At 41.5% G+C, this 261,667-nt stretch overlaps 4 protein-coding genes and 1 long non-coding RNA gene across 7 annotated transcripts; 2 read left to right on the forward strand and 3 right to left on the reverse strand.

Moving 5' to 3' along the window:
* Positions 1 to 32,617: 32,617 nt before the first annotated feature.
* ntsr1 (neurotensin receptor 1 (high affinity)) lies at positions 32,618 to 124,910 on the reverse strand. Its single transcript, XM_085393172.1, has 4 exons — positions 124,143 to 124,910; positions 87,040 to 87,241; positions 69,712 to 69,796; positions 32,618 to 37,850 (listed from the first exon to the last, which is right to left on the reverse strand). Exons 1-4 carry the CDS (start codon positions 124,824 to 124,826, stop codon positions 37,595 to 37,597), a joined length of 1,227 nt encoding a protein of 408 aa, XP_085249298.1. The 5' UTR covers positions 124,827 to 124,910; the 3' UTR covers positions 32,618 to 37,594.
* Positions 124,911 to 148,326: 23,416 nt separating this feature from the next.
* On the forward strand, positions 148,327 to 149,763 carry LOC146645141 (uncharacterized). Its single transcript, XM_085394286.1, has 3 exons — positions 148,327 to 149,246; positions 149,333 to 149,450; positions 149,582 to 149,763. Exons 1-3 carry the CDS (start codon positions 149,139 to 149,141, stop codon positions 149,761 to 149,763), a joined length of 408 nt encoding a protein of 135 aa, XP_085250412.1. The 5' UTR covers positions 148,327 to 149,138.
* LOC146645142 (uncharacterized) lies at positions 149,445 to 168,707 on the reverse strand. 3 transcript variants are annotated; one of them, XM_085393974.1, is made up of 12 exons: positions 159,665 to 168,707; positions 158,753 to 159,452; positions 158,358 to 158,443; positions 158,177 to 158,209; positions 157,991 to 158,080; positions 157,311 to 157,579; positions 157,096 to 157,198; positions 156,740 to 156,842; positions 156,579 to 156,660; positions 154,881 to 154,959; positions 153,733 to 153,926; positions 149,445 to 152,891 (listed from the first exon to the last, which is right to left on the reverse strand). In XM_085393974.1, the coding sequence occupies exons 2-12, from the start codon at positions 158,796 to 158,798 to the stop codon at positions 152,618 to 152,620; spliced, it is 1,359 nt and encodes a 452-aa protein (XP_085250100.1). In that variant the 5' UTR covers positions 158,799 to 159,452; positions 159,665 to 168,707; the 3' UTR covers positions 149,445 to 152,617. The 3 variants fall into 3 exon arrangements, with proteins under 3 accessions (XP_085250100.1, XP_085250101.1, XP_085250099.1); XM_085393975.1 differs by having other exon boundaries at positions 158,753 to 158,778; positions 159,292 to 168,707; XM_085393973.1 differs by having other exon boundaries at positions 158,753 to 168,707.
* A 12,707-nt stretch (positions 168,708 to 181,414) lies between these two features.
* Positions 181,415 to 182,947, forward strand: LOC146645143 (uncharacterized). The gene is made up of 2 exons (XM_085394297.1): positions 181,415 to 182,427; positions 182,531 to 182,947. Exons 1-2 carry the CDS (start codon positions 181,648 to 181,650, stop codon positions 182,714 to 182,716), a joined length of 966 nt encoding a protein of 321 aa, XP_085250423.1. The 5' UTR covers positions 181,415 to 181,647; the 3' UTR covers positions 182,717 to 182,947.
* A 46,211-nt stretch (positions 182,948 to 229,158) lies between these two features.
* LOC146645144 (uncharacterized) lies at positions 229,159 to 230,865 on the reverse strand. Its single transcript, XR_014909086.1, has 2 exons — positions 230,418 to 230,865; positions 229,159 to 229,511 (listed from the first exon to the last, which is right to left on the reverse strand). It is a non-coding gene; the product is annotated as an uncharacterized LOC146645144 (long non-coding RNA).
* Between the last annotated feature and the right edge of the window lie 30,802 nt (positions 230,866 to 261,667).

The following is a 261,667-nucleotide window of genomic DNA, read 5'->3' on the forward strand; positions in this document are numbered from 1 at the left end:
GAAGCCCAGACTTACCTCCCTCTGGCTCTCTTCCAACTCATCTGGAGGGACACAGAGTTGTTTCTAAGTCAGCCAAGACATCTCTCCAAAAAGTGCCTTGGGGCCTCGGAACATACCTGGATCACCTCAATTGGCTCCTTGTGATGTGGAGGAACAGAAGCTCTATTCCAAGATCTTCTTAAATGGCTTAGCTCCTCATCCTATCTCTAAGAAAGAGCCCAGCCACCCTTTTATGGAAACTCTTTTTCCCTGCTTAGTATCTGCAATATCATTCGTTCAGGCACTACCAATTCTGTCCATTGTGGACACTCCCATTGAAAGTCTTGGCATCTTCAGGAACTGGAAGTAAAACTGGCCGCATCGTCTGTGCTTAAATCACACTGACTGAAACAAAATATTTCAAAAGAAACTTCAAATACATTATTTTAGACTTTAACGCACAAGAAGGTAAACTTTAACTGGCTCCGACTGACACTTGCAGATTTGCATGACAAAAACGGTCATCACACCTTGTATCCTGTGTACAAACAAAATGTTTACAGAGAGGCTGACCCACCAAAATTACAAGCTTTTCGCCTGACAAAAGCAGCAGATTGCTCTGGAGCAGTGGTGTAAGGCTGTGGCAGATTGGCTTGCTGATCAGGTGACAGTTGCAGCATCGGCAAGTCTTGATACCAATGGCCAATTTTGGATCTCAGCGCTGAATAAACTGTTATTCATATTAGATAATGGAATAAACTAACAAATGGTTTGGACTGCAAAGAAAAAGGAAGGGTATCCAAAGAGGGCTCAGATAGGCATGGGGACAATATGCAAGCCCTATGCAGAGAGACCGCAACTGGGGTTTGAACCTTGGAACTTCTTGCTGCAAAAGTGATAACCACTGTACCACTGCATGGCCCTGCTAGTGCTATTATTACTTCAGCTGAAAATTATTTTCCAAATATGTGATAAATAAGTATTTATTATCTTGCATTACCTTAATTTGACAGCTTTGACCTGATTTTCTGACAATAATACTATCTTCTTGTAAAAAATACATTTCAACTTTTAACATACACAGTAGTATAAGTAGCTTTTAATTAATAACCGTATGGCATAATTGTTGTAATAAAATTAGCACATAAACATGTTGCTAATATAAACACGTTATACTATTATAATAATTTATTTATCCTGGTATAAATGGCATTGAGATTAAAAATGTCGTTTTCAGGAGTAACCTCTGTGAAGAGACAGTGGATGTTGTAACAGCTGAACATGATCACACAATAACAATGAATAAACACAATATCCAAATAATACGTAATAAATAATCAAGGTCACTCATATGAAGACCTTTTGGAAAGCTGTGTGTACTTTTGAAGATGAATGCCATCTTAGAGGACCTGCATAGAGAAGTGACTAAGTAGTTAACCAGGCAGCAGCAGCAGCAGCGCCTGAGAGCTGCACCTGACTATTGGCCTCTTTAGAATCTGGGCACCTCTGTGTGCCTCAGACTGTGGCTTAGTTGTGTCTGTGGAAACCAAATCCAAAAATTATAACGACTGTGTCAAAGTCATGCATTCCAGTTTTTTGAGCATTTAACAAAAGCCTTTGTTTTATGGAAGCATGTTTTTGCACATAATGCAGGTGATGGCTTACATTATTGTCACTCCCTCTGAATGGGGAGCTTTATCAGGTGTTGGTTTTTCGGTAAAGCCGATTAAATACTAGCTTTTGAGATGAGCAGTATTTCCAGAGTACTTCACATAAAACTTCTTGCAAATTTGGATGTGTGATATATCTGCCTTTGTCTCATTCTTTTTAACAAAGTTGGAATAAAGCTACAAGTTTCATTTAAATGTAAGCAACATTTTTCTGATGCCACAATCTTTGTATCACAAGCTCCCAACTACCACCACCAAAAAAGCTGAGTCCTTTAAAATTATTGAAGCAGCAGGATTTGCTGATAAAAATAATTAAGTTGTCTCCATGACTGACACACTATGGATGATGGCCAGATAGCGAGAACAGCGTCAGTGTGTGACAGTGAGAATGTATGCAGAGACTGACATTTTGACTTTCTCTTTCATTGTGTCTGATGGTCTTTGCTGGACGAACATGATTATAACAGCTACTGTTCCTGCTAAAATGACTTCAGATTAATTAAATGTTGCAGAATAGATTCGGATTCAGGAAATCAGAACTGGCTCCAACAATGAATGTTACATTTCCTAGGAAAAAAGAAAAGCTATACCTCATTTGAGTTCTGGGAATTTATCTGGGCTGAGAGCCAAAAATTGCTAGTTCAATGGAAACACTGTTTTTTCTTTCACTCACAAAGGACCTAAAGACTCTAGACATCCATTAACTGTAGGGATTAGTTCACTTCTTATTCTGTATGCTGTGTTTTTCTTTCAATTTTTCCTAATTTACTCAGACATATTTGTTTAAGATTAGATGGGAAGAAATGTGAATGGGATTAGAGTCCAGACAGTACTAGAACATTTATTAACTGTGACCCACTTGCAATGAAAATCACATGCTATTTTATTTAGTCCCAGACTCCTGGATAGGACAGGACTCCAGGACAGAGCTGGATATCTTCACCAGTCTATTAAGTCGTTTCCTATCCCTCTCTGTGTAGCAGATTGAGCTGACTTTGGCCCTTTTTCTACAGAGCATGAATGTTTTCTGACCAGTCCAGTCTACTGTTTACATGACCATCTTTTAATAGTTGTCAGAGAAGAACTAACAACCCTCAAAAGTTGTTTTTGTTCATCTGGACCTTGCGTTTTCAATGAGAGAAAGGTCTCGTCACTCATCCAAGTGACTTCTTCAGTCTTAGCTGACTGCAGGTTCCCACAGTCTTATAAACAGTACATTTGCATAAGGACTGAAGCTAGCACCACTAACAATGGCCATGAGTTCAGCTTCATGATCATATGTCATATGTCATGACTCTTCTGTGTTGTGCCATCCTCTTTGCCAGGGGTGTTTGGTTTCCCCGATGTATAAATCATGGCAATTCTCCTGGCAACTCACAGTGTACACTTTACTCTGTTTGTGCTGTGGGACCGGATCCTTGGGGTGGAACAATTTTTGGTGCAGTGTGTTTTGGGGTTTGAAACCCACAGAGACACGGTGTTTAAAGAAAATGCAGCTCAGCTCCCGTACTTCTGACGAGGGATCACAAAAGATTTTCGTGTAGGTAGCAGTTGTCCTTGTCTCCTGGATCGTCTGGAGCATTTTTTTTAGGTGGCTTCTTTATTAAGGATGTGTTCATGTGATGTTCTTCTGCTTTCCTGGCCGCCGTATCTATGGGGATGGTGCTTGCTCTGCGTTGTAGATGATGGTGATGATACCCAGTTTATGCTCCAGTGGATGACGAAAGTCAAACCATAAATACCGATAGATAAAATGTTGTTAAACAACACATTAGTGTTTTTTCTTACAGTCACGCAGACTCTGGATTCACTGATGCCAGCCAAAATTATGATGAATTAAAGCAAGAAAGTGTCATTTCATGGGAAATGGATTGGCTATCACAAAGCACAATTTGTATTCATTCTGTACAATGACATTTTAAATCTTTGGGCAACTATAATTATTTGAGTCCTTTCACGGAAGGATACTAATGGGCCTAAAATTACAAATTTGTGCAGAACATTCACATAATTACAGAATCAAGCTTGAAAATGTTTTCCGGTGATCTCTTTGCACCTTTCATTCCAATAAATGCTGCATCTCGCTATGTGTTGACTTGTCTGTTTACAAGGGTATCTGTTAATCTGTTAATACAGCTATACTATTGCCAGCGCTGAGAGTTCAGATATAGGATTCAAAACAAGGTACACCTTATATAACCTTTAATTTTCTACCACACAGTTGTTGACTGGAAGACAACTGACAGAGTCCTTGGCTTTCTGTGAAGATTTCTTATCTGAGAAAATTCTGATTGGCTTTTTTGGTCTCCAATCAGCTCGCTGGCTACTAGCTAAATTCAGTCGAGTGCTTTGGTTTAAACTAGATTTAAACCAACAATGGTCTTAAAAATTATATATTTTGAAATAAAATAATTAAACATACTAGTCGAAAATGTTTTTTAATTTAGTTTAAACCAAAGCACTCCACTGAATTAGGTAGTAGCCAGCGAGCTGATTGGAGACCAAAACAGCCATTTAGAATTTTAGCATCCAAGTCCAAGTCCTCCAACTACACAATAATTTAGTTAGAAGAGAGTTTTGTTATTGCTGTGATTCTTCTGGGTCAGGTTTTTTGGGTGTACGGTTCATTGATGACCCAGTTCAAACGGCGAGCCAACCCTCCAGGATTCTTTGAGATGACTCATCTGAGAAGAATCTGAAATTCTTCGGGTGAGCTTTGAACTTTGCAAATTCTACTTAACTGGTAGGAAAGAGTTGCATTTCACTGCTCCTTTGCACATTCTGCAAGGAGAGACTGTACTGCTGGACTCACACAACTTAAAGGTGTGGGCTGACACTAGAGACACAAATCCCAAGTCAAGTCAAATCCTACATGGGTGTATTTTGTTTATTATTTTCCATGATTCTGTCCCATTTTTCCTTTCATGTAATGCTGTTGTCTTTTTCTGTAAATGGTTATTCATGTTGAAATTGACAAAAAAAATTACAAGTGAATAGAATTCCATCAAACCAAGTTCTCTGATCGTGTTTCATTAGTCAACCACTTTGCTCTAACAGTTGAACCTTAGCAGTTGGTTCAGTACCCATGTAAATATTATAATCTGTATCCTAACTATTGAAAGGGGTGTTACATGTTTTTTCTACTTTACAACAAATTAGCAACAAACAAAAAGCATAGCAACTTCATTGCATATTTTGGTAAGTTCCTTTTACAAAATATTATGCTGATCATGGCTATGCTCCTTTATATTTTCAGACTTGTTCAGTGGAGTGCTGCAGAGACACAGAGGTATGCATGACAGAGATTTTTAATTACCCTGTTGGGCCTCAAAATGGATTCACTGTAGCCCCTGTCATAACCAAGGCCAGGATAAAAGCGACATTTGACATGCTGAATGCTTGCTTTAGTTCCCTACGTAGTCTTAGAGAATCCCCAGAACAGGCCTGCTGGCTGACTTCTGTGTGTGTCGTGCTCCACAATAGCAAATGAACAAGCCCCACCTGTCTCCCAACAACTCCAACATGTTATTAACCCCACAACCCTGCAACACTTCACCAGCAGAGCCACAAGAGAAGCCATCAAACCGTAATGTTTTTCTTAATCAAAGAAAAAGGGCTTGCTCTGAAAACTTGAGAAATATTTGTTTTACATTTAAGTAAATAATAACATTGAACTAGATTTCAAGCTCAAGATTCTCCAAATCAAGTTTAATTTGTTATTATTATTTCTTTCTTTATTGTTTTTATTTATTTAATTTGGTACTGAGTTTATGGTTCCCACTATGTAGTTCCCACAGTTCCCCTTTTTTAAAAAGAAAGGTTCAAATGTCACCAAAAACTCTGTGTAGGCATGGTGATGACACTGACTCCTCCTCCAAAATTACCATGCCGGTAGGAGGAATTGAGCCCTTGAAGCAGTTGCAGAACACAACCATAACAACTTCAAATTGCAGCCAAGTATCCACACTTTGACAACCTAAGATGGGCAAAATCAAAACTAATTAAAATTGTTATGTATATATAGCAGATAAGACGCTGTCTCAAGGGTCTCAAGGGACTGCTCCTGAGAAAGAAAAAGTGTAAATGGGTGTGTTTCTTCCATGATAAGCTGCTACATATGACATACGTAAGTAGCCCAGAGAGAGCTTTACCTCTCGGTGGGACAATGTATGAATGGATGTGAAATCAAAATAAACTGCAAAGTAAACTGCATAGTATTGACTGTCTAAATGAGAATTCTGTGTAAGCTGATGTTGTTCTGTTAGCAACATATCAGCTTGACACATACTCTGTATACATAACCTGTTTTATGAGCTGCCACCTGGGCCTGACAATACATCCTCTTAACCCCCTTCATCAAGTGATGACCTTCAACTGTACACCAGTGCAGCTCATCAGTGCGGCTGTACTCCCTGTTGGCTGTGAGCAATTTCAGTACAACTTATAATTTGTCAGTCTGGGTTTTTGGTTAAAAACCCAGACTGATAGCATTAAAGCCCTGTACTCCTAAGCTAAATCAGCTTACCACTTCTGTTTTTATTTGCTCCCGGGTTAGTTAAATTCCCCAAGCTCTGTAGCTGAAATGAATGCCTGACGTTGTTATGAGAACACATAAGAAAATATTACTTTCATTTCATTCTTCTAATATAAAAGTTTGTTCTTTGTTTGTGAAGTATGTTTCAATCCTGCTAGCAGATATGTCCATGTTTTTAACAGGTTTCGGGCTGCAAACACCCAGTCACATGAATGTGCTTTTAGCTAGATTGGGAATATGCTCGGTTGACTTATTGAGTTGGAAATTACCTTCACATTCATTGTTTAATCAAATTGCTAATGTATGGCTAAGTAAACCCAGATAAAGAAAACATATCCTGGGTATGTTTAACTTGCTTTAGAGTACAGACCTCAGGCGTAGTGTTTTCTTCTAATAGACATCACTCTATTACGCAAGGTTAAACGTGTATTTTGTTAAATGGTCATACCAAGTTTGCCATGAATGCAAAGCTGATCAAGTGTTTAAAAAATATAGCATAAACCGCTGAACAGTACAGTTATACAGTCAACTTTATCGTTAAATGTAGCTTGTAGTCCAAGTTGCTTTGAGAAAGCCGTTAGAATAGAAAATGAGAGCATATATGAATTCGACTCCGTGTTGGTGTAATTCAGTTCTTACACCAACACGCAATTTAAACACGCCATTTAACCTGGCAAGGATGTGTTTGAATGGTGGACCACATCTACTACGTTGCTTTCATATGCCTCAGCTCGTTTTCTTTTACAAAAATCTCAAGTGAAGCTTTTAAGAAAAATCTAAACATGTACCACAAATTATCTTTTTTTATCCAGTTTAAGTTTGACAATTTACCTGCCACACGAGGCAATATTGCTGTATCCAAAGTCTTACAAACTGAATCCTGTGGTTTTTTTCTCTTATTCATGAGTGTCTTCACCTTCCATTTGTTGCATGTTAATATCCAAGCTGGTGGCAATCATCTGTCAGTGCAAATGGAAAGCAATCCACTGACCCTTTCAGCCCATGTCTATTTCAGCAAAGAATTAATATAGCTCTTTGTGTAGAATGCATGTACATTTTTATTAAGGATAAGAGCTTGGCTGTCCTATGAAGAGTGGAAAAAAGACAGTAGCAATTTCTCCTTTCATTAAAGCCAAATAAATCATTTTTTCAGCAGGCCTTTTGGAGGATCTGACCAGTTTATGACTGACTGATAACTTATTTCTTCCCTTTCAGCCTGGAGGCTTCTCAATTCCACATTTTTGGCAGAAGATCTATCTTCTTAGAAAAGTAGTTTTAAGACTATAGACTAAAAGTAAAACCCAAAAGCTTTCAAACACATCACTTTTTGTTTTGCCCCTGGCTGTAGAAATTAGTTTGGGAATATAGTGTCCACGTTCAGTCTCTGTCTGATGAAGAAAAATCTGAGTCTCTGACTCTAGCTTGTCAGTCTAGTACCCACCAGTGCACCTGACTCAAACAGGCTCTTCTTTACACATTCCTTAATCATAAAGTCCTAACCAACAAGAGACAAAGAGGAAAAGTAGACATATATATATATGACGGTCTGTACTGGCACAAAATGGCGCTAAACATGTTCTTAAAAACTTTGAATTTAAACACCTATTTCTCAAATCCAGGCTGCCCCTCCCTGAACCTGGTTGTGCCAGAGGTTTCTTGAAGGGAGTTTTTCCTTCCCACTGTCGCCAAAGTGCTTGCACAATACAGCATGGCTAATAAAACCCATTTGACTTTGAAATTTTATTTTACTATTATGAATAAAAGGATAAGGAAAAAAAATCATGCAAATTGCTTTCGTAGATCCCAGGCCATGATGCCAGTCATGGGCCAGCTTTTGTATAATGCACATTATATGCACATTAAGCTATCAAACGATTTTTGTAATGTTGATTTTTGTTACATCCACTGACCTCCACTGACTGGGCTCTATTTACTAGGAGGGAGTTTTACTTTTCTTCTCTTGTTTGTTTGCAGGCCTGTTGTCACACCTTAATGCACAGCCTAAGTCACTTCTTCCTCATTAGTGGACTAAAAGCCTGAATAAAAAAAGCCATACTCATTCACTGCCGTGGGTGGGGCATCTGTGAGCTGGTGATTCTGCTGCTGTGAACTGTAATCCTGTGTACCCAGCACTTCTGTGGTTAGATTCTGGCCAGCCAGGGAGTTCAGGCATTGCACTCTTGTTTTGTTAGTTGAGAATTGTTTTTTTTTTTCAGTCAGAGACACTTTTTGTTTGTTGTTTTGACCTTGAAGAACCCGAAGTCTATAGCTTGCTTTCTCTTCTCTTTAAGTCCCGTGTGGGACACTGAAATTGTGAAAATAAATTACTTTAATACTGAGACAGGTTTGTTCTTTGGTTTTAACAAAGCAAAGGACCCAAAACAATAAAATTTTGTTTTTAATAAAAAAGTTGTCTACGCTATCTTCGGCTGCACCAGCTACAGGGGCCTGGCTAGCTACTGGTGAATGAAGGGTGCGAAGCCGGGTCTCCAATTCAGTAATCCTGGCCTCCAGAGCTGCAAATATGCTACATTTGTTACAGGTATCATTACTGCTAAAGGAGGCCGAGGAGTAGCTAAACATCTGACACAATGAGCAGGAAAGTGCAGGAGGGACAGGTGAAGTAGCCATGGTGCTAACTAGTCAGCTACGAGCTAAGCTAGCGAAACAGTACAGAGACAGTGAGAGAATCCTCTGGCTATAAATTAGGTAGTGAGTACACAGAAAGTGTCCTTCGTATGAAGCACGTGAAGATTATACTATGAAAAAAGAATGTATTTAAAAGTTTTTAATTAAATTGCTAAGCAGATAAGCTACCCAGAAACACCCCAGTGTTTGAGCAGGAACAGGAAGTGATACTCTACCACAGAGCGAGCGAACACCAAGTGATATATGTGTGCATGAGGGTGGGAATTCATGTTTGTGTCTTTGTGTCCTGTTTGTCTGTGTCTATGGCTGTATCCCAATTCAGGGTCTGCAGCCTTAAAGGCCGCATTTCAAGGCCGATTACGTCACAGCGGCGTGCCGAAGGCTGTCCTAATTCAAAGGCTGCTCGAAATGCAGCCCTGAAATGCGTCCTTCATTTCCCTGAATTTTAAGGCTGTGGCAGTGTAGACTTCGTGGCCCAACATATCCCAGAATGCATAGCGCGGCGGTGGGTGTGGATAATTTTGCCGAAAAAAAACGGCGAATGAGGGGCGGCCGAAGAGTAAACTTTAAGTAAGTACTGACTATTATGTCACTTATTTATGTGCAAATGTTTAATAACGAAGAACATTAAAACATTACTGTTGGCCACATGTCGGCAAAGTTATGTGACATTAGTGACGTTCGTACTAACTTGGTTTTAAAGCCTTTACTTTAAAATACACGCCGTTCAATAGCTGAGCTTAATCTTACAGAGAATGATCAAAGCTCATGTAGAAACAAACAAACAAATGAACAAAAGATTTTCTACTTCATTTCTGTCAAACAAAGCTGTATGACACGTTTCCAGCTGTTAGTATCATGGTTTCTAGGCAACCTGGGCAGCGCAACGGAGGCCATTTCACGAGCCCCGCACTTCCGGCCTTAGCGGTCTTTGAGTACGCGGCCCTTGCGGATCGTTGAGGCTGCGTACTTTAAGGCTGCAGACCCTGATTTGGGATACAGCCTATATGTCAGGTCGGGTCTTAGACTCCACCTCTCTGGGAACTCCCAGGCCCTCCAAAGTATGGAGGCCTATCTCCCCTCACCACACTCCTTGCCGGCGGCTGATGCCCTCAGGGGTCGGTGCGTTGGTGGTTCTTGGTGTCCGGGGCTGGGCGCTCGGGTATGTACCAGCTACTGCCAAGTGGCTACTTGGCAGGGCCTGGCCTGGTGCCTGGCGCCTGTTACTCGGTCAGGCCACTTCCGGGGCGTAGGGGGCCCTCGGGCCTCTCGGCCTCTGGGCCTGCAGCTCGGTTCACTCTGGCTGCCCCCCTCTGGCTTCTGTTCCGTGGCTGCTGGGTGACCCCTCGTCTGGGGCTCTCCTCACCTCTTCCCAGGAGGGTGGCACGGATGCCCCTCCGGTGGTCCTCCTTGGGCTCTCGCACTCTGGAGCCTCTGGATGTCTGGGGCCTGAATCTGCTCCATGCCTGCTTCATGCCCTGGGGGACGGGGCTATGGCTCCCTACACCCTCTAGCAGACCGTTACATGGGGAAAGCTTTTGAATACAAGCGCGCTGATCCACACAGGTGTGCACATGGGTGTTCACTGTCCATAGACACAAACTACACCATTTCTTGGCTGCTACCTCAAAGCACATTGAGGCAGTAAATGCTCACGAAAGAGCATTTACTGCTGTTTACACTTATCTAGATTAATGCAATGGTGTTGTTTATTATGTTGCTCTCTTTTTTGCTTGTTTTTCTCTTCTTTTTCTCTCAATAGGTGATCCAGGAGTTTTCTTTTCCTTTTTCTCTTCTTTCTCTTTTTAAGTGCCCTTTCTCACTGTCCCTCTTCCCCTCTGTTTTTCTTTTCCTTCATCTTTCTTTCTCCCTTTCCTATCCCTTAGTCATGTCTGTCCCGTCTGCAACAACTGAAAATAAAATAAAATAAATAATAACAACAAAGGTCGATCAAATGGACCAATATGGCAAGGCCGTGATGATCCACTTGGTAAAGTAAATCCATTGGGTATCCTTGCTGGCTTTCAGACAACAATTCTGACAGCTAAAGAACCAAATGGAACAGGTAAACAAAACAAAACCAAAAAAGGAGGCACAAATCTTTTAGTTTTCTTCTCTGATATGTTGAATGGGATGATTCTCCTTCACTGTCTGAGAAATGTATTTATGCCATGCTACGGATGGATGGCTGTCTTACCTGTGACTAAGATACCAATTACCAATAAGGTGATGTCTTCACTCACACATCCTCCTCCCAAGTCAACAGAAATGATGCTCCACTCTCAGCCTTTCTCATATGTAAGGCACTACAATTCATGTTTTTAATTAGCTAACAAACTATGTACTGTTCCACAAAGAGGCTGGCACAAAAGCAATATTAAAACTCATCACTTTGCTAGAAAATTGTGTATATAATATCAAAAGTAAAAATAAGAAGAAAAACATTCCTCCACAGCAGGGGGTGGGAGGGTTAAGCTTTAGCTTTCAGCTATTGTTAAAACTCTGATCAATTTTATTTAACTTGGGCAGTTTAGTGGTTTGAGTAAATTTGAACATGTCATAATTAAATTGAGATACTTGAATCTCAATTTAATTATGACATGGGGATATGCAGTAACATCATGCTAAATTACAAAGCAGCACTAACAAAAAGGATGGGATGAGAATTCTGAAAACAAACAGTTGTTGATTTGCTGTCCTTAGATTAAGTTCTCTCCACATGTAACAGTAACAGAAATGATGCATTTACAGGTAAGAATGCAGCTAGGAAAGATTAGATGGTAATCTGTAGGGTGATTTTGAAAAAGGAAGCACATGAAGGTAGATTCAATGATTAAATGGTGGGAAATGAAGAAGGACGAATGTTGCACAGAGTACAGGGAGGACTTGAAACACGCTCTGGGTTGTATAAAAAGTATAACTGGGAGAGCACAAATGAAGTGCTGAGGGAAACTACCAAGGAGGAAAGAGGACAAGGAGATTTGGTGGTGCAATAAGGAAGTACAGGAGAGTATTCAAATGAAGAGGTTAGCAAAGAAAAAAGTGGAATAGTCACTAGATGAAGAAAGTAGACAGGAGTACTGGGTGCCTTGTCCTTGAAAACACAACAAGTTTCGATCACGAAAGTTAATGAATTTCCAGCGCAGTACAATGCTCCCTCTCTCTCTCTTTCTTTTGCTTGTTTTGTAATACTAGCTGAGTTCTTTTATAAGGGCAGACTCAAAGTTGGCACCTTAATCTGAGTGCAACTGTTCTGGACATCCAGTTGGCTGAATAATTTGTTTCAACAACATCTTAGCTTTAGTTGAAGCAGTCTGATCCCTGATGTTGCCTAAGCATATTTAGTAAACATATCAGTATCAACCAAAATATACTGATATGAGTCTACAGGTCTACTTAATATAAGGAAGTCTTATAGATCTTCCTTATAGGTCAACTAAATATAATGTCTACTTAATATAAGGAAATATAAGGAAGTGGGTAGGGATAGCACAGTAGGTAAAGTGTAGAAAATAGAGAAAAAAAGAAAAGAAAGAAAAAGAAGAGAATAAAATAAAAAAGAAAGAAAAGAATAGAGGAAAAAAAAGAAGAAAAAAAGAAAAGAAAAAAAAGAAAAGAATGAGGCTTAATCTAACACATGAGATCAAACAGCAGCCAGTGTTGCTGTTGCTAAATGGCAAAAGCTAGAGCCTTTAAGGACAATAATGTCTGTCTTTAATTTATTGAATATTAATGGCATTATTTAAATAGAAGCTTCACCTGTAGTTGTTGATCACAGCATTTGCGGAGGTAGCATCTCTGTGGGCACAGCGGCATACCTATTCACTTGCTTTTTTGGTTGAATTTAAATTTCTTGATTTCTTTTCAACACAATACATTTCCTTTTTTTGATGTGAAGACATAACAATTTCTATTACTATTGGCTGATTGGTTGATTTCATTTTTTTATAATTCTGATCTGGTATGGCTCCCCTACAGGCTAACTGATTTGAGGTGAGAAGGTGGACTAAGAATGATACGGCAGGAGGGAATACAGAAGTTAAACCTTATGCGATGATGCAAGGCTGAGTAAAACAGAGAAACTAGTGGAGGATTTCATGAGAGCACGTTGACAAGAGACAGGAACTGGCAACACCCGACCCTGTTGAAGGGTGTTTTTTAATGTCTTGATTTCAGAATCACACACACACACATATGTCTACTGAGCAAAAAGCATGAAGGAGACAGAGGAAGCAGTTTTTTCTCTAAAATCTTCCCTAACTTTGCATCTGCAAACCCACTATGATTACCCTGTCAGCTAAACATGTAAATATAATACAACAATAATTATTATTTCAACTTATAAACACCCCTAAAAATCAGAAAATTTATATTCTTCAACGTAAACGTTGGTTATATTTTATTTTACAAAGTGAGGGAATGTTTTCAAGCGGAGTTTGATGTTTCCTTATACATGAAAGAATGAGTTCCAGTCACTTCCTTAAAGTAAGGAATACAGATTATTAATTTAACACTGGTATAAGATTGGTAGTCAGTATTGGCAGAAACCCACAGCCAAGGTATCTGCAAAAATGGAAATACTAGTTGAACCAGTGTCATCCACAGAGAGTTCTTCCTTCCTACCATCCCCAAGCGCATCCTCCTTCCTAGGTGATATTCAGTCTTGTAGTTCTCTCTCTCATGTATATGTTGCATCCTTACACTACAATGTCATTAAAAATGTCTGTAACAAATACACACAGCAGCAAGAACAAACCAAGCTGCTGTAACAGACAATCAAAAAGCCAGATGAGAAAAATGTGAAATGTTTTTCCTGCCAATTTGAACTTCATTGTGTGTCTCTCTGTTGGCAAACTCAAGCAAAATTGCCTCAGCATCAATTCCAATATCAGGATAGCTGTTCATCACTCCAATTCCACTCAGTGCTTTTGTGAGTCATCATATTTCTGAGATATGTATTACAAATATCATAAAACAGCTGAGCATTGCTTGAATGCCAGATGTCACTAATGTCACTCTGCATTGTTCAAGCTCCATAGCAGCATTAATGTTTGCAGACTCTGAATCTTCACTTCACAGAACAGTTTGTGTCTCATCTTCCGTTTTCAAAAGCTTTAAATTTTTGTTATTTATTCATTTCTGTCCTGCTCCTTTGCTAGATAGGTGAGCGAAATCCAACAATGCTAAAGTGGTAATTCATCCCAGAAACATTGACTGTGTAATGATACAGTGAAATAGTCTTTGTGTGTGTTCCTGAACACAAACTGGTTCATATACTATAAAATGGCTTTACAAGTGTATTCTTCACCCCTCCATTTGGCATCTGTCTGTTTTTCTTTTTTTTTTCTATCAACATCTTCAATTTATGTTATGTCGTTTAGTGTCTCATGTAAAGTGAGAAAATGCAAGCACAGATTTGATATTGACTGGGTGTCAGATTACCAAAAGATATGGTGACAGCTTTGATTTCTACTGTGTTAAAAACAAAATTCAATCCCACTGACGTCATGACTCTCTACATTGACAGGCAATGACTGATTGGATTGCAAATAATTAGCCCTACTTGTGCTGATGGATTGGACCTGCCTTGATAACTACTGTGGCAGCCTCAGTTCTGGTCTCCTACACTTCCCTTTCTCTTTTTATTATTAAACTTGATTAATTTAGACGATGGATTTCAGAAGATGCTGCTTTGTTAATTAAAAGTTTTATGAGAAGCAGCCAGTGATGTCCAAATGTCCTGTTGGGAATATTGTTTCACTGCCATTACCATATAATTAGTTCTTACTAAATGTGTAATCACTACAGCCCACACTCTGTTCCTTTCTGCCTCTCTTTCTCTCTGACTCTTTAGTTGTTTTGGTACCCATTTGATTTTAAGTAGTGTTTTGGTGTGCAAGCTGCACTCCAGAGAAAAATAACATCTGTTTTTTGTTAATGATTCCTTCAGCCTAAATAACAAGTGGTCCAAATATATCTGATAAATTTGTAACTTTTGAGGACTGCTAAAATAGATAATAATAATACATAGTACAAATATTATGACTTATAGCATGATAATATAATGCCAAAATGTAAGAACAGATGAGAAACAAATTCACTGACATAATCAGTTTGAAAAGGATTGCAAATCCTTTTTTTTTGGGATCATAATAAGAAATAGATGGGGCAAAAATGGCATCCAAGGAAGAGTTCCAAGGTGATGAGACAAAAATTTGAAGGGTTTGTGTGCCCTGAAGCTCAAGCACATTCGGGTTATGTAGCAGGACAATGATTTGAACCCCACCCACAAACACACAAACAAATAAACAAACAAATGTAGGTTTGGGAGTGGCCTAGTCCAGACTTAAATCAGACTGAGTTGCTTTGTGTGTATTAGATGCCATTCCTTCAAGACTGCTTTAACAAGTCCTACCATTAATTAATGCTTCAATCTTAAATATGGTCAGTATATCTCTGTTAATGGGCTACGTACCACAGTTCTTTAAGTGGGCAGTAATTAAACTATTACTTAAAAAGCCATCACTTGTCTTAGCTCATTATAGGCCAGTATCAAACCTTCACTGTATCGCAAAAATTCTTGAACGAGTAGATGTAAAACAGTTAACTGATCATCTGCAGACGATTGTGCTAGGACCAATTCTTTTTACATTATATGTGGTTCCCTGAGGCAGTATCATTCAAAATATCAAATGGGTATTATATGATACCCAGCTCAATCTGTCAATGTCACACACACCAGGGCTATCTTAAAGGTAAAGACCTGGATGACCTCTGTCCTACTTCTAAATTTAGATCAAACTGAGGTTGGTTTAAAAATCTTAGAAACCGGTGTCTAACCAGATACTTACTCCGGACAGCATTACTTTGGCCTCCGCTGAGAGGAATCTTTGAGTTGTTTGACCAGGATATGTCAACAAACATGTAGGACTGCTTTCTTGCATTAAACTCTAAAATGAGTTTAGTGATGCTGAAAAATGAGTTGATGGATTTAATACTTCTAGGCTCAACTATGGTAATTTATGATTATCTGGCTGTCCTAAAGTTGATAAGTGAGGGTACTGACAGGGACTAGAAAGAGAGCATATTTGTCTGATATTGGCATCCTTTAATTGGCTCCCTGTTAAATCCAGAATAGAATTTAAAACCCTTCTTCTCCAGTGTTGGTCAAGTTACTTGAAAAAAGTAATCAGTAACTAATTACTGATTACTTCCCCAAAAAGTAATCCCATTACTTTACTGATTACTTATTTTCAAAAGTAATTAATTAGTTACTTAGTTACTTTTTAAAAACACGATTTACAACCTGAAGAGGTGATAAAGCGATAGATCTTTCAGCCCAGTTCTACTTTTTCTGCATAATCCATCATACAAAATGTAATCAAATGAAAAAGTCTCTTTTTAAAACTTGTTTTATTAGTTTTAATCTTTTAACTTTATGCATCAAGCAAAAAATTAATTATATGCAACATTCTCTGAGTTGAATAAATTAGTTTAACATTTAAACCTATTTTCTGCACATTCCAGCACATAAAATAAAATATTTTTTGTGTTTACACTCACTCTTTCAAATAGATGCAAGTAAAACACAGCAGAAAACAAATAAAGTCAAAGACTCAGCGGTCCTGTTGCTCTATTTTCACCTGTAAAGCAGGACTGGGGGTAGGCGGAGGTTTACCCTGGTGCAGGTGTGCCGCAGCGGTCAGTGGAAGAATCCGCGAGTTTCTCTGTGAATTTCCCATTACGTCGTTGCGCACTCGGTGCTTGCTCGGAAGTTTAGGGTTTTTTTTCGCTGTAAAAAGTTTTCTTCCCACGCACAACGGACGCTAATGTTTTTGTCACTTTTTATGGAATCAAACTCAAAGTAAGGTCAGTACTTCCACGCTTTAAACGCTGCACACTCATACTCTCTCCCACAATCGATATGTGATCCATTGTTGATCTGCACACAGCTGTTGTCATCAACGGCGCACTTGCTTACATCACTGTCATGAGACATTCTTGCAAAAAAAATCACGGTTTCAGTAACGCAGCGTTCCTATGGGAAAGTAACGGTAATCTAATTACCGATTTTGCAATAGTAATCCCTTACTTTACTCGTTACTTGAAAAAAGTAATCAGATTACAGTAACACGTTACAAGTAACTCGTTACTGCCCATCTCTGTTCTTCTCACATACAAGGTCTTGAATAATCAGGCTCCATCTTATCTGAAAGACCTCATAGTAACATATCAATATAGCACTTAATTGCTGGTTCCCAGTTCCTAGGATATTTAAAAGTTGACAGCTTTCAGGGCTCTTTTCTGTGGAAACAACTCCCAGTTTGGATGTGGGAGACAAACACCCTCTCTACTACCAAGATTAAGCTTAAAACTTTCCTTTTTGACAAAGCTATAGTTAAGGCTAGATCAGGTAAACCTGGATCCTCCCTTAGTTATGCCTCAGTCCAATAGGCTTAGGTTGCTGGGGTCTGATTCGTGTTCACTCACCTTTTTCACTCACTATTTGTATATACACACACTCACCACTCTGCGTTTAAGCATTAGTTATTATTAAATGTGTGTTTTATCTTTTCGTCTTCTTATAAACATCAACCAGATGACAGATGGCCGCCCTTCCCTTAGCTGGGTTCTGCTGGAGGTTTCTTCCTGTTAAAAAGGAGTTTTTTCCTTCCAATTGTAGCCAAATGTTTGCTCAAAGGGGGTTATTTTGTAACACACACAAAAAGATTCTAGGTCTGACCAACCATCTCAGCTGTGGGCAAAAAGATGACAATCAATAAAATTCTAAAAGGTAATTTATTAACACAATAATCAAAAGGTAAAAGCTAAAACAGTCCAGTGTCCCATTTGTGGATTAAGTAAAAACACACAGTCCAAGGCCAGAGCCAGCTATGCCACAACGCCAGTTGCACTCAATATGTTGACTTCAGCAGGGTAAGTGGTTGTCCTCTGAGACCCACCACCCTGTCACTAGATAGCCAGTGGTCACTCCAGCCTCTGCAACTCAGCTGCCTTTAGGATGTGGCATATAATAGGCCCTGGCCTGCACAGAGAGACGAAATAACACCTTCACTATACAATTTACAGCGCACAACCCAGCCATCCCAAACATATCAGGTTTCATCACATTACATACCTGTACAGAGAGACAAAATAACATAGCAGTGTTTGTAGTGTGGGCTATAAGTAGACTAGCGTTTCACTGAAATCAATTACACCTGCCTCTAATTAGTCCAACCCCATTACAGCCAATGGCTCACCAGAAATGGGACACACACACACACGACCACTCCCAACCCAGTGCAACTTCACACAATAATATGGCGATGAACTAATACAGGCAATTTGATTGTTCAGGACTTCACTCTATTATTGCAAGTATCTTTAATGTACAATACAAAGGACCTTGAGGTGACTGTTGTTGTGATTTTGTGCTATATAAATAAAACTGAACTGATTTGAATTGAATCTGTTTATGTTCAACCCCCCACCCTCTAAATAGCATTCATAAAAAGAATTTCAGTTTGCCACTGTGTTATTGTCTTCAGGCGATATTGATGAAAAAATTACCATCTAATCCTCTGATACACAGACACTGTGAAGGTAAGATTCTGAACAGTAAACCTAAACACAATCTCCCCTGAATTGCCCTCTGCAACATTTTCAGCAAGGTAGAGGGGTGTCATTAGACACACTACACTGAGCTACTGCACAATTACAGGAATGCTTGTGCTTTTACAGTGTAGGAAGCCTCCATTTGAATATTTGTTTGTGTGTGTGTTATATCAAGTTCTTACTGAGCAGTGTGAGCAGTGTTTAACATGTGTAGCAGAAATATCAAGGAAAAAACACCACCATTAGTCCTCACTGATGAGCTTCCTGTATCTTGGATTGTTGCGCCTTGATTTCCTGAAGCCTCCAGGCAATATAATGGCCTCTTGCTAAGACTCTCTCCTTAGTGACATTCATTTACAGTACACATATTAATTATTGTAGGTCCTTTACCCTACAATATACAGTGACTCTTGTTGTAAATTGGCACTATACAAATAAAACTAAATTGAACTGAACTGCTAATATTGTTCTGTTATAACTGCAGAGAAATGACATTTCAGCACCCTGTTGGTTTATGTTCACTGATGTATTGTTTGTCCTAAACTAAATGTCCTGTGCCAAATGGTTTGAAAGTAATACATATAGCATTATAACTCAGCCTAAGGCAAATATGCTGTGGGGCCTTTGTTGGTTCATTGCGTTCCAACAAAACAACTCTTGCCTGCTGAGATTTGGACTCTGCGAGACCTCTCAAGGTGTATTGTTGTATTTGTCACTAATACAATTTTTTTTCTCAGCACATCCTCTACATCTGCTTCATGGTTTGTTGTTTCCTGGGTTTATGTCACAGTTGTCCAAAAGGTCTTAACACCTTCAACTTCTCCAGGTTTCAGGAAAACAAGAACTGAATGTGCACTCTTTTTATAAAAGCGTCTCTATTTCAGCTGGTGTGACTGGAGAAACACCACTGTAAAAGAGTAAACGAATGTCTTACTTTCTGATTCAGAGAAAGTCACATTTTATGAACTGCTGTAGTTCACCAAGGTTATTCCCTACTCTTCTCAGCTGACTGTCTCCAGCTAACTCTTTGACGATAAACTTCATCTGTCAGCTTATAGTGTAAAGACCATGCTACATCTGCACTGTATCCATACTATCAAAAAATGTTTTATGCTGTAGTAATATTTCTAGGTTTCATTTCAGTTTTATATATTTTAATGTTATATATTTTGGAGAATATTTTGCTTTTTGTCTTTAGAAAGATACTTTTAAATTTGGAATTGGTGCAAAAGGAGCATATTAATATTGCTTTCTAGGGATTAAACTTTGCTTCAGAAGTGCATTTGTGAGGTCAGACATGATGCCTGGCAGTATCTACTCTAATTCCACATCAAACTCACTCATCCATGTTTATCCACTTAATATCCACTGTATATTCCACTTAATGTATATAATGTTCTCTCTTTTTGCACAGTCCGGGAGCGTGTCAGGATACATTTCACTGTGTGTTCTACTCATATAACTATTCATGTGACAAATAAAGTATCTTGAATCTTGTGTGATGTAGTCACCCCGTCATGGTCCCTGTGCCTCACCAGCTGATCCTGTATTAGGCAACATGTTTTTTTCTCTCTTTCTCTCTCTCTCTCACCTGCCGGGGTGGTGCTCATTATGGGCTCCCGCCCCTGGCCCACGCACCTGCTGCCCATCGGGATGATCACAAGGCCGATTTAAGACAGCAGCACTGTGTCACTCGTCGCTGGATCGTTGAGCTATCAGCGTCAGTCGCTCAGTAGTTTGAGAATCAGAATCTGTGAGTTCTTTCCGTCTGTTCGCCTCTAACTAAAGTTTCTGTGTACAGATCTTTCCTGGACCTTTCCCTGCCTGCCTGTCATCCCGTGGACGAGTGAGTGGATTTGTGTTTCCCCAGTGTGGGGAGTGAAGAGAGAGAGCCTTTGGAGTGCGTCTGATTCCCGTCTTTCCCCTCACATACCCCGGAACCCTGGACCCCCCTCCCCTCCCTCCAGCACGTTGTAAATAGCATCACCTGGTGTCGTTGTGTCAATAAACTGATTGTTAACTCTGTAAAGATTCCCGGTCTGCGCCTGAGTCCGTTAACTAAAACGTGACAGACCCCAGTGGTTTGTGGTATACTGTCCCATTCAATGACAGGACTGAATGACTATTGGCCTGTAGCCCTCACCCTGATAGTTATGAAGTGCTTTCTAAGGCTGGTTATGGTCCACATAAAGGACTCTATTGATGTCACAACAATGAAAAAAATGGGACCAATAAGACAGTAGTAAACAGGAGTCTGTGAATCACCCTGTCACACAGGTTGAGGGATTGGAAATATCATTCAAGCAGGAGATTTTATAGATTGTTCCATGAATATAAGTAACTGCATATAGGGTATAATGTAATATGCTGCGAGCACAAATTACGAATATATCATACAAGAATTACAAAAACAAGATGTAGGAGAGAGTTTTATGTGTGTGTGTGAGCGTGTGTGTGTGTGTGTGTGTGTGTGTGTGTGTGTGTGTGTGTGTGTGTGTGTGTGTGTGTGTGAGAGAGGGAGAGAGAGACAGAGACAGAGGTCACTTTGGTGGATTTATTAAAGTACAAAAAGAAAAAAAGACTGAATGAAGAAAAAAAAGTAAAAAAGTCAAACTTCAGACGATAGTACTGATTAATTGTACCTTCCAGTAATATAATTTTCTTTGCACTTTTATGTTTGACATTCTTAATTTTAACAAGGCATTAGGCAGGGACTGAGTGGTTTGCTTGTAATGGAACCATGATCCAAGTGAGGATGTTGCAGTGTGGTGTTTTTGTCGTAGTCTCAGTAGAATTTAGGCTCTTTAAAGAGTGACTTGACCAACAGGGCTACAGCAACCTGTGCCAATCCAACACAGATGTACTCCAGGCTACAGATCTTCAAAGAAGTTGCTTCCAGAGCAGACTCCCAGGTTAAAATCAAAAAAGAAAATGTTTGCAAGTAAGTTTAATACCTGGTTTAAGTTGTCACATGTTGCTCAGTCAGTAATACCAATAAACACTGGGTATGTGACAGTTAGATTTAGATGCAATAGTATTGTTTTTGCTGCTCTCATAGCCTTTTGACAATATAACAAGGAATCTCATAGTATGTCAGAAGAAAACTAAAGTTTATCCTTTTTCAATAGTCTTTCAGCTCACCTACAGACCTGAGTGCCTGGGTAGCATTACTTAGCCAAGGCTAGATTCAAGAATACTTGAACAGTTGGAATTAAACAGAGAGACTAAGGTTATGTTCACACTGCAGGCGAAAGCGCATCAAATCCGACTTTTTTGACCCTATGCGACCCATATCTGATAATGGGCTCTCTTTTTCCTCAGTGTCCTTCTTTCTCTAATTAATTTGTCAAAATTCTGTTGGTTACGACTGTACAGAAATTGATAGACTGCTGCAACAACACCTACTAGCTCTGTAGCCACCATTTTTAGTTCTGTAAACAGAGCGTGTGTGTGACATCTTCTTTTACGCATGCGGGCCGCTTTGAGGGCCGTGAACAGTTCACACTAGAGCGCGTTTGCCGTCACATTTTATTTGTAGTGTGAACAACCAGACAAAAAAATTGGATTTGATCAAAAATCGGAATTGAGCATTAAGACCTGCAGTGTGGACGTAGCCTTAGTGGTCAGCAGCCAAATGAGGAGAAGACCTGTGAAAAATGAGGGCATGATTACTATTTTGATAAGCAGAAAAACATCCAGCAGTACTCAAGATAATCATGCACAATTGATTTACAGGCAATGAGGTTTGACAGGCTGACATGAAAGAGATTTTGCAAATATCACAGTGTTGTGACTGAAAATTTGCCATCACAAATTTAAGTTTCAGACAGGGACAGGCCACTGGACAACAGTAAGTCCACGTCTAGGTTCATGTAAGTACACACAGCACAAGAGTAGACAAGTTGATTTAAAACACTTGCAGTTGAAAGCTGACGGAAACATCAGATGTTAGCTGCTGGCAGTTGAAAATGTCTTTAAAGACTAACCCTCTGCCTAAGCTGGTGTTCTGTAACAATAATTACAGTCTGAAGGGGCAAGTTCAGAAAAAGGGGTCAACTTATCCATGTTTAGCCAAGTTTCTGTCAAAGGAAGCCAATCCAGCATTAACAGGCCCTAAATCTGATTAAAAGCAAGTTGCTGATTGACCGGGATGCATGACCCAGTTGGTGAAGTAAAACTCTTCCACCTCTGTGAAGAGGAGGCAAGTGATGCATTGGAAGCTAAACAGGGAGATGTGGAGCCACATGTAGGATCTACTGATAAGAAGGTAATGTTGACAGATACACTTTCTCTATGCTCCTTGTATAAGATGGATGTGAAACAGTCCAGGTATTGTATTTTATACAATACACAATTTTTACAATGCACAATTTCACAGGTAGTACTGTATGGCATACACTTAACTTTTGTTTTGTACCTTTTGATTTGACTGCATTACCCTTTCTTTACAAAATTTCTTAACAAGAAAATTGCTAAATACAGTGTTCATTAAGCATTAGTGAGTTTAGACCTTTTTCGGGGGTGCTCAGGCCCCCCTAAATTTTATCAGAGCCCACTCTAAACATTGGACAGTGGATAGATGTGCAGACGATGTCTTGGGTTCGTCAATCAATGACCAATTCTGGACATCTGTATGACGTCCAACCATGACCTAACCTGGACATCAATCCAGTTCAACATTTGAACTTTGGACTGCCTAATTTTATGGACATCATATGAACATCTATGACAGGTGCAGGACATTTATATGATTAATACATGTAATATTTTTATTTATTTATTCACTGTTCTATTGTGAAGAGCTTTGTAAGAGGAAGTGAATGGTGTTGTGATCGGTAGCCTGCCATGGAAAGTAGGAGAAGTGTGGATGTATGAACCCAACTATCGACTCGACAGTCTTTGTTTGTACGCACATTTTGGCCTGTGAGAAGATGACATTTCTGCTCCAAATCCACCACACAGCTGCTCATTTTTGTCTTAGCTCAAGAGTCTCCGCCATCTAGCAGATGTCTGCTAATCACGCTGCATTCCTTCACACATAACTGTTTCTGGAAACATGAGCCTATACATGTAGAAGCATTATAAAAATGACGCCTAAAATAAGTTTGACATTGAAAAGATGTCAACCATATTTGAACAGCCTGTATACGGTGGTCCTACGGACAATAACACTAGAAGTTTAATAGACGTCAAAAAGAAGATGTCGCCTGAAGTTACAAAACAACCCCCTCAGTGGACCAAAATTGTACATCCAAAAATGACTATTAAAACACGTCATTCTGAAAACAAATTTGCACAGTGGGCCCCTAAAAATAACTAATAGCATATTTTAGTATTATTTTCTGGAATTTGTTGTTGCTGCTTGTCATGGATTGTCATCAGTAATAAGACTTTCATTGCTGCGGGAGAAAGACGACAAAGAGGGAATTCCATGACACACATCAGTGATCCAGATTTAAAACACACTTTAACTGAAATACAGCAAAAGTTTAAACTGCTCTGATTGTGCGGGGACGTTACTGTGACTTCTAAAGTATCTGCTTATTTTTGTTTGTTCTCTAAATAGTGTCCAAAGCGCTAGTGAATGTAGTTTGAACCTTCTGATTCACTAGTCTGCTGGTATGCCAAAGAGTCGATGTGCATTATTATTTTAGCTAAAAAATTGTTATTGCTGTTCTGATTGAATTGAGCTTCACTCTTTGTTTACAGTAAAGCTCTAGATCCAGGTGACAAAACATCAGAATGATGTTACCTGTCTATGTCCCGCAGCAGTTTGTATTCAGTGTGATATTGCAATAAACTGATATGGATCAGTTCGTTTTTTTATTCACTGTAACACTTAAATTTAACAAAAATGATAAAGCTGTAGTTTCTGCTTTACCCACATTCATTGATAATGATTTTACATAGCTAAGCAGTCTGTTGTACTATTGCTGATTGTGGATCCCCCACTTACTCTTATAATAATTATTATAAGATTATATTTCTGTCATTTTCCAGTTTCTAGTTGAGTGAGGAGGGTGGAAACACAGAGTAAGAGGACAGGGAGATTGTACAAGAACAGGGAGAACAAGGGAGCAAATAATGAAGTTAGTTGGAAAAACAGAAGTAATTTTTAATGTAGTTGATGGATGATTTGAGTGCTTTCCAGTACGACACTTAAAAATGTCTGTGGACATTCTAAAGAGAACATAATGATATGAAGTGTGGCAATTTGCAGGATCCATACCACTCTAAACATGGCTCGAACAGGATGCTTGCCACTATATTGATGTTCTTTAACTTTAACTTTGCCTCATTTTTGATAACTGAACACACTGCTAAAAATGGTGGATTAGATTAAAATCTCTGATTATTGACTCTAAATTATTCTTAGAAATTACAGTAGGCCCATCCAATTAATTAGGTTGCTTTTGGAGGTAATATTTGCAATGTCTATCCAATTGAATTGAGATTTGCAAATGTAAAAAGGGTTGATTACATTTGGAAACAGCATATTCCATCAAAAGTAATTAGAAGACACCGCATGCATGACATTATGATTGGGAGCTAAGCTCCCCAAACTAAGTATAGTTGTAAATTACTTTTCAGCTTTTAGTTTTGGCATCATTGTACCAACATAAAGTGAAGTAAAAGAAAGGGAGAACAGTGAGGAATGTTGTCTGTGACCCGGCCATTTCTAAGTGACTGGTCTCCTTTTCTGTCAGACTGCAGCTAATGAGAGTGACGTCTCCCTCATAAAAACCTGTGGGAAAGCCATCTCTAAGCTCCTGTGTTGGCTCTGAAAACTATTTACTGTGCAAATTCCCAGAGATTGGATTTGAGTACCTCCTGTGTTGGTTTACCTACCTCCAATGACTGGGCAGTAACATGCTGTTCATACGCTTGACCAAACTTCTCTCCCTGTCTGTCCTCTTGGTTCTCTTGCTTAATTTATACATCCAGGTTTCTCTTTGTCCATATAATTTTTTGTTTCTCTCTCGCTCTTCTTTCTCTCAACTTTCAATTATTTTTCCAGTCTTCCTTTGACATTTTTCTCTGTACATCTGCGTCCATCTGCGTTAGCGTAATGTAACCGGGAGAATGAACAGGAGAAAGATCATTCAGCAAGTGATGTAAATAAAAAAGAAACCATGTGACATGTAGCTGTTTATTCTCACACACTCTCCAACCCCATTTGAAGTTGGATCAATAATTAGACGGCTTTTAGTGTTCTCGACACTAAACACGGCATTAATTAATGAAATTAATTTGTGATGCGTGCTTGAAGAAAGTTAGAACCCCAAACAGCTCTGTTCAAAAAAAGAAAGCAGTTCACTGGAGCCCATTTAAAGGGGCCCAAACATAAACCCAACTGAACACCTCTGGAGAGATCTAAAAATGACACTCCACTGACATTCCCTCCCTGGATCCTCACCCTCTATCTCACCTGATGGTCATTCTGGTTGATTGCCCCTGACGCCATTTAAGGCCTCTTTGGAGTGTTGGTCCTTGCTTGTACTATTCTCAGTTAGTGTTGCCCGGCTATCAGTTGTTTTCTTCCTTGTGCTTCCTAGTTGACCTATCCAAGATGGCGGCGTGCACGGGTGCAGCGGCTCTTAACTCTCCAGTTTGGTGCTCGTTTTTACTTTTAATGTGGATATTTTTCAATGTTTGCAACGCCACCATCTCTTACAGTCGCCAGAACCTAATTGACCTAGGATTTAAATATAGTTTGTCTGTTTCTTGCGAATATCAGCGAACACACAGAAAGAAAGCAGAAGAGGGGATGCCGGTCGGGCTCAGACGCTAGGCTACGCAAACATCCACACCGGCCAGCACTTCCGAGCCTTTTCCTATTGAACGCCAGATCCATCACCCACAAATTGGACGAATTGGAGCTACAGATAGCCACCACGAGCTTTGCACGTAACTGCAGCATTATCCTTATTACGGAGACGTGGCTTCACCCGCTGATTCCCGACGCTGCAGTCGAGTTAGCAGGCCGCACGCTACACCGGCAGGACAGAAACAGCAACTCAGGTAAAAGCAGAGGATGTGTTTACGTGCATAACGAGTGGTGTTGTAACAACAGGATCATTCACACACACTGTTCTCCTGATTTGGAGGTTCTGGCAGTCTCGTGCAGACCTTTTTACATCCCGAGGGAGTTTACAGTAGTTATTGTGATAGCTGTTTATATACCGCCGGATGCTAACGTTGGCACGGCTCTCAGCCTCTTGCTCAACACCATAAACAAACAACAGCTTGCCCACCCCGATGGGGTTTTTATTGTCGCCGGTGACTTTAACAAAGCATGCCTAAAGACTGTGCTTCGAGAGGAGAACACACTTTGGACCATGTCTATTCAAACATCAGGCATGCTTTCAGAGCGACACCCCTCCCCCACCTGGCTGGATCTGACCACCTCTGCATGTCCCTCACCCCCACCTACACCCCCCTGCTGAGAAAAACAAAGCCCCAGACAAAGACAATAAAAACCTGGCCTGAAGGAGCCCTCTCTCAACTGCAGGACTGCTTCTCAACAACTGTATGGGATTTATTCTCCAGCCACAACCTCCAGGAGTACACGGACACTGTACTCTCGTACATCAGGAACTGTGTTGACAATGTCACCGTCAACAAAAGGGTCAGGGTGTTTCCAAATCAAAAACCCTGGATGAATAGCGAAGTGCAATCCCTCCTAAAAAGCTGCAACACTGCCTTCAAGTCAGGGGACAGGGCTGCGTATAGGGCGGCCAGGGCAGACCTGAGTAGAGGCATCAGGAAAGCTAAGGCTGCCTATAGGAGGAGGATTGAAGATCACTTTGCTGACAACGACCCCAGAAAAAATGTGGCAGGGGATCAATCACATTACCAATTACAGAAGCAATAACCAGGCGACATCTAGGACTGATGTCTCGCTGGCTGAGGATCTAAACTGTTTCTTCGCCCACTTTGAGACGACCAGGCCCTCAGCTGTCACACCACTTCCACCCGCCCCCAGCACTGGCACACTAACACTTAGGGAGCACCAAGTGAGGTGTGTTCTAAGGTCAGTGAATCCCAGGAAGGCGGCAGGTCCTGATGGAATACATGGAAAGGTTCTCAGAGCATGTGCTGACGAACTGACCGGAGTCTTCACTAAAATCTTCAACCTTTCCTTGTCATCAAACACCGTCCCGCCCTGCCTCAAAACCTCCACCATCATCCCCATCGCCAAGAAGACAGCTGTGGTCAGCCCAAATGACTACAGGCCTGTTGCACTTACGCCTGTAGTGATGAAGTGCTTTGAGAGACTGGTCTGTCAGCACATCAGGGCCGGTCTGCCTCCCACTCTGGACCCCCACCAATTTGCCTAAAGGACAAATCGATCCACCGAGGACGCCATCACCATAGCGCTCCACACTGCGCTGAGTCACCTGGAGCACCGAGGAAGCTATGTGAGAATGCTCTTTCTGGACTTTAGCTCAGCATTCAATCATATCATCCCGGAGATCCTGGTCCAGAAACTGTCTCACCTGGGACTCTCCACCCCCATCTGCCTCTGGATCAAGGACTTCCTGACAAATAGACCACAGTCTGTCATACTCGGCCCCCACCTGTCCAGCACCATCACACTCAGCACTGGGTCTCCACAAGGATGTGTTTTGAGTCCCCTCCTGTTTATGCTCTACACATCCGACTGCTCCCCTACCCATCTCTCAAACACCATCATAAAGTTCGCGGATGACACCAATTCAATTCAATTCAATTCAATTTTATTTATATAGCGCCAAATCACAACAAAAGTCTCCTCAAGGCGCTTCATAGATACAGAGAAAAACCCAACAATCATATGACCCCCTATGAGCAAGCACTTTGGCGACAGTGGGAAGGAAAAACTCCCACAGTGGTTGGACTCATCTCAAGGGGGGATGAGTCAGACTACAGAGATGAGGTCAACAGACTGACTGAGTGGTGTTCAGTTAACAACCCCCAACTGAACACCACGAAAACTAAAGAACTTATCTTGGACTTCAGGAAGGGCAGAGCAGACCCGGCCCCACTTTACATTCACGGGAACTGTGTGGAGAGGGTACTCTCCATGAGGTTTCTGGGCGTGCAGATCTCTGATGACCTCTCCTGGACTGCAAATACTACGGCGGTCATACTGTCATTATATTAATGCTGCTATCCTGTATATATTGTACTTACTATTGTTTGAGTACTTGCGATTGTTTTATTGTACTTTTTATATTTTACATTTAGATTTATTATTGAATCTTGCACCAAGGGAGTGGCACTCCAATTTCGTTGTACTCTGTACAATGACAATAAAGGCTATTCTATTCTAGTTCTCTGGTTAATTGTTGTTCTCTGTTTTCCCTACACAGGCCTCCCTGGACCCCAGCCAGTTTTCCCTGGTATCTACTTGATGGAGAGTGTGAGGCGCGGCGGGGATTTCTGGACTGACTGTGTTTCCTTTCTCAAACGGAGCCAAGAGCCCTGGACATACCCTCGGAACCCCTGGACCCCTCTTCCCCTGTCTCACTGTACGGTAGATTTTTATTGTTAAGATATTATTCAGTGGCAGCATCAGTTGGGTTAATCTTTGAGTATAAACTTTCTTCTTTAAAAGATTTTTTTTTATTTTTTTTATTTTGAGCATAAATAATTTCAATGAAACCACTCTTTCATTGGCTAATGACTTGTCAATCACAAGTCACTTATTATTCTCAATATTCTGACCATACACAGAATAGTTCTCCTTTTTTGAAGCATTATGAGGAAGATTTACAAAACAGACTAAACTTTTATACATTATAACCCAAAATGAGTGACCTCCTCACCACCTCACTCAGCATTCCACTAGCATTTCTCTCCCTCTTTTTCAGCGACCTCTGTCCACAACCCACGATTGCTTCTGACTCACGTTTAGATGCTTGTCCCATGTTTTCTGAACTTAAGTATTTAACTTGTGTTTCTGTAAATAAAGTCTCACTGAAAATCCAGCAGTTTTGCCTCTGCCTAAATCTGCATTTGGGTCCTTTTTCATGCACTGGCCCTTGCTGGCGTAACAGAAACCCCCGAACCAGATGGTGGACATTGAAGATGAGGGGAACCATCACCCTGAAGAAGGAGTCCTGTTGGACTTGGTTAGTCTGTGGGAATTCGGAGGCAGCCGATAAGTACCAACAGTCCAAGCTGAATCGGTTCCAGCAGTAATAATAATAATAATAATAATAATGGATTGGATTTATATAGCGCTTTTCAAGGCACCCAAAGCGCTTTACAATGCCAATATTTATTCACTCTCACATTCACACACTGGTGGAGGCAAGCTACAGTGACTAAAGCAAATATTTGGGTGCGGGAGGAATTTAGAGAGGCCATGGAAAAAGCCTTTTAGACTGCCTCGAAGAGATTCTGGAGAACCATCAGGCGACGCAGAAGGGCAAAGCAGTGCTCTACCTGCACTGTGTATAATGTGTGTGGAGAGCTCACTGTAAAGACTCACCTTTCAGCACACTCACTTCACCAGATGCTGCAACTTCTTCTTCTACATTTTTATTGGCGCCACCAACTGATATGGAGTGTGGTCTGGAACGTCGCTCAAAAAAAGTTTTTAAAACAGTTTCCCCTCTTTTAAAAACTGAAATAAGGCCTGATAACATTTACTTTTTTAATCAATAAGGTCCAGTTTGATTTTTATGTTATTTAGGTTTTGGATCAATTGTCTCCTCTCAACCTGATACTTCTGACAGTGCAATATGACATGTTCTATAGTTTCGTCTGTGAAGGTTCTCAGTCATCCAGGTCATCGTAGTCAAAGGAGCTTGCAAAGTAAAGCATCTGGACTTCTTTAAGTTACTTGAAGACGTTTCACCTCTCATCCGAGAAGCTTCTTCAGTTCTACGGTCAAATGGTGGAGAGTCCCAGATATAAACCTAGTGGGAGTATCCCCCCACAGAGGAACAAAAAGACCCCCTGATGATCCTCTAATCGCCTGAGCCAAGGTGTGAAACTCGGTGTGGGTCCCAATCAGCCAGAGTTTCAGGTGTGTTCATTGTGAAACCTGGCCCCACCGTCTTCCATCTTATGAATATAACCAAAATCACTTCTTGCTGTGAAGCAACAGTGCTAACCACACCAGCACCTTCTGCTCTGTTTATTTTTAATTTATTTTTTATATGTTGCTTATCTACATATACATATATTTTATACATTGAAACTGTAAAATATATATAAAATATATTAAAAAAAATTGTGAATAAAATGAAATGAAATAATGAAAATATTTTCATCAAACTCTGTAGATAAACTCTTAACAACAATAAATATAAAATTGAAGTTAGAGATAAAAAATTTAGAGATAAAAAAGAGATTTAGAGATAAAATAGATTTGTTCTAAGGAATCTATGAAATTTGTTAGCAAAATTATCTGTTAGATAATACAAATTTAGCTCCCTTAACTAGAACTAAAAATCATACAACTAAATTAGGATTTAAATGTACAACTTCCATCTATTTCAACAGAAATAGTTTTTTATTCTATTTAAAATCTGTGGGTCAGAAAAAAATAATGTAACTCTTCAATCTTATATTTTTATATCCTCCTGAAGCAGAGGAAAAATAAATCTTCCCGTTTACCTTTTTTTTGGTAATTTCCTTCCTTTTTGGAGCTAAAAGAGGCCACCCAAATGCATGAGGTATTAATGGTATGCCAGGACTTATTAGGATAGCTCAAATAAGTCAAAAGAAAAAAGAGCAAAACACAAATGTCCATTACAGAGGACATAAATAAACAGGGTGGTTCTCAGGAGAATATTACCAGGCTGTACAGCTGCTGGCAAAGTGAAACTTTCTTTATCTGTTGCTTGTCGATTTCTGCAGCAATAACAGCGTAAAATCTCACTTGTTTCTTGTCAGACCAGCATTATGGAGAGGATGTGCTCTGTAGTGAGTGTTCAGAACAGCTGAACCTCTGCTAATCATGTGTAATGATTAATTAGAGAAATAAAAGCTTAACTTTAAACAAGGGTAAACAGAGTGTGGTACTTTACTCGAATGAGGATCCAACTTTAAGACAAAGGACGAGTGTCGACCAAAGAGCTTTAAGCTGATTAAAATGAAGAAGTCAACTAAGAAGTCAGACTAGGAAAACTGGTGAGTTTAAAAATGATATAGTTTACGAAAGTATGTATTGTAATTACAAGTTTCTTCATAGTTGAACTCTGTATCTTATTCTGTTCTGGAAAATTAGTAAAGGTGTTCACTTTAGATAGTGGAGGAGCTGCAGTGTTGAGGTTCTGAAAACTGAATCAAACAGGAGGCTCAGACCAGAGGCTTCTGTAGAGTTTCATTACCTGCTTCACAGATAAACATGTGCTAATACCTCATGTTATCCCAGAAAATCCCAGACAGTTTGACAGGAATAAGACAGACACAAACTGTAATCTGCATCTCTCCATTCTTTATTATTTCTTTTTATATAGAAACAAAAGCACATTCTGAGAGAAATTTTATACACATCTGCAGAACAGAATCATATAGTAAAAAAACAAAATACATTGTTAATTTTAACAGCAAGTTGAAAATGTACAACATTAAAAAAACCAAAAAAAACAACATATTATATGTATAAACTTAGTGATGTTTATCATTTATATTTATTTATTTAAGTACTATATGCTCACTTTTAATTTGATGGATCTACATGTTTTTGTTGTTTGTTTTTTTAAACTGAGACTTGGGCAATAAAAGACTGAAATTTTAACTGTTACAAATATAAGTGGTGGATCTCACTAGCTAAATTAGCAAGAGCCAAAACATTGGGTGTGAAAAAAAATCCCCCTAATGTAAAGATGGGAAGATCTACTCTGTGACAGAAATAGTTGTAATTGTTTTTCAGTGTAAAATGACAGAGAATAGGTTTAATCCCTCATCTGCTGTAAGTTATCTAATTAAAAGATTAAGGAAATTGTGGAATTGGTTCATAATTCCAATAATAATTCTCAAAAGTGTTTTAAACTCCACCATGCACTCTTCCAGCTAATGAATAGGGAGCCCATTTAGCTTTAAACTTTAAATAATAATAGTGCACATAAGTAATTTGCACATATATGTTGCATGCGGAAGAATGTCCAATTCAGTTCAATTCATTTTCATTTATATATATATATATATATATATATATATATATATATATATATATATTTCATATTGTAAGATAACAATATTAGAAAGAAATCCCAACCACACAACTCCCTATGAGCAAGCACTTGACGACAGTGGGAAGGACAAACTCCCTCTGGCAGAAGAAACCTCCAGCAGAACCAAGCTCACATCTGTCCACCATGACTGGGGGATAAGAGGAGAGAGCAAAAAGAGATAGGACAAAAGGCAAACTTTAGGAGAGAGAGAGAGAGAGAGAGAGAAGGAACGGCCATTTCTTTTATTCAGCAAGACAATGTCAAAATATTCTGTGCATATTTCATCAGCATGGAAGCACAGTAAAAGAGTCTAGGTACTAAACTGACCTGCCTGCTCTCCACACCTGTCACCCGCTGGAAGCAGTTGACACATCAGGAAAGGACAATACAAAAAATGTCATGTTTAGTCTTTTCTGATGCACGTAGGAATCAAATTCAAAATGAGCATATGTTTTTTTGCTTTAAATAAAGCAGCCACAGTTTTAACATTTGATATCATCTAAAAAAAAAATCTCACCTTCACCATGTCACAAGATAATTGTCTGATTGGGTTTCATTATAGCTACTTGCTAAATAGACACATTCTCATAAGCTGTGTGTTTGCCAACTCTTATTCGAATGTTCACAAAAGACAAAAAATATTCTACAAAAACATAAGTAATTAAGGTTTATTGATAATGTGTTTTTTTTAGAACAAAATTCACAAAGTGCTTTACAATACAGAATAAGATACAACAATTAAAACTGTATAAATAGATCAAACTAAATGAAAGCAAAAAGCCTGAACAGGCTTAAGTTTCTTTTTAAGGGTATCAACAGTGTCCACTGATCTTTGGTCTAATGGAAGTGAGCTCCACAACTTCCACTGGATATAAGATCTACATAGCTCAAATATGTAAGTCTCTAATAGACACTGGCTGCCAATCACTTGTTGGATGGGCATTTCACGCAGTGTTCCACTTACAGTGGGGCAAAAAAGTATTTAGTCAGCCACCGATTGTGCAAGTTCCCCCACTTAAAATGATGACAGAGGTCAGTAATTTGCACCAGAGGTACACTTCAACTGTGAGAGACAGAATGTGAAAAAAAAAAATCCATGAATCCACATGGTAGGATTTGTAAAGAATTTATTCGTAAATTAGGGTGGAAAATAAGTATTTGGTCACCTCAAACAAGGAAAATCTCTGGCTCTCACAGACCTGTAACGTCTTCTGTAAGAAGCTTTTCTGTCCCCCACTCGTTACCTGTATGAATGGCACCTGTTTGAACTCATAATCTGTATAAAAGACACCTGTCCACAGCCTCAAACAGTCAGACTCCAAAATCCGCCATGGCCAAGACCAAAGAGCTTTCGAAGGACACCAGGAAAAGTATTGTAGACCTGCACCAGACTGGGAAGAGTGAATCTACAATAGGCAAGCAGCTTGGTGTGAAAAAATCAACTGTGGGAGCAATCATCAGAAAATGGATGATAATCTCCCTCGATCTGGGGCTCCACGCAAGATCTCATCCCGTGGGGTCAAAATGATCATGAGAACGGTGAGCAAAGATCCCAGAACCACACGGGGGGACCTGGTGAATGACCTGCAGAGAGCTGGGACCAAAGTAACAAAGGTCACCATCAGTAACACACTACAACGGCAGGGAATCAAATCCCGCAGTGCCAGACGTGTTCCGCTGCTGAAGCCAGTGCATGTCCAGGCCCGTCTGAAGTTTGCCAGAGAGCACATGGATGATACAGCAGAGGATTGGGAGAATGTCATATGGTCAGATGAAACCAAAGTAGAACTTTTTGGTATAAACTCAACTCGTCGTGTTTGGAGGAAGAAGAATACTGAGTTGCATCCCAAGAGCACCATACCTACTGTGAAGCATGGGGGTGGAAACATCATGCTATGGGGCTGTTTTTCTGCCAAGGGGACAGGACGACTGATCCGTGTTAAGGACAGAATGAATGGGGCCATGTATCGTGAGATTTTGAGCCAAAACCTCCTTCCATCAGTGAGAACTTTGAAGATGAAACGAGGCTGGGTCTTCCAACATGACAATGATCCAAAACACACCGCCCGGGCAACAAAGGAGTGGCTCCGTAAGAAGCATTCGAAAGTCCTGGAGTGACCTAGCCAGTCTCCAGACCTCAACCCCATAGAAAATCTGTGGCGGGAGTTGAAAGTCCGTGTTGCTCAGCGACAGCCCCAAAGCATCACTGCTCTCGAGAAGATCTGCATGGAGGAATGGGCCAAAATACCAGCTACTGTGTGTGCAAACCTGGTAAAGACCTATAGTAAACGTTTGACCTCTGTTATTGCCAACAAAGGTTATGTTACAAAGTATTGAGTTGTATTTTTGTTATTGACCAAATACTTATTTTCCACCCTGATTTACGAATAAATTCTTTACAAATCCTACCATGTGGATTCATGGTTTTTTTTTTCACATTCTGTCTCTCACAGTTGAAGTGTACCTCTGGTGCAAACTACTGACCTCTGTCATCATTTTAGGTGGGGGAACTTGCACAATCGGTGGCTGACTAAATACTTTTTTGCCCCACTGTAATTTGCTGTAGCAGAGGTATTACAATTATTTCTGGACTAGGAAAAATAACAATTAGAAAACATCTATGTAAAGGTTCTTACCGTATAGTTTACAAAACAACAAGTACATGTGCATTGTATTAATTTGTAAATTTTTTGTGTATTTTTGATTTAGGGTCAATTGATTTTGGGTCAATTTCTGTTTTAGGAAATCTATTGTCTGGCTGAAGTTCCAATGAGGCACATGCAAAAGAATATACAAACACAAACACATAGGAACACATTTCAAGTCGTATTACAACAAACAGCATATAACTGTCACCAATAATAATAAAAAAGGGTCAGTTTTTTAAAAGGAACAAACAAGACACAGAGGTTAAACCTTTTTGAAAACACTGACAACCTTTTTCTATATATGAAACAACACCATGTAGTTCACAAAGTTGTTGTTATGTGGAGAAAAAAAGGATTAACAACTATGAAATTGATATCCCAGAATATTCTGTGCATATTTTGCATATTTCGGCCCCAAAGTGTAGCCTTGATTTGTTTTTTTGTATTTTTGGAGGGGCGGTGATGTGAGCTGTTTTTGTTTATTTTTTCCCTCTGGGAAAAACTGCAATCATCTGGGGGTTATCACTTTATTTTTCCATCATAAGGTCAAGGTATTAGTTTGTTCAGTGCTTTGATTTATACCTAAATGTTTGGAAAACCCATGACACACCCATCAGCCACAGCTGCACTTTCTATTTAGCCAGTGCTTGTATGCTACAGGATCCTTTGATGTGTATGCTGGCAAACATAAAAGCAGGCTGCAAAAGTAAAACTCAAAAGTAAGACTTTTGCAATGAGTGATTCTACTTCTGTGATCTTCACCCTTTACCATTACTGCTTTTTTCTATTATGAATATCATTGATATCTCCAGGTAGGTTACATCAGTGCATAGAAGGTTCTGTTATAAATGAATTAAAAGCATGGGCTCTCTTGGTAGTTGCTGAAAATAACATCTTGTGCATCACATGGTTAACTGCTGCTAATTCACTGACACCACCGTATATATTAAATCAGAATAGGTGGTGTTGTATAAATTAGTGCTATAAGTTGTAAATCACTTGCACTACATGCACAACGTATTAACTAAGAGCGGGTGATTAAAGTGTTTCTCTGACTTTACAACATACAACAAACAAGTTTAACATAGCAGGGCTTTTTCAGTATAAGCTGGCTTGACAAAACCTAAAACTCCAGTTAGAGATGCATAATGCGTTATTACAACACTGGTTATCAGCTTTCCTTATTAAACCAGTCTTTGTGCTTCGGGATCTGTGCACGGTATTATGCAGAGTGCTCTCTGCCATTTATTTCTTCAGCATCACAGCTTCAAATTAGAGCTAAAACTTTGACCTTGATGTATTCAAACATTAGTGTGTTACCTGAGTACTGCCCCATGGCCTGAAATATCAAGATCAGGAAATCACATTAGGTTTTATTTATGGGGGGATCAAAGTGTTTTAATGTTACTGGGTTTTTTTTATGTTGCTGGGCTTTTTTTATGGTTTTTATTTTACTGTTCACCTCCTCACTGATAAGTAGCCTATAAACAGATTCCCCCCCCCCCCCCCCCTTTTTTGTGTCCCTTTTTTGTGTAGATAAAATTCTCATTCAGCAGGTTGCAAGTATAACACTTATTCCATATCAGCAATGAGTCTGCATATCACCAGGAAAAGAATGAAAATTGAAATGAAAAAGAATTTAGCTGAAAAGCTTGTTCTGCAAAAGCCAAATCACACAAGAGAAGTAAATTTTAATGATGCAAGAGATTCTTCCTATACAGCTGTCAATACAACTTAGATTTTAGAGAAATACATGATCCTTGCACTGTTTCTAACATCAAAGCACTGTTTCTAACATCAAAGCTAGGTTTCTCCTCAGATGAATCCATCCGAAAGGAAGGTTACATCATAGCTGTTGTTGTGGTCAAAGTATTTCTACAAGGCGTTGTTTTTGAGAAAATACTTTTAGGAGTTACATAAGCTAAATGTTTAGAAAAACTGAATCAGTGAGGTACACCACCCATTAAATTCATTTCAGTGATTGGTGAAATAAAAACATATATGTACAAACATACAGTATAAATAATTTACATCAGTATCTTTTGTAAAGTCTTGCCTCCCCCCCTCTTCTTCCATCCATCGTATTTTCTTTTTTGATTTAACAATCTCATGTTAAAGGTATGAAACACAATAATCCATGAGAAAATGTGTCTGAAATTAAATCAGAGCATTTAATGAGTGAGAATTTAACCTCACATGACGATGATGGTGACCACATTCTCCAACTCAATGCCATAATTTCCTCTGGGAAAATGTAATCAAGATGTGGCAATGTATGAATTTATGACAAAGTGAAAGAAGGTGTGTTTATCTGCAGCTTAATCAGTATGCCGTCTCTTTAATGATGTTAGTGGAAAGGGTGTGGCTACTGGAGATGCTAATGGAGTGGCGGTTGAGGGGGTATGGTTGATTCCTGTTTGTGTGACGGCAGGGCATGCAGAAGTACCGCAACGTGGAGAAGAAGATCTGACGGTAGGTGGCTGATACCAGGTTGTACAAGACAGGGTTTATGGCCGAGCTGACGTAGAACAGGACATTGGTCAGCATGTAGAAATAGTGGTAGAAGTCATATAACTCACTGGAAGAAAACACAAGGGAGAAGTATAAGGAAATAGTTATATGTCCAATGTTTAAGTCTAAACATAAATATATTACTTTTAATGCTTTGCATAAAAAAGATACACAGGTGCAGTGTGACTTGTACAGCAAAGTTAGTGCATTTGAACAGCCTCCGGAGCACCACATGGTGTCGAGACTCATCCAAAACTGGAAAAAAAAATAATCTCAACTACATGTGGTACTTGTACTGCCGAAAAACAATAAAATCAATTAAAAAAAACATGGCAGTTTCAAAATACTAACTTTAATAACTGACATTCAAAATGCAATATCGACATAAAGATAGACTAGTAATGTTGCAGTCTTCATTATTTATTTTTTGCCTGACCCGTTTGGTTCTTTAGCCTTCAGAATTGATGTCTTAAGGCCAACAAAGATACCAAACGGATTTACTTTATCAAGTGGACCACCGGGGCCTTGCCTTGATTGACCTTTGTTGTTATTATTCATTTTATTTTATTTTATTTTATTTTCAGTTGTTACAGACGGGACAGACATGGCTAGGGGATAGGAAAACAATGGGGAGGGGGGGGGGGGGGGCTCCCCTGTGTGGGTGTGTGTGGTATAGTGGGAAGAGAAGAGGAAGGCAGTCGGGGATGGCAGTCGGGGATGGGAGGAAAGGAAGGGAAGGGAAAGCAGCCCCTCCCTGGGGCCAGCTCCCCCACTGACCCCAATAGGCACCCCCACCATCTGGAACCCACCAAGGCCATCCAGACCGGGGCCCACGGCAGCAGCACCGCCAAGCTCCACAGACCCGGAGCAGCCCACCTGACCCCACCGCAGAGGAAACTGTATCCACCCCATCCCACATAGCAAGAAAGTCTGGCCCAGATCTGGTATCAAGCCGGCACTGCTGGCTGACTTCTGGCATGATAAGACGTATGTCATCCAAATATGGGCCAGGCCTGGCATAGATGGCACTGTCTATGTGATGGCATGCCATATCTGGCTCTATTGTGGTTTGGATTATGTGGTCCAGGCCCATAGAAAACAGATCTGGCCCAGATCTGGCATCAAGCTGGCACTCATGCCCAGCCAGCGGGTGGCTGTAGCTCAGGAGCTAAAGCACGTCACCTACTGATCGGAAGGTTAGTAGTTCGATCACTGGCTCCTCCAGTCTGCAAGTCAAGAGTCTGAATGTGTAACAATGTACACATAACCTCAGCGACACACCAACGAGGACCCAAGGCCCAGCTAGAGCCCCAGCATGGAGGCGGAGCACCCTGAGAACCCCAAGCCCCCACCTTACACCAGCCCTGCTGCATGCAGCCATGAGGAAAACGCCATCTAAGAGCCTCCAGAGCCCAGTTGCAGCAGATGGCCGCCCCTCCCTGAGCCTGGTTCTGCCGGAGGTTTCTTCCTGTTAAAAGGGAGGTTTTCCTTCCCACTGTCGCCAAAGTGCTTGCTCATAGGGGGTCATATGATTGTTGGGTTTTTCTCTGTATCTATTATTGTCCGATCTACTGTACAATATAAAGCGCCTTGAGGTGACTGTTTGGCGCTAGTAAAGTAAAAACCATGAGGTTTATATTTATTAGGTATGTGTGTTGTTGAATGAATGCCAAATGCTATCATTTTTCTGTTGAGTAAATTTACCTTACCTACAGGTATGAAGAAAGTTACCTTACCTCACCTTACCTTACCTTACCATGTGGACTGTATTCATTTCTTTAGTGACATCATCCAATTTGCCCAACAAGCACACTAAAGGGGAGGTTGGAATTTTACATTTCAGACACTTTGATAAGTCTTCACATATCCTGCGCCAAAACATCTGAACTGGTGGACAGAACCAAAGAGCGTGGATGTAATTGTCCGTGGATGTGTATTGCCTTGACAATGTTGCAGTCTTAAATACAATCTTTAGAACCTGATTACCCGCTGATTTACTGGGAATTTTAAGTTTTTGGTCTCTTACTCTTAATATCTTTAACTTGCAGACTTCAATTCATTAATTGTACTTACAGTGAAATTGTGATTTAAACAAATGACATAACAGAAAACGAGTAGTTTTGCAGTAAACAGTGCTAACTACTTTTCCTGAAAGTAGACTTAAATTCACCTCACCCCCCGCTATGTGCCAATTGTGAGGTGGGAACCTGTGACCACCAGGACTGTTAGGAGGTGGTCAGAGGAGGCAATAGCGGAACTACAGGGCTGTTTCGAGGTGACCGACTGGGAAACACTCTGTGAGCCTCACGCCGAGGACATCAATGGGCTTACTGAGTGTATCACAGACTACATAACTTTCTGCACCGACTCCATTGTTCCAGCTCAGACTGTTCATTGTTACCCAAATAACAAGCCGTGGGTGACTAAGGACATCAAAGCCCTCCTCAACAACAAGAAGAGGGCTTTCAGAGGGGGCAACAAAGAGGAGGTGAGGAAGATCCAGGTGTTACTAAAGGACAAGATCAGAGAGGCTAAGGACAATTACAGGAGGAAGCTGGAGTGGAAACTCCAGCAGAACAGCATGAGAGAGGTGTGGAGGGGCATGAAGACCATCACTGGATTCAGGCCAACCAACAGCAGGGGAGCTGAGGGAGGTGAGAATAGAGCCAACGAGTTGAATCTGTTTTTCAATAGATTCGACACCACAGTGTCTGCTCCCACCCCCACAACCTCACCTGTAGTCAGCCTGGAATCCAGAGCCACACCACTGTGCCAGCCTCTCTCTTCACATGTTGCCTCCTGTGAGATTCCTGACACCCCTCCCCCACCCATCACCTTCACTCAATACCAGGTTGAGATGCAAATGAGGAGACTTCACTCAGGCAAGTCTGCTGGACCAGACGGAGTGAGTCCCCTTGTCCTCAAGACCTGTGCCCCCCAGCTGTGTGGAGTCTTTCATAAACTGTTTATGCTGAGTCGGAGTCTGCAGAGGGTCCCGGTGATGTGGAAGACATCATGCCTCGTCCCTGTACCAAAGACGCCACGTCCCAGTGGCCCCCAGGATTACAGGCCCGTGGCACTGACCTCTCACATCATGAAGACCCTGGAAAGGCTCATCCTGGACCAGCTGCGACCCATAGTAAGACCACATCTGGATCCCCTTCAGTTCGCTTATCAGCCTTGTCTCGGAACTGAGGACGCCATCATCTACCTGCTCAATCGTGTCTACACCCATCTGGACCAGCCGGCGAGCACTGTGAGGGTCATGTTTTTTGACTTTTCCAGTGCTTTCAACACCATCAGGCCGACCCTCCTGGGTGATAAGTTAGCAGCGATGCAGGTGGATGCTTCTCTGGTGTCCTGGATTGTTGATTACCTGACAGGAAGACCACAATATGTACGTCTCCCACAGTGTGTGTCTGACAAGGTAATCAGCAACACAGGGGCACCACAGGGGACTGTCCTCTCCCCCTTCCTCTTCACCCTCTACACCACAGACTTCAGCCACTGCACAGAGACCTGCCATCTTCAGAAGTTTTCTGATGACTCTGCGGTGGTTGGATGCACCAGCAGGGATGATGAGACAGAGTACCGGGCTGTGGTTGACTCCTTTGTCACGTGGTGTGAGCAGAATCATCTGCAGCTCAACGTGGCAAAGACCAAGGAACTGATCGTGGACTTCAGGAAGACCAGGAAACACTTGACCCCTGTTTCAATCCAGGGGGTCAGTGTTGACATTGTGGAGGACTATAAATACCTTGGAGTATACATTGACAATAAACTGGACTGGGCTAAAAACACCACAGCACTTTACAGGAAGGGCCAGAGTCGTCTCTATTTTTTGAGGCGACTGAGGTCCTTCAACATATGCCGGAAAATGCTGAAGATTTTCTATGAGTCTGTTGTGGCCAGTGCGATCCTCTATGCTGTTGCATGCTGGGGGAGCAGGCTGAGGGTCGCAGATGCCAACAGACTCAATAAACTAATCCGTAAGGCCAGCAATGTTGTGGGGATGGAGCTGGACTCCCTCAAGGTGGTGTCGGAGAGGCGGATGCTGTCCAAGATAAAGACATTGTTGGATAACACCTCCCACCCACTCCATGACATGCTGGTCAGTCACAGGAGCTCGTTCAGTGAGAGACTGAGATTACTGAAAAGCACCACTGAACGACACAGGAAATCATTCCTGCCTGTGGCCATCTCCCTGTACAACGCATCCACTTAACACACTGTTTGCTGCTATAACTACACGTTTCTTTTTCAGCTATTTATTTATGAGTGACTTATGTATGTATGTATGTATATATATGTATATATTGTACTATTCTTAGTTAGTGTATTGTCTGTCTTGTCTTAATGTTGGTTTATAATGGAGCACTGTAACAAAAAATTATTTCCCCCAGGGATCAATAAAGTATTCTGATTCTGATTAAATAAAAACAGCTGCAAGGTGATGAACATTTATTTTAAACGTTATATTACAAAATTACAAAGATAATCATGACCATTAATATTTTGTAATGAAATGGTGTATTTTAAAGTTAACTAAGCTTCTTTAAATACAAAAATTACAAAAAATGGTGACATAGTAACGCAGGTTCTCTGAGTGGCGGGACTATATCACCGTACTACATATTTCATATGTATGTGTGGACTGATCTCGAACAGTATAACTCACATGGATTGTGTTTAAGACACACCACCTGTGGTGGCAGTGCAGTAATAGACACTTCTTTGGTAGACCAGACCTTAATAGGAATGTCTTTCTAAGCGACTTGTAGCTAGACTACATATTTCATATATAAGGGGACTTGAAAACGAGATTTACGAGATTCAGCTCATGTTACAGATTTACAGATTAAAGAAATAACACAATATATGCAAATCACTCAACAATAAATATCAAGGATTGAAAGAGGTGAGTAGAAATAAATATCAAGAAAACTGACAGCAACATTACCGAGTAAGAAAAGAGTGTATGCAAAAAGGATGTAACTATTGCAGTGTTTACAGTGTATGGAGGAGTTATACAGGGAGATGGCCACAGGCAGGAATGATTTCCTGTGCCGTTCAGTGGTGCTTTTTGGTAATCACAGTCTCTCACTGAATGTGCTATCCTGTGGCTAGCCAGCACGTCATGGAGTGGGCGGGAGGTACTATCCTACATTGTCTTTATCTTGGACAACATCCACCTCTCCGGGAAGGAGTCCACCACGATCCCCACAATATTACTGGCCTCTGTTGGCATCTGTGACCCTCAATCTGCTGCTCCAACATGCAACAGCATACAGGATAGCACTGGCCACAACAGAATAATATAAAATCCAGAGCATTGTCCAGATGTTGAAGGACCTCAGCCGCCTCAGAAAATGGAGAGGACTCTTGCCTTTCCTGTAAAGTGCAGTGATGTTTTTAACCCAGTCCAGTATACTCCAAAGAATTTATAGGTATTTATAGTTTGAGAGTCGCACACAGGCTACATTCACTACACTTAACTCCAAAACAACAACTGAAGGAATAGAAGAGGTTACACACTTGTACTGCTTATATACACTGCAAATCCAGCATGTCCAAATTAACACTGTCGGATTTGATTTCAACACTATTAAAGTGTCTATATGGGTCCACACCAGAGAGTGTTAATTTAACTCTTTTTGGAGAGTTGGTACGTTAACTCTGATTTAGTGTTAAACACCAAATCTGTCTGGAGTTGATAATTTAACACTTGGTGTTAAGAGTTTATATATTAACTCTCAAAGAGTATTTTAGTTTAACTACGTAAGAGTTATCTTCTAATTCATTCTAAAAAGTGGGAATTTTACTGTTCTGAACTTCTAGAAATTTCTTTTGGAAATAAACATTTACTAAAAAGACGCAATGGTTTTTGAAAAACATTTATTCTGAACTGTGCACCACAATTTCAAAACATTTTCTGAAAGATGTAACAGTATACATGTTCTCACTTTCATTAGAATTTTGTTTATCAAAAGGTCTGACATGGTAAATGCAAATAACAGCATTCTCATCACTTATTTCTTCAATACAATATGCATGTCCTTCATTCATCCCTTTGTGGAACTTCAACGCACTTCTGCTCTCCCCCATATTCCATCTTCACAAGCATATCCTGTGCGGAGATTGAATAAAAATTAGTTGACACTAATTAATGGCACAAATAATCCAGTAAACAATTGCAGCACAGTAAAAAAAAAAAAAAAAAAGGAATCCTCTTTGAGCCATTACTTGTGTAAAGTATTTTCCCAAAAGACAAGGACACAGGCAACAGGTAATACTGAACTAAATGTGAAACCTCAACCTTTTTCATTTTTACCTAAACCGTGTGCACAAAACTCTGGAGGGATCTAAATGCTACCGTAGAATCCAGTCAGGACGTCTGCTACTGCTGTTTGCTCGTGTTTTTTTGTTTTTTTTTATGGGCGATCGTTTTCAGGCTTCAAGTAGCACCATTATACCAACATTTCACATTCTAGACATTGTTTTAGGTGTATTTGACCAAAAGTTTGACTGAAAATTCACATGCAAGCTTTTTTTCAAGGCTGTGGTATTTGCCCGCAAACAATACCTTTCAGCTAGCTAAAACAGAATATTATGCTATCACCGAGCAACATGGCTAATGCCTTTCACACAGCTTTGTCTCAACTCCAAAGAGCCACAGAAGTAAAAGCTCATAATAATAATTGAAACAATCTTTGAAAAAATGACTTACCAAGCATGGCAAACAACTCAAATATGTAGAGCAAAATGTTCTGAAACGGCTTCACTTCAGCTTCGATTGGAGCCGTGCTGGGGGCGGAGTCTGTGAATTTACTCTGTTGGTGTCATAGCCCCTGTAGGAGTTCAGAGTTAAGAGGTCAAGAGTTAATGTTTCCATTGTAACACCTCCAGATTTGAAATAGAAACACTCATTTTTAACACTCGATTTTAACTACTATCATTTTACACCTCGGAGTTACATTAAAAGAATGTGACTCTGCTTAGAGTAAAATTAACTCTACTTTTGCAAGGAGACTATTAACACCAAAACATTTAACACTTTTGAATTTGCTGTGTACCCATGGCAGCAATTAGTGTGTGTGTGTGTGTGTGTGTGTGTGTGTGTGTGTGTGTGTGTGTGTGTGTGTGTGTGTGTGTGTGTGTGTGTGTGTGTATAGACACTTTTTCCTCTTAATAAATAATAATATAAAAGCTACATTTTGTATTTTTCTCTGTGTAACATAAAAAAGTAGTAAGGGGTCAAATACTTTTCACAGCACTGTGTTGCACTGAACCTATAATGCTGATTTTAATCCTTGTTGGTCCACTACCAGAAACCCTTCCAACATCATTATCAGATCAACTTTTGAGGAAATTTGTAATCTAGGCTGCCCGCCAGTCTACAGATTTATTAATGATGTCAAAGCCCCTGCACGAAAAAGGGAAGAAAAACAATTTCCTACAAACGCTAGAATGTCCAAGTGGTACAAACTTAATCTTCAGTTGGCTGGAAAAAACACAGTATTTCTGATTCCTGTCTGGATGGATAGCCACAGAGAGAGTGCTACTGCAAGTGGAAATTAATCCTAAATAAAAGGAGCATTTATATTTCATATGAAAAGCTGAATATCACACTCCTTTCACAAATATTGCACTACTGTGGTGCAACAAAAAATGCATAAATTCAGACATAATTACATATTTCAGAAAAAAAAATCAATTCAGAAAAAAAGTTTTTAATTTACACGAACATTTTTTTTTGCGAGGGACAACAGGGACACCATTGAACACGACCTTTTTGTTAAATATGCACTCAGGTAATTCTGTATACAACGTTTATTTAAGGAAGGTTGACATGGACTATAAGTGAGTCTCTGACAGAATTTTGAATCTCTCAGGTTTATTTTACACTAGTTTCCTGAGTTTTTGTACAAAACCAAACATATTTACCAGCTTACTCAAGAAATACTTCCCTCTGCCTTCACTCACTTCTTCTTGTTGATTTACAGTCATTTACAGACAATCTGATGTTGGCTCTCTTACATTGAATGGCTTTGATGCATGCTCTTTAATAGTGTAGCCTTTAAGTGTTTGAAAAAATGTTTAACTTAAGTTTATATTTCAAATACCAAAAATATTTTAGGTTTACGTTTCTACAAAAACCATCCCTGTTTATCATTTCAAGTGTCTTAACTTTTAATGACGTATACATATATTGTATATAGCATACGCTTTAAATGCAAACATTATAACAACTTTGCTCATTCCAGAGGAATTTAACATCATTATATACAAAAGGACTTTGTTAATATAAGGCAGAATGTTGACCTGCACTTTAAGTCCATAAAATTGTGTATGAAAGCAAATTGTATCAGATTCCATTAGCAATGTTGACAAATTAAATAACACAACCCTCTGACAGACAAGTTGCAACCATAGGGCAAAAGAAATGGAAAAGTCTTAATTTCTCCCCTTCTATGACTAGTATCCTTATGGTGATGTTTTCACTAATTTTGAAAAAGCATAGAAAACATTATGGAAACAAATATGATGCTCAACCAATACATAAATTTTTTTTCATTATCATTGTGCAAAAGGTTATTTTGCTAAAAAGCTGTATGCTTTTATGATTGCCTGTTCAAAGAGGCCAAGATGACATTCAAAGCTCGTTACCCAGCGTGTAAGGCTGACATCCAGCTGTGTCTTCTGTATATTCTAGTATTTCAAGTAAACACATTTTGACAGTAGATTCACTAGCTTTTGAAGACGAGCTTTCCCAGTGATACGCAACTGCAAACTGTTTCTGTTACTGTCAAGCTCTTAAAATTCTTCACACAGTCTCTGAAAAATTGATGTTTTGCTATAAATCTCATTATCCAAATATGAATGAGTGGTCCAATTTTTAGAATTCACCTAGATTAGTGGACGATGAAATGATGTTTCAGATAAAGTTTTTTGATGGGTAGAGTTCTTTGAGGCTTCGGTCGTGTTGCATAATAATGGGCTTTAAATACTCTGTCATTGGTGACTGAGTATGAGAACACAATGTTTATAAAGTTCAAGAGCAACAAAATCAAGCTCCAGAGCAAATCCTCTGGTACAAGTCACCAAATATTAAAGGTATGTTTGTGTTGACATCAGATCTATCCCATGTCCTCCCCACACACTTTTCTTGTCCAGGTAGACATAGTTAAAAAATATATTCTATTTAAAAAGCTTTCTTTAGACAAAGACCTGAAGACCAAAATAGTTCTGGCCAGATCTGAATGAGGGTGGGGGAGGTTCAATTTGTCATGTTGCAACGAGCTTAGCTTCTGTCTTGCTAGCTTGTGCTGCGCTCAGTGGATCTGCGCTCGACAGTGCAGCCTAGGCGGAGTAGTCGAACGCAGATCCACTGAGATCTCAACACAGACAGCATCGTCAGAAGAAAAGTTGATAAAAAAATTTAAAATTTTGTATTGTTCGATACATATTCATACCGAACCGAAAGCACTGTATCGAACGGTTCAATATCGATACGAGTATCGTTGCACCCCTAATGTATGTATATATATATATATATATATATATATATACTTAACACCCAGCACGCCCCTGCGGGCGGTTTATCCTTCGAGCTTGGGTCCTCTACCAGAGGCCTGGGAGCTTGAGGGTCCTGCGCAGTATCTTAGCTGTTCCCAGGATTGCGCTCTTCTGGACAGAGATCTCCGATGTTGTTCCCGGGATCTGCTGGAGCCACTCGCCTAGCTTGGGAGTCACCGCACCTAGTGCTCCGATTACCACTGGGACCACTGTTACCTTCACCCTCCACATCCTCTCGAGCTCTTCTCTGAGCCCTTGGTATTTCTCCAGCTTCTCGTGTTCCTTCTTCCTGATATTGCTGTCATTCGGAACCGCTACATCGATCACTACGGCCGTCTTCTTCTGTTTGTCTACCACCACTATGTCCGGTTGGTTAGCCACCACCATTTTGTCCGTCTGTATCTGGAAGTTCCACAGGATCTTACCTCGGTCATTCTCCACCACCCTTGGGGGCATCTCCCATTTTGACCTCGGGACTTCCAGGTTATACTCGGCACAGATGTTCCTGTACACTATGCCGGCCACTTGGTTATGGCGTTCCATGTATGCCTTGCCTGCTAACATCTTGCACCCTGCTGTTATGTGCTGGATTGTCTCTGGGGCATCTTTACACAGCCTGCACCTGGGGTCTTGCCTGGTGTGATAGACCCCAGCCTCTATGGATCTTGTACTCAGAGCTTGTTCTTGTGCTGCCATGATTAGTGCCTCTGTGCTGTCTTTCAGTCCAGCTTTGTCCAGCCACTGGTAGGATTTCTGGATATCAGCCACCTCCTCTATCTGCTAGTGGTACATACCATGCAGGGCCCTGTCCTTCCATGATGGTTCCTCGTCTTCCTCCTCTTTCTTGGGTTTCTGCTGCCTGAGGTATTCACTGAGCACTCGGTCAGTTGGGGCCATCTTCCCAATGTATTCTTGGATGTTCGTTGTCTCATCCTGGACTGTGGTGCTGACACTCACCAGTCCCCGGCCCCCTTCCTTCCGCTTAGCGTATAGCCTCAGGGTGCTGGACTTGGGGTGAAACTCTCCATGCATGGTAAGGAGCTTTCTTGTCTTTATGTCAGTGGCTTCTATCTCCTCCTTTGGCCAGCCTATTACCCCAGCAGGGTACCTGATCACGGGCAGGGCGTAAGTGTTGATGGCCCGGATCTTGTTCTTACCGTTCAGCTGACTCCTCAGGACTTGCCTGACCCTCTGCAGGTACTTGGTGGTTGCAGCCTTTCTAGCGGCCTCTTCATGGTTCCCATTCGCCTGCGGGATCGATATTGAACCGTTCGATACAGTGCTTTTGGTTCGGTACGCATATGTATCAAACAATACAAAATTTGTCATTTATTTTATCAACTTTCCTTCTGACGATGCTGTCTGTGTTGAGCGCTCAGTGAATCTGCATTCGACTACTCCGCCTAGGCTGCACTGTCGAGCGCAGATCCACTGAGCGCTCAACACAGACAGCATCGTCATAAGGAAGAGCGCAGGGCAAGCTAGCGAGACAGAAGTGAAGCTCTCCTTGCAACATGGCAAATTGAACCTCCCCCACCCTCATTCAGATCTGGCATTTGGAATTATTTTGGTTTTCAAGTGACGTATGACCCTGAAGGTAAGCGCGTCATGGACTAAAGTAAAACAGTATGTTGGATGTGCCACGCAATGCTCAATTACATGGGTGGGAACTAGTGTGTTAGCGCAGTTAGCTCGTTAATGTGTTGGCCGTCTAGCCCCATGCACGAGGCGATCAGGGGTAGCTCATTAACGGAGATTTGCCGTGTTGTGGCGTTAAGGTCATTTCAACGAGATTAACGCTGACATCACTAGTGGGAACACAACAAATATGACTGCACATTTACGCTGACATCATCCTAGTGCAAAGACAAGTGGAAGCAGACAAAAACAACAAGCATGCATGCTACAAACTTTACCCGAGTCATTTAGACAGCCGTTAGCACATGATTCTCCTTATGGGGACCTGATATGTTTAATATCCTGCTGAGAATATAGCCCAGAAGAAGCGTATAGTATAGCTTTTATTTTGGAAAGAGCCATTTCTCTGTAATAAACTCTCTTGTCCAAAGATGAGGGATTCTTCAATCAGATACAGGGCTTGCAATATCGCTAGCCCGACGTCCTGGGGCTAGCGATTTTTCCAGTCGGGCTACCAAAATCTATCTCTGCCCTGCCCGTCGGGCTATTGTAGGAAGGAAAAATATATGTCAATGCTTTTGCATTCTTTCGGAAATGTAGCTGGGTAGTTATGCCATTGGCATCGGTGAGCCACTGTCAATATGTGACATGTGACATATTGAAATCGCGTTTGAATTTGCGCTTGTTTTTTTGCTTTCACTTTGCAATCGCGCGAACTGTGTATAGAGAGCGACAGTACTGATTGGTGAGTGATGATAATTTGTGCACCAATTCCTCTGACATCGTCTTATTGATCGTTAGCTTACTACGCAAACATGACAAGTGAAATCTCCCGCAGCAAGCTTAACCCTTTAAGACCTACCATAGAACCAAGTTCGCCAGAGCTTATATTATATTTTTACATGCTGTTGAGCCATTTTTGGGAGCATTTCAAGTTGCTATACATCAATACAACCATTATAGCCCAAACTTTAATAATATGTCTGCATTAGGTGCATAGTAATTACATAAATTGCAAAAAAGTGCAATAAACTACAAAAAAATTGAAAATCGTTTTTGTTTTTTTAACATATATTTCTAGTTAGAGAAATTTAAGAGGCTTATCCCTCAAAACTGTAAATACAAAAAAGTTACACAAACTAGTTTCCCACCACAGGAAATTTATTTTGAGTGTCTTCATAGTTTTATTTTTGAAATACACCAATTTTTATATACTGCAGGAAAAACGAAAATAAATATTATAGTGCAAATTTGCAAAATAACAGCATATGCATCAAAATAAACTATTTCCAGCAGTGCAATATGAGTCCTAAGCATCCCAGAAACGACACAGAAAGTCATAAACTCAAACATAACTTTTTAAAACACATAACAAGTAAAACACAAGCTCATAAGGGCCCGATCGTAAAAAACTACATTTCCGCAAAATGACGTCACTTCCGGTTTCGGGCAGGTCATGCGGTCATGTGATAGTTCGCGCTGATGGACGTAGGAAGTGTTACAAACAGCTGATGGATCGGCGAAGGGTGTTTCTGGAATATCATGTTTTTGTTGCTGCAAGTGATTTTTATGCAGTTTTTGCAAAGCTATATGTGGAAGGAAACTGTGACCTAGGACAAGCTGATGGCATAAGATGTAAGTACAACTCCTCCAGTTTCATATGCAAAAAAAATTATTGTGCTAGCTTAAGTGGTTGCAGAGCTACCGGGATTTAAAAATAGTTACGCAAAACAGAGCGTGCCCGCTCCGATCGGCTGTAAAGGGTTAAACATGTGAGAGGTTGATCGCGCAGAGAATCGCTGAGCTTATGTGAGTGCGTGTGTAAAAGCAGCAGGATATATATTTTAGTTCTGCTGAGCCAAATAAGACAGGTCAGGGTGAAGAAGTGACAGCCAAAGAAAAGCTTACCACAAAACGGAGAAGTTATGACAAATCAGACTATAAGGCAAAAAGAAAGTGCAGCTTTATGGTTTCATGGACAAAATAATTTCTGTGGCTGCGATATGATGAGCTATATAACCAGGGGTGCACATAAGTGGTCCGCAGGTGCGCATTCGCTGTCAAAATAAAAAACACGCACAAGGGTTAGGGTTAAATTTAAAAACTGTATTTTTGAGTTAAAATATATATTAATAATTTTAAGAAATGACAAATTAAAAAGGCATGAACATTTTTTTTTGTATCGAAAAAATATCGAACCGTGACACCAAAGTATCGAACCGAACTGTGAATTTTGTGTATCGCTGCACCCCTAATAAAAAAAAAACACCCAGCACGCCCCTGCGGGCGGTTTATCCTTCAAGCTCGGGTCCTCTACCAGAGGCCTGGGAGCTTGAGGGTCCTGCGCAGTATCTTAGCTGTTCCCAGGACTGCGCTCTTCTGGACAGAGATCTCCGATGTTGTTCCTGGGATCTGCTGGAGCCACTCGCCTAGCTTGGGAGTCACCGCACCTAGTGCTCCGATTACCACGGGTACCACCGTTACCTTCACCCTCCACATCCTCTCGAGCTCTTCTCTGAGCCCTTGGTATTTCTCCAGCTTCTCGTGTTCCTTCTTCCTGATATTGCTGTCATTCGGAACCGCTACATCGATCACTACGGCCATCTTCTTCTGTTTGTCTACCACCACTATGTCCGGTTGGTTAGCCACCACCATTTTGTCCGTCTGTATCTGGAAGTCCCACAGGATCTTAGCTCGGTCATTCTCCACCACCCTTGGGGGCATCTCCCATTTTGACCTCGGGACTTCCAGGTTATACTCGGCACAGATGTTCCTGTACACTATGCCGGCCACTTGGTTATGGCGTTCCATGTATGCCTTGCCTGCTAGCATCTTGCACCCTGCTGTTATGTGCTGGATTGTCTCTGGGGCATCTTTACACAGCCTGCACCTGGGGTCTTGCCTGGTGTGATAGACCCCAGCCTCTATGGATCTTGTACTCAGAGCTTGTTCTTGTGCTGCCATGATTAGTGCCTCTGTGCTGTCTTTCAGTCCAGCTTTGTCCAGCCACTGGTAGGATTTCTGGATATCAGCCACCTCCTCTATCTGCCGGTGGTACATACCGTGCAGGGGCCTGTCCTTCCATGATGGTTCCTCGTCTTCCTCCTCTTTCTTGGGTTTCTGCTGCCTGAGGTATTCACTGAGCACTCGGTCAGTTGGGGCCATCTTCCCAATGTATTCTTGGATGTTCGTTGTCTCATCCTGGACTGTGGTGCTGACACTCACCAGTCCCCGGCCCCCTTCCTTCCGCTTAGCGTACAGCCTCAGGGTGCTGGATTTGGGGTGAAACCCTCCATGCATGGTAAGGAGCTTTCTTGTCTTTATGTCAGTGGCTTCTATCTCCTCCTTTGGCCAGCCTATTACCCCAGCAGGGTACCTGATCACGGGCAGGGCGTACGTGTTGATGGCCCGGATCTTGTTCTTACCATTCAGCTGACTCCTCAGGACTTGCCTGACCCTCTGCAGGTACTTGGTGGTTGCAGCTTTTCTAGCGGCCTCTTCATGGTTCCCATTCGCCTGTGGGATCCCCAAGTACTTGTAACTGTCCTCTATGTCTGCAATGTTGCCTTCTGGTAGTTCAATCCCCTCAGTTCTGACTACCTTCCCTCTCTTTGTTACCATCTGACTACACTTCTCCAGTCCGAACGACATTCCAATGTCATTGCTGTATAGCCTGGTAGTGTGGATCAGTGAATCGATGTCTCGTTCACTCTTGGCATACAGCTTGATGTCATCCATGTACAGGAGGTGGCTGACAACTGCTCCGTTCTGTAGTCGGTATCCGTAGCCAGTCTTGTTAATGATCTCACTGAGGGGGTTCAGGCCTATGCAGAACAGCAGTGGGGACAGAGCATCTCCTTGGTAGATCCCGCACTTGATGGTGACTTGTGCTATGGGCTTGGAGTTGGCCTCTAGTGTTGTACGCCACATCCCCATTGAGTTCCTGATGAAGGCTCTTAGGGTCCCATTGATCTTGTACAATTCTAGGCATTCCAGTATCCAGCTGTGGGGCATTGAGTCATAGGCCTTCTTGTAATCAATCCAGGCAGTGCACAGGTTGGTCAGTCTGGTCTTGCAGTCTCGGCTGATTGTTCTGTCTACCAGTAGCTGGTGTTTTGCGCCTCTGGTATTCTTGCCAATTCCTTTCTGTGTCCCGCTCATGTATTGACCCATGTGCCTGTTCATCTTAGCCGATATGATGCCTGACAGGAGCTTCCATGTAGTACTGAGGCAGGTTATTGGTCGGTAGTTGGAGGGGACCGGTCCCTTCTTGGGGTCCTTGGGGATCAGGACCGTCCGGCCTTCAGTTAGCCATTCCGGGTGTCTCTCGTTAACTAGCAGCTGGTTCATTTGTGCTGCCAGACGCTCGTGGAGTGCAGTCAGCTTCTTCAGCCAGTAGGCGTGAACCATGTCGGGCCCTGGTGCTGTCCAACTCTTCATACTGGAGACCCTTTCTTGGATATCTGCCACTGTGATGGTTACTGGACCCTGTTCAGGGAGGTCGCTGTGGTCAGCCCTCAGATCCTCTAGCCACTGAGCATTGCCGTTATGGGTTGCATCCTTCTCCCATATGCTCTTCCAGTATTGCTCCGTCTCCAGCCTTGGTGGTGCTGTTCTCTTATTGTTCCCTTGCCACTGAGAGTACACCTTTGCTGGTTCTGTGGAGAACAGCTGGTTTATTCTCCTGCCTTCTATCTCTCTGGTGTACCTCCTCAAGCGGCTGGCCAAGGCTGTGAGTCTTTGCTTGGCAGTTTCCAAGGCCTCAGGTATGGACAGCTTGCTGTATTTCTTAGGCACCTTATTTGTCGCACCTTTCTGCAACTCCGTTAGTTGGCTAACCTCCCTCCGTGCTACTTTGATCTTGCCCTCTAGCCTCCTTCTCCATGGAGGGTACTGCCCCTTGTCGCTGTTCAACTTGTAGCCAAGCATCTCACTGATCACTGTTGCCGTATTGTAGATCAGCTTGTTAGTGTCGGTAATCGTGGTTGTAGGTATTGTCCGTAGTGCTGCATTAACATCATCTAGCAGACCTTCTGAGGGAACTTCACGTAATCTTGGTAACCGGCTACGCGGGATCCAGGTTTCAAGCTTGGCCATGATCCTATTTTTCAGGTCAGTTCCTCTCGCACTCAACGATCCTTCTCCTATCGCACTTGGGGCTATGTACCCAATCTCGGGTGGGGGTGATGATATCTCCCCCCTGACCTGGCGTCCTGACTCCTCCTTGCCGTATGTATGTTATATATATATATATATATATATATATATATTCAAATAATTTGTGTACACAAGCAATAGACATATGCTTTCAACTGTGTAATTTAAGTGATCTAGGTAGCTCTGTTTTGGAAGTTCAGTTAATGTTAGCAATTTCTTTGGGAGTTTATATGTGCTTTGTGTCTGGGGCCCCCGTATATAAATAAAACCATGTTTTTTTTTACATTAGTAATTCCTATTGTGCATAATTTTATATTGTTTTTGATAATAAATTAATTAAAGCAACAAAACAACCTGAAAAGCCGGTTGGGAGCTGAAAGACCTGGCTCTTTTTAGTGAGCCGAGCCGGCTCTTTTTAGAGAACCGGCTCTTTTGGTTCAGCTCACTAAAAAGAGCTTGAATTCCCATCACTACTCTCAATAATACCTCCCCTGGAGGCATAGCGCAGGCACACCAAACAGATCACACCACTCTAGTGTTGACACTTATTTTAACCTTCATTTTATGTTCATTTCATGTTAAACAATTTTGTGTTCTCAGTCAAAAATGGCCATTACATTAAGACTCATGATACAAACTATAAATATATATTATCATTAGTTGTTGTGTTAGATTGTTTTCTTCAACCTAAAGCCTTGTTCTTCTTCTATTTGTTATTTATGGCCTGTAAGTTTCATTGATCTGAGGTTATATGCCTTGAATTAGAATTCTAAAAAACATCATATCTGGAATATTTTGTCTCTAGGAAATAATCAGATGAAACATAATAGAAAGTTACCAAGAACATTTGATTTCAATCCATTTAAAAATGTTTATACAGTCAAATAAAGTAACACCTGTTGTCTTCCCAGTCAAAAGTGACTGGGAACATTTTATTAATGAACAAAAGAAATTATCACAAAATTACATTTGTGTCAGAGACAGCTCACGTTATCTTATGCTTGGCTCTTTTCAGGAACACCATCTGCAGGTTTATCCATATAAACCTGCGTGTTCCAGGCATAACATTCTGGTATCATGGTTGCCCATATCTTTATGTCATATTTAAACTGGTTGCTTGGCATATACTGTTTGAAAGGAGAGTGCTTCCTACAAACAGAGAAATGGTCATTAACTGTGACGTTTCGACTTTGGATATATATGAGTGGCTGGCGCTCCACACACTTCTCCCAGACTTCTCTGATCACTGCCATTTGTCTTGTTGACGGCGACCTGGTCGTGTATCATGATTGTCAAAGCGAATCACCCATAACAACATGTTAAACTTCTTGAATGACATGGTGGCCTGAAAAATTGTCTGACCATACTCTACATCCCATAAACTGCTGGTAGAATCCATTCTGGATCTGTGCACACCACTCAAAATCAAAAGACTCATGTATGCTTTCACATCATTCTGGATTATTTCCTTTCAAATGTCTTTGTAAGTTTGTTTTTTCCCTTCCAGGTTGGTTACGTTTACCACTGTGGTTTTGATGGACTGTCATAAACAACTCAAAGCAGGATTTGTCATCAGTCCAGGATGCGGCATATTTTCTAGGTCCTGAGACATTTTCAGCTGAAAGCCTAACTTGATTCTCAGGTGGGGATCATTTCCAATTCTTTGATTTAATTGTGACCATTATCACTGAATTCCTCCTCATCAGTCATTTCTTGGTCTGTGCCATCTTCCGCTCCTGACACTTCCTCCTCTAATCCATCCTCACTGTGAGTTTCCTGGTCTCTGTCTTCCTCATTAGTGTGTTGATCAAATATGTAATCAAGAGCCTCACTTAGGATCTATCGACATGCCACGATGCCATCACACAGTTGTGAGCAAGGCATCAAAAAAGCATTAAACACTACAGCTAGAAAAAAAGTTCAACGCTACTGAAACAATGTAGCCACTAAATCGGCCAAATTTGACCAAAACACAACATAACATTTAAAGATTACATTTTTATTTTAAAGTATGAGTAAAGAGTTCATTTCACTTTTTTAAACATGCATTACATGACTTACCATTTGATTTAATTTCTTACAAAAAGAAATACAGTGAACAATATTGATATACATATATGTCATGACCACATCGTTCAGTAACAAAGACAACTGAATATGATTGGAAACCTGGAAATGAAACAGAAAGGCAAGACATATGTTTTGATTGCATGTTGGGGAGAGGGCATGGATGTGGCCAGGGGGTTATTCCCTGCAATATTCTGAGCAGACAGACACTTCATTTCCTGCAGTCTGGTGATTATTTTATACACCAGTGCACATTCATTTCTTGGCGTAGTTTTATTTATTTATGCAAAGGAAAATACAAAATTAAGCAATAATGCAATTATCTTAAATCAGTTAAGCAATAATCGTAAAGCTCTTAGGCTATATGTGTTGTTTTCAGAGGTTCATTGTCCCTTAGAGCTTCCTGCTGAATCAACACATAAGCATGATTTACTATACTCTTCTCTTTTTTTTTCTTTTTGTTGCCTCACAGCATGAAGGATCTAGGTTTCCTTGTGGAACTTGCATGTGCTCCCTGTCCAATCCAAAGTCATGCATATTATATTGATTAGTGATTCTAAATTGTCTACAGATGTATGTCTATAGATAGATGGATGTAGATGTAGTTGCTTTTTAGCTCAAAGTGAACCATGAGTGTTAAAAAGAAAAACTGCCATTTTTTGGGTTAGGGAACTGGGAGATCTACAGGTTAATATAGACAGGGATACAGTGTGGTCTAATCTGAGTTTGACTTCTAGGAACCTGGCGCATCAACTAATTCATTTCAAAACCATACACAGAACATATACAGTGGGGCAAAAAAGTATTTAGTCAGCCACCGATTGTGCAAGTTCCCCCACCTAAAATGATGACAGAGGTCAGTAGTTTGCACCAGAGGTACACTTCAACTGTGAGAGACAGAATGTGAAAAAAAAAAACCATGAATCCACATGGTAGGATTTGTAAATAATTTATTCGTAAATCAGGGTGGAAAATAAGTATTTGGTCAATAACAAAAATACAACTCAATACTTTGTAACATAACCTTTGTTGGCAATAACAGAGGTCAAACGTTTACTATAGGTCTTTACCAGGTTTGCACACACAGTAGCTGGTATTTTGGCCCATTCCTCCATGCAGATCTTCTCGAGAGCAGTGATGCTTTGGGGCTGTCGCTGAGCAACACGGACTTTCAACTCCCGCCACAGATTTTCTATGGGGTTGAGGTCTGGAGACTGGCTAGGTCACTCCAGGACTTTCGAATGCTTCTTACGGAGCCACTCCTTTGTTGCCCGGGCGGTGTGTTTTGGATCATTGTCATGTTGGAAGACCCAGCCTCGTTTCATCTTTAAAGTTCTCACTGATGGAAGGAGGTTTTGGCTCAAAATCTCACGATACATGGCCCCATTCATTCTGTCCTTAACACGGATCAGTCGTCCTGTCCCCTTGGCAGAAAAACAGCCCCATAGCATGATGTTTCCACCCCCATGCTTCACAGTAGGTATGGTGTTCTTGGGATGCAACTCAGTATTCTTCTTCCTCCAAACACGACGAGTTGAGTTTATACCAAAAAGTTCTACTTTGGTTTCATCTGACCATCTGACATTCTCCCAATCCTCTGCTGTATCATCCATGTGCTCTCTGGCAAACTTCAGAGGGGCCTGGACATGCACTGTCTTCAGCAGCGGAACACGTCTGGCACTGCGGGATTTGATTCCCTGCCGTTGTAGTGTGTTACTGATGGTGACCTTTGTTACTTTGGTCCCAGCTCTCTGCAGGTCATTCACCAGGTTCCCCCGTGTGGTTCTGGGATCTTTGCTCACCGTTCTCATGATCATTTTGACCCCACGGGATGAGATCTTGCGTGGAGCCCCAGATCGAGGGAGATTATCATTGGTCTTGTATGTCTTCCATTTTCTGATGATTGCTCCCACAGTTGATTTTTTTCACACCAAGCTGCTTGCCTATTGTAGATTCACTCTTCCCAGTCTGGTGCAGGTCTACAATACTTTTCCTGGTGTCCTTCGAAAGCTCTTTGGTCTTGGCCATGGCGGAGTTTGGAGTCTGACTGTTTGAGGCTGTGGACAGGTGTCTTTTATACAGATTATGAGTTCAAACAGGTGCCATTCATACAGGTAACGAGTGGGGGACAGAAAAGCTTCTTACAGAAGACGTTATAGGTCTGTGAGAGCCAGAGATTTTCCTTGTTTGAGGTGACCAAATACTTATTTTCCACCCTAATTTACGAATAAATTCTTTACAAATCCTACCATGTGGATTCATGGATTTTTTTTTTTCACATTCTGTCTCTCACAGTTGAAGTGTACCTCTGGTGCAAATTACTGACCTCTGTCATCATTTTAAGTGGGGGAACTTGCACAATCGGTGACTGACTAAATACTTTTTTGCCCCACTGTATTACATCCCTTAAGAGATTCCAGATGAAACTACAGGCTACATATCACTGTCACATATGCAATGATTCGTCACCAGGCACGTTCTTACACATTTTTTGGGACGGTCCAGTTAGATCCGACTTTTGGGTCTTGGTAAACTCTGTGCTATCGAGGTGCTGGAAGTCTTTTATATCCCTGATCCTGGTCTTTGTCTCCATAATGATACCTCTGAAATCTCCTAAAAAAAATACAATGCAAAATATTGTTCGCCGGATTCACATCCGCAAGGAAGACAATTACAAATGTCAGTCCTGACATTTGTCATCCGTATCATTAATCTTGAACATACCACAGCAAAATTAAATATTTTAGACATACTCGGGAGAAAAGAAAAATCTATTTTGTTGTTCTGAAAATAAAGCCAACATAGTAGTGCTTTAAACCCGCATCTTTTAACAGTCGCCTGGGGCAACCCTCTGCCCTGACCTCTGTAAAAACTCTCCTGAGACTCAATCACTCATTTCGAGTTATATTGAATAAAACATTTTTATAAATTCTCAGTCCATTTTGTAAATGTTTTTTTTGAGTGTCAGAAAGAAAGATAATATCCCTCACTTGTCATATCCAGTTTTAAAATACCAAGATGATAGCAAAAACACTTGGGTATCAACAGTGGCTTTTATACTGTACACAGCAAAATCTCCAGTGTTAAATTAACACTTTTGACAGTGTTATATGTTTAAAAGTAACCTAGTCAGTTTTGAAGATTAACAATGGCTAACACTGAGCAGTGCTGATTTTCTAACACTGGAATATTTCTAACATTTTGAGTTATTTTCCAGTGTTAGAAAATCAGCACTGCTCAGTGTTAGCCATTGTTAATCTTCAAAACTGACTAGGTTACTTTTAAACATATAACACTGTCAAAAGTGTTAATTTAACACTCAACAGTGTTGTATTTAACACTCAGAGGTGTGGACCCATATAGACACTCTCCAGTGTTAATTTAACACTGGAGATTTTGCTGTGTACGATTTCAGACACTAATAAAAGGAAACCGAGGTCCTACCCTGCACTAGTGCTGTCACAATATCAGAATTTTACTTTACCTGTAATCTATATATAATTATGGTCAAAACTATTCACCACTGTGCAATTTGTATTTAAAATATAATTAAGCTGAAATAGGGCCCCAAACTGCAATGCAGTAACACTTGTGAATAAAGGAGCTAGGTGAAGTAGAACAGTCACACCAACAAAAAGACAATAAAGAGTAATTAAATTAGGTATTAATTACTCATTATTCAGCTCAACCTAACAAAGTTACAGCAGCTTAACTGCTAACTGTGCAAGTGACTCAGTCTTACTTAACAGGTTTAATGCGAAAAGTGTGTGAAGTGATCGAAATTTCAAGAGTCTTCCTTTCCTCTATAAACTGCAATATGAGTCATGAGTATGAGTATAACTGTGGTGTCACTAAACTGATTATGATTTTATTATATTTAGGGGATAAAGTAGGCTGGAAGGATGTGGAACAGCATTTCAGGACCTTCATGACTAGATAGGCTTGTAGCTATCAGCCCTGCTGCTGGGTTAATGCCCTTCCGATCCAGCTCTTCTCATGTAATGACCTTTCTTGTGGCACCTCATCAGCATTCTTGAGACTCTTCTTGGGGGAGACTGCAAACGTGTTTGCGACTGCACATATGGATGTGCCGGATGTGAAAAAGCTGTAGGTGCTCTAGGTCTGTAGATCACATGCTAGTGACAAAGCCATTAGCAAAATCCAAAAATGGAGAAAAAAATCAGTTAAGAGGAATAATCTGTGGCCACAGCCTGAGAAATGTTATTCAAATTCATGTAAATAAATTGTTATTTAGCATATAATTCCTCTACTGTTATGTTCAGTGCCACGTGATATCACAGTGCAGAGCAACTACCTAAACTTTATTCCTAGTGTCAAATCTTCACTGCCTATGACCCTGACTCCTCTGCAAAAGGAATACCCAAATCAGTCAAAGTTCTTATCTCCCTGGTATGACTGACAAACATGCACCCTAAAGCAGATAATCTGTAAGCTGGACACGAAATGGTGTCTCACTAATTTAGAGGATCTTCATTTTGCCTGGAAAAAGGCAAAAAGATGTTACTCTGTAAAAAAAAAAAAAAAAAAAAAAAAAAAGACAAAAAAGCCCTACATAAATTCATCACAGAACAGAAACAACATTGGTGAAAGTTACAAATGATCTTCTCTCTGACAGTGGACTCTTCTTCATGTTTCTCCTGCTAAACCTCAGTGCAGCTTTTGATACTGTTGACACAGTGTTATACTTATCACCATTACAGAGATAAGAACATGCTGTTGATAAAAAAGGTACTGCATAAAACTTACATAAAACTGAGGTTGTTGTACTCAGCCCTTACAAATCTTAGAAACTGTCAATTCAATTCTGTTTTATTTATATAGTGCTAAATCACAACAGCAGTCACCTCAAGGTGCTTTATACTGTAAGGTAGAGACCCTACAATAATTCAAACATAATGTTGAACCAGATACTCTGGATGGCGTTAAGAGGGCAACACTTATAGTACTGCTTTCTTGCATGTGTGCAATGTCTCTAAAATCAGACAGATTGGGTCTCAGAGTGATGTTGACAAAACAATTCAAGCATTTTTTACTTTTAGTAACAAAGTCAGTAAGAAGGGAAACTCAACTTCAATTATATATACATTCAATTTTGTGTTTACTAGATTCTTTTTAATTAGAGATACTTGTACTTATTAGAACAGTTTTGTGACTTTGTAATATATTGTATTTTTTAATTTAGTTTAGTTAATTGCTATGTTTACTGTCTTAGAGCCACTGTGACCACATCTTTTTCTCTTGGATTAATAAAGTATTCTGAATGTGAAGGGGTTGACTATTGTATGTCATTATACACTCAACAAAAATATAAACGCAACACTTTTGTTTTTGCTCCCATTCCCCATGGGATGGACGTAGAGACCTAAAATTCATTCCAGATACACAATATAACCATCCCTCCCAAACAGTGGTCACAAATCAGTCCAAATGTGTGGTAGTGGGCACATCTGCTATATTGAGATAATCCATCCCACCTCACAGGTGTGACACATCAGGTTACTGATCTGACATCATGAGTACATCAGGTGTACCTCAGACTGCCCACAACAAAAGGCCACCCTGGAATTTGCAGTTTTTTACGCTATTGGGGGTCTGGGGACCCAGAACCGGTCAGTATCTGGTGTGACCACCATTTGCCTCATGCAGTGCAACACATCGTCGCATGGAGTCTATCAGATTGTCAATTGTGGCCTGTGGAATGTTGGTCCACTCCACTTCAATGGCTGTGCGAGGTTGTTGGATATTCGTGGGAACTGGTACACGCTGTCGTATACGCCGGTCAAGCACATCCCGAACATGCTCAATGGGTGACATGTCCGGTGAGTATGCTGGCCATGCAAGAACTGGGACATTCTCAGCTGCCATCTGCCCTGAACAATGTGAACCATGATTCATCCGTGAAGCGCACACCTCTCCAACGTGCCAGACGCCATCGAATGTGAGCATTTGCCCACACAAGTCTGTTACGGCGACGAGCTGGAGTCAGGTCAAGACCCCGATGAGGACGACGGGCATGCAGTTGAGCGTCCCTGAGATGGTTTCTGGCAGTTTGTGCAGAAATTGTTTGGTTGTGCAAACCAATTGTTCCAGCAGCTGTCTGGGTGGCTGGTCTCAGACAATCTTGGAGGTGAACCTGCTGGATGTGGAGGTCCTGGGCTGGTGTGGTTACACGAGGTCTGCGGTTGTGAGGCCGGTTGGATGTGCTGCCATATTCTCTGAAACGCCTGTGGAGACGGCTTATGGTTGAGAAATGAACATTCAATGCACGGGCGTCAGATCTGGTTGACATTCCTGCTGTCAGCATGCCAATTGCACGCTCCCTCATTGCTTGTGGCATCTGTGGCATTTTGCTGTGAGACAAAACTGCACATTCCAGGGTGGCCTTTTGTTGTGGGCAGTCTGAGGTACACCTGTGCACTACTCATGATGTCAGATCAGCATCCTGATGTGGCACACCTGTGAGGTGGGATGGATTATCTCAATATAGCAGATGTGCCCACTACCACACATTTGGACTGATTTGTGACCACTGTTTGGGAGGGATGGTTATATTGTGTATCTGGAATGAATATTAGGTCTCTACGTCCATCCCATGGGGAATGGGAGCAAAAACAAAAGTGTTGCGTTTATATTTTTGTTCAGTGTATATCAGGTCATTCTAAAAAATCCCTGAAAAGCCTTCAGTTGATCCTAAATCCAGCAGCGAGAGTACTGACAGGGACTAGAGAGAGCGCATATTTCTCCGATGTTAGCTTTTCTTCATTGGCTACTTGTTAAATCCATAATTTAAAATTCTTCTCATTACACACAAGGCCCTGAATAATTAGGCATCATCTTGAAGAGTTCATAGTAGATTACCACATGAATAGAGTACTTCTCTCTCTTACAGCAGGCTTACTTGTGGTTCCTAGAGCCCCTCTTCTATGTAATCAGCTCCCAGTCTGGATTCAGGAACAAACAGCATCTTGACTTTAAATATTAGTCTTAAAATTTTCCTTTTTGATAATTTAAAGTAAGGGCTTGATCAAGTGACTCTGAACCCTTAACTTACTTATCATGTAAGAGGCCAAGCCTTCTGGGTGCTTCCCATGATGTATGGAACTCCGTCACTCACCTCTTTTCACTCTCTCTGTGTTCATATGATATTTTGCATTTAATCATTAGTTATTATTAATAACTAATGATTATGATAAAGAGCCTGGGACAGTGGTATAATGCCAATCTCAATGATACCTGGCAACTTGAACAACTACAGCAGAATATGGCTAATGACCTCAGGCGGATTAACAACACTGCACTCCCAGGGAAACTGAAGCTCTGTTGCTTCCAGTTTGGGTTGTTACCCAGACTACCGTGGCCGTTGACAAAGGTCTCACTCAATCATGCCAATCAATTGGAGAGGCTAGTGAGCTCCTACGTTAAGAAGTGGTTCGGACTTCCCAAATGACTCAGCAGTGTTGGGATACTATCATTGCCTATCCCTAGCCTGGTAGAGGAGTTTAAATGTGCAAAAGTGAGGCTTGAGATGTCACTCATGGACTCCCGGGTCTCACCTGTTTCAGAGAACTTTGTGCATATTTTGTTAGTTTCAACTGAAGGGTAAGACCTCTGCTGTAGAAACTTCACTGCATGCCAATGTTCAAGATTTTTCCCCATTTGCATGCAGATATTGAAGCTAATGTCTACATGGAAATGAGATGTCAGACATCAAATGAGACAGAAATCAGCTATGGCATGAAGTGGCAGACTCGACTCAGAAAAATACATGAATGATGTATTTTATTTGGAAAGTCTTCTGAACAGTTCAAGTCATATTAAAGAACCCTGTAACATAGTCAGTTTTGCATCTCTAATGAATAACTAAATGTTAAACTATCTGCTTGATGTTAACTCATAATGAGTAATTGCATTTCAGAATAAATGTAACACTGACCCCCGCATGAATGCGTCAAAAAGAGTTCGATCACATCATTATATTCTTTATTTACATATTCATGTTGTTGTTTATTATGACAAATATGTTTTTGTGGAATACAGTTTGACAGTTGAACATATTTAAATTCAGAGGTCCTAATTGAGCTGTATGTGATTTTCTGGTGTTTTTACTGAGGTTGAATACTACAAACTTATTTGTTAAAGTAAAGCTTTCTCACAGTTTCCCTGACAAAATGACAGTTATGCTACATGATCAAGATAGCTGCCAATACATTCTTTTAGACTTCATTCATATTTTTATCATCATAAAATATGTGTTACTGTATCCAAAGAGATTAATTAAGAGTTTCTTTCAGCTACAAGCAAATCAGGTTCACAGCTTAATATTTGGCCCTGTTGTATAAGGGCCATTCTGTCATGGTCCTGGGTCTATAACCCAGTGTTTTGTGTTTTTGAATTATTTATAGTTATTTATCCGGTTGTTCAGTGATGACGCGACGAATCCTACTTCCGGGCCTAAAGTAGTCTGCGTTTAATATGGCTTTTGGGTTGTTAACATGTTTAATGTTTTGTATTTTCTTCTATTTGATCTCAAAAAGCTCCTAAAACAGTCAGTGATCACTGTTGACTTCCCTCGGCCTTTATTACCGCTAATCATTTATTTAAGCTCAGTTTTTAAAACCTTAGGATGTAACTACAGCCCAGCCCATGCAGCAGTATATGAATGACTAACCTCGTATTGTGGATGGATTATCTCAGTTGTTCTCCTGGCTGAAGTTTGGTCCTTTTACAGCATCCTGCCATGCGATTACATTTGTTCCTGACCACCGAGAACACTCACGTTAACTTTTATCGAGTGGAAAAAAAGTTAGCTTGTTTATATTATGCTAACATAGCTGTGTCGCTAGCGGTCACGTAGCACATCATTATATACCAGCTAGCCCAACTTCAGTAACCCTACAAACGTCACTGCTGTTTAGTTTTCTGTCTTCATTTATGCTGGAAGTGATAGTAGAGCTGTACGATTTAATTTGTTTCCAAACCGCCGCAGTCAGGACGTGTTATATTGTATTTAGATAGAAGCTAGCGAGCTAACTCCCTGACTTCTAACTCCGTTAAATGTCATAAATTCCGTTTTCATGGATGCCTGGACGTCAAACTCAATTGTTACACCTGGTAGAGCAGAACGCTGATCATTTTATTAAAGATGAAAGACTTTAGACAGTTTTTCAACTCTCAGTAATGCCATAGTGATCGTTTGATATATGGACCTGCAGCGGAGTTTAGACCCAGACACGGCTAGTGACGTCAGACTGAACAACCGGATAGTTTCTAGTCTGTTGGGTTCCGTCTCTGTGTCTCCCCTGTGTTCCTTGTGTCATGTCTAGTCAACTTCAGTTTTCATGTCCGTTCTTCCCCGGTTCTCATTCTGTGTCTCATGTTTCCTGTTCTATTTTGACAGTTCCTTGTCTGGTGTGTGCAGCGTGTTCAGTTTTGCTTCTCCCCAGTCTCGTTGTGTGTGATTACTCCCAGCTGTGCTATCGTCCTGTGTCTCATTCCCCCGTTATCTCTCTGTGTATTTAAGCCCTGTGTTTCCCTCTGCCTGTTGTCACGTCGTCCCTCATGTTCCTGTGTGTCTCTCCCATGTTCCTTGTTTCCCCGAGTGGTTACTAGTTAGCTCCTGGCTCCTAGTTTTTCTGTTTATTGTTTTCCTAGCTCCCTAGTTTAGTTTCTTGTTTAGTTTACGTTTTATGTTTGCTATGCTCAGATGTTCACATCCATGTCCAATCCTGCCAGCCACACAATGCAATCTTCACAGAACAATGCGACCACACCATAGACCCAGCAGATTCTGCTCACCTCGAGAGGGAAAGGGATCTCACTCGCTGTGAGCCCAGGAGCTGGCCAATCTCATCAGTTCATACAGACTGTTTTTCTTTGAAGCTCGAAAACTTTGATTTTGTTTCTAAATCTGAAGAAGCAGAAGTTTCTGTTTCTGTTTGTGTTGAACCCAAACTGGGCCCCAAATAAACTGGACTGTGTGTTTCCCAGCTCTCAGAAGCTGTGTTTTCTTTTCCTAGGGTCACCCATTCAAAAACTGTGTATAGTGTTTTGTGCCACTCGGTCGGTACTCTGAGACTGTCTCCACTCTTAGCTGTCCCCAACTGTTCCTTGGGTGGGAACAGCTGGTGTCCAACCGTTACCTGTTCCCCAGGTGAAGGCAGCCGTGACTCAGTCTTCCTCTGCACCTGTATATGTCCCTCGGGTAGAGGCAACTTGGCCTGTTCATGAGTCTGTACTCGTTCCTAGGGTAAGGGCAGCTGGGACCCTGCCTGTCCTTGCACCCGTCCATGCTCCTTGGGTGGGGAGGGCTGGTAATTGGAAGGAAGGAAACAGGTTCTGGCTGTTGTGAGGCCAGCCCCTCACAATAACTTCAGCTGCTGCCGTTAGAGCATCCTGATCAGGCTTTGTAATTTGCTCCAACCCAGCTTCCTTTGCAGTCAGCTGGTGGCTCAGGTGAGCTGTCTCAGTTTTCTGTATCACCAACTGGGAGCTCAGATGAGTCGACCCAGCCTTCACCTGTTTCAGCTGGGAGCTCAGGTAAGCTTATCCAGCCAACTAGATACTCCACATTGCTGTTGATGCCAGTGGAGCCATTTGAACAGACTGCGTACACTGCACAGCCCCAGCCATAGCATCCTGGGCTGGCTGTGTGTCCTGCACAGCTCCACCTCACTCTGTCTCTGCCAGAGGTTTCTACACTGTCTGATTCAGGTCCTGTTTCTGATCTGCTAGAGGTTTCCACACCGTCTGGTCCTGTCCCTGTGTAAGGGGCTGCTAGCCCCGTTATGTAAGGGTATAGAAGTGCACAAGCTGCCTTGAACGACTAGGGGGTAGTGGGATCTGGGTCCGTGACCTCCCCTAGTACAGTTGACCTGGATACTTACTACTGTAAGAATGGTTTTAGCTGTTGCTAGCGCAGAAGGGGGGGGGGGGCTCCAGGGCTCAAACCTGCGAACAACGGCTGCCCGGAGTGCACTACGCTGTCGAGCATTAACTCAGCCTAGCCCCACATACCTGTACCCAACCAGATAACCCAGGTGCCCCTATTCCAAGACAACCTGGTTTGACAGAAACATACTGCAGTCACTTTTAAATCACGTGTAACCCTTTTATTTGTTCAACTGGCCCTCATGAACCTACACCGTACACCAATGTTAACGGGGCCCTGAAGAACACAAGTAACAGAAAGAAAAACCCCAAAACACTCAAAAAAATAAAGAAATCCAATAAAACAAATAAAACAGGCCGTTATTCCCCAAAGTGGTGAGTTCTCACCCCCCTACCGAAAAAGGGCCCAACCATCACAATTCAGAAAACCAATGAAAGGTTAACACAGAAACTCTCTTATTTAGGATGGTTAACACAGCTTTACTTCTTTAAAGTAAAAGTCTGATCCAGTGTCAGCACCTGCAAATCTGAGGCCATGATCCTCAGCTGGAAAAGTGGGGGAACTCCACTAGATGGGAGAAAAGGATTCTTTTGAATGACACATATCTGGATAACCTAGGCAACTAGAGCAATGTTGGTACATGTTGGTATTGTGAGAGATGGAATGTACGTTATCATCTACCCATTTTCTTAACCATTTAAAATAACATTCATGTGCTTTTTGGGAGGAATCCAGAATAGAAAGGCTCAGGAGATTTAAATCTGGGAGTTTGTCTTTCTTGCTGTGAGGGGACTGTGCATACAACTATAAAGTTCTATACTAAAATACAAAAATGGAGTAGTTGTAATTGTATTAAAAATTTAAAACTTATGGGGCAGTACTTTTTAAATTCATTATTTATCTGAGAACATTAGTTACTTTTATGTCAATAATATAAATTGTAGATTATACAGAAGCAGAACAGAAGACCTTGGTTAATTCACCAAACATATATTATAAACTATTTTGATAATTATTCATTATTCATAATTATTATGCACATCATCTAAAGTGTTTTGTTTTTTGTTTTGTTTTTTTGCAACAAGCAAACATGCTCTGCAACTTGTGTTGCTCTAATGGGGCGCCAGCCACAGAAGCCGTGTGGTTACTGTGTTTCATTGAATAGGAAGTGCATTTAATTACTCTGGATGTATGATTTTTCAGCTGCCACATTTATCAGCTGGTTATCCATTATTCATATGGAACAGAAGAAAGAGACTTTTTGAGTAGGACCATTCACCTGCTGAGATGTTTGTTTGATTTGATTAATGAAACAATGCAAAGGTTAATTGTGGGGGGGGGCAAGAACGAGAGGTTGAGATTTTTAAATGAAGTCAGTCCAATTAGGATGAGATATATATAGACACTAGATAGATAGATAGATAGATAGATAGATAGATAGATAGCTCCGTCTTGTCAGGCATTGCTAACATCTGGTCCTATAATGACCCCATGTAGGCCAATTATGGATCTTCGGGTCAACATTATGTCAGCAGCTGTTCTCCACCGTGAACTATGTTTAAAAACAAACATCGCTCACACCTCACAGATGACAGCTTACAGTCCTGCGTAAAGATGAAAGTGACTTCGTACCACGGCAGACCCGCTGCTTTTCAGCATCTCTTTATTGACCACTTTTCACACACGGTTGCTGTACGCATACAGCCGGCTGTAGCTTTTCAGCTCACAGCCCGACACATACCAACACAACAGCATAGATGGCACAGACGTTAAGGCAGCGAGGCATGATTGCGGGTGCTGCTCAGGTGCGTCCGCCTCCCCTGCAGCGGCGCAGCAGGCCACACCCCGCCACACACATTAAAAAGGTAAAATACATATTTAGGCAGAATTTTGCAAATATATATTTTTCACTTTCTAGCAGCATAGTGCTTTTTTTCCAATTACTTTTTGAAAGTCAGGTCAAGGCTCCAAAAGCCCAAAGGCGATATAAGGTTGGCGGCTCACAACAGTTTATGTTTGCCGGGTCATTTTAGTTCGGCTGGGTGTCTTTCCTTTTGTTATATTTCTTTAAGAGTTCAAATTTATGTGTTAATTACATAAATTAAATGTAATTTTCTCTGTAGCACTTCATGGATTTTATAAGCAACAAACCTTAGTTGCTCTGTGGATTTTTTTTAAAAGCAGTTAAAAACTTTTCTGTTCAAACAAGCCTTTTGTTGATCTACATATTTTATATTCTTTACATTATTTACATTTGATCTTTTAAATTGTGTATAATTCCTATTGATTATATTGTTTATTTTAATATTTGTGTACAGCACTTTGTGACTGTCTGTCTGTGAAAAGCACTTAATAAATAAACTTTACTTATTCACACAAAGCATAAAGGTAAAAAAAAAAACAATGTATACAGTGTTATCTTCATTTTAGATTTCAAAAAGTATTTTCGGCTCCCAGTGTTTTCTTTTGCGTGGAAACCGAGTCCAAGTGGCTCTTTGGGTGTTAAAGGTTGCTGACCCGTGGACTAAACCAAGTAGTGAATGTTCCCTTGCATGAAAGACTGAGAGGAATCGTTACTCACTCTGACCACTCAGTCACGTAGCAAAACATGAGACGGCGAGCGTGATAGGGCAGCCAGCAGACCACAAAGGCTATTACCACAGCTCCTGAACACAAGGAAGAGGGGAAGTGTTAGACACCAGTAACTAGGCAAACAGACACAGAAAAACAGAAAATTGATTTGTTAATGGAAAATACTCATTTGCACACTGTGCAGGATGTTGACACAAGTAATTAGGAATCAGGCTTAAACAAATGCTTTGATTGTTGATTTATACCAAGGACATCAGAACAAAGAAACCAGTGAATTTTTGATTTAAAAGATCAACAGAACAGTATTGTGACAGTGTCAATAAATTTCCTGTACACATCACTGAAATTATTTTTCAGTTGAATTTTTGAAATCAAAAACCACATGGATTGAATCCAGTATCTCCTGTCATAATTTGTTAACAACCAGATGTTTTATTTTGTAATAAAAGAGAGACCTTTTTTATGGATATTGGAAATTCCCTGTACTGATTATTTATCATTTTCATGATGACGCACTATGTCAACCAGCTGGCAAATATTTCAGTTTCACTTAAAACTCAGAGTAGATAATGCTGTAGGAGTCTTTCTGATCCAAAAGGGACTCGTACACTGTCAAAAATATTCAGGTAGAATATTCATTTTTAATAACTGGACAGGATCATAAATGTTCTGCTCAAACCAACACAGAGAGACTGAGACAATAAACACTATTATCAGCACTATGTGCTTAATTTATTTGATTAATTTACCCCTTTTTCCTGCAGATCTTTGCAGCTCGACCAGTCTGTTTCTGTTTTTATGGAACCTCCGTAATTGCTATAGTAATTACTATACTACCGAAGTATAGTATTTGAGTAGCCCTTAGCTCATGCAAATGTTTAACTTATGTGGACCTTGTGGTTAAGTTTGTATAATTCAATACTTGAAAAATGTATGTAAAAGTCAGACAGAACAAAAGAACCATTAATATTAGGTATATTTAAATTAGTTGTACATCATCAGTTGCATTATATATGACTAAAATCCATGTAAGAAAATTGATGAAATAAACTCAATAAATAGCCTTCAGAGACTGAGAGAATGATACAAACATTTATTGATAAAAGTTGAGCAAGGGAATTTACATATAGAAAAAAAGTGCAATGAACCCCAAGATTACTACTTTGCTGGATTCCATCCAACAGATTACATAAATACCCTCAGAACTCATCACCACACAAGGGTATTTGATTTGGAGTAACACAGGAGGGAAGAAAGACTCCTAGTTCAGTATTCTTTGGTCACTGGATACAGCATACTGGGGACCACTGTATTTGACCATATGGAAAAACTGCTTTGACGACCTCTTAAATCTTGCAAAATGCTGTCAGTGTCAGTGTCACATAAACTCCTTTTTTCCAAAAGAGTAAAGTACCTAGAGTAGTAGTAAAGAGAGTTGACAGTTTGTCTTGCAACCGGAAGATTGCCGGTTCGAGCCCCGGCTCGGACAGTCTCGGTCGTTGTGTCTTTGGGCAAGACACTTTACCTACCGCCTACTGGTGATGGCCAGAGGGGCCGATGGTGCGATATGGCAGCCTCACTTCTGTCAGTCTGCCCCAGAGCAGCTGTGGCTACAACTGTAGCTTGCCTCCACCAGTGTGTGAATGTGAGAGTGAACGAATAGTGGAACTGTACAGCGCTTTGAGGGCCCAAAAAGCGCTATATATATGATCGGAAGGTCGGCGGTTCGAATCCACTTAACGGCTACCCTGAAGTACCCCTGAGCAAGGTACCATCCCTACACACTGCTCCCCGGGCGCCTGCTTAGTGGGCTGCCCACTGCTTCACTGAGTGAATGGGTCAAATGCAGAGAAAAACAAGTAATTTCCCCATGGGGATCAATAAAGTATCCATTATTATTATTATTATTATTATAAATGCAATCCATTATTACCTAGATATGGCTGACGATTAAAGTTGAAAGCATAAATGTGAAACTCGCATTGGATCTCAGCTATAGCTAGGCATTATCCCCAAATAGCAGATTACTGTATACCTAACATGTAAGTTCACATCTCAGACAACCTCACCTGGACCACCAACACCACCTCCATCACCAAAAAGGCCCAGCAGCGCCTCCACTTCCTGAGATGTCTGAAGCGGGCCAACCTCTCTCCTCCCAACATCACTATGTTCTACAGAGGGACAATAGAGAGTGTTCTGACCAGCTGCATCTCCGTGTGGTTTGGAAACTGCAATGTTGATGATCTCAGCAAACTACAACGGATTGTTAAAGCAGCTACCAAGATCATTGGAACATCTCTCCCTCTGCTACAGTCATCTTTCAAATCGCTGCATCAGTAAGGCCTCAGGTATCGTGCTCGACCCGTCACACCCCTCACATGGACTCTTTTCTCTCCTCTCATCAGGCAGACGCTACCGCAGCATCGGGGCCAGATCCATCAGACTCCTGAACTCACTACCAGCCCTCCCTTCCCCCCCCCCCACCACACACACCCACACAATCTGTTAACTGACTTTTTTTGCACTTTGCACACCACTACCTCTGTAAGAAACGCTACTCTATGTGTAGCATCCCTGGCTGAATGATGGTCTCTTATACTGATGCTTCACAGAGGTTTTATTGGAAAAGTTTTTATTGAAACATTCAGTGAAGACACCGTAAGAGCTAGGAGCAAAACAAAACCAGCAATATTAATACCATAACATCAAAGGAAACAAATTTCTCCTGCTCACATATAGCATTTACATCAAATTTACATCACTCAATTCATTATATCACCTCACTAACTTACAACTACACATAAAGGTCAAGGTCAAGGTTAACAACATAAACTCTATTAAACGACATTTTGATTGCATGTAACTTATTCCGTTAAAGGAAACATTAACAAACCTTGTGCCACTGTCAGCCAGGTACTAATTGGCAAAGTAAACGTACATATTTTTCACTTTAAGGCACACTATTTACCATATCCTAAAAGAAACGTTACTAACAGCCCTTTAGCGGTTTTGTGCCAGTTTCCTGTTTCAAAATAAAAGCACGGATTTCAAAAATAAAACCAAAGTGCCTTTCAAACAAATGTAAAAAATATTTACCAAATTTAAAGGTCATTTACACTATGGGCAATTTATGCTGCCCTATGAACAATCTTATTCACTCTGGGTTGAACTGGGTTTACAAGCTGCTACACTGGTCACTTTAAACCACACCAACTGTAAATTCTAATTGTAACTCTCAAGCGGATATTTATTTATTTTCTTCTCATTTTTATATCTATTTATTAGCTTGCTTTGCACTGATGAAACCAGAGCCTCATCATCTCAAATCTCTGTATGCTGGACTGGATATAGCAGAGATGACAATAAAGTTTACTTTAACTTTGACTTAATGAATGAATGAATGAATGATTGTCTGTGAAGGTTCTCAGTCATCCAGGTCATCGTAGTCAAAGGAGCTTGCAAAGAAAAGCGTCTGGACTTCTTTAAGTTGCTTGAAGACGTTTCACCTCTCATCCGAGAAGCTTCTTCAGTTCTAAGGTCAAATGGTGGAGAGTCCCAGATATAAACCTAGTGGGAGTGACCCCCCACAGAGGGACAAAAGGACCCCCTGATGATCCTCTAATCGCCTGAGCCAAGGTGGGAAACTGGGCGTGGGTCCCAATCAGCCAGAGTTTCGGGTGTGTTCATTGTGAAACCTGGCCCCACCTTATCATGCGAATTCCTGAGGTCAGATGGCCCAGGATGTGAGTGGGCGTTAAGGCGTCTGGGAAGGGATCTCAAAACTGGATTATAGATGGCAGAGAGTTGGTGTCGTAAACCCCCGCCTCTGTTCAAAGATGGTCGCTCACAGTGGACATAGATGGCTTCTTTCACTCCTCTTTCAAACCATCTGTCCTCTCTGTCCAAAATGTGAACATTGGCATCCTCGAAAGAGTGTCCTTTATCCTTAAGATGCAGATGGACTGCTGAGTCTTGTCCTGTGGAGGTGGCTCTTCTGTGTTGTGCCATGCGCTTGTGAAGTGGCTGTTTGGTCTCTCCAATGTAGAGGTCTGAGCATTCCTCGCTGCACTGTACAGCATACACCACATTGTTAAGTTTGTGTTTTGGCGTTTTGTCTTTCGGGTGAACCAGTTTCTGTCTGAGCGTGTTGCTGGGTCTGAAATACACTGGGATGTCATGCTTGGAGAAAACTCTCCTGAGTTTCTCTGATACGCCGGCTACATAGGGGATGACAATGTTGTTGCGTCTGTCCTCCCTCGCTGGTGTCTGATCTTCTTTTCTGTGCCTCTTTGCTGACTTTAAGAACGCCCATTTAGGATAGCCGCACGTTTTGAGTGCTTCCTTTACATGTGTGTGTTCCTTCTTTTTCCCTTCAGGCTTAGAGGGAACATGTTCTGCCCGGTGGTGTAGGGTCCTAATTACTCCAAGTTTGTGTTCCAAAGGGTGATGGGAGTCAAAGAGGAGGTACTGGTCCGTGTGTGTGGGCTTCCGGTAAACTTCGATGTTGAGTTTGCCGTTCTCTTCAATGTGCACAGCGCAGTCCAGGAATGAATGATTGTTTTTACTTTTACTGTAAAGATCAGTGAAAGTGTAAGTTTCTTGAAAAGTATAGACATGTGTGTACTTAGTGATGAAACATTAATGTAACATTAAATGTGTGAAGATTGTTATTTTGGTCTTCGGGTCAGGCCATTTTGAAGTTGTAGAGCTTGTTAGCGTTGTGTTATGGTAAGCTGTCAACAGGTTTTGGACCCATTGTGCAGGACTCAGGAAATGGGCAAAGTGAAAACACCTGGGAAGCACAGCTGAACAGCTATTCCACAGTCACCTACTCCACAGGTGAGGGCAGCCATGGCCAAGTCCTCCTCTGCACCGGAATCTGTTCCTTGAGTGGAGGCAACTGGTATCTGGCCTGTTCCTGCGCCTGTCCCTGTTCCTAGGGTGGGGACAGCTGACACTCAGCCTGTCATTGCACCCACTGGGAGGGGGTGGCTGGTGTTCGGCAAGCACCAGCACTGTATCCATTCCCATGAGGAAAATGGCCAGCACTTCACAGTAGCCTTAGCTGTGGAGTTGTGTGCAGGGGGTGTGATCTGCACAACTTTAGCCAACTCCGCCTCCACCTGTCTCAGCTGGGAGCTCAGCTGAGCAGTCTCATTGTTCTGTCTCTGCTGAGAGCTTGAGCGAGCCGACCCAGCCGCCTGCGTCATCTGCTGGGAACTCAGGCAAGCTTATCCAGCCAGATATGATCTCCACATCTCCACATCACCATCTGGTTCTGCTCCAACAGAGCTCTCCGCACCGTCTGGTTCTCATCCTGTTCCACTAGAGGTTTCTGTGCAGTCTGGTCCAGCCATGTTTCCACCAGAGGTCGTTGCGCTGTCTGGTCTGCACACCTGCCAGATCACATCCTGCGCGGAATGCATGTCCACATCCTGCTCAGCCACAGCCTGCACGTACTCCTTCTCCTCCTCGGCCATCAACCAACCACACCATCACAGGCCACCTTCCAGGCCACCTGAAGTTTTATTTGGCGCCGCCATCGTCCTCCAGATCTGTGGGCTAAGGAGCCTCACCATCAAGGACAAACCCCAGACCTGCCCTGGAGTTGCCGCCGCTTCCCATGTGATCGGCCTCCTGAATCATCTCATTGCTGCTGCTTCTTATAAGGCTTTTATATTTTTAAAATGTTTTAATGCTTTGTATCTTGTTCTATTTAATCTCAACAAGCCCCTTAAACAGTCTGTGATCACTGATGGCCTCTCAGTTTTTATTACCACTAATCATTTTAAAGTTTAGTTTAGATTGCATTTGTCCCTGACCATCGGGAACCGTTAACATTAACTTTTATCGAGTGGAAAAAAGTTAGCGTTCATCCTCCAGCTTCACTGTTTATATTATGCTAACATAGCTATGTCGCTAGTGATCACGTAGCACATTGTTATATACCAGCTAGCCAAACTTCAGTAACCCTATGAATGCCACTGCTGTTTAGTTCTGTTTTCATTTATGTCGGAAGTGATAGCAGAGCTGTAAGTTTTAAATGTTTCAGAAATCCCTCAGTCTGAACATGGTATATTATATTTAGATGGAAACTAGCAAGCTAACTCCCTGCTAACTTCCAGTTCCATTAAATTGAATAAAATCTGTTTTCATGGATGCCTGGATGTTAAACTTAATTATTACACCCGGTAGAGCAGCCACACTGATCATTTTATTACAGTTGAAAGAATTTAGACAGTTTTTCAACTCTCAGTGATGCTGCAGTGATTGTTTTACTTAGGGACCTGCAGCAGAGTTTGGGCCCAGACACAGCTAATGTCGTCAGACTTAAAGACCTGATAGTTATAACTTGGTATTTTAAAGATTGGTGGTTCAATTCCTGGCTCCTCCAGTCCGCATGCCAAGCATGCAAGACACTGAACCCCAAGTTACTTTCTGATACATTCATCAGAGTGTGACTGTTAGAAGGAAGGCACTAACGTATAGAAAAAGTGCTTGTGTGAATAAAGCACTTTGAGTGCTCAAGTAGACTGAAGTGCTTTATAAGAACCAGTCCATTTACTTGTGTGACACAGACTTGACATCAGGCTGAACTCATTGATTTCACCACAAAACATTTTTATTCAGATTTCATTGTTTTGGAGTAACCTGTAAGAATGAATAGTTAGTGATAGAGCAAAGTTTGTGATCTCCCTAAGTTAATTAACTATTACCTCAAAATCCCAGTGTGGCTGAATAATTGGTGGCAGTTGCTGCTGATAATGCCTACTGTTGTCATTTATGTCTGCTGGTTTCCTAGCAGCTTCTTAAAGATCCCCGCTGTCATATCCAGAATGCAACATAACGCATGTAGTTAAAGAAACCTCTCTAAACAGTGTTTATTGTTCTCTGTTATTTCCTATCACTGCATGATAGGCAGGCAGCAGAACATAGACCCCAAAGATATTCAAGTGCTGATTTTTATGTCTGTGAGTAGAGATTATTACTGGGTCAAACATACATTTACTCTTTTATATCTCTGGGTATGAGATTCTGTCTACAGCAGGTGATTGATAGTCCTTTGTTTTCCATCCTTTTGTGCCCTGTTAAGAAATACTTGTCTCACAATATCCCACAAAGTTGGCAACACTTAACATTGATATTTTTGTTGTTGATTCCTCAGTGGGTGTAATAACATCCGCTGTTTGTTGAGACAAGCCTCAACAGGGCAATTTCCTGTCTTTCCATAACCTTAAGTACATAAACAAACTGAAGAAGTAAAAACAGTGTGCATTTGTGTGTGCATGAGTTGTTGTCCCCACAACATGAACAATACCTTACCACATTAGTTATGGTTGTGTTCTAAATTAGTCTCAAGAAAATGAATTTAAATTAATGTAACATCCTGCTATCATGCATACATGAACATGTTTATTTATGCGTGTTTGCATTACACCCATATAGTCAATCAATAAGTCAGAGGCAGATCTTTTTTCTCTGTAGTCTCTAGCACAAAGACAACGTAGTCCTCAGCATTCTGCTCATTACCATTTGTCACTGTCAATACGTCTGTTCAGCAATTCTGAAATCATGGTACCTTCCTCGGTCATGGCCTTTTTATTCATATTGCTAAGTAGAACTTAACCATAGCACTATGGTGAAGAGTAAGCTCAAATATTTGGAGCCGTACTTGTCTAATAAGGTCGTCTGCAACCTTCCACCCCCACCCCCAACTCTGGCTCACCAATCCCTGGGGCCCAATGTGTAAATTCCTAACTACCACTGTACAAATACACAAACAAAAGAAAAGTGTACTCACTCTTTTGGACAGATTTATCTGAGTGTCGATAAAATTTAGTACCCACTAAATTATCTGGAGGGGCATTTGTGAATAATTCATTGTACATTATAAATAGAGGTAGGCATGTTGGTAAACATAAAATACATTTATGATTTTATATATATATAAAAAACCCATAACCTGTGAAACAGTTCTGGTGTGTGTAAAAGTCTTTCTCATCTTATCCCTACCTTTTTGGACTTCACTTGAAAGCATGTTTCCCTTATAAATAAAAAGTTATGTTGTTTTTATAATTATATAAGGTTAATGTCATGGTCCTGGGTCGGTGACCCAGCATTTTGAGTTTATTGTTATTATTTTCTAGTTTCTTCTGCTTTTATATTAGTTCTTAGGGTTTGGTTCTGGTGTTCAGTGTTTTATTATCCCTACCTGGCTGTAGCTCAGGTGGCAGAGCAGGTCAGCCACTAATCAGAAGGTCGGTGGTTCAATCCCAGGCTGCATCCTGGCTGCATGCCAAATATCCTTGGGCAAGATACTAACCCCGTGTTTGCCTACTGGTGGTGGTCAGAGGGCCCGGTGGCGCCTGTGTCCGGCAGCCTCGCCTCTGTCAGTGCGCCCCAGGGCAGCTGTGGCTACAATGTAGCTTGCTATCGCCAGTGTGTGAATGTGTGTGTGAATGGGGTCCTATGGACTAGAAAAGCGCTATACAAATGCAGGCCATTTACCATTTACCTGTGTCTTCCCCTTGTGCTCTGTTCGTTTGTGTTGTAAAACAGTCTGTGAGTTTCCCGTTTTACTTTGAAGGTTTGTGTCTCGTCGTGTCATTCCCTCATTTCCTTGTGTGTATTTATAGTGTGTGTGTCTGCCTGTGCTCCTCGTGGGTTCGTCTGTGTTATTCTGTGTTAATCAGTGTTTCTCCGCGTCTCTCTGCCCTGCTTTCTCCGTATCATCCCGTGTCCTTAGGTTTGTTTATTAGTTTTTCCCAGTTTAGGTTTACGTTTGGTTCAGCCCTCGCTTTTGTTATGTATTATGCACTGTAAATAAACTCACTCACATCATTGCCGCTGTCTGCTACTTGGATCCTCCTTCTCATCACCACAAGACTGCTGCCCCAGCCGTGAAAGTTAACTTATGAAACTTATAAGTATTCATGAATACTTCCTCACTGTGTTTATGTACTTGTAAGCTTGAGCTGATCAACCTGTAAAGTCAAAGAATATGACCGTTAGAGCTTGTTCCGGTCAGTGATAGGTACATCCTTCCTGTCCCCTTGGTATTTTCCCAACACGTTCTCATCCCAAAGCGTAACATATTATGCCATGTGAGAAATCGTCGGTATGTTACGTTTTTGGCCACCCAACACGTCTCTATGTTACATGTTTGGAAACGTCAGGAAACATGAGAACCATTTGGAATGAATCTACATGTACATTTCGTTTTACTTTATCATCATTAATTACTTTGGAAAACACTATCTAATATGATCAAGTCTGTGGTTAAGATTAGGGTTAGGGCTGGAATACACTGCTGGAACAAATGTTACCGCCGGGAGCGTCATTCTATTGGATTCTATCCACAATCCAGCGCATATCATAGGGAAGCAGAAGGTTACCTTTCGCGTTCCTATGGGACGCCTCGGGATGTGACAAATCGTTGCTATGTTACGCGTCGGATTGAGAATGGTCTGAGTTTTATTTTATTTTATTTATTTTTTTTTTACATTTTATTCTTTGTTTATGTGAATAGGTCTCTTTATTTTATTCCATCTATGCCTTTAAAATGAAGTGAGAGCTACAGCCTTCCTCATAGTGCTCTGGCCGAGCCCATTAGATTTGCAGATGTTTAGATTTGGTTCTTGTTTTCCGACAAATGATCAATTTCTGGAAAACCTCGATTGCAGGCTGGTGAATTGTTATTAACTTGAGTGAGCCATGTTTTGTTCTGCTACTGTGCTAAGTACACACACACACACACACACACACACACACACACACACACACACACACACACACACACACACACACACACAGGCGTAGAGTGATATCTGATTAACATATGAGAGAAGGCAGTATGACCATAAAGAACTGAAAATTGCAGTAGAGTGTCACTCTATACTGAAATAGAATGAGTTGGGGGAGTATTTGCTCTGTATGGCTGTTTATCCTGCATTAAAATTAGAACAACACTTGCAAGACCCCTACAATTCTAAAAGCTTCAAAATGTAAAGCTATATATATGTATATATTTCAAAAAGCATTGTAAATTGTAGGTTGTTAGATGTTAAATACATAAATGTGAGTATTAAAAAAGCCAATTACAGCTAAACCAAACAAACCAAATTTATTTGAAGAAAAATAAGATCAAAAATTGAAATTCAAGTACTGAACAAGTCTCTGACCACCAATATTAATAATGACCCAATTCAAAGTTCTACCAAAAGCAAGCACAGATAATGTACTGGCAATGCTGGGAAGGCAACTGAAATCTTCTGGGTGATGGGTGATAAAGGCAGAAACATCAGTGACAAAACCCTGGGGGCAGATTTCATGAATCTTTACTAGATTTGTGTTTTTTGTAGTAAAAGCTTTTTTTGAATTGTCAATGATGAAACAAAGACAGGTTATGTTTTGACTGGGTTCAGAATTTGGACCTATTCAACTGTAATTATCGCACACACATATGAAGAATAATTCTAATTAAGTAAAGGACATGGAGTGGGAGTAAAAGGAAGGGAGGGACTGGTCTGTTCTCATAACCCAAGACCACATTATATGTGAGACATATTACAACTAAGATTTGCCTGTCTCTGTATGATAATGATAGCACTCTAAGTCAGAACAGTACGAGAAATCATTACAAAATGTATTTTTTCTGTATTTAATTTGCCTGACATTATCCAGCTAATTGGATTGTCACTAAAGTGCGACATTACTTTGAATACAGCAGGACAGATCACAGCAACTACTGCTATAATTGGGAATATTAGAAAAAATGGAACCCATTTGAATACAACGTTCCCCCTTGATCCAGTTAAGTTTGAAAGTCATTCTGTGATTTGACAAATGGGTCCGAAGAATGAAAATTGAATTATTATAGAAAGACATTATATGTTTTATTACACAGTGAATTTTTCATGAAATGCCAGAGATCAGGTATCATGTGTCGTTTCATCAAACAGGGGACGAAAGATATTTTCAATGACTCTCAAATAAATGGAAATATATATTCCAGGGTTTTTTGCCAGTGTCATACGAGCCAGGTATTACAGTTTTTTACAGCCGCTAGGACACATTTCACAATACTTAGGTCACTTTTGCAAAACTCTTCACACAATTCTCCTAACTGACCTTCAGCTTGGCAAAGCAGTTCATTTCACATTCAAAATGCACTACAACTACCAAAGCACTTTATTCAGGTCTCAAATAAACTCATTCTTCCAGAACACTAGCAAAGGTTGACAGCCGACAAACACACTTTGTCACCCACAAAACAATGACCTAAAAAACACTAACAACATGTAGCATTACACAGTGTTTTCTTGTGTAAAACAAGGACACATCTCTGTTTATAATTTCAATATATGTTACTGGAATGAATCAGACATCATGCAGAATTCGTTAATATTTGTTTATGTATTTTTTTTTTTGCACTAAGTAATCCCAAAATACAAGAATTTGTATACACACCATCCACTGATACACATACAATAGTAATGCTAATCTACTCGGTCTTCTCCATTTGGCCACAGGTTCTCATCCACATCACATCTTATGTCATCTAGGGCAATACACCTAGGAAATAATCTTCTGGCATGCCAAAATTGAAGGAGTAACACCTGTGTAGATGTTCATCTACAATGAGAATCAGCTATGGCTGGTTAAACTGCATTTTTAGATTTAAAATATGTTTCAATAAAATATTGCTGTTTAATTTTGCTGTCTTTTTAAGTTTTGCATTGTGTTATTGTTTTGGCCATAAGTTTAACAGTTTTGAAAACAGTATGTAAGCACATGCAAAATGTCCTGTACGTACAAAGATTTTTGGCAGTTGTTGTGTCTGAGTGAGAAAATAATTCATGAAATTTGAGAGATGTAGTCATTAAATGCATTTTGTGCCAAAACAATGATAACTGGTCCTCAGTTTAGCCCACATAGACCTCTGTTGTGCTCACTGTGTGAGGAGTTTTGCAAAAGTGACCTAAGTATTGAGAAATGTGTCCTAGCGTCTGTAAAAAACTGTAAGTGAACCAGGCCCAGTCAGTTAAACCACTGCACCCTTCCTGAGCTAAGGGTAGAGGAGGTAGAGCAGGTCATCTGCCAATTGCAAAGTTGGTCGTTTGATCCCTAGCTACTCCAGTCTGCATGCCAAATATCCTTATGCAAGATACTAACCCCACGTTGCTCTCTGATGCATTCATCAGAGTATAAATATGGGTGAATGATAGAAAGTAATGACATAGAAAAAAAAGCATAGAAAAAAGTGCTTGTATGACTGAGGCAAGTTGTGTAAACTGCTCTGAGTGCTAAGACAGAGTAGAAAACTGCCATGTAAGAACCAGTTCTTTTAGAAAATGTGTGTATGAAGTAGCTGGCTATGGTAGTTGAATATGACTCCTATCAGGAAAAATGCTTCTGGAAATTCTGCTGTTTCTTTTAATGGGTGAAATCAAAATATCCTTTTTTTTTTTTTTTACAATTTCTCTGAGCAGTGTATGGTCTGACCTTGGGGAGAATTTCTTGGGACTTCCACTCCTGGGAAGATTAGCAACTTCCATTTGTGAATAATCTTTCTCATTGTAGAATGAGAGACTTGAAATTATTTGGAAAGAAGCTTCAAACCATTCCCAGATTGATGGGTGGCAAAGACCTGAATGCTTCAGAACAGCAAACTGCAAAAACTTCTGCTTTATATTTACAGATGATCAGTTAATCAAGTGCACCTGATTAGCAGTACCTGGTTGCTAGTTACCCTTGTAATTTCTATGGAAGCAATAAAGTCTACTTAGTTTTTCACACAGTGCTTCTTTGCTTCGGCTTGTGTGTGCCCAATTGCTGAGGATTTTATTTTTAATTATGTCCGGATGTGTAAAGCTTTAATAAAGAAAGAAGGTGTACTTTTTTTTTTCATACAGCTGCATTTTATTGACCACAACTATTGACAACATGGTAAATAATTATCAGAAGAACAATTGTTACCACACAGAAATTACATTTTTGGACTAGAGCTGTAAAGGGTGGATTATCTCAAAATATTACAGATAGGCCACTTCAGAATCTGGACTCTAATAAAATTTTTTAACAGTTTTTCATTTTGCCTCTGGCCTCTGGCCAGGAGAAGACAGCAACATTTCTGGAAGATGCTTTTTTATCAGAGCTTAAACCTGCATTTGTGGATGGCACAGAGAGCTGTGTTCATAAACAGTGTTTTCTAGAAGTCTGACCCCATGTAATGATTTACATGCCAGAATCGTGCTGAATGAGGGCCCAACTATAACAGGCATCCAGTATTTATTTTCAGACTTGTCCCTTGCACGTAGAGATGTGACATTCATAGTTTTCTTGAGGAACATTATTCTGAAATGGATTCATAATCTGTAGGTGCGTTTTTTTTTTTTTTGTAGATTGGTGAACGGCTGCCTATTTTTCTTGGAGAAACTCTGAGATGTCCTTTTTATACCTGATCGTGTTGCCAATTAACCTAATTAGGAGCAAAATCTGATTCCAGCGGTTTTTATCAAACTCAAAATATGGCAACAGTTTTTATGATTATGCTTAAACATTTGGGGGTTTTTTTGTTGTATTTTGAATAGAATATGGGTTTAAGATAACCACTGCATCCTGTTTTTATTTACATTTACATGTCCTCTCACCACTACTGTTCTCCCTCTACACTAACGACTGCATCTCCAAGAACTCGGCTGTCAAACTCCTAAAGTTTGCAGATGACACCACTGTCATTGGCCTCATTCAAGATGGTGATGAGTCTGCATACCGGCAGGAAGTTGAGCGGCTGGTACTCTGGTGCAGTCAGCACAATCTGGAGCTGAACACTCTTAAGACTGTAGAGATGACAGTGGACTTCAGGAGACATCCCTCAACTCTGCTCCCCCTCACCATATCAGACAGCCCTGTGTCAACTGTGAAGACCTTGAAGTTCCTGGGTACAACCATCTCCCAGGATCTGAAGTGGGAGACCAACATCAACTCCATCCTCAAAAAGACCCAGCAGAGGATGTACTTCCTGAGACAACTGGGGAAGTACAGTCTTCCACAGGAGCTGCTGATCCAGTTCTACACTGCGGTCACTGAGTCTGTCCTGTGCTCCTCCATCACAGTCTGGTATGGAGCAGCCACTAAACAGGATAGGAGCAGACTGCAGCGGACTGCACGGGCAGCAGAAAGGATCATCGGCATGCCCCTGCCCTCCATCCAGGATCTGTACCTCTCAAGAACCAGGAAACGGGCAGGGAAAATCATCACAGACCCCTCACACCCTGGACACAGACTTTTTGATCTGCTGCCCTCTGGCAGACGGTACAGAAGCCTGCAGACCAGGACCACCCGACACAGGAACAGTTTCTTTCCCCTCGCCATCTCCCTTCTTAACAGTTGACCTGTCACACTGCTCCCACTGCCAGACTGCAGCTGCACCTTATGTACATTTTGTAGTATTCATTCCACCTCATTCATTTCTGTATTATATGTATATAAGTTTAGATTCGTTATTTATAGTTGGTTTACACAGCTTTGTGTATGTATGTGTAATGTGTATATATAGACACGTGTGTGTGTGTGTGTGTGTGTGTGTGTGTGTGTGTGTGTGTGTGTGTGTGTGTGTGTGTGTTTGTGTGTGTTTTACATTGCTGTGCTTGAGAGCCACCATCTACCGGAACCAAATTCCCTGTATGTGTCTGCACATATACTTGGCCAATAAACACGATTCTGATTCTGATTCTGATTTTACAGTGTCCCAACTTTTTCACAAGTTTTGTCACTGTGGGAAAAAAAGTTAAATGTAGTAATGCTGCATTGAATCAGTTAAGGCTTCTCTCAGCTGTGAATCTCAAAAGCTTTGTACACATCAGTGGAATTGCTTGTGCCAAAAGTAAAATGACTGCAGACAACAATACAAATAACCATTAGTTTTAAATATAGATATAAATTAAACTTTACTAGATTATTTGACAGGCTAGTGGTGGGTAAGTGATGCACTCCCTTAATTTTAAGTTTAACTAATCATTTTTAAATATATTTGGTTGTTCTAAGACAGTATTAAATGGAAATAATCCATTCTCTGTTTTACTTTATGATGGGGAAAGAAAAGGGGCAGTTAAGCGAAACTGAAGGCTAATGAAAATACGTTAACAAACATTTGTAGCTTTTGTCTAACAAAAAAGTTGCTCATGCTTAGGACCAGTCTTGTGTACAGCCAAGATCACCCTGAAATAACATCATTAGATTGCATGTAGTTTGCTGTGAGACTGTCACTGTTGAAGTTTAGCATTTTGTAATGATGAAAATCGAGGAAATTTTAACAGCAGGAATCCACCGGGAAATTTTAGGTGTAGGTGTAGTCATAAAAAGATGTTGGAAGACATGTTTAAAAGGGTTGTTTCTTCGGGTCTCCGATGATGACTATTTGCAGCTCATAATTTATCCACATTTGATTAAAAGGATATGTCTAAGGATAAGCCTCCTTTGAATCATTTGCAGGGCTGGAGTGATGGGTGTGTGGATCACTGATAGACTGATGAAGCTGCTGAGTTAATGCAGGTGGATATCGATAAAGTGCACATGCTTGCGTGCATGGAAGCTTAGTGAGTTTTATGCCTCTCATAGTGGGTGATGGAGTGTACCCAAGCACAAAAGGTTGAGGACAGCTTAACAGGCTATTAATATCCTCCAAAGCTTGAAGTCTGTTAACACCAGCATCTAAAATCCAAGGCTATATCACAACATTTTGTGAACATTTCTCATTTATTTAAAAAATGGTGGTCTTCATAGTGATAACCTTGTCATATAAGTAAATCTCTATCATTTAATTTTCAAGCTGAACATTGGCTATGATAAAAGAACACCACTGCACTAAAAACCTCTGCAAATGGTGTCAAATAAATCCTGGTAATTTGTAATTCAATCTTTTTTTTTTTTTTAAATCAGGGAGTGAACCATGTGTCACGGCGGGTGAGGAGAGCCGTGTGAAAATAATAAATGAGGATCCAATCGCAGGCAGTAGTGGAGAAGTGAAGGTGGTTTATTGAACACGAAATAAATATGGACAAACAGCAAATGGAGCACGAACTAAACTAGACTGGAAACAACTAAACTACAGAGCACAAACCTGGACAAGAATGAGAACGAGCAGAGGAGCTGGACAGCAGGGAGAACACACGGGTGAGACATGGTGGATACACAGACAGACCAGCAACTACAATGACAGAGGACACGACTTAAATACACAGAGAAACACAGGGGAATTACACACAGGTGGTGGACACAGCTGGGAATAATCAACAAGACGAGACAGAGGTAAAACTGAACACACTCACATGAGACGCAGACCTTCACAATAAAACAGGAACAAGAAACCATCACACTAAGACGCAGACTCTACACTGAGAGACAGACAGAAAATGACACATGGAACTAAACTAAACCTGCAAAAACATGACAACTCAAAATACTGGGTTAAACTGACCCAGAACCGTGGCACCATGACTGGTAATTGCTTAAAGCTTTTTAAAAATTAGATTTATGAAAATGTATTTTTGCTCATTTAAATAAACTATAATAAATAAATGATATGCATTTTCAAAATGTCAGAATTTACAGAATTCTAGTGTTTTACAGAAACATCAATAACTCTCAAGAAATGAATAAAAGAGGATATAAAAGATGTTTTTACCTTTTGTATTACCTAATAGATCCCTAGGATCCGCTATATACGTTTGTCTCTATACACTGAACATACTTTGTACAAATTTGATATAATTATAAGATATCACTATTTTTACTCTCACATTTACATGCTATGCTATGAATAGAGCCATGTTTTGTAGGGGCAGGGATAGCTCAGTAGGTAAAGTGGTCGCCCCATGATCGGAAGGTCGGCGGTTTGAATCCACTTAACGGCTACCCTGAGGTACCCCTGAGCAAGGTACCGTCCCTACACACTGCTCCCCGGGCGCCTGCTTAGTGGGCTGCCCACTGCTTCACTGAGTGAATGGGTCAAATGCAGAGAAAAACAAGTAATTTCCCCATGGGGATCAATAAAGTATCCATTATTATTATTATTATGTTTAGTTGCATGTTCAATGACAGCAGAAAATGTCTTGATGCCTCAAGTCAAAGGAGAATGACCAAACTGCTTTGAGCCGTTAGCAAAGCAACAGAAAACTAATAACCATTTGCTACAATTCAGGTATGCAAAAAAATGCACAACCTGCTAACCCTTGAACAGCAGCAGAAGACCGCAGCAGAAGACCACACCAGATCCCATTCCTGTCAGAAAAGTGTTGGAGTGTTTACTTACGGAGAACAAGAACTCCATGGCGTAGCGACTGAGCACGGTTGGACTCCACAGTGAAATTCAGCATGGTGGGATTTGCACCAATCATGCAGACACGGTTGTCTTGCTCAGCCTCACGGAACATCCGCAACAGCTGATTGGCAATGACCCCATTCAGAACAGATATGGCCACCATCGGTATGACAAAGGACAGGAATGCATTTACCTGTTCAAAAAGAGAGAAGGCTGTAAACACTGGAGATTAGTGCTGATAGAAAAACTATGTATCTGCTTCACTAAGATAAAATGTATATATGTTATTTAAAAAGCAAACAAATAGAACAAAACCCCCCAAAACAAAACAAAAACCCAGTGTCCCTCGAGGCTGATGATTGGCCCTACCGCCATAATAGGTTGGAGATTAAAGATGGCTCCCGTGTTTCTTCTGTTTGCATCTATATCTATATAATATATGTTTGGCCCATCTTTCAGTTTACTTCTTGTTTTATGTCAAGATTACCTGTATGGAAAATATAAATATCTATCTATCTATCTATCTATCTATCTATCTATCTATATATATATATATATATATATATATATATATATATATATGGCTCTTCCAAACTCACATTTAGTCAGATTTACAGTGAGTGATGCTTCCTCGAAACGCTTAAAAACAGTTAAGAGGGTTTGGAGATGACTGCTCCAGGAAGCAGAATAAATGACCACATCATCTAATTAGGCCTCACAGTTAGGGACCCCGGCCAAAACCTTAGCCATCAGGCGCTGAAATGTCGCTGCCGCATTATGCAAACCAAAGGGCATCACGGTATACTGAAGGAAGTGATCGGGGGTAACGAATGCAGAGATCTCAGACGCTCTTGCAGTTAAAGGAACCTGCCAATATCCCTTTAATAAATCCAATTTGGTCACATAAGTAGCGGATCCCATCCGATCAACACAGTCATCCATCCTAGGTAATGGGAAAGAGTCTGCTTTAGTGGCCGCATTCACCTTTCGATAATCCGTGCAGAATCGAGGAGTATTGTCAGATTTGGGCACTAACACACATGGGGAGCTCCATGCGCTAGCACTTGGAACGGCTAAGCCATGCTCAAGGAGGTAATTGACTTCTCTCTGCATTATTTCCCTTTTTACTGGATTCACCCGGTACGCATGTTGTTTAATTGGCTTATGCCCCTCCACATCAATGTCATGACTTAAGACAGTCGTTTGATGCTGGTGATCAGAGAAAAGTTATTTTTTGTCAGAGTAATGATATCAGTTTGAGCAGTTTCAGGTAAATCGGCAACAAATGATTCAAGATCATTTAAAATTACTGCATTTTTCAGCCCACTTCCTAATGCAGCATCATCCCTCCCAGATAATCCGTCATCCGACAGTTTGTAGGCGGGGAGGATGGCAACAGCGCACACCGGGGCGCTGTTGTATTTTGCTTACGGGGATAGAACAGTTTCTTTTTTTTCTTTTTTTTGCCTGTCCCATTTGGTTCTTTAGCCATCAGAATTGTTGTCTGAAGACCAACAAGGATACCCAATGGATTTACTTTGCCAAATGGATCATCGTGGCATTGCCGTATTGGTCCATTTGATTGACCTTTGTTTTTATTGTTTATTATATTTTATTTTCAGATGTCACAGACGGGACAGACATGAGTGAGGGATAGGAAAGGGAGAAAGAAAGAGGAAGGAAAAGAAAAACAGAAGGGGAGAGGGACAGTGAGAAAGGGGGGGAGAAAAAAAAATCTCCTGGATCACCTGTTGAGAGAAGAAGAATAGAAAACAAGCAAAAAAAACCCCAAAGCAACATACTAAACACAACACCATCGCATTAATCTAGCTAAGTGTAAACAGCAGTAAATACTGAATATTCAATGTTGCTGTGCAGCACGCAGGACAGACAGCGCACAATGTGCTTTGAAGTAGCAGCCAAGAAAGGTGTAATTTAAGTCTACGAGCAGTGAACACCCGTGTGCATACCTGTGTGGATCAGCGCGCTTGTATTCAAATGGTTTCCACATGTAATGGTCTGCAAGAGGATGTAGCGAGCCATAGCCCTGTCCCCCAGGGCATGAAGCAGGCATGGAGGAGATCCAGGCCCCAGACATCCAGAGGCTCCCAGAGCACGAGAGCCCAAAGAGGACCACCGGAGGGGCATCCGTGCCACCCTCATGGGAAGGGCTGAGATTCCCCAGACGAGGCGTCACCCAGTATCCACCGAGCAGAAGCTAGAGGGGGCTGCACCGGCGTGCCCGCCGGCTCTGCCGGCAGCCAGCTGTGCCAGAGTGAATCGAGCCGCAGGCCCAGAGGCCCCCTGCACCCCGGAGGAGGCCTGACTGAGCAACAGGCGCCAGGCCCCGCCAGGCAGCCACTGGGAGTGAGCCGGTACATACCTGAGCGCCCAGCCCCGGACACCAAGAACCACCAATGCACCGACCCCTGAGGGCATCAGTCACCGGCAGGGAGTGTGGTGAGGGGAGATAGGCCTTGGAGGGCCTGGGAGTTCCCAGAGAGGTGGAGTCTAAGACCCGACCTGACATATAGACACAGACAAACAGGCACACACAGACACAAACATGCATTCCCACCCTCATGCACACATATACAAACACTCAGCACTCACCCAACGGAAGGATTGACATAAATGGACATGTACACACAATCACACTCCCCAAACATACTCTATACCCCGGGTCCAGGTACCCTCGCCCCCAGAGGGGGAAACAGAACCCAGACCCAAGAGATGTTACCCTTCCCCCCGGGGTGGAGGCAAGCAGACCGTCCCAGCAGCAGGGAGGCCAATCGGACAGCTAACATCTCCTCCCAGCCCCCCCGCTCCAATGACTAGCAGAGAACGGGGGTGTGTGAAGACCCCATACCTCCCTCCTCCCGCTCATGTGTAGTGTTGCTGCGTGTTGTTCTAAAGTGCATTTAAAACAAGGGAGAGCATGGCCATACCACCCTGAGCAAGCCCGACCTCGTCTGATCTCGGAAGTTAAGCAGGGATGGGCTTGGTTAGTACTTGGAGGGATAGAACAGTTTCAACGTATTCACATGACAAACCCTGGTTTTTCGCCGCCGATCTGGAGTGCGAATCACATAATGGTTATTGTCGAGTTTACATTCAACACTGTAAGGACCAGCAAACTGTGTTAGTAAACTGGACCCTACCACAGGCAGTAACATCAACACCTTCTCCCCTGGTTGAAAACTTCTATCTACAGCTTTTTTGTCAAAACGAGCCTTCATTTTAGTTTGCACTTGCTTTAAGTTTTCCCCGGCTATTTTCCACGCTAGGCGAAGCCTATCTCGAAGCTGACTCACATAGTCAGGTACACTACACGGCCAGGCCAAAAGAAATTGCCCAGCACTCGGTAATAAGTTTTATTTATTCCGAGGTGCCCAGCCATGCCAACGTCATGTGCTAAGTTTAGCACCTGATCACGATGCTGAGATGGTACCACCACCTGTGTAACACCTGATGTTCCACTCTGATCAGAAGACCACCGCCTCATTAACACGCCATCCTGCAGGAAAAAACGGGGAAGGGTGCTTTCCCCAGCCGTGACAACGGCTGCAAAACAGGAACTCAAAGACTTGTCATTTTCCTGAGCGCTTACCAAAGCTTCTTTATTCACATCGCCGCTCAATGCCGGTATTAATTTTAGCACACTGCATTTATCCCCCACACTGTCTTTCTCCCGTACAGGAGGTTTTTGCTCCCCAGCCACAAACGTATCTGCGATACTAACCACATCAGCAAATTTGTGCGCTTCCGCCCGCGTAACAGCGCAAACGGGAAAAAACTGTCGCTTTTGGATCAGCAGCAACAGGTGTATCCATCACTTCAGGCGGTGGAAACACTTCCCCCCCGGCCAAATCGTTGCCCAAGATAAAGGACACACCTTTAAACAGCAACTGTCGTCTTATGGCGACCTTCACAGGTCCAGTTGTGATAGGTGAGTGTAGATATACTCTGTGAAGGGGCGCCCGAAGAACAATTCCCCACACCAACACATCTGTGTGGCAGGCGGTTTTATCCGACAGTGGCAACACATCATCTAACATAAAAGATTGATGTGCCCCGGTGTCTCGGAGAATGGTGATAGGAACCCTGTCCTTCTCTTCTCCTGCCACCGAAACGAAGCCTTGGGAAAGGAAGGGTTTAAAACGTGACTCTACCTCCATTTCTGGGTCACACCCCTGCATCTGATCAGGACCGATAGGTGGGGAAACTACTTTAATGAGCCCCACGGGTCCCTTAGACCCTCTGCGCTGCTCTTTCTTCTGCAGCGCAGGACAACTGGCGATCAGGTGACCAGACTCAAGGCAATAAAAACATTCCCGCTTTTCAGTTTCCTCCTGTCTCGCCCTTCGGGTCTGTTTAGGAGATTTTTGTCTCTTTTCCTGCCCTCCCCTCACTTCTCGTCCTGCCCCGGTTGGAAAAATGACTTTATGTGTGAGGGTGAATTCATCTGCTAAAACTGCTGCTTTTGCCAGGAACATCACCTTCTGCTCATTTAGATAAACTACCAACTGATCCGGGAGACACTTTTTAAATTCTTCTAAAAGAACCAACTCCTTCAATGCCTCAATATCCTTCACTTTGCTGGCTTGCATCCAGCGTTCAAACAAGCGATGTTTCTCACGGGCAAACTCCACAAAGGTTTGTTCAGCGGTCTTTTCACTTTTACGAAATTTCTGACGGTAAGCTTCAGGAACTAATTCATATGCGTGCAGAATTGATTTTTTTACAATATCATATTGGAGGCTGTCGTTAATGGAAAGGCTAGTACATACTTCCTGAGCCTTGCCGATTAACTTACGCTGGAGTAGCAGCGCCCAAAACTCCTTAGGCCAACTCAATGCAGCTGCTATACGCTCAAAAACGTTAAAATAGGAATCAACCTCAGCCTCCCGAAACGGAGGTACTAGTTTAACATGTTTGGTGATGTCAAAACTTGGTGAAGTAACTGTGGATGTGTCAGGGCGACTCGAGACAGGTGTGGAGGCAGCGGAAGCAGGTGTCTAGACAGCGGCGGGCTTACGCAACTCCAACGCTCTGACCCGGAGGTGCATAGCTTGCACCTCAAGCTCTTTAGCGCGAACCTCTACCTCGCTAATACGGAGGGTCAAACGGAGGTCCTCCATAGACCCTACTGCCTGAGGCTCGTCAGCCACCCCAGACCCCACCTCTGCCGCATCCGACCCCGCCTCATCCGCATCAGGCTCCACCTCAGCCGGAGACACGCCAACGGGTCCTTTGGCATCTGGCTCCGGCTCAGCCTCCGGAGCCACCTCCACGCCGCCCCTACCAGGCCGCTTTACAGCGGCCTTCGGGGAAGGGAGAATGCCCCGCTCCACCAAGCCTGCACACAAAGCATCCTTCACCTCCGGTTTACGGGCATTATAGGACACTTTACAGGGAGTGCAGAATTATTAGGCAAATGAATATTTTGTCCACATCATCCTCTTCATGCATGTTGTCTTACTCCAAGCTGTATAGGCTCGAAAGCCTACTACCAATTAAGCATATTAGGTGATGTGCATCTCTGTAATGAGAAGGGGTGTGGTCTAATGACATCAACACCCTATATCAGGTGTGCAGAATTATTAGGCAACGTCCTTTCCTTTGGCAAAATGGGTCAAAAGAAGGACTTGACGGGCTCAGAAAAGTCAAAAATAGTGAGATATCTTGCAGAGGGATGCAGCAGTCTCAAAATTGCAAAGCTTCTGAAGCGTGATCATCGAACAATCAAGCGTTTCATTCAAAATAGTCAACAGGGTCGCAAGAAGCGTGTGGAAAACCAAGGCGCAAAATAACTGTCCATGAACTGAGAAAAGTCAAGCGTGCAGCTGCCAAGATGCCACTTGCCACCAGTTTGGCCATATTTCAGAGCTGCAACATCACTGGAGTGCCCAAAAGCACAAGGTGTGCAATACTCAGAGACATGGCCAAGGTAAGAAAGGCTGAAAGACGACCACCACTGAACAAGACACACAAGCTGAAACGTCAAGACTGGGCCAAGAAATATCTCAAGACTGATTTTTCTAAGGTTTTATGGACTAATGAAATGAGAGTAAGTCTTGATGGGCCAGATGGATGGGCCCGTGGCTGGATTGGTAAAGGGCAGAGAGCTCCAGTCCGACTCAGACGCCAGCAAGGTGGAGTACTGGTTTGGGCTGGTATCATCAAAGATGAGCTTGTGGGGCCTTTTCGGGTTGAGGATGGAGTCAAGCTCAACTCCCAGTCCTACTGCCAGTTTCTGGAAGACACCTTCTTCAAGCAGTGGTACAGGAAGAAGTCTGCATCCTTCAAGAAAAACATGATTTTCATGCAGGACAATGCTCCATCACACACGTCCAAGTACTCCACAGCATGGCTGGTAAGAAATGGTATAAAAGAAGAAAAACTAATGACATGGCCACCTTGTTCACCTGATCTGAACCCCATTGAGAACCTGTGGTCCATCATCAAATGTGAGATTTACAAGGAGGGAAAACAGTACACCTCTCTGAACAGTGTCTGGGAGGCTGTGGTTGCTGCTGCATGCAATGTTGATGGTGAACAGATCAAAACACTAACAGAATCCATGGATGGCAGGCTTTTGAGTGTCCTTGCAAAGAAAGGTGGCTATATTGGTCTAAAAACACAGAAGAAAAGAAGGCTTCCCAAAATAATGGGCAGCTCACCCCTACTTGCTCCGCACTTCACACACATGCCCGACCTTTTAACCAAATAGCTATTGCTACGGCTGCTCCGTCTGGACCTGAGGCAAGTGCAAGGGAAGTCTGCCACACACCCCACACCGCAGCTCTTCGGTCGCCCTTTTATAGTTCAGGTCGACAGCAGGAACCAGTTACATCAGGCCGTTCCTTAGGTCCACCAATCACAGCTGGGCCCCTGCACAGGTGAATTTGCATACACATGCATACACACATTAAGAAACAGATAACCCACCAACACAGGCACTTAACAGGCCAGTACTGCTCAACCTAATGCATTAGCTCTGGCTCCTTCCCCACCAGAGAGGTGACTTTCCATGTCCCAGTTGCTAGTCTTAGGAGCTGGGGATTGTTCCGTGAGGGTCTCCGCACTTGCTTGTGGTGCCAGGGTGGGCCATGTCCCTACTTTGAGCTAGGCCTTCAAGCAGCCTCACCAGGACTGGCTCCAAGTCCGGGCCCCTGTAACCCTATGCCTATAGCCCCTGGGATCCCTGGGACACACAAAACCCTATACCACAACAAGGTAGTGATTCGCGGAGGGGGTTATGATTTTGAACTATATAAATAAAATTGAACTCAATTGAAAGACTGCACATAAACATTAATCATGGCAGCATGGGAACATGCACTAACCACAAGATCCATAGAGGCTGGGGTCTATCACAGCTGGCAAGCTCGAGAAACACCAAGGCCTGAGAGAAGAGCTCAAGGAGATGTGGTAATCATTGCACTCTGGGCAGTGACCCAGAAACTGAGTGAGTGGCTCCAGCTCATCTGGGAAACGATGCCTGAGATCTCTGTCCAGAAGAGCACAGTGCCTCAAGATACTGCGTAGGACCCTGGTAGAGGACCCTCATGATAATTTTTGGTTTATTGTATGGCTAATATATCATAAGCTTCCAAAATTTATCATTGCTATGTATCATTAGTTTCATTAATTAGCATTACCCTGTTGTTCAAATACGGTCACTTCTGGTTCCAAAATAAACAAGCAAACATAAAGAACACCAAAAACAAACAAATACAAATAAAAAATGGAACATATAAAAATGCTAATGTTTTTTTGGGCTTAAAAATTCAAACACAAGAAAGTCTACAGTTTCATATTTTTGATACAGCACAATACCTGAAAGGTGCCACTGTATATGGCAATAATAATAACAATAAAATGAATATATTTTAATAATAATAATAATGCAATAATATTTGTTATACTTTATGATGGTGGGTTGGCAGTATTTATTGACTTCTGTCAATCATATGTGCATCATTAATAAATAAAAGGGAATTGTACCAGGGGCTAAAAGTGACACCATGGTTTGTAAACTAGTGTCAGGATTTGTGTGAGCTAAATGCTATACAGAGAGCTTGTGAGTGTGAATGCGCTGCCACAAACAAGCAACATGCAACTCTAATAAAAACAGACACATGGAATATGCAAATTGCAGCACAGGCTTGAGGGCTTTAAAGACAACATGTTTTCCTGCCACTGGACAAAAATCCATGATAACCTTTTGGCATGTTGTAATTGAAGCGATCTGAGGGAGAATGGAACTCTTATTCCTCATGGGATCTGTTTTTCAGGCTTTAGACAGAAGGTCATTCTCAGTTTTTCTTTCTTTTTTTTTTTCAGAGCACACCAGTTAATAGCATAAAAACTATATTAGAAGTAAATTGTGCTGGTTCGATGGATTTAGAAGGGACCACAATGAGGCATCTTTAATAGAACAGAATGGAATTGATCTTTATTGTCATTGTTGTAAAAACAATGAAATGCAGTTTGGCATCTCTCCGTGTGTGAAGTACACAATATCGTAAGTATTTACACAGACAATAACACAGACAAATTTACATTTACAAAAGAAAGATATGTCCAATTTATACATACACCTGCATACATATGGATACACCCATAAATACACACACGCACATAAATGCATATATATACAGTGGCTTGCAAAAGTATTCGGCCCCCTTGAACTTTCCCACATTTTGTCACAGCCACAAACATGAATCAATTTTATTGGAATTCCACATTAAAGACCAATACAAAGTGGAACGAAAATCATCAATGATTCCAAACATTTTTCCCAAATAAATAACTGCAAAGTGGGGTGTGCGTAATTATTCAGCCTCCTTTGGTCTGAGTGCAGTCAGTTGTCCATAGACATTGCCTGATGAGTGCTAATGACTAAATGTCAGTACAAATACAGCTGCCCTGTGACGGCCTCAGAGGTTGTCTAAGCGAATATTGGGAGCAACAACACCATGAAGTCCAAAGAACACACCAGACAGGTCAGGGATAAAGTTATTGAGAAATTTAAAGCAGGCCTAGGCTACAAAAAGATTTCCCAAGCCTTGAACATCCCATGGAGCACTGTTCAAGCAATCATTCAGAAATGGAAGGAGTATGGCACAACTGTAAACCTACCAAGACAAGGCCGTCCACCTAAACTCACAGGCCGAACAAGGAGAGCACTGATCAGAAATGCAGCCAAGAGGCCCATGGTGACTCTGGACGAGCTGCAGATGGGGGAATCGTGCACTGCACAAAGTTGGCCTTTACGGAAGAGTGGCAAGAAGAAAGCCAGCGTTGACAGAAAACCATAAGAAGTCCGTTTGCAGTTTGCACCAAGCCATGTGGGGGACACAGCAAACATGTGGAAGAAGGTGCTCTGGTCAGATGAGACCAAGATGGAACTTTTTGGCCAAAATGCAAAACGCTATGTGTGGCGGAAAACTAACACTGCACGTCACTCTGAACACACCATCCCCACTGTCAAATATGGTGGTGGCAGCATCAGGCCAGGGCAACAATGGAATGGTTTAAAACAAAACATATCCATGTGTTAGAATGGCCCAGTCAAAGTCCAGATCTAAATCCAATCAAGAATCTGTGGCAAGATCTGAAAACTGCTGTTCACAAACGCCGTCCATCTGACTGAGCTGGAGCTGTTTTGCAAAGAAGAATGGGCAAGGACTTCAGTCTCTAGATGTGCAAAGCTGGTAGAGACAGACCCTAAAAGACTGGCAGCTGTAATTGCAGCAAAGGTGGTTCTACAAAGTATTGACCCAGGGGGCTGAATAATTACGCACACTCCACTTTTCAGTTATTTATTTGTAAAAAGTGTTTGGAATCATGTCTGATTTTCGTTCCACTTCTCTCGTGTACACCACTTTGTATTGGTCTTTCACGTGGAATTCCAATAAAATTGATTCATGTTTGTGGCTATAATGTGACAAAATGTGGAAAAGTTCAAAGGGGGCCCGAATACTTTTGCAAGCCACTGTGTGTGTGTGTGTGTATATATATATATATATATATATATATATATATGCATGCGAACATACTTACACACACATATTTCCACCTACACTCCTACATATATATACATATATATGTAGTGGGTGGAGTTGGGGGGCTGTTGCAACTATAATAAATAGTGTTATAATAAATACAGTTTGAAGAGATAGGAATTTTGGTTGCATTAAAGTATACATAGAAATACGGTTGATAAATAAGGTGTAATGTCCATGAGTGTTGGCAGTGCAGTTATCCTCCAATCAGGGTGGAGGTAGGGCATGTTTGACAGCCTATGGGTAAAAACTCCTATTGAGTCTATTTTTCTTTGACCTGATGGACCTGAAGCGTTTATCAGAGGGAGGGGGGGGGGGGGGGTGTCCAGGGTGTGAGGGGTCTTTGATGATGATGCTGGTTTTCTGCTGAAGTCTGCCAGTATAAATGTCTTGGTTAGTGCCAATTGCCCGCTCTGCTGCCTTCACCACCTGCTGCAGTTTCCTCTTGTCCTCCGCGGTGCAGCAGTTGAACCAGAGTGTGCAGCAGTAAGTCAGAAGGCTCTGGTGGTGGAACGGAAGCAGTTTCTTGTCTCAGGCCCAGTACAGTCTTTGATGTGCTTTCCCTACCTGGTGGGAAATGTTTGTTGACCAGGTAAGGTTGGCCGAGATGTGGACTCTCGGCCGCTTTCTACCCTTTCTACCTCCTTAAAGCTTTCTACCCTTTTGTACCTTCTCCCCATCAATGTAGAGGGTGGAGTGCTTAGATCGCTTTGTTCTCTATAGTATATTATACGTATATTACACTTGTGTCACATCACTTGGAGTTATTTCTTTATTCATTAATATTTCAGTTTTCTTGCTCTAGACCACTTCAACATGTGAAATGGTGGAGCCAGTCCTTAGCTTTGGTAGACTACATTTGAAGATGAACAGGTGCTATGAAAAAAAGCTTGGATGAGATATTTGAGATGCATTATTCATATTTTTGAGATGGCTCTATGACACAGACTGGGCTCTATATACCCTGATGGCTGACGACTGAAGTGAAGTTGCTGGAAATTTTGCACAAATCAAGCCGAACAGGCTTTCCTTAAAACAAACTTTTATCAGATTAATTTTCAACTGACCTTAAGCAGATTCCAGTGGTGTGATTTCATTACAGATAAAAACCCTCACTTCACAGATGAGAAAATCTTTAGGGGTGAGGAGAAAGATTCAGAATGACACAAAGCTGATCCTTTCTATCACATTAGGTTATGTATTTTCTGCTGCAAGCACTAGTATATGCAAAATGAGCTGAACTGGAAACTACAACACAGATTATATGTGAATCACTGGATAAGACTAGGTGTAAAACATCCCTGTGGCCTGACAAAATGACAAAAGGATTATAATGCCTGTGTTTTACAGTCTAGCACAAAGACAGTTTTGGCCTCAATGACTTTCCACCTAGACAACTGTTTATTGCTTTTTGAAACTCATCCACTGGAGTTAGAGGAGTTACTCAGTGAGTCAGCTGTCGTCAGCAGGTAACTGCTATTCTTCATCCAGTAATTGGAGTTACTGAACTTTGTCTTTTGACTGTGTTTGTGCTCTTTTGTGGCTTTTGGAACATTTTTATTGCACTAGCAAAGTACATGGCCCACTGTTGCGCCACAGACAGAAATTTAGTGCTTGGGCTAGAGTTAATAACATCATATTATAGTATTAGTATGATACCTACTGCTTTGTTACTTTGTTGCCCTGCACATACATGCTTTGTTACTAGCAGGTATTTGTAGGGCATACTTTGGTCTTCACTTACGGCGTTACCCTAGACCATTTGTACTTAAATTAAATTGGGTTGAGTAACCTTGCAGTGTCTCTTAGAATGATTTTTTTTAACTTGTTTTTATTATTGATTCTGTTTTGTTGTTGACTCTGTTCTTTCTTCTCTCTTTCAATTTTCATCTTTCTCTAATGATAATATTTGTAAATTCTTTATTTTTGCTCATTCTTTATTAATTCTTTTAGTGCACATTATCTTGTAATTATAGACCAGGTCTCTCCTTACAAAACCACTTATCACTATTTTGTTTCTAGCTCACTCTGACGCTCCCGTCAAAAAGCATTATGGACAACCACTGGTTTGATTGTCCATAGAGAATATTTTAAAGAATTTTTCCATTCTCATAATGAGGCAGTGAAAGAATCCAGATCTTCTTATTTCACTAATCTCATAAATTGTAACAGAAAAAAACTAGGGTATTATTTGAGCCTATTAACAGCATTGTTTTGTCCCCACCTGAGCAGGCTGTCATACTCTGTGATGATGGCTGTAATACATTCCTTAATCAGTTCGTTAATAAGGTGATGGACTTGAGATCTAAAAGTTCTTCCCCTTATGAAGAGGGCCCTCAGCATCCTGAGTCAATTACCTTATTAGCTCCAATTCCACTAAATGACTTCACTACAATAATGGGTAAAATTAAGCCTTCGTCTTTCTCATTAGAGAACAATTTGGAAGTCTTATGGTACAAGCACTTGGCCTTCATTGCTAACCATTATTAACAGTTCAGCTGTGTTCCTTTCGTACTGTACGCATGCTGAGGTAACTCCTATACTTAAAAAAATCTTCATGCCATCTTTTTTGGTATTTATTAGTCTTTAAATTAAATTGCCATTTATCAGCAAATTATTAGAAACAGTTGTGGAAAGATCCTTATTATTTTGATTACAGATCTCTGAATGTATTTCTGCTGCAGAGGCAAACTGCACAGAAAGAGAGTCTGTTTAACGATATCTGTTAAGCTGTTTGCAAAAAAATGCATCTACTTGTTTAAGACACCTGCACCAAATTTGACACATTCACCATTGGAAAGGGATGTAAAAAAGGTTTAGGTGGTTCATGGGATGTTCAGTACTAAGCAATTATTTTTTCGCCATTAGCTGGAATAAACCGCAGCACAGTTTTTAATCTGTTAATTTAAGATTTAAATACTGATTTGCTGAAAGTGCTGAATGGTGTTCCAAGTTGTTCCGGCCTACATTGAACCTTGGCTTCAAGTGTGTATTTTCTTTTTGCATTGTTACTAGACCACGATAATTAAATGTTTGACATTTTGAAGTTTAAAATAAATAAATAAATAAGTAGATAAATGAAATCTGTTTCTTGCTTGTTGAGCCCAACAATTTTAAATTTTAGGAAGCCAATTTTGGACTTGGTTTTTACATGCTGCATCACAGTAGACATGAGGTCCCAAATTAAATGATATTACATGACCTCCTCCTTAGCAGTTGCCAGACACTTATCATGACTGCTGCAGACAATAGTACAAATACTTCCACAGTGTAACAGGGGTCTTTCTCTGCCATCAGGCTTGTGGTTACAACAATAAGACCGACTGAGTGCCACAGAGTCGGCAACAGAAAGAAACACAAAAAATATATCAGATATTTTTGTTAATTTTTTAATAAAACAGGGAAATTTGCTTATTGCTACTAAACACACACTATATGCTAGTCTTGTGTTTGACAATAGAACTGAAACAAAGAAATGAAAAATTGTCATATGCTCTGATTCAAAGGTATTTCAGCATCTTTTGTGATTTGCCATTCAATGAAACTTGAAATAAAGCCAAACATCACCCTGTATGGCATCACTCTCACTGGAACCTTTTCTGTCTTGTCTGAACATTTTGATGAAGTCAGTGAAAATATATATTGCCATCTCAATGCAAACATATATTTCTATGGAACTATCTCGGATTATTCTTCTAAAGCAACTACTGCGTTGACTGGTGGAAAAGCAATAAGATTGGAAGCCTATTAATAGAGATAATGTGAGAGATAGTGATGAAACAAAGTATCTAAAAAGAATGCTGAAAACAGAAGGTATTAAAAGCACATTCAGAGAAAAATTAGAGAGATGGAGCACAACAAAAGTGAGTGGGTGAGATTTGGTGCTGTTGAAAACCTTTTGCAACAAATGCGATGTTGTGCATCTTTTATTTAATCAATTTGGCAAATGCATGAAGCAGTAGTTTGAAGTTCTTGTTTACTGTTACCGAAGAATGATGAAAACATCAACAGTTCCACTGAGAAATTATTTAAAATCCTCAATAAAATTACATTTTAGTGCCAACTTTGATTTTTGGCCAAATAATTTTCATCCAACTGTGCTACCTTTGCTGTACACAAAATGGAGAATAAAGTCAGCATTAAAGATTAATGAGGGAAAATAATGAAAGGGTAAAAAAGAAGAAAGGGAGAGGAGGGGCTGTTTGACATCTTGCTGCAGCTGCTGTGGAGCTGCCTGTATGGTGAAAACGTGCGCTGATGTCTGACTTGTTAATTTGTGTGGATATTCGCTTAATCAATGTATGTGTAACAGCTTTAGCATCACTCCTTCCCAAAGGCATTCACTCTCCACCCACCACATACTCGCACAGAGGCACACAGCGATGCAGTGCTGTTGTTTTTCAAAGGGATAATCATGAATGAAAAATGTTAATGGTTTTAATGAACAGGCTGGCTGACTTCTGAGGTTCCCCCTGCCTCCTAGACAAGAATGACTGATTAAAGCTGATAAGGAGAACAGCAGAAGCGGTGCAGCAAAACAAACCCTTAGCCTTAGAGTGAGACCAAACTCCAGCTTTAGTGCGAAATTCTGGAAAGCCAAAAAATGGGGGCGAGCTAATGTGGATAATTGGGAGTAAAGTGCAAGAAAACTGAAATATTAGACATTTAATTATGGTGAAACCTTGTTCTGACATTTGACACATGCAGAAGAAATATTAAACCTATCTGTCTACATACACTTTTTTTTTCAACTGTATTTCTTTCTCGTGACTTTTTAATATGCTTTTATTTGTCTTCCTGTTTCAGTGCTGTTCACCGTGCCAAACCTAGTCTTACAAGATGAACTTTTACACATTTTCCATTTTGGCGTACATGAAATAAAATAAAATATATGACAAGGAGGGGCAGGTTGTAATCCAAGTCAAACTGTGGAAGTCACTATAGTCATGCTTCACTAAAATATAAGGAGGACCAATCAGCATCTGCCAAAAGCATACACATATAAATAAGTTTTGCAGAAATGAAAAAGATTACAAAAGCGGGCTCAAAGAATGAAGAGAGGCAAATGAAACTCTGTAAATCAGTTCCACATTTGGAACCTTGTGGTCAAATTTGTATAAGCGGTTTTGCTTTCTGTTAGATGACATAACTGTCTTGATTATCATGAGTAGCTCTCTTTATGGCCATGGAATGATTATTTTAGTGTCAAATGCTGCATTAGGAGCAGATGTCCATGCTCCTATATTTCTTCAGGGTTATTAAGCAAATTATCATTATATCTTCTATTGCCTTTACAAATCATTCCGTTCATGAAATTTAATTTATTTCCTGGTGTTCATCGTGCTTCTTTCTCTTTAACCCAGTAACGCCAAGTGTATCATATTTGATGAGCTTTTGTGATTTTTTTTATGTCCTGAAAAACCTGAATAAATTACACAATAAATATTTAAGCAATTAACTGCACAAAAATGTTGGATGTAGCAAAAATGAACTATTTGATTTCTTCTTCTATTTTTAACTTGTCAGAGGGTTCAATAAAGACTCCAGTTTAAAAAAAAAACAGAACTGAAATTTGTGGCAATTAGTTCATGTTTACAGTTAAAAAATAGTTTTTTGTCTTGAATCAGTTTTACACCAAGAAAATAACCATTTGTTTACAGTTTTGTATTTCTGCAATTTCATCGTCCCAGAAACCCAGAATCAGCTTTGTAGACCACGTCATCTCAAACACTAGCTAAGGCTCCTTGCTTACCTGAGAATTCACATCACACAAAAACGAGTCTGCATCACCAGTGGTGAACATTTTCAGGTTCCTGTATTCACCTGCTATCCAGCTCACACAACAGTCGATTCTAGTGCATATGTCTATATGTGGTGGGTCAACAAAGCAGGGGCTGCATGTCATTTTTTTGGACTATGGCTGGATGAGTCTCAGTGGTTAAGGCTCATAAGATGCTCAATTCAGTGCTTCACTCACATGTCTGGCTTCATGTTTGGACCATGGTTTTCCTTTCCCAGTCAAGGTAGTGACCTCCTACTGAACCATTTCACAAAGCTTTTTTCAAAACATGGATTTTTGCTATAGAAAATTGTAGCAAAAACTCAGTCAGCTGAGGCTCAATCAAGACTGCAAGAAGTTCTCTCTTTAAAAAGTTAGTATTTTCAAGACATCTTGCTGTTACTCAAAGGGACAAAGTGAAGTGCCAAAATACATCAGATGTGGCATTTTTTCCTTCTGCTTGATAAGTGAGCTGGTCTGCTTCCTCCAATAGCTTTCAGCAGTTTTCTCTGTTCATTGGCCACCTTATGTGACAATAAATTACATCAGTGGTTAGAGATTATTTTGGTTTTGAGGTTTTACGTTTCAAAAGTGTCAGTGTTCAAAAGTTTAAAGATGCAAAACTTCTCTTTCTCTTACAAATTCATCCCTATGCGCAAATCCATTCCAATTAAGATATTGCTGTGAATTTTAAATGCTTGTGCGACTGAGCACACAAAATAATGTGTTATCACCAGAGCAGCAGATATACTGTAGTGTGCTTAGCTCAGATTTAAATGTGTGGGTGTAAACCCATAGTGTCTGCAAATGGAAACGTGATCTGACTGCTGAACGAGTGTGAAGGGGTTCCAGCTTGTGACAAACAAGAGGACTAATGCTTTTTTAATTCACATGTAGAACAGCCAACGTTGTATGCCTCATGGAAAAAAATTTCACCTGGAATACCCATTAATATTCCATTAAAGCAGGAAATTGAAAATCAAAGGAACCTCTGCTAGATTTCACATAATAACTGCAAAGTGAGCCAGAAATGGAAACAATGGAAGCATCAGCTATTATTCTCATTTTTTTGTCTCTCGACGCCATCACCTTAGTCACAAGACCCTTTACACTATTAGGCAAATATACTGACAGGCATGTATATTTGGCTGCAAAGCTCGGGGAATTTTGCCTTAATAATGAATGATGGCCAGTGGGACAGAGAACACTCAGCCTCATTAGTTCTTAGTTCTGTTCTTAGACACGGACTAATGGTGAAGCCCTGACTTTAGCATTTTAACTATCACCATTCACCATTAATGGATTTACCCAAGAAGGCACCAACTGCAGACCATTAGAAAGAAGAAAAAGTTGATGTACTGCCACAGTGGCTTCAGATTTCTTGGGGAAAATGAGAATCAGAGTGAGCAGCAACATTTAGTAACGTTTGAAATTAAATTCAAGTATGTCCAGAAGATGAAAAATCACTGTGGTTTGTTGTCTGGACTTTTGTAGGCTTTCTTCTTCCTGAGTCTAACTCACTCGTGGTGATGATGATCCAGTTTGTGCAATCTTAGTTGCCATAATTTCTCACAAAATTGACCATTTTTAGAAACTAAGTATAATCTTTGAAATCTGTCACATGTATTTTAGCTTTTACCTTGTCTGCAGCATATTTCTATTTCTTGTCATCATCTGGTCCTTTTGCACATTGCCACAGATCAGCAGCTTATTGTATCATACTACAGCATTTTAGCTCCTTAATACTATTATACAAATATATTCAGGTTTATACATTATATTCTGTTGAATTTAGATTGTATTTAGATGTTTATTTAACAGTTTTATATTACTGAGCTATGTTTAATGTTTTGGTTTCTGTAACAAAGAAATTTCTCAAGTTTTTGGCATAAATGATCTTATCTTATTAAAATAAACACAGACACCTTGGCACAAACATCATGCAGCCAAAGCCACACAGCTGCCCCTTGATACAGCTGAGTTTTGATCACTGTTCTTAACAGCCTCTTTAGATATTGGCCCTGTGCAGCTCAGCTTTCAGCTTGGATCAGCTAGACAAAGCTCATGAGAGATGGCAGATGCTCGATTGGTGTTAACAGACTTGCTTTCATGTCTGTGAGCTGCCCCTATGGATAAAGCCGCATTAATATTTATCTCTCTGGTGAGGTTTCACATTCGTGCTACAGCTTGATTTATCCAGCACAAATATGGTGGTCACTAAAGTCATATACCAAAAACTAATTGATATCTATTATCACACCACCATTTTAAAAAAGCTTTTAGTATTCTTTCTGGAACGTGTCATTTACTACATGGTCATAACAAATTTATGCAGAATGCAATCATGGTATGATTAGTGCATAAAAAACAGACTGAACAAAATGTCCAGTCTATCCCAGGTACTAGGTAAATAAGCTGGCAATGTCTTCAGTCATTTGATAAATAATTACAACTTAAAAAGGACAGTTTTATCAGTATGTTAGTAGCACAGGCTGAACAAAAACTGGTTTAGGAACCTCCATTTCTGCTGCGGCTGCAGATTGTACTTCAGCACCAGTAGCACAAATCATGAACACAGCCTACTTTAAGTGACTTTATTAATAATGAAATATTTATAGGTTGCAGTAGATACAGAACTTCCCTAATATGGAAAGGCTTTAGCGAAGCTACACTGAAGTGCCAGACAACCGTATAAACCAAACACACTGTAGAAAAGATGGAAAGCGCAACCATAATGTCACCCATTGTTTTCTGGTACCTGTTTGAAGAGAACATAACTAACCTGTTACTGTGTAAATGTACATTTTGTTAGAAAACAATAAAACAATTAGAGAAAAGGGATTTACAGATCAGTTCCAGAAACATAATAAAGTAATGACGATAGAGATCAAATTCAAATTCAAATTCAAATTTTATTTGTCACGTACACAGTCATACACAGTACGATATGTAGTGAAATGCTTGGACAACTGCTCGTGACCTAAAGAAAGTTTCACTGTCCTCAGTTATAATCAGATACTCGCTGTGTTTTCAACTGAACTGATAAACAAGGGATGCACTGCCAGCTAGGACTGAGAAAAAGTTGCCAATACATTTTAATGCTCCCACAAACTGTTATTGTCAACGACTGTTATATTTTGTGAAATGGTAGAAATTTTATTTTTTTCTCTACCTCTCAGGGTCTCACATGATGAATGCTGTTTACCAGAACCAAATGCTGTATGCTGTGTGCTCAGTAAACATGCACTTTATCATTCTGGTTTCTGGACCCAGTGCATTCACACAGTAATATACTGCAAGTGATAGCAGTCATTTGGCCAAAAGGACACACAGCGTGGTCAGTAATCGTTTATAACACACAATGGTAAATATACAATATCTCAATCTCAACCTCTTTTCTTTTTTTTAAAATCTTTAGTTGGAATGGGCACGCTGCATCATGGAACCAGCTGTACGTCTTACCTTTCTATCACACAAAGCTAGTTTATCCCCACAGGGTAGTGTAACAGCATAATTCAAAACCTTTGTTGCTTTCTCAATGGAAGCATGTACAGGACTGCAGTGCTGTTGAAGAACAGAAGTTAATACAACTTTCATGTCTTTAGAACTACTGCATCCATTGTGTTATGCATCTGTCGTTTTCTAAGGAAACACAATGCATATTTAAAAGTGTTATCAGTCACACTATGCCAGGGTTTTACACAGAGAATAAAGTAATCATGGAGACAATAATTATCTCTGAGCTTTTCAGTCTCTCACCCTCACAAAGACTTTTTATTGTTTACCAAAGAGTCTCTAATCGTACAAATAGAATATTTTTTCTGTAGTCAGTTAGTGGGCAGTGAGTTATGGCAAGAACACATAATGCATGGCAGTTTTGTTTGGTTCAACAACATCAAGGATGTGGGGATTTATTTACTTAAGCATTCTCGGACTCTTATTACAGACAAAAGCAAAACACATAAGTGTCACAGAGAAGATGGTCAGTTTTCAAAATAAAACACCCCAAGCAGATTAAATGCCCTGAAATGTTCCCAGTGTGATTAAAAGGTACAACCAGTCCATTTCCAGGGAAATTAGATTGGATGTTTCTATAGTCAATCACATACCTTGATGCTGGGAACATGCAGACATATAATATTAATATCTTTAATAGGATAACCGTTCATTTTGTTGTGTTTTATGTACATATAAACTTCCCTAGCAATAGGAAGTAGCAAGTAACCATTAGCAACTGGTGTAAGCTAGTTAGCAACTTAGCAACTGGTTGACTTCAAAGCCAAATAGTAGGCATTTTAATACATTTTTCAAATGCTTTTTCCTTTTTTTCAGGAAGATAAGATGACGATGAATTTCCTGAATGCTTTTGGAGTTGAATAAAAAGTGGACATTAGATTCAAATTAAGTTACATTTTTGTGCATCTCAGTTTTGATGAACTGCAAAATTTGGCACTTGTCTTGGTGGAGGATATGATTGCTGAGTGACCTTCTGATTAGCGATGGTAATCAACAAACAAAATGCTTCAAAATGGGTTTGCTTATACTTTTAGTTTATTATTTTTGCTCTAAAACCAGTGAAATTAGATAATTTGCAAGGTGTTGGAAAATAGCTCCTGCTGATATCTATAACCCAGATGTGGTGAGTAAAGAAATCAATCTAGTTTTGAGGAGCTCAGTAGCAACATTTTGAATTTATGTGCATTTCTATCAACTTCTGCTAGTCAGTAAATCTTTGGTGAGTCAAAGCAGAGTTAATCAGGCTAATTCTCAACATGGAGGCCATTAAACCAAATGAAGTATGACAATATCAAGGTCATATTTAAAAAAGTAAAATATAAACAGCTGGATTGAGATACATTTACAAAATTTGCATTAAAGAAAGCCTGTTTTGAGAGTTTAGAAAGCTGAAGTTTTTATTGAGGAAAATTAAAGATCAGATTTAGACCTCTCTGCACTGAAACATACATCGTCTCTCTTCCACAGCATGTCTTTATCCTGTTTTTCTTCTCTCACCCCAACCGGTCGCAGCAGATGGCCCCGCCCCTCCCTTCCTGTCCGATTATTAAGTGATGACGTGACAAATCCTACTTCCGGGACTAAAGTAGTCTGCATTTAATATGGCTTTTGTGTTGTTAACATGTTTAATGCTTTGTATTTTCTTCTACTTAATCTCAAAAAGCTCCTAAAAAAGTCAGTGATCACCGTTGACCTCCCTCGGCTTTTATTACCGCTAATCATTTATTTAAGCTCAGTTTTTAAAACCTTACGATGTAACTACAGCACAGCCCATGCGGCAGTATATGAATGACTAACCTCGTATTGTGGATGGATTATCTCAGTTGTTCTCCTGGCTGAAGTTTGGTCCTTTTACAGCATCCTGCCATGCGATTACATTTGTTCCTGACTACTGAGAACCCTCACGTTAACTTTTATCGAGTGGAAAAAAAGTTAGCTTGTTTATATTATGCTAATATAGCTGTGTTGCTAGCGGTCACGTAGCACATCATTATATACCAGCTAGCCCAACTTCAGTAACCCTACAAACGTCACTGCTGTTTAGTTTTCTGTCTTCATTTATGTTGGAAGTGATAAGAAAGCTGTACGTTTTAATTCGTTTCCAAAACCCCGCAGTCAGGACATGCTATATTGTATTTAGATTGAAGCTAGCAAGCTAACTCCCTGCTAACTTCTAACTCCGTTAAATGTCATAAATTCCGTTTTCATGGATGCCTGGATGTTAAACTCAGTTGTTACACCTGGTAGAGCAGAATGCTGATAATTTTATTAAAGATGAAAGACTTAAGACAGTGTTTTAACTCTCAGTAATGCCACAGTGATCATTTGATATATGGACCTGCAGCAGAGTTTAGGCCCAGACACGGCTAGTGACGTCAGACTGAACGATCGGATTAAAATGGAGTTTTTCCTTCCCACTGTCGCCAAAGTGCTTGCTCATAGGGGGTCATATGATTGCTGGGTTTTTCTCTGTATCTATTATTGTATGATCTACTGTACAATATAAAGCGCCTTGAGGTGACTGTTGTTGTGATTTGGTGCTATATAAATAAAATTGAATTGAATTGAATAGATCAGCCTGACTTAGATTAGGTCAGGGGTGTCCAACTCCAGTCCTCAGGGGTGTCCTGTCCTGCAGGTTTTAGATGTGTCCTTGAGCCAACACAGCTGATTTAAAGACTAAATGACCTCCTCAACATGTCTTGAAGTTCTCCAGAGGCCTGTTAATGAACTAATCATTTCATTCAGGTGCGTTGACCTAGGGTGATATCTAGAACCTGCAGAACACCAGCCCTCGAGGGCTGGAGTTGGACACCCCTGGATTAGGTGCTAAAAACATCTTAATTTGACACAACTGCTTCACTTTTGAATCTATAATGTACACTCGCCTTAAAAGAACTGATCTGAAGATGATGGTTATTTTGAGAATTTCTCATTTCACAAAATGTTTTGGGTTTTTTACCCCCATTGGTAAGCCCTTCTTTACATCGGTCTCCTTTTCCTTTCTCATATCTAAAACTGGGAGCAATTGGTACAGTAACGAATATGAGAGGAATACAAAATGATAAACGAAGAGGGAAACAACATGTGACAAGAAGAAAACACAAGTAATGCAAAGTCTGTTAACTACAGCTGTTTCTTTCACTTTTGCCTATCTCCTACTGAGAAGCCAAAAAGACACAAAGAAAACGTCATCATTGGAGGCCAGCTCATGCTCTGCTTTGCACATATATTGTAAATTTTCATGAAATTTACAAAATTAAGTTTTAAAGTTTAAATTTAAGAAACTGTATGTATCACTTGACTGGGCCATCTGTTCTGTACCAATTTTATATCTGCAACTCTCTCATGGATGATCTGAGTTATGACCTTCTTCAATTCTTTTCAGTTTACTTAATCCCCTGGCATTCAAACTTGCAATTTTTTATATTCTCCCACCCCCAGCAAAAACTCTACTCTACCATGCTGGGGGAGTCTGAGGACATTAAGTCCAAAGGGACCATACTATTGACGCTGCTCCAAGGAGCTGTGGCTGCAAAATGGTTGGTGCCTGTTGTGATGGTAATGCCCAAAATCAGATGATGGACACCAGAATGAACGGAGCCATCAAGCTGAAGAACGAGTAATATCAGGCTAGGAAGCAGCTGATGAGCACATTTTACATTTTGTTTGTAAGCCTTTTTTTCTCAAAAGTTCTGTTAATGGTATGGTATCCAAGTTCAACAAGCCAGTACTATTTTTTATATGAATTCCTTCAGTATTTACCAGCTAACATACATTTCTTCTTTGGCTCAGATTTGTTTAATTGCTGAGGGCATGGTCCTCAGCCGGAAAAAGGTGGAGTATCTTGGTGTCTTGTTCATAAGTGATAGAAGGGAATGGGAGATTGACAGACAGATTGGTGCTGCAGACGCAGTGATGCGAATGCTGTACTGGTCCATCGTGGTGAAGAGAGAGCTGAGTGTAAAAGCAAAGCTCTTGATTTACTGGTTGATCTACGTCCCTACCCTCACCTATGGTCACGAGCTGTTGGTAGTGACCTAAAGAAGAAGATTGCGGATAAAATATGAGCTTCCTCCAAAGAGTGGCTGGCCTCTCCCTTAGAGATAGGGTGAGAGGTTCAGCCATCCAGGAGGGACTCAGAGTAGAGCCGCTGCTCCTCGACATAGAAAGGAGGCAGTTGAGGTGGTTTGGGCATCTGACAAGGATGCCTCCTGGGTGCCTCCTGGGTGAGGTGTTCCGTCATGTCCCACCGAGAGGAGGCCCTGGGGCAGACCCAGGACATGCTGGAGAGATTATATCTCTCGGCTGGCCTGTAAACAACTTGGTGTTCCCCCGGACAAGCTGGAGGAGGTGGCTGGGGAGAGGGAGGTCTGGGCTTCTCTGCTTAGGCTGCTGCCCCCGCAACCTGGCCCCAGATAAGCGGAAGAAGATGGATGGATGGATGTTTAATTGCTTTGGTAATTCAGGACTATACTATATACTATAAAATGTTACTGAATTTTCAGTCACTGTTTTACCACAGTCACTGTGGTATGGCAATCAACTTTTTGTTTCCTCTCTGTCATGTTACTGGCAATGGTTGTGACAGCGTTGCAATTCCTAACGAAGTGGTCATCGATACTGTCAAGTTTAGATCAAAGCTCTAAATGTCTTTAGTTCCATTAGCCACGCTTTCAGATCTGCCATGTTACTCAGAGCTTCCTTGTAATGTTCTGGCAGAGAAGTGTTGGTTTTTGAATTTTTTGAGTTGCAGGTGAAAATATCATAGTTTTTGATTACATGGCTTGTAGTCCAAAGCCCTTTGAACGGTCAACAACACTAGAACAGCATTACAAAAATATGAGCACATTGTATAATTCAACTGGCAATAGCTTAAAATGAGGTAGAAGTGAAGCCTTTTTTTAAAAGCCTAAAGAAAAAAAAAACTTGTCATCTTTTTGTCCATCCATCCATCCATCCATTCGCTTCTGCTTATCCTTCTCAGGGTCACAGGGGGCGCTGGACCCGATCCAAGCTGTCATAGGGCGAGAGGCAGGGTTTTTGTTAGATATAAAAATCAAACTTAGATATAGAATAGGACATTTTCCAGGGGAAAGATTAGCCAACCATGGATATCTGGATCTGGTGTTGAGACAACAAGTTTTTGAGCATAACAGTATCATCTACTATAGCAGTGAGGCTTTAAAAACCAGTGCAATCACAATCCATTACCTATATAACTCATTTCACAAAACGTCAGACTCTGCTGCACTGTTTGTATATTTCTCTTGACAATTTGTGAAATAATAATAGGGCTAGGATGTCTGATACAACCAGCTTTAATCAAATATCTTATATAACTGTGATAGAGTTCAAATTATGGTTGCTTATAATCAAGTAAGTATTGAGGTTCAATAGCAGGTCCACTATTTTTCACTTTGTATATAAATTATGCTTTTCTGTTGTACAGATCTTTCTGAGTAGGGCTTGATAATATCCAGACTGGAAAGGCTACAATGAAACTGAATGTTCATTGTTCATTGAATGTTCATTAATAGAAAACCTAAATATTGATCTTTGAACACTATTATCAGTTTGCTCACATAATAGTATTCAAACTTTTGGATGGTTTTCCTTCTTTTAGAATGTAGAAGGGTTTTTATTGGCAAAAAACCTTAGAACAGGGATATTGTTTATATCTATGTTGCCTCCTCTTCAGTTCACAGTCAACTGTGTATCATAGCTTTTTCTTTTCATATTAAATGCACAATCTCACTTCTCCCCAAAAATCAGTAAAAATCTCATAAACACATATTTTATTCACAATAAAAGAGAGTGCATATTAAATGTTTAAATTTAGACATTTTGCGAAAAAAATATTGGGACAGGATTTGATGGCAGCAACATGTCTCAGAAAAGTTTGGAAGAGGACAACAAAGGGCTAGAAAAGTAAGTGATACTAAAAAAGCACTCACATAAAAAGCTTGCATCTCTGGTGGTATGGGGATGTATCAGTGCCTATGGAATTGTCATTTTACAGATCTGGAAGGGCACCGTCATTGCCAAACGTTATAATGGTTGCCTGGATGGGAGGAACATATGCTTTACCACCATCATATGCTGTATGTTGGTACAGCCATCTTCTGTTTTGAACCGTGGTTATGAAATAACACTGTCTATGAAGACCACACAAAGGTTTAAAGATTTCTCAATCCCTAACATGCACCTGGAGCTATAATTGAGGATGCAAGTGTGTCCTTTGTGTCTTTTTACTCCTTCTAAATCCAGTATTCAAGTATTGTTACTATGTTTTAGTTATTTAAGACTGTCAATATAACTGGCCTTCATGTATGAATATGTACTATATTGCCAAAAGTATTTGCTCTTGTCTGCTTTTACATGCATATGAACTTAAGTGAGAGTCCATTCTTAATCCATAGTGTTTAATAAGATGTCGGCCAACCCCTTCCACAGGTTTTTTGTCCAAAATGTCTTGGTATGCTGAAGCATCAAGAGACCTTTTACTGGAACTGAGGGCCAAGCCCCAAACCCTGAAAAACAACCACTCACTATATACCCCATCCATCAAACTTTACACTTGGCACAGTGCAGTCAGACATGTACCATTCTCATGGCAGCCACCAAACCCAGACTTGTCTATCAGCTTGCCAGACGGAGAATCATGATTCGTTGCTCCTGAAAACACGTCATCACTGTATCTGACACTTAGCATTGTGCTTGGTGATGTAAGGCTTGGATGCAGCAGCGATGGAAACCCATTCCATAAAACTCTCTGCACACACTGTTCTTGAGCTGAACTGAAGGCCACATGAAGTTTAGAGGTCTATAGCGATTGACTAGCTTAGTTGCTGTCATTCCCAATAGCTCCCGCTCTGTTATAATACTATATTATAATATTATAAGCTAACTGTGGAATATTTAATAGTGAGGAAATTCACGTATGGACGTGTTGCACAGGTGGCATCCAATCACGTAACCATCCTGGAACTCACTGAGCTCCTGAGAGCGACCCCTTCTTTCACAAATGTGTATAAAAGCATAGGATGCATAGGTGCCTGATTTATACACCTGTTGCCATGGAAGTGATTGTAACACTTGAATTCAATGATTTGAATGTGTAAGTGAATACTTTTGTCAATGCAGTGTGTTAAAATTTGTAGCTATTTTATCTATTTTGTGAATTTCATGAAGAGAAGCAGTAAACACAATAGATCAGAATCTAGTAGACCACAATAGAAAACGGGCAGTGGCGGTGGTGGCATGCTGTTTACAACCAATTGAGAGGCCGTTTATCTGTTCTACGAGCACAGTGTTCCCATAATGGCCAGTTTGAGGCCATTATGGGAACACTGTGCTCGTAAAACTAGGAGATTGTAATAGTTCTCTGTCACTCTCAGCAGGGAATAATCCAAATATTTGTATCAATGTTGACATAGTTTAAACAAAACACTCTGCAGAGGCTACATGCCACATGTCATGTGCTGTTTTATAATTGTATGCAGACCCAATCCCTGACGTAAACAAATCTGTTTTTTGTCTGGTGTTATGTCTAACATCCTTAAAGCAGAACCCAGAGAAATACAAATATGCTTTTACACTATTTCAAATATTATAAAATTTACAATGCAAATTGAGAGATTTGCTCTCTCTCTTTGTTTTTCACAATAAATGTTCAGTACCAAATAACTTGTCATAATTTTTAATTCTTATGGGGAGGTATCTGAGAAAACAAAACAAAAACAAAAGCCCTGAGCTCCAATAGAAGAATATACTTTTAAGTCACTACACAATATGAGAAGGTAAGGCTGACTTTTTAAACTGTAGACCAAATCAAAGTACCTGGTCTTCAGAACTTGGTGGCACACAAATGTATATAATGTATATAATATAATGTCACCAAAACATTTTTTCTGTGAAGCGGTCTTTGGACTCAGTACTTTCTGTCAGCTCTGTGGTTAAAGTCATAGTCAGTGACACTATAATAATTTAGCAAATTCTCAGTTGTTGATTCATCCCAAGACTTGTTTCAAGTTAAGAGAGCTTATGCTTATAATTTGTAAGTGGTTCGAAATTACACATTTTAAACTTAACTATATATTAATGAACTCCTCAAAAATAAAACCAGTATCAGTTTTTCACATATGCAAGAAGACACATGAAGAAATCAGTCATCAACATTTTCACCTAAAAAAGTTTAATCAATAAAAGTTCCTGCATCAATGCGACCTAGCTAACTTTGAAGTTGGCAATGGGAAACAAAGTTTTTCTGCCTTATCTTTTTCGATGACATAGGTGTGTCTGTTTCTCTATTGCAATGATTTTACTTCAAGACTCTGCTGCAGTTCTTTATTCTCCATCATGCACATGGCGTGGAGCAGATACGTGCAGAGAGATGGAGAGGTGATGTAATATGAAGAGCACAACTGTTCCCTCTAAATTATTTTTTGTTAAGGAGATAAAAGAAGACAGGCAGATGGTGGTGGATTTTTACAATGATGGAGGATGGAAATGGCTGTCGTGAACATGTAATTTAAGAAAAGGGAGAAACAGAGTAACAAAAGAGTAGAGGAAGGTGCAAACAGGTGGACTTCATCTTATGCAGAAGGCAAAATCTGCAAGAGACAGAAGAAAGTGGACAAGGAGAATTGATGGTGGAATGAGGAAGTACAAGAAAGCACTCAAAGAAAGAGGTTAGCAAAGAAAAAGAAATGAGAAATGACCCATTAGGCCTCTGGAATGACCTTCTGAAAGCCCTGATATCAACCTTACTGTGGCCTATACTACCAGGAAATTAACTAATTTAATTCTACCAATTATGTCCAAGAAAAGGATTCTAATATTCAGCCAGAGTTATGTCAGAAGCTTGTTTATGTTCATATCAAAATTGCCTAATTGAGTTGCAAATTGCTAATGGACATTTAACCAAATATTAGTGAGAGTGTTTGTGTACTATGACCCTGTGTGGATTCCAACTTGTGCACCCAAATCTTGTTTTTTTTTTCAAGTTATTAAATATGTATGCTGTGCAATTCATCAATCATTAAAAATGTAAAATAACACAACATTCATGCCTATGATGAGTGTGTGCAAACCTCTGACCACGACTGCATATCTTCTGTAGTGATTTAATACTAGCCACAAATAGGATTTGAAGTGAGTTTGATTATGCGAACATTTTACAAATAGAAATCAGTTAAATATTTCTCACATGCAGTACAGACAACGCAAGACATTGGTGATGAATCTCCATCTGATCCTGAAAATTCCTATTGTGGGAGGAAGGAATTACTAGGAAAATAATCGTCAACCCTACACAGCTTGCTTCTTCCAAGCCAAAAATAACTATAACAAGTGAGAAGCAACAAGACACACTAGTAACGCACACACACTAGTAAAACAGATCTAAAAGATCTGTCGAGAGTTGTCATAAAGTAGCCTCTGTATGGAGCTAGAAAATCAAATGTCAAATACCAGCAGGGGCTTCAAAGCAGCACAGCACTTGAGTGAATACACTCTGTTGCTTTCAATGAGGCTGGTAGAGAGGCCAAATTTTATTATGTCATTTAGATTTCAACTACCACTGCTATGAGAATGTAAACATAACCAAGGCTCTGTTTTTCTTGCAGTCCATTAAGGTCTTGACCAATTCCTGTGAAGAGGAAGACCAGGCACGAGAGGCGGGATATACTATAGTCGGAGAAGGGATGTTTAAAACACGGGTTCTTACTTCATGAAGACACACAGGACAATAGTGAGATTCAGACTTAATTCTGCAGTACAAAGGCCATTCAATCAACCAGCTGACTCTTGGGTGTTCAGCTGATCAACCATACTTTTGGTCACAAAGCAGATGCTATGTAACTTTGTAAAATCATTTTTGAGACTATGTTGTAGCCAGTGTTGGGAAGGTTACTTTTAAAATGTATTCCATTACAGAATACAGAATACATGCCCCAAAATGTATTCTGTAACGTATTCCGTTACGTTACTCAATGACAGTAACGTATTCTGAATACTTTGGATTACTTAATATATTATCATGCTTTTTACAACAACGTGAATGTACTATTGCTGTGTGATTTATTACTATTACTGAAGGTCCGCGACTCCGAACTGTAGTAAAGGGACCTCTGACTAATACGGCGGGGTCCCTGTCGGCTCGTAGCCGAAAAATAGCTTTACTTTGTTGTCTGGGTCAACTTTTATTGCGAGAGACAGAGAGAGGCGTTGAAAGACTGCTCCAACGGAACTTATTGTTTCGGAGGAAAACACGAACACGGTGTACAGTCGAGCCTTAATAGCTTACTTACAACTGGGCTCGTCAGGCACTCTTCTTGGCTGAAGTGGTTATTATTATATTTACATGCTTCCAGCTCCCGTTTTTGCTCGATGACAACTCGTAGTTTTCCACTCCCCTTTTTCTCCCTCCTCGCGCTCACAGACCCATAACGTGTATGACAGTCCATTCTCCCTGCAACACGGACTACACTGCCCATGATGCTACATTCTTTAGAGCTATGCTTGTAGCATTCTGCCTGTTAGCTTAGCACAACAACAACAACAACAACGAAAAGGCGCTCTCTCACCCAGGAAACACACAGTCGCAGAGAGAGAGAGAGCGTCGCCCTGTAACCATGGCAACCGTAACGCTGCCGCCTGGAACAAGGGAACGTAGCTGTCAAACAAAACCCAAACAGTCCTGACCCGCGACAAAATGAAACAGGAAAGTACCGCAGTGTAATCCATTTATTTCAACAAAGTAACTGTATTCTAAATACCACCTTTTTACAGGTTTTATTCTACGTTCATCTCATTTCAGTTCAATTCAATTTTGGTTATATAGCACCAAATCACAATCTTATGGCGCTTTCTATTGCAAGGTAAAGATGCTACAATCATAGAACGAAAGCCACAACAATCAGACCTTGAGAAAGAAAAACTCCCTTTTGATAGGACGAAACCTCTTGCACAAACAGAGGAAGGAATGACAGCCATTTGCTGTGACTGGTTGGCAGTGAGGGGAGCGAGACAGAGCAAAAGAAACACGGTGGAAGAAAGCCAGAAATTAATAATAACTAATGATTAAATGCATAGTGGTGTATAAACACATACGCCAATGAAGACGAAGCACTCAGTGCATCTTGGGAAGGCCCAGCAGCCTAGGACTATTGCAGCATAACTAACGGAGGGTTCAGGGTCACGTGATCCAAGCCAAACTATAAAATTTATCAAAAGGAAAGTTTTAAGCCAAATCTTAAAAGAAGAGAGGGTTTCTGTCTCTTGAAGCCAAAATGGGAGTTGGTAAAAGGCAATTTGGATTTGAACTCTATACAGATTAATTTTATTTAAGCAGCAACACACAGTAAATGGTTCAGCAGCGGGGAACTTGTCCACAAGTCACAAAGTTTTAGAAATGTAGATAGCCTATTTGATTTTTAGCTGAAAATAAATCGGCATTGTCCAGCGACCATTCATGACTGTTTAATTATAAATACTCTCATGTGAAATATAACACCAAACAAATACCTAACTGTGACTTTGTGTAAGAGAAAACCTGGAGTTTTTTAGGCTTGACATAGTCATTTTTTCATGTTTTTCTAAATCTGCTTTCTGAAATAGGGCCCTGTAACGTATAGAATTAAATGTTCTTTTTGTAACTAAAAAGTCTAAAACCTTCAATTTGAATGATCATGAAGTGTTAAACATTTTGTTTTTGTTTTTTTTGCATTTTTTATGCATTTGAAAGTGTTATTTCACACTCAAGATCTATTTAAAGAAACAGCATGTGTACTGAACTTTGAAAGCCCATAAAAATGTGTACAGTGGCCAGACATTACTAATGCAAGTAATATTGCGAGGCACAGTTATTGGAAAGGAAAAATAAAACTACACCCCGATTAACAATGCAGGAAAAAACACACAGTGAAAGGAACATTTCAGTCAAGCAGAAAAAAAATGTAAACATCCTTCTCCCTCCATGAATTGGTCAGGTTAAAGTCAATGTCCTGCACTAACAATGAGACCCTGAGTAACCCACTCCCTCACAGCTTGAGACCACTCAGTGCAATAGCAGTAAACATGCTCACAGGTATACCAGCCCAGGAGCAGTTCACACAGCAGTACTGCACTACAATACTGCATATAGATGAATCCCTGCTACACTGGAATGTCTTCTTTACTTTCAGGCTCCTCACGCTCTGCAACAATTAAGAAATAAAAAAAACAAAAACAAATTCACATCCTTGCACATTTAGATTTCTCTCCCCATCTTACATTTACCTTGCATATTTTACACACATACACACACATTTTACAGTTCTTTTTCCTCTATGATGGAAGGAAACCAACTAAACATCAAGAACATTCTGGAAATCTTTTGTGTTTTCTTCCATTTACTTATATTAATGGTAAATGTCCAAATATTGTGGCTGTTATCTTTTTAAAATCCACTTTGTTCAGGTGCAGGAAGTTTAATTATACATGTTGCCACGGTGCTTTTTCACATATGAAATCTGCCAGTTCTACAGGGGGCAATAATTCTCTTGTCATCTGTATGTAACTTTGATCTAGCGGAGTACTATTAGTTTACCCAGCAAATATTTGTTTCTCGGGTAGCTTTTTCAAGTAATTGATAAAAGGTCAAATTGACTGATTGATAAAATATAATTACTCTATTGGATTCTAGCCTTGCACACCTGTTGCTTTTTTTAGTTGGCAGTCAAGGTACAGGGTAGGGGCCCTTTCATACTAGGACCCAGTATTACAAAGAACGTTCAGTATAGCCAAAACTTTGGATCCTCCCACTGTCCGTGCACACAGATCCGAAATTCTTCCAAGAATGGTGACTTTGTTTTCTGGAGAATTGACTGGTCAGTATGCACTGATATTATACCAGTTCATGTCTTATCCGCTCTGGAACAGGTCAATTCCTTCAGCATAGGTTAGACCTGAACTGCCTTTGTAGTACTAAAATGTTAACACCAAAAGTAGCTAGATAAGCCCACATCCCATTTTGAAGTAAACGCCTCAAGTGTCCTTTGCTTTAGTCCATCTCCACAACACCTTACATACCCAAACTACAGCCTCACTAGATCATGACTGGTGCTTCCCCCAGTGCATTCCCTTTTTTATTTTTATTTTCTTAATTTTTAAATTGTAGAAATGATACAGAGCCTCTGTTGCTTTAAATGCTTTCATAACCAACCCAAAGTTCTTTTAGAATTAAACTTTGCTACACGGCAGAAATTGCTGTGTTTATTTTGACATGGCAAAACTGAGATGAGACAATAAATTATTTTAAACAGTCACCAGAACAGAATAGAATAGAATCTTCAGCCATTTCTGTTATAAAAAAGACAAAAAAAAGTGCATTTTAAATGGCACTGAGAGGAAGTCCTCATGTTAGAGATGTGAAAAGGCCGCATAAGAACGTTGCAATGGTGGCTGTGGAATAAAGTAAAAATAATAAAGTCTCCTTTTCATGTGTTTTGCACTTGGTTTTACTGTCTTTTTCACTCTCACTCGCTGCTTAGGTTTAGGAACTAAGAACTACTTGGTGAGGAAGTTCAGTAAAAATACATGCACCTTCACAGCAGCTACCCTTTGCACTTTCTCACTAATGCACTGCTGCTAAATGACACCTGGTGTGTCTAGAACATACCAGCATTTACTAAATGATTTGTTTTTAATGCTTTGTTGAAATTGATCCTTTAACAGTGTAAGCCATGTGGGAAAGCCATGAAGGAAAATCATTTTCCCAGTCCTGATGCAACTTGATTGGTCAGTTGGAATGACATTAATTATGATGTTGTAGGAACAACACCATATACTGTCACGGTATGCAGAGACAGGCCGTGCGATGGTGTGTGTAATGGACCCAGGTGCGTACACAAGTGAGTAGACGGGAGTGAACTTAACAGAAAGCGAGCCTTTATTATGGCTGGAGACAAAGCAAGGATAGCGTGGCTAGGCTATAACTAAACTGGGAAAACTAATACTGTGACAAACTAAGGAAACTCAGAGACTATGATGTTCGCTGCAAAGACTGACCGGGAAAACATGGAGGTGAGAACACAGACGACGCAACACGGACTGTATGAAACACAGAGACTAAATACACATGAGGGATGATCAGGGGAAGTGGCCACACATGGGAGCACAGCTGACACACATGAACCTAACGACAGGACAGGAGAGGTGAAACTAAATACACTGACATTGAATACAGACTTTCAAAGTAAAACAGGAAACATGGAGATTAGACATGACATGAACTAAACATAACCATGCAGACATGACTCATGACAGGTAAACGCACGAACCAGGGAGACTGAGTACAGTGGAAGATGACAGAAGCAACAGCATGAACTTGACAACACAAGACACACAGACATAAACACATGAAGGGCAAGGGAGGCTTAATACAAGGGTAATATAATTACAAATGAGCTGGAATAACTTAATGAACCTAAACAAACAATAAACATCAAAATAGACTAAACACAAAACACTGGGTCGCACGACCCAGGACCATGACATATTCAACACATTTGTAAGCTGTTGTTAGCTCTAGTGAGAGAACAATGCCAACAAGGACTAACATCTTAGTTAAATATTAGTATAGAAAATATTTAACATTTTTGAGAGATTTTGTTTGACAGTTTTAAGAAGCAGATCCAGGAGTCCTGCATTATTTATATTTGCCATTTAAAGTACAGTTTAACTCATTGTGCTGCAGTTTTAAGAGGACTGAACTCCTAACCCAAGCAGAGTTAGAGCCATGCTCCTCTTATTAATCACCCTTCTGGCTTCCTCCTCACTCTCTAACCACTTCATCATTCTCCTTCTCTTCAATTTTCTCATGCAAGCGCGCGCGCGCACACACACACACACACACACACACGCACACCCTTTCTTTCCCTTCAGAGTATTGCACTGTTGTCCAAACAGACCGAGCGTGCGGTGACCCTCTACTGCAGCAGTGCAGCACGGTGCCTCCTGAACCGCTTACATCGAATCTATCATAGATGGACAAAAGAGAATATGTACACAAACACTCAAAATGTTATTGTAGCAATTCGACTGTGTGATACCATCTGCTGCCAGACCCCACCACCCCAACTTATATTTCTACAGAGAACTGTGTGGAAAATGTGGACTTTTTAATGCAGCCTGGCTCACTTATAGCCTGAATGAAAGCAATGCTAGATAATCTATCCTTGGCACAGTTTCAGTTAGTCATGCAGGAGTGATGAAAACAGAAAAAACAAAAAATGAGACATTGAAGGACATCAAAAGAGCAGAAAAACAGATATGGAAAAATATATTCAGCATGATGCAGAGAAGCAGGGGGCACTAACCATGATGATCGCTGATGATTACACTGGAACCAAAATCGCTTTTCTCCACAACCTCAACAAGTTTTCAGTCAATGTGAAGTATGTGGACTGTCAAGCGAAGGGAGACTGGCCTAATCACTTACACAACCTCTAAGCTTGTTGCTCTGTGGGAAGGCCTGGAGACAGTTTTGAGAAATATCTTTTCATTAGATGTGGGTGCCGCGCTCTCAGTAAAAGCTCATTGTCTTGACTTCTATCAGTCACCTACACATCCAGAGCTCAAAGGACAACTGCCATAAGGCACTTGTAGATTATTCCTAGGGTAACTACTGTCAGACACAGATCCGCCTACAACGCACATAGTCCATGGACTGAGGCACTTAAGGCTCTCTTCTCTGGCATTTCAGACAGTTGCTCGAGAAAACAGAACCATGATATTTAGCCCTAATTTGTGTCCCTGTCCATTACCATTAATTTCACAGAGTTTAAAGCTATGATTCTCAAAGTTTTGGTGGTTGAGAGCCAATTTAATGGGGACACATTGGATTGAGGGATGCATGGGTTAAATGCGACACAGTGGTGGTAATGTCATGTTTTGAGGCCAGACAGCTGGCCATCATTGATAAGTTTCACATTATGCATGTCAAATTTCACATTTGACATTGTGACATTTCACATGTAATAAGGGTCAAAATCATTAATTCAATGGTATGATTGAATTGAATTATTGAGACTGACATATAGAGCTGCAGAGTGACTCTGCAAACATGCTTACACATCATATGTAGAGTTAGAGTCTAGCTGATATTTTTCCGGGCCAAGGGAGTCCGAACAGAATGTCTTAGATAATACGTAGAATCAGTAGGCTGAGAATTGTTAGATAATATTAATGCAGTAAGGTTAGGTTAGGGAGGTGTTTTTCTTTCTCTATCTTTTTCCAGAAAAGGAGCAGATGGTAGATGAGGTCAGACGTGGACAGAGTGGAGGAGAAGATCCGCAGAGGAGAAGACAGTTTCCCAGAAGAAGATAGTCATAACAATACTTGTTTTTGTTGTGGTATAAAACTGTAATGCCCGCTTACAGGCCCATTCTTTTTGTGAAGCAGACCACCGATTCACATTGAGGTCCCGCATGCTGTAACTTATAATTTCAACTGCTGTACTTCCTTAAAGAAAGAAAAACGAACAGCAACACCCTATTTGAATTATATTTATAACTGGTCTGGTCAGGGGGTTGTGTATAGGATTGTGCTTTATGTTGTTTTATGCTGTCATTTTGCTCTATTTTATAGTTCTCTAGCAATTTGGGAAGTGGCTATTTCTTTTCTTATTCCTTGGCAGTACCTGTAGTTCCTGGTGTTAAGATATTTAGTCTGCTGTGATGATGAGTTGAATTTCAAAAAGAATACTCCCTTAGTGTCCTCCTGTGCTTTTATATCATATCGTATAACATGGACTGTATGAATGAATGTAAAGTGACATATTCTTCTCTTGTCACCATCAAAGAGTGCATAATGTATTACTAAGACGGCTAGTTCCCTACATGAAAGCAACCTACAGCAGTTCTGTGGGTGCTTCCACCCTCAAAATATTCAGTTTGCCAATATTCAGTGTCAAGGTCTGATATTGTTTCTACAAGAAGCATTTCAAGAAATAGAATATCTTTGGAACCTGATCTTTTTCATTTTCACAGCTTGCCTAAGCTGTAATGGTCAAATCTCTGGTGCTCTGTGTGAAAAAATATAGCTATAACCTGCCTTTCAAGTGTCTTTATGAATGAATCTCTAATCATTCGAACTCTACCAGCTTAAAAACAAAGAAGAAAGTGAGCCAACACAGACAATGACATCTGTAGCAGCATACATGCTGTGCTTTCTTCACATGTGAAGATGATTTAGGCTTTAGTGAATTTGCTCACCAAATGTTTATTTTCAACAGATATATATAAATATAAAAAAAAAAATGAGGACTCGATAGTTTAAATAATTTGACTAAAAGAATTATTTGCTGATTTGCAGATCATTTGCTTGCAGTAGGAAAACACTGTTTTTGACAGACTTCGTTGACCCTACACGGTTTAATAACTAAAATGTTTTCATGAGTAGGCCACCATTTAGTTTTTTTTCTCGAAGAAACAACAACAACAACAACATGTATAGGTGGGCACAGACGATAATGGTAAAGGCGAAGTTGCGCGTAAAGCCCTGTTCTTTAAAGCGCTACAGCACACACTCCCACATGTTTAGAACGATCCCTCGCAGCCGTCTCACCTACTACTTGTGGCTCAAGTACTACTTGTACTGTAGATTTTTACTTTGTCTCGATGCGTAAAGAAACCACAGTGGGGACCGATAATTGCGATAATAAAAGCTTTCCAGACACCCACCTGCAGCACGGTCTTCACCGTGACCGGCGAGACCACAGTGGTGCATATCATCTCGCCGTTACGCATCCTTTGGCCCATGATGAAGGGCATCGGTGTCGCGAGAGCGAAGGAAGCGAGCCACATGGCGCTGATGAGTTTCTTGGTGCGGCTGCGGGACATGATGCTCTTGGCTTTGAACGGGTGGCAGATGGCCATGTAGCGCTCCACGCTCAGGCTGGCGATGTTAAGCGCGGTGGCATAAGAGCAACTGTCCCGGAGGAAGTAGTAACCCCTGCACACGGCGTCCCCGAACACCCATGGGTAATGGAACCAGATAAAGTTGTAGAGCTCAATGGGCATGGAGAGGATCAGAATGAGCAGGTCGGACACGGCGAGACTGGCCAGGTGATAGTGTACGGTGCTCTGGAGGTTCTGCAGCGTCTTTCTGGTAATCAGGGTATAAATAGTGATGGAGTTGCCCAGGGAGCCTATGGCGAACAGAGCCAAGTAAATGATAGTGACAATGACTTTTGCGTACACATTCGTATTAACTTCCAGTTCCTCCTCATTACTTGTGGGACCGACGGTGCTGTTATCAAATGGAGGCAGTGAGTTATTCGCAAAAAGTTTCTGCGCCAACGAGCCAAAGCCGATCAAGTCGCTCCCCGAGAGCGTGAAGTTTAAATCCATTCTGCTTTTCTTCATGAAGGTATGGAACGAAAAGGTACAACTGAGCAAGCCGAGTGGATATGTGCCGACGCGACTCGCTCTGGTTTAAGTCAGAGGAGACCACCCTTTATAATTTGGCACGACAGAAGGCGTGCTCGCTTATTGGTGCTGCTGCGATGACGCACGACCATTCACTTTGTCCGTTAGTTCCATCTTGTCCGTTTATGGTTCACCTTGGAAACAAACAGTGCGATGCAACAACGCATCAAGAATTAAAGGAATTTAATTTCAAGTATGGTTTCTAATATAATTTTTTTCTTCTTTGCTGTTTTTCTCTGTTATTTTATTTTGAACCCTTAACTTTCTCTCCAAGAAGCTTTTGTCCTCTTTCTTCTCTCAGTCAGCCTTACAAGTAGAAAGAAATGATGTTATGTGTAAGTCGGAGACTCCACAACAGGGTACCAGACTTTACTCTGGGCCCCAGATAATGATTATGCTCATGATCCACTCCCAGTGTGAACTCCTTTGGACAAGAAGGAGAAAATGATTCTAATGGTTATTTCACAGCAGTAGGCTCACCTCTTTTTGACATTTTTCCCACATTGTTTATCACAAAGTTGTACATCTAAATATTTTAATGTTCTTCTATGCATATCATTTCAGTTTTCCCTCACGCCTGGGTGCTCACTATTATTCATGTTTTGCTCATACATTATATAAGGCTTTAAAGCATTGTTTATGTGTTGCAAGATAATTTCTGTTGTGTGACTCTGCTGAGCATCAACAACCTGTCCATGACACCCTCCAAACTCTGATGAAACAGAACATAGCTTTCTGGTTGCTGCCCTGGGTCCCCTACAAAGCAATACAAATGTATAGAATAGAAATAGAACCAGTGGATTATTTAACAGTGGCTATTGTTTTAGTTATATGATTAAGATTTGTGGGATTCATAAAATAATATTTCTCTAAAAAGATAATTTCATAGTCATTTGTCTAAAAAAGGGGGAAAGGAAAAATCCCAACATGCAACATTCAGCATGGTGCAAAAGTCTGAGCCACTTATGATTTCTGTATATTTTGATAGGAAAACAATTATATATTTTTACAGTTGCAACAGGCTTGAAAGTCAACATTTGGTATGATCACCTTTATGCTTCAACACTCTCTTAGGCAGCTTTCCTGTAATTTCTTTAAGGAGGCTTCAGGAATAGTTCTTCAGGCTCAAGGAAATGTTGGCTGCCTTTTGTTCTGCTCTCTGTCAGGATGATCCCACACTGCTTCAATAATGTTATGTTGGTCTAGGATCTGGGAGGCCAGCTCATGATTGATGTATGCTTTTGTATCCAGACCTGCTTTTTCCGCACTGACAGTTTGTTTTGGGTCACCATTGAACTGACAATTGAAACTGTTGCCAATCAGATGCTTTCCAGATGAAATTGCATAGTCAATCAAAATCTGATGTTACGCACTATAGAAACGCACTGTGATACCATTCTCCTCACCTCATCCTTAATGATAATTTGAACCAAAAATTTCAAATTTTGTTTAATCACTTCATAAGACATGTTGCTTCTGACTTGCTACTGGCTTCTTAACAGCCATGTTTCTACTGAGACCATTTTTGATAAGGCTTCAGCAAACAGTAGGTGGATCAAATGAGGGGCTAGGTTTAGATGCATGTCTCCAGTGCTGTGTCAGGTCTTTTGCGCCTTATTTCATACTGCATACTACATACCAAAATGACTGCTCTCCGGGGGTCTAAGTGTTTTAATAACACGACTTTTAGATACTGTTCACCGCTTATCCTTTTGACCTCCACTTGTCCAGTTTCCTCAAATTTATATGGACATACTGTACAGCATGCTTTCAGGCAAATCTTCAGGTATTAGCTCTTTGGGAATCACCTTGCTGATACTAAGGTGCCTAATGATGCAATTTAAAGTGGACATGAAAAACATGAAACATGTATAAAGGCTAATTTACGCCGTGGAGGAGAGCAAAACATGAGGGGTGGTTCAAGACTTTTTCACATTTCTGTATGTGTTTTCTTTTTCCAAATTCACCAAATTAAAGAATAATATTGATTGATTGAATATTGAACTGTTTGTGGAAAAAATATATTTTTCTTCTTCTCCTATTTTTGTAAAACACATTTTATTGGTGTGATATAAGATAACAATCCAATAGTAATAGCAGGCAAAAATACTAATAGTGCTAACTCCTTTTTATAATGTTTAGTAACAGAGTTAACTTAAACAGATTTGAATCATGTACAATTTCTAGGCAGTCACTTACCCTAGGTTTGTTTTAAAGGAAAAACAGTGTGTCAACATTAAATTGTAAGGAGAAGCTTCTTAGTTTTAATAATGAAAAGACAATTTAAGCACTTATTCAAACTTCATGACTGAATTAGTTGTTGTTAAAAATGTGGGGAATTTGAAAAGTCATTTATAAGCACTACCTGCTTTTAGGTATAGCATAAAATGTTTAGAAAGTCTTTATAATTAAAATATAAGATCTAAAATATAAGCTTTTAAAAGAAATGTCATGTCTCTGACTGTCCGCTGTTGACCCTTTTAGCAGTGCCCCTGTGACTTATATTGTAAGTATCTTATGTTGCTGTCTCTCAGTAAAATTTTGGCACAATAAAACTGGTGTGAAAGCCACCCCAATTTTTTGTCAGACATATGTATATTTTATCCACAGCTACAGTTAACAAAAAATGAAGCAAATATGTTCTGCTAGAGAGTATTGCAGGGAAACGTTTTAAAATCTGACAGTCTTCCATGGCATCCCCATTCTTAGTTCACAGGCAGAAAGGAATGAAAAAGAAAATAGAACCTTAGAGAAAACGAAAGTTAAGGTGCCATAATGGTAGCGATGTGTCGTTTGTGAATGAGCTGGTTCTAAGAGTCGATTCTTTCTAGCGAATGACAAGAGCTGACTCCAGCCAGGGAGAGCCACATCTTTAGCCTACCCTACTGAGACCTCATGCATGTAGGGATGGGATATTGTTTTGATTGCCATACCATGTGGCCAATCACATGCAAAGACAGACCATTATGTGAAAGAAGGAAGGTGGGCAGCGATTTCAGAGACAGCATGTTGGGAAAATAACAATATTTTCAACGTTACTTTCACTAAAAAGTGATGAAATGAGTAAAACATGAAAAGAAGCATCTGACTGCATTTCACTGGTATTGGAAAATGCAAAGATAAAATTACATTTATTTTTTCAACCATTTGCCATTTTGGAGGACAATAGATTTAAAACTTTTTTTCCAGGCCTTAAACTCCATGTATTTTCTACCTAACAGTTGCATATGCATAAAATTTAAGTTTTTATGAAAACACTGAAGAAAAAATTGCTTCAAAAAACACAAACCATTCATAATTGTGAAATTAGGAGAAGGCTCTGAAGAGGGAAACAAGCCAAAAGAGCACAATCTTTGAAAAGAGCCAGATCTCATCACTACATCATTGATACAGCATATTCTTACAAAAGCTACAGAAAGCTGCAAGCAAACCTAAATTTGCACATCATCTTTCAGGAGCTCCCTTTAGGGGTGACTACAGCAGAACATCTGCCTCCACCTCACTGTATCCATACCATCCTATTCTGTCAAACCAACCAGCCATCCCTCTTTATCTTTATGTCTGACAGCTCCATATTCAACATCCTTTGCCCATTATATCCACTCTCTGTCTTCTTTAGCCTTCTCAGCTTTGTCTCTTTAACTTTGTCTTATCCTCTGTTACCTTTAGCTGTGCGTCTTGTCTTTTTGTCAGTGTCACTGTTTCCAAACCATACATCATGGTAGGTCTCACTACTATCTTGCTGCTATTCCTGTGTCATAAATCACCCCTGGCACTCTCAACCTGCTGGATCATTTGTGCAACTTCATTAGGCGATGGGAATAGGTAAGAATTTAGCTATTCCGATTCCATTATAGATATTAATTAGCGATTCGATTCCTCATCAATTCTCTTATTGATTGTGATTGGGTTTCTAGTGGCTCTGTTTTCTGAGTAACTGCCATTGCTAAGCAGCAATAAAGAAATTACATTCATGCAAATTAATTGCATGCTGTGTATCAAATGTTTCTGCATGTTTGTTGAGGTATTTTCCCTATTTGTTGTGATCAATGTAGGAGTCATTGCTTAAAAAAGTAATTATTACACATATTATGCAGAACATGTTTCTTAACAGTAATCCAGTACCCTACTTAACTACTACAGGAAAAAGTAATTTATTATATTACTCATTACATTACTTTCATGTTACTCTGTAAAATAGCGGAAACACACTGTCTCATAATCACCATTCAACAAACATAAATCTGTAGCTACAACCCCGCAAACCAACACAAATCCCTAATAAGGACAAACATCTTTAAGATCTTTCTTTTAGTAGACTACAAAGCTGACCGCACAAAGCAAAGATGAAAACCAGAACACACACACACACACACACACACACACACACACACACACACACACACACACACACACACACACACACACACACACACACACACACACACGATTGCCACAGAGATTCTGATTTGTAAACATGAACAGGTAGAAAGGGAGGCTTCAGCCTGACTGTTCATCTCTTTGTTACTTGTTGAAGTAAAGGGTCCAGCTGCTAGGGTTGGCATTCACCCAGCTTTCACTCTGGGTTCTTGGCTAGCTTAGTATTAGCATGCTGTGGTTGTTTCTTTACTAGATTGCCATGTATCTTGTCTTTTTGTGCAATAAATATAAATGTCCATATTCACACTCTAGACTGCGTGGCTATTTCTTCCTCTGACTGTGAACTGAAATCAGCTGATTGTAGCGCGCAGGCATACTAACCGTTCTAAGGAATGGGCTACTGGGAACTGATTTTCTACAAGAAAATTTCCATTCCTAATCTTAAGTTTCTTCCTGCATCAGGAACTCAAGCCTTGTTCATTAAGGACAAACCTGCTGCTGAACCATGCAGCACCTCTGTATGGGTGCACTATAACATCATGATATCAAGATACTGGACATCAGACCTGGTTTTGTTCAAACCTAAAGATATGCCCCAACACCTTTTGGCAGTTCCCCTCACTATGACAGCTGTACTTTCCTAGTCATCTGGTAACTTCCATGCCACCTAGAGCCAGTCTTATCTCCTTCCTAAACTCTGCAGAACATCCTTTCTTGTTCTACTTCCACTGTTTAATCCTTGCCTCTACTGTCACTTGTTTCCCTGTCTTCATGTCAAAAGTCATCCTGTAGACTACAATTCAATGTGTGCTACATTGTCTCCTACCACCATCTTGCCTTCTTTTACCTTTTTCATATTAAACCTTTTGCATAAGATGCTGTACATTGTCATGTTATGTCCCTCTTTCTTCCTGAAATATCTCTTCACAACAGCCATTTAAATCCTTTTTTTGTTTAAATCCACTACCATCTGGCCTTCTGCATTTCTCTCCTTAATTGGAAAATGACATCATAACGAGTTGCTTTCTTAGTCCCCCACTGTTCTTGGACTTTTATTGCCCACTGAAGATAACATCATATAAATATTTGTAGTGTCTCGGTGACTGTTCAGGGGGTAGTCTCCAGAACAGTGAGAAGGGCTCCTAAAGAAGTCAGTGGCTTCCTAACTTAGCTGCTAGCATAAACCAAACATTTAGCTATCACAGAAAATGTAGTAGTTATTTAATGTTAAAGTTGTTATGGCTTCAGCTGAACTAAGGATATCAATAGTCGTCTTACTTGGAAAACCAAAATCAAACCTGGCCTATTTTAGAGCAACCCGTTCTCACTCCCAAAGCGTAACATTTTACGCTAGGTGACAAATCGTCACCATATTACGCTTTCGGCTACCCACCACGTTCCTAAATGACGACCTCGGAAAAAAGAGGAAATATGAGTCTGGACTGAATCTACACATGTTCGCTCTTTTTCTTCAAATCGCTTAGAAACACGCTATTTAACATCATTACAGTCCTGGTTAAGGTCAGGAATAAGGTTATGGTCAGGGCTAGGGATAAGGTTAGGTTTAGGGCTGGAATACAGGGCTGGAACGTCTATTACCGCGGGAGCGTCATTGCACTGGATTCCAGCCATAACCCGCCGCGTACCATAAGAACGCCGAAGGTCTCCTTTCGCGTTCCTCAGGAACGCCGCGGGACGTGACAAAACGTCGACATGTTACGCCTCGGGAGTGAGAACGCTCTGTTTAGAGAAGTGCTGGATCAAAACTAAAGGCTGTAAAACCATGTTAGGTCGAACATACAAGGTAGATGCAAGGTGTATTTTAGTGGAGCTTAATCCAAAGACAAATTTTGCAGGTAGATCCAGATGCTGCAAAAGTATTCTACCTTGACAATACCATTAAGAACTAGCAACTTGGTTATGATATAGAGGCTATTTTACACAGAATAAAATAGAGCAGAACAAAATAGCCCTTAATTGTGGCTGCTCCACACCAAATGTGCATGGTATAAAAATATACAGGTGTGTCTTAAAATATTTCCTATCACCTCTGTGTGTCTTGGACACAAAATGCTTGAAAACTACTGCTTGTTAGCCTGATAGTAAATGAGATAGAAATTGTCTTAGCCTGAAACAAAGTGCGTGATCGTTAAATACCAAGCATATATGCTTCACTTAATTTTGTCAATACATGAATAAGTGTCATGGTAGCATCTACATAGAGCCATGCAAAGATTATCTGTCACACTGTTGTCAAGAGGACTAGTAAAACTCTCAGTGTCACTCAAATTGATCCATACAGAGCCTTCATTCTGTGTTGGTCATTAATAGATACAACCACAGAGCAATAATGTGACTTTTTTGAATAAATGACTTTTTGTGAAACAGGGATATCTTCTTCACCTTCTTCTTTTTTTTTTTTTTTTTTTTTTTTGCCTGTCCCGTTTGGCTCTTTTGCCATCAGAATTGTTGTCTAAAGGCAAAGAAAGATGCCCAACGGATTTACTTTACCAAATTGACCATCCCAGCCTTGCCGTAATGGTCCATTTGATTCACCTTTTATTGTTTCTTTTATTTTCACTTACTGAATACGGGACAGACTTGACTGGGGGAAAGAAGGGGAGAAAGAAAGAGGGAAAGAGAAACAGCTGAGAAGAGGGACGGGGGAGAAGGGCAAAAGACAAAAACCAACAGAACGGGCAGAGAAGAAAAAAATGCATATATCAATCACCTGGGTCACCTGCTGAGAAAGAAAAAAGAAAACAAGCAATAGAGAACAAGAGCAACAGAACAAACAACACCACAATGATACATGGGAATACGACAGCAAATACCAAACACTAAACACCACTGTGCAGCACACAAGACCAACAGAACACAGTGTGCCCTGAGGTAGGAGCCAAAAAGGGTGCAGTTTGTGGGTGTGATCACCCGTGTGTACACCTGTGAGCATGGACGCGCTTGTTTTTTGTTTTTTAAAAGGTTCCTTCTTGTAATAATCTGCTAGAGGGTGTGGGGGGGCCACAGCCCCGTCCTCCAGGGCATGAAGCAGGTATGGAGGAGATCAAAACTCCAGACATCCAGAGGCCCCCAGAACACAAGAGACCAAGGAAGACCAACAGAGGGGCAGCCGCGCCACTGTCCCAGAAAGAGCTGAGGAGAGTCCCAGATGAGGGCTCACTCAGCAGCCGCGAGCAGAAGCCAGGGGGAGTTGCAGTGACGCGCCCGTGAGCTCCGCCGGCAGCCAGCCGCGCCTGAGTGACCGAGCCCCAGGGGGCACCCCACCTCCGAAGTGGCCCAAGCAAGCCCCAGGCTCCAGGCCCCGATAAGCGGCCGCCAAGGAGTGAGCCGGTGTGTACCTGGACGCCCATCCCCGGACACAGAGAACCACCAACGCACAGATGTCTGAGGGGGTCCGCCACTGGCAGGGGAAGTGGTGGTAGGGGGAGATAGGCCTCCAAACCTTGGAGGGCCTGAGATGTCCCCAGAGAGGTGGCGCCTGACACCCAACCTGACATATAGACACAGACATACAGGCACACACAGATACAAACATCCATTCCCACCCTCATGCTCTCATATGCACTTACTCCACACTCAACCAACGTGGAGACAGACATAAAGAGACGCTGTACACACGATCACACTCCCCAAGCGTACTCTACAAACCGGGTCTAGGTACCCTTGCCCCTGGAGGGGGGAACTGCACCCAGACCCAGGTGGTGTTACCCTTTTCCCTGCGGTGGGGGGAGGCAGACCGCCCCGACTCCGCAGCAGCAGGAAGGCCCCACACTCCAGACCGCAGTCGGACGGCCAACTCCTCCTCCTAGCCCCCCCGCTCCAGCAGGTCGCAGAGAACGGGGGTGAGAGAAGACTCCAAACCTCCCTCCACCCGCTCATTGTAGTGTTGATGCATTTGTGTTCTAAGGTGCATTTAAAACCCAGGAGGGCATGGAGCTACCTGCCAGAGAGCAGCAGGTAAGCGCATGGTCCCTCCAGCTAGCCCTCAATGTCTACGTGTATTTAAAATTGAGAGGTGGGCAACGACGCCAGGGGTGGGGTGTACACCCTGATGGTACTTTGGATTCCGTGTATCGTGCCCACCCCCAAGATCCTATATGTATGTGTAATGAGAGTGTGAGTAATGTGAATGTCTAAGTTGTGGGATAAAATTGAGGCAGAGGCAGCCAGAAGGGGACAGAGAGGGGGGGGGGGGGGGGTAGCCTCCTCTGCACCCTGGTGACATACCCCTACTCCAAGGTCCTGCATGTGTGGGTGGTTGTGGTGGAGCGGGAAGAGGGAGGCAGCTGGAGATGGGGAGGGAAGGAAGGGAGGGGCAAGTGACCCCTCCCTGGGGCCAGCTCCCCCGCTGACCCCAGTAGGCACCCCCATACTCCGCGACCCGCCAGGGAAAGGGGGCCCAGGCCCATCCAGACCGGGGCCCAGTGCAGCAGCGCCTCCCGGCCCCACAGAGCCCGGGACAGTTCACCCAACCCCACCACAGAGAAAACTGCACCCACCCCATCATCCACTCATCTTCCAGACTACATAAGACAATAAACACCCAGGCTGAGATCTTCCTCCACCTCTCCTGTATCTCCCCCTCCTGCAGAGGGAGCTCCTGAGGAGAGGAAAGCTCCTGCAAGATGTGACAATCTCCCCCACCAGTTGAAGAGCCCCCCAGGTGGCTCGATGCACCGGCGGCACCCTGCTCCAGGGCTGGGCCCCCATGCACCCACCCGCCCACAACCCCTGCAACACACCAACCAGGACCCAAGCCCCCGAGGCCCGGTCCGGGTCCCAGCCCAGAGACGGAGCACCCCCAGAACCTCACGCCCATCCCGGACCCACCCAGGGGCAGCCAGGCTACCAGGTCAGTAACCCACGTCCGTCAGCACAGACCCTCCCCTAGCCCCGCTGCACGCAGCCGCGAGGAAACAGTCACCTGAGAGCCAACAGAGCCCCTAACCGGACATGACCGCTACTCCGGGTTGAGCCCCCCAAGGAAGATGCCTCCGGGGAACCCCCCGACGCCCTAAGCCTGTCCCTACCCCCACACCAATCACAACAGTGGAGGCGGGACCAAACTATGACCCCCCACCCCCACTAGGTGATGGAGCTGATCAAAGGAGCCCAGAGCAATTGATCTGATGTGGTGGCAGAGGCTGTATCAAGGCTAATGTAATCTAATAGATAATTTCTATATTGGTTAGAATTAAGATTATTTTTATTTTTCCAGTTCATGAGGACTGTTTTCTTGGCTATGCATAGGGCAGTGAAAACCATATGGGCTATATTCTTTTCTGAAGTGACATTATCTAAGCTGCCCAACAAACACACTAAGGGGGAAGTTGGAATGTTACATTTCAGACACTTCGATAAGTCTTCACATATCTCGCGCCAAAACTTCTGAACTGGTGGACAGAACCAAAGAGCGTGGATATAATTGTCCGGTGAATTGGTTTGGCAGTGTGAGCAGTTGTTGGTAGACGTAAAGCCCATCTTGAACATCCGATGACCTGTATAGTGCACTCTATGTAATATTTTGTTTTGAATTAATTGAAGACTGGGATTTCTAATTAGATGAAAGGTTTTTAAGCAAATCTGAGACCAGAAGTTTAGGTCTAAGTTAACTGATAAATCCGCTTCCCATTTTGCAATAGGAAGTGATATTGATTCATCTGTTTTAGAAAGCATTCTGTATATTTTGGATAGTAATTTGGGGGTTTTAAGAGTAAGAAATTGAACCACACTTGGTGGTGTTTGTAGTTCAACTTGACCCGGTTTAAATTTCTTTTTTACTATGGATTTAATTTGTTGATATTCTAAAAATCTTTTCTTGTTGATCCCATATTTTGTAACTAGTCCGTCAAATGAAATAAATTCTGTTCCTTCTAGTATATGTTCTAAATATTTGATTCCTTTACCACTCCAATCTGAAAAGTTTATCATATTATTGTTTTGTAATATGTCAGGGTTGTTCCAGATAGGTGTACGTTTGCATGGGATTAATGAAGACGCCGTCAATTTTAGAAACTCCCACCATGCTGTCAGAGAAGAGCTGATGTTGATGCTTTTAAAGCATTCATGTTGTTGGATGTTTGAGCTGATAAATGGTAGGTCTGAGATCTCTAGATTATTGCAAAGTGCTTGTTCTACATCTAGCCAAGGTTCATCTAAGAGGGTATGTTTTAGCCATCCTGAGATAAACTGAAGCCTGTTGGCTAAGAAGTAGTGCTGAAAGTTAGGCAGTTCTAGTCCTCCTTTATCCTTGGTCTTTTGTAGTGTTTTTAAGCTTATACGTGGGGGTTTATTTTTCCAAAAGAATTTGGACATACATGAATCTAGAGATCTGAACCAATCTTGTGGCGGTTTAGTTGGGATCATTGAGAATAAATAATTTATTTTTGGTAAGACCATCATTTTTATAGCGGCAACCCTTCCCATGAGTGATATGGGTAGACATTTCCATCTAGCCAGATCATCTTCTACCTTCTTTAAAAGTGGGATATGGTTTAATTTAGTTAGATCTGCAAGCTTGGGAGAAACATTAATACCTAAATATTTTATATTTCCCGATTGCAGTGGTGTAGAAGAGGAATTATGGAAGGAGCAATTAATCGGTAGGACTGTAGATTTTGACCAGTTAATTGAGTAATCTGATATTCTTGCAAAAGAGTTTATCAATTCAATCACCCCAGAGATATTGGTTTGTGAATTTTGGAGAAAGAGTAACACATCATCCGCATAAAGGCTGATTTTATGTTCCACGTTCTTGCATTTTATGCCCTTAATTACTGAATTCTCTCTAATTGCTGCTGCTAGTGGTTCAATAAAAATTGCAAACAGTGAAGGGGAGAGTGGGCATCCCTGCCTGGTGCCCCTCAAGAGACAGAAGCTGGAGGATGTCTGGTCATTTGTTCTAACACAAGCTGTTGGGGAATTATATAATATTTTTAACCAGTTTATGAAAGAAGATCCAAAACCAAATTTGTGTAAAGTTGCAAATAGAAATTTCCAGTTAACTCTGTCGAATGCTTTTTCTGCGTCTAAAGAGAATATTGTAGTTTCTAGGTTTTTACTGTATGAGTAGTCTATCAAATTAAGTAATCTACGTGTATTTGTTGATGAGTGCCTACCTTTTATAAAACCAGTTTGGTCAGGATGAATTAAGAGGGGGGTTATTTTCTCCAGTCTCTTTGAGAGAGCTTTGCAGATTATTTTAAGGTCTACATTTATAAGGGATATTGGATGATAGCTTGAGGGATATACAGGGTCTTTGCCTGGTTTTAGCAGGAGATTAATGTTTGCAGAATTCATATTTGATGGAAGTCTGCCCTTTTCTTTAATTTCCAGCAACGTTCTGTAGAAAACTGGTGCTAGAATCGACCAGAATTCTTTGTAGAATTCTGCAGGAAAGCCGTCTGGACCTGGAGCCTTATTATTGGGCATACTTATCAGGGCTTCCTGGAGTTCACCTGGTGTCAGTGGTGAATCCAGTGCCATTGCTTGAGTGTCCAATAATTTTGGAAGAGTTATGTTGTCCAAAAACTGATCAATTTCTTTTTTAGATGGGTTTATTTGTGTTGAATACAACGTTTTATAGAAATCCCTGAAAATGTTGTTTATTTGTATCGGTTCATATATTGTGTTCCCAGATGAATCTTGAACAGCACATATAGTTGTTTTTTCTTTATTTATTTTTAGCTGGTTTGCTAGAAATTGACCGGATTTATTACCATGTTCATAATTTTGTAGGCGTAGTCTTTGTACTAAGAATTTTGTTTTTTTTTTATCAATTATCTCATTTAATTCTAGTTTTGTTTTGCGTATTTTGTTCAATGTTTCCTGATCTTGGTGGGACGCGTAGGCTTCTTCTAGTGATTTGATGTTTTTTTCTAATTCCTGAATATTTTTTTTTCTTTTTTCTTTTTATGTGATGAGAAAGAAATTATTTTACCTCTCATCACAGCTTTCCCTGCTTCCCATAGAACAGAAGCTGATGTTTCGGGAGTGTCATTATAGTCCAAATATGAAGTCCACTCTTTTTTAAAATATTTAATAAAGTCTTCATCTTTAAGTAGTGATATATTAAATCTCCAGTTTTTTCTTGGCGTGGTATTATTCTTGTGCATTAGTGTTAAAGATACAGGACCATGATCGCTGACAGCTATAGGGTGAATCTCAGTGTCTGAAATGTCGTTCAGCAGTGAGCTGCTGACCAAAAAATAATCCAGACGAGAGTAGGAGTGATGGACATGTGAGAAAAAAGTATATTCCTTACTGGTGGGGTGAAGGGAGCGCCATGCATCGCAAAGACCAAAGTCGCTCATATACTGTTTGATTATGTTTGTGGACTGGCCAATTACGCTGAGTTCCCGCTGTATTGAGCCTATCCATGTCTTCATTTAGTCCAAGGTTGAGGTCGCCTCCAAGAACAAGTGTGCCATCTAAGTGTTCAGAGAGTGCACTGAAAAAAACGTGAAAGAATGAGGGATCATCAACATTTGGACCATATACACTTGCAATACATAGCTTTTTATCAAGTATAGATAGTTTAATGATTAAGAATCTGCCCTCTGGATCTATAACTGTATCGAGTACTGTGAAATTAATTCTTCACCTTCTTCAACTATTCCTCACCTTATTAAAAATTTACTCACCAACTACTAGATTGTATTACTGTGACTTTGGGACCTGAAACCCAGTTTGGACCCGGAAACAGCTAATAACGTCAGACTTACACTTTTATTATTAAAATAGGTTACTTTTAATTTTATTAATTTGCACAAACAAAACTGGGGGTCAAAACAGCTCACATAGCTTAATAGTAGGGGTGCAACAACACTCGTATTGTGGCGGACCACCAGGTGGCTCCACTCACACCCAAGTTAAAGGGAAGTGTTGGGGTGGAGATTTTGGTGCTCACTATATGTGAAGTTCTGAGAGTCAGTTAATAAAGTTGGAGTGAGACACTGAGACCTCTCCTGTCGTTATTACATACCTCCACAGTATCGATATTGAACCGCTCGATACAGCGCTTTCGGTTCGGTACACATATGTATCGAACAATACAAATTTTTTTATTTATTTTATCAACTTTTCTTCTGACGATGCTGCCTGTGTTGAGAGCTCAGTGGACTACTCCGCCTAGGCTGCACTGTCGAGTGCAGATCCACTGAGCGCAGTGCAAGCTAGCAAGACAGAAGCTAAGCTCATTGCAACATAGCAACTGCCTCATTGCTACCCGAAATTGAACCTCCCCCACCCTCATTCAGATCTGGCGTTTGGAACTATCTTGGTTTTCATGTGAAACATGACCCTGATGGTAAGCGCGTCATGGACAAAAGTAAAACAGTATGTCGGATGTGTCACGCAATGCTCAATTGGTGGGAACTAGCGCGTTAGCGCAGTTAGCTTGCTTGTTAACGTGTTGATGCCGTCCAGCCCCATGCACGGGGCGATCCGCGGTAACTCATTAACGGAGATTTTCCACGTTATGGTGTTAATGTCATTTTAACGAGATTAACGCTGACAGCACTAGTGGGAACACAACGAATATGACTGCACATTTACGCCGACATCATCCTAGTTCAAAGACAAGTGGAAGCAGACAAAAACAACAAGCACACATGCTACAAACTTTACCCGAGTCATTTAGACAGCCGTTAGCACATGATTCTCCTCATGGGGACCTGATATGTTTAATATGCTGCTGAGAGTGTACCCCAGAAGAAGTGTATAGCTTTTATTTTGGAAAGAGCCATTTCTCTGTAATAAACACTCTTTTTCAAAGATGAGTGATTTCTCGATCAGATAGATTTTTTTTAAATTATTAATTTGTTGTTTCAGCAACATTAAATTTAATAACTGTACTTTTGAGTTAAAATATATATTTATAATTTTAATAAATGACAAATTAAAAAGGCATGAAATATTTTTGTATCGAAAAAATATTGAACCATGACACCAAAGTATCGAACCGAACCGAACCGTGAATATTGTGTATCGTTGCACCCCTACTTAATAGTATTTCTGTTTTAATGTAAGCTTCCCCTCACTTATTGGTCACAAAATTAAGTAAATGATTAACAAAGAATTTGATTTATTTTTTTATTCTAGAATTCAATGAAAGCAACAAAACGATAGTATTAATGTAATGAAAATGCAAAGTTAACATATTAAATCATGAATATCCCACTGTGGAGTCATACGTGGTAAAAGATTATGGCTTGCAATGGGGCATAACACAAGAATTCCTTAAACATGTTGTTGTTTGATAGTAAAAGTTGCCATCCCCTGCCCCAGTTGAATGATTATGATTTATTTGCCCCATTTGCTGTGCTGCAAAGCTGCGTGTGGGCAAAAAGACTGATAAATGCCAAGAAGAAGCTTCTGAAATTAAACTATTTATGGTGTTGTCCAGTCTTGTGGTGAGCTTAGCAATTGAAATAAGCAACGGGTTTCTCCAGAATTTAAAAAGTAGATTTTAAAGTTGAGCTGTAATTATTCTAAATCTTTCCTTTCATTGAGTTTTTTTTTTTTTTTTTTTTTTTACCAGGAGGAATGGACTGGCATTTAGAAAGGATGGCAGGGCTGCAGCTAATCTGTAGCTAATGAGCTTTTCTTTGAACGTCAGTTGATGGGTTGGACATAAAAGAATAATAAAAAACAGTTTTTCACTTGAAATACAGATATATTCTTGCATACCTTAATGTGGAGGCAGTGTGGTGTGTATGCCTGCAATGTGGTGGCAGAAAAACCCCCCATTTGATTTAATGTAGGATAAAAAAAAGACTCTGCGATTGTGTCATCAAAACTAAGAGATTGTACTTTCACACAAGCTGACAAATACACCTGACTCCTTTAAAGGTTGCCAAACTTTTCCTCTAAACCATAAGATAAATTCACTAATTAACATTTAAGAGTTATTTTATCAAGTTCAAGGATCTTATTCAAGTGCAGCATTTAGTGCAGGAGAGCCAGAATCTTGCCAAAAATGAATTTCGTTAAAGTATTATTGTTCAATTTGCTACTCTTTGCATACAAACATCGAGCTATTTTATCATTGGAGATTATATCTGTTATTATTCATTATGTATGCAACAGATGCACAAAATAAGCAGGTCAGAAGCTGTGAAAAACCTGGCTGGTGACCTCCAGATTTCACAGAAATGCCAGAAAGATGATACGTATGATATGCAATATGTGTAATAATAACCTTTTCATTGCAGTGTTACTGTCCATAGAGATGATGTGACACTACCACTGTCGTCATTCCCATGGTCTGCCAGCAAGTATTAATTACCAGGTAGGGGTGAAGGGTAAATTCAATGTATAGAAGATTAGAGGGAATTTACAACAACATCACACTGAAGCGATTATGATCATTACTATCATAGCTATTTTTAATATGGAAACAAAAGTGTAAAAGAGACATATGGGAAATACAAATGGTTTCTCTTAAAAACAAAAATACTCCTTATAGAATGAATTATTTAAAGCACTCTTTAAATTCCACTCTTTGCCCAAATATAGACAGTTTTGTGTATTTCATATTTAGCATGTCCAATAGAGCTGAAAGATGGTTAGTTGGTTAGTGGGTGAAGAAAAGCAAGCATCCCTTTTAAGAGGCTGGTAATGTCATGAAGTCAAAGAAATTGAGGTGGGGCATCCATTTGGAGCATCACTTGTGCAAAACACCGGAAACTGCAAGGACTATGGATGGAAATTAGCAGCTAGATCTAATACAATCCATTGATTCTCTTACTAACATTAATGTTTTTCTACATTGTCACTGACAAATAAATACAACCTCAAATCTAAAAAAGTTGGGAGGCTGTGTAAACTGCAGTTAACAGAAGGCAATGATTTGCAAATCCCACAAACACACATTTTAGTTACAGTAACATGTAGCAACCATATCAAATGTTTTGACTGAGAAATAAAATTATAAAATTACTAGCCCAACAAGTGCATCCCAACCAGTAAAGTAAAAATCTGAATTGTTTTATCCTAATAAGACAATGGGGCAAATTGTACTGACAAACGTGTCAGTATTACTGCACACAAGGATCATTTAGAGTTGCCAAATCTATACAATTTCATTTTTAATTCTAATGCTAAGGTTAAATGGAAACCTGGCGAGATCAAACACGCTGCTAAACTCTAAATAGACCACTGTGTACTTCATAGTTCACTGTCTATGATAAAGTTAACTTTGAAATGTCTTTTAGAGTAAAATTCCTGTAGGAATCATATTCATTTTCTATGTGGTAAAAGCTCCCAGTCCTAGAGGAGTGGGGCATCTGCTAGTTACGCTGCAGGTGTGGTAGAGCTAGTGGAGATGTGATTTAGTTTCTAACTGCTCAGTTGATTCGTATTTTTTTTTTTTGCAAACACTTATAAAGTTTGCAGTCAAAGAAACCTGATGGAGTTTGTATCTACAGCTACAGATTTTACACAATAAATCAACTTTGTTATCAGAGACTGAGGAGATTTTTGACTTTGAGTTATTTGGCTTTTTATGCATAAAAAGACATTAAATAATAATTGTTTTGGGATTTTTGAGAAGCAAATGGGCCATTGTAACATCAAAAACGATCACTATGGATATAGTATATACCAAAGTTGTTACACTTTGTCTTGATCTGTCGTATAGCATTACATAATAAGATGCACTCTGTTTACATGCTGTTAGTCCATATCTGAGTTGTTCGCTTATGCCTGAAGTTTGCAAGTGCTAAAAGATGGATCTTTGAGACCACAGTATTTTCCCCACAGTTATAGCAATAATAATATAGCAATAATTAATAACAGGGCTGGGAGATGAATTTAATTGTGAAGTCATAATTCTGTCTTTTAACACTTAATAGAATAGAATAGAATTCAACTTTATTGTCATTGCACATGCACAGGTACAGGGCAACGAAATGCAGTTTGCATCCATCCAGAAGTGCTTTAGTGATATAGATATATTACAATATATATTAGCAATAATATAGATATGTGAGTATATTACAGAAATGGGTCTATTATGGAATGTTATAATGTACACAGTATGAAGTATGTTGTGAATATTCTATAACTATAAGTATGTACAGGCTGTAGTGAGTACAAGCTATGTACAGGATATGAACAGGATATAAATATGAAAAACTATACAGAATATGAAATAAATAACTTTACAGAAATCTGAGATATACAGCTATACAGAAATGGGAACTATGCAAGTTGTAAACAGTTGTAGGGTTAAAAATTATCGTATGTACAGAATGATTATTTACACAGAGCTATACAAGATAAGTGAGGGTGTGGATAATTTCTACAGAGGCTATATAAAGTGCTAGTGGTTGTGAGTGGTGGTTCAGTCCATGTTATTATTGTGTGTTTGAGGGTGCACGATCTGATATCCTCGTGTCGGTGTTGTTCCCACATCATCATAATAAATGTTGTTCCAGGGTCCACATTACAAGTAACCAATCACCTTCTTGTGACGTCATACTTTTGCGACTTCGAAAAATACCCGCCTTAAAAAAAACAAATGTTCTTCGAGAAACCGCCTTTTGTCCGCCGATCCAGCAATTTCAATTCCTCTCAAGATACTTTTCTTTAATAAATGGTAAGCATAATACATATGTTTTCCTTGAAATGGATAGCTGTTTGTTTGCTAGTGATAGGCTACTTGCGAACCAGTGTTCTCCAGACAGAGAATTGCGTGTCAATGTATTATGATTTATTATGAAAGTACAGGTGAATATAGCTCTCCCGTCAATATATTATGATATATAATAAATGTACAGGTGAATATAGCTGTCATAACAATGTCAGGCAAAATTGCAGTAGCTTCCCTGATCATTTTACAAACATAAGTGAAGAGAATCTGGACTAAAAGGCCTAGACTAATGGTTGTGTGCTGAATCTATGAATCAAACTATCACCTGGAAACATAATTAACTGGTCCATAGCTGTGAAACTGGACATGAGTTCTTGATTCTATGGAGATTAACAGTAATCCAGAAATTTACAAATTTGTCCTGGGACATCGTGTAAATGTTGTCCCTGGGACATCGCGTAAATGTTGTCCCTGGGACATCGCGTAAATGTTGTCCCTGGGACATGTCCCTGGGACATCGCGTAAATGTTTTTTTCTTTCTTTGGCTCTCGGAGGAGGCGGACGCACTTTTCTCCTCTCCCTTATCTTTCCTGCTAGTTCTTATGTCCTTGTCTAGTCTCGTGTCTTTTTTGTATTACTTTCCCTGGAACACTCTCTCACAGTCTGTGTCTAAAACCTAAAAGAGAATTATGGATTTAATCAACTGGTCTCTGAATGCTATTGACACCCTTTAACGAGAAGTCTGGGCTCGGGAGAACCCGAGTGCCCTGGAGGGACTTTCCCTGCCGGATACACGATGGACAGGTGGCAGAGGATCGTGTGCCTGACTGTCGATCGAGGACACTGAAGATATCTACCTATTCGGAACCATGATAACAGGGTTCTTGCTGATCGGAGCTGGCTTGGCCCTGGCTTATCGGAGAATTAAGAGAGAGGAACCGGCTGTTCAAACCCCCACAAGGCTGCCCGCTGGGATTGGAACGACAGGTGCGACTTCTCAGAAAGGGCTCACTGAAGGCAGCATGGTTAAGAGCTTGGAGGCGCTTATGACTGCAGTGAATGCTCAGAATAACTCCTTTGAGCGTATGTATGTTGGATTACATCAGGAAAGAATCAACTCAGAACAACATCTCTGGGCGGAGCTGGATTACACCTCGGATAAGTTGGCTGCGGTCGTGAGGTCTCAGAATCTGCTATGTGAGCAAAAAGAGTGACAAGACCACAGAATCGACGGCTAATAACATCACGGAGAAGCTCACAGCTATTAACGGGAGACTGAGAGACCAGTGTCGGAGTGTTAAAAAACAGCTTGAAATTCTCAATTACCATCATAACCCGGCTACCCCTTCGGCGCCAGCTCAAGGCCTCTAGCCGAACAATAACTCCCTGATAACGACTGTGTTGAGTCTGTTCCTTCCCATTCCCTACAAGGCAACCTGGGTTGGCTGGAAGACTGTTTACTTAGCCTGGCAGGGCGAAGGACACAACATTTAAGCCTCCACTGAACTATGGACACGCACACACATACATATACTGACACTGATAAGCACTCACTGACGCATCACCCTCCCTACCCCGGATCCAACGCCACCTCCAACGCTTACCTCCCCCATGATGTGGACATTGGGTCAGCTGGAGGCGCAGTCGAAAGATTGTAGCGGTCCCAGATCAGATGTACACACTGGAACTCTTTCCCATGTTGCTTGTCTGTGTTTATTGTGTTATGGTGTGTTGATACCTGTGCATTCCTGTATTATCCTTTTGTGTTGCACATTTCAATGTTTTTTTTCCTCGCTACCTGGCCTGACCTGTCTCCCCAATGTGATGTTTGTATTGTATGTACGGTCGGCAAGGTCTGTCATCTCGGTTGTGGGCAAAAGACCTGCAACTGACAAATAAAGGCTATCTCATCATGTTGTCCCTGGGACATCATGTTAAAGCTGCCAGAGACATACCATAGCTTCTTTTAGCCCCTGTTTGTTTTGAGATATATCTATCTATCTATCTATCTATCTATCTATCTATCTATCTATCTATCTATCTATCTATATATCTATATATATTTTAATATTATATTTAATATTTACATTGTATTGCAAAAAACCCCAAAACAAGTTAAAATGAATTAATGAATATTGACTAATTAAACCTTTGTTATTTTTCCACCAGAAATGGACGATATAATTAGAAGAAGTGTTCTGAATGACGAAAAAAAAAAAGAACTGGAAAAGATAGACAACTTTGTGTGCATGTGTCACAATGCCAGGAGGACCCATTCAGTGTTGTGTTAGAAAAATTGAACTCATTAACCCTTCATGGACATTATAAATGTTTAAATGTGGCCTCAGGTAAAGACAGGAAAAGAGACTATTACAAATTCAACTGCATCAGAGCTGGGAAAAAAAGTCGAAACAGCTACAGAGCAGTGGGCTGTAAGGCCTATGTTTCATTTAAAGTACTCAAATGTTGGAAAGACCACACAGTCATCGTGCAGCGTACATATGATAAGCATGATGGGCATGATCCTTCGGACCCAAAAGACACACATTTCAACAATATTTCCAGTGATTTGAGGAGGAACATTGAGGAACTGCTTTCCCTTGGAACTAAGCCAGCCATCATACTAACTGAATGTCATAAATGGGCCAAAGAACATGAACACAGAGATCTTCACAACAGAGAGCATTTTGTCACACCACGTGACATTGACAGTGTTAGAACCTGCATGATGAGGAAGAAGCACTTTAACTGTGGAGACAGTCAAAGTGTACATACCTTACTTAATGGAAAACATCAAGAACATGTTCTCTTCTATCAACCATACACATCTGACCAAGAACTAATGATTGTTTTGCAGACACCTGTAATGAAATCAAACATGGAGAACTATGCAAAACAGTTAGTATTTGTTGACAACACACACTGTGTTAACCAGTATTCATTTCCCTTATTCACACTTGTTGTAAGAGATGATCATGGGCATGGAGTCCCTGTGGCCTATGCTATTGTCAGCAACGAAAGTCAGAAAACCCTGGAAACTGTTCTTGGAATAGTTTGTGAGCATTTCCCAACTTCCCCGAGGTAAATAATACATTGACAGCTATTAATTTTGAAATAATTCCTTTTCAAAAAAGTTATAACATGCCAGAATCTAATGCTATAGCTGCAGCATGGGCTGCAAAAAACTTTCCTTTCCAGTTGTTAAAGTTATTCCTATAGGCTGTATGCAGTATTTTATATAACTACTTGTGAGTTGAAATGTTTAATTTGGCATTGAAGTGGTGCTTTGAGATAGCAAAAACATTTTCATTTTTTTCTGTAGAGCATTTATGGTTGACAAAGACTTTGCGGAAATAAATGCTTTGCAGAAGGTTTTTCCAGAGTCAGCTATCCTTCTATGCTGGTACCATGTCCTGCAGGTAAACCACATTGTTTTCTTTTCACGTTGTCTAAGATGCAACTGAAACACATTTTTACAACAGGGTCCTGTTGTTATGATTTGCCTCATTGTGATATTCACCTACTCAGGTTAATGAATATAAAGGGATAAAATGGTGAGTGACTATGTCCATCCATTTAAGACCACAGTGCACTCATCTTCTGGTGGCTGCTTCCCAAAGCTCTTTTTGACATTTAAAAATATGTTTGCCTGGTTGATTTCTGTAATGCACAGGTCCTCTTGTCCAGTGAGTGACAAAGTTATTTTTGGACGTCAGCTTTCTTTTATGCTTTTTGTACAGCTGCTCCTCTGTCTCTCTCTCCAGATTAACTTTTTTTCCTCTGACATTCACAGGCTGTTAATCGATGGCTTTCAAAATCAGAGTCCGGGGTCCATGGGCTTTCTAACACCCAAAAGAGAAATGAAATCATTTCTTTCTTTTATAAGCCGAAAGCTTGCACATCTGTAAGTGTAATTTGTCTATTTCACATTTTGATTTCTTGATTACACTAAGAGCATAATAACTTTCAGTTGCTAAAAAAAGTTACAGAGAGATACAAAATAGATTTTGAAACAATTTCTAAAACTGGCTTCTTATCTTGCTTATCAAAACAAGTACTTAAGCTGTGCAGACCATCATTGTGTCACCCACTGTGCAGTAGAACTTGTGAGTGGGATTCTTTCACAGACAGATGCTGAAACCAAATATGCTTATAGGTTTAGTGTTCCTTCTTAGCCATTGTAAGGGAAGAAATAATTGCTTCCTAATACAAAAACACGACATATTATTAATAACTTAAAATTCTTAATGTTATTCAATAAAAGGAAAAGGGCTTCAATACATAATATTAAAGATTTCAATAGGTCTGTTAAATGGATTGAAATATATTCTGTTGCATCCAATTCTCTTAGGAGGACGACTTTAAAATCACATCAGCAGAGTTCTGCCAGACATTTAGGCAATACCCTTTGGTGTGCCAGTATTTTCAGAAGCACTGGGAAGGCATTGGCCACATGTGGTGTGACTACAGCCGTCGCTTCAGTCACACTCGCTCTAAAACAAACAATGTGATTGAAAGGTATGATTTATTATTTTGCCCTCATTCAATTGTATTGCTAAAAAAAAGATATTATGCATGTCAATGGAAAATTGTATTTAGTAGTCAGTATAATCTTTTAGTGATATAAGTTTGCATATGATAGAATACTGCATGTAGTTATTTGTATTAGGAAATATTCAACCATGTATACTTACAGCTATATAATCAATTGTGTGTGATCTCTAACAGGCTGCAGGCTTGGTGTGCACTCCAGGAATGCACCCCCATGTCCTGGGAGCATGAGAGTTCGTACCTTGTTTTATTGTTTTACGGTAGGATTAACGTAGCTATGTCTGTTTTAGTTTAAGTGCTTCTTTACATATAGATGAACTGCTGGACTTCCTCACCATGTTATTTAGGGTGAGGGGGAGACTGCCCTCTTTGTGACCAAGGATGTACCTTTTGTGCCTTCATGTTATATGACCCTTTGATCAGCAGGACACACACACACACACACACACACACACAGAAGTATAAAATAAAGACAGGGGCAGTGCTCAGCGCGAGTCTCTCTGTCTGGAGGCTGCCCTTGCTAGCAAGACGTTCTGTGTGTTTCTCTTCTCTGAGTCTTTACTGAAGAAGTGTTTTAGAACATTTTCCTTAACAATGCATTAATCCAAGAGGCTAAACTGAGTAGGTTCTTCATATCATTGCCAGAACAGGTTTTAGGCAAATCCTTTAAATTCTAGCAGTGTTTTTTTATGTTATCACAAACAAAAAAAAACCCAAAACAGCGTAGGTGGATTTGCCTAAATCAGCTAAACCGGAACAGAGCATTCCTTTATAAAAGACGTGTGCAATAGGTATACCAATTTTTTTAAAGAAATAATACAGTCTTGATTTAAACTTTAAATTCCTTCAATTATAGTTACTAATCATTTCAAATAACTGTTTTTCAGATTTTTCCACCGCCTGAAATACCAGTTTTTATCTGGCTACAAGAATAGGCGTCTGGATGATCTGATTGAAGTGCTCCTAGGGAAGGCCGACGACTACTTCTCAGTCATAAAAACCCTGCAAGATGTGGGCCACATGAAAAACAGGTTTGCTGACACCTTGTCTCAAGTTTCAGACTCTGCGTCAAAACTGATGGAAAGTGGTTGGGCTCTTAAAATTACAGTCAAGAACAGCCATGGAGTTAATGCATATCAAGTCCCATCTGAGTCAAGAGAAGACATTGTGTATGATGTCTGCCCTGTTGAGTCCTACTGCAACTGTACATATGGCTTACAAGGACTTCTTTGCAAGCATCTAGTGTTACTTGCAAAATTAGCAGAGGTTGACAATGACATCTATCCAAACATGGAAACAGACATTTTGTCACTGCGGGTGAGGAGAGCCGTGTGAAAATAATAAATGTGGATCCAATCGCAGGCAGTAGTGGAGAAGTGAAGGTGGTTTATTGAACACAAAATAGATATGGACAAACAGCAATTGGAGCTAGTGATGGGACGTTCTGTATCGAGGCTTCGGAGCGTGTGTCGAGTAATGGAGGGGGCGTTTCCGCGAAGCGCGCATCGAGGCTTGCTTCATTTATGGGAGGAGCTGAAAATGATGACGTCCGAAGCCTCGCTGCCCGGCTGTACCACGTGACTGGTTCATGAAGTGGTTCGAACTTTGCCGCGAGATATGACAGCGATATAAACCCCTCAGACTTCATTCAAAAATGTGGGTGTTTGATGGAGAGTTGCGGTTAGTGAGAGTTTGGAGACCGTATGGAGGTTTATGAGAGTGAGGAAAGTCAGGAGAGAATGGAGCCAGCTAAGAAGAGGAGGATGTCCTCCCCTGTGTGGGAACATTTTGCTCTTATTCCTCCCAACAAGGTATGTAAATTTCTACAGAAGATGTATTTTCATGATACTGATGGTGCAATACAATTTATGTTGAGCTGTCTTGACTTTTGTACAAGGTGAAGTGTTTGCTATGTGCCAGGGAGCTGGGATATAACAACAACACCTCATCCATGCTTAGGCACTACAGAGCTTTGCATGAGAATAAGGGGGACACCGATTGTGGAGCAAGACCAGGTGAGCCATCAAATGCAATGATAATATAGGATGCAGTAATGTTACTAAATGATATAACAATATTATACAACTGTTATAAGTTACGTGTGTGATATTTATATTTGTGCTTTATCTTTATTGTCTTTCCTCAGGAGAACAATCTCAAATAGATGAAGACCTGGTCAGCATGGTGATTGAGGACTCCCAGCTATTTAGCATTGTGGAGGACAAAGGATTCAAAAGATTTGTTAAATCATTAAATCCTAGCTATGTTCTCCCCACTAAAAAGGTCATAAAAGCAGTGAAAATTTTGTTTTTACAGAATAAAATGTGAACAGGCAGGACTGAGGCTCAAAGCCTCAGTGTGTAGCTGTCCATACCTCAACGTTACAAAAGCACAACCACTGTCCACACCCCAACCACACCTCACCTCACAGTAAATGATCATTTCCATTTCAAGCATTTCCAAATAATCATTTCCCATACTGCCACTATAAATATACACAGTATACTGCCATCACTACAATATACATGTTTTACACACTCCTTTTGTTGTTGACATTTACAGGCTGTGTGCAAAATGCCACACTCTTCAAATTCATGCCAGCTATTATTTTTACGTCCAGTAGGTGTCCTGCTAGAGCAAATGAAGCTTCATGAAGCTTCGCGTTGGGGTGAACCAATTGGATGAAAAGCTTCAGTGCTTCATGGGGCTTCATCTGCCCATCACTAATTGGAGCACTAACTAAACTAGACTGGAGACAACTAAACTACAGAGCACAAACCTGGACAAGAATGAGAACAAGCAGAGGAGATCGACGATGGCCAGCAGGGAGACCACACGGGTGCGACATGGTGGATACACAGACGGACCAGCAACTACAATGACAGAGGACACGACTTAAATACACACAGAGAAACACAGGGGAATTACACACAGGTGGTGGACACAGCTGGGAATAATCAACAAGACGAGACAGAGGTAAAACTGAACACACTCACATGAGATGCAGACCTTCACAATAAAACAGGAACAAGAAACCATCACACTAAGACGCAGACTCGACATAGAGAGACAGACAGAAAATGACACATGGAACTAAACTAAACCTGCAAAAACATGACAACTCAAAATACTGGGTCAAATTGACCCAGAACCGTGACACATTTCTACCTTGGCAAGAATTGCAGTGAAAGAAAGGCATTACTTTGTACACTGTGAGGACTTGAAAGTGATAAAAATGTCAAGTTTGTTTGGAAATCTGTGTTTTTTTGCATCGGCTGAAACACTTCAGTGCACTTGTTGTACGTTCTCTCACTATAACACATGTGCTTGCCTGAAGGTGGCTTGTAGCCATTTTAAACAAATGAAAAACTCTCTGAAAAGTCCTCTATCAACTTTGAATGACACTCCTGTAGTTGAAAGCACAGAAAAAAAATGCACAGAAGATGCGGTTGGAAAACTAAATGCTGTTTTAGACACAGTTAAACAGTGGGCATTCATTCCAGAGGGTATTACTGCAATGATAGATGAACTGCATACAAATGTCTTAAAAACAAAACAAGAAGTAGGCAAAAGTATATGCCAGTACGAAATAAAGACGACAGATAATGCACGCAAAATTAGGCCATTGCATTCTAGCAAGAAACGTTCGGCCAGCATCGACATTCCAACAGTCTGTGAAAATGAATGTGAACAGTCGATAACCACTGAAAGAGAGACAGCCTCTGGAGAAAATGAAAACCTTTTGGAATACAAAACAAAAAAGAGAAGAGTTAAAGCTAAGTATATGCACAAGTAGACTTTTGTGTGACATTTCAAAGGGACTGCATCCATTACTTCTGTTTATTGAAACCTAAAGCTGAATAGCTGTCTTAACTTTCTGCCAAGGAACAGATGAAAAGAAATTGTTTGCTCTCTCAAGCAGTTGTTATTTATGTGTGTTATTCATTACTTTGGCTTGGTTGCTGTTTTTGATACAAATTCATCTGTGCCAATTGTAATATTTTCATATGTTACTATTTTTATATTGCTATGCATTATAAATAAAGGATTACTTATTACTATTAAAGGTCTGCATTTTTTAATTGTTGGTATTATTTATAAAATATGCGCTCTTTAGTTTTTTGCTCCATAAAACGATACCTGTCACTTTTTGGACATAGAGTATCAGCTGTTGAGAACCCCCGGCTCATACAAAATAGAAGTAAAAGGTTTCAACATCCAGCCTTTTTATGATTAAATACAAAGTGTAATAATAGAGTTATCGGGGTGTGATTTTGTTAATAGTTAGTCTTAAGTGTAAGTTTAATAGTAATGATGAGTAAGAAAATATAGCCAGAATAATGGAATGAGACTAATACCTGACCTCACACTGAGATTTGGTATGAAGTGGCATGTTTGTGCTAATGCTGACATTGGGGCTCAGAGTTCCTCCGTGTGTATATATTTGTGAATGTTAACTTGGCTAATGTCCAAGGGTTTGATTGCTTTCCTGTTGGATTGTATCACAAAGAACGGGGGATAAGAGCACCAGTGGCCGTGCACACCCTCATCTCTCTCCTTCACCCGATCATTAGTGTTGGAAACCGGCATTAGCTCAGAGTAGATTAGACTTCAGTATAGTGCAAGTGATTTGATTTTATGATTATTTGATTCAGTTTTTTCTGTGTTCAAGCTCAATTACTTTAATAAAATATGTTGAATTCAAACAAATAAATAAATAAACAAATAAACTGTGTACATTACCCTTTTAAACCTTTCTGAAACAAGACAGGTAAAAACCAGTGTATAAAAGTTTACATAGGTATAAATAGCTCTAACACTTTACTCCAGCCTTTAACCTCCTAGGACCTGGCGTCCGCATATGTGGACATCGCATTTTGGGTTATTTAGACCAAAATACTAAATCTTGATCAACAAGTGCCTGATATACAGTTACGAGGACATTATACTGCAACTGTTCTATCAAAATTTCAAATGAATGTCCTCATATGTGGCTCTCATTTTTCTCAGAAACAAAAATTAGGTAAAAAAAATAAATAAATCTGGTAATTCTTTCTTTTTACATTCATCGGGTTCCAATCGGCCCAAATATCAAAGAGAAATTAAAAATGCAGGCAGCACGGTGGCACGGTGGTTAGCACTGTTGCCGCACAGCAAGAAGGTCCTGAGTTCAATTCCACCATCAGGCCGGGGTCTTTCTGTGTGGAGTTTGCATGTTCTCCCCGTGTTTGCGTGGGTTCCCTCCGGGTACTCCGGCTTCCTCCCACCGTCCAAAGACATGCAGCTTGTGGGGATAGGTTAATTGGATAATCCAAATTGTCACTAGGTGTGAATGTGAGTGCGAATGGTTGTCTGTCCCTGTGTGTTGGCCCTGCGACAGACTGGCGACCTGTCCAGGGTGTACCCCGCCTCTCGCCCTATGACAGCTGGGATAGGCTCCACCGCCCCCCGCGACCCTGAAAAGGATAAGCGGAAGTGAATGGATGGATGGATGGAAATTAAAAATGCATGCCATGGAAGATTTCGGGTCTTAGGGGGTTAAAATGACCAGATCCCTGGGGCCTCTTTTCCAGGCCACTAAATTAAACCCAGTCAATTACCAATTGCACAGAATAAAAAAGTCCAAATCTTTAATAGAAAAGACAGGCAGAACTCAAACAAACGATAATCCAAATGAGGAGCATATATACACACTGGAAAGTAAATAATTATAAGTTATTAAATCAGACTAATTAAATACAGTAAAACTAATAAGGGAAGACGAACACAACGGAAATAAAAATGACAACAGTGTAAACATACCAAAACTCAAAATAAAACAGGAAAGCTACTACAAACCGAGTGTGACACAATTACATTCATATTGAAGCATATGTGATAATTTTCTTTCTTTGTAGTATTTTTAAGATATGTGTTAGAACAGTCATTATGCTGTTTGGATTAGGAACCAAACATTTTTGCCAAATAGTTAACTTGACACAAACTTAGAACAACAGTGAACAATTTTCAAGATTCTGATTTACAGAACAAACAAAAGGTTTCATTATTTAAGAGACAAGATCAAGTTTTTCACACAGGAACGAAATGACAGAATCCAGTGCAGCAGGGCCAAAGGTGTGTGTCAGCAAACTGAAGGTTGAGGAATCAGTCAGTTCATGTTTAAGGTTGTGTTGGATTTTGCAAAGAGTCTGTCTGTTATTAGAAAGTAAGATTAACAATATTATACCAATAACCCAAATACGGGGAAATGACAAATAATACAAAAAAAGATACTTTCATATTATTTTACTAACTTACTTTGTCATATCAGCACTTGAATGGTCGATGCCTTTACAGACCATGTCTCTTGTGACATCGCAGGCCAATCTTCCGGCAAACCCGAGGGCTAGCTCCCCAGCCTCCTCTTCACTCAGAACACTAAACACTGTTACTTTAGTTTTGGCCTTCTTAGGCCTGTCAAGAATCATTGCGGGCAGTTTGGCTTTACGGCCCTAAAAAAGAAAAAGTGCAAACACCAAAAGAGCAGAGAGAGACACACACACACAAACAAAGTTAAATGCTTTTGTTTACATGGTGTAATTGTGTATATATTGCAGCAAATGCACAATTTCCAGCCACATTGTCACTTCATTGATACGAGTAACCCGGATTTATTTCAGGTGACATCAAAATCACGAAATGTATACCTACCCCAATCAAACCTCTGAAAACATGAACTGACATGTTCTCTGCGTTGATTCTGCGCTTGATCTCGTCTTCTGTTATTGTGTAGGTTTTCTTTTTTGAGCTTGGTACAGATGAGCGACCATGCCCTCTGTAAACTGTACTAGTTCCTTCTGAATCAGTTTATCTGCATGGATCCTGTCAACATCATCATCAGCAGCATTATCTGTACTCAGACTTGTGCCGTATACTTCTGTTTCTTTTTCTTTGTCTTCAGTCTGTGTACCTTCATCTCTTTCAGTCTGTGTACCTTCATCTCTTTCAGTCTGTGTACCTTCATCTCTTTCAGTCTTTGTACCTTCATCTCTGACTGTCAGTCTTCCTATCTCACTGTTACTTGTCGATTTGCTGCAGATGTTCTCTCCCTTAGGAACTTTTCCTTTGTCATTCGCTGCCTGATGCTTTCCCTGATGACATTCTTCACTGGCTACTTCTGTTGCTCCTCCTGTATAGCCACCTACTATGCTGCACAACTCCTTTCCCTCTGCTGTGCTGCAATGTGCTGTTACATAAAGAAGAATGATATAAACAGCACTATATCAATTTAATTGTGAAGGGAAATCCCCACACTACGACACAGTTATGTCTAAAATAGTTTTGTGTAAAAACTGGATCTTGAAACGTCCACTTTAATTGCACAGTCCTGGTGTGCAAAGGCAAAATTACGAAAAAAATTTCACTTTAAACATTTTTGGACATTGTTTAGTTATATTGTGACTTACTCTCACAGAAGATACAGATGCCACAAACAGACTTTGAACAACGCATGTGCTTGTATGCACCACATTTCTGGCACTGCACCTGTGAATTTAAAAAAAAGAAGAAGAAATAAACAAACAAAAAACAAATGAACAAAGTCCATTATATAAACAATCTATATGGCTAAGGACATGTCATACAGGGAGTGCAGAATTATTAGGCAAATGAGTATTTTGTCCACATCATCCTCTTCATGCATGTTGTCTTACTCCAAGCTGTATAGGCTCGAAAGCCTACTACCAATTAAGCATATTAGGTGATGTGCAACTCTGTAATGAGAAGGGGTGTGGTCTAATGACATCAACACCCTATATCAGGTGTGCATAATTATTAGGCAACGTCCTTTCCTTTGGCAAAATGGGTCAAAAGAAGGACTTGACAGGCTCAGAAAAGTCAAAAATAGTGAGATATCTTGCAGAGGGATGCAGCAGTCTCAAAATTGCAAAGCTTCTGAAGCGTGATCATCGAACAATCAAGTGTTTCATTCAAAATAGTCAACAGGGTCGCAAGAAGCATGTGGAAAAACCAAGGCACAAAATAACTGCCCATGAACTGAGAAAAGTCAAGCGTGCAGCTGCCAAGATGCCACTTGCCACCAGTTTGGCCATATTTCAGAGCTGCAACATCACTGGAGTGCCCAAAAGCACAAGGTGTGCAATACTCAGAGACATGGCCAAGGTAAGAAAGGCTGAAAGACGACCACCACTGAACAAGACACACAAGCTGAAACGTCAAGACTGGGCCAAGAAATATCTCAAGACTGGTTTTTCTAAGGTTTTATGGACTGATGAAATGAGAGTGAGTCTTGATGGGCCAGATGGATGGGCCCGTGGCTGGATTGGTAAAGGGCAGAGAGCTCCAGTCCGACTCAGACTCCAGCAAGGTGGAGGTGGAGTACTGGTTTGGGCTGGTATCATCTTTTTGGGTTGAGGATGGAGTCAAGCTCAACTCCCAGTCCTACTGCCAGTTTCTGGAAGACACCTTCTTCAAGCAGTGGTACAGGAAGAAGTCTGCATCCTTCAAGAAAAACATGATTTTCATGCAGGACAATGCTCCATCACACGCGTCCAAGTACTCCACAGCGTGGCTGGCAAGAAAGGGTATAAAAGAAGAAAAACTAATGACATGGCTTCCTTGTTCACCTGATCTGAACCCCATTGAGAACCTGTGGTCCATCATCAAATGTGAGATTTACAAGGAGGGAAAACAGTACACCTCTCTGAACAGTGTCTGGGAGGCTGTGGTTGCTGCTGCACGCAATGTTGATGGTGAACAGATCAAAACACTGACAGAATCCATGGATGGCAGGCTTTTGAGTGTCCTTGCAAAGAAAGGTGGCTATATTGGTCGCTGATTTGTTTTTGTTTTGTTTTTGAATGTCAGAAATGTATATTTGTGAATGTGGAGATGTTATATTGGTGTCACTGGTAAAAATAAATAATTGAAATGGGTATATATTTGTTTTTTGTTAAGTTGCCTAATAATTATGCACAGTAATAGTCACCTGCACACACAGATATCCCCCTAAAATAGCTCAAACTAAAAGCAAACTAAAAACTACTTCCAAAAACATTCAGCTTTGATATTAATGAGTTTTTTGGGTTCATTGAGAACATGGTTGTTGTTCAATAATAAAATTATTCCTCAGAAATACAACTTGCCTAATAATTCTGCACTCCCTGTAGTGTACCCGGTCTTTGGCTGCAATCACACACCAGCACTGACTGCACTTCCTAGTTCGATCTGCAAAAAATAATTTGTTTAAGTACAAGTTACATTTTCCAATGTTAGAGAAAAAGAAGGCGGCTAATTTTATCTTTACCTATTGAGGAAAATAAGTAGTGGCAAAGTCGGGACCTGAGCTTTGGGATTTCAGTGTTGTACTCCTCCACTTGTGTTTTACCGTCAATGAGAGATTGGGCAAACTAATAATTGACGAAGAAGAAAAAAAAAAAGAACAAAAAAAAATTAGATTAACAAAGAAATGGGTTTTTTTTTACCCCCCCCCCCCCCCCCCGAGAAAAAAAAACAGAGCAACCAAAGCAAAGCATTACTGCTGAAATGGTTCAATCTACAAAAATTTTTTAGATTTTACCATCCTGCCTCTAAGGCTTTAAAAACTGAATAGGCAAAAATGTAAACATTACTTATATAGGTTAAAGCTATAGTTTTCAGTACCATTATGACATGCACTCCACATGAGTTCCCATCCTGTTGATGTGGGTGGCTCACATGTGACAAAGTCCACTCTCCAGTGCAGCCTCTTGCTGAAGCAAATGAGCTGAGAGATCGCAGTTATTACAAATAAAAAGCATATAGAGAAATCAATAACCACGTTCGGTAATGATTTCAATTAAATTAAATATGTTATGTTAAATATGTTAATTAATTACCTCCAGTTTTTCAACACCGCACTTTTTCTGACCTCCGACTCTCCAAATGAATTCATATAGACTATGGTCCTCTTGGGTATGTCACAAAACTGTTTTGTAAAAAGATGGATATGGTAGGCTTGGGCCTTGAGCTTTCCTAATGAGGGACACTGAAAAGTATCATGCACTAGAGAGAGTGCAAAATCTGTGCAACTAACAAACAAGGTCCAGTGGCTGCCGTTTTCCAGACAGGCTCCAATCAATTTCTCATACATCTGAAAGATGTTTTTCTGGAAATAAAAAGAATGTGACAAGTATGTTTTTCTGTCAAGAATGACACTGCAAAACTGCGAAAGCTTGTCAGGTGAGACTTGTAATTAATTCTGCAGATACACAAACATACAGAAAGTGTCATTTTTTGTTTACATTAATTAAGTTCTATAGTGTGTACGAAACAAATCAAGACCACAGACTCAACACGCACCACTCAATTTTTGGTGTTCTTTATCAGTTGGCCAAGACAGAAATGTTTTAATCTGTGTGCATTGCTTTTGAGCAAGTCTTTACACAGAAAAGGTTTCAGAAACATATTTTTCAGGTTCTTCTGACAAGGTTTCAATTTTGGAAAATGCTGTTTGTTTATAGTGGCAACTTATAAACCCTTTGTGATAAGAACATAGTTACCACAGTCCAAGTCATACCTTCAAAAAGTATGCACTTTGTGCTCTTGTGGACCCATCCAAAATTTTTCCAGTGATTTGGCTTGGTATTGGATAAATGTGAGGGAAATTCTATAAAAATAACATAAATACACCTATATTTTCAAATACATTACAAAAAACATAAACATGCTATGTCATTATGATCAAACCAGCTTTTCAACATACCTCACAGTGCAAATAGATTAGGCCATCTATTACCTTATAAAATAAATAAATAAATACATACAAATAAAAACAGAACTAAGGAATACGATTCATTAAGTAAATTGTACAATAAAGTGTATTTAAAGCAGAATTTAACATTAGTTTTATGACAACATAAAAGGATGTTTATGTCAAGAGGTACCTCATCTGAAATGTTTGTCTGGTCAAACAGGGATTTCAAACTTGAAATACCAATAGAGTTTGGTCCAGCTACTCCCACAAGGTAATCTGTGAGAAAGCATATGCTGTAGTCAACAGATATCATTTTCTTTTTGCATGCTGCAACCATCATCCATTTCAGTCTTCTAGGAGCTTTGTCTGGTTGTAGTTCTTTTTTCTTCTCCTCTCCCCTCATCTATTAATTAAATTGTTTTCTGACCTTCCTAACTGTTTCCGACCTGTCTTCCCAATGTGATTTTTAAGCAATATATGTATGGTCATTAGGGGGTGAAATTTTTATTGCAGTTGTACGTGTAACATTGCATGTGATAATAAAAGGCTTGATTGGTTGATTATTCAACATGCGTTGATATTTACCTGACATTGTGAAGGAGTCACAGTTTCTGTAAGGATGTAAGAACATAACATGTGGATTTGTTACACTTCTTTTTCACAAGTTAATAACAATCAATAATTTTCATTCCATTATTAACAAGCTATCACACGATGTCCCAGGGACAACATCTACACGATGTCCCTGGGACAACATTTACACGATGTCCCAGGACAAATTTGTAAATTTCTGGATTACTGTTAATCTCCATAGAATCAAGAACTCATGTCCAGTTTCACAGCTATGGACCAGTTAATTATGTTTCCAGGTGATAGTTTGATTCATAGATTCAGCAAACAACCATTAGTCTAGGCCTTTTAGTTCAAATTCTCTTCACTTATGTTTCTAAAATGATCAGGGAAGCTACTGCAATTTTGCCTGACCCAACCCCCGGGCCACGAAACACCCAAAAAGTTGGGGAATGCTGGTCTAGAGAACACTGGTTAGCTAATGCTGTCGTCAAGTAGCCTATCACTAGCAAACAAACAGCAAGCCAAGTGAGGAACATATGTATAATGCTTACCGTTTATTAAAGAAAAGTATCCTAAATTTATTTCAAATTCGGCGGACAGGCGGCGGTTTCTCGCTTCTTCACTTGTATTTCGAAATACTCGAAGGTGGGTATTTCGAAGTCACAAAGGAATGACGTCACAAGAAGGTGATTGGTCACTTGCAACGTTGAACCTGGAACAACATTAATTATGATGATGTGGGAACAAGGCCAACACGAGGATATCAGATCGTCCGTTTGAGGGTACAGTTGTCCATTGTGTGTGTGTGTAGGTGGTTGTGTGTGTGTGTGTGTGTATGTTCAGTCCATGAGTTTAACGTGGGTCAGATGTCAGGAGGCAGAGTTCAGGAGTCTGACAGCTGTGGGGAAGAAGCTGTTCCGGTACCTGGTGGTCTTAGTCCGGAGGCTCCTGTAGCGCCTCCCAGAGTGCAGGAGGGTGAAGAGTCCATGTGATGGGTGACTGGGGTCTTTGATGATTTTCCCAGCCCTTTTCAGACACCGCTTCCTGTAGATGTCTTTTATGGCAGGAAGTGGTGCTCTGGCGATGCGCTGGGCAGTTTTCACGACCCTCTGCAACGCCTTCCGGTCCGAGGCAGAGCAGTTCCTGTACCAGACTGTTATACAGTTGGTCAGGATGCTCTCGATGGTGCAGCGATAGAAGTTCACCAGGATGTCTGAGGACAGGTGGTTCTTCCTCAGAGTCCTCAAGAAGAAGAGGCGCTGGTGAGCCTTCTTGACCAGCTTGGAGCAGTTGGTCGTCCAGATGAGATCCTCGGAGATGTGGACTCCCAGGAACTTGAAGCTGCTCACACGGTCCACAGCCGTCCCCTTAATGTGGATGGGTGGATGTGGAACAGGGAGAGATGGTCCGATTGTCCAATGTGGGGGAGGGGTGTGGCTTTGTAGGCTCCAGCCAGGTTGGAATACACATGGTCTAAAGTCTTGTCTCCTCTGGTGTGGCAGGAGACATGTTGGTGAAATCTGGGGAGGACTGTCTTTAAGTTGGTGTGGTTGAAGTTGCCAGCAACAATAAAAGCAGCCTCGGGGTGTTTATTCTGGTGTTTGTTAATGGCTGCAGAAAGTTCTTTCATGGCCAACCTAGCATTAGCGTCGGGGGGGATATACACGGCAGTGAGTATGATCGAAGTGAGTTCTCTGGGGAGATAATAAGGTCTGCATTTGACCATTAAAAACTCCGCATTAGGTGAGCAGTGACTCTCAGTAGTAGTGGAGTTCATGCACCAAGCATTGTTAATATAAATGCACAAACCTCCACCTCTGGTCTTGCCGGAGTCATCTGCTAGCCTGTCGGCTCGGTGTGTGTGGCGTCCTGCCAATTCGATAACATTGTCTGGGCAACTGTTGTTCAACCATGTTTCGGTGAAAAACATGACATTTGAGTCCATAATCTGTCTGTTGTTAGTGATGGAGAGCCGTATTTCATCCATTTTGTTTGCCAGAGAACGGACATTGGCGAGGAAAATACTGGGTAAAAGCAGCCGGTGTGGTGTTAGCTTTAGCTTAGCCCGTAGCCCTCCGCGCCTACCTCGCCTTTGTTTACGATCTCGGCGCCGTCTGCGTGCACTTCCGCCCGGCCGGGAGAGTGGGCAGCCTCCGGTGTCCTGGAGATCTCTGGGATGAGTCGGAGATCGGCGATAAAACTGTTGGAGTTATGAGTCCAGATGTCCAGAAGCTCTTGTCTGCTGTAGGTCAGCATCGCACAGCAATTCTGGACGAATAATCCGGTTAATTACACAAGATTCACTGATTCATCATCTTGCATTCCTTTACCTTTGAAGCTTTACTGTAACCCAGACAGTCTCTGTCAGTCGAGACACTGGAACAGATATGGTGGCGAGATCAGTTGGATTTTGATCTGTGCCACTGGTGAGGAGCAGTCATCTGTTGGATTCAGTGAACGTGATTGTGCACATATCAATAAAAATGTTTAGTCTCATTGTGGATGTATCCAAGAACTATGTTACTGTCGCAAAAACCCCCAAAACAAAACAAAACAAAAAAAACTTCATAGCATCAGGTTTAAGGGCAAGCTCCTCGAGGATTAGTTCTGCCATTTCGACAGCCAGCGCTGCCCCACAGAGTTCAATGTGAAGGATAAAGAAAAAGTTTAGGAGCTAGCTTTGCTCTTCTGAGTACAAAACCATCTTGACGCTGTCATCTGTAGTGATGACTTTCAGATAAGCTACTGCTCCTATGGCCCAATTTGAGGCGTTAGAAAATACACAGAGCTCAGTACAAGTAGATCTAACTCTTCACTAGCTGTCAGCTCCAAGTCCTGAATGCCGTTAAGGAAGGATGACTGCCAAGCTCTGAAGCTCTCAGGCTTCATTGAATTTGTAGTTAGTTCAAAACTGTAGTTACTAATTTCCTGCATGCTTACATGGAGATGGAGTCTGAGAATGTTGCTATATATCCTATATCCTTTGGGCAGTATCTGAATACATCATGGACTCTGTTGTGAAGAACCCTTAAAAGTATGGTGAGCATGTGATGTGGTGTACTGAAGAAAGAATGGGTGTTGTCCTGTAGCTGGTTGATACTCAATTAGCAGTGAGTACCCTGGTTTTGAAAGGTGATGCATGATATTCTGTATTAGATTCTGGAAGTTCGGTTGACAGTGATGGCTTCCTAACACAGATGGGACTTTGGGTGTCTGGAGAATCTATGATGGATTTAAAACTGACATGCACGTGATTTTCAAGGTATGCTTCAGTTTGCTGTTTAATGATCGATGATGAGATGCTGCTCCTGATGCTCCGTGTATCGTCACATTTCATAGCTGCTGCTGCCTCCAAAACCTATGCCTCTGCAGCAGAAGCTGCATCTGCTTTTTCATGTTCCAGTGCTTCCAGATCTGCCTCAAGTCTGGTCTTTTCCAATTTCAACTTGGCCTTTTGTTTTTTTAGTTCAAGCTAGTGGTGGGTGCATTGATCCGAATATAGACTGTATCGATACCAAGTCGGCATCAGTATTGGATCGATACTAGCCTGGTGAGATCGATTCTTTACTTTGTTTGCAATGCTGTACTTTTGGCAAAGATGAAACAGCCAGGTCGCCGGACACGCCGCTCCTGTGTCAACGCAGAGCAGGCTCACTTTGTTCCCCCTCCCCTCTCTTCTGTTTAGGTGTTGTGCTGTCTCGTGACGTGACTTAGATGCTTTGGGGATTGTTAAGTTGTTTACATATTAATTATATTTTCACTAGTTGTATCATAGTTTCTCAGCAGTCCTTGTTGTAATTTGTTTACTGGTTTGCGTGGACTTTTTATTTTAGAAAATTCTTTAAAAAAAACCCAAACTTGATAACTAAAACATCACGGCAGACCCGATGGCATTTTCATGCTTTGCAGCATCATTTATTCTTACAATAGTCACATGGTTGCTGTAACTGTACATTTAACGGCTGCAGCTTGTTGTGTTGGGCTCTTGAATCAAACTCCCCGCTCAAGCAATAACGTGGAGCAACAACCATCTTTTACTTTCGCTTACTGTCGTGCTGATTACATGCCACCATTCCCTGACTAAAGGGTAAGTACTGCCGCCTAGTGGCGCATGATGTACATCAATATAGATTACACCACATCCCCCTTACTGAAGTTCTTTTGCTCTTCAAACAAAACATAACTGCATAATATATATTTTTTTCAATACAGACATACCCCAGCATTTCAGGAAACATGAACTCGGTATTTTCATAAACACTTTCTTTTCTCTTGTAACAGATGTCTAACCATTTTCCCTTTTAAACATGCTACTCTCAAAACCACAACTTAGCATTTGAAATACAACTTTTCCCTTTCCAAACAATTAGCTTCACAGATCAAGTCTTTTCGGTTTAATCACTTCCCTACCAGACCGGGTTCTAACCACACCTGGTGTATGGGGTGCGCTTGGCTCAGAAACAGTCTCTGTAGGAGTGGACTGGATCTGTTTTGCTTCGGTTTGAGTCTCTGTTTGCGGGATCAGCACAAGATGACTGCGGTTCCTTCTGATTGTCCCTTGGGGTTCACTGATGATGTACGATCGTGGAGTTGGGTGGACTGATGTCACTGTGCCCTGTGCTTTTGCATCCGTGATCCAAACTGGTTACCCTGGCAACAATTTATCCAGTTCTCTTGTTCTGTCTTTTCTTAAAACATTCAGTTTGTCTCAGCCTTTTCTCTCTCTCTGAACGACAAACCTGCTGAAAATCAGGCAGACGGGGCTGTAAGGTTTCGGGAAGCATTGGCAAGGTAGTACGAAGCCTGCGCCCCATGAGAAGTTGAGCCGGGCTGTAGCCATTTGCCAGTGCTGTTGTTCTGTATGCTAGCAATGCCTTGTATGGATCGCTAGCTTTTTTGAGGAGATTCTTGATGGTCTGGACGCCCCTCTCCGCCTCGCCGGTACTCTGCGGGTACCTGGGACTACTGGTGACATGCTCAAAACAGTAGTCCTTTGCAAAGTCTCTCATTTCTTGACATGCAAATTGTGGGCCATTATCGGTAATCAATGCTTCAGGTATTCCATGGCGTGCAAATATTGACTTTAAATGCACAATCACATTGGCTGAACGAGTTGGGCTGAGTTGAGCAATCTCGACATATCTCGAGAAATAATCTACTACCAACAGATAATTTTTGTCTTTTAGTGTGAACAAATCAGCTCCTAAATTCTGCCATGGCCTCTCAGGTAAACGTGTGGGGATAAGAGGTTCCCTCACATTAACCCTCTACTGTATGCACAGCCTGCACTTAAGGACACGTTCACTGATCGGATTACTCAAGCCTGGCCACCACACTGCTTGTCGCGCACGTTCTCTACACTTAACGGGTGACTGTGGCTCAGAAGGTTGGGAATCGCATCTGTAACCGGAAGGTCGCCGGTTCGATCCCTGGGCTCTCTGTCCTGGTCGTTGTGTCCTTGGGCAAGACACTTCACCTACCGCCTACTGGTGTTGGCCAGAGGGGCCGATGGCGCGATATGGCAGCCTCGCTTCTGTCAGTCTGCCCCTCACAAAAGCCCATGTTAGCATCGAGCTTGGAGAAATACTGCGCACCTGTGAGCATGCCTAGCGTTTGGTCTACAGAGGGAAGGATATATCTTTCACGACACACTGACCCATTTAATATTGTCATGTCCACACAGATGCGGACTTTCTTTTTGTCCTTTTTGGGGGCTACGACCATGCCACAACACTAGTCTGTGGGCTCTTCCACACGACTGAGTAAAACCAAAGTTACTTTCCCTAGTAACTAGTTACTTTGAAAGTAACGAGTAACTTGAAGTAACTGAGTTACTTTTGATGGAAGTAACTAGTAATGTAACTTAGTTAATAATTTAAAGTAACTTACCCAACACTGCCCACCACATACCCCCATCATCCGGCCGTACTCCGCTGAGCAAGCGAGGGAATCGGCCCGGATCATTGGTGCCCGATGCCCAATGCCCAGGCCCAGCGACGGGGAACTGTCCACTCTGGTGGTCACCCGCGCATCCAGCAGCACCTGTGACAAGGTGGTTGCGGGGGCCGCCCGTGCCTCCTTCCAGTGCACTGTTCACCCTTAAAATAATCATACGGTTGCTGTAACTGTACATTCAACGGCTGCAGCTCTCCCACTGCCAGCCGTACACATCACCACCAAAAACAACAACAACACAAGCAGAGCACAGGTTTTAAGCTGGCAAGGCGTGAGTGTAGATGGCTTGTAGACACCTGCAGCATCGCAGACCACAATAATAAAGCATTTTCTATTTAATTATAAACGTTGCTAATTATGTCCTGGGTTTTTACTATTTAATAATAAAAAAAGGAAACATGACAAGAAACACTTACGTTAACGAAAATTAATTGAGACTTAGCAATTTAATGATGCATCCACCTTATTTATTGAAAAGTATCCGTATCGATGATACTGACCCGTATTTACTTGGTATTGGATCGATACCAAAATTTGCAGTATCGCACACCACTAGTTCAAGCTGCCTTTGTGCACATATAGTTCTGGTATGCGCAGCTCCAGCTCCGGCTTTAGCAGCATCGCTGGCTACTGAATGTTTTAAGGAAGAGGTGTGCTTAAAGCTGGAGACTGTTGATACTTTGTCATTCTTGTCTGCAGTCTTGACATGCATAACTGCGCTGAAGAATCCCTCTGATGATATGGATTTTCACTGTACTGTTCTAGCTATATGTTAAACTCTCTGAGTGTGAACATTGATTAGCTTGCCAAACTCCCTTTCAAGAGCCAGGAAAGTGAGTGTGCTTGCTCCTTGGATGACTTGATACACAGCAATCACAGTGAAGTGACATCAATGAACTGGAGTAAAACTAGAAAGACACATAAAACAACTCTTAATAGACTATCATATAATCTGGCACTAACACAGTAGAGTACAAAACAAGTGTCTTATAGATATACAATCTAATATTAATACAACAGACAACAAGCTAGCAAGAGGTAAGCATACACTTGTATCATTAGCTTACAGGCTACGACGTACAAAACTACTACATTTGTAAAGAGGGGGAAAAATGTCACAAAACACACTATTTTTAATTTCTAGATAAACATAGAATTAATAGAACTTACAGCCATTACTTTCTGCAGGACTCATCTGTAGGATTGTTTTGGATTTTACATAAATTGCCTCAAAAGTGCAGGCATGCTTTTCTCACTGTTCTCTACACTTCCTGTTTCCAATAAATTCAAATTTCAAAATACTTCAAGATGTAAGCCTGTTTTTCTGAGCTTATTAAGAGCTGATTGTTTAGACATACTTACAGGACGTTGAGTACAAGCATTTTTTATTTTAGAAAGTGATGCACACAGAATCATCAATTTAAAATAAGCTAAACCTTAAACATCTGATGGGGGAAATTTTAGAAAAACAACACCTTTTGATAATTGATGCAATTTGCCAATGTAGTGAAACCTTTTCAGTGTTGTATTGCTATTCTTAGAAAATGAATGGTTCTAAAACATCCTCCAGCACTTGTCATTGACAATTAATGGTAAATGTTTCAATGAAAACTATCAAAGTAATACATTAATTGTAGAGAGGTGAAGATGTCCAGAAGAGTACAGCCAGCCGCTGTCAACATGATCATAATACAGAATAAATGAGAGGCATTAGAACATGGTATGTTTCAAGCTGGTCCAGTTTAAATTTGTCTTGTTAAAATTTCTTTGAGAAGATTTCTCCAATCCAGCAATAATGATTTTTTTCCACATGGGGTTCTGCTGAATTCTTGTGATGGTTCTTACTTGGAAGAGGTAGGACTAAACTGATTTTTGGCTCAAAAGAAGCAAACAATCATCATTTATTAGTGGGTATACTGCATATTTTATATGTATAAAGACATACTTCAAAGTAAATCAAAGTATAAATATAAATTAAACACATTTTTAGAATCTATTCAACATCAAGAAATTCTTTTTCTCTTTCAAGAATAGCCTGAATTCACATGAATCCATAAAATCCCTATACTGCCTTTACATAGTGGTGCTTTTATTGGGTTTGAGTTGCCAACATGTCAAATGAGAGAAGGCAACCAGCTGCTCCTTCATTGTCTTGGTTACCAGGGTGATACCAAGGTTGCCCAAGATAGTGGGGATGACAACATCGTTATTAAGACCTTGTACTCAAATGGTCTTACAGAAAATAATGCACTTACTCCTGGCAAAGCTTTGTGTTAGTGTAGATATATGTGTCGTAAATTTGTAGGAGAATGGTGTTGTTCTCAGGTCATTTGCTTATGTGGATTTTTATTTTTTCCAGGTCAGACGTTGTTACTTAAATTTCAACTGTTATTGCTTCAAATTCTTTTTTCAGTAACAAATGTGATTTTGTTTTGTAGTACTGTGTTTTCCATCGAAACACTACCGCACTTTAATTTGCCTCATTCTAACAGAACTTGAACAAGTTTTATTTCCAATAAGCAACTCTAGTGTCTTCAGTAAATCCTCTTTTATCTTCATGCTGAAACTACATGGTCCTCTACTTTTAACAGTGATGGGTATGATTCCCTCCCAGCTCAGCCTAATAAACCTCATACTTTGTGGAATAAATAACCTAGCTATAGTAGAACTTAACCTCTACTATAGCTTTTCCTTCTAATAATATAGCACTCAAATTTTTGCATTGCTTTGTTACACTAGGACTATCTGATTGATACCTTTATTTTTCGTTTAGTGAAAATGTTTCTCAGCTTATTAATACACAAGAAAAGGATGTTAGGGAATATGCTGCACAAACATCAAGAAGTTGCAATGTAATTGCTAATTTCTCCCTCATAAATGAAGTCATCATGAAATAATTTTATTGGTATATGTGCTCATATTTCTGTCATTCTGCTGATCTACTGGTGTGCTAGCTATGTTTAAATATTGTAAATATTCAAGAACTGTATGTATACATTTTTCCCCCTGTTTTTCTGCAACATGGTGTGACTGTTTTCAATCTGGAAAAGCCTAAATGTCACAAAAACAATAACTATATGACCTGTTCATCCCTATTGCAAACAAGAAGCATTTCAGAGACAATCCCTGATGTAACCTACTGTCCTACCCTAACTCTAAACTGATCTGTCACTCGTATCACACACCTTGCTGTCCTCATACATGTTCTGAATTCTCAGATAATTCTCTGGCACTCTTGATGTCCTCATTCAGTACTACTGTTTCTCTTTTGGCACCGAAAAGATCTTGAAAAGTTCTTTGAACAAATGAATGCAAATAAAGCTCTTGGACCTTCTCAATACTCTCAAAGTAAACGCTACATCTGTGGTGCTGTTTCTCAGCATGAAGCTACACTGCTGCTCACTGATTGTCATCTCTTTCCTTAACATAACGTTAACAACTCCTTCCCATAGCTTCATGGCATTGCTGTTTAACTTTATCCCTCTGTAGTTACTGCAGCCCTGCACATCACCCTTTTCCCATTCCTCAGACAGACATCCTCTCACTCTCTTTTAACCTGACTCAGTGGGCTACCGGTCCTACTCATGAAAAAAGACACATACTGGACTTGGTGCTAACCCAGGGTTTGGATGTGTGCGTCACAGAAACATCCAGCTTGTGCCTCCCTGATCATTTTCCTGCACTGTTCACTTTATCATTGCTGTTCACTTTAGCACATGCTGTGTGCTCCAGCATGCAAAAGATGGGCGTTTAATGCTTTAATAGTGCCTAAAATTTCAGTTGCATTTATGGATTCTGGAATAATGAATTTGAGCTGTGAAAGCGTCAAGGACCTTTCTGATACTTTTAATTTAACCTGCACTGATATCTAGGACTCAAGAATTGCTCCGCTCAGGGCTGTGCGCACTAAGCTATTATCAGAGCCATGGTTGAATGAACATACGTGCACCCTTAGATGCAATTACAGACGTGCTGTGAGGAGATGGAAAAAAGATAGGCTGTATTTCTTTACAGATTCTTAGGAACTCTCTTTCTGCTTACCAAGAGGCTGTAAACACGGCAAAGTCTCAAACCTAGTGTCCACAAATAGCCACAAGCCTCAGGTACTTTTTAATGTCTTGATGCATGGTCAATCATCCAGGTAAGTAAATCCCAAAAGGTTCATTCTGTTCATCTGGATGTACAGAAATGTTTCATCACTCATCCAAGTGACTTCTTCAGTCTCAGCTGACTGCTGGTTTTCCCAGTTATGCCACTCAACTTTGGACTATCATATTTCTTCTTCGTCTTCATCCATTTCACTGGTGGTTGGCAACCCACTTAACTGGAATTGCAAGAAGTTGTACTGCTCTTTAGTGGAAGAGAATGTAATTGTCTTGTCAATATACACCGCTCGCTTAGAGCACCAATAAGGTGAAATTGGATCTTCCATGCCACATCTGATCATTTCTCATAGCACACTTATGTGCTGTGGCACTGTGGTTGGGAAATACTTCCTTTCAACAAATGTATGGATTGCCAGATGAAAACTGAACTGTGCCATGAACACTGGCTAAGTAATGATCTGTGATTAAGTGTTGAGGTGATTCATTTTACAAAATTTACAGTGTGATACTTCTAGTCCTTTGACTAAACCTGAACTCGAAAGTGGTAATGGGGGCAAAAAACTGCCATTGACCAGCTAACTTTTATGCTTTTAATTTTGCCTTAGTGGGGAAACCTCCATGAGACTTCTGGTGTTTATTGGGATGATAATTATACCTAACAAAATGCCTGATAATGAGTTGTTTTCTCCAGTCTGAATGTTGAAAATATTATAATTAAAGCAGAAAATTCGATATAAAAGGGCAACTGAACCAAACCATAATCCTACCTCTAACCCTCATGTAATCATACACCAGCAAGTGTACAGTCCTGAGCCTTACAGTATTTAAACTGATTGATCCTTTTTGTATTTAAATACTTGGTTGCTCACAGGAAGAAAAAGCGCTTCAAATAATGAAAAGCTTTATATAATCTAAACCTGGAATGAGATAAGACTAATGCAGATCCAAATGCATGATGCAGTAGCCAATTAAAAACAATTAGCAAACCTCTAAAAGGGTGTTTCAATGATATCATTTTACTTTCATTAGCTCAAAAGGTCTTTGCATTTCAAAAATATTGTGCTACTCGTCCTAATAAGAGTCAATACAATTTGAATATTTTTTCCTCACATTTGATTTTGAACATGTGTTCAAACATATTCAGATTCTAAACAAAAACTGGCTAGTATGAACAGGAACAGCCTGTGCAGGGCTAATATGCATTTACATTTACTGTGGTAAAGAAATCCAGATGCCACGTCTGTCATCTTCTGCTTTTTATCACTGTACACAAAAATTAAATGTTTTGCATTCTTGCAGCATTACACATTATAACACATTACACAGGTGTTATAAATGTTCCATACAAAGCTAAGTGTGACTGTAGTAGTCAATCATACTGAAGAATACAGCTGGTAAACAAAGATGTCTTTGCATATTTTCAGTTTTTTCATTCCTCACTGGTTTCTATATTTCCACACAGATGTGCATAAAACAGTTTCCTCTATTTTCTAGTTATTTTTGAAATTTTTAAGGTATTAAGATTTTGATTTATTGTTATGCTGGGGTTTGCTATCTGTCAAGCCAACTCTGATTTAGTGCTTTTGCTGGTGGCATTTGCTTGGTTACTGGTGGCATGAGCGGCCACTTACCAATACTGGCTGTTCTAATTGTTTGCCAACAGACCCCCATTGAAGGGTGAAAGCTTACCCTGCTTAGTTGCAGCTTTCTGGCATATATTGTTTTCCCACACACACCATCATTCCTCCTTCAAAGAAAAAGTACTCTGTTATTAAATAATTTTTTGTATTTTATTGGAATGTATTTATCACTTTATTGTAATTATTGTTTATTAGTTAAAAAAAAAGCTATTACAGTGAAAATTTGCTTTTTAAACTACTAATGGATAGATGATCTCATCCACAATTTCGTCGTACATGTACAATGACAATGAAGAGCTATTCTATTCTATTCTAGTTCCATTTGCTCGCATACTAAATTTTGATAATATCCACAAAGCTGAGGGTATTTAATCGTAAACCACAGTAAAAGACAGATTGAATATATCAATCCAATTCCCTCCAAGCTCAACACCACTTTATTTAACTCTAATGTTTCATATGTTTTACTATTATATATTGTTTATGATTGTAGTATGGCAGCAGAGGAACATGTAGGAGTGATTGCTGTACTGCTGATGTAGCTTACAGATAAGCAAAGAACACACGTGTGAAGATATACTATAGCATCTTCAGAACGCTGATAAACTGTCAGCTGTAGTACAGCAGCTGCCAGAGTTACGTCACTGCCTTTGATACTGAGCTAGATAGCATCGCAAAGATCAACCAATCAGGACGAAGCCCCAACAACAACATTATATGCATGTTTGCTTTGCTTTGGTTCATACGGTAGTGACAGCCAACATGAGGCTACAGTAGCTACAATACCCCACCTCCTCACCCAAAGGCATAATTTAGCATGGACTTCTACTGCGTGACAGAAAACCTATTTTTCCTACTTTGAAGTTTTCCCTGTCTTTGAAGTTTACACTTTCAGTTTGAGTCTTTACTTGCTGAGTGCATGTAAAGTACTCTGCTGTGCTATTCCCTAAAGCATGTGTGTGCTGTCTTTGTTCTCTGGCAGATCTTCTAAGGATGACAAAAGCTCATTGTCTCTTTTGCAGCTCTTGAACCTGTGTGATGTTGAGCAAGCTCTGTATATTAGTCACACCACACATTACTGAGAGATCTCAAATACACACTAAGAAGAGGTGTTATTACTGCACCTTTGTATTGTGATATTTTCATCATTTCATATTAGCTTTTTCATTTTGTTCTTGATACATAGCAGTAAATCAGTCCACCAGCACTCACTTTAGTCAAGCCGTGTTGAGAAATCAACCTTTAATTAAAACGCTTGTGCTATAATAAACACCTAGTTTTAAATGGCACACAGTATACAAGACATGCTAACTAGATATGTCGGATGGTGTCAGCTGATCCTTTAGTTGATGTGGGCTCAGCTAATCTGCCAGGTTTGCAGCTAAAATTAACTTTGTGGCCTGCCTGCCATAATAACACAGTGCTTGACTAACTGTTTTTGTATTATTTGAAAGTATAGCAGTTGCAGCAACTTCAGATATGCAATGGGTAAATCAAATGCAAAGGAAGTGTTTTCACTAATCTTGAAATGGTCTGCAAAAAAACCCAACAACAAATACAGATCTATTCATAAAATATGCATAAAATAAATAATATATAGTGAAGAGGATCTTTAGTTTGCTACAGTAGCATTTATTAAAATGTGTGTTAAATATGCTGGTTAAATTGTGATAGGTACTGCACTGTAAAAACTGTGATTGGGATTAAACATCAAATATCTGATCGGTTTATCAAGATATCGCATGTTTGCAAAAGTGCTTCGACGTTTTCGGAGCATCTGCTACCCACCAGCTCGATAGCAAGCCGGGAGCTCGAGGGTCACTGAAGCCGCTGAGAACGGCACATCATTTTCAGATCACCGCCGAGTTTCGCTACTCAGTTTAAACGTAATGTATAAGTCACTTAGACAACCTAAAAATAAAAATGTTATTGTTTGGCTTTTTTCAGTGTTTTATTTGTTCGTGAGTAAATCGGTTTGGCTGAGATTAAAGTTATTAGATTAGATAAAATAAAACTTTATTAATCCTCCGGGATTTTCACACAGCTGAATAAACGTCAAACAGAAAACTGATTAAACAAAAGTGTGAGACGGTCGAAAATTTACGCCAGTGTCCTGTTATATTTTAGATAGCAAGGAGCAGACGGCTGAGTTTATTAAACTCCACCGAGACAGCGGTGACGCTAATCAGAAGGCTAGACCGTCCAATTTCCCCAGCCGTTTACTTCCAGCCTACCCAACCTTCTGGGGACCCGGCCCACGTAGACCGCGAAGGCCGGGTCCTCAGGAGGATGCAGCCCATGAATTTGGACACGACCAGAGTGGCGGAGTTTGAAATATTACTCTTTCTGGGTCACAAAATAAACTTTTAAGATATTTTCATGCGAGAATGGTGCTGTGTAAACTTCAAATACCTGCTCGGTTTATCAAGACATCTCTGTCATGTAACGGTGTGTGGCAGGCAGGAAAATAGGACCCAAACGCAAACTCACGGGAAAACAGAACTGAACTCAAAATGCAGCTTTATTGCTGACAGGTGACAAACGATAACAGTGATACAAAAGCAATGCAAAACTAAACTGGGAAGCGCTAATTGTAACACATACCAGAAGACACAGGGAAAATCACACACAGCATGAGGGACGATGCAACGCTGACTCAGAGAAACACAGGGCTTAAATACACAGAGGGATAACGAGGGAATGAGACACAGAAGGAGAGCACAGCTGGGAGTAATCAGGCTGGACGAGACAAGCAAAGCAGGACACATTCACATAAGACATGGACCATCAAAGTAAAACAGGAAGTATCATACAGAGACGCAAACTTGACACAGTGGAGAAAGCAACAAAGGCTACGTTCACACTGCAGGTCTTAATGCTCAATTCCGATTTTTTGATCAAATCCGATTTTTTTGTCTGCTCGTTCACACTACAAATAAAATGCGACAGCAAACGCGCTCTAGTGTGAACGCTCAAAGCGGCCCGCATGCGCAAAAGAAGATGTCACACACAACGAGCTCTGTTTAGACCCAGAGCAACAGTATTGTTTGACTGATGGCCCTTAATATGCAGACTTCGGACTTCGTTTCCCAATTTTTGCTTTAAGTTATTTTGTTATTTACATAATAATGTAAATAACCTAATAATGATCCTTATTGCTGTTTAAGAGAGGAGCGGTGCTTCAAATGATAGCTGCAGATTTCTGTCAGAATCTGCAGATTACAGTACAAATAAAATGTTCACATTGTCTTCCCAACAGTTTCACTAACATCTACACTGGATGGCCAGGAAGCGTTCGCGATGTCTTCTCGGGCGCTTCTCTGGCGCTGATAATTGGCTTCAGTCTTGTGTCGGTGACGTAAAAGGCGGATTTAATGCGACTTGACCGTTCAAACAGCAGTCGCTTTCTAAAACATCGGATATGTATCGGATTCAGTACCACATACGAAAGTGACCCAGATCGGATTTGAAAATATCGGATTTGTGCCATTCACACTGTCATACCATGATCGGATATGGGTCGCATAGGGTCAAAAAAATCGGATTTGATGCGCTTTCGCCTGCAGTGTGAACGTAGCCTAAGAAACGCAGAGACAAACCATAAGGCAGAGGACTCTAAGAACCAAAATACGCGGAGGGAAATACTCAGCTTGGAACACAAGAAACTAGACTAGAGGGAGTAACAAAAGACCAACCATGAGAACATAATGCACAATGCAGAGGGACAGAAAACAAACTCAAACATGCAAAGACACACAATTACACAGAACAGAGGGGACACAGAGAGACATGAAGGGCAAGGGATCAAAACTAGAAGCCATAGAATACATCACAGAAGTACCATATTACAAACATCACAAGGAACTAGAAACGCTGGGTCAGGGGAAACATGGAATAAACACAAAGAGAGACGAGGGCTCAAAAATACACAGAGGGGCACACAGGGGGTAAGAGTCACGAAGGGAAAACACTTAGGGAACAACACAACAGGACAACTCAGGAAACATGGCCTAAATAAGGAATGAAATACAAAAATACAAGAAACTAAGAATACTGGGCCCACATGGCCCAGGACCATGACAATCGCATATTTGCAAAAGTGCTCTAATAGGAGAGTGATAGTAATTATTACTCAGTAAAAACGTGTATGAGTAGTTTTAATCAAATCTAAGCAAAGTTCAACAATTTTGAGATGTTCAGTTATTTAAATTTACACAGTTTTGTTTGGGGTAAATTCAGCAATGGTTTGTTGAGTAGATTTTTAAAAAAATCGTTTGAGTACCAAAAAAATTTAAGAAATCTAATAGATTTAACTGATGAAAGCATTTTCATTTTAATCATTGTACACTTCCGCCCATAATCCTTTGTGCCACGTGCAGGAAACACGCGCTTCATGCGTGGACATCTCCATTTCGTCAGAGGTAAGACTTCTTAATTTTTATTAATCCTTTATTTATCCAGGTAAAAAATCTCATTGAGATTAAAAATCTCATTTCCAAGAGAGACCTGGCATCATATCAGCAAAAGTCACATACCACATAGGTATATAACATTTAAAACAAATACAATATCCCATACAAACATGTGTAAAATATACAATAACAGATCAAATTAAGAGTACATTAAAAACAATCACACTGAGTAAAAGAGCTGTTCTCTCCTTCCTTTAAGACAGACTTAAACTCTCCCAAGGTAACCAATTCTGATAATTTCAGTTCCTTCTGCAGATTATTCCAGGAAGCAGGGGCAGCGTATTTAAAAGCAATCAATTGTATGATTTTGTTCGAACGAAGGTTGTATTGGTTGTGGTTTTTACACATATAAACACATAAATAAGATGGAACCAGCCCAAGGAGAGATTTATAGATAAAGATCAACCAATGGGAGAGTCTGCGAATATGCAAAGATGGACATTTAGCAGCAGCATACAAAGAACAATGATGTACATGATTTTCATAGCCAGTAATAAAACGTAAAGCACAATGGTACACAGTATCCAACTTCTTTAGGTAATGGGCAGGTGCATTCATAAAAAGCAGGTCACCATAATCCAATAAAGGTAAAAAGGCTGCACGAATCAAATGTTTTCTCACTTGGAGGGAGAAACAGGATTGGTTTCTAAAAAAGTAACCTAGTTTTAGTTTTAACTTCGACACAAGCCTTTGAATGTGAGTCTTATATATGTGTTCAAATATAAGACACGGTTTAAACAATAACGTATATCGGTTTTGAGTAAAGGTTTTAAACAGTATGATACGTCAAAATTTTATTAATAATCATCACTGTAATGATAGTATCATATTTTTACACAAATGACAGTTAGTGGACTGCTAGCACAAGGTCACTTTCCAAGCCTTCACGACTGTGTTACTGAACAGCTTTAACTAACCACATGTTTTACCGTATTAAAAAATATCAACGATATATTCCGATGAGTTTTAACGTCTTTCATCCACGTTTAAAAGTTCATGAAAAGGTTTTGCGCTCAGTTGTGAGTGATTTAGTTTAAATCATTTGTGCCGGATTTTGTCAGCCACAGTCAGTTTTTCGAAGCTTTTGTCTCGATGCAGTGGTTTTCAGTTGTGGTTAATGAAGCTAAAGTGGCTCAGTCCAGCGACATAACTGTTTTTTCGCATCATGCTGTCGGAGCCCCATGACTTTATGGCGTTATTTTTGTGCCACTATTCTGAGCGCACGTAAAAAAAAAGTTTGCAGGAGAAATTTATTTTGCATTTTGAGGAGAAATTTATTTTGAGCTGACAAATGCGTCCTCCTTTTAGGTTTGTCTAAAGGTTTGTGTTCGTTTAGAGGCGTTAAGTCCGTGTCAGTGTGTTTATATTTACTGTTAAGAGTAAATATCTCACAAGAAAATTTGTAGAATCATTATTAGAAAATAACAGTAAACGTCCTTATATGTTTTGAAATGTGTTAATCTATTGGAATGACTGCATATCAAGTGCTCACATTTGCAATTTTGAAAAAAGGGGGTAGAATTATCTTAAACATCTTTAGTCAGAGATTTTATTACTTTACCTATTACTGTTTAACAAATTTGTGATATCTAGACTTATATATAGATGTCACGTTGTGATCTGTCACCAAATTGCTACAGAAACCAGGGCCTATCCCCTTTTTAATCTAATAAAGAGTTTCCTTGTGTTATATAGGAACCTCACCTTTAAAATGTTAGCATTAATTTAAACATGTCTTTAACAAACATGTTTGTGTAAATTTTTTATTTTGGAGACTGCTATTAATGATAATGTTGCTTTCCTTTCAGGTAATGGAAGATCCCTCAACTTAAATTCACCTGATCAGCATGTAGACTGTGCATTATAAAGTAAGTTGTGATAACATGTTATATTAAATTAAACTAATGGTTTTGAAATTGAAGCGGCATAAAATTACCAAGTTGACCCCACTTAATCTAACTTATTTGTTTGTGTAAAAACAATAAGTAGAAAATAATTGCTTATTATTTGTAGGATTTTTTTCTTCTTCTCTATAATCTCAACATCAAATGTGTATAGATACCCATGCTCTTACATTTGTCATGAAAAACTATTTAGATTCTTAGATATATATTTTTCCATCACTTTAGGACCTGGCAAATGGGATGGCAGTGTAAGATATGCAAATCTTTTTCTACTACAAAGGGGAATCTTCTACGTCATTACAGATTACAACACGCAACATTTGGTCGTGGACAGCACCAGCCATGTCTGTATGGCAGTTGTCCTTGCACATTTAAAACACAAGGAGCCCTTCGCACACATTTGTCCAGATACCATACTGCTGAAGAGAGTCCAAGGCCTGGAGTGATCACTGCATTTAAGTGTTTGGCTTGCACTGCTTTTTGCTCTACTCAGAAGGACTATTTTCAGCATATAGGAAATCACTTGAAGAGACACGAAACTGTATTTTGCGTTTTTAATGGATGTGACTTTTGCACAAATATATACAATACATTTCTAAAGCACAAAGGCAGGAGACATACATGTTGTTCCTTAACTGATTTTAAGAAAGAAGTCTTGGAAAGTCATCCTAGTCAGAACACTGACCATTCTGATGTCCCTGAACTCAACAGTGATGAATGCTCTAGTGATGATGATCCAGAAAGTGCATCTTGTACTGTTCTTCAAGGACTTGGCTTACTTCTACTCAAGTTAGAAAGCACTTACAATGTTTCAGTGAGGTGCATTAATGCTTTGGTTGAAGATCTCTTCTATATTTCTTCTTCAGCATCTGTGGAGGCGGTTAAAAATATAATTGATTCAGCACTGAAATCTAACAAATGCACAGTTGACCACACTATCATAAAGGACTTGGCTGAACAGTTGTGCAGCTCTCATCCCATTAGCAGAGCTCTTGGAGCAGGCGGGCCACTTGGTTCAGCTTTTAAGAGAAATAAGTATTTTAAGGAGCATTTCCAGTTTGTGGATCCTATTGAATATATTCTTGATGCTGAACAAAAAAAAGAGCTTTCAATATGTACCAGTTCTAAAGACTTTGCAAGAAGTACTGAAAAACAAAGATATTGCAGTGGAAGCCTTTTCGAGGTGCTCAAGTAGCACAGGGCATTTTGAGTCCATTTTTGATGGTACGTGTTTTAAGGACAATGACTTTTATGCTGTAGAAGAAACAAGACTCTCTATAATAATTTATGTTGATGAATTTGAGGTGTGTAACCCATTAGGAACCTCTCGAAAAAAACATAAAATAACTGCAGTTTATTGGGTTTTGGCCAATTTGCCATCGAGATTACAGTCTGCCTTAACATCAATACAACTAGCTTTACTTTGCAAATTTGTTGATGTGAAACAGTTTGAATACAAAGTAGTATTGGATCCACTTTTGAAAGATCTTGTCACTCTTGAACAGGAGGGGGTTTTTATTTCATATTTAGGGAGAAATATTAAAGGCGCCTGTTAGGTTTTGTATTGTTGATTGTCATTTATGCTTAGAAATATTTAACCATATATGCTTAGAGGTGTATAATCAATTGTGTAGTGATAGCACTGTGATCTTTAGCAGGCTGCAAAGGCTTGGTGTGCATTCTAGAGTGGAATGCACACCCACATCCTAGGAGCATAAGAGAGGTCCTATCTTCTCTTTGTTGATACAGTATATGGTATAGCAAACACACGTATATCTCTCTAAGTATAAGAGCCTTTTGTTCAGATGGACCCGCTAGACTCCTGGCACCAGCTTTGGGGAGTCTTCACAGGGTCACATCTTGACCTCACACAAATCACACACACACACACACACACACACACACACACACACACACACACACACACACACACACACGCAAGGTACTCTTTGTGTGTATGAAGACGTCATATGTTAATGAACCTATGCATATTCATGTAACCTCAATAAAAGAGCAGTGTTACGGGAGAATGGACGAGAGCAACTGGGGTCAAGCGAAGGAATGGCGTTTGTCCGGTTCTCTCCCGTGCACGAGAAACATGAAGAACTTTGCCTACTTCGTGTCTTGCTTGCAGTGTAATTATATTGTCCTCAACGTTCCAGCGAATAGGTTCAAGCTACAAACCTATCAGCGCCCTACACTGTGTTGTAGCTGATAACCTTGGTGCTTGTTGAAAGTTTTAACGGGCCATATGTTTGTAGATTCTGCCTTGGACATTCTTCAGAGTACCAGACATAAGAAGTACGGTCTGGGGTCTTCCCACTTCGAAAAAAGGATGACTATGTTTTACACGTACAAGCTGTCAAAGAAAATCCTAATTTAGTGCCTTATTTTGGCTTAAAGCGGTCATGTCCATTAACTGATCAACTTAATAATTTACACTTTGTGTCTGGATACCCACCAGATGTCCTTCATGACCTTTTTGAGGGAATAGTGCCAAGAGAGTTAGCATTGTGTTTTCAAGTTTTTTTGAAGAAGCACTACTTCAGTTTGACTGAACTGAATAATATAGTCACATGTTTTCCATATAAGGGCTCAGACAAATTGAACAGTCCACAAGCAATCCCTTCAAATTTTGCTGGTCGCAAAACTGTAGGAGGAAATGCTCATGAAAACTGGGCCCTAATACGTTTGTTGCCTTTCCTTGTTGGTTTACGTGTACCTGAAGATGATTGTCACGGTCCCCGTGCCTGCTCGGCTGGCCCTGTGTGGCTACATGTTATGTTTTGTCTTTTCTCTCTCTCCTCTCTCTCTGCTCGCTGCCTGGGCGGAGCTCATTGTGAGCTCCCGGCCTCCACCACCTGTAGGCAATCACCTGTGGCTCCTCACCCTGTTTGCTCCCGCTACTTAAGGCAGTGACTGAGAGCACCTCGCCGCTGGACTATTGAATAACGCTCGTCAGTGCTACTTTAGCCTCAGCCAGTTTTGAGCTCTGTCCGTAAAAGTTCCGTGCTAACCCTTGTTCTCTGTATGCAGATTTCTCGTGTTTTGGTTTGGAGACTCTGGACGCTTTTCCCGACCCCGCTCTGCACCCCTGGGAACCCTGGCCCCCTTCTCCCTCACCTGTATATAGTGCACCTGGAGTGTGTAAATAAACCTGTTTTTCTGAGACTTCAGTCTGCGCCGAGTCCTCCCTGCTCCTCCGTGACAATGATCCTGTTTGGCAACTTCTTCTGACTTTGAAGGACATTGTTGAGTTAGTGGTTGCCCCTGTTCACACAACACAAAGTATTGCCTACCTTTAATTTAAAATATCTGACCATCGTGTCAGATATTTGGAAGTTTTTCCTGATCAAAGGCTCACACCAAAACACCATTTTTTGGAGCACTACCCTGCTTTAATAGAAAAATATGGGCCATTGGTTGGAGTATGGACAATGTGCTTTGAGGCGAAACACAGATTTTTCAAGCAAGTTGTGAGACACACTAACAATTTCAAAAATGTGTTGCTGACCCTTTCTACAAGGCATCAAATGATGATGGCATACCACATGCAATCAAAAGAGGTGAAACCTGCCCTGCTTGTCACAAAAATATCCAGAATGCCTGTAGATGTGCTGCATCCAGACATACAGGCAGATTTGAGAGCAAGATCACCATCTCTGACTTGTGTGCAGCTTGCCACCACTGTCACCTACAGTGGAACAAGATACACTGCTGGGATGATCCTGTCTAATGGTTCAACATGTGGACTACCAGACTTTGCTGAGATAATACAGATAGTCGTTTTGGACAATTGTGTATATTTCATTGTGAAGTTACTTGCTGCATGGTATGTAGAGCATCTGAGATCTTTTCAACTGGAGGACACTGGCAAGATCAGTCTTTTGGAGCAGCAGAAACTTGGTGACATGTGGCCCTTGGCTTCTTACAATGTGGGAAGAAAACGCTTGGTAACCCTGAAACGTTACATCTGCTGTGAATAATAGGTAAAAAACAAAAAACAAAACGACAACAACAAAAACTTGATAACATGTAAATCTCCCAAGTATTTGTTATTTGCAACATTTGGTGTGTTGAAGTGTGCTTTTTGTTTTATAGTTTTATATCTCAACTATTGTATAAATGAAAAGTAATAACTAATTTTATTTAATTGAAGGGAAATTTAACTCTGCCCATTTACATTTTATTTTAGGTTGAACAAGATGGAGGCAAAGCTTCGTGTAATTATTGATGACCAAATCGAGAAGTTGGTTCTTCCATCAGGGATCCCACCAACATTGGAGGAGCTGCAGAGTGTTGTGAAGGATACTTTTGGGATTTCAAATGACTTCAGTCTTCAGTATTTTGACCCAGAATTCCAGGACTACTTCACTCTTCACAGTGACGGCGATATCCTACTAGATGTACGAGCCAGGATCAACGCAGCGTGGATGAAATAGCGCCAAGTCACCGGCGTCCTGTGTGACCGAAGAATGCCCAATCGCCTCAAGTCAAAGATCTACAAGAGTGTAGTGCGCCCCGTCGCCCTCTATGGATCCGAGTGCTGGCCAGCCAGCGCAAAGCACGAACAAGCCCTTCACACGATGGAAATGCGGAGATGGATGGACCGAATCAAGGACGACGTGAAGAAGATCGAAGCCGATCTGACCGACGCCCTTGACCGACCCAAGTGGAGACGACTTTGCAGAAAAGCGGACCCTGCAACCGAGCGGGAAAAACGCTAGGAGGAAGAAGACTTCACTCTTCACAGAGCTGACCAGATAAAAGACAAAGACACTGTGAAGGTTGTTGGCATCATCCCGGTCATGCTAAGCTTGACTCCGGTTGATGACAGTTTTGGCGGCCCCTCTGGCCAACTGTCTGACTATGACTCCTCATATGCTGAGTCAGTTGTATGTCAATGCAGACTCTGCTGCAACTACTTCTTCTCAGGACACCATTATTCTCAAAAGGCAGAAGACCACAGAACGTTGTGAGCCCTGGCCGAAACAGTTTCCCATTCCACAGTTTGCATATGAAACTGAGATGTACCTGGAAAGAGCCACTGAGGAGTATAAAAAGAATGGAAATCTTCTGCCCACCTCCAAAGTAAAGACTGATATTCTTGAGAAGTTGGCTGAAACTATATTTACATTTACGGCCCATCCTTCAAGTGTACAGGTTAGTTATGTTGCTGAGGCACTTGTGACAAAATACCCTTGTCTCAAGGAACCTGGCTCTTTCTCAGGTTATTATGGTTGGCAACAAAGCATCAAATACAAGATGGCCAATTATCGTACAAAACTTAGAAGGTTTGGTGTTCCTGAGTTGACATGCAATGCCATGAAACACAAGAGTCCAGGTGACCAGAAGTCTGCAAATAAAGTGAAAAAGCCTCGGAAAGCAGAGGTAAATTACCTTCCGCCATATCCAGCAGGTGAAGATGAGGACAGTCAAGAAGAAGAGAGAATTCAGTTGCTTACTGAAGTCAAGAAAAGAGACAACAACAAAGTGATAAAAGAAAAAATGGCTAAAACATTTGCACATAGACGACATGAAATTGTCAACCTGTCCCCCAGCATTGAAGACATCAAAGCCAGATGGCCAGCTTTGTTTGAGGCATCTCATGTGAGTTCCAAATTCATTTTAGGTAGGCTTTTGGTTTTTTTTAATGTAATCTTTCAAACTTCAAATAATTTGAGGCTGCATCATGGTTTTTTTTGTCATTCAGCTGCAGGATGAGTTCTACAGGATCACCCTGGTACACCTTGAACCCAAATTCATGTCCATGCTGGATGAGTACACTCCCAAACTGTTAGCCCTTTTCCATTCCAAGGGGGGAGCCATGGGATTGAAGTTGCAGGCTGTCATAGCCAAGGTATTTTCCACAGACATTTCAGCTTGGAATTTTATTTAAAGAATTTTTTTGTCAAATTTCATTTGCATGGTGCACAGCTCCACTAATTTGTTTGCATGTTTTTGTCAGTGCAAGAGGACGCCACTGATATAATTAACAACACAATTATGGGTTTCATGTTTTAATTGTATTTTAAATACATGTCTGTTCTTAGTAAAAAAAAAAAAAAAAAAAAAAAAAAAAAAAGTAATACAGGTATTGCTGGGTTTTTGTTTTGTCCCAAGAAGGAAAAACCCTTTCTGACAAACAAACTAAATTAGATAAAAAACTAAATGACTAAATTAATGTAATTTACTAAAACGACACATTTAAAGATTGAAGCTTACAAGCATACAACTTGGAATTGTCTTTACCTATATAGTGTTGACAATACCTTTGTGTTGACTGTCAGCAACCAGGCATGTGCATTAACATCAGCTAATTATCGCACATAATGTTCCATGTGATGATAATTTGATATTTAACAGGTTTTTTTTTAATACTGCCAATTCTCACAGTTTTGTCTTAATAAATGGTCACTTATCTGATGATAATTTTTGGAATTCTTGTTCATTTTCAGTCACCAAGCAATCCTAGCAATAACATAACCAGAAATCTGGTTATTCAGTGCTTGATGGTGTACCCTTGGGGAGTCCATTGATCAACTGATCAAAGAGTACAGTGTAAGTGTTGAAGTAGAAACATTATTCTGTTTTTGTTATTCATATGTGTTTGTCAAGTTTCAAATAATTTGAGGCATTATCATGTTTTATTTGTCATTCAGCTACAGGATGTGTCCAGGAAATATTTCATGTGTGCAACTACAGTCAGAAAACCCATGTGTTTGTTGTTTCAGGATGCTGATGAGGATGGTGTGTCACAAGATCTTTCTGAACAGAGGATGAAAATCTACAAAATCAAGGCTGTTGGATCTGAGGAGGATGACATTGGCATTGTGCTGGAGGGTGTGAGAGTTATGCCTGCTCTGGGTAATTTTCCAAGAGCATGCGCAATGCTGGTTGGATTGACATATGCAGTCGATCTTGCCTATCTCAAAGAGCTAAAATACACCTTGGAAGTATTCCAGAAACTTTTCCTTGAACTGGATTGTGCTAAGCTCTCACCAAAAGTGAACAGCCTCAAGAACAAGTTATTGGCTTAAACGAGGACTCTGAAAGAATGAAAAGGAAGTAAGCTCACTGAAAACCTTTGGTTTGTCTTTGTTAGATGCAGCTATCTTTTCAGTTTTCAAGTTAATTTCAACTTATTCATATCTTACCCAAATGACCTGCAATGTGTCAGGCTGTATTTGTGCTCTTCATTTTAATGTTTGTTTTTTATTACCTACAAGTTTCTTAGGAATATTCTGTTTGAAAGGCAACAAATTGGAGGAATCACTAGTGAAGCTTTTCTTTGTTTATAGTGTATGTTACTATAAAACATTAGTTTAAAACAACTTTAAAATTTAACAGAAGTGCAGTCCTGTAGCTGTAGAAATGTTACTTCCTCTTACATGTGTCTTAGATTTTCTCAGGTTAAACATCCAAATTGGGATAAAAGGTTGATTTACATTATTGATATTCCATGTACATGAGTGAAAAAACTTTGTTCTACAGTTATATTGAGTGATTCAATTTAACAAAAGATTGACTAACAAAACCTTTTGTTAGTCAATCATAAATAAGTAACAGAGATAAAGGAAACGGTAAAGGATATTCAAATTTCAGGTTCATGTTGATATTACAGTCTAATCTAAAGATTAATTTCTTTTTTACAAAACTGGTTTACATTCATGCAGTTCCTTTATGTTGCTGTTGCTCTGTACACAAAGCTGTGTGATAAACTGTTTATGACACTAAAACAAATTTACAGCAGAGGAATGTATTTAGGAGATCAGGAGATTGATAAGAATTCAGTGTATACGAGCAGAAAAATGTTATATTATAAATTACTGTGTTTTATTTTCCACAATAAAACACATTGCTGTTTTGATGTTTTCTTTGTGAAATTGATTCATTTTACTCAGAAAATAAGTTAAGGTTCCGGTGACGTCACCATCCCGAATGGCAGGCTAAAGCAATAGCTCCCTCGCGAAAATAGTTATTTCGTCCCTTCAGAACATCAAATACTAGACCTACAAATAATACTCGAATAGATGAGAGGGGCAAGAATGGGGAAGACGCGTGCAAACAAAGAAACCACCGCAGCAGAAACTGCAGATGCAGAAAATTTGAGGAGCAGCTCTCTTACGAAGGGACAAGAAGGCGAAGCTAATGCTAACCCAGCTCTCTCAAGTGCCGACGTAAGTTTGACAAAAATCCTGGAGGAGATTCGGGACTTCCGAAAAGACATAAAAGAACAATTAACTGATATTAAATCAGAGATTACCAGCGTTAATCAAAAAATAACAGAGGCAGAGGTACGAATTGAAAAAGTGGAAGACCGTGTTCAAAACTTGGAACAGACTCTGAATAAGATGATAAAAGTCATGCATCAACAAGAAAATAAGCTACTTGACTATGAAGGAAGATCCCGACGAAAAAATTTAAGGATCTATAATGTCCCGGAAGGAGCCGAGGGCTCGTCTATGGTGGACTTTGTGGAAAAACTACTGCGGGACACTCTGGAGATAAACCCTAACGAGGAGTTTGGCATCGAGAGAGCACATCGGGCGCTGGCTTTAAGACCCGCCGGAGACAGGCAAGATAAAACGCGATCAATAATAGTCAAATTTCTCCGCTATAGGGTTAAAGAAGAGATCCTACGTAGAGCTTGGGAAAAGAAGAAAGTTTTTCTGAATGGGAAATTGATATTCTTTGACCATGACTACCCTCCAGTAGTACTGCAGAAGAGAAAGGAGTACGTAGAGGCGAAGCGGGTGTTAAAGCAGAAAAACATCCGCTTCCATACTCCGTTCCCGGCAAAACTACGAGTGTTTTATGAGGATGGAATAGTTCTGTATCAGACGGCGGAGGAGGCGACTACAGACATGAAGGACAGAGGACTTCCAGTTAATGTGACTACACCGAAGGAGAGTCTGGTCGAGCAGCTGTCCCGTACCGCCTGGGAAACCACGAGAGGTCCAACTCAGCGAGGGACAGACGACGAGCGAGAGAAAGATATCAGGGCGAGACTGCGAACCTTCAGAAGACAGATCATGCCCTCGCCAGAGGAGCTATAAGTACTGTCGGACGTTAAAATGAGGTAAAAATACGTGGTGTTAAATATATTTCAAGATGTTTTGTGAGTATATCTTTACCCCAATTGGATGAGATTACACAGATATAAGCGAGAGACACATAAGGACACACTTTTTGTGAAATGAACAACGACTTTGTTTTCTGCCGCCTCAAGTGCCATGATGGGGGCCCTCAGCCCATATATGGGAGAGGCTTTCCTCCACAGCTAGACGTTTTCTCTAGCTCTACACAGGGTCATTTCTCCGAGACCCCAGCCTTGGAATCACAGTTTTTTGTTTGTTTTTTTTCTCTGTATTTGATGTTTATGTTTGATATGTTTGTCTGTTTAGGGAGTAGATCTGATAAGTTTAATTTTACTTGCTTTATGGACATACGCTGATTACATATGGCTAGTGATAAAGTAAAATTTATATCTTTCAATGTTAATGGGCTGTTAAATCCAATTAAACGTACTAAAATCCTAACTAAAGTGAAAGCAGAACAAGCCCATATAGTCTACTTACAGGAGACCCACATGACAGATAAGGAGCACGTAAAATTAAAGAGAATGGGTTTTACTAATCTGTTTTTTTCTTCATACAAATCAGGACATAGGAGAGGAGTTGCAATCCTTATTTCAAGCAAATTAAACTTTGAAAAAGTATCTGAAATGGGTGATAAAGAGGGCAGATTTATTCTAGTAAAAGGGAAAATAGATGGGAATTTGATCACCCTCTTAAATGTTTATGCCCCGCCAAAGAGTGATATTAGCTTCTTCCAAAGGATTATTAATATTATGGTAACAGAAACAGAAGGCCTTTTGATCTGTGGAGGGGATTTAAATATACACCTGCAGCCAAAATTAGACTCGTCTAGCAAGAAAACATACGATATGAAATCTCCATATATCAAAATGAATGCACTTTTTGAGGAGGTAGGATTAATGGACATATGGCGAGACCTTTTTCCTAATAGAAAGGACTATACTTACTACTCTGCCCCACACTCTCTTTATACAAGGATAGATTATTTTATAACATTTGGTAAAGATAAGGATAAAATATATACTTGTGGAATTGGAACGATAGATATAAGTGACCATGCACCAATATATTTATCCATTGATTTTAACTTACGGTTAAAAAATAATACATGGAAATTGAACTCAAGTGTCACGGTTTGCGGGGCAAGCCATGTGGATTTGTAGTGAGGATCCAAAAGGCGGCAGCTCTGGTGCAGGTGAGTGTTTATTTACAGCAGTGGGTACAAACAGCAACAGGGTGTGAACATGAAACCGAAACCTAAACTGGGTAAACTAACACACAAACCAGGAATGACGGTGCAGGGAGGTCCGGGGAAATACATGCAGGGAGACCGAGGGGAAACAACACAGATGAACCAGCAATTACTAAGACAGAAAATACAACTTAAATACACTCAGAGAACACAGGGAGATTACACACAGGTGGGAAACACAGCTGGGAGTGATTAACATAACGAGACTAGGGAGGCAAACTGAAAACACTCACAAAAGACGCAGACCTTCACAATAAAACAGGAACACACGGGCAGAACAGAGTAAACACTAAACAAAGGAAGAACAGAACCAAAATCGAAGAGAAAACACAAAATGCTGGGTCAAAAGGACCCAGGATCATGACAGTACCCCCCCCCCCCCCCCCCTCAAAGGCTGGCTCCAGACAGCCCAACAAGAAACAAAACAGCCAGAAAAAACAGAAAACAACCCGACCAGGGCGGGCGGCGGGGGACCCAGGAAGGAGGGCTCGAAGCAAAACAAAACCGGAGCACCAGAAGGCCAAAAGACAAAAACAAAAAACGAGCCCAAAACCAAAAGAAACGAAGCACACCAAAACACAGGAAAAAAAAACAGAGTCCAAAACAGAAGAGTTCAGGGGGCCGACAGCACAGGAGTCCAAAACAGTTCGGGGGGCCGACCATGCGGACGGCAACGGCGGCGACGTGGATACAGTTCGGGAGGCCGGCCGTGCGGACGGCAACGGCGGCCACTCAGGCGATGGCGGTCCGGGGGCCGGCCGTGCGGAAGGCGACGGCGGCCACTCAGGCGATGGCGGTCCGGGGGCCGGCCGTGCGGAAGGCGACGGCGGCGACTCAGGCGATGGCGATCAGGGGGCCGGCCGCGCGGAAGGCAGCGGCGGCGCCCAAGTGTCAGGCGCACCGGCCGAGGCTTGGAGGGCACAGGACCAGGCGACGCTGAAGCAGAGGCAGGACCAGGCGATGCTGAAGCAGATGCAGCTGGACCAGGCGTAGACGAAGACTCTGATGAAGCCGGACCAGGCGAAGCACAGGCTGAGGCTGCAGCAGACGAAGGCTCTGAGGCTGCAGCAGACGAAGGCTCTGAGGCTGCAGCAGACGAAGGCTCTGAGGCTGCAGCAGACGAAGGCTCTGAGGCTGCAGCAGACGAAGCACAGGCTGGAGCTGCAGCTGACGAAGGCTCTGAGGCTGCAGCAGACGAAGCACAGGCTGGAGCTGCAGCAGACGAAGCACAGGCTGGAGCTGCAGCAGACGAAGCACAGGCTGGAGCTGCAGCTGACGAAGCACAGGCTGGAGCTGGCGTAGCAGAAGGTGGCTGGATGGGCTCCTCGGGCCCTCCAGCTGATGTGGCATGGTGCTGGTGCGGTTCTCCTGAACCCCCAGCTGACGAGGAAGGTTGCTGAACGGGCCCCTCGGACCCTCCAGCGGAGACAGGAGGCTGAACGGGCCCCTCGGACCCTCCAGCGGAGACAGGAGGCTGAACGGGCCCCTCGGACCCTCCAGCTGACGAGGTAGATGGCGGCGTGGGAGCCGCGGAGTCCTGGATGAGCTCATCCGAGCTCCCAGCAGGAGCTGATGCAGAGCCAGAGAGATTTGAGACCCCTGGCTGAATGTTAAGCTGACCAGCGGACCGTACTGCTATCGGGGCCTGCGCTACAGGCGGCACTGGAGCTACTGGGGCCTGCGCTACAGGCGGCACTGGAGCTACTGGGGCCTGCGCTACAGGCGGCACTGGAGCTACTGGGGCCTGCGCTACAGGCGGCACTGGAGCTACTGGGGCCTGCGCTACAGGCGGCACTGGAGCTACTGGGGTCTGCGCTACAGGCGGCACTGGAGACCGAGCTGAGAGTGGCACTGGAGACTGAGCTGAGGGTGGCACTGGAGACGGAGCTGAGGGTGGCACTGGAGACGGAGCTGAGGGTGGCACTGGAGACGGGGGAGCTAACTGGGCTGAGAGTGGCTGCGCGGGAGCTAACTGGGCTGAGAGTGGCTGCGGGGGAGGTGATATGCTGTTCACAAAGTCATCTGCCGCACAGAACACCGCCCCTGAATGAACAGTCATACAGTCCGCAAATGGAAAACAGTCCTCACTCACCACAGCCGGCGAATTAGAAGTCCGAACGTCCAGCTGTGGGGTGGCGCGCTTGCGGCGCGATCGGCGTCTCCTCCCCGCAGACGGCTCCGACGGGCCGGGCAAGATCGCATCCGGCGAGTCGGGCAGCGAGGCAGGAGTGGCTGAGAGAAGGTGGGGTGTGTGCCGGAGAAAAGCCTGTATGGTCGGAGGAAGTGAATTTAGTAGCCATGGCAGGCCGGAAAAGAGCCGTTGTAGCCGACCTTCCACGGCGCGGCAAAGCTCGTGCGGAGGATTCTCCAGCCACAGCCCGAGGAGGATCTCCACATTGTAGCCGATGTCATCCTGGAGCTCCTCGGACGGATTGACTGCCGCTGGGTCCATGGTGGCTGGTTCGTTCTGTCACGGTTTGCGGGGCAAGCCGTGTGGATTTGTAGTGAGGATCCAAAAGGCGGCAGCTCTGGTGCAGGTGAGTGTTTATTTACAGCAGTAGGTACAAACAGCAACAGGGTGTGAACATGAAACCGAAACCTAAACTGGGTAAACTAACACACAAACCAGGAATGACGGTGCAGGGAGGTCCGGGGAAATACATGCAGGGAGACCGAGGGGAAACAACACAGACGAACCAGCAATTACTAAGACAGAAAATACAACTTAAATACACTCAGAGAACACAGGGAGATTACACACAGGTGGGAAACACAGCTGGGAGTGATTAACATAACGAGACTAGGGAGGCAAACTGAAAACACTCACAAAAGACGCAGACCTTCACAATAAAACAGGAACACACGGGCAGAACAGAGTAAACACTAAACAAAGGAAGAACAGAACCAAAATCGAAGAGAAAACACAAAATGCTGGGTCAAAAGGACCCAGGATCATGACATCAAGTCTATTGAATGATTCACCTTTCAAGGCACAAATTAAATCAGAAATTAGTCTCTTTTTAGAGTTCAATGATACCGGAGAAGTACCACCTCCCATACTATGGGATACTCTGAAGGCGGTACTAAGAGGGAAAATTATAGCAATAGCTTCATTTAGGAAAAAAGATAAGAATAGAAAATTAGAAGAGTTGAGTAAGAAACTAAAGGAATTAGAAAGAAGACATAAAAGGGACTTAACACAGGATATATTAAGGGACATCAAAAACATTAGGAACGAAATTAACAATATAGCCACACAAGAAATCAAGAAAGATTTAATGTTTTCGAAACAGAGACAATATGAAAGTGGCATTAAATCTACCAAAATATTGGCGTGGAAATTGAAAAAAAAAGATAGCGGAAAATACAATTTATAAAATTAGGGACCCAAGTACAAAAGTGATAAAAAATAAATTAAATGAAATACAGGAAGCCTTTGAAAGATTTTATAAAACCCTATACTCTGAAGCCCCGGGCGGGACTGAAGCTCAGATGGATAGCTTTCTGAACTCTCTAGACTTACCCACTCTAGATGAAGAACAAAATCAAGCAATGACAATGAATATAACTGAGGAAGAATTAAAAGCTGCAATTAATAGGCTTAAATTAAGTAAATCACCAGGACCAGATGGTTACACGGCAGAGTGGTATAAAGAATTTAAAAAGGAACTGATACCTGTCTTACTGCCTACATTGAATTGGGTTTTGAAAAAGGCACAAATGCCCCCCAGTTGGAAGGAGGCAATTATTTCAGTTATACCAAAAGAAGGCAAAGATAAAATGGAATGTGGATCTTTCAGGCCAATCTCTGTTCTTAACGTGGACTATAAACTTTTCACATCTATCATGGCCAAACGGCTAGAAGAGTTCCTACCAACACTGATATGTAATGATCAAACAGGTTTCATACATCAACGCCAAACACAGGACAATATACGAAAGACACTACACATTATGGACCATATACAAAAACACAAAATCAAAGCAATTGTGATGAGTGTAGACGCTGAAAAAGCCTTTGACTCTGTCAATTGGAAGTTCCTCTACAGGGTACTATATAAATTTGGCTTTCATGATATGATTATTAAAACGATACAAGCATTATATGATAATCCTACAGCCAGGATCAAAATTAATGGATGCCTATCCAACAGTTTTACCCTAAAAAGGGGCACTAGACAGGGCTGTGCATGGTCACTGTTACTTTTTGCACTATACTTGGAACCACTAGCTCAATCCATCAGGCAAAACAAGGACATTAAGGGAATTTTTATCAAAGGGACACAATATAAACTGGCTTGCTACGCGGATGACATTTTGATTTACCTTGGACACCCAACATATTCTTTACCCAAGCTGATGCAGTCATTTGAACAATACGGCCAATTATCAGGCTATAAAATTAATATAGGTAAAACCCAGCTACTCTCATATAACTACAGCCCACCAGAAGAAATAAAATGTAGCTACTCTCTGGTATGGCAAACGGAGTGTTTTAAATATTTAGGCATAAATTTACCGAAAGATCTTACAAAACTATTCGAACAGAACTACCTACCCTTATACAAAAAAATAAAGGAAGATATAGTAAGATGGAATTTAATTCCTTTCTTTAGTTTTAATTCAAGAATTGATTCTATTAAAATGAATGTATTGCCAAGATTTTTGTATCTATTTCAAACCCTACCAATAGAGATTAACCAAAGTCAATTTAATGAGTGGGATAAAATGTTATCTAGATATATATGGCAAGGTAAAAGACCAAGGGTTCGCCTTAAAACACTACAGCTGGCTAAGCAAAAGGGAGGATGGGGCCTCCCTGACCTCAGATATTATTATTTTGCAGCGCAGATGAGAGCAATAATATGCTGGTGTAACCAATCATACACTGCCCAATGGAAAACCATTGAGGAACAAATGCTGTCTATACCTATTCAGGCAACTCTAGCTGACAATAACTTACAAACCTATATAAAAAATACTGATAACATGTGGGTGAAAAGGACCCTTAAAACATGGAGAACTATTATAAAGGAATATAAACTCGAGACCAATATTACAGTTCTTAAATGGTGTGCTTACGACTCAGAGTTCAAACCTAATGAACTGGATTCTACACAGCAAATTCAAAAGTGTTAAATTTTTTGGTGTTAATAGTCTCCTTGCAAAAGTAGAGTTAATTTTACTCTAAGCAGAGTCACATTCTTTTAATGTAACTCTGAGGTGTAAAATGATAGTAGTTAAAATCGAGTGTTAAAAATGAGTGTTTCTCTGTCAAATCTGGAGGTGTTACAATGGAAACATTAACTCTTGACCTCTTAACTCTGAACTCCTAGAGGGGCTATGACACCAACAGAGTAAATTCACAGACTCCGCCCCCAGCACGGCTCCAATCGAAGCTGAAGTGAAGCCGTTTCAGAACATTTTGCTCTACATATTTGAGTTGTTTGCCATGCTTGGTAAGTCATTTTTTCAAAGATTGTTTCAATTATTATTAGCTTTTACTTCTGTGGCTCTTTGGAGTTGAGACAAAGCTGTGTGAAAGGCATTAGCCATGTTGCTCGCTGATAGCATAATATTCTGTTTTAGCTAGCTGAAAGGTATTGTTTGCGGGCAAATACCACAGCCTTGAAAAAAAGCTTGCATGTGAATTTTCAGTCAAACTTTTGGTCAAATACACCTAAAACAATGTCTAGAATGTGAAATGTTGGTATAATGGTGCTACTTGAAGCCTGAAAACGATCGCCCATAAAAAAAAACAAAAAAAAAAACGACCAAACAGCAGTAGCAGACGTCCTGACTGGATTCTACGGTAGCATTTAGATCCCTCCAGAGTTTTGTGCACACGGTTTAGGTAAAAATGAAAAAAGTTGAGGTTTTACATTTAGTTCAGTATTACCTGTTGCCTGTGTCCTTGTTTTTTGGGAAAATACTTTACACAAGTAATGGCTCAAAGAGGATTCCTTTTTTTTTTTAACTGTGCTGCAATTGTTTACTGGATTATTTGTGCCATTAATTACTGTCAACTAATTTTTATTCGATCTCCACACAGGATATGCTTGTGAAGATGGAATATGGGGGAGAGCAGAAGTGCGTTGAAGTTCCACAAAGGGATGAATGAAGGACATGCATATTGTATTGAAGAAATAAGTGATGAGAATGCTGTTATTTGCATTTACCAGCTCATCTATGTCAGACCTTTTGATAAACAAAATTCTAATGAAAGTGAGAACATGTATACTGTTACATCTTTCAGAAAATGTTTTGAAATTGTGGTGCACAGTTCAGAATAAATGTTTTTCAAAAACCATTGCATCTTTTTAGTAAATGTTTATTTCCAAAAGAAATTTCTAGAAGTTCAGAACAGTAAAATTCCCGCTTTTTAGAATGAATTAGAAGATAACTCTTACGTAGTTAAACTAAAATACTCTTTGAGAGTTAATATATAAACTCTTAACACCAAGTGTTAAATTATCAACTCCAGACAGATTTGGTGTTTAACACTAAATCAGAGTTAACGTACCAACTCTCCAAAAAGAGTTAAATTAACACTCTCTGGTGTGGACCCATATAGACACTTTAATAGTGTTGAAATCAAATCCGACAGTGTTAATTTGGACATGCTGGATTTGCTGTGTAGATTCAAGGACTGGACAGGTAAGGGCATAACAGCCCTGTGCAGTATAATGAAGGATGGAAAATTGTTCAGCTTTGACATGCTTAGAAAAACATTTTCATTAGAAAAAGAAGACTTCTATCGATATCTGCAGTTAAGGCACTATGCCGACACGAAGATGAGAAACGTAACAATGATAAACACACGCTTGATGGAACTGTTTATAAAAAGCTATAACTCAGAAACTATTGATAGAATTGTATCATGTCTCTATAAGGGTCTAATGGATTTGAAACCACATTCAACTTCATATATTAGAACAAAATGGGAGAAGGAAGGAGGGATAAAAATATTAGAGGAAGAATGGACGGCAATATGGAGATATCAGTGGATGTGTACCAGCTCACAAAAGTGGAGGGAATTTGGCTGGAAGTGCCTAATTAGATACTTTATAACACCTTCTCAGAAGTCTCATTATGATGATAACCCCCCTGCTTGTTGGAGGAACTGTGGAAATCAAAGTGCAAATCATCACCATATTTTCTGGGACTGCTCAATCTTGAGGGATTATTGGAGAGAAATACATAATGCCTTACAGGATATCTTTAAACGTGAAATACCTCTCGAGAGTAAGACTATATTCTTTGGATATATACCTCAGGAATGGCCTAAATATGATAAACATTTAATAAATATTTTATTGGTGGCCTGTAAAAAGAATATCACCAGAAAATGGTTATCCCCAGAGAGCCCAAACATAAGTACATGGATGGAAATCACAATGGAAATTTATAACATGGAAAAGATAACAGCTTCTGTTAACCACAAGCTGGAGAAATTTACATCATATTGGGAAAACTGGGTTAAATATATCACGCCTCATAGGCCAGATTTTACTATTACAAACCAATAATTATGATGTATGTATATATATTTATAGGATCACCCCATACCAACACATCCGTGTTTTTTTTTATAGTTTTATATCTCAACTATTGTATAAATGAAAAGTAATAACTAATTTTATTTAATTGAAGGGAAATTTAACTCTGCCCATTTACATTTTATTTTAGGTTGAACAAGATGGAGGCAAAGCTTCGTGTAATTATTGATGACCAAATCGAGAAGTTGGTTCTTCCATCAGGGATCCCACCAACATTGGAGGAGCTGCAGAGTGTTGTGAAGGATACTTTTGGGATTTCAAATGACTTCAGTCTTCAGTATTTTGACCCAGAATTCCAGGACTACTTCACTCTTCACAGTGACGGCGATATCCTACTAGATGTACGAGCCAGGATCAACGCAGCGTGGATGAAATAGCGCCAAGTCACCGGCGTCCTGTGTGACCGAAGAATGCCCAATCGCCTCAAGTCAAAGATCTACAAGAGTGTAGTGCGCCCCGTCGCCCTCTATGGATCCGAGTGCTGGCCAGCCAGTGCAAAGCACGAACAAGCCCTTCACACGATGGAAATGCGGATGCTGCGATGGTGCCTAGGCCTGACACGATGGGACCACGTCATGAAACGACGTTAGAAAGAGGATGGGAATTGCGCCAATCACAGATAAGATGCAAGAAGCGAGGCTGCGGTGGTACGGACATGTGGTACGGAGCGATGAGAACTCAGTGGTGAGAACAGCACTGCGGCTCAGCCCCCAAGGACGTCGACCTAGAGGCAGACCAAAGCGGAGATGGATGGACCGAATCAAGGACGACGTGAAGAAGATCGAAGCCGATCTGACCGACGCCCTTGACCGACCCAAGTGGAGACGACTTTGCAGAAAAGCGGACCCTGCAACCGAGCGGGAAAAACGCTAGGAGGAAGAAGACTTCACTCTTCACAGAGCTGACCAGATAAAAGACAAAGACACTGTGAAGGTTGTTGGCATCATCCCGGTCATGCTAAGCTTGACTCCGGTTGATGACAGTTTTGGCGGCCCCTCTGGCCAACTGTCTGACTATGACTCCTCATATGCTGAGTCAGTTGTATGTCAATGCAGACTCTGCTGCAACTACTTCTTCTCAGGACACCATTATTCTCAAAAGGCAGAAGACCACAGAACGTTGTGAGCCCTGGCCGAAACAGTTTCCCATTCCACAGTTTGCATATGAAACTGAGATGTACCTGGAAAGAGCCACTGAGGAGTATAAAAAGAATGGAAATCTTCTGCCCACCTCCAAAGTAAAGACTGATATTCTTGAGAAGTTGGCTGAAACTATATTTACATTTACGGCCCATCCTTCAAGTGTACAGGTTAGTTATGTTGCTGAGGCACTTGTGACAAAATACCCTTGTCTCAAGGAACCTGGCTCTTTCTCAGGTTATTATGGTTGGCAACAAAGCATCAAATACAAGATGGCCAATTATCGTACAAAACTTAGAAGGTTTGGTGTTCCTGAGTTGACATGCAATGCCATGAAACACAAGAGTCCAGGTGACCAGAAGTCTGCAAATAAAGTGAAAAAGCCTCGGAAAGCAGAGGTAAATTACCTTCCGCCATATCCAGCAGGTGAAGATGAGGACAGTCAAGAAGAAGAGAGAATTCAGTTGCTTACTGAAGTCAAGAAAAGAGACAACAACAAAGTGATAAAAGAAAAAATGGCTAAAACATTTGCACATAGACGACATGAAATTGTCAACCTGTCCCCCAGCATTGAAGACATCAAAGCCAGATGGCCAGCTTTGTTTGAGGCATCTCATGTGAGTTCCAAATTCATTTTAGGTAGGCTTTTGGTTTTTTTTAATGTAATCTTTCAAACTTCAAATAATTTGAGGCTGCATCATGGTTTTTTTTGTCATTCAGCTGCAGGATGAGTTCTACAGGATCACCCTGGTACACCTTGAACCCAAATTCATGTCCATGCTGGATGAGTACACTCCCAAACTGTTAGCCCTTTTCCATTCCAAGGGGGGAGCCATGGGATTGAAGTTGCAGGCTGTCATAGCCAAGGTATTTTCCACAGACATTTCAGCTTGGAATTTTATTTAAAGAATTTTTTTGTCAAATTTCATTTGCATGGTGCACAGCTCCACTAATTTGTTTGCATGTTTTTGTCAGTGCAAGAGGACGCCACTGATATAATTAACAACACAATTATGGGTTTCATGTTTTAATTGTATTTTAAATACATGTCTGTTCTTAGTAAAAAAAAAAAAAAAAAAAAAAAAAAAAAAAGTAATACAGGTATTGCTGGGTTTTTGTTTTGTCCCAAGAAGGAAAAACCCTTTCTGACAAACAAACTAAATTAGATAAAAAACTAAATGACTAAATTAATGTAATTTACTAAAACGACACATTTAAAGATTGAAGCTTACAAGCATACAACTTGGAATTGTCTTTACCTATATAGTGTTGACAATACCTTTGTGTTGACTGTCAGCAACCAGGCATGTGCATTAACATCAGCTAATTATCGCACATAATGTTCCATGTGATGATAATTTGATATTTAACAGGTTTTTTTTTAATACTGCCAATTCTCACAGTTTTGTCTTAATAAATGGTCACTTATCTGATGATAATTTTTGGAATTCTTGTTCATTTTCAGTCACCAAGCAATCCTAGCAATAACATAACCAGAAATCTGGTTATTCAGTGCTTGATGGTGTACCCTTGGGGAGTCCATTGATCAACTGATCAAAGAGTACAGTGTAAGTGTTGAAGTAGAAACATTATTCTGTTTTTGTTATTCATATGTGTTTGTCAAGTTTCAAATAATTTGAGGCATTATCATGTTTTATTTGTCATTCAGCTACAGGATGTGTCCAGGAAATATTTCATGTGTGCAACTACAGTCAGAAAACCCATGTGTTTGTTGTTTCAGGATGCTGATGAGGATGGTGTGTCACAAGATCTTTCTGAACAGAGGATGAAAATCTACAAAATCAAGGCTGTTGGATCTGAGGAGGATGACATTGGCATTGTGCTGGAGGGTGTGAGAGTTATGCCTGCTCTGGGTAATTTTCCAAGAGCATGCGCAATGCTGGTTGGATTGACATATGCAGTCGATCTTGCCTATCTCAAAGAGCTAAAATACACCTTGGAAGTATTCCAGAAACTTTTCCTTGAACTGGATTGTGCTAAGCTCTCACCAAAAGTGAACAGCCTCAAGAACAAGTTATTGGCTTAAACGAGGACTCTGAAAGAATGAAAAGGAAGTAAGCTCACTGAAAACCTTTGGTTTGTCTTTGTTAGATGCAGCTATCTTTTCAGTTTTCAAGTTAATTTCAACTTATTCATATCTTACCCAAATGACCTGCAATGTGTCAGGCTGTATTTGTGCTCTTCATTTTAATGTTTGTTTTTTATTACCTACAAGTTTCTTAGGAATATTCTGTTTGAAAGGCAACAAATTGGAGGAATCACTAGTGAAGCTTTTCTTTGTTTATAGTGTATGTTACTATAAAACATTAGTTTAAAACAACTTTAAAATTTAACAGAAGTGCAGTCCTGTAGCTGTAGAAATGTTACTTCCTCTTACATGTGTCTTAGATTTTCTCAGGTTAAACATCCAAATTGGGATAAAAGGTTGATTTACATTATTGATATTCCATGTACATGAGTGAAAAAACTTTGTTCTACAGTTATATTGAGTGATTCAATTTAACAAAAGATTGACTAACAAAACCTTTTGTTAGTCAATCATAAATAAGTAACAGAGATAAAGGAAACGGTAAAGGATATTCAAATTTCAGGTTCATGTTGATATTACAGTCTAATCTAAAGATTAATTTCTTTTTTACAAAACTGGTTTACATTCATGCAGTTCCTTTATGTTGCTGTTGCTCTGTACACAAAGCTGTGTGATAAACTGTTTATGACACTAAAACAAATTTACAGCAGAGGAATGTATTTAGGAGATCAGGAGATTGATAAGAATTCAGTGTATACGAGCAGAAAAATGTTATATTATAAATTACTGTGTTTTATTTTCCACAATAAAACACATTGCTGTTTTGATGTTTTCTTTGTGAAATTGATTCATTTTACTCAGAAAATAAGTTAAGGTTCCGGTGACGTCACCATCCCGAATGGCAGGCTAAAGCAATAGCTCCCTCGCGAAAATAGTTATTTCGTCCCTTCAGAACATCAAATACTAGACCTACAAATAATACTCGAATAGATGAGAGGGGCAAGAATGGGGAAGACGCGTGCAAACAAAGAAACCACCGCAGCAGAAACTGCAGATGCAGAAAATTTGAGGAGCAGCTCTCTTACGAAGGGACAAGAAGGCGAAGCTAATGCTAACCCAGCTCTCTCAAGTGCCGACGTAAGTTTGACAAAAATCCTGGAGGAGATTCGGGACTTCCGAAAAGACATAAAAGAACAATTAACTGATATTAAATCAGAGATTACCAGCGTTAATCAAAAAATAACAGAGGCAGAGGTACGAATTGAAAAAGTGGAAGACCGTGTTCAAAAGAAGAAGAAGAAGAAGAAAGTGTGTACATTATTGTACTTTATTGAGCCCCGTGGGGAAATTGCTCTCTGCATTTAACCCATTCACTCAGTGAAGCAGTGGGCAGCCATTGGGCGCCCGGGGAGCAGTGTGTAGGGACGGTACCTTGCTCAGGGGTACCTCAGGGTAGCTGTTAAGGGGAATCGAACCCCCGACCTTCCGATCATGGGGCAACCACTCTACCTACTGAGCTATCCCTGCCCTGGACTTGGAACAGACTCTGAATAAGATGATAAAAGTCATGCATCAACAAGAAAATAAGCTACTTGACTATGAAGGAAGATCCCGACGAAAAAATTTAAGGATCTATAATGTCCCGGAAGGAGCCGAGGGCTCGTCTATGGTGGACTTTGTGGAAAAACTACTGCGGGACACTCTGGAGATAAACCCTAACGAGGAGTTTGGCATCGAGAGAGCACATCGGGCGCTGGCTTTAAGACCCGCCGGAGACAGGCAAGATAAAACGCGATCAATAATAGTCAAATTTCTCCGCTATAGGGTTAAAGAAGAGATCCTACGTAGAGCTTGGGAAAAGAAGAAAGTTTTTCTGAATGGGAAATTGATATTCTTTGACCATGACTACCCTCCAGTAGTACTGCAGAAGAGAAAGGAGTACGTAGAGGCGAAGCGGGTGTTAAAGCAGAAAAACATCCGCTTCCATACTCCGTTCCCGGCAAAACTACGAGTGTTTTATGAGGATGGAATAGTTCTGTATCAGACGGCGGAGGAGGCGACTACAGACATGAAGGACAGAGGACTTCCAGTTAATGTGACTACACCGAAGGAGAGTCTGGTCGAGCAGCTGTCCCGTACCGCCTGGGAAACCACGAGAGGTCCAACTCAGCGAGGGACAGACGACGAGCGAGAGAAAGATATCAGGGCGAGACTGCGAACCTTCAGAAGACAGATCATGCCCTCGCCAGAGGAGCTATAAGTACTGTCGGACGTTAAAATGAGGTAAAAATACGTGGTGTTAAATATATTTCAAGATGTTTTGTGAGTATATCTTTACCCCAATTGGATGAGATTACACAGATATAAGCGAGAGACACATAAGGACACACTTTTTGTGAAATGAACAACGACTTTGTTTTCTGCCGCCTCAAGTGCCATGATGGGGGCCCTCAGCCCATATATGGGAGAGGCTTTCCTCCACAGCTAGACGTTTTCTCTAGCTCTACACAGGGTCATTTCTCCGAGACCCCAGCCTTGGAATCACAGTTTTTTGTTTGTTTTTTTTCTCTGTATTTGATGTTTATGTTTGATATGTTTGTCTGTTTAGGGAGTAGATCTGATAAGTTTAATTTTACTTGCTTTATGGACATACGCTGATTACATATGGCTAGTGATAAAGTAAAATTTATATCTTTCAATGTTAATGGGCTGTTAAATCCAATTAAACGTACTAAAATCCTAACTAAAGTGAAAGCAGAACAAGCCCATAAATTCATTTCATTTTCTCTTATTATTCAGTCATTATTTTTAAGGTTTATTTGGAAAATTATTGAATCCAATTTGAGTTTTACTGAAAAAACAAGAAGATTTCATTTCTTTGCAATGGATATTTTAGGAAGTTTTTACTAAACCTTTGCCAGATAGTTAGTAAATTCAAAGTAAGTTTTCTCAGAGACTTATTTCATATCAATTTTTTTTTTTGGTAAAGTTGGGCAATTTAAACCTTCAGTTTGAGATTTTGACCCTAAATCCAACACATATTTACAGTTTAATTCTATTAATATCTACTTTTGTTTTCTATTTGAATTTAATTAACATTTTCTCTACATTTTACATAAATCTTTTGAAATTAAAATGTACTTAATTATTTCAAGTGTCACTTTGTTGCCATAACTTTTTTAAGTAGCCTCTAGTCACAGTTTTTACAGTGTGGGTCAAATTTGATCCAGTGTCTTGTGGGGTATTAAATACTTAGGTTAGTAGATACTAAAATGATAAATGGGTTATGAACAGCCAGGACCCATAAAAAGAAGCTTGCAGTACTCAAAATGTTAAAGCTGACTTTGATAGACAAGTGTCAGGACAAAGTGCATCCCAGCTTGCTGTGCATGGTTCTGTGTACCTCCAGACCGTATGCCCACACTCAGCCTTGGTCTTTTTCCTGTTTTTTGGAAATATTTCAGATTTATGTGGTACACATTTTTCTTTCTTTATTGTCCATTGGTGAGAAATACTAAGATGTTCTTATCCTGGTTCATACTATGTTGTTCATAGTACCATTTTGTTAGAATCAGCCCGCATCTCCCTATTTAGACAACATGTCACAAGTATCTAACCACTGCAACTAACACATTTCAAATGGTCCAACCTTTAATATGAAGTTACATGTTCTCAGCTCAGAGAGTGAAGAAAGTGTTTTGAGAGGAACTGATGTTTCGCATGTAAACTATGGGCAACTTTAACAATCATGTGTAGTTCTAGTTGAGAAACACACAATTTTCCCTAGCGAGCAGAAGTTGCTACGGTGTGCACTGACTGAAATGGCTGGTCTGTATGAATTTGTAACTAAGACCTAAAAGAGCTACTCTTTTTTGCCTTATTTTCACTTTAATTTAAAAAAAAGAAAATTGTATTTTTTGCTTTAGCTGCAAGTCAGTGATTAGGTTTACTCACTGAAAACGTCTTGGTTAGGTTTATGAATGACAGATATGTTGGGTCAAGTAATACACAAGGATACCTTGTGTTTAAGTGAGTCAGTGGCTCTGACAAAATGATATTAACAGACACCGTTAAAATGGGTTGGCCGCACACACTATGAGGAACTAATAATATTTATATAATATTTGTTGTCCCTTGCATTGCCTTTCCCACGTCAATAAAATCCATTTAACTACTACATGAAAACAGGGAGAGCAAGTGAGATAGATTCTTCACCTTAAGTACAAAATTAATTGGCAATGGATTATAACTGCACATTAAGACATCGTATGTTTCAGATGCCTGCAGCTTTCCCAAGGTCTCACACATACTGTGGTGCATTTATTCTTTTTAACAAATTACCATTTTCCATTAATGGTTCAGAATTAAAAGGACACTCTTCAAAAGACTTGATAAACCATAAACTCCTACATCGTCAAAGCTTATATGCATGGCTTTTCTAGGAAACCACTCAGGAGCAAACTCTACCGTACACCCCTAAAAGAAAACAACAAAGAAAAAACTGAACAAAAATACAACTTGACATTGTTCTTTTTCTTTAAACTCTGCCTATGTTATGTCATTTACATTCCTACCTGCATTAGCCCATCTATTTTCATCATATTATTCCTGTCCTTTGTCGTTTCCCCTTTCCCAATTCCATTTTTGGACAAGTCATCAGCAAGGTCTTTTACTTTTCTGCCACTTTTAGGTGGTAGTGTGGGCAGAATATCGAGCTATAAAAGGTAAAATTACTTCAACCACGAGCAAGTTGATTGCTCGCGGTTGAGGATGTTAAAAGGCATAAGGTGAATACTGAGAGCCTTAGGGACTGATGTGAAAATGTGAAAAAAAGTCCCTTTAAAAAAGTGCACATTAAGACATAAGCTATATATGTATATCTATCTATATCCATCTATTGTCACGGTCCAACAGATCTGCCTGAGAAATTCTGCTTTGTTTTCTCTTTTTCCTCTCTTCCTCTCTCTCCCTCTGTCGCCTGGGCAGAGTTCATTGTGGGCTCCCACCTTTGGCCTACATACCTGGGAGATGATCAACACCTGCGTCTCATTCACTGGCCTCTACTAAAGGGAAGAAGCGAGACTGATCTTCGCTGAATCTTTGCTTGACCTGTGTCAGTGAAATCCTGGCTAGGACCTTGCAGTCTAGTTCCCGTGGTTTTGCTTCTTGCGTTAACACATTGTTTCCCTGTATACAGACACCCTGGACCTGCCCTTGTTCCCTACAGCGATCCTGGTGCGAGAGAGGAGGGAGAGACTGGTGAGATACCAAGAGAGACTGAAGAGGAGTGAGAGTGTCCCCCTGCTTTTCCCTGTGGATTCCCTGGAGCCCTGATCCCCGCACCCTTGTATTTAGCATTTTGTCACTGTCACACATTTCACCTGGTGTTTGTGAATAAACCCTCTGTTCTTCCTTTGAGCAAAGGAGTCCTGCGTTTGAGTTCCTCCAGTTACTGTAACATCTATACACTGTGAAGAAGGATCTTAGAGAAGCAAGTATTGCTGCCCACTGTACTGAAGATCTATAAGCAAAACGTGTAAAAGACATGCAGGTGTGTCCATTTCATGCTTTACCTATCCAAAATGTGAAATGTACACACATGCAGAAGTTGCAGGAAGCTGCAGTAACAGCAGAGGGAGATATTTTATTTCAAGCCCACATGAAAATAATCACTGGAAAGAATTTAATCAGATATAATTAGCACATTTACTTGTAAATACATATTAGCTGCCTAGCTTAAATCATTCACAGCGATTAAGGACCATGGAATGTACTTCATACATTTTTTGCTCATTACAGACTTTGTGGATTTTAACTATACTATCTCCCCATGCTGGTAATGCAAATTCTGCATGCAGTTAAGCAACTTCTTCATATGTGTCCATTCCATGTTTTGGAGAGGCAAAGTGTGAAATGGACACGGTGGACATGCGTGTCTATTACACATTTTGTCATGATACTGGGTTGCTATAAGGCCATTTCCAGACAATTTGAAATCCATCATTCTACAGTGTGAAAGGCTACTCACAAGTGGAAAACATTCAACACAGTTGCTATTCTTATCAGGAGAGGATTGTATAAGTACAGGATATTTGGAAGAGTTGCCAGGAAAATATTTTTTCCTCTGAAAAGGAAAAGGGCTTAGGTTTATATCTGAACAAACCACTCGCAGAATGGTGTATTTGGACAGGACCAGATGGGGAAATGTTTGGCCATAATGCACAGTGTCCTTTTTAGCAAGAATGAAAGACAGAATATCAGCACATTGCATCCACAGGACTTGGGAAGCTTGCAGTCATTAAGTTAGCCACAAATTTATCTGCATACCAAAGTATTCTCAAACCACTGATAAGGCCATCTGTCTAAGAGCTAAACCTTGGTCCAAATTGAGTTCTGATCCAAAGCACACCAGAAACTCTACAACTGAACTGCTTAAAAAAAAAAAAAAAAAAAAAGTAAAGGTGTTTCAAAGTCCAGACCTCAACCCAATTGACATGATGTGTCAGGACCTTAAAAGAGCTCTGTCGAAACAGCTCTGCAAACAAGAGTAGGCAGAATTCCTCCACAGTGACGTGAGAGACTAATAAAGTTATACAGAACATGATTGCTTCAAGTTATTGTTGCTAAAGGTTGTTCACTGCATTTCGTTGCCCTGTACCTGTGCATGTGCAATGACAATAAAGTTGAATTCTATTCTATTCTATTCTATTCAACATGCATCAGACACTGCTTCTGTATTTTGGCATAGATTTTGTTTTTCAATTTTTTTCTTATATTTTTTTTTTATTATCAATATTTAGTATAAAACTCATTTCATTAAATCTATTTATTTGAAATTAAATGTTAAAGACTTAGCTTAACGCTTACAAAAGGGATATTACATATTTTAATAACACAGGTTATGGTTTCGTGTTTTTCATCAAAATTTTCCATCCCCTCAATGCCAAATACCTTGTACCATATACGTTGGAAATAAGTAGTAGTGGCATGAAGGATATCTGACATTTACATGAGAAGTAGGATGCTTAGTAAATTAAACAGCAAGCAGTCGGATACTGTGATGATAGACAAGCAGGAAACTTTAGCTTTTCTTTCATCGTTTCCTGGGTGTTTGAAGTCGTGTCTTTGCATCAACTATCAATAATCCAAGACCTAAAGGCCTTAATTCTAGTGTTCCTTAATGTATAATGGCAATACACAGGCACTGAAGAAAACAAACATGATAAGGGATGTGTGATGAAATGTGGATGGCTCATAGAAAATTAGTATTAGTCTATAATGTTAAAGTGGATTATGAACAGTCATATTCCTCATGCAGAGCATGTTTGATGACCTGCATAGTGATACATGAGCCTCTGGCTTTTAAAGTCTGCCACATTAACATTTTTTTAGATTAAGATGGAAGCCTGTTTTTATGGACAATAAATACATTGCTGAGAATAAAAAATTCAAAGTCATAAATTCATCATAACAGTGGCTTTCCTGGAATAATTTCAACACTGCATGATTACAGATCAATGTGATTCTAGTTTTTATGGTGTATTTATTTATTTAGAAACGTACACCCCAATGAAGACTTTCTTTCGTGTGTATTAGATATTAAATAGAAAGAGGGTGAGAGATTAAAACAGTTTACTGGAGCGTAACATAATGTAATACAGAAAGGAGAAGAAAACAGCTACATTACAGCAATACTAATCACTGAAACTCTAATTTTATGCATCCATCCTGCAGACACAGCTGTGCCTAGCTTATATTTTCTGTATACATCTTTTTGTTTTTGGATTTAACCATAAATAAATAATTACTTTTTGCCGTTTGCTTTGTGCAGTCTTTTTCCAGTCGATAAAATGAAATAAAATTGAATTTAACTGAATTGGAAATTAGAGCAGTCTAGACTTCAATATTCCTTTCCTGACTTTGTGAAATGAAATGCAACAAATGATTATTTTCTATTGTGAATTACTGAATTGATATTAACTAAAATCATAAATGGTAAATAAATAATGAAAAAATAATTTCAACAGGAATATTCTCTTATCTAAAATCAACATTTAAGTTGAAATGTACGCAGAACACAGTACTTTTCTTCATATTTCTTATTTTTGGTTGAGAGAGACTACGCTTGTTGGCATGGAGGATGTCAGTGTTTTTTCCTGAGAAATGTTTACACATTTTTCTGAGACGTCAAAAACAATCTGACTTTCATTAGTAACTTTAATGCTATTCCTAGGCTGAAGCACTTATTTATAGTTTTTAAACAACAGGGTTGTTTGTGTTTAATTAAAAGAGAGTCCCACTGTGTTTTGATTAGTGGTACTATGGCTCACTCTATTCCTGCTAATTACTAGTGCAATTGTGTTTCCATTGATAGCCAGTTGGTCATCAATCTTCCTGTTTAAAAAAAAAAAAAAAAAAAAAAAAGGATAAACTTTAAGAAGTCACATGATCACCTCAGATTTCAGCAATATTAACAAGCAAACGACTCAAACATTTCACAGTTTAGCAGTCATTTGTAATGATGATACATTTCCATGTAACTGGTAACCCAAAAGGGACAATACATCATCATATAATTTTTCTGTTTAGTCATTGTGGATCAGCAACAGGGCCTTTAAAAATATGTCTATGTCTTCGCATTGCATTCTGAACTTATTTATTTGGGCCTCTGGGCATTCACAACTTGCTGGTTAATCAGTAACACCTGACAGCAAAAAAGTTCTGGTTGCCTGAAAAGCTGGTGGAGATTTGAAGAGTAGAATGCCTGTCACCAAACTTAGATGTAAATGTATGACTTTATCTAGATGTTGTGTTAGTGACAATATTCAGTTCATTTTTAAAAAGATAAGACAAGTTTCTCATGACCTAAATGTATTTGAAAACGTTAGTTGTTTACATTTGCATTGGTAACCAGAAAACTACCCCTATTTTTAGTACATTAATCAGTAACATCTTAGTGTTTTAAAGAGTAGACAGTTCATGGATACTGAATACATGAATAGTTTAAAGAAAAAAAAAAAAAATTTTTAAAATAAAAAAAAAAATAAAAAAAACACCAAGATATTTAAGAGCCTCTTTAGACAAGGAAAGAAAATCACCAGTTTGATGAAAAAAAAGACAGTCCCAGGAAAAAAGAAGCAAGAGTACTCTCTCCTGCAGACTTCATTAGCATGAACAGTCTCAGAAAATCAATAGTCAACAGCAGTTTTGATTAGAACCAAGCGCAATGCCTCTGGGCACTGATGTAGGTTCCATTAATGTTAATGTGTGCCCAGAATCAGCTGTTGGGTGCAGACTCAGAATCAGAACATAGGAGCAAACTGCTTTGGCTTAGAAATATAAGAGAGGGACAACATCTCTGTTCTCATATCTCATACTAATCATTTCACTTTACATCCCAACTGCAAGTGTCGAAACAGGAATTCGACTGCGGTTCAATTTCGTCTTGTGCATGCAATGAATTGTTTTAAAAAATAGGCAGTATATGCAATATACATCAGTCATTGTCATGACAGGGCCTTATATATATAATCACACCTTGACTCATGTGATGAGGCACATGAACGACTCTCTTAAGGGACAACTCCCAGTAGAGCTTAAATACCTGGGAATCTGAAGAACTGACGAAGCTTATCCAATGAGAGGAGAAACGTCTTGAAGAAACTTAAAGAAGTCCAACCACTTTTCTTTCCAAGCTCCTTAAACTAAAAGGTTTGCAGTTTATAAGAAAAGACTCCAGGTGAGAACTACATGACCTTCCTAACACAGTCACATCAGTACACCTGCCTTTATTGATTTAGAAGCAGATTTTGCGTACTCTTGTTTTTGCCAAGAGTGCTGCCCTGTGATCTGCTGAAAACAAACAGAAAAAGAAAAAAAAAAAAAAAACCCAACCTGCTGGTCTCAAGAACTATAGCCCTAGTGAGATTGTTTGGAATGCATTTGACTGCCACACACACACACACACAAACAGCACACACACACACACACACACACACACACACACAAACAGCACACACACACACAGCACACACACACACACACACAGCACACACACACACACACAGCACACACACAGCACACACACAGCACACACACACACAGCACACACACAGCACACACACAGCACACACACACAAACAGCACACACACACAAACAGCACACACACAAACAGCACACACACAAACAGCACACACACACAAACAGCACACACATACTGAGTGTGTGAATAAAACACAGGAAACCAAAGTAGAGCTCAAAATATATATATTATGTTTGTTATGAGACATGTATAGACAGATGTACAAAAAATAAATAAATATGCATATATATCACAAACAATAATGTTGACAATACAAAACAGCTTATTAGGTTCCAAAAGGAGGTGGGATGAGGTGTAGTCCAGTATGAGATTTTGTTTAGTTCCATAGACCTGTGATAGGTCATGTGTCAACAGTTTAATTCAGTCCATAGGTTTACGATTCCTACCGCAACGTAGCGGTGGTCGGGTGGCTCGCCATCTCGCGCTGATCAGGGCTGATCGCGGGAGAGAAAAAAAAAACCTAACAAGGTCAAAAACATAAATTATCATTCACCGAAGAAAATGAAACAGCATTCTACTGCTGTGACAAAATAAATCCATAAATAACAAAGACAAGTAATTAATGCCATGTTTCACACAAAAATCAATAAACCATCATCTCTTATAATGAATTTCATTCAAAATACTATTATAGAAAAACATTCTTATGGGTCCCATCAAAGTATATCAGCAATAAAGCTAATAAACATTATCCAAAGTTAACCAAATATATTTACAAAACTCATTTAACCACAGGTGTTGCGCAACAGATTCAATAATCTCAATGGAATTTAACTATGCAAAATCTCATAGGCCGTTTTGGCATTTCATCAGAAAAGTAACAAAAAACATCCAAAACGGACAAAACTACAAAATTCAAATGACTCGTTCAACTCTAGATACGTTAAGTCAACATTCGGCCATAATGGAATAAACAAAAACAACAATATTCAATAAATAAAACTAGTAATTGCACTTACTGTCGCTAGCCTAGCATTAGCTTACCGGCGTTTTAGGATGCGCGATCGCGGCTCCGCATGTTCATTAATTGTGACAAAACAAAAGAAACAAATAACTCACCGTTGAGTCGATTGTGAGGTAGTGTAAAGATGAATGGTTATTGCACGCTGTCAACTGGTCTGTAGTGTAAAATTTGTCGATATCTCACAAGTACGCCAACCACAGGGACAACAGCAGGCAGAGGAGCAGGGAGACGCAGCTGATTGACCCGGAACTTATACAGGATTCATTCCCGCCACAATAAAGGGACTGGCGGAAGTGGGGTCAGAAGTTACCGTGGTTACACTCTACCAGCTTTGCACATCTAGAGACTGAAATCATTGCCCATTCTTCTTTGCAAAACAGCTCCAGCTCAGTCAGATTAGATGGACAGCGTTTGTGAACAGCAGTTTTCAGATCTTGCCACAGATTCTCGATTGGATTTAGATCTGGACTTTGACTGGGCCATTCTAACACATGGATATGTTTTGTTTTAAACCATTTCATTGTTGCCCTGGATTTATGTTTAAGGTCCTTGTCCTGCTGGAAGGTGAACCTCCGCCCCAGTCTCAAGTCTTTTGCAGACTCCAAGAGGTTTTCTCCCAAGATTGCCCTGTATTTGGCTCCATCCATCTTCCCATCAACTCTGACCAGCTTCCCTGTCCCTGCTGAAGAGAAGCACCCCCAGAACATGATACTGCCACCACCATATTTGACAGTGGGGATGGTGTGTTCAGAGTGATGTGCAGTGTTAGTTTTCTGTCACACATAGCGTTTTGTATTTTGGCCAAAAAGTTCCATTTTGGTCTCATCTGACCAGAGCACCTTCTTCCACATGTTTGCTGTGTCCCCCACATGGCTTGTGGCAAACTGCAAACAGGACTTCTTATTGTTTTCTGTTAACAAGGGCTTTCTTCTTGCCACTGTTCCATAAAGGCCAACTTTGTGCAGTGCACGACTAATAGTTGTCCTATGGACAGATTCCCCCACCTGAGCTGTAGATCTCTGCAGCTCGTCCAGAGTCACCATGGGCCTCTTGGCTGCATTTCTGATCAGCGCTCTCCTTGTTCGGCCTGTGAGTTTAGGTGGACGGCCTTGTCTTGGTAGGTTTACAGTTGTGCCATACTCCTTCCATTTCTGAATGATCGCTAGAACAGTGCTCTGTGGGATTTTCAAGGCTTGGGAAATCTTTTTGTAGCCTAAGCCTGCTTTAAATTTCTCACTAACTTTATCCCTGACCTGTCTGGTGATTTCTTTGGACTTCATGGTGTTGTTGCTCCTAATATTCTCTTAGACAACCACTGAGGCCGTCAAAGGGCAGCTGTGGAGCTGTTTTGCAAAGAAGAATGGGCAAGAATTTCAGTCTCTAGATGTGGAAAGCTGGTAGAGACATACCCTAAAAGACTGGCAGCTGTAATTGCAACAAAAGGTGGTTCTACAAAGTATTGACTCAGGGGGCTGAATAATTACGCACACCCCACTTTGCAGTTATTTATTTGTAAAAAATGTTTGGAATCATTGATGATTTTCGTTCCACTTCTCTCGTGTACACCACTTTGTATTGGTCTTTCATGTGGAATTCCAATAAAATTGATTCATGTTTGTGGCTGTAATGTGACAAATGTGGAAAAGTTCAAGGGGGCCGAATACTTTTGCAAGCCACTGTATATATGGACCCAGGGGAAAAAAAGTATTTTGATTTTTTTCAGATAAATCAAATTCAAATTCAAATTCAAATTTTTATTTGTCACGTACACAGTCATACACAGTACGATATGTAGTGGAAAACTTGGACAACTGCTCGTGACCTAAAGAAAACAAAAAAGGAAAAGGCTATGAATAAGAAAGGAAATAAATATGAAAAATTAAAAAGGGTAAATTTAACTAGGAAGGAATAAAATATAAATTAAGGTTAAAAATGAAATAACTGTACAACACAAATTAGAATGAAGGGTAAATTTAACTGGGAAGAATAAGATAAAGATAAATATATAAATTAAAGTTGAAAATAAAATAACTGTACAACAAAATACACAATACACAATATAGAACTATATAAGAATGTATGAAGAAATCTAAATATAAATAAATATATACACAATAACAGCAGCTGTACAAGTATTAACCGGAAATGAAGAATATAGTGACCAGTGTTGTGCAAAACCAAAGTCCAGAAAGTCCAGTGTGTGTGTAAGAACCATATGTGTGGGTCAGTACTGTGTGGTGGTGTGATTGAGAGACCGTATCGCCTGCGGGAAGAAGCTCCTCCTCAGTCTCTCTGTGTTGGTCTTCAGGGAGCGGAATCGCTTTCCTGACCTCAACAGAGAGAACAGTCTGTTGTTGGGATGGCTGAGGTCCTTCACGATCTTCCTGGCCTTGGTCCAGCACCGCCTGCTGTAGATTGAGTGCAGGTCAGGGAGCTCGGAGCGGATGGTGCGCTCAGCTGACCGCACAACCCTCTGTAGAGCTCGTCTGTCCTGCATGGTGCTGTTCCCGAACCAGGTTAAGATGTTTCCCGCCAGGATGCTCTCTATGGTGCACGAGTAAAAGTTCCTGAGCACCTTGGAGGGCAGTTGGAAGTCTCTCAAGCGTCTGAGGTGGTAGAGACGCTGTCGGGCCTTTTTCACCACGGTGTTGATGTGACAGGACCATGACAGGTCCTGCGTGATGTGAACTCCGAGGTATTTGAAGCTGTCCACTCTCTCCACTGGGCACTCGTTGATGACGGGGGTCTGGTAGTTCCTCTCCTGCTTAGTGCTGAAGTCCACTATCAGCTCCTTTGTCTTACTGACGTTTAGAAGGAGGTAGTTCCTCTGGCACCAGTTCTCCAGATTCCTAATCTCCTTCAGGTAGGCCGTCTCGTTGTTATCAGAGATCAGGCCCACCACGACGGTGTCGTCAGCAAACTTGATGATGGTGGTGGAGCTGGTAGTGGCCACACAGTCATATGTGTACAAAGAGTACAGCAGGGGGCTCAGAACACACCCCTGGGGGGCTCCAGTGCTGAGAGTGGTGGAGGCTGAGACATGTCCGCCCATCCTTACTGCCTGTGGTCTGCCAGTTAGGAAGCTGGAGATCCACTGACACAAGTGTTGCGTACTCTTGTTTATATATATATATATATATATATATATATATATATATATATTAGGGGTGCAACGATACACAAAATTCACGGTTCGGTTCGATACTTTGGTGTCACGGTTCGATATTTTTTCGATACAAAAAAAATGTTCATGCCTTTTTAATTTGTCATTTATTAAAATTATAAATATATATTTTAACTCAAAAGTACAGTTTTTAAATTTAACCCTAACCCTTGTGCGTGTTTTTTATTTTGACAGCGAATGCGCACCTGCGGACCACTTATGTGCACCCCTGGTTATTTAGCTCGTCATATTGCAGCCACAGAAATTCTTTTGTCCATGAAACCATAAAGCTGCACTTTCTTTTTGCCTTATAGACTGATTTGTCATAACTTTTCCGTTTTGTGGTAAGCTTTTCTTTGGCTGTCACTTCTTCACCCTGACCTGTCTTATTTGGCTCAGCAGAACTAAAATATATATCTGTCTGTGAAGGTTCTCAGTCATCCAGGTCATTGTAGTCAAATATAAATCCTGCTGCTTTTACACACGCACTCACATAAGCTCAGCGATTCTCTGCGCGATCAACCTCTCACATGTTTAAGCTGTGGGAGATTTCACTTGTCATGTTTGCTCAGTAAGCTAACGATTGATAAGACGATGTCAGAGGAATTGGTGCACAAATTATCATCACTCACAGATCAGTGCTGTTGCTCTCTATACACAGTTCGCACGATTGCAAAGTGAAAGCAAAAAAACAAGCGCAAATTCAAACGCGATTTCAATATGTCACATATTGACAGTGGCTCACCGATGCCAATGACATAATAACCCAGCTACATTTCCGAAAGAATGCAAAAGCATTGACATATATTTTTCCTTCCTACAATAGCCCGACGGGCAGGGCAGAGATAGATTTTGGTACCCCGACTGAAAAAATCGCTAGCCCCGGGACGTTGGGCTAGCGATATTGCGAGCCCTGTATCTGATTGAGGAATCACTCATCTTTGGAAAAGAGAGTTTATTACAGAGAAATGTCTCTTTCCAAAATAAAAGCTATACTATCCGCTTCTTCTGGGCTATATTCTCAGCAGCATATTAAACAGCTGTCTAAATGACTCGGCTAAAGCTAGTAGCATGCTTGCTTGTTTTTTTTCTGCTTCCACTTGTCTTTGCACTAGGATGATGTCAGCGTAAATGTGCAGTCATATTCGTCGTGTTCCCACTAGTGCTTTCAGGTTAATCTCGTTGAAATGACCTTAAGGCCACAACACGGCAAATCTCCGTTAACGAGCTACCGCCGATCGCCCCGTGCATGGGGCTAGACAGTGTTCCAGATCTACTGGCGTTTAGATCTACTGGCGTTTAGATCTACTGGCGTTTAGATCAACTGGCGTTAGTCGAACAGATGTGTGGCAGTCTTACGTTTCAGGAGCTGCTACCGACAAACCAGCAAAAAAACGCCAAATGTGTCATCTGTGACACTTGTGAGGTTATCTCAAACACACTCCGTCAGTCTTGATGCTGTTGAACAACAAAATGTTTAAAAATGTGGCGAGTTTACCTGGTGATATCCTCATGCGCGACGCGATCGCGAAAACAGCAAACAAGTAATACCACGCCGATGTTGTTCACAGGACAGCAAGAGTAAACGATCGGGAGACTGTAGTCGTCATTATCGTTCCCCTTGCACGGTTTATTTCTCCGAATTCAGCGTTTTTGCTTCACAACTAAAGCAAGCAGTTTACTTTGTGCACTAACATGGACTCGAGTCAACCAGCGCCACCTCTGGCCAAGTGCCACAGCCTACAGCCAGATCAACCTGTGACACACATCTGCAGCACGTTTGAATTCGTTTCATGCACAACACATTTGTACCTTTCAATTGTGTGTTTGTGCGTCATGCAAATAAACCTTTGAAATGAATGAAATGACACTAATATTTCACTAGTGTTGTAACATCACATGTCGTTAGTGTAGTCTGTCTGTGTCTTTACTCTGCGAACAAACATTTTAGAGTTGGTTGTTATATACAGTCTGTATAAGTGTGGATAATCTAATAAACATTTGTAAGGAGATGGCAGTTACTGTGAATGTACCGCAGGTGATTAGTAATAAACAGTCAGACAATGACTCTGACAATCTCATTCAATCTTGCAGACTGAATGCACCTTCTGTGGAAAGTGGCATCACACAGTGTGTCTGGACTTCCCCTGTGCAGAAGGCGACTACAAATGTTGTGCATGCTAAATAAACAGAAAAAAGTGATCCCTGTTGTCTTTGCTCACTGATTGTTTTCAGTGTTGACAATCCACATTGCTGGCATTGCATCTGTCAACATGTTTGTGGGTAGATTTGGATGTACCAGGGGTTAGTGCAGCCACTCAGCCTCTACTCAATGTGATCATAGCAGCAGGTGCAGATGTGTCACAAGTTAATCTAGTAGTAGGCTATGGTAGTAGTGGACTGACCTCTATTTGAAACTGCTCCAGCTGCTGTGTGATAGTGGATCTGCTACAAATTGAAGATCATATGGAAGTTTTGGAAATTAACCCTTGTATTATGTTGAAAAACAAAAAAGTGACATTGATTTTGTTGCGGGTCATTTTGACCCGTACTGTGTAAATCCACTCAGAATTATCCAAAAACTGCAATAAAACAATAGCAACTTTATTTCCCATCAGATAAACATGTAGAACACAGACATACAACAGTGACTTTCCATAACTATTTTAGGAACAATTTGGTTTTTCGTTCTTACAAACACATTTCTGTTGAACTTGCCCAACGTTCTCAGTTTTTCAATGCTCAACATTTTCGATGTTGTCCACATGATGGACAGAATGTAACTGTGTGCTTTCTGCAGATGTACTTCTTGCATTTCTCACAAAAAGTGCTGGTTTTCAAACAGGAACCTTCCTAACTAAGATTTAAAACAACAGATTTCTACATCTCCTCCAGTCTCACAAACAGATGACAAACCAAGCTACACACCTGAGTCACTGACTTTCTTAAATCCACTCACTCTCACTGGCTGTTTATTACTAATCACTGTGTAACTGCTGTAAATTCAAAGTAACTGCCATCTCCTTACAAATCTTCATTGGATTAACCACACTTATACAGACTGTATATCACAACCAACTCTGAAATGTTCGTTTGCAGAGGGAAGACACAGACAGACTATGCTAACGACATGTGATGTTACAACACTGGTGAAATATTAGTGTGTCATATATTTGTTCACGACATTTTTCTTATGGGCAAAAGTATTGATATAAGGATGGTGATTCTTATGACTATGTGTATGTCGTTTGGCATTTTGTACAAATGTAGGCTGATAATAAATACATGATATCATTTCATTCATTTCAATGGTTTATTTGCATGACGCACAAACAGACACAATTGAAAGGTACAAATGTATTGTGCATGACACGAATTCAAACGTGGTGTAGATGTGTGTCACCAGTTGATCTGGCTGTAGGCTGTGGCACTTGGCCAGAGGTGGCGCTGGTTGACTCGAGTCCATGTTAGTGCACACAAAGCAAACTGCTCGCTTTAGTTGTGAAGCAAAAACGCTGAAACCGGAGAAATAAACCGTGCGAGGGGAACGATAACGACGACAAGAGTCTCCCGATCGTTTACTCTTGCTGTCCCGTGAACAACATCGGCGTGGTGTTACTTGTTTGCTGTTTTCGCGATCGCGTCGCGCGTGAGGATATCACCAGGTAAACTCGCCACATTTTTAAACATTTTGTTGTTCAACAGCATCAAGACTGACGGAGTGTGTTTGAGATAACCTCACAAGTGTCACAAATGACACATTTGGCGTTTTTTGCTGGTTTGTCGGTAGGAGCTCCTGAAACGCAAGACTGCCACACATCTGTTCGACTAACGCCAGTTGATCTAAACGCCAGTAGATCTGGAACAACGGCCAACACGTTAACGAGCTAACTGCGCTAACACACTAGTTCCCACCCATGTAATTGAGCATTGCATGGCACATCCAACATATTGTTTTACTTTAGTCCATGACTCGCTTACCTTCAGGGTCATACGTCACATGAAAACCAAAATAATTCCAAACGCCAGATCTGAAAGAGAGTCGGGGAGGTCCATGTTGTAAGGAGAGCTTAACTTCTGTCTCACTAGCTTGCCCTGCGCTCTTCCTTCTGACGATGCTGTCTGTGTTGAGCGCTCAGTGAATATGCGTTCGACTACTCCGCCTAGGCTGCACTGTCGACCCTAGGCGGAGTAGTCGAACGCAGATTCACTGAGCGCTCAACACAGACAGCATCGTCAGAAGGAAAGTTGATCAAATAAATTACAAATTTTGTATTGTTCGATACATATGCGTACCGAACCAAAAGCACTGTATCGAACGGTTCAATATCGATACGAATATCGTTGCACCCCTAATATATATATATATATATATATATATATAGCAGCTGGATAGCGTAGTGGTTAAACTACACGCCTTTGGAACAGAGGATCGCAAGTTCGATTCCTGCCTGGGGCGTCTGTATCCAGTAAGGGTCCTAAGGCTAGACCTAAGGCAAGCCTACCGCAGACATGAGCGAGACAGATAAATATGAAGGCATGCTGGCTCGGACGTCGCCCGGATCAACAAGGTCCGCGTCAGGTGTTGAGGAACCAGGGCACCCTGACGAAAAGTGGGCTACTGGAACAAGAAGGCATCGGTGGGCAAGGGACGAAAACAGGGCGTTGTTGGAATGCTACTACGCAAGTAACCCCGGCGGAAGGGGCTACATGAATAGGATGCTATGGATTCTTCGATACCCAACATCCACAATGACGGCGAAACAACTAGTAGCTCAGTGTTCCAACATTCGAAAGAAGGGACTGCTCTCACAGCTAGAGATTGACGAGGTACAACACAAATGCTACGGCAAGGAGGAGTCAGGACGCCAGGTCAGGGGGGAGATATCATCACCCCAACCCGAGATTGGGTACATAGCCCCAAGTGCGATAGGAGAAGGATCGTTGAGTGCGAGAGGAGCTGACCTGAAAAATAGGATCATGGCCAAGCTTGAAACCTGGATCCCCCGTAGCCGGTTACCAAGATTACGTGAAGTACCCTCAGAAGGTCTGCTAGATGATGTTAATGCAGCACTACAGGCAATACCTACAACCACGATTACCGACACTAACAAGCTGATCTACAATACGGCAGCAGTGATCAGTGAGATGCTTGGCTACAAGTTGAACAGCGACAAGGGGCAGTACCCTCCATGGAGAAGGAGGCTAGAGGGCAAGATCAAAGTAGCACGGAGGGAGGTTAGCCAACTAACGGAGTTGCAGAAAGGTGCGACAAATAAGGTGCCTAAGAAATACAGCAAGCTGTCCATACCTGAGGCCTTGGAAACTGCCAAGCAAAGACTCACAGCCTTGGCCAGCCGCTTGAGGAGGTACACCAGAGAGATAGAAGGCAGGAGAATAAACCAGCTGTTCTCCACAGAACCAGCAAAGGTGTACTCTCAGTGGCAAGGGAACAATAAGAGAACAGCACCACCAAGGCTGGAGACGGAGCAATACTGGAAGAGCATATGGGAGAAGGATGCAACCCATAACGGCAATGCTCAGTGGCTAGTGGATCTGAGGGCAGACCACAGCGACCTCCCTGAACAGGGTCCAGTAACCATCACAGTGGCAGATATCCAAGAAAGGGTCTCCAGTATGAAGAGTTGGACAGCACCAGGGCCCGACATGGTTCACGCCTACTGGCTGAAGAAGCTGACTGCACTCCACGAGCGTCTGGCAGCACAAATGAACCAGCTGCTAGTTAACGAGAGACACCCGGAATGGCTAACTGAAGGCCGGACGGTCCTGATCCCCAAGGACCCCAAGAAGGGACCGGTCCCCTCCAACTACCGACCAATAACCTGCCTCAGTACTACATGGAAGCTCCTGTCAGGCATCATATCGGCTAAGATGAACAGGCACATGGGTCAATACATGAGCGGGACACAGAAAGGAATTGGCAAGAATACCAGAGGTGCAAAACACCAGCTACTGGTAGACAGAACAATCAGCCGAGACTGCAAGACCAGACTGACCAACCTGTGCACTGCCTGGATTGATTACAAGAAGGCCTATGACTCAATGCCCCACAGCTGGATACTGGAATGCCTAGAATTGTACAAGATCAATGGGACCCTAAGAGCCTTCATCAGGAACTCAATGGGGATGTGGCGTACAACACTAGAGGCCAACTCCAAGCCCATAGCACAAGTTACCATCAAGTGCGGGATCTACCAAGGAGATGCTCTGTCCCCACTGCTGTTCTGCATAGGCCTGAACCCCCTCAGTGAGATCATTAACAAGACTGGCTACGGATACCGACTACGGAACGGAGCAGTTGTCAGCCACCTCCTGTACATGGATGACATCAAGCTGTATGCCAAGAGTGAACGAGACATCGATTCACTGATCCACACTACCAGGCTATACAGCAATGACATTGGAATGTCGTTCGGACTGGAGAAGTGTAGTCGGATGGTAACAAAGAGAGGGAAGGTAGTCAGAACTGAGGGGATTGAACTACCAGAAGGTAACATTGCAGACATAGAGGACAGTTACAAGTACCTGGGGATCCCGCAGGCAAATGGGAACCATGAAGAGGCCGCTAGAAAGGCTGCAACCACCAAGTACCTGCAGAGGGTCAGGCAAGTCCTGAGGAGTCAGCTGAATGGTAAGAACAAGATCCGGGCCATCAACACGTACGCCCTGCCCGTGATCAGGTACCCTGCTGGGGTAATAGGCTGGCCAAAGGAGGAGATAGAAGCCACTGACATAAAGACAAGAAAGCTCCTTACCATGCATGGAGGGTTTCACCCCAAGTCCAGCACCCTGAGGCTGTACGCTAAGCGGAAGGAAGGGGGCCGGGGACTGGTGAGTGTCAGCACCACAGTCCAGGATGAGACAAGGAACATCCAAGAATACATTGGGAAGATGGCCCCAACTGACCGAGTGCTCAGTGAATACCTCAGGCAGCAGAAACCCAAGAAAGAGGAGGGAGACGAGGAACCATCATGGAAGGACAGGCCCCTGCACGGTATGTACCACCGGCAGATAGAAGAGGTGGCTGATATCCAGAAATCCTACCAGTGGCTGGACAAAGCTGGACTGAAAGACAGCACAGAGGCACTAATCATGGCAGCACAAGAACAAGCTCTGAGTACAAGATCCATAGAGGCTGGGGTCTATCACACCAGGCAAGACCCCAGGTGCAGGCTGTGTAAAGATGCCCCAGAGACAATCCAGCACATAACAGCAGGGTGCAAGATGCTAGCAGGCAAGGCATACATGGAACGCCATAACCAAGTGGCCGGCATAGTGTACAGGAACATCTGTGCCGAGTATAACCTAGAAGTCCCGAGGTCAAAATGGGAGATGCCCCCAAGGGTGGTGGAGAATGACCGAGCTAAGATCCTGTGGGACTTCCAGATACAGACGGACAAAATGGTGGTGGCTAACCAACCGGACATAGTGGTGGTAGACAAACAGAAGAAGACGGCCGTAGTGATCGATGTAGCGGTTCCGAATGACAGCAATATCAGGAAGAAGGAACACGAGAAGCTGGAGAAATACCAAGGGCTCAGAGAAGAGCTCGAGAGGATGTGGAGGGTGAAGGTAACGGTGGTCCCCGTGGTAATCGGAGCACTAGGTGCGGTGACTCCCAAGCTAGGCGAGTGGCTCCAGCAGATCCCGGGAATAACATCGGAGATCTCTGTCCAGAAGAGCGCAGTCCTGGGAACAGCTAAGATACTGCGCAGGACCCTCAAGCTCCCAGGCCTCTGGTAGAGGACCCGAGCTTGAAGGATAAACCGCCCGCAGGGGCGCGCTGGGTGTTTTTTTTTTTATATATATATATATATATATATCTCGACTGTGGCTCAGGGGGTTGGGAAGCGCATCTGTAACCGGAAGGTCGCCGGTTTGATCCCTGGGCTCTCTGTCCTGGTCGTTGTGTCCTTGGGCAAGACACTTTACCCTACTGCCTACTGGTGTTGGCCAGAGGGGCCGATGGCGCAATATGGTTGCCTCGCTTCTGTCAGTCTGCCCCAGGGCAGCTGTGGCTACAACCACAGTTTGCCTCCACCAGTGTGTGAGAGTGAATGAATAGTGGTATTGTAAAGCACTTTGGGTGCCTTGAAAAGCACTATATAAATCCAATCCATTATTATTATTATTATTATTATTATTATTATATATCTCTATACATATCTCTCTCTCTCTCTCTCTCTCTCTCTCTCTCTCTCTCTATATATATATATATATATATATATATATATATATATATATATATATACATATATATTAGAGGTGCAACGATATTCGTATCGATATTGAACCGTTCGATACAGTGCTTTCGGTTCGGTACGCATATATATCGAACAATACAACATTTGTAATTTATTTTATCAACTTTCCTTCTGACGATGCTGTCTGTGTTGAGCGCTCAGTGAATCTGCGTTCGACTACTCCGCCTAGGCTGCACTGTCGAGCGCAGATCCACTGAGCGCTCAACACAGACAGCATAGTCAGAATGAAGAGTGCAGGGCAAGCTAGCAAGACAGAAGTTAAGCTCTCCTTGCAACATGGACCTCCCCCATTCAGATCTGGCGTTTGGAATTATTTTGGTTTTCATGTGACGTATGACCCTGAAGGTAAGCGAGTCATGGACTAAAGTAAAACAGTATGTTGGATGTGCCGTGCAATGCTCAATTACATGGGAGGGAACTAGTGTGTTAGCGTAGTTAGCTCGTTAACGTGTTGGCCGTCTAGCCCCATGCACGGGGCGATCGGCGGTAGCTCGTTAACGGAGATTTGCCGTGTTGTGGCGTTAAGGTCACTTCAGATTAACCTGAAATCACTAGTGGGAACACAACGAATATGACTGCACATTTACGCCGACATCATCCTACTGCAAAGACAAAAACAACAAGCATGCTACTAACTTTAGCCGAGTCATTTAGACAGCTGTTAGCACATGATTCTCCTTATGCTGCTGAGAATATAGCCCAGAAGAAGCGGATAGTATAGCTTTTATTTTGGAAAGAGACATTTCTCTGTAATAAACTCTCTTTTCCAAAGATGAGTGATTCCTCAATCAGATACAGGGCTTGCAATATCGCTAGCCCGACGTCCTGGAGCTAGCGATTTTTTTCAGTCGGGCTACCAAAATCTATCTCTTCCCTGCCCGTCGGGCTATTGTAGGAAAAATATATGTCAATGCTTTTGCATTCTTTCAGAAATGTAGCTGGGTAATTATGTCATTGGCATCGGTGAGCCACTGTCAATATGTGACATATTGAAATCGCGTTTGAATTTGCGCTTGTTTTTTGCTTTCACTTTGCAATCGTGCGAACTGTGTATAGAGAGCGACAGCACTGATCTGTGAGTGATGAAAATTTGTGCACCAATTCCTCTGACATCGTCTTATTAATCGTTAGCTTACTATGCAAACATGACAAGTGAAATCTCCCGCAGCAAGCTTAAACATGTGAGAGGTTGATCGCGCAGAGAATCGCTGAGCTTATGTGAGTGCGTGTGTAAAAGCATTTCAGTTCTGCTGAGCCAAATAAGACAGGTCGGGGTGAAGAAGTGACAGCCAAAGAAAAGCTTACCACAAAACGGAGAAGTTATGACAAATGAGACTATAAGGCAAAAAGAAAGTGCAGCTTTATGGTTTCATGGACAAAAGAATTTCTGTGGCTGCAATATGACGAGCTAAATAACCAGGGGTGCACATAAGTGGTCCGCAGGTGCGCATTCGCTGTCAAAATAAAAAACGCGCACTAGGGTTAGGGTTAAATTTAAAAACTGTACTTTTGAGTTAAAAATATATATTTATAATTTTAATAAATGACAAATTAAAAAGGCATGAACATTTTTTTTGTATCGAAAAAATATCGAACCGTGACACCAAAGTATTGAACCGAACCGAACCGTGAATTTTGTGTATCGTTGCACCCCTAATATATATATATATATATATATATATATATATATATATATATATATATATATATATATATATATATATATATAATGACTATATCTAAGGCCAAGGCAAGAGAGGCAAGAGGAAACAAAAAAAGAGGTGTTGGTGGTGGGGTGGGGGTAGAAATGGGGGGATTGAAATAAAATAGAAATGCACAATGTATCGCCCACTGATGCACCTGTGAGAGCGAAAAAACAAACAAAAGAAAACAAACATATAGCACCTGGAACACAAAAAATCTGAAAGTACACAGTGTGTGTGCTTGTGTATCCAGCAGGAGAAGGGGCAAGGCTCCAAATGGGGTGACTATGACGAAAGGGTGAGAGTCCCAGAGGACCGGGTGCAATGTGCAGTCAACCCTGCTAGAGGCCAGCACCCTAGTACAAGTTGAGAGCAGGGTCCCAGGACCCCAGGCACCTCCCCTGGCACCTCCCCAGTCACCTCCCCTGGACCTCCCCTGATAAAGGGGATGTCCCCTGATACAGGGGAGGTCCAGGACAACACAACAACCCGAGCCACCAAGGAAATGAGATAACGACCACACTAGAACATCCAGACACGCAGACCAGGACCAACAAGCATCCACGGGAGGGGCAGAAGCATCCAGTGACCATGTGTCCTGGGGCCAAGGCCCAGCAAGCCCCAGGCCCGCCATACACACACACAGACATTGTTACGGCCATAGCAGGGCCTCTCTCTCCTGAGGGTGCCTGTGTGGGCGTGTCCCACTACCTCCTACCTGAGATGCCACCTTTCCCTCCGGCGCAGCTGACTCCCATCAGCAATTAAGGGTATTTAAGCCCAGAGCAGGGTGAGCTCTGGGCCAGAGTGCCATTTGTGTGGGTACAGCTAGTGAGCTGAGTGTTTTTGCAGTGTTTCCAGCTGGTGAGCTGTGTTTTGTGGTTGTCAGCTAGTGAGCTGCGTTTTCCTTTTGACATTTTGCATTACTGACCAACGCCTGAGTTTTGTTTGTGTTACTTTTATGGTGATAGCGGCTTGTCCGTCTCTTTTAGTTGAATTACTTCAATAAAACTGTTTTATTTAACTGTTTCGCCTCCTTGACTCCTTTTTCTGACCCGGTCACTTTTGTTACTTCCCCCTCCCCGCCTAGACCCCCCAGGGGAACGTAACAAGTGGGGGCTTGTCCGGGATAATTGAAAAGGGAGTTCTGTGTTGAATTTGTTTTTTTTGTTTGTTTGTTTTTTTTTATTATCTCGCTTTGGCACCTTTTAGAGTTTCCTAACTTCCCAGTTAAGGTAGGTGAGTGTCCAGCTGAGCTTTCCAAGTTCCTCCTTCGGGCACTCTTTTGTTATTTTGCCTTTATTTTTGGAGTAATCCTGGGTGGGGATTAATTCTGTCGGGGGTAGGCAATTCAGGGCTCCGGTCGCTGAAGTTCTGCCTTTAAAGTTGCCTCGAGCCCAGCACGCTCCGGAAGATAGACAGGGCAAGGTTTTGGAACTGGGTAAGTTGTTTTGTTAACGTGTGTGTGGCGGGAGGTAAGTTGGTCAGCTAAAGTAAGTTGTGTAGTGGTCTGTTAATTGTCTTACTTAGGTTGTGTTTTTCTAACTCTTCACCATCCCAAAATGGTTGACACAGCTGCTAGTGTACAGGTGTCTAGAGGCTCGTTTGTGAGCAATAACATTCACCTGGTTCCAGACTTCTGTGAATCCAGTGTTCACAGCTTTTTCAGTGTGTTCGAACGCCTGGCAACTGCACTGCAGTGGCCTCAAGATGTGTGGGGGGTGATGTTGCCGTGTCGGTTGACAGGTAAGGCTCAAGAAGCGTGTTCTGGTCTGTCTAGGCAGGACGGCCTGGTTTATGGAAAGATCAAAAGTGCCGTCCTCCAAGCCTATGAACTGGTACCTGAGGCCTATAGGCAGCATTTTCGAGGGTTGGAGTTGGCACAGGGACAGTCCTATCTTGACTTCGCCAGGGAGAAGGCGAGGCTCTTTGATAGGTGGTGTGCGGCAAGCCAGGATAATGATGTGGGGTCCATACGTGAGCTTATGCTGGTGGAGGATTTTAAAAACTCTGTTCCTAAGTCTGTGGGCCTTTATTTAAGTGAACAGAGGGTTACAACTCTACAGCAAGCTGCCACCCTGGCAGATGAGTTTAAGCTGACTCATACAGCAAGTGCGGTAGGACAGGATATCCCTCTGCACTATAGCGCAGCCTGGACAGGTAAAAGTGGGCCAGCTAAGAAGGAAAACGCAGTTATGGTGTTAAGACCTAGGCCCAAACTGTGTTTTTTCTGTCACAAGCCTGGCCATGTGGTTGCCAATTGTGTCAGACTGGCACTCAAACAGAAAGCCCACTCAACACGAAAGGGGCCTGTTTTGAGTAAAGTCAGTCGTGGCTCTCAAACTGACAAGCCTGCCAGGCCTACTAAAAGGCTAAACCTGGAGCACAGTTGCTCGGTAGCATCCCTAGCATACCCTACTTGCCTACTGGTGATGGCCAGAGGGGCCGATGGCGCGATATGGCAGCCTCGCTTCTGTCAGTCTGCCCCAGGGCAGCTGTGGCTACAACTGTAGCTTGCCTCCACCAGTGTATGAATGTGAGAGTGAATGAATAGTGGTATTGTAAAGCGCTTTGGGTGCCTAGAAAAGCGCTATATAAATCCAATCCATTATTATTATTATTATTATTATTATTATCCCGTAACCAGTGTACGAGGCCAACTAACCCTGAGCTGCCGCTGGTTGACCCTTTTTTCCGGTTCATGTTTAAAACCACCCTTCAGATCTGCACCTTTTGCTAACAATCATGTCTGTGTTTCAGTGAAGCCTGTTAGCTGCCTGCTGGGTTCTCCACACGTGATGGTTCGAAGCCCCGGCTATCCCATGGGACACTGTTTCGAGGCCACTCTCATAATGTGGTGAACCCACTGAGATGGGATTGGCAGCTCCCGCAGGAAATGCCTAACTGTTGCTACGCGGTTTGGTAGGTGGAAAGCCTGCAATTTCGTCATGGCACGGCTGTGGACTCGCTTTTGGTTATGGTAATTTGACAAACCATGGGTTTGCATTTATGGGAGGGGGTGTTACGGCCATAGCAGGGCCTCTCTCTCCTGAGGGTGCCTGTGTGGGCGTGTCCCACTACCTCCTACCTGAGATGCCACCTTTCCCTCCGGCGCAGCTGACTCCCATCAGCAATTAAGGGTATTTAAGCCCAGAGCAGGGTGAGCTCTGGGCCAGAGTGCCATTTGTGTGGGTACAGCTAGTGAGCCGAGTGTTTTTGCGGTGTTTCCAGCTGGTGAGCTGTGTTTTGTGGTTGTCAGCTAGTGAGCTGCGTTTTCCTTTTGACATTTTGCATTACTGACCAACGCCTGAGTTTTGTTTGTGTTACTTTTATGGTGATAGCGGCTTGTCCGTCTCTTTTCAGAGCGTTCTCACTCCCGAGGCGTAACATGTCGACGTTTTGTCACGTCCCGCGGCGTTCCTGAGGAACGCGAAAGGAGACCTTCGGCGTTCTTATGGTACGCGGCGGGTTATGGCTGGAATCCAGTGCAATGACGCTCCCGCGGTAATAGACGTTCCAGCCCTGTATTCCAGCCCTAAACCTAACCTTATCCCTAGCCCTGACCATAACCTTATTCCTGACCTTAACCAGGACTATAATGATGTTAAATAGCGTGGTTCTAGGCGATTTGAAGAAAAAGAGCAAACATGTGTAGATTCAGTCCAGACGGTTCCAGAGGTCGTCATTTAGGAACGTGGTGGGTAGCCGAAAACGTAATATGGTGACGATTTGTCACCTAGCGTAAAATGTTACGCTTTGGGAGTGAGAACGGGTTGCTCTTTTAGTTGAATTACTTCAATAAAACTGTTTTATTTAACTGTTTCGCCTCCTTGACTCCGTTTTCTGACCCGGTCACTTTTGTTACTTCCTCCTCCACGCCTAGACCCCCCAGGGGAACGTAACAGACATACACACACACACCATTCTCACCCACCCACTGGTGCCAAACAGAAGGACAAGGACACATGTGGACACATTGATAACCTCTCTCCTGTGGCGTCGGTGAGCAGATGCCGCCCTGTAGCAAATCTGGACAAAGCCAAAGCACGCCACAAACTGCCTATAGACCTGGGTCCCAGGCAGGGTGTGTGAAACAGGAGTATAGGAAGATGCCCCTCAATGTTGAAGGTGCGATGTTGAGCTGGTGTGTTGTAGAGTGTGACTGTACTGGATGAGTATGGATGAGCGTTGAGTGTTGTTAAAATTCAGTTCACCTTCACACACCCCTGTTCTCTGCAGCCTGTTGGAGCGGGGGGGTCTGGGTGCAGTTTCCCCCTCCAGGGGCAAGGGTACCTAGACCTGGGGTATAGAGTACGCTTGGGGGGTGTGATTGTGTATTGTACAGTGTCTCTTTATGTCTGTCTCCACGTTGGGTGAGTGTTGAGTAATTGCATATGAGAGCATGAGGGTGGGAATGGATGTCTGTATCTGTGTGTGCCTGTATGTCAGTGTCTATATGTCAGGTTGGGTATCAGACGCCACCGCTCTAGGGACATCTTAGGCCCTCCAAGGTATGGAGGCCTATCTCGCCCCACCACTCCCCCTGCCAGTGGCAGATGCCCTCAGACATCGGTGCGTTGGTGGTTCTTTGTGTCCGGGGATGGGCGTCCAGGTACACACCGGCTCACTCCTTGGTGGCTGCTTGTCGGGGCCTGGAGCCTGGGGCTCGCTCGGGCCACTTTGGGGGTGGGGTGCCCCCGGCCTCTCGGCCTGGGGCTCAGTCACTCTGGCACAGCTGGCTGCCGGCGGAGCTCACGGGCACGTCACTGCAACCCCCCCTGGCTTCTGCTCTGCGGCTGCTGAGTAACCCCTCATCTGGGGCTCTCCTCAGCTCTTTCTGGGATAGTGGCGCGGCTGCCCCTCTGTCTTCCTTGGTCTCTTGTGTTCTGAGGGCCTCTGGATGTCTGGAGTTTTGATTTCCTCCATACCTGCTTCATCCCCAGGAGGACGGGGCTGTGGCTCCTGTAGAATGTTTAGCTTATTTTAGAGTTTAGAAATGTGTTATCATAGAATGTAGAACTACTGTAGAGACATTGATACTGCCCTTAAAGTAATAAAGGCCTCACTGTGTCGTGAAATTAGGAGTAGATTGTAGGAGACCTCCCCCACTGAGTAGAAATTCCCCAGAGGATGTTTTACGGTGTGTTCACACCGAACGCGATGGACGCGAGCAAAACGCCCTAAACGCCCCTAATTTGACGCGTGCACATTCGCGTCTCAACGTCTCAAGAAAAATCTATCGCGCGTGAACCGGAAATGTGGGAGGAATGTGGGAGGGAGTTGTGCCAGACCGGTATCTTTGCAAGATGGCAGCTGTCGAGCTAGCGCTTGAAGAGAGAGTCTCCCTTCTCTATGTACTGTGGAGAGCAGAGCAGCGGCGTAAAAGACGTCCTCGCCGTACCTGGGTCCATCAGGTCCTCCAGAGGTGTGAGCAGTTTGGTGAGTTTCACCATTTGCTCCAGGAGCTGCGCCTGGATGACGGCCGATTCCAGCGCTATCACCGTCAGCCAGTTTGAGGACCTGCTTCCCCTCGTCGGTCCCAGCATCGCCCGCCTAGACACCAACTACAGACGCTCAATCCCACCTGCAGAGCGCCTGTCCGTCTGCCTGAGGTTAGTAAAACTATTTAATACGGTAGTCCTTTATTGATACCTGTGCTAATATGCTAAACCATCCATTTATACACTGCTAACATGGATGTGCTATGCTAACAGTGAATGCTGTCGGTGTTTACTGATAGCAAACTGTGGTACAGAGACGACTCTTTATAATATTTCTAGTGATACTCAGAAGCTCTCATCAAGTCCCGATTTAATTCGATCTATGCTGTTATCAGTGTTTGAATGACAGCATGGCTGTGGTGTCCTATCAATGTATGCGCTCGGTGTTTGCTGATATCAAACTGTAGCATTAGGACCACTGAGTTAACCTTTGTAGTAATACTCACTCCTTTTTATTTAGAACTGGTTTAATTCTGGGATAGTTGAATATTTGTATATAATCCCTGCAGCTGTCAGACTCTATAGCAGGGGTCACCAGCCTTTATTAAAACAGAATTAGATAAAACTGTGAACAGTTTGGTTCATCTTTAGCTACATGGTTCTATCTTGATAAGCTATGTCTTACCACAGATTAATTTTTCAAAAATATTAATGATTTAAGCAAGGAAAGGGCTACATGTCAACATACAACTCTTTATTTCTATTAATGTCTTACTTCATTCCTACCTGATTGACATGTTTAGGAATTATGAGTGATTGGCACACTCAAGTTGTGAAAGTTGCTACCAATCAAATTATGATATGTTAAAGTTAAAACAAAACACAACTGTTTTAGATATGATCTAATATACATTTTGTAATTACCCTTATAATTACAAAATGTTCTATGTAAGATTCATGTTTTGTAATTTAAATCTGACATCACAAAAGTATTTTGGAATTTGACTAATGTATTTTGTAACTGCAGTACACATAATACTGATTTTGAACAATTTTGTCCAGGTTCCTTGTCACCGGGGACTCCTTCACGACCAAGCATTCAGTTACGGAGTCGGTGTGTCCACGGTGAGCCAGATCACCCCCCAGGCAGCGACGGCCATCTGGGACTGTCTAGTGGACGACTTCATGGCTGTGCCTTAACCTGGAGACTGGCGGTCCATCACAGAGGGATTCCAGGAGCGCTGGAACTTTCCTCTGTGCTGTGCAGCTGGATGGGAAGCACGTCCAGACAAAGGCACCCCATATATCATATAGGAGACACACACATTGATATACACTAAATATTTATTTCATTTCTTTTATGTGGTGCCCAAATTGATGCACCTGCTTGATTTTGTTTAAACAATTATTGCACACTTTCTGTAAATCCAGTAAACTTCTTTTCACTTCTCAAATATCACTGTGTGTCTGTCCTGTATGATATTTAACTGACATTTTTTATTGTAACAACCAAGGATTTATACAGGAAAATAATGTCTATTAACAAGGTTGCCCAAACTTTTGCATCCCACTGTATTAGTATATTTTGTCATTAGTATAATATGAAATAAATTCTACATGTGTCAAGTCGTGTGCCAACATTTGCTGTGTAGTAGAACTGAGACATTTGTCATTATAAAAATTTATTTGAAATAATATTAAAAGTCTCAAACAGAAAAACATTAAACATAAATATATAAAATATAAGAATTTACAGAGAGACAGGAATAAAAAGGACCAGCTGCTCTCCAGAGCAGGAACATGGCTGAGGAGGAAATGCTCCATTGGAGACTGGTGTGGCCTCTTCAGGGACACCAGGATGGCCAGCTCCACCGCCGATGGACCGTCCTGGGACCTGTCCCTCATCTGCCTCGGAGCCGTCCTCCCCTGTGGGCCTGTAAAACAGCACAAAACACAAAGAAATGAGAAGATTGCTACTAGATTTTAATTTCAACATTGAAAAAAAAAACAAAAAAAAAACAATAACAGGATATAATCAGATTGGTTGTAGATATTTAGTAAAGGTGATCACAAGGCAATCCCACCGACTAAAAAGGTATCAGTGCTTGCTGTACATAACTGTGGGTGCAGCAGCAGGAGCTCAGGGACTGGGGATGCTCTGCTGCAGAATCAGTTGGTTCTATCAATACAGTATTAAATGTTAACAGGTTGACTATAATAATCGTAGAGTAGACAGTGGTCCCTCATTTATTGCAGCAGGGGTTCTCAGAATAACTAGCCCCTCGCCACACACTTTATACACTTTTTGCCCCACACACATGAACATTGGTCACAGTTCTCACAATTGATTCTCAAAGTGCAAACCTTTGTAGATTGCAAAACGTAAAAGTATTATTATGCCGCGGTTTGTCTTCATCTGCCCGCCACTTTCGTGCGCCTTTTTCCCTCGCGGTGCAGGTGTGTATTTCCGAATGAGGGTCGTAGTTATGGGTGTTTTTGTGCTGTTTTTTCTATTGGACGTGATGGTTATCAAAACCAAACGTGATAAATTTGGCAAGCGCAGGAGACACGGCACGGAGCAGATTTGTCAATCAGGCTGCAGAATGCAATGCTGTACTGTGCAATAAAAAAATCAGCGAAAAAGCAAAGCAGTGACGGATGAACAGCGGGACCACTGTGTGCTGTTTATTAATAAACAATAAAATATATTCCTAAATGACAACATGCATAAAAGCAGAACGGTATTTGTACGTCAGTGGGAAAATAGCGGTGGCTTCCTAGCTTTTGTGCGGCTTCCCCGGGTCAGTAAAAACTTTCAAAAGAGAAATGAATGAACTTACCAGGTTGCCCGATCTCTTCACATATCTTCCTCCAAGCTCGGTCCTTTTTATTTCTGTCTCGGTACAGAAAGCAGCTGGTGTTGTACAGCTCCGAGTTGTTTGCTGCATTGATTAGCCTTCCCCTCCATTGAAGAATGAAGGGCTTTGGCTGGATCTGCCCCTTTGACCTAGGTAACAGCCACGTCACCAGGCTCCCGATTGGTTGTCGCGGCGCGATTTGACGCTGGAGTTCAGATTTTTCCAACTCGAGCGGTAGACACGAAACGCGTGTATGCACAAAATGCAACACAAAAACGCGTTTTCGCGACGCAAATCTGCTTCCGAATTTTCGCGGGACCCGCAATCGCGCGTCATCGCGCCTTTCCATTGACTTTACATGTAAACCTGACGCTCTATTCGCGTCCATCGCGTTCGGTGTGAACACACCGTTAGGGTGGGGGTCTCAACATTTGTAACTGTGGTCTGGAAGGGAGAGGGGTTTTACGACCTCTAGGGAGTTACCTACACCCACAGTGTTTTAACTGTCACGCACACACGAGCACTCACATAGACACGAGGGAACGCGCACATGTAGGCATTCATGTGCTCGTGCACATAGACACAGACAGAGTTTGCAGCACACCGTAGGGGGTTTTATGATGGGGTCGCTTCTATAAAGCTGGCTGTAACTAACAAAGGGGTGAAGATTTTGGAGAGGGACACCGGCCTCGTCTTCCCTTCTAGAAGTGCATGCTTAAATGAAGATGAATAAAGATGAATAAAAGATTTTGTGAAAATGACTACTGAGTCGGGTGCCATCTCTGGATGCTCGAGGAATAAAAAGAACCGGGGTAAAACTGATTTCATAACACTCCCCACACCCTCTAGCAGATCATTATATGAAGGAACCTTTTAAATACCTCACACCTGTGAGCGCTCATGCTCACAGGTGTACACACGGGTGCTCACAGACACAAACTACACCCTTTTTGGCTCCTACCTCAAAGCACACTGTGTGCTGTCGATCTTACGTGCTGCACAATAATGTTTAATATTTAGTATTTACTGTTATATTCACATAGATCATCATGATGTTGTTTATTATGTTGCTCTTTTTTTTCTTTCTGCTTGTTTTCTCTTTTTTCTTTCTCAACAGGTGATCCAGGTGATTGATATGTATTTTTTGTCTGCTTATTTTGTTGGTTTTTGTTTTTTGCCCTTTATCCTCGTCCCTCTTCCCCACTGTTTTTCTTTCCCTCTTTATTTCTTTTCAGCTCACAGCCCGACACATACCAACACAACAGCACAGATAGCACAGACGTTAAGGTGGCGAGTTGCTGGGTCTGAAATGCTTGGAGAAAACTGCAAATATGCAAATTTGCATATTAATGCGGTGCTGAATGACATTGGGGAGTAGCGGTGGGAGCCAAGTCTGACTGATTAAGGCCAGTTGGTGAAAAAATGTCACAGTCCTACACCTCCAAGTTTCCTCCCCTGGGCCATTGGCACTGTAAACAAAGACTAACCCATTAATTCAGGTAATATTCATGAATGAGGTAACAGATTTTTCTCAGAACTATTACATATATACGTATGTATATTGCAGTACAGATAGCCAAAGAATTTCCAGCATACTTGATAGTATAAGTGTATTACCCATATTGAAATTTGAAATTTAAAATAGATGTTTTGATTTTCCTTATTTCCATATATAGTTACGATGGATGAATCTTCATATTAACGTTGGGCAAAGTTTCAGATATGGTTAGCATTTACTGTATACAATTAGTCCTTATAAGCCAAAAAGCTAAGACTTTAGAGTGCTCTAAATAAAATTCTCTTTCTACTCTGGGTCTGGTTACCAACAACGAGAAAGGGTTTCTTTACATGGTTATAGAAAGAGATCTCAGCACAGCATGTCCAGCCACCTGATCTGTCTGATTCACTGTGCCTAGATGTACTCTTTAATAAACTGGCTTGATAAAGTTGACATTTTATAAAGGGGCAGCAACATGGTGAACACTGTCACATTACAACACAGAGGTCCTGGGTTCAAGTCCAGGATTTCTATGGAGAGTTTGCGCATTCTCCCTGTGAAAGTGTAGGCTGTGTTTGGATATTCCAGCTTCCTCCCACATGCATGGGGTTAGGTTAATTGGTCATTCTAAATTCGGGATGAACTTGACTGGTTGTCTGTTTTTATCCATTAGACTGGCAGCTTGTTGAGGATGTATCCTACCTCTTACCATATGGTAGCTAGGCCTCCTATGACCCTGACTTAAATAAGTGGAAGAAATTAGATGGATTTATACTCTTTAATGTTAGGATGCCTAAACAACAACCGGTAACATTATATCATTATATCACTGTTTTGGTCAGTGATGTAATGTTGAACATATATAGCTTATGACTACAGTTTCACTGACATATTTATAGTCTAGCCTGCTCTTGTCATATGTTTTTATATATGTAAAGTCGATACTATCCAGTCACCTATTGAAAGCAGAACATCCCATAGATCTCTGTTCAGGATCCCTCATATCATCCTTACATAATATGCGTGCTGAAACCTCCCAACCTTATTTCACCATCAGTTGTCAGTATTGTGTTTACAGTTTATTTCAAATGTCCTGTTAATCAATTTCATCACAAGAAAAGTAATTCTACATATGTATTCCCCTGAGACATGTGCTGAATTTGTTCTGAATTGAATATTTGTTTGCTAACATCAGGGCCTATTATCTTTAATGACTGTATGCTTGTTCCAGTATTATTTTAGTTTCTATTTCAGTAGTTTCAATACTGATGAAAGGTTCTGATTTCCTGAGGAATATTTAGCCCTGCTTTTGAATTAAAAAAATAAAATGGTCAGAGAGGCATAAAGCTTGACAGCATGTGTGTCTAGTTTCAGCAGGGGGGTGATTCAAGAGCAAATGTCAGTCGTTCTGTCAGCTTCATTTTGAGTTTACTGAGTGTCAATACACACATGAACAACAGTAAAATGCATTTATTTTTGTACAATATTATGGCTAAAAATTCAAACCCAGTCTGTAGATATACACACACATACACATACATAGACATACATACACACACACACACACACACACACACACACACACACACATACACACACACACACACACATACATATACACACACACACACACACACATACATATACACACACACACATATACACACACACACACACACCTACACACATACACACATACACACATACATACATACATACATATATACATACATATATACATATACATACATATACACAGTGTTGGGGAGTAACGGAATACATGTACCGCCATTACGTATTTAAAATACAAAATATGAGTAACTGTATTCCGTTACAGTTACCGTTTAAAACGGTGGTATTTAGAATACAGTTACTTTGTTGAAATAAATGGATTACACGGCGGTACTTTCCTGCTTCATATTGTGGCGGGTCAGGACTGTTTGGGTTTTGTTTGACAGTTATGTGCCGTTGTTTCAGGCAGGGCGGCAGCGTTACGGTTGCCATGGTTACAGGGTGACGCTCTCTCTCTGCGACTGTGTGTTTCCTGGGTGAGAGAGCGCCTTTTTGTTGTTGTTGTTGTTGTGCTAAGCTAATAGGCAGAATGCTACAGGCATAGCCCTAAAGAATGTAGCCTCGTGGGCAGTGTAGTCCTTGCTGCAAGGAGAATGGACTGCGACACGTTATGTGTCTGTGAGTGCGAGGAGGAAGAAGAAGGAGAGTGGAAAAGTACAAGCTTTCATCGAGCAGAAACGGGAGCTGGAAGCATGTAAATATAATAATAACCACTGCAGCCAAGAAGAGTGCCTGACGAGCCCAGTTGTAAGTAAGCTATTAAGACTCGACTGTACGCTGTGTTCGTGTTTTCCTCCGAAACACTAAGTTCCGTTGGAGGAACTTCTTGTAATCAATCCAGGCAGTGCACAGGTTGGTCAGTCTGGTCTTGCAGTCTCGGCTGACTGTTCTGTCTACCAGCAGCTGGTGTTTTGCGCCACTGGTATTCTTGCCAATTCCTTTCTGTGTCCCGCTCATGTATTGACTCATGTGCCTGTTCATCTTAGCCGATATGATGCCTGACATGAGCTTCCATGTAGTACTGAGGCAGGTTATTGGTCGGTAGTTGGAGGGGACCGGTCCCTTCTTGGGGTCCTTGGGGATCAGGACCGTCCGACCTTCGGTTAGCCATTCCGGGTGTCTCTTGTTAACTAGCAGCTGGTTCATTTGTGCTGCCAGACGCTCGTGGAGTACAGTCAGCTTCTTTAGCCAGTAGGCGTGAACCATGTCGGGCCCTGGTGCTGTCCAACTCTTCATACTGGAGACCCTTTCTTGGATATCTGCCACTGTGATGGTTACTGGACCCTGTTCAGGGAGGTCGCTGTGGTCTGCCCTCAGATCCACTAGCCACTGAGCATTGCCATTATGGGTTGCGTCCTTCTCCAATATGCTCTTCCAGTATTGCTCCGTCTCCAGCCTTGGTGGTGCTGTTCTCTTATTATTATTGTTCCCTTGCCACTGAGAGTACACCTTTGCTGGTTTATTCTCCTGCCTTCTGTCTCTCTGTTGTACCTCCTCAAGCGGCTGGCCAAGGCTGTGAGTCTTTGCTGGGCAGTTTCCAAGGCCTCAGGTATGGACAGCTTGCTGTATTTCTTATGCACCTTTTTTGTCGCACCTTTCTGCAACTCCGTTAGTTGGCTAACCTCCCTCCGTGCTACTTTGATCTTGCCCTCTAGCCTCCTTCTCCATGGAGGGTACTGCCCCTTGTCGCTGTTCAACTTTGTAGCCAAGCATCTCACTGATCACTGCTGCCGTATTGTAGATCAGCTTGTTAGTGTCAGTAATCGTGGTTGTAGGTATTGTCCGTAGTGCTGCATTAACATCATTTAGCAGACCTTCTGAGGGTACTTCACGTAATCTTGGTAACCGGCTATGGGGGATCCAGGTTTCAAGCTTGGCCATGATCCTATTTTTTCAGGTCAGTTCCTCTCGCACTCAACGATCCTTCTCCTATCGCACTTGGGGCTATGTACCCAATCTCGGGTGGGGGTGATGATATCTCCCCCCTGACCTGGCGTCCTGACTCCTCCTTGCCGTAGCATTTGTGTTGTACCTCGTCAATCTCTAGCTGTGAGAGCAGTCCCTTCTTACGGGAAGGCTTACGCTGCTTTAGCACGTTTAGCAGCAATTTGAAACTCCAGGCAGCTAGAACGCAAAGTATCAAAGGATACCTGGAGATTATCTTTCTTCCATTTCCTCTCAGCTTGGCGGCATACACGCCACAGGGCACACATAGAATCATTAAACCAACGTTGAAAATTAGTTCTAGGAGATTTCATTTTGATCGGTGCTACAGTATCAAGGATGGAAGAACACATGGATAGCAAAGAATTAGCGATGTCGTCAACCGTATGATGTTTGGAGCAGTCAAAGCTAGTAGTAGAGGCAGAAATGAGAAAAGCCACAGAAAATTTAGTCACAGATTCATAATTAATAATACGCATAGGGCGTCGGGGATTCTCAGGAAACAGTTCAATCTTACACAGATCAGTGTCAAAGATAACTGGGAAGTGATCAGAGATCCCAACATTATCAATATGCTTAATACAAATATCCAAGCCACATGAGAAAACCAAATCGAGGGTATGGCCTTTGAAGTGGGTTGGCCCATTAACCCACTGAACAAGATTAAAAGAGTCAGTTAAGGTAAGAAAGTCTGTGGCTAAGAGGTCATTCTTACAGCAAATATCAATTTTAAAATCACCAGTAATAAGAACACAGTCATAATCAACAAAAATAGATCCTAACAGATCAGTAAAATCATGAATAAAAAATTTATTATACTTCGGCGGTCGATAAACCACGGCACACAAGTTTAGAAGAATTGACCAGTTCCACTAATTGAACTTCAAAGCTACCATAGGTAGGAGAAGGCAGCTGCCGAGCTTTCCTGTTAAATCCAGAATTGAATTCAAAATCCTGCTCCTCACATACAAGGTCTTAAATAATCAGGCCCCATCTTATCTTAATGACCTTGTAGTACCATATCACCCTATTAGAGCACTTCGCTCTCGCTCTGCAGGCATACTTGTTGTTCCTAGAGTATTTAAAAGTAGAATGAGAGGGAGAGCCTTCAGGTTTCAGGCCCCTCTTCTGTGGAACCAGCTTCCAGTTTGGATTCGGGAGACAGACACTATCTCTACTTTTAAGATTAGGCTTAAAACTTTCCTTTTTGCTAAAGCATATAGTTAGGGCTGGACCAGGTGACCCTGAATCCTCCCTTAGTTATGCTGCAATAGACGTAGGCTGCTGGGGATTCCCATGATGCATTGAGTTTTTCCCTTTCCAGTGTTAATAGACCTCTCTGCATTGAATCATATCTATTATTAATCTCTGTCTCTCTTCCACAGCATGTCTTTTATCCTGTTTTCCTTCTCTCACCCCAAATGGTCCCAGCAGATGGCCCCGCCCCTCCCTGAGCCTGGTTCTGCCGGAGGTTTCTTGCTGTTAAAAGGGAGTTTTTCCTTCCCACTGTCGCTAAAGTGTTTGCTCATAGGGGGTCATATGATTGTTGGGTTTTTCTCTGTATCTATGAAGCACCTTGAGGCGACTTTTGTTGTGATTTGGCACTATGTAAATAAAATTGAATTGAATTGAATTGAGTATGGCCTGGAAGTTCCGAGGTCAAAATGGGAGACGCCCTCAAGGGTGGTGGAGAATGACCAAGCTAAGATCCTGTGGGACTACCAGATACAGACGGACAAAATGGTGGTGGCTAACCAACCGGACATAGTGGTGGTAGACAAACAGAAGAAGACGGCTGATAGACGTAGCGGTTCCGAATGACAGCAACATCAGGAAGAAGGAACATGAGAAGCTGGAGGAATACCAAGGGCCTCAGTTACAAAGAGCTCGAGAGGATGTGGAGGGTGAAGGTAACGGTGGTCCCAGTGGTAATCAGAGCACTAGGTGCGGTGACTCCCAAGCTAGGCGAGTGGCTCCAGCAGATCCCGGGAACAACATCGGAGATCTCTGTCCAGAAGAGCGCAGTCCTGGGAACAGCTAAGATACTGCGCAGGACCCTCAAGCTCCCAGGCCTAAAGGACCCGAGCTTGAAGGATAAACCGCCCACAGGGGCGAGCTGGGTGTTTTGTTTTTTTAATCTGAAACAGCATTCTGATGCTCAAAAATTCCAAATGCCAGGAGACAAAAACCCTCTCTACTATAAAACACAAGACTTTAAACTCTTATTTTGATATAGATACAGTTAAGGCTGGATCAGCTAATTTTGAACCATCCCTTAGTTATGCTGCAATAAGCTCTGGCTTCAGACTTCCCATGGTAGACACAGCACCCCATATAAAAAACACCACATACATTCCTTATGTTGTACATCAATTTAGAAATTCATATTAGGAAAAGGCTTTAGATTATGCAAAATAAAAGAAATAGGGATTGACTCAAGACTTTGCGCTATAGTGCAGACAACCAGTAAAACCGCCCACAAAGACTGAAAAGAAAGTAGGAGTGTTATGAAGACAGTCACACAAAGAAGACAGTCTTTCAGAAGTAGTTAAGAAGTTAATTAACAGGTTCAGCATGCTTCTACTTTTTTTCTCCATTTTAACAATTCAATAGGTTTGCTACATGAATGGAAACGAGCTCATTAACATTTTCTATAGTTCCTGCTCCACTGTAAAAGAATAACTTCTGTTCTTCTGATAAAAATGGAAATCACTGCCTTCAGTTGTTTCCTGTGGCTTGTAATTCATGCTGCACTCTTTTGTTGTTTCTGTGTGTCAAGCTCTGAGTGGCAGATACCGTACCACACTGGTGTATATGTATACATATACAGAATAAATCCAACAAATTGGCAGACTTTTTGAATGTCAAAAAAAAGGATCAGTTTTCTGCAAGCTGGGTGAGGAACCAGACAAAGAGCGATTCAGAAGACCCTTATGAAAAGAATATCGAGGGAACAGTTTACCCTGCCCGGGATAGGGTTACAGGGGCCCCGCCATGGAGCCAGGCCCGGGGAGGGTGCCCGAGGGCGAGCGTCTGGTGGGGCCCGGCCGGGCACAGCCCGAAGAGGAGACATGGGCCCATCCTCCCGCAGGCCCACCACCCGCAGGAGGAGCCATAGGGGTCGGGTGCATTGTGTGCCGGGTGGCGGCCAGGAGCGGAGGCCCTGGCGGACTGACCCCCGGCTGCCAAGACTGGCAATAGGGACATGGAATGTCACCTCTCTGGTGGAGAAGGAGCCTGAGTTAGTGCGTGAGGTTGAGAGGTACCGGCTAGATATAGTCGGGCTCACCTCTACGCATGGCTTGGGCTCTGGAACCAGTCTCCTGGAGAGGGGCTGGACTCTGTCTCAGTCTGGAGTTGCCCCTGGTGAGAGGCGGCGGGCTGGGGTGGGTATTCTAATATCCCCTCGGCTTGCTGCCCGGTGGACGAGAGGGTTTGTTCCCTGCGCCTTAGGGTCGGGGAACACCCGAGTGGCAGTTCGGAGTACCCAGCCTTCTTAGAGTCCCTGGGGGGGGGAGGGGTGCTGGAAGGTGCTCCACCTGGAGACTCTGTTGTCCTGCTGGGAGACTTCAATGCTCACGTGGGTAACGACAGCGAGACCTGGAGGGGCGTGATTGGGAGGAACGGCCTCCATGATCTGAACCTGAGCGGTGCTTTGTTATTGGACTTCTGTGCTAATCACAGTTTGGCCATAACGAACACCCTGTTCGAACATAAGAGTGTCCATAAGTGCACGTGGCACCAGGACGCTCTAGGCCGTAGGTCGATGATCGATTTTGTAATCGTATCAGCAGACCTGCGACCATATGTTCTGGACACTCGGGTAAAGAGAGGGGCTGAGCTGTCAACTGATCACCACCTGGTGGTGAGTTGGATCAGGTGGCGGGGGAGGACTCTGGACAGACCTGGTGCACCTAAACGCATAGTGAGGGTGTGCTGGGAACATCTAGCAGAGGCCCCAGTCCGCGAGATCTTCAACGCACACCTCCGGCAGAGCTTCAACAGCATTCCGAGGGAGACTGGGGACATTGAGTCCGAATGGACCATGTTCAGTGTCTCCATTGCCGAAGCTGCTGCATTGAGCTGCGGCCGCAAGGTGGTTGGTGCCTGCCGTGGTGGTAATCCCCGAACCAAATGGTGGACACCAGAGGTGAAGGGAGCCACCAGGCTGAAGAAGGAGTCCTATCGGGCTTGGTTAGCCTGTGGGACTCCGGAGGCAGCCGACAGGTATCGACAGGCCAAGCGGAATGCGGCTCGGACAGTGGCTGAAGCAAGATCTCGGGTGTGGGAGGAGTTCGGAGAGGCCATGGAAAAAGACTTTCGGACTGCCTCGAAGAGATTCTGGCAAACTGTCAGGCGTCTCAGGAGGGGAAAGCGGTGCTCTACCTGCACTGTGTATAGTGCTGGCGGAGCGCTGCTGACGTCGACTGAGAAAATTGTCAGGCGGTGGAAGGAATACTTCGAGGACCTCCTTAATCCCACTGACACGTCTTCCGAGGAGGAAGCAGAGTCTGGAGATGAGGGGAATGACCCGCCAATTTCCGGGGGCGAGGTCACTGAGGCAGTTAAACAACTCCTTGGTGGCAGAGCCCCTGGTGTTGATGAGGTCCGCCCCGAGTTCCTGAAGGCTCTGGACGTTGTAGGGCTGTCTTGGTTGACACGCCTCTGCAATGTTGCGTGGAGATCAGGGACAGTACTGGACTGGCAGACCGGGGTGGTGGTCCCTATCTTTAAGAAGGGAGACCGGAGGGTGTGTTCCAACTACAGGGGGATCACACTCCTCAGCCTCCCTGGGAAAGTCTATGCTAGGGTGCTGGAAAGAAGAGTTCGTCCACTAGTCGAACCTCGGATACAGGAAGAACAATGCGGTTTTCGTCCTGGTCGCGGAACACTGGACCAGCTCTTTATCCTCTCGAGGATACTTGAGGGTGTATGGGAGTTTGCCCAACCAGTCTACATGTGTTTTGTGGACTTGGAGAGTCCACAAAACACATGCGGATGATGTGATTCTGTTGGCTTCATCAGGTGAGGGCCTCCAGCTCGCACTGGAACGGTTTGCAGCCGAGTGTGAAGCAGCGGGAATGAGGATCAGCACCTCCAAATCTGAGGCCATGGTTCTCAGCCGGAAAAGGGTGGAGTGCCCACTCCGGGTCGGGGATGAGTTCCTGCCCCAAGTGGAGGAGTTCAAGTATCTCGGGGTCTTGTTCGCGAGTGATGGGAGAAGGGAGCCGGAGATCGACAGACGGATTGGGGCTGCAGCTGCAGTAATGCAGACGCTGCAACGGTCCGTTGTGGTGAAGAGGGAGCTGAGTGTAAAAGCGAAGCTCTCAATTTACCAGTCGATCTACGTCCCTACCCTCACCTATGGCCACGTGCTGTGGGTAGTGACCGAAAGAACGAGATCGCGGATACAAGCGGCAGAAATGAGCTTCCTCCGAAGGGTGGCTGGCCTCTCCCTTAGAGATAGGGTGAGAAGTTCGGCCATCCGGGAGGGGCTCAGAGTAGAGCAGCTGCTGCTCCACATCAAAAGGAGCCAGCTGAGGTGGTTCGGGCATCTGACAAGGATGCCCCCTGGGTGCCTCCTGGGTGAGATGTTCCAGGCATGTCCCACTGGGAGGAGGCCCCGGGGCAGACCCAGGACACGCTGGAGAGATTATATCTCTCGGCTGGCCTGGGAACGCCTTGGTATTTCCCCGGATAAGCTGGAGGAGGTGGCTGGGGAGAGGGAGGTCTGGGCCTCTTTGCTTAGGCTGCTGCCCCCGCGACCCGGCCTCTGATAAAGCGGATGAAGATGGATGGATTTGTTTAACATTTAAACCTATTTTCTGCATATTCCAGCATATAAAATAAAATAGTTTTGTGTTTACACTCACTCTTTCAAATAGATGCATGTAAAGCACAGCAGAAAATAAATAAAATCAAAGACTCAGCGGTCCTGTTGCGCTATTTTCACCTGTGGGGCAGGTGAGGTTTGCCCTGGTGCAGGTGTGCCACAGCGGTCAGTGGAAGGATCCGGCAGTATCTCTGTGAATTTCACATTCCAGCGGCAGCCTATGTAGTGCTTGCTCGGACGTTTAGGGGGTTTTTCGCTGTAAAAAGAAGTTTTCTTCCCACGCAGTGAGCAGCGGATGCTAATGTTTTTGTCACTTTTTACAGAACCAAACTCAAAGTAAGGTCAGTACTTCCACGCTTTAAATGCTGCATGGTCATACTTTCTCCCGCACTCATTTTATTATCCATTTTTGATCTGCACACAGTTGTTGCCACAAATGTCGCACTCGCTTACGTCATTATCATGAGACACTCTCGCAGGAGGAAAAAAAAAAAAAAAATTCACGGTTTTAGTAACGCAGTGTGCTTACGGGAATAGTAATCCCTTACTTTACTCGTTACTCGAAAAAATTTATTGGATTATAGTAGTAGACACAAAGAAACACAGGGCTTAAATACAAAGAGGGAGCAATCAGGGAATGGGTAACAGGAGGGAAACACAGCTGGGGCAAATCAGGCCTAACGAGACAAGGGGAAGCAAAACCAGACACATTAACATCAGACATGGACTTTCAAAGTAAAACAGGAGACATAACACAGACTCACAGGCAGGCACTATAACAAAGGGAACAGAGACGTGGGACCAGGGCAGACACAGACACTGACTGGACGTGTGGATACAGCAGACAGGGGAGACAGCAACTATGGAACACAGACAGAAAACCAGAACACTAAAAAACTCTAACCAAACCCCACCCAAAGAACCTAAACTAAGAATAATCCTAAAACCCATAAAGCAAAGCTAGAATATAATGAAATAACAAAATCAAAGAACCAAAAACACAAAACGCTGGGTCAACGACCCAGGGACCCTAACAGTACCCCCCCCCCCCCCCCCCCCCTTAAGGGCTGGCTTCAAGACAGCCCAAACCAGAACACCAAAAACAACCCAACCAGGGTGGGCGGTGGGGGAAACAGGACTGAGCCAGAAACCAAAACACAGGGAACAAAGTTCAAAACAACAGCACTGAGGCCCAGGAACAGTCCAAAAGCAAACAAACAAAAGAGCCCATGAAAGGCGCAGAGGCCCAGGCAACAGTCTCAAAAAGGCTCAGGGGGCCGGCCCGGAGGCTGATGGCCCAAGAGCCCAGAAAACAGTTCAGGGGGCCGGGCAGGCGGGAGGCACTGGCAGCGACCAAGCAGATCAGGAGGCCGGCCGGGACGGCAACGACGTCCAGTCATCGGCCTGGAAAGCGGCCGAACAGGACGTGCAGGACAGGCAGGCCCAGACGGCATGGGGACCTCAGTCACCGACGACGCGAGGCAGGACCGGGCGACGCCGAAGGCGAAGACACGGAGGCGGGACCGGGCGGAGCTGAAGACGGAACCGGGCGAGGGTGAAGACTCGGAGGCGGGACCGGGTGAGGGTGGTGACGCTGCAGGCGACGGCGTGGGAGCCGCAGGTGGTTGCTGGACGGGCCCCTCGGACCCTCCAGCGGAGGCAGGTTGCTGGACGGATGACCGAGGAGAGGAGTGACGGTGGCGTCACTTCCTTCTAGACGAGGGAACAGGAACCGGTGGAGAAATGGAGACCTCCTCATCCTCCGACCACATAGCCGCCAGGAAAAAGGCAGGCGAATGGACAGGCGAACAAGGTCCCGGCTGGTGTGGGGAAGGAGAGGAAGTGTGCGGTAGCGATGAGGCAGGTGGTGAGTGTGTGTTGTCCTGGGGCGGCGGTAAAGAAGTGGAGGTGGAGGTAGAGAGGGCAAGCTCGCCAGCCCTGACTTGCTCCCTCCAGGCAGCTATGGAGCTGCCCAGCACAGTGTCCGTAGAAAGTTGAGTAAGCCGAGGGTTGCTCCGAATGATGGCATCTACAGCGCTTAGCCCAACTGCCATGGTCCTCAAATCGTTGGCCTGAGCAATGCGGTCAAGGAGCTTAATCATCCGCTCCATCTCAGCGTTGAATTCAAAAGCTGAAGAGTCTGCGGGGTCCATGTTCTGGTCGTGATCTTCTGTCATGGAACGGCTGTGTGCAGGCAGGAGTGGAAGTAGAAGGACCCAAAGTGCAGACACTCGGAGGCGGAAAGTAACTCAAAACTCAGGTTTTATTGCTGGATGGCAAAAAGTGGCAAAACGTGGCAAACGTAACAAAAATCCAAAATCCAAATAAACTTACATGACCAGGCAGACAGAACACACAGCCTAAATGAGAGTAGATCACAACACAGACACAAAGAAACACAGGGCTTAAATACACAGAGGGAGCAATCAGGGAATGGGTAACAGGAGGGAAACACAGCTGGGGCAAATCAGGCCTAACGAGACAAATATTGTTGGGCAAGATACTAACCCCGTGTTTGCCTACTGGTGGTGGTCAGAGGGCCCGGTAGCGCCAGTGTCCGGCAGCCTCGCCTCTGTCAGTGCGCCCCAGGGCAGCTGTGGCTACAATGTAGCTTGCCATCACTAGTGTGTGAATGTGTGTGTGAATGGGTGAATGACTGAATGTAGTGTGAAGCGCTTTGGGGTCCTTAGGGACTAGAAAAGCGCTATACAAATGCAGGCCATTTACCATTCAAGGGGAAGCAAAATCAGACACATTAACATCAGACATGGACTTTCAAAGTAAAACAGGAAACATAACACAGACTCACAGGCAGGCACTATAACAAAGGGAACAGAGACATGGGACCAGGGCAGACACAGACACTGACTGGACGTGGGGATACAGCAGACAGGGGAGACAGCAACTATGGAACACAGACAGAAAACCAGAACACTAAAACTCTAACCAAACCCCACCCAGAGAACCTAAACTAAGAATAATCCTAAAACCCATAAACAAAGCTAGACCCAGGGACCCTAACATCTGTACTATAGATGTAGTATGTAGTGGTTGGTTGTGGACAGTGTTGGGGAGTAATGGAATACATGTACTGCCGTTACGTATTTAAAATACAAAATATTAGTAACTGTATTCCGTTACAGTTACCGTTTAAAAAGGTGGTAATCAGAATACAGTTACTTTGTCGAAATAAATGGATAACACTGCGGTACTTTCCTGTTTCATATTGTGGCGGGTCAGGACTGTTTGGGTTTTGTTTGACAGCTACGTTCTGTTGTTCCAGGCGGCAGCGTTACGGTTGCCATGGTTACAGGGCGACGCTCTCTCTCTCTCTCTGCGACTGTGTGTTTCCTGGGTGAGAGAGCGCCTTTTTGTTGTTGTTGTTGTTGTGCTAAGCTAACAGGCAGAATGCTTCAAGCATAGCTCTAAAGAATGTAGCATCATAGCAGTGTAGTTCGTGCTGCAGGGAGAATGGACTGCCATACACGTAGGGTTGCCAACCGTCCCTTAAAATACGGAATCGTCCCGTATTTCAAAACAAAAGTACACGTCCCGTATTGAGCTAATAAGGGACGCGCTTTGTCCCGTAATACAGTGAGAATCAAAAGTAGTCTATAACTTTTAATGGAATTAACGCTTTGTTTGAAAACATAATTCCCAGCCCCTCTCCTGCGTTGTGACCAATGAGCTGACAGCACACTTATGACAATTCGAGTATGACAATTCAGATTACCGCTCATCTCATTGGTCGAGGAAAGGTCGCTTACGGAGAAAATACCGGAAGACAACAGATGACCAAAACAAGAAGCATGGCCAACAGGGAAACAAACGCCGACACTGCGGTGCAAGTCTCGGACGACAGTAAACCTAAAGCTGGGCAAACACTGCGATTTTTTCAGTCACGTTATTCAGCTCCTGCTCAAACTGCACGATTGACTCGCAGGGGTTAGAAGTTGGTAGGTCACGATGCAGGGTCTCACACTATACCGCCCGATGCTCTGATGCGACCTGAGTGCTCACACTGTGCCTCCATAAAATGAAGGTTATAACAGAAAATCTGTCGCGCTCTCTCTCTCCGTCTTACACTCACACACCACCACCATCAACTTTGCTAAATTGCTAATGAAAAACACTGATCAGGCAGCTGTGATTGAGCAGCAATGTAAATCCACCTATTTTCACGGTTGTGGTGGTCGTGATAATTTTGTGATGCCACATCGGCATCGGATGAGCTTTCCAAAGTTCTACAAGTTGTGCCTCCATCGCTTGTGTCCAGATCACAGGCTGCACAGCCGCGCTGCTCCATCTTTTACACCAACGTTTACGTGTTTGCGCGCGAGCAGTGTGAGCGGCTGTGGTGAGACCCTCACGAGCGATTGATGATCGGGAGCTGGTCGTGAGGTGTTAATCACTTCTCGTTACCCCACGTATACTACACGACGCACGATGAAGGCCAAAATCGGTCCGATCACTCAAAAATCGGCTCAAAATGGGCCTAAAACCGCACAGTGTGAGCCCAGCATTAGAGCAGCAATGTTTGTTCCCCTCAGAGAAAGGGAAGACTGGGAAAAGGAAAACACCTGGCTGGAAAAAGTTAATATGGGCATGTGCAGTGAATATCAGCGCTATGTGGCCAGAAGTGTGATAATATAATTTATTTTGTGTAATAAACAACTGCAAGGATAGATGATTACAACAAATAGATGACTAATACAGTAATACATAGATGAATAATGATGAGTTAAGATGCGTAATCATGGGAACAAGCGGGTTTACAAACAGGAGCAGCTGATTAGCATTAGAAAAGCTGAAATAATACCTCAACTGAAGCCAATTGTACTAAATGCACTAAATGTGCACTGTTACAAGAATGTTTTTCTTTCTATTGTTTTCTATTATTTTAAGTTAAGCAGGACAGAGTTCTTTTAAAGAAAGATTTACTTATATTCTCAAAAGTTAAGCATGACAGGCTTCTGTTTAAGAAGGAGACCTGTTTTATTGTGTTAATGTTGTCATTTTGAGCTAAAAATAAATGGCTAAATGATCATTTGTTTCACATGTGTTCATATCACAAAGAATACACATCTACTTAAATCAAATTCAAGTCAAATGGTTAAAAAAATAATTTCACACACACAAAAAAGAGCTAGAAAATTCACCACACTGGGAAGGGTGAAGACAACTGGGTCGCCCGGCCCTGGCCACGAGGTGTCCCTTATTTATTTTTCAGGGAGTTGGCAACCCTACATACACGTTATGGGTCTGTGAGCGCGAGGAGGCAGAAAAAGGGGAGTGGAAAGGTACAAGTTGTCATTGAGGAAAAACGGGAGCTGGAAGCATGTAAATATAATAATAACCACTGCAGCCAAGAAGAGAGCCTGACGAGCCCAGTTGTAAGTGAGCTATTAAGGCTCGACTGTACACCGTGTTCGTGTTTTCCTCCGAAAACAATAAGTTCCGTTGGAGCAGCCTTTCAACGCCTCTCTCTGTCTCTCGCAAGAAAAGTTGACCCACACGACAAAGTAAAGCTATTTTTCCGCTACGAGCCGACAGGGACCCCGCCGTATTAGTCAGAGGTCCCTTTACTACAGTTCGGAGTCGCGGACCTTCAGTAACAGTAATAAATCACACAGCAATAGTACATTCACGTTGTTGTAGAAAGCATGATAATATATTAAGTAATCCAAAGTATTCAGAATACGTTACTGTCATTGAGTAACGTAACGGAATACGTTACAGAATACATTTTGGGGCATGTATTCTGTATTCTGTAATGGAATACATTTTAAAAGTAACCTTCCCAACACTGGTTGTGGAGGATTAATTTTGCCTAATACTCCACACACATGGAGTGTGTGGTACAACAACTGTGAATGAATGTTTCTAAGTATACATTTAAAGTATACAACATTTTGGAATGAAATGACAATGTCTGCTGTTTTCTAGACTAAAGAAGGGCAGAATTGCTTTTATGTTCAATATAAAATGTAATTGTCTGTAAAATTAAATTAGTGTTTACCAGTGAATGATCACACTGAGTGAAATGCACATTCAATTCAATTCAATTCAATTTTATTTATATAGCGCCAAATCACAACAAAAGTCGCCTCAAGGCGCTTCATAGATACAGAGAAAAACCCAACAATCATATGACCCCCTATGAGCAAGCACTTTGGCAACAGTGGGAAGGAAAAACTCCCTTTTAACAGGAAGAAACCTCCGGCAGAACCAGGCTCAGGGAGGGGCGGCCATCTGCTGCAACTGGTTGGGGTGAGAGAAGGAAGACAGGATAAAAGACATGCTGTGGAAGAGAGACAGAGGTTAATAACAGATATGATTCAATGCAGAGAGGTCTATAAATACATAGTGAGCGAGAAAGGTGACTGGAAAGGAAAAACTCAATGCATCATGGGAATCCCCCGGCAGCCTACGTCTATTGCAGCATAACTAAGGGAGGATTCAGGGTCACCTGGTCCAGCCCTAACTATATGCTTTAGCAAAAAGGAAAGTTTTAAGCCTAACCTTAAAAGTAGAGATAGTGTCTGTCTCCCGAATCCAAACTGGAAGCTGGTTCCACAGAAGAGGCGCCTGAAAACTGAAGGCTCTCCCTCCCATTCTACTTTTAAATACCCTAGGAACAACAAGTAGGCCTGCAGAGCGAGAGCGAAGTGCTCTAATAGGGTGATATGGTACTACAAGGTCATTAAGATAAGATGGGGCCTGATTATTTAAGACCTTGTATGTGAGGAGCAGGATTTTGAATTCAATTCTGGATTTAACAGGAAGCCAATGAAGGGAAGCCAAAACAGGAGAAATCTGCTCTGTCTTTCTAGTCCCTGTCAGTACTCTTGATGCAGCATTTTGGATTAGCTGAAGGCTTTTCAGTGAGTTTTTTGGACATCCTGATAATAATGAATTACAGTAGTCCAGCCTGGAAGTAATAAATGCATGAACTAGTTTTTCAGCGTCACTCTGAGACAGGATATTTCTAATTTTAGAGATGTTGCGCAAATGGAAGAACACAGTCTTACATATTTGTTTAATATGTGCATTGAAGGACATGTCCTGGTCAAAAATGACTCCAAGGTTCCTCACAGCGTTACTGGAGGCCAAGGTAATGCCATCCAGAGTAAGAATCTGGTTAGATACCATATTTCTAGGCTTTTCAGGGCCGAGTACAATAACCTCAGTTTTATCTGAATTAAGAAGCAGAAAGTTAGCGGCCATCCAGGTCTTTATGTCTTTAAGACATTCCTGCAGTTTAACTAATTGGTGTGTGTTATCTGGCTTCATGGACAGATAGAGCTGGGTGTCATCTGCATAGCAGTGAAAATGTATGCTATGTCTTCTAATGATACTGCCTAAGGGAAGCATGTATAATGTAAACAGAATTGGTCCTAGCACTGAACCCTGTGGAACTCCATAATTAACCTCAGTGTGTGAAGAGGACTCTCCATTTACATGAACAAATTGGAGTCTATTAGATAGATATGATACAAACCACTGCAGTGCAGTACCTGTGATACCTACAGCATGTTCTAATCGCTCTAATAGGATATTATGGTCGACAGTATCGAATGCTGCACTAAGGTCTAGCAGGACAAGCACAGAGATGAGTCCACTGTCAGAGGCCATAAGAAGATCATTTGTAACCTTCACTAAAGCTGTTTCTGTGCTGTGATGAGCTCTGAAACCTGACTGAAACTCTTCAAATAATGAAGAGTGAATGCAGAAGTTGCAGTAAGTTGATGTAAGCTACAGTAACAGCAGACAGAGTTATTTTTATTTCAAGCTAACTTGAAAATAATAACAGGAAAGTGTTTAAACAGACATTATTAACACATTTATATATATTGACACAGTGGACCGGCATGACTATACAGGTTTTATCATGATACTCGGTTGGAACTCCAGCTTTAGGTCAACTTGGGTAATGCTTTTGTAAGGCTCCTTGGGTTAATGGTATTCTTCCTGGCAGATCCTCAAACTCTGTCAGGTTGGATAGAAGCGATTCAACAACTGTCAAAGATCCATCCCAAGACCATTGCAGCATTTTTAGCTGCATTCTTTTGGTCACTGGGTGCTCTGTAAAGTGAACTGCCATCTGTAAGTCTCCTGTATGGAACTGATTTTCTCATGGACTTTTCTTGCTTTTGCTTCATTCAGTCCCATTTCATATTGTCTCATACACATACCTGCCATAGCATAAAATCAGTTTGCTTTAATAAATGACATCATTTTCTGACCAAAGTCCAGAGTTTTTATTTCTGTATGCTGCTATAATGTTGCCTACTAGGAAAATATCCAATTTAGCAATTCTTCTGCATGAGATTGATTTAACTTCACTTCAAAAATCCTTCCACCTGAATTCTGGACAGCATGCTGACAGGAATTGTGCAACCGACATCCTGCTGGTCACTGTGAAGCTGAGTTTGGTACACTCTACTTTATGTTTGTTGGTCAGCATTCAACCAAATGTGCATTTTCACATTTCATATTCATATTCAAGGGTGTATTTTATCTAATTACACAGCAAGAAATCATGGTTTGAAAGATTGTGTGCCTGTTATTATCAACTAGCAGGTACTGCCCCCTGGGTTTAGGTACTTCCTATCCATCTTTTTTCTGCAAAGATTAAATGTAAAACAACTGATATTCACAATTTTATAAGTCAGCAGGGAGATAGCTAGCTACTTTTCATCTAAGGATGATATAACATATTCAGACTGAAGTATTTCTAAAGAAAAAGAAAAGAAACACACACACACACGAAACAAATAAACAAAAAATACAGCTCTGTTATTACTTTGGACATAAAGATGGAAAACTAATTAGCAGCACTGTCATATTTTGAGGGTTAGTGAATTTGGACTAGCTGACATATAATGGTGTGCTACCTGGTGGCTGTCTACAGAGCTATGGTTAGGCTAATATAAACACATTAGCACAGGGAAGATGTAGATAGGGGACAAAACTTTAGCCTGGAAAGCATTTGAGAGTCATCTACAGCACAAGGTTAGTTGTTAATATGTTGCTGCACAACTCTCTATGACAAAGTCCTGGTGAACTTGATGCCCGCATTGTGAGCCTGCACTGCAGTGTACACCATGAGCTTTTACTTAGCATAAAGTTGTGCTGTGATGAACAGTGCTGATAACAAATCAGAGAGGCTAAGAATGACCACTTGCCTTTCATAGGTCTTTTTCTACTAAAAAAAACAAGACACAAAGATTTACAACATGCTGGTACATCACCACTCAGTAAGCGGATTCATCATGCCCGTGTGCCACTGTTTATTAAACATCCTATGTATTCCTTTGCCTTATAAGAAGAGACAGAGAAAAGTCAAATCACTTCTCTTGCTTTACCGAAAATCTCACATGAAGCCATTCTGAGATCTGACTACATGCTGGGTTATAGCTTTATAGTCACTCATCTTTATCCTTGTCCATTTACAAGAAATAAGCAGGATATTCAGAATATTACCATGGTAACTGAGGCTATGCAAGTTCGTGTTTACTGGTTTATCTTTCGAGAGTGAGGGTGAGTCATTTTAAAGGATGGATATATAAAGAATAATTGTTTGGAATGCCATAGTCTCATCTAAAAGCCAATTTCCTGGATGCTAAGTATTTTTCCATTATTGCTATTTAATGTGGAAATAAAGTAAAAGCACATTAAACGTAAACCTGCATGTTACTGCTTGTGCATTCCATGTCCACACTGATAAGGATGGCTACTGTATTATTGTGGCTTACCACCCCCTAGTGGGCATAACTGTGAAAACAACAGATACCAGCAAAACCTGTAAGAGACACTCCCCACATAGCAAAATTGGTATGGCCTGGATCTGTCCCACACAATGTGCTTACACATGGCCCACATACTGCAAAGAATGACAGCCCTTTGGTGGCCCAGACCAGGTTTGCCAGAGGTAATCCACATATGGGCCAGCACAAGGCCAGTTGCAGACTGGCCCAGAACAAGTTCAGCTCTGGCCCCAGATGTCAGCCTAATATGTACCTTAATCAAGCCATGTAATAACAACATGTGCCGGAACATGATAGTGCAAAAGTAACATGACAAAACTCTGTTCAGACAGTGAATGGACTGATTCTTATATAGCGCTTTTCTGCTCTCCTGGAATACTCAAAGTTCTCTATACAACATGCCACACGCACCCAATCATACACTTTCTCTAAACTGAGTGCTTCTTAACTACATTCATACTCTTGACATGCAGACTGAAGGAGCCAGGGATCAAACCACTAACCTTCTGATCAGTAGGTGACCTGCTCTACCTCCTGTGATACAGCCACCCATTGCTTATTTCTTTCAAAAAAAAAAAAAAACAACATTACGCACCTATATCACAGTGTTATTAGAAAATAAACATTTTCTCTTTTGTTTTGAAAAAAAATGTACTGTGTCCATCTTAGACAAAACTATTATTCTTCATTACAGTTATATGCTTCAAGATGGCTTCAAGATGGCGCCGAGTATGGCAGCCTCGTCGCGAGCTCCCCCAAGCAACGGCTTTCTTCTGTGTTTAATTTTACTTTTCCTTTATTTTTTCACGAGCAGCACTTGTCTCCTTGTGTACGACCGACAAACCTTACTGGACATAAAAGACGGTCTTTCTTATAACTTTCCGGAGTTCAAGTTTTGCAACACGGACGCTCCGTTTGCAGACCCCCCATTCATCTCACCTGAGACGCCTTTGTTCTCTGGCCCTGGAGGCCGCAAACGCCGACGCAGAGGGAGAAGATCTGGCGTTCTGGTTCGACTGAGACGGCGCACTTACAGACCACCGTTACCCAGTTTATTACTGGCTAATATGCAGTCTCTGGAGAACAAGCTGTGCGAGCTTCGGGCACGGATCTCATTCCAGCGAGAGATGCGGGACTGCTGCGTGATCTGCCTCACAGAAACCTGGCTATCGGACAAAGTACCGGACTCCGCAATACAACTATCGGGGTTCTCCGTGCATCGCGCGGACAGGTCACAGGATCTTACTGGGAAAAGCAGAGGCGGTGGTGTATGTTTCATGATCAACAACAGCTGGTGTGATTATGCGAACGTGCACCCGGTCAAATCCTTCTGCTCACCGGACCTGGAGTACCTGATGATTAAGTGCCGGCCATTCTGGCTACCGAGGGAATTTACAGCAGTGATTATTACGGCTGTTTACATTCCCCCACAAGCCGACACTGACCGTGCACTCAGGGAACTGTACAGCGCGATCAGCAGCGAGGAAACCGCACACCCAGAGGCAGCGTTTATCACAGCCGGAGACTTTAATAAGGGAAACCTGAAGAAAGTCTCACCAAAACTCCATCAACACATCCTTTTCAACACACGTGGAAACCGGCAACTCGACCACTGTTACACCTCTTTCCGGGATGCGTACAAAGCCCTCCCCCGCGCCCCATTCGGCCAATCAGATCACTGCTCCATCCTGCTCCTGCCCGCCTACAGGCAGAAGCTGAAACAGGAAGCTCCAACCCGGAGGGCGGTGCACTGTTGGACGGACCAATCGGAGTCTGCGCTGCGGGACTGTTTTGATCACGCGGACTGGGAAATGTTTCACGTGGCCGCCAGAGACATTGATGAATACACAGACTCAGTCTGTGGATTTATCAGGAAATGCGTGGAAGATGTCGTCCCATCCAGAACAGTTAAATCCTTCCCAAATCAAAAACCCTGGATTAACGGAGATGTTCGCGCGGCACTGGCGGCACGGAACACCGCCTTTGCCTCCGCGAACACATCGGACTACAAACACGCACATTACCAACTCCGGAAGACGATCAAAGCAGCCAAACGTGAGTACAGGGACAGGGTGGAACAACAGTTTGACAACCCTCGGAGTATGTGGCAGGGACTAAACACGATCACAGACTTTAGAGGGAAAACCAGCACACCGCAGACCACGGCCTCTCTGTGTGAGGATCTAAACGTATTCTACGCTAGATTCGACACAGCGAACACCATGAGACCGGACAGTGTGCGCACCGCGGATGACGTCAGTGCGCACACTGTGTCTGAGGAGGATGTGCGGAGGTGCTTCAGGAAGGTGAACGCACGCAAAGCTACTGGTCCGGACGGGATTCCCGGCCGCGTCCTCAGGTCATGCGCGGCTCAGCTGGCTGGAGTGTTCACGCACATCTTCAACCTTTCCCTCTCTCTGTCTGTAGTCCCAGCCTGCTTCAAAATGGCCACCATCGTCCCTGTACCCAAATCCTCCACCATCTCCTCATTGAACGACTGGCGACCTGTAGCCCTGACCCCCATCGTAAGCAAATGCTTCGAGAAGCTGGTCAGGGACTTCATCTGCTCTGCACTACCCGACTCACTGGACCCTCTACAGTTTGCATACCGCCACAACAGGTCCACTGATGATGCCATAGCCCTGACACTACACACTGCCCTGTCACACCTGGAGAAGAGAGACACGTATGTGAGGATGCTGTTTGTAGATTACAGCTCAGCATTCAATACCATCGTTCCCTCGAAGCTGGACAGGAAACTGCAGGATCTAGGACTGAGCAGCTCCCTCTGCAGCTGGATCCTTAGCTTCCTGTCTGACAGACGCCAGGTGGTCAGACTGGGCAGCATCACCTCATCCCCCATCACACTGAACACTGGTGCTCCACAGGGGTGTGTACTGAGCCCTCTCCTGTACTCACTCTACACCTACGACTGCACAGCCACTAACAGCTCCAACATCATTGTGAAGTTTGCGGACGACACTACAGTGGTGGGTCTTATCACCAATGGTGATGAGACGGCTTACAGGGAGGAGGTCAGCGCCCTGACCCACTGGTGTCAAGACAACCATCTCACCCTCAACGTCGCAAAGACAAAGGAGTTGATAGTGGACTTCCGGAGGTGCAGAGAAGTACACACCCCCATCACCATCAACGGCGCTGCTGTGGAGAGAGTGAGCAGCTTCCGGTTCCTTGGCGTACACCTGGCTGAGGATCTTACGTGGTCAGTACACACAAACGAAACAGTGAAGAAGGCGCAGCAGCGCCTCTTCTTTCTCAGGAGACTGAAAAGATTCGGCATGAGCCCCCGCATCCTCAGGACCTTCTATCGCTGTGCCATTGAGAGCATCCTCACTGGATGCATCACCACCTGGTATGGCAACAGCACCGCCTACAACTGCAAAGCTCTCCAGCGAGTAGTGCGGTGCTCTGAACGGATAATTGGAGGTGAGCTTCCCTCCCTCCAAGACATCTACAGGAAGCGCTGCCTGAGGAAAGCGGGGAGGATCATCAAGGACTCCAGTCACCCCAGCCATAAACTGTTCAGACTGCTTCCATCAGGAAGGAGGTTCTGCAGCATCCGGTCCCGTACCAGCAGACTGAGAGACAGCTTTTTCCATCAGGCCATCAGACTGCTGAACACTTCATAGACACCTCAGCTTCACTACTGGAACTTCAACATTATGCACTCCACACTGTATATAAATGCCACTTGTTTTGCACATATTCAACTCTGTATATTTTATATATTTTATTATTATTATTATTATTTTATTTTATTTTTTTACTATTTAATTTGTAAAAATGTGTATACACACACACACACACACACACACACGTAGGAAAATATTTAGTATACACATCCAGAAATGCATATACTATTATATATTGTACATATATTTATTAGTTTCAGGTTGGCCATTCTTGTATTTTGCTCGTTTGTGTTGTTGTGTTTGCACATCTCTGTTGCTTGTGGGGCTCGCACACAAGAATTTCACTCGCATGTGCTGTGCCAGTGTGCCTGCACATGTGATGTGACAATAAAAAGTGATTTGATTTGATTTGATTTGCATGACATCTTAACATAAGCATAGAATAGGCATGTCAAGCATATGATAACCCTTTTTAAACTGAACACAGTCCAATCTTCCCTCTGAGATACTCAAACTTTTGTCTAGGCAGTGGTTTGGTTAACATGTCAGCCTTCATGTTTTCTGTACAGCAGTACTTCAGCTGGATTTGTCCATTTTGCACACATTCACGAATGTAGTGGTAACGAATGTCTATGTGCTTTGTTCTTGCATGATCGACTGGATTTTTTGCTCCTTGATTGTCCTCCAGGATCACTGTTGCTGTGGTCTCCATTCCAAGCTCAGTTAGTAGTCTTCTTAACCAAACTCCTTCTTGTGCAGCTTGGCTCAAAGCAATATACTCAGCCTCTGCAGTTGAAAGTGCAACTGTTGCTTGTTTCTATGCCAACTGACTGCACCTCCTGCAAGTAGAAAGATGTTTCCAGTTGTAGAACGTCGATCGTCCTGATCACCTGTCCAATCAGCATCTGAATACCCAACCAAGGTTCCTGTTTCTGTCCTTTGATATTTGAGCCCCAGGTTTAGAGTTCCTTTCAAATATCTTAGGATTCTTTTCACAGCTGTCAGGTGTGTAGTGTTTGGGTTTGCATTGAACCTCGACACCACACTCACTGCTTGTGCAATATCTGGTCATGTGGCCATGGCAGCATGCAATAAACTTCCAACCATTGACTGATACATGCTTGGGTTTACAGGTTGACTGACATCATCACTCTTTCTTAATTTGACATTTGTGTCAGCTGGAGTTGCTGGATTGGCACTGTCCATTCCATACTTTTGTAGTATGTTTTCAATATACTGTCTCTGATGAAGCATAACATGGTTTTTGTCCTTGTCTTGGATCACTGAGATGCCCAGAATGTAGGATAGCTCACCCATGTCTTTAATTTTGTAGTGTTTCTTCAGAGTATCCTTTAAGGTCTTCATGCTCTCTGCTGATTCTGCAATCAAAATCAGATCATCAACATACACAGCCAATATTTCCAACTCCTGACCTGTTCTAACAAACACACACTGATCTGAAGTACTCTGTGTAAAACCAATACTTTTCATGAACTCTGTAAAAGCTTTGCTCCAGCAACGTGGAGACTGCTTCAGTCCATATATTGACTTGTTTAGTTTGCACACTAGATGTTCCTGCCCAGGTTTGATGTAACCCTCTGGCTGCTCCATGTAGATTTCCTCTTCCAGGTGTCCATTCAAGAATGCAGTCACAACATCCATTTGATGCACATTTAGATTGTTTTGCACAGCAAATGACAACAATGTACGAATTGAACCAAATCGTACAACTGGAGAGAATGTTTCATCATAGTCTGCACCATAAATCTGTGAATAGCCTTTGGCAACAAGTCTGCACTTGTATCTTTCCACTTGTCCATCACTGTGATGCTTAACTTTAAAGACCCACTTTGATCCAACTGCTTTGCGATCCTTTGGTAGATCCACTAAATCCCATGTGCCATTCTCTAGCAGTGACTCATATTCCAAATCAGCTGCTTCTTTCCACTCCTTTGCATTTGGACCTGACATAGCCTCTTCAAGTGTATTTGGTTCTGTGACACAACAGATGTTTGCATAATGATCAACTGTAGTTACATCAGCAAACTCCTCAAATCCATATCTCTTTGGAGGTCTTCTGATCCGCTGATCTCCTTTTGCAGCTTCACTGGCGACAGTCTCCTCAGTACTTGTTTGTCTTTCACCCGTGTGTAGTATCACCTCATTCCCCAAACCGAGATCTTTTTCACTTTGTTTGCATTTAAACTCTGTTTCATTGAAGACCACATCTCGTCGACTCAGTATTTTTCCTTTTTCCTCATCCCACAGCCAGGTAGCCTTTTGCATTGGTTGCATATCCCAGGAAACGAACTTTCACTGCCTTTTTGTCCAGCTTCTTTCTCTCTGTGTCTGAAACATGAGCATAAGCAATACAACCAAATACTTTCATAGGGCTAATGTCTGGGTTTTTTCCATACCATCTCTGATAGGGTGTTTCGTTCTTTAAAGCAGATGTTGGGAGCCTATTCTGTATGTAAGTTGCAGTAGCAACAGCTTCTGCCCAGAATATGTTTGGCAACTTTGCATGTGACAGCATGCTTCTAGCAGATTCCACTAGAGTTCTGTTTTTTCTCTCTGCAAACCAATTTTGCTGTGGTGTGTGTGGTACAGTCATTTCATGGTGGATGCCTTGAGCTTTCAAATATTCTTGAAACTCTTTAGATGTGTATTCCCCACCATTGTCAGTTCTGAGTCTTATTACTCCCTGTCCACATTCATTTGAGAAGGTTCTTTCAAACTCTTTGAACTTGCTCGGGACTTCCGTTTTTTCTCTTATGAAATACACTTTACAACATCTGGAGTAGTCATTAATGAAAGTTACAAAGGACTTTTTTCCTCCTAGTGACTCAGTTTGAAAAGGACCACAAACGTCACTATGCACTAATTGCAACTTGCGTTTTGTTCGTATTTCTCCCACTGATTTGTAAGGTTTTCCTGATAATTTGCCCTCAACACAAGCTTCACAAAAAATGTCCTCCTCTTAACTCCTTTTACCAAGTTTTTGACTTTTTTCAGATTTGTAGTGTGACCTAGGCGCTGATGCCACATACTTGCTGGAACTGAAGCAGTTGACACTCCATGACAGGTTGTGCAGTTTCCCTCAATATCCAGCTGATACAAGCCGTCACATCTTTGTGTTCCCATTCCATGGAGAGCTCCATTCTTTCCTCTTATGTAGCAATGAGTCCTTTTGAACTTCACTGTGTTTCCCTTCTTGGCAGCAGCTCCCACTGAGAAAAGGTTCATTGATAATTTGGGAACATACAGCACATCATACATTGTGGCATCTTTTCCATTACTAACTCTGAATGACATTTTCATTGTTATGTTGCCCAGACCTAAAGCCTCAACTACTCTGCCATCACCGAGTTTTACTGTTTGTGGTTCTGAAAACTCTTGGTAGTCCTGTAGAGCTTCTTTATTTCTTTATTTCTTTAGACCGATGTGTGTTCTCTGATCAATAATTACCCATCTCTGTTTGCTGATACTCCCTCTCGCACTTCTGTCCTCGAACATGACATAGATGTAGGTGACCACCCTCCGATCAAACAACACGCTTATCGTGTGAACCCTACCAAACGTGCACTTTTTCAGCAAGAAGTTTCCTACCTGCTGGGAAATGGTCTTGCTGTCCCTAGTTCGAGTGCCTGGAGTTCCCCATGCCTTCTTGTGCCGAAGGAAGACAAAACTCCACGTTTTTGTAGTGATTTTCGCAAGGTGAACAGTGTGACCAAACCCGACTCCTACCCTCTTCCCCGCATGGAAGATTGTGTGGATAGGGTTGGCTCCGCAAAGTTTGTCACCAAACTGGATTTATTAAAGGGTTATTGGAAAGTTCCCCTCACTCCGCGTGCATCTGAAATTTCTGCTTTTGTCACTCCTGATCACTTCCTCCAATACACCGTCATGCCTTTTGGCCTTCGAAATGCCCCTGCCACATTCCAACGCCTTATGCACATTGTCTTAGGTAGTGTCACAAACTGTGAAGTGTACTTAGACGACATTGTAGCCTATTCAGAGACTTGGTCAGATCACCTTGGAACACTCACGGAGATTTTTGAAAGATTAAAAGAGGCATCCCTTACCCTAAATCTTGCCAAATGTGACTTTGGTAAGGCCACTGTGACTTATCTAGGGAAGCAGGTGGGTCAGGGACAGGTGCGCCCCCTGCTGGCTAAAATCCAGGCTATCCTAGATTTCCCTGTGCCTCGCACTAGACGTGAGCTTCGCCGGTTCCTTGGTATGGCCGGCTATTATCGTGGCTTCTGTAAGAATTTTGCAGATGTAGTTGCACCTCTCACCAGTCTCACAAGTGTATCAAAACCATTCGTATGGTCCCCCACCTGCCAGAATGCTTTTGAGTCTGCCAAAGCTCTCCTCTGCAGCACACCAGTACTTGCCGCTCCTGTTTTCACACATCCGTTTAAACTTGAGGTGGATGCCAGCGCCAACGGTGCAGGTGCGGTACTGTTGCAGGAGGATAGGCAGGGTGTTGATCACCCAATTGGTTACTTTTCGAAAAAATTCAACTCCCACCAACAGAAATACAGCACCATTGAAAAAGAAGCTCTCTCCCTATTGCTTGCTCTACAGCATTTCGAGGTCTATGTCGGTTCCAGTTCAGCACCTGTCATTGTTTACACAGACCACAACCCCCTCGTGTTTTTGACCCGAATGCGAAATTCTAACCAAAGGCTCATGAGATGGTCCCTCTTAGTACAGGATTTCAATCTGGAGATCCATCACAAGAAAGGGACAGAGAATGTACTGGCAGATGCGCTGTCACGTGGTTTTCGGAACCCCTAAGCGCCAAACATCTTTAGGGGAGATGTTTGGTCTTGGGAAGGGGGGTGTTATGGCCCTGTCCATAATCTGTTTTGGTGGCTGTTGTTGTCTGTTCCTTTAAGTCTTTGCAGGTCCCGGAGTGGATGAGCTGACGGCTGCTGATTGGTCCCCTGGCCATGTGATCTTCTTCAAATCCCTCACCAGCAGTTGTCCCGGGGCAGCCACTGACAGCAGCAGCAGACCTGACCCTGGCCTCCAAAACTTGAGACTTTTGTGCTTGTGATTTGTGCGGCTTCTCTGAGTTTTGTATATAGTGTGTATATTAGCTTTCATTGTACATAGCACATTGTAAATAGCACTGCAACAGAAGGGGTGAGCTGCCGTATTGTTTTTCCTTGCACTGTTTTCTCCTGTTTATTTCAGTTAGGGAGTTAGGTGTAGCGCTTGTCTTTTGTTTGATGTTTGATTTCACATAGGGTTTTAGATAGCACCTCCTCCTGACTTAGCTTGTTTTGTTTGTTATTTTGGCCTTTGTTCACCCTGGAGCTTCATTTTTGCAGTGTAGATAATAAAACACGATTCACTAAGGAATTGGTTTCCCTCTGTGTATGGTTTTGGGGACCAGGGCGGGGCAGTCTTTTCAAACTTATGTTGCGTTCCTGTACCCCTAGACTGGGGCGTAACACATGTCATGTGTTTTGATGCTCCTGAATCAATTAACCATTCTTCTTGTTGTGCATCACTTTTACATGACTCATTTACAACAAAAGCTCCCTCATATGAGTCCTCTTTGTCCTATACACCATGCTTTTAGCCTTGTGGGCCTTGTATTTCTTTTTAATGCTTGGACAATCACGCTTGATATGTCCTTCCTTCCCACATTTGTAACATCTCCATGAGTCGGAGCTGTTTGCTCCCACTGTTTTTGATCCACTCTGTTCATTTCTATGCATCTGAGATGACATCGCTGATACACTACTGGACACAGTGGTGTTGTCAGTAAGCACTCGCTTTTGTTCCTCATTTATCAAGGCTTGTTGAACAAACTGTAATGTCAGACTGTCCATCTTTGTCTCCAAAGCAGTAACAACAGTTGCATAGCTGGGTGGCAAACTACCTAGAAGGGTGACAATTTGATCTTCCTCTTCAATTACAGAACCTATTGCCCCTAGCTGATCAGTAAGTTCCTTCATCCTCTTTAAATGATCATTGAGATGTTCTCCTTCCTTCATTTCACACCGGAAGTACTTCTTCTTCAGAAATAGCTTGTTAGCAACAGTATCTCTTTCAAACTGTGCTTTTAGCATCTCCCATGCTTCTTTGGGGGTCTTACAGTTTGTTATCAAGTACAATTGGGGTGTACTTACATTCAGTACCAGCACTGAAAATGCCTTTTCTTTCTTCCGTTCAAATTCAGCTCGTGCTTGGGCATTAGAATCAGCAGCTAACTGCTCTATCTCCTGTACCATAGTACCCACAGTCCTTTTGCCTTCAACAGGTGCTCCAGTTGAAATTTCCACGTTGCCCAATTCTCCGGTCCGCTCAGCTTGTCAATAAACAGTCTATCTTCCATTGGGAATCCCACAATTCTGTTTATGACTCCCAAAAGAAAACGTGTTAGCAGCTTCCCTTGGCGACCTCTGGGCCCATAACCTGATGTTTTTAACGAACACCTTTTATTGCTTTGCATTGCACAAACACAACAACAGAGGGCAATAATATCCCTTCAACATACATTGTAAAATTACTATTACAACAGGAATAAAACTTTCAACGGCTCCACTTACCAGAGTTTTGTGTGTGATGAGTCCTCTCAGGTTCTGTGCTTGATGTTCTCTGTACCATGAACGTTACTGTGTTTTTCCTCATCATGTAAATGATTTTCCCACTCATCCACCACAAGACAGGCCCCTCTGCTTAGCAGCTTGCCTGCTGTTTCTCTAGTTTTCCCTTGAGCACCTGCTCTCTCATAATAAACCCAGCTGTTGATTTTGGCAAAGCTGCACTTGGTTTTTTGCCTTATTGTTATTCTCTTCATGGCCAGTACAAGTTTTAGTTGCTGATAGAATGTCATTTGTCTTATCTGACATTACTCATTAATGAGAAATAAGAAGCAAAACAATATGTCAATCAAGTTAAATAATCTAGACTATATTGAGAATACCAGGCAAAGGGCA

The sequence above is a fragment of the Rhamphochromis longiceps genome, linkage group LG20 (assembly GCF_057381845.1).
Source record: "Rhamphochromis longiceps isolate RC_006_pf linkage group LG20, R_longiceps_female_GT1.1, whole genome shotgun sequence".
Taxonomy (NCBI): Eukaryota; Metazoa; Chordata; class Actinopteri; order Cichliformes; family Cichlidae; genus Rhamphochromis; species Rhamphochromis longiceps.

Excerpts from the sequence above, each read along its gene's own strand:
- ntsr1 (XM_085393172.1), bottom strand. The coding sequence starts at position 124,826 with ATGAAGAAAAGCAGAATGGATTTAAACTTCACGCTCTCGGGGAGCGAC. Across the intron at positions 87,242-124,142 it reads CGGTGAAGACCGTGCTGCAG|GTAAATGCATTCCTGTCCTT; the intron begins GTGGGTGTCTGG and ends CTTTTTGAACAG. Across the intron at positions 37,851-69,711 it reads TACGTGACTGAGTGGTCAGA|TGAGTTATATGACTTCTACC; the intron begins GTGAGTAACGAT and ends GTTTTCTTCCAG.
- LOC146645141 (XM_085394286.1), top strand. The coding sequence starts at position 149,139 with ATGGAGGTTTATGAGAGTGAGGAAAGTCAGGAGAGAATGGAGCCAGCT. Across the intron at positions 149,247-149,332 it reads CTCTTATTCCTCCCAACAAG|GTGAAGTGTTTGCTATGTGC; the intron begins GTATGTAAATTT and ends CTTTTGTACAAG. Across the intron at positions 149,451-149,581 it reads CGATTGTGGAGCAAGACCAG|GAGAACAATCTCAAATAGAT; the intron begins GTGAGCCATCAA and ends GTCTTTCCTCAG.
- LOC146645143 (XM_085394297.1), top strand. The coding sequence starts at position 181,648 with ATGACAGTTTTGGCGGCCCCTCTGGCCAACTGTCTGACTATGACTCCT. Across the intron at positions 182,428-182,530 it reads CTTTGTTTGAGGCATCTCAT|CTGCAGGATGAGTTCTACAG; the intron begins GTGAGTTCCAAA and ends TTTGTCATTCAG.
- LOC146645142 (XM_085393974.1), bottom strand. The coding sequence starts at position 158,798 with ATGTTCTTACATCCTTACAGAAACTGTGACTCCTTCACAATGTCAG. Across the intron at positions 156,843-157,095 it reads GTGGAGTGCATGTCATAATG|TTTGCCCAATCTCTCATTGA; the intron begins GTACTGAAAACT and ends GTCAATTATTAG. Across the intron at positions 152,892-153,732 it reads TCAAGTGCTGATATGACAAA|GGTCGCGGGGGGCGGTGGAG; the intron begins GTAAGTTAGTAA and ends TATCCTTTTCAG.